At 40.2% G+C, this 282470-nt stretch overlaps 1 protein-coding gene, 1 non-coding gene and 1 pseudogene across 4 annotated transcripts; all 3 read left to right on the top strand.

Moving 5' to 3' along the window:
• Positions 1-42812: 42812 nt before the first annotated feature.
• Positions 42813-42888, top strand: TRNAV-AAC (transfer RNA valine (anticodon AAC)). Its single transcript has one exon. It is a non-coding gene; the product is annotated as a tRNA-Val (tRNA).
• A 45859-nt stretch (positions 42889-88747) lies between these two features.
• Positions 88748-90905, top strand: LOC136306444 (striatin-4 pseudogene; annotated as a pseudogene).
• Positions 90906-103574: 12669 nt separating this feature from the next.
• Positions 103575-268580, top strand: ADAM23 (ADAM metallopeptidase domain 23). Of its 3 annotated transcripts, none has more exons than XM_066281023.1 (26): positions 103575-104059; positions 105198-105415; positions 145276-145352; positions 187812-187875; positions 198593-198675; positions 199693-199756; positions 204692-204764; positions 205567-205643; positions 207324-207389; positions 213221-213292; positions 215376-215539; positions 216863-216947; positions 218311-218401; positions 221158-221206; positions 223404-223503; positions 226785-226856; positions 227461-227550; positions 228755-228835; positions 234947-234997; positions 235592-235655; positions 237435-237540; positions 240763-240882; positions 242786-242954; positions 244944-245055; positions 258175-258265; positions 265067-268580. In XM_066281023.1, the coding sequence occupies exons 1-26, from the start codon at positions 103846-103848 to the stop codon at positions 265113-265115; spliced, it is 2502 nt and encodes an 833-aa protein (XP_066137120.1). In that variant the 5' UTR covers positions 103575-103845; the 3' UTR covers positions 265116-268580. The 3 variants fall into 3 exon arrangements, with proteins under 3 accessions (XP_066137120.1, XP_066137121.1, XP_066137122.1); XM_066281024.1 differs by lacking the exon at positions 258175-258265 and adding an exon at positions 254174-254264; XM_066281025.1 differs by lacking the exon at positions 258175-258265.
• Positions 268581-282470: the final 13890 nt, after the last annotated feature.

Genomic DNA, 282470 nt, shown 5'->3' with positions numbered 1-282470 from the left:
CTGATATCGTCCTGGGGATTTAAAAGGCTCTACAAATGGGTAAGGTAGTGTGTGTTGCTGGGAAAACTCGATAGGACCCCAGTATTTCACTTTTGGCTGAAGAGAGGTTCTGTACATGCAGGAAGTGACGGCTAAGGCAGAGCTGTAAACTGTGTGTGTCAAGGTCATGCCCTAATGTACCTAACGTACACTCAGAGTTTCTCTGCAAAGAATAGAATCTTTATTAGTTCAAGGCATTTAAGAAAATCTCTACCCAATCATTAGCTGATCACTAAGCTATTTGATCAGAAAATTCAGTGGCTGTATACTACAGAGAATAAAGAATTTATAGAAATTGTTCAGGAAGTTCACTAAAGTAACAAATAGCAGCAACAACAACAATGAAACAGCAATAACAACAGACCCTGTAGGTGAGGAAATCTGACTTCCAGAGTTGTCTTATTATATTATATGTATAATGTCCCATTTCCACTGAAAAATTTACAAATATTTTCAAAGAAATAGAAAAGTATGGTTGATAAGAAAAACCAGGCTGTAGAAACTGTCCCTGAGGGATCCAAATGTTGCACTACTAGACAAAAGCTTTAAATCAGTCCTAAGAATAATACAGATATATAATTTATGACTTAAATATCAAAAGAAATACTTATAAATATTAATTTTGGAAATATATAAATATGGCCCTGGCCAGTTGGCTCAGTGGTAGAGTGTCAGCCCGGTGTGTGGATGTCCCAGCTTCAATTTCCGGTCAGGGCACACAGAAGTGCCCACTGCGTCTCCAACCCTCCCCCTCTCGCTCTCTCTCTCACTCTCTCTCCTGCAGCCATGGTTCAGTTGGAGCAAAGTTGGCCCCAGATGCTGAGGATGTTTCCATGGCCTTTGCCTCATGAGCTAAGAAGAACTCAGAATGAAGCAATGCCCCAGATGGACAAAGCATCATCCCCTAGTGGGCTTGCTAGGTGGATCCTGTTTAGGGTGCAGGCAGGAGTCTGTCTCTGCTTTCCCTTCTCTCACTTAAAAAAAAGAAAAAAAGGCACTGGCCGGTTGGCTCAGTGGTAGAGCATTGGCCTGGCGTGCAGGAGTCCTGGGTTCGATTTCCAGCCAGGGCACACAGGAGAGGCGCCCATCTACTTCTCTACCCTTCATCCTCTCCTTCCTCTCTGTCTCTCTCTTCCCTTCCCGCAGCCAAGGCTCCACTGGAGCAAAGTTTGCCTGGGTGCTGTGAATGGTGGATAGCTCTGTGGCCTCTGCCTCAGGCGCTAAAATGGCTCTGATTGCGGCAGAGCGACACCCCAAGGTGGGCAGAGCATCGCTCCCTAGTGGGCGTGCCGGGTGGATCCCAGTCGGGCACATGCGGGAGTCTGTCTGACTGCCTCCCCATTTCCAGCTTTGGAAAAATACAAAAAAAAAAAAAGAAAAATATAAATATAAAGAACTAAAGGAAACTATGTCTAAAGAATTAAAGTATGAGAACAATGTTTTACCAACTAAACAATACCAATAAAAAGAAATTGCAAAAAAGAACCAAATAGAAATTATGGAGTTGAAAAGATTTTCATATATTTTCCTACTAAAACTTATACATCTTGTTCTCTTTTTAGGTTATTGAGTCTCCTTGAGATGTAATAGTTACTTTATACATTACATTTTTGTTCCCTTCAATCTGTCTAGTATAATACTTGATTCTTCTGCTTAGCATTTAACATACATAATTTGTGAATATATATTTATTGTGTGTCTATCTTTTCCAATAGCTTGGAGATTTCATGAGAATGGGGCTTTGTCTACTTTACTCACCAGTATCTATCCAGTACCTGACTTATTATCTAATTGACAGTAAATTTTCAAAAAGTATATGTTGAATAAATAAATTAAAAACAAATTAGTGAGTGAAAGGAACTATCACTATGTACTACATGTCATGCACTATGCTAGATTTATTTATATAATCTAACTTAAGTCTTCACAACCACTCTAAGATGGGTCTCATTAGCCCCATAATTTAGTCCAGGGGTAGTCAACCTTTTTATACCTACTGTTGCATCCACTAAGCATGAGAACAAATGTCGGAGACTTTCAGGGGTTAGATCTTACCTTATTGGCCAAGTTTAACCTGTGCAGGGACGAACTCTCAAGGTGTTCGGAGACACTGTACCCACAGGGGGCTACAAACAAGGGTCATGCCTGGTGCTTACAACTAGGTCCTTATATATCCTAAGTGAGCAAGCATTACACAGAAGCAGATGTGGCAGTTCGCTATTTGCTAGGGTGGTCGCGCTCAACATAGCAACAGGGGAAGAAGGGTTTAGCTTAGTGGTGAATTTCAAACATAAACTTCTGATAAGGGTCTCTAACCAATAGAATGTAGGATGTTTGCCCAGCTTTGTGCTGTTCTCTTTGTTCTCGGCCTCACAGGGACCCTATCAGCACTTCCCTGTTCCTGCTCCTTCAAGGGTTAGACTCTGGCAGCCACAGCACACCTCCCCGAACCTAACATTCCCCCATCTCTTTTGGGCATAAATCAAACCCTTGATTCTTCATCAGTGGGAAGAATGGTATAAGGTTGGGACAGAACCATTAACTTCACTACATCTATTCTTTCTTTAACGAAGGCAAGGAGCTTGTTAAGGATTATTGGTCCAAAGGCAAGAGCTAATAAGAATAATAGGAGGGGTCCGGCAACTGTGGATATGAGGGTAGTTAACCAAGGAGAGGTTTTAAACATGGAGGCATACCAGCTAGGGCTTTCTTCTTCTAGGTCCCTGTTCCTTAATCTGTTTGTAAGTGTCTTGATATTCTCTCTAATTACTCCAGAGTGGTTAGCGTAAAAACAACATTCTTCTCTTAAAGCAGCACACAATCCTCCCTGCTTAAGGAGGAGGAGATCTAGCCCTCTCCTATTCTGAAGGGCTACCTCAGCGAGGGAGTCTATTTGCTTCTCGAGGTATATTACCTGTTCCTGGAGAAGCGCAATATCTTTAGAGAAGGTCTTGGATAACTGTCTGAGGTGAGTTCTCCCTGATTGAAGGATGCTGTCCCTACTGCGGCTGACCCTACAATTCCTATGGTAGCTATGATAGGGATAAGGAGTGGAGCTCGTTTTGCCCGCCTAGGGGGAGCAATGAGGAATTCGGGGTCTCCCCCATACAGATATACCTGTGGAATAATATAAGCACTTACACAAAGCTCAGGATGTGTGGGGACTATACACTTGAAGATACCTTGAGTGCACATAAACCATAGTCCTTCAGAAGCCTTTGTTACTTTTGGGCCCTCTAAGGTGGCAGGCAGGGTTTCTTGGTTAAGACAATAGTCACTATAATTGGAGTTACTTAAGGTGAAATTTGCCAGAAGGTAGCAGGTCCCCCTCCCATGGAACTCTGCTAAAGTGAGAGATCCTTCAGAGAAACAATCTTTTATCTGATCCTGGTTTCGGTCCCTTGCAAGGGTTACTGTAGTGGGAGCCAGTTCCTCTTCTCTCGAGGTGTTAGCCCCTAGCCCTACATAGAAAGGGGGTCTGGGACTAAGGCATAGCCAACAGGACTCTGTAATTCCAGGCTGCGTACTGTTAAAGAAAGGAAATACCTTGTCCAATAAATCTAGGGCATACATCTCTTGGTGGTGTGGTCTTTCTAGTAACGGGCTGGGAGTGTAAAAAGGGAACTTATGGTCCTGCTCTCCTGGCTCGACTGGGGAAGAGTCTGCAGTAGGAGTCGTGGCAGCTCCGCTCTGGTCTGGGCCTGCCTTACTGTCTGGGAGCTCAGGTGCTGCCGGGAGGCTGACAGGGGGCCTAGGTGGCCTGAGTGGCAGCCCGTTCCCTACTCCTCGAAGGAAAGGTCTGTTCTTTGTAGGAAGTTTTCTGATGGTGAAAAAGGTACCAGGATCATGTCCAGTTACATACAGTCTTAGGCCCCATGTTTTTCCTGAATTCCAACTTGGGTCTTTAGGCTTCTTAATAGTAATGATAGTAGGGTTACAATTATCTTTAACACAGTCATCGTCCCAACCATCATTGGGCCTTCTTCCCCCTAATCTAGTTCCTAATCGAAAGAGACTTATGTTTGGGTCTGGTTTAGGTGGACTCCATTTAAATTCACTGACGAGTGTCTCACAACCCCACTTTTTACAAAAATAATCTGAGTGAGACCCGCAAATGCAGCACTGTCCGGAAGGGGGTTCAGGGCAAGCTTAGTGAGGGGTATACCATAAAGCCCTATTATGATAATGAGGGTCACATAATTCTTGGTTATCAAAGTGTTCTGCTCCTAATGGATGCCTATCCCCATCCCCAACATACCTCCATGCTGCTGGTGAGTCACAAAATTTATCCTCAAAAAACTTCGACAAGTCAGCTTAGAGGGTAACGGGGTTGCTACTATCCCAGCTGTTATTCTGTGCTATAACTGTGCCATCTGCTGTCCTGATTAAAACCCATTCCTGCAACTCCAGTCCCTTGCTGGGTAGACAATAAAAAGTTATCAGTCCTAAGTGGAGGAGAAGGTGAGCTTTAGAGGCTCTCCAGGGGTCCGCTTGACTTGCCATCTCCGAGGTCCTTCGTCGGGTGGTTGGGCCGGCTTCATGTGGGAGAGGTGGATCCAGTAGGGCTTCTCAGCTACATTAACAGCTGTAGGGGTGCTCAGGAGTACCTGAAACGGTCCATTCCATCGCGGCTCAAGGTTGCCCCATCTGTGGTTGAGAATCCATACCCACTGTCCAGGCTCTGGTGACTCCGGCAGTCTGGGATTGTATTTTCCTTCCGAGCTGGCTGATCTCTGGAGGGTTCGCACTTCACCCCTGATGTGCTGCAGAGCCTGCGAGGACTTGAGGAAGTTATGGTTAGAAACTTCTAATTCCTCTCTGGTTAATTGAGGCACAAGGGGTACGGGCTGTCCAAACAGGATTTCATAAGGGGCCCACTTCTTAAGATAAGGGGTACATCTAGTTCTAAAGAGGGCGAAAGGGAGTAGCTCAACCCACTTTTCGCCGGTCTCCTCCTTCAGTTTAATTATAGTCTCTTTTAGAGTCCTGTTCATTCTTTCTACCTCTCCTGAACTTTGGGGCCTATAAATGCAATGCAATTTCCAATTGATACCTAGCTTAGTAGCTAGTTCTTGAGATATCCTAGAGATGAATGCAGGTCCATTGTCTGATCCCAGGGCTAGGGGAATGCCATATCTAGGTATGATCTCCCTTAATAAAACTTTACAAACTGTGGAAGCAGCCTCTCCTCTCATGGGGAATGCTTCCACCCATCCTGAGAAGGTGTCTACTAATACTAATAGATACTTATAACCTAACTTCCCAGGGGTCATCTCTGTGAAATCTACTTCCCATAACTCTCCAGGAGCTTTCCCCCGATACCTCACAAAGGGAGGCAATTTCTTATTCTGGGCATTTACCCTGGCACAGATGCTGCATCTAGAGACAACAGAGTGAACAATATCCCTGATGTTGGGCCTGGAATAATATTTCTTGACAAGTTGTTCTAGCTTATTCTGCCCTAGGTGAGTGCTAGTATGAATCTCTCACTATTTCCATTACTATTCCCTGGGGTAAATAGAGCCAGGAGTCAGGAAGTTCTATCCATCCCTGCTGATTTTTCTTCCCCTTTAACTGTATCCCTTCCTTCTCTTCTTCTGGGGAGTATCTAGGATCCGGAGGTAGCGTTGGCTTAGGCAGCAATGGCAGAAGGCTTTCTTGTGGCCTAGTGGCTGCTCCTCTTGCAGCTGAGTCTGCTAGGTTGTTACCTTTATAAAAGGAGAATTCCCCTTCTGGTGTCTTTTGCAGTGGATAATGGCAACTTTGGTAGGTAGCCAAATGGCGTCGAGGAGGGCAAGAATTTCACTGCGGTTCTTAATGTCCTTCCCCCCTGCCGTCAGGAGGCCTCTCTTTTTATATATGGTTCTGTGAACATGGGCGGTGGCAAATGCATAACAGCTGTCAGTATAGATGTTGGCAACTTTTCCCTCCGCTATCTGTAAGGGATAGTCCTATTAGCTCTGCACTCTGTGCAGATGTCCCTGCGGGCAGAGCTTTCTGCCATAGGACCTCATCTCCCATGGTTATGGCTGCCCCTGCATACCGTTGTCCATCCTTGACAAACTACTCCCATCAGTAAAGAGAGTCTGCCTTTTCGTAGGCCTGATCCCTTAAGTCCGGGCGGGAGCCAGTCACCGTGTCAAGGATTTGCTTGCAACTGTGATTCACTGTGGACTCCGGTATTGGCAACAGGGTCGCTGGGTTCAGGGTGGTTGTTTTGAGGAACTGAACAGACGGAGGGTTCAACAACTGAGCCTGATATTGTGTCAGCCTTGCATTGGATAGCCACCTGTCAGGAGGTGCTCATAGCACTTGCTCTATGTAATGTTCCCCAATTACTTGGATGTCCTGTCCCAAAGTCAACTTACTAGCCTCCTTGACTAGTATTGAGGTGGCAGCAAGTGCCCTCAGACATGGTGGCCATCCCGAGGCTACAGGGTCAAGTTTCTTGGACAGGTAGGCGACGGGTCTCTTCCACGGCCCGAGCTCCTGGTTCAGTATGCCTAGAGCTACCCCTCCCTTTTCTGTTATAAATAGCTGAAAGGGTTTGGCCATATCCGGCAGGGCCAAAGCTGGGGCAGTCACTAGGGCCTCCTTAAGCGCTTGGAACGCTTGCTTTTCCTTATCTGTCCATATGAATTGTTCTTCCTTTCCCCTGGTTAGTTCATGTAGGGGTTTAGCTAGTTCTGCAAAGCCTAATATCCACAGTCGGCAGTATCCTACTGCACCCAGGAATTCTCGTACCTGCCTCTTGTTAGTAGGCTCGGGGATCTGCAAGACTGTCTGGATTCGCTGGTTGGACAATGTCCTTTGCCCTCCCTGTAAGTTATACCCCAAATAACTTACAGTTTGCGTCACAATCTGGGCCTTCTTGGTGGAGACTCGATACCCCATTTGCCCGAGATCTTATAGCAGGTCCGAGGTAGCTTCCTCACACTCTCCTTCATCCTTGGCAGCTATGAGGATGTCATCCACATACTGGAGCAGTACGATCGACGGATGAGAGGCGCGAAAAGCCTGCAGATCTTTACTGAGGGCCTCATTAAAAATGGTGGGGGAATTCTTAAACCCTTGTGGTAGTCTGGTCCAAGTGAACTGCCACACCAGTCCATTTTCTGGGTCATTCCATTCAAAGGCAAAGATCTCTTGGCTCTGAGGCACCAGGGGAATACAAAAGAAGACATCCTTCAAATCCAGGACCAAATAATAGGTATGGGTTGGGGGCAATGAGCTCAGTAAGGTATACGGGTTGGGCACCGTGGGATGGATAGTCTCTACCCATGCATTTACCTCCCACAGGTCCTGCACCGGGCGGTAGTCATGGGTCCCCGGCTTTTGGATGGGGAGTAACGGGATGTTCCAGGCTGATTGGCATTCTCGGAGTATTCTGCAAGTGCCGTGCAATGCCCTGTCTGGCTCGGGCCGGGACCGGGTATTGTCTGACTCTAACAGGGGTGGCAGTGCTCAACAGCTGTACTAAGACAGGCGGTTGGTGGGTTGCCAAACCTGGTGGGTTGGTTTCCGCCCAAACTTCAGGACCCTGGCACACAGGGTATCCGGAACTCCTGCTCCTTCCTCCTTACCTCCTTGGATAGTGGCAAGTAAGTACTCTTCAGACAGTGGGACAGTTATCTCCAAGCTGACCTCCGCCTCCTTGTCCCTGGTAGGGTTCTCCTCCCATCGGAAGGTAATGATGGCCTGAAGTTTCTGAAATAAGTCCCTTCCAAGTAGTGGGTAAGGGCAGTCTGGAATGACTAGGAAGGAGTGGGTAATGGTGCCTCGGCCTAAGTTAGTAATTCTTGCGGTAGCCCATGGATAGGCTTCTGCTTTGCCCGTTGCCCCTACTATTTTGGTAGTTGCCTTCTGAATTTGCCCTTGTGGTTGCTTTAGGACTGAGTAGGTGGCTCCCTTGTCAACTAGAAAGTCTATTGGCTTTCCTTCGACTGTTAAGGTGATCATGGGCTTCTGGGAGCTGGCGGGAATGGAGCCCTGGCCCCGTCAGTCTAAGGTTTGGAGCAAGACCTCTGGGCCCTGTTTTGGCCCTTGGCTATCAGCCTTCAACCTTGGACACTCTCTTTTCCAGTGCCCTTTCTCCTTACAATAGGCACATTGATCTCTGGCTATTTGCCGTCCCTGGCCCTTTTGCTATCCCCCTTTCCCTTTGGGAGGAGGTTTCTGGGCAGCAATCAGGATTTTGGCAACTTCTTTCGCCCTGCCAACCTCCAGATCATCCCTATTGACATACACCTTCTGGGCTATCTCTAATAGCTTGCTTCTATTTTCTCCTTCAAATCCTTCTATCTTCTGAAGATTTTTCCTAATATCTGGAGTGGCCTGAGTTACAAAGGCTATATTTACTAGTGTCCTGTTCTCTTCTGCCTCAGGATCTAGAGGGGTATATACTCTATAAGCCTTCATGATTCCTTTCTTCCCTGGATGATTTCACTAACCTTACTGAAGTTGGTAGGTTTCCTCACAGCTGCCTTGAGCCCCCTCAACAGAGCCCGGCGATACTGGAGGAGCGCGTCCCTTCCCCCAGCGGTATTAGGGTCCCAGGCTGGGGGCTGAGAAGGGAGTATGTCTTCTATTTCCCTTCTCCTGGCCGTAGTCTCTCCCTCCTCCCCCATGACTGCCTTGGCGGCCTCCCGCATTATCCTGTCTCTCTCTTCAGAAGTGAAGAGAGTTTGCAGAATCTGTTGACAGTCATCCCAGGTGGGCTGATGAGTTCTGAATATGGTTTCGAGGAAGGAGATCAGTCCTTGGGGTTTCTCAGAGAACGAGGGGTTCTGATGTTTCCAATTATATAAGTCACTGGTGGAGAAGGGCACATAAACAAGGCGGGGAGGTGCCTGTGGTGGAGCATCTGGTGCTGGCGGCGCCTCTCAGAGAGGCGAAATGGCGGCGCCTCCCGCCGAAGGCAAAGCGGTGGCGGGCAAAATGGCGGTGCCTCCCACTGGAGGCAAAACTCCCTCCCCATAGAATACCCCTCCCCGGGTGTGGGGTGGGCTTGGGAGCCCGCCTGCATCCTGACTTGAGGAATCTGGTTCCTCTCGATGCGGGTAAGGTGGAGGTGCATTCACTGGGTCTAGGTGGTCCTCCGGTGGTTTGGGCAAGACTGGGTAAAGCCTAGGCTGGCTATGAGGCTTCGAGGGGCGTGGGCTTCCCCCTTTTCCTTTTCTTTGATCTTCTCCCCTGCGGCGAGGCAAACTTCTCGTCTGCCTCGCTGGTTTCCCTTCAAATACTTCCTAATGTATCTGGGCCGTTCGGTAGCTATATCTACCCAGATGTCTATGTACAGATATTGGTCCGGATGGGGAGCCCTACAGACGGTGGCTTGAACAGCAAATAAAGTTGGAAGGTCAAAGGTACCCTCTGTGGTCCATCCTACATTAAAGGTGGGCCACTCTAGCTGACTTAAGGTTCGGAGAAATTCGGGGTCAGGCGGCGGGCCCCGTATTCTGGGGCCCGCCTCTGGAAATCAGAAAAGTTCTTCAGCAGGCAGTCAAGTGGAGAGCCGGGTACAGATTCCTGCTGGCCCATCCTAAGAAAATCAGGGAGGAAGGAATAAAAGGGGAAAACAAACAATACAGACTAGCAAGAAACAGACAAGACAATCTAACTTTTGGACATACGAGAATAACATGTAAATCAAAACTAACACAGCACAGTGCAAGCAAATAAGAACCTTCACGTGACCGGTCACTTCTAATGTTAGCGAAACCAAATTTCAGAGAGCAGCATCCCGCCTCTGAAAGTCCTGGGTAGGTTACCGGCGGTGTCCCACCTACTACCTCAGGGTTGTTTGCTCCGGAGCCCAAATACCAAATCAAAAGCGGATCCTCAGTAAATACTTACTCAGCTCGAGCTGCCTATTCGGTCTCCGACCAGGGGGAATTTCCCGGCCAACGTACCAAATGTTGCATCCACCAACCGTGAGAACAAACGTCGGAGACTTTCAGGGGTTAGATCTTACTTTATTGACCAAGTTTAACCTGTGCAGGGATGAACTCTCAAGGTGTTCAGAGACAGACACCATACCCACAGGGGGCTACAAACAAGGGTCACGCCTGGTGCTTACAACTACGTCCTTATATATCCTAAGTGAGCAAGCATTACACAGAAGCAGATGTGGCAGTTCGCTATTCGCTAGGGGGGTTGCGCGCAACATAGCAACAGGAGAAGGCTTTAGCTTAGTGGCGAATTTCAAACATAAACTTCTGATAAGGGTCTCTAACCAATAGAATGCAGGATGTTTGCCCAGCTTTGTGCTAATCTCTTTGCTCTCGGCCTCACAGGGACCCTATCAGCACTTCCCTGTTCCTGATCCTTCAAGAGTTAGACTCTGGCAGCCATAGCACATCTCCCAGAACCTAACACCACCCACTTTTGTATCTCTATTAGTAGTAAAATTTTCTAACCGCCCACTGGTTCCACAATAATGGTGATTTATAAAGTAGGGAAGTTACTTTATAAAATTTATAAAGCAGAGTTACAGCAAGTTAAAACATATAATAATAATTACTTACCAAGTACTTTATGTGGGATTTTTGCTAAGTTTGGCAGAATAAATCTTTATAAAACAACTTACTATAGTTAAATCTATCTTTTTATTTATACTTTGGTTGCTCTGTTACCTCCCACCATGAAAGCTAGAATGCCCACTATTGGGCAGTAGGGACCAGGTTGACTATCACTGATTTAGTCACTCATTTCTTTATCTTGGAGGTGAGAAAGAACATTAGTAAAATTGGTTTAGTTAGTATGTTAACATTCAGATGTTCTTTAGGCCAGGTAATTCTGGACCTCCCTGGTTCCCCCTACTGAACATGATTGGCTGAGTGGCTTCTTCCTAACCTTTTCAAAAGAGCATCCACATAACTCCAAAAGTTTGTTTGAGTCTTTATATAAGATTCATAATAATAGATTCCATGTGGGGCCTCTAGGGGAACAATTCCACTTGGCATCCTGACAACCTTACACATAACCACGAGGTCATACAGGCAATAGAGTCTTGGCAGAATGCTTTATTATTCTCCCAGAACACAGGAAGATAGAAGGTCTGCGATGAACTCGTCCAAGGCCAACACCCTTGAGTTTCTCATTGCCTGGGGTACTGCTGATGTATGAAGCTTTTTGCCTTGCTTCTTTGTAATAAAGTTGTAGGCTATAAAACCACCTAGCTGCAGTCTAGAATTAGCTCTACAACAATGGGATGTCCCACAGCTTGTGTTGCAATATTCTGGTCCTTATTGTTTGAGGGGCTCATCCTTTTTGTTGTGTAGGACAAAGATAATAGGGAGCTGGAGTTTTGGCTACTCTTTTACTGTCAATGTAAATAATAAATTGTCTAAATCTACAAAGGCCTAGTGTGTCTATACCAGTTGAATATGTCAGTCAACTTGTGGCCTTGGCCTTCCTTGCTACTGTGTGCTTTATAGGGTCCTGATCTCAGGGTGGGAGTCTCAACCCGACCCTCCCTCACCTGGCTTTGCCTCCCTTCCTCTGTTGGACTCAGCCCATAGACTTTGAACTCCAGATCTTGATTATTTTTCTTCTAGATACCTTTTAATTTTCAAAAGTTTGTTGTGGGGTGTGAGTCATTTTTTTTTTCAAATTTTGAAAATTAAGTAGAAAAATATTCTGTTGATGGAGAGGGGAAAGTTCATTGAGGGATATATACACTTGGAATGGCAGCTTGTTTTATTTTTTTATGATTGACCTTGGAAAAATTATAAATATATAAAAATTATATATAATTTACATTATATATAATTATGTACAATAAATTATTATATATACATTATATAATTTTAACTATCATACATAAATTAGTAACTTATATAATAAATTATGTATATATTATATCATTTAATAAATTATATATTATAAAATGGCAATGTATCATGTATTAATATATTATATATAATAAATATTGTATATATTTATTTATAGCTATTAAAATTCAAACCTTAGCATTGGGATTCTGGAAGAGCTGATCTCTTGTCATTCCCATGCAGCTTTAGGCTTATTATGCGAAAGAGGTTTTTTTCTCCTTTCTTTCCTGAATTGCATTAAAAAAATCTTCTTTAATAACTTGCCAGTGCAGGATCCTATGAGAGAGAGGATATGTGTTCATGTGTGTTTTTTCCTAAGCAAGAGAGGTAGGGGAAGACGTATTACAGGGCAGAAAGTTGTGACATAGAGAGGTTAGATCAATTGTAACTACTCACTAATCAGTAAGTGCTGAAGGAGCATTGTTTTCTCAGCAGCATTTCTGATCACCTATTCTGCACTTGTGGGTCCTTATCAGCGCTTCTGAGGATGGGTGTTTGGGGACTAGTTTTCCTTTAGGCTAGTTACTAGGGAGCTCAGGGCACTTTGATCCCCCTCCCAGCTAGAGTGCTGTCAGGGGAGAGCTGTGACCATGAAAATATTTATTTCTAGAACATCTTCAACTACTTGAAAATCATTTGAAAAGTCTACTTATGGATACCCAAGTCAGACATGTTGAATGACTTTTTTTTCTTTTTTGTAAACCAGAAATGAAACACAACTTTAAGAAATTTAAGGTGCCAAATAAAAGGACTTTACCTATTTATTTTAGAAAACTTGGAAGCTATGGACAAGCAAAATGAGAAAATGGAAACTGTCCATAATCTCATAATGCAGAAGTGACACAGTTGGTATTTTTTTGTATGTATTCCAGTTACACATTTTAGTGGGATAATCCTATAAATGGTATATGGAGTATTATTTTGTAACTAGCTTGTCCTCCCACTAATACATTATGAACCTTTTTCTTTGCCATATTTTCTTTTCTTTTCTTTTTTTATAGTGAGGAGAGGGGAGGCAGAGACAGACTCCCACATGCGCCCCCACTGGAACCCACTCCACAAGCTCACTACGGGGCGATGCTCTGCCCATCTGGGACCGTAGCTCTGTTGCAGCCAGAGCCATTATTTTTCTTTTTTAGTGTCTGAGGGCATGGAGCCACCCTCAGTGCCTGGGGCCAACTCACTCTAATTGAGTCATCACTGCAGGAGGGGAGGAGAAGAGAGAGAGAGAGAGAGAGAGAGAGAGAAGCAAGAGGGGGAGGCTGGAGAAGCAGATGGATGCTTCTCCTCTGTGCCTTGACCAGGAATTGAACCCAAGACTTCCACATGCCAGGCTGACACTCTACCATACAGCCAACTGGCTAGGGTTCTTTGCCATATTTTTCTACAATATTTTTTAATGGTTGTACAATATTTCACTTCATAAATGACAGAATGTGTATATACTTAGGTTCTAGATTGTTGTCTTTAGTTTATTTTATCAGGTATACAAACCCTACAACTAATATCCTGGGGCTAAACCTTTATAAATATTCATGATTACTTTCTTGGAATAAATCCCTAGAAATAAAATTGTTGGAACAAAGCCTATGTGCATTTTTAATGAGTGGTTTTTCTAATGTAGACTAAACTGGTTTTATAATCAGTTGTTCCACCAAAAAAATAAATGCAGCACAAATTTTACTCATGGCTCTTTCTTATATTTTTCTGTAATAAAAAACTGAGGCTAACTTTCATATTGTCATGGTGTGAAAGGCTATTTCATTGAAGAAAGAAAGCAAGATACTACAGCTATGTATTTTTTAGTTGGTCTATCTTTTGAAATTGTCTGTCTGCCCTACTAGAATGTAAGTTCCATAAAAGAAATGCCTTTTATATATTTGTTTATTGCTGTGTTTCCAGTGCATGTGTCTAGCACAGAGTAGGTCTTCAATAAGTAATTTTTGAATGAACAAATGAATAACTGTGGGCTTTTTACAGGTGCTGTAGCTGACACAATACACATTGAGGTCATTAGCAAGAGCTTGAATTGCATGGTCTTAAGCAGAGGTTCATTGGTGGGATAGTGGTGAGGCAGGAGATGTAATTTTAATTTATTATGTTGGTTGGTTGGTAAGAATATTTTAATTATCGCATGTGCCATTTCAAGTCCTGCCGAAAGAAACACTGGGATAAACTTAGAAATACGAGAGACTTACTGTGAAACATAACTGGCCCATAAAATGCCTGTGAAATATAAAGAGAAGGAGGTGAAATTAGATGAGAGTCTTCAGAGACAGTGTGTGTCTGATAACTGTGAACGGAGAGGAAGAAAGAAAACGGGCTGGTTGGGAAGAGCCACAGACTGTGGTGCAGTGTGATAAAGTCTTGAGCAGCCCCAAAGGAAGCTTCAGTACAAAGATGACTCCTTGAAGAGTCATTGGTACAAAAATGACTCAGTCACTGGCTGGGGGCAGTCCAGGAGGCTTCTGGGCTCAGTTCAAACAGTTAATGGATCCTGAAGGTGTTGCAGCTAGAGGCTGTCAGTTAACTGCACTCCTAACTGCTGACCGGCAGGTTCTTCTTAAAGGGAGATCCAAAAGGTGCACCTCCATGGTTAATGGTGACCATCGTCCTCTCCTTGAGCCATGTGATCCACTTCTCCATACAAACTGCACCAGCATTTGTTACAGAGTACTGCCTCTAAGCTTTTACCTTACAGGCCATTTCATTGCTCTTGCGGGTACATTGCTTTTTGAATGATACTATGTATGACAATGGTTCATGGTCATGGGCCCATTAATGTACGTCCTTCACTGTGAAGTAGGTTGGATGCTATATTGTATGTGATTTCATAGCTGCAGATTAGTCACTCTAAGTCCCCAGATCATGATACTAGAAGAAAGGTAGAGGCAGGAAAGATAACTACTTACTTGAAATAACTATTTCTAAGAGAGTGAACCACTGGTTCTTTTAGGACATGAGGTAGTCAACTTGTCATCGAATGACTAGTTGGTCCCCTTGACAAATAGTGCCCTATCGTGCATTCAATACTGGCTTCTATTATTGACAGGTTAAACATTTAGAGATGACAGTACTTAGATTGGCTTTGGTAAGTAAAAGTCCAGTTGTAGGGTCCCTTGTGTGGCCTTCATTTCTGACATGGTGACTACTCTATTTAAATGCCCATCTTCCAGTTCTCAGATGATTGATGGTGAAGTCTGGCTAATGTCAGCTGGCTGAGCCATTATATTATCTGATTACTGATTGCCTCTTCTGTTGTAGATGTTTCCTGGTGGGTGTTAACTTGTGAAACAAAAAACTTTGCACTTTGTGCTCATTCCCACATATCCATCCACACTTTTCTCAACTCCAGAACTCTTCACTCTAGACTCCCAGACTTTTTCTTCTAGGCCCTTGACCAGCTTATCAGGTCATTCATTACTGTCTGCGGTTCTATACATATTCTTGCTGTGGACCATTTCTCCTACACAGAGTGAATGATCAGGTGTACCAGTTGGAAGCTCTAGCCATTGTACAGATTCCTTCCTTCCTTCCTTCCTTCCTTCCTTCCTTCCTTCCTTCCTTCCTTCCTTCCTTCCTCTTCCTTCCTTCCTTCCTTCCTTCCTTCCTTCCTTCCTTCCTTCCTTCCTTCCTTCCTTCCTTTTCTTTTTTAATTTTTATTTATTGATTTAAGCAAAAGAGGAAGGGAGAGAGAGAGAGAGAGAGAGAGAGAGAGAAGAACACTGATCTGTCCCTGTTTCTGTATGTGCCCTGACCAGGATTGATCCGGCGATCTCTGCACTTCAGGGTGATGCTCTAACTCAGTGGTCCCCAACCCCTGGGCCACAGATCGGTACTGATCCATGGGCCATTTGGTACCGGTCCGCAGAGAAAGAATAAATAACTTACATTATTTCCATTTTATCAATATTTATATTTAAGTCTGAATGATGTTTTATTTTTTAAAAATGACCAGATTCCCTCTGTTACATCCGTCTAAGACTCACTCTTGATGCTTGTCTCGGTCACGTGATACATTTATCCATCCCACCCTAAAGGCCGGTTTGTGAAAATATTTTCTGACATTAAACCGGTCCGTGGCCCAAAAAAGGTTGGGGACCACTTCAACCAACCAAGCTATCAGGCCAGGGCTCTGTCTTTCAACCGCACCCCTGAATGGGACTGTAATGCAGCCTTCATCTCCTTCAACTTTGTCCCACATTCAGAGATAACCTTTGTAAATCACACTCAGATTTTCTCCTCTTGTCTCAGTTGGACATGTGGGGCTGTCCATAAGCATAAGGTATAAGCTAAAGGAAGCGCATTGGTACCACAATGGAAGGTAAATGGGAGTCCAGCCTACTTCCTCATGTAGCTTACACATGCTCTTTGGTCCTGCTTGAGCTTGAACACGGGCGTATTGTTTCCATCTTATAATGGGCTTCTGCTGGGCAGTTATGTGCCACGACCCAGTTTCTACTATTTCTGGTACCCATTATCATCACCATTATTATTAATGAGTCATTCTCTGTGATTGCCTCTTCTACAGTCAGCCCTAACCTGCAGAAGAGGACCACCACTGAATTTCTTAGTGATGTTGGCACCCCTCTCACCACTACATTTGTGATGGCCTTTGTAAATGGTGTGTCCTCTAGGTTTGCCTGTAGGACTTAATCCTCTGATTGGTTTTCTGGATCCACATAATATATGCATCCCAGCATATCCAATTCCTTGAACCTTTCAATGACTTTGTCTGCCTCTTGCCATTATAACTCATGCATTTCAAATTCACTTAGCATGGGCCATTGCTCTCTCCAGGTTTGTAAAGCCTACTCGTGAGTTTGCCCCATTCCTTTGGGTCTTTCCTTGCCAGTTGTTAAATGTTGTGTTCTGAGAGAGTGACCATAAGTCAATAAAGTCTTGCTTGTACAGTTTACCCACTCAAAATTCATTCCCATGCCTTCTGCTATTACATCCTGCTGAATCCTTGTAGCTCCTTATCATTTCTAGCATGTGCCCAGTGTGTCCTGCTGGGATTTCATCCAGTGATTGATCTGGCAGCCAGGTGAGGAGATGGGGTCCGCTTCTGAGGGGGCACCAGTTGTATTGCAGGAGAAAGGTCTCTGTGTGTCATTTTTGCACAGAAGTTCCAACTTACTATAGTTCTTTTTTTGTGTGTGTGGAATAGCAGACGGCTTTATTGAGTACAGAGCGCACACCCCGCCCGGCAAGGTTCCTTGGCCCAGAGGAAAGATGGAGGCCAGAGAAGTTGCAAAGATTAAACTGCGTGGGAGATATTTAAAGGGTCCCTCTAGGGAAGTGGAGCTACTATGACGTGGTAAAATTTCACTGGCTGGCAGACCATCGCTTCTTTCCAAATGGTTCCTGGGAAGCTTCCTTTGGCGGGCTTGATTGTGGGCGGTCCTAGCGAAAGTGGGTGGATCTGAGTTCCCTACATGACTATCCCTCTATCTACCGACCTTACATTCTGACCTTTTGTGTTAAATAGAAAAAGGGGCGCTGTTTATTCATCTGGCTACTTCCTGCTGAATAGGGGCATCGTGGGGAGGGGGAGATCAGAAGGTGGTGGCTTTGAGGCGTGTCAGGAGGTACATTTGTGTGGCTGTGACTGGAGAAACTTCGCAGATACGGTCCTGTAGGGATTTTTAAAAAAAGAGAGGAGTAATAGGGGAATTTGCAGGGTCCAGCCTTTTGGTGAGCTGGAGATGGATGGAGTCCAGTGGTTCCGACTGCCAGAGGTCCTATAAGGAGGCAAGCTTGAGGCAGAACTGCATGTCAGCAGTGGCGTAAAAAGGGGAAAGGAAGAGGGTCCCATCCATTCCCATAACCAAAACCTGTGAGGGAACTAGAGGTCCAGAGTATAAACGCAAAAACAGAGAAGGCAGCCCGTGTCCACAAGAAATGAGATGGACTGACTTACCCACTTGTTGCAGAACCCTGGGTTCTCCGAGTCCAGGCCATGTCCTAGGAGTTTGAGCGATGCACTCACCTGGCTGGATTGGCCTTCCATTTGGGCGGCTTGTCCTCCATGTAGAGGCGCTGAGGACAAAACCTGTTGCCCAAAGGGGCAATCTCTCTGCCAGTGACTGGGCTGCTTGCAGTCAGGGCAGGGCTCAGTGGGCAGCCACCGGCAGGGGCCCTGTCGGGGCCAGTGGACCTGTTTGCCACACTTAAAGCAAGCTGCTGGTGGCTCTGATGGTCTCAGGGTTGCCATAAGAGTTGGGGTTTGGAGCGTTACCTTCTGCTGCATGGGGGCCTGGCGAAACAGCCTTGGCCTGTTTCTACTAGTTGGGACCGTTAAAAACTTTAAATGCCGTGTTCACAGGTTCCGGATAGGGGTTTGGGGGATTGGGAATAAGAGGAGGGGGGCTCGTGCAGAGCCCGGCACCCAAATCCTGCAGGAAAAACGCTGGAGCCAAAGGCAGGACAGGGCAGGAACTTCCTGTAAGAAAATTGGGGTTGGACGTCCTGAAAACCGGTGTAAGAGCCAATGCCAGGCTGAGAAAGGCCTGACGGAGGCGGGACTAGAGAACACAGTGAAGGGAGGGGCCCCTGGCCAGCAGGGGAGGAGAAAGAGAAGATAGTAGATGGCGAATAAGAAACAGGTTTTCACGAAGGGAGGGGAGAGAGAGTTTGGAGTCCACGGAGAAGGAAAGATTAGGAATAGAGGTTTTAGGTAAGGTTTCTCTGGCCAAAAAAAGGCCTGTGTGGTGGAACAGGCAGCACAGAGATTAAGGACGGTTGCGCAAATAATTAGGAGCCGTGAATGTAAGAGATCTCCAATCAGTTCCCAACTTTTTTGGTGATAGTTAAATTGGTGAGGGTGTTAACACCGAAAGTCCCTTCAGGAGGCTAATTGAGTGGGTTCCATGGCCTGGCCACAGCAGAGAAGAAGAACAGTTTCTTCTTCCTTAGGGAGGGAGATTCCTGTGCCCCAACAGCTGCACTCAGTTCTCGGAGTGGTTAGACCTGAGCATTAGCGTCCTAAAAACTCAATGTCCAGCCACGGATGAAAGTGGATGTGCTTGGGGAGGTCTCTACAAGATGGACGGACGGAAAAGACTTCCCTGACGTAGCTACAGTTTCAGACAGGGAGTCTCGGAGGAAAGAACTGAGAGGAAAGCTGGAGGCAGGGGACTTACTGCACTGTGTGCCGAAGTGGGTTAGAGATCAGAGATCCTGGTTCTTTCTCCTGATTCTTTCTTGGAGGGGAGGAGAAAGGAGTGGTCCTTGGGGACTTCTAACTCCTTCCGGGTTTTCAGCACCAAAAATGTAAAGTATTTTTCCCCGCCAAGAAGGAAGGAACGGGGCAGGAGCCGCAAAGTGTGGAATAATAAACGGCTTTATTGAGTACAGAGTGCACACCCTGCCTGGCAAGTTTCCCTGGCCCCGAGGAAAGATGGAGGCCAGAGAAGTTGCCCTTACTATAATTCTTAATGCAGAAAATGCTAACTCTTTTTTTAAAAAAATTAATTAATTTATTTTTACAATGACAGAGAGAGAGACAGATAGGGACAGACAGACAGGAATGAAGAGAGATGAAAAGCATCAATCATCAGTTTTTCGTTGCGACACCTTAGTTGTTCATTGATTGCTCTCTCATATGTGCCTTGACCGTGGGCCTTCAGCAGACCCAGTAACTCCTTGCTTGAGGTGAGCCTTGCTCAAACCAGATGAGACCACGCTCAAGCTGGTGTCCTCGGGTCTCGAACCTGGGTTTACCACATCCCAGTCCAACGCTCTATCCACTGCGCCACCACCTGGTCAGGCAGGAAATGCTAACTCTTAATGGGGAGCCATAGTCTCTGAAGTCTCTGAGGGTTCAGGGTAGTCTACAGAACCAAAGTGTTTTAGGAATCTACCTCTATCTCATGTTCCAGGGTCCTATATTTTCTATTCAGAGCCCTGATCTTAGCATAACAGACTTGCCTTGGCTGAATATTCAATAGTCTTTGAAGTTTGGCTATCCTCAATTTGTTCCACAGTGGTGTCTGTTCTCTCACTGCAGGAGATAAGACCCTTTGTAAATTGTCAGATAAGTGCTTTGGCTCTCACACTTAGTTGTTTGTTTGTTTTTTAAATGAGAAGTGAGGGAGGCAGACAAACAGGCTCTTGCATGCATCCCCATCAGAATCCACTTGACAAGCCCCCTACTGGGTGATGCTCTGCCCATTTGGGGTTGCTGCTCTGCTCAATAACCGAACTATTTTAGCAACTGAGGTGAGGCCATGGAGCCATTCTTAGCACCTGGGGCCAACTTGCTCGAACCATTTGAGCCATGGTTTCAGGAGAAGAGAGAGAGAGAGAGAGAGAGAGAGAGAAAAGGGGGAGGGGTAGAGCAGCAGATGGTCAGTTCTGTGTGCCCTGACCGGGAATCGAACCTGGGACTTCTACACACTGGGCTGAGACTCTACTGCTGAGCCAATCGGCGAGAGCCACAAGTTCATTTTTAAAATGAGCTGCCTTCAGTTTCTGATTATTCCTTAAGCTCTCTCTTGCTCGTTAAAAATAGAGAGAGAGAGACAGGCAGACAGACAGACAGGTAGAGAGATGAGACACATCAACTTGTCGTTGTGTCACTTTAGTTGTTCATTGATTGTTTTTCCATATGTGTCTTGACCTCTTGCTCAAGTCAATGACCTTGGGCTCAAGCTGGTGACCATGGGGTTATATCTATGAATCCACACTTAAGCTGGCGAGCTCGAATTTTGAACTTGGGTCCTCAGTGTCCCAGGTTGACGCTCTATCCACTGTGCCACCACCTGGTCAGGCTTAATATCTCTTAATTATAACCAGCCAATTCCATTGTCCTTGTATGCATTGTTTACTCTCAAATGTCTGAATTATTGCACTGGCCAGAGAAGTCTTCTCCACCAGAGTCCTCTCCTGAGTCACCAGTGGAAAAAGTTTAATGAACAGTCTGCTACCTTGTGCCAGTGGTCATCAATACATCTGGAGTAAAAGGTCATCATTTGCAGCTGGGAAGTGAGTAATATAATCCTGAATGTCCACCTTGCTATCTGCTGTTTTGGACCACTCTCAGTATCAACTGACTGAGCTTGGATCCTCTGAAGAAAATGTCAAGCTCAAATTGACAGCACAAGAGATTCATGGGAGTAACCCTGTAAAATACATATAAAAAGGAGTTGGATAGGAATGGGTAGGTAAGAAGAGGGACTAGAAGGATGAATTAAGTAGGAAGAGCCAAAGCTCAGTCAACTCAATGTAGAGCTCTGGCATAAAGACTGCTGGAAGAGAGGTCCCATGTTGTGCAGATGGTTAGCCCGTTGTATACCTGCCATGCTCACTTATTGGCTTGGAGCTGTCAGAAAGAGTGTGACACATCCTGAAGGTGCTGTAGCTGGAGGATGTCAGCTAACTACACGCCTTATGCCCATTGGTAATTTCTTTCTCAAATGCAGATTTACGTATTGGCACAAATCGATGGCTGCCTCACCACATCAATTATTTACATACCGGCAGGTGTGGTGGGTTGATAAAGCCTCTCAAAGATATGCTTGCCTCCTCATCCCTGGAATTTGTAAAATACTGGTTTTATAAAAGGGGTCGCTGTAGATATGACTGAGTTAAGGATCTTGAGATAATATTACCCGGGTGTACTCTAAATGTCCTTAGAAAGAGGCAGAGGGAGATATCACACATACACACACACATACACACACATGTATACACATGTGTGCACACACATGCATACACACACAAAGCAATGTGAAGCTTGAGGCAGAGGTTTGAATAATGTAACCCAGGAGTGCCAGCAGCTACCAAAGCTGAACAAGACGAGGAGTGGATTTCCCCCCAGACTCCCCAGAAGCAAGGCAGCCCTGCTGGCACCCTTTTCTGGGGACAGACTTCTGGTCTCCAGAACTGTGGGAGAATAAACTTCTGCTGTTTTAAGCCACAAATTTGTGATCATTTATTTTATTTTATTTTATTTTTTTTACTGTTTTTTTTTATTTTATTTATTCGTTTTTTAGAGAGGAGAGGGAGAGAGAGAGAGAGAGAGAGAGAAAGAGAGAGAGAGAGGAGAGGAGCTGGAAGCATCAACTCCCATATGTGCCTTGACCAGGCAAGCCCAGGGTTTCGAACCGGCAACCTCAGCATTTCCAGGTTGACACTTTATCCACTGCGCCACCACAGGTCAGGCATGTGATCATTTATTAAAGCAGCCATATAACACTTATTTACCAAATTTATAATATTTTTAATGTAATTTTTATTGAGATCTAATTAATATACCATAAAGTTCACCCTTGTAGACGTATATTTTCCACTATAGTCACAAAGTTGCACAGCCTTTACCACTACTTAATTCCAAAACGTCTTTATAGCCCCCATCCCCATTATCAGCAACTCCCCCTTCCTCCTTCCCCCAGTCCCTGGCATCTCTAACCTACTTTATGTCTCTACGGATTTGCCTGTTCTGAACATTTCATGTAAATGGAATCATACAGCTGTAGCCTTTTTGTCTGACTTCTGTTTCTAAGCTTAATATTTTCAAGGTTTATCCATGTTTTAGTATAAATCAACACTTCATTCCTTTTTGTGACCAAATAATATTCCGTTGTTTGGATATTCCACTATTTGTTTTTTTTTCATTCATCAGGGATAGATAGACATTTGGGTATAATTTTTTTGAAATCTAATTTCTGTAGGGGTCATTTTTCTATTAGAACCTTATGTTACCCAGATGTCAGTTTAAATCACCTTTCCTCTTAATTTTGAATACCTTCCAAATCTGAGTATCAACATTTCTACAGATCCTTGAGTAGGGGGAGTGAGGAAGGCTTACATTTTCAGTCACTTCTGGCTTCTGTATCTTGCATTGACTGGATTCTTGTTCTTTGTTTTGAGTATTGAAGCTGATTCTTTCTCTCTCTATCGATGTGACACCAAACTTGGAACTCAACTCCTTTCTCTTTCCTCTATTTCATTTCCAACTTTTGTTGCAAGAGATGAAAAGAGACATCAAACCAGCAAAGATTCTAGAATCTTGAGCAGTGATTCTCAAATTATTGGACCTAGAACCTCTTTATACTCTTAAGTATTATCGGGGATCCTAAAGGGCTTTGTTTATATGGGTTATAGTTATTGAGATTTATTGCATTAGAAATTAAAACTGAGAAAAAGTAAAAATATTTATTAACTCAGTTAAAATTAACAATAATAATCCCACTGCCTGCTAACATAAATAATACATTTTTAATAAAATCTAACTATATTTTACAAAACAAAAACATTAGTAAAAAAATTGGCATTGTTTTATAGTTTTTCAAGTCTTTTTAGTGTTTAATAGAAGACAGTTGTATTTTCATATCTCCTCCTGCATTCAGTCTGTGGCTTTCATTGAATTACGAAGAAAATTTGGCCTCACAGACATGTACATTGGAGCAAAAGAAGTTGTTTTAATAACCTTGTAAGGTAGTTGTGGATTTGTCTTTGAAATTACACCAAAACTGGACAAGTGGTTGTTTCTTTTTGTTGTTGTTGTTGCCTTTTATTTTATTTTATTTTTTGTATTTTTTCAAAGTTAGAAGTGGGGAGGCAGAGAGACGGACTCCCGCATGTGCCCGACTGGGATCCACCCGGCATGCCCACCAAGGGACAATGCTCTGCCCATCTGGGGCATTGCTTTATTGCAACCGGAGCCATTCTAGCACCCGAGGTGGAAGCCATGGAGCCATCCTCAGTGCCCAGGCCAACTTTGCTCCAATGGAGCCTTGGCTGCAGGATGGGAAGAGAGAGATAGAGAGAAAGGAGAAGGGAAGGGTGGAGAAGCAGATGGGCGCTTCTTCTGTGTGACTTGACTGGAAATCGAAACCAGGACTTCCACACTCCAGGCTGATGCTCTACCACTGAGCCAACCAACCAGGGCCAGACAAGTGGTTGTTTCTTAAAGGGTAGTTGCAATGTGAAATCTAAAACCAAATCAACCATCTTTTATATTTTGTTACATTAAAACCCACTGGCCTGTTTTGCACTTTGAATGGGTCCTTTACTGGTGCATGAGTTTGTTACATTATGCATTAATCATTTAGAAAATACCATGTCACTGAGTTAGATCTTCCAAATGTTTCATTATAAAATATCAAAAAATCACATTTGTTTACATTGCACACATTTCATTAGAACAATCCTTAAGTATTGGTAACCTGTTAAATTCACAGTACTGGAAACAGATTTTTAAAATCCTAATTTTCACTTGAACACTTGCATTTTATCCTTGGCAACAACATTGTTCGTTGTTTTCCTTGAAGCTAAAGACTCATTTTATTTTTAATAAAATGTGTGCCAAAGATCCCAATCTGAATAAGCATGCTTTGCCTGCCAGCTGCTCTTTCAAATAAAATGGTATTACATGAAAAAGCAGCTAATCCAGTTTGTAAATTAATGCACAATTGCTTTGCCTGGAAATAACGATTTTACGTTAATATACAGTAGTTCTTTATGTGCTGCACTTCTCAATTCACCTTACAAAATAATCAACAGACAGGTACTCAACTGCCCATGTTTAATAAAATTAACAATTTTTGCTGATTCATCAGGGGAATTCTTAAGTAAAATCTTTTTTTTTTTTTTTTTTCTGAAGCTGGAAATGGGGAGAGACAGCCAGACAGACTCCTGCATGCGCCCGACCGGGATCCACCCGGCACGCCCACCAGGGGCGACGCTCTGCCCACCAGGGGGCGATGCTCTGCCCCTCTGAGGCGTCGCTCTGTTGCGACCAGAGCCACTCTAGCGCCTGGTGCAGAGGCCAAGGAGCCATCCCCAGCGCCCGGGCCATCTTTGCTCCAATGGAGCCTCGGCTGCAGGAGGGGAAGAGAGAGACAGAGAGGAAGGAGAGGGGGAGGGGTGGAGAAGCAGATGGGTGCTTTTCCTGTGTGCCCTGGCCTGGAATTGAACCCGGGACTTCCACAAGCCAGGTCGATGCCCTGGCCGGTTGGCTCTTTTCTTTTTCTTTTTAGTAAGTGCATATTGGTAAAGAATATAATGACTCTTAGCACAGTTTGATGCTACCATCTTGACATGTACTTAGGGGTCATCAGTCTCACTCACCGTGGTTTTGTGCTATCAATAAAAATGTTAACAGGGTAGGGCAAAACCCTCCATGTCTTAGTAATATTAGGAACTTGCTTTTTTATCTCATGGACCCCACAAAAGGGTCTCCAAGACCCTCAATGGTCCAAAAGTCATGGTCTGGGAACTGCTGCCTTAGGGCATATTTTCCCCCAACAAGCAATACCCCCAGGAGCTTTAAGCCCTCAGCTCAGCCAAAGAGCCCTGGGAGTGCAGGTAGGGGCTGCAGACTTCACAATTTTGTATTGAAGTTAGGCATGAGACAAAGAAGCTTTGACCTGTTTAATCCACTGACTATTGATCTTCTTTCTGCCTTGTTTGCTTGGTCCACATGGTTTACATTATAAGATATAGCAGTGAACTCATCAATGTAATTTTATAAATATTTTATAGTTGGTATGAAATAGATTGATGAAATAAAGATAATCTTTCAGCTTGACAAATGAAGCTGTTCAGCTTCTATAGAGCACTAGGTGGTCCAAGGATAAAATTCACTTATAAAAAGCTAAGAACAGGGCAGAAATCAATTCTGGTATCTCTTATTGGCAAAATCCATGTTCATGTTCCAAAAGTAATTATCATTTTACCAGAATCTATTAGGATGGCATTTTCCACATGAATTATGTTTCTATGAATTGTTGTTCAAAATGGATAACATCTAGTATTGATAAGTAACTTCACAAGACGCAGAAGTTCCTTGTTTTTTAAGCGTATGTTTCCACTTAGGCCAGTTTCAGTTTAAGCATCAAAATCGAAAAGCTGTTATGTGGGTAGGAAGTTATACTATAACAAGCCTTATTATGGTTCTGAGGATATGCAAAAAGGGAATTTCAATGTTTTCAAGTGATATAAAATGAGTTGCTTTATTCTAGTAGTAGCCAGCGAGAAAAATATAGAAACCCACAGATAATACAACTTTAAGGGAACAAAGATGTGATATGCAGTTGCCTTGAGAGAGAAATTGGAAGGTTTGATCCAATTCCTGCTAGGATTTCTTCTAGCTAAAGTGTTCCAATCCTAAGAGTTCAAAATCTTGTCAGGAAACTGATCTGAAACAGGGACCCTGAAAATGGTGACACAGCTCATTCATTCAGACAGCACTTTTTCTTTTTTTTTTTTTTTAATTGAAGGTCTGCTATATTCCAGGCACAGTATACTTGATCTGATAGGGAATTATGAATATCTGTCAACTCTGAGTGTCAGAATTTATCAAATACTTAACAATAGTTCAGCAATACAGTGATATGATACAGGAAGATGGACATCTGGTACAGGCTGAGGGCACACACAGCCCTCCACCCCTTCTCTTTACTCTCGCTCTGACTAACCTGCACTTTATCCTATTCGTAGCCCTTCACCCTCTTTTACACATCTCCTTCCTTCTCACTTCATTCATTTATTACACAAGTGTTGATTGACCGCGGCCTGTATGCTAGGCTCTGTGCTAGGCACTGAGGATACAATTGTGAACAACACACGTAGGTCCATTTGGCTCTTGCAGACTAGCCAAGGAGACAAAAATTAGACCAATAATTGCGCAACTAATTACAATTCTGATAAGTCTTACAAAGAAAAACTAAAAGGACCGTGTCGGTTGGGACTTACATTCTGCCTTGTGGACAGGTCAGGCAGCCAGGGTCAGTCACCGGGGTGATGACTAATGTGCAAGTCCAAGGACCAAGGGCCATATGAAGCTATATACTATACGTATATACATTGGGGTGACAGACTGTGGAGATTTGCCTGGGACTAAGGGGCTTCCTGGGACATGGATTATTAATGCTAAAGCTGGGAAAGTCCCAGCTAAATGTAGATGGGTTGATCATGTTAAGATGCGCCCCCCCCCCCTGGAGATTTGCTCTCCAGAAAAAAGGCTGGCCATAGGCTCCTTTGGAATGATGAGCCATAAACAGGCACCTGGTAGTGATACAGAATTTCTCTTCCTTGCCATCCAAAGGGGGTGAAATACAAAAGGATGGGTTGTAAAATGTATGAACACTGTCACAGCAGACCTGAGAGCAGGTCTCTGCCACCACAGAACACTATTTGGTGTGGCACTGGGGATTACTGGTGGCCCCAAGCTCAGTAAGACTCCTTCAATTACAGACAGCGGTATGATGAAGTGACTTCGCTATGGTTACAGAGCTAGTTGAGAGAGTAGGTGATGCAGGTCCAGTTTCCATGGAAACAGACTCTGCAATGAAGATTCTGTTGCTGAGGATTTATTAGAGCTAGCTTTTCAGAGTGAGGGAAGCGGGTTGGGCAGCGAGGGGTTGAACTGTGATGCAGCTATATCACAGGCATGCCTTAGCCAGGAAATTAAAGTGAGGATGAACCTTCAGAGATGTGTGGATTGAGACTCGAGGTCAGGGTCCACCAGTCATTCCATGTAGCCTGACTCTGAGAGGAAGCATAACCTTTTGGCAGCTTTCATTCAGTTGAAGCGATAAGTGATTAGTCCTGAGGAGGGGCTCGGGGTGGCAAATGGTCACAATATCAGGTCTTTGGGTTTCAATTCAGTGTTTCCATGACACCATGTGCCACCACTTATCAAGAATTACCCATAGACATCTTTTGGATTTTGATTTGGTGTGTAATTAAATAAATTTTCTGCCTCCAGAAAGATGCTGATTGATAATGTAAAATCATAAAGTTGTTAATAATGAATGAATCTGTAGGTGCAAATGGGATGTAATTACTGTGCACTGCTTTCACTGAAAAATCCACTGATTATTTCAGGTGGAAGCTGACATTTAAAATATAAACTGTGATGTGCCCATGAGCAAAGAATCAGACATTTTATAATGCCAGCATTTGCCAAGACACAATGTGAAATGACATTTCCCTGCTGCTTAGGAAATGTTCTGTGGACTTTCAAGAAATTTCAACACAAAGTTAACAGGAAGTTGGAAAAATATATCTAAAACACTTAATTTTAAAAGATTAATATCAGCCAGTTTTTTTGGAGTAATAAATATCTGTGAAGTCAAGTTTTCAGACTCTGATTTATTCAATTGAGCTTTTCTTAAATATCAATAGAGCATTATGTAACAAAACAAAAATCTACAATACATTTCGTTATATAAAATTTGTACATTTAGAGTTAAGTTTGTTATAAACAAAAGAATCATTTTTTTGCCCCTCAGTGTGATGTGGTGTTATGGCAGAATAGCTACCTTCACACATGGCTGTCTCTTAGCATCACTCGGGGGACATCAAACAATGTTCAGGTCCCACCTGCATTTTATAAATTAGAATTTTGATGTGGGCCCTATAGCTTATAGCTTCTTCAAACTCTTCAAGTAATTCCTGTGCAGCTAGCCAGGCACTAGTCTAGTGTTTTGATTGACTTTTGGGAAGTGCTGGCATCTATGCTGAATCTCTAGAGATTCAGCTGCAGGCCATATTTTGTGACAGATGACTTTTTTTTATTATTATGATAAAATGTATTACATAAAATGCACCATTTGAACCAATGTTAGGTGTGCAGTTCAGAAGCCTTAAGTATACTTACATTGTTGTGTGGAAATCATCACCATTCACCTCCAGAACTCTTTCATTTTTCCCAACTGAACCTTTGCACCCATTCAACAGTAACTCCTCATTCTCTCTTATCCCCAGCCCCTGGCAACCATTCTATTTTCTGTCTCTGTAAATTTGACTAATCTAGGTACCTCATCTAACTGGAATCATGCAGTATTTGTCCTTTTGTGACTGGCTTGTTTCACTTAGTAGAATGTCTTCAAGTTCCATCCATGTTGTAGCTTGTGTCAGAATTGCCTTTCTTTTTAAGACTAATAACACTGGGGAACAAAATTTTTGTTGCATCCACAAAAACACTTGTTCTTACCTAATTCAAGTGTGCTGATCTCAAATCTGATGTTAGTTTTTCTCTGTAAGCTACAATTTTTTTACAATTAAAGATTATAGATTTTCATCTTATTGTAAAATTTTCAACATTTAGTTTAACATAATGAAGTAGAATGTCTTCTTGGGCATCATCTCTGTGAAAATATAATAATTTATATAATGCAGTAAATACACTAATACATTAAAAGATATGATTGCATCAGAATTTGTCTACAATTTCAAAAGAGAACATATTAAAACACTTATTTTAATCATAAAATTTGCACAAAACTTATTTAAATTCTATTCAGGCAAAAATTTGCGTTTGTAGCTCTTGCGTTTGTGTACTTGTTGAGGACAATCTCGTTTGATGCTCCAGCAGTAGTCTGCTCATCACTAACAGCTCCAAGATTTTCAGGAAACTTATCAAGGTGACTGTTCAGGAAGTGAATCTTTTTTTTTTTTTAATTAATTTATTTTTTCATTATTAGAGAGGAGAGAGACAGAGAGGGAGAGGAGAGAGAGACAGGGAGAGAGAAGGGGGAGGAGCTGGAAGCATCAACTCCCATATGTGCCTTGACCAGGCAAGCCCAGGGTTTTGAACCGGTGACCGCAGCATTTCCAGGTCGACGCTTTATCCACTGCGCCACCACAGGTCAGGCTTTTTTTTTTTAATTTTTATTTTATTTATTCATTTTAGAGAGGAGAGAGAGAGACAGAGAGAGAGAGAGGAGAGAGAGAAGGGGGGAGGAGCTGGAAGCATCAACTCCCATATGTGCCTTGACCAGGCAAGCCCAGGGTTTTGAACCAGTGACCTCGGCATTTCCAGGTCGACGCTTTATCCACTGCGCCACCACAGGTCAGGCCAGGAAGTGAATCTTAATGCTCATGTTACATCCAATGTCACGGAAAGCCAACAGCATCCTTTGAACCAGAAGTTCATAGTTTTCTGCTTTTTTGTTGCCAAGGAAGATCTTTGTAACTACCACAAAAGACTGCCATGCTGCTTTCTCCTCCTTATTCATCTTCTTGGCAAATTCTTCATCACGTATGAGGGTTCGAATTTGAGGTCCATCGAATACACCTGCTTTTATCTTCTCTAAAGATAAGGCAGGAAAAGCAGAAATAATATGTTGAAAGCATTCACTTTCTCTATTCAAAGCCTGAACAAACTGCTGCATTAAGCCAAGTTTGATGTGAAGTGGGTGGAAAATGATCCTGTCTTGATTAACTACACGTTCATTCATAATAGTTTGCATCCCTACTTCCAGAGCTTCACGTTTCGTCCTTCTGTGTCTAGTGTTTCTCCTGGGCTCGGCTGTCCTACAATCACAGAAAGCAAAGTATACTTCGTGAAACCTCTCTGTTGTCCTAGCAGGAAATTTACCACTTTAAGATCCACACAAATGATCCAGTTATGCTCCTCATACTTCAGAAAGTCGAGGACAATTTTTATGTCATTCTTACTAAGTCATTCATTCAATTTGGGTTGGCTAAACTGCTGAGGGGTTAATGACTGCTTCACATCAGAAGACCCTTCAGATTCTACAACCATTTCCTCATGCATCTTATCAAAATACACTTGATCACCATGTTCACTTTCTTCATCCTTAGAAGAAATAAAACCATTGAAAACTGGAACCGGAAGTGTCTCAGAATGTGGGATAGGTCGTATTGCTGAAGGAATATTAGGATATACGATCATATGCCATTTTTTCTTGCTGATGCCCTTTGTATGGATCCGACAGAAATAACAGTCACTGCTGTGGTCCTTAGGGTCATGCCAAACCATGGGAATACCAAAAGGCATTCGTTTATGTTTTCCTTTTGTCCAGTCACGAAGCATTTCCTCACAATTATGGCACACAATATGAGGAGTCCAATTCTTGTCTTGATCGCCAAGGGGAACTTGAAAGTAGGCAATATATGCACGTGTCACAAATGATGAAATATTGCGCCTTTGACGTTGAAGTGTGTAATAGCCACATATATAACAGAAGATGTCAGGACTATTCTTACATTTACACCTACTCAAAGAAGCCATGATTCAATCTGAAAACAAAATAAGAGGGTGTTTTTATCAGATAATATTTTTTTACATTTAAAAACAACTACAATTATGTAAAAGTGATGTTTTTAAAACATTAATTGCCTTGTGGTTATGTTCAGTCCAAGAGTCTTTGCCCTTTAACTCTGATTTAAAAACCAATGCATGCCATTAACTGTAACAAAACAAAATTAAAATTGCATAAAAATTAGAGCATGCACCAAAAAACAAATTTCAGATTTGGAATCAGCGATGCAGAAATATATAGAAACAGTTCTAAAACCTCATGCAACAGAAAATGAAAAAAAATTGTTCCCCAGTGTAATATTCCATTGTATGCATGGACCACATCATAGATGGACACAAGGTTGCTTCTACCTTTTGGCTTTGTGAATAATGTTGCTTGAAAATGGGCATGTAAATATTTGTCTGAGTCCCTGTGTTCAGTCTTTTGGTTATATACCCAGAAGTAGAGTTGCTGGATCATATGGTAATTCTATTTTTAATTCTTTGAGGAACCACCATAATGTTTTCCCCAGCAGTCGCATTATTTTACATTCTAACCATCAATGGGCAAGTGTTCCAAATTTACCACGTTCTCACTAACACTTCTTGTTTTCTGTTTTTTATTATTTCTTTTATAGTAGCCATACAAATGGTGTGAAGTGGCACCTCCCTGTGGTTTTGATTTACATTTCCCCAATGATTTGTGATAGAGAGCATTTTTCATGTGCTTATTAGCCATTTGTATTATCTTCTTTGGAGAAATGTCTATTAAAGTCCTTTGTCTATTTTTTCCAGCTTTATTGCAGTACAATTGCCATATTTAAAAAGTATATTTTTAGAGCATACAACATAATGTTTTGAATTACATATAAATTATGAAATAATCATCACAATTCATCTGATTAACATATCTATCACTTCACTATTAAAGTGATAGTTTTTTTTTTAATAATTTTATTTTTTTAATGGGGTGACATCAATAAATCAGGATACATATATTCAAAGATAACAAGTCCAGGGTATCTTGTCATTCAATCATGTTGCATACCCATCACCCAAAGTCAGATTGTCCTCCGTCACCCTCTATCTTGTTCTCTCTGTGCCCCTCCCCCTCCCCCTTTCCCTCTCCCATTCCCCCCTCCCCCCCGTAACCACCACACCCTTATCAATGTCTCTCAGTTTCACTTTTATGTCCCACCTACGTATGGAATAATGCAGTTCCTGTTTTTTTCTGATTTATTTATTTCGCTTCGTATCATGTTATCAAGATCCCACCATTTTGCTGTAAATGTTCCGATGTCATCATTTCTTATGGCTGAGTAATATTCCATAGTGTATATGTGCCACATCTTCTTTAAAGTGATAGTTTTTTTGTGGTAATGAGAACATTTGAGAGTAATCTCTTAACAAATTTTAATTCTATAATACATTATTATTAACTATAGTCATGAGGCTGTAATTAGATTCCCAGAACATATTCATCTTATAATTAAAGCTTTGTACCATTTGACCAACATCTCTCCATTTTCCTCACCCTGCAGTCCCTAGAAACCACCATTCTACTTTTGGTTAGTTGCTGTTTGATTATTTTAAATTCCACATATAAGTAAGAGAGTGCAATTTTTGCCTTTCTATGTCTGGCTTATTTCACTTAGCACAATGTCCTTCAGTTTTATCTATGCTATAGTAAATATCAGGATTCTTTCTTCTGCTTGGTTGAGTATCCTGTTGAAGAAGTTCACTAAACTTCATTAAAAAAAAATAATTCTGAATTCTTTGTTTATTAGTTTCCTTTGGTGGTGTACTGTTTACCTGATTTTTTATGATTCTTAATTTCTATCTGTGCCTTGAGCAAGCAGTCCCTTCTTCCAGACTTTATTGATTTGTGTTGGCAGAACAGTCCTTCACTATTGAACCTGAGGCTTTGAGGCTTTGGACTGGTCAGCTGGTAGCATCCTTAGCCAGATGGAATTTACTCTGAAGTCTATTTTTCTGTAAGACCACTGCCTGAATTCTGAGGTATGGGGATTTTTTGGCTCAGTGGTGTGCTGGAATATTTTGCTGGACTCCTGAATTCTCACAAAGGTACTTCTATCTGTGGGTGCTTATCAAAATCAATGTTCTGTGGGAGAATGATGGTGGAAAACTCTTATTCCATCATCTTGTTGGTGTCACTCAATTGTTTGTCCATTGAAAAAATGAGGTTGCCTGAGTTTTTGTTGTTGTTGAATTGTAGGAGTTCTTTATATATTCTGGATATCAATACCTTATCAGATATATGATTTGCAAATATTTTCTCTCATTCTGTGAGTTGCCTTTTCACTTAAAAAATACCTATTGATATTTAGAGAAAAGAGAGAGAGAGAGAGAGAGAGAGAGAGAGAGAGAGAGATATGGGAGAAGTGGGAAGCTTCAACTCATAATAATTCCTTCCTGTATGTGCCTTGACCAGGCAAGCCCAGGGTTTTGAACCAGCAACCTCAGCATTCTAGGTTGACACTTTATATACTCTACCACCACAGGTCAAGACTTTTTACTTTTTTGTAATACTTTTTTTTTGTAATCAGCTAGATTTGATATTTTACACAATGCTTGTGATTTCTATATGATAGATAAAAGAGATAATATAAAACTGAGGGTGGGAAACATTTCTTTTTCTTTACATGGCCAGGTGAAACAGCCCTTGGAAAGAAATCACTGTTTTTTTAAATTCAGAACATACTTTTGTATCTCTGCCACTTTATCTTTTTATTTTATTTTTTCATTAAGATTAAGTATTAATTTCTTAAGCACCTCTTGTCCAGTTAGCTTTTTTTTTGGTGTTGTTGTCTGGCCTTTTCACTCTTTTGATAATGTCTCTTAATGCACAAAAGTTTATAATTTTGATGAAGTCTAGCTTGTCTGTTTTTTTCTTTTGTCACTTGTGCTTTTGTTGTTATAACCAAGAAATCATTCCCAAGTTTAGTGTCATGAAGTTTTTCCTCTGTTTTATTAATGGAATTGTACAATATGTATTTTTTTATTTATATTTTTTATTTATTGATTGATTGATTTAGAGAAAGAAGAAGGAATAGAGGGAGAAATATTAATTCATTGTTCCACTTATTTATGCATTCATAAGTTGATTTTTTAAAAATTTTTATTGATTTTAATTTATTGTATTTACATAGATTCAAGTGTCCCACAGAATATATAAGTTGATTCTTGTATGTGCCCTGACTTGGGGTTGAACCTGCAACCCTGGTATATCTGGACAACTCTCTAACCAATAAAGCTACCTGGCCAGGGCCAGTGTGTACTCTTTTTACGTCTGACTTCTTTTGCTTAACAGTTGTCTGTGGGAGTCATCATGCTTTTACATGTAGTTGTAGTTCCTTTATTTTCATTGCTGCAAGACATGATTCCTCACAAGCAGTCTTTCCTCTAGTTTTTAAAAGGGCTGAGAATGTGTTTTACTTTATCCCTTACAGAGCCACTTGTTTATCAATGTGCATACTTTCTTGGCTTAGCCATTTGTAGATCAGCCTGAATCTGTACACCTTATATATTCACAGAATTATGCCAGGCAACTAGGAAAGCCTCAGCCACGCTCAACAGAAAGATATCTAGTCAGGAAGGTAACAAGATGGTCCGGCATTAGTTATCAGGTATAAATACTAATATTGGCATTTTCTTGGAGACCTCCAGAGAATAATATAATTTAATTTAATAGTGAGGGTTCAGGTCCTCTGTCAGCTGGAAGTGCAAAAATTTAGGAGCAATTCAGTTTATGAATCTTTCAGTTTATGAATAATTTCTGAATAACTGGTTTCAAATCTGAAAAAGCAACATCTTACTGGGTGTTAGAATACTGCTTGTTTTATGAGGAACACCGAATTGTACCTGTCTCTGGTGAAGAGTGCATTATGCTGAAGTAAGCCTGTGAATTGGCATGTGAACAGACTTCTGCTTCACACCCAGGTCCCACCTTTTTCCCAACTGATTTCCCCTCCTCTCCGCTTTCTCTTTACTTCTCTTTCCACTTGCTCTCATGTCTGCTGGGACTATTTTCAAAATTCATTGTTCAGGCCAATTCATTTTGACACAACTGGCAGGTTGATGACTCATGTGACTGGTTAAATTAATCACCAGTTAGAAGTCTGTCATTATAGTACTGCATTAAAGCTATCATAACTCAAATGTCTTTGAAACAAATTTTCTTCCCCTTGTCTTCAGCTTAACATCTCATTTCCATTTTAAATGTGAGGTTCTTGAAACTGTCTTTTCTGTCTTGCTCACTATTGTGGTTTAATTCAGTATCTTCATTGCTGAACTAGTTGGAATTGGAATGCTATTTCCTCTATTTTGGGAGAGATATAAAATGGTTGGAATATGATTTAACATTAAGTAATATAGTTCCTGCAAGATGTACCTATTTTACATTAAATAAATTATCATAATTATCTTTTGGGCTTATAAACTGTTCATATCATGGTTGGGTCATAGGTCTTTGGAGTTCAAAGGAGTTCAGTTATAATTTAATTAAGACACCAGCCTGTTCTAGAGCATAGTAATCTGGTCACCTTGGAGAAATTTTTAGGAGTTGTTCAGCAGCTGTGCTCTTCAATAGGAATAAAACAAAATAAAAATATGTTAGATATATAATATGAGATTCTTGAAACTGAAACTTAGGTTTATTCATTTTTGATGTATATATTTACTAAATATATGGTTGATCTAAGGAAGTTTCCCTTATTTATCTCCCTTCACTTATCAACCACCTATGTGCATGGTGTGATTTAAGAAGTAAAGGTTAATTTGCCCCCAATTATTGCCATTCCAGTTTGACATGACACCTGACATCATCACCATGGTATCCATTACATTAAATTAAGTCACTCTCTAGGAGGTCTCTGGGAATATGCAAATATTAGTACTTTTGATTGGTACTTACAGCCATTTATCTCTCTAGTAAAATTGCTCACTGTTCTTGATATTACTCCCACTTCACCTATTCAAACCTATCACACCTCCTTCTTGAGCACTTTCACAGCACATTGTACATTTAACCAGATGGTGGTCAGCTCTGTCTCTGGTGTGGCCTCCATCAACCTTGATGTAAGAATTAGTTATTCTTCATATTTACCCAAGGAATATCTACAACATACAGATAAGGGATTTTATTCAGGATTTCATAAGGTAGACTGAAGAATTAAAAAAAAGGAGATTCACAGGCTTTCGGAAGAAGCCTCCCACTAGCTTCTGATATCTGATCAGAGAGGTAAAACCTGTGAGTCATGCTTTCTCATAAAACATCCAATATTGCCAGACTATGATTTTCTTGAGATAATTTAAATGGATTTTTGGGATGGATTTTATTTTTATTGGAGAAGTGAGTCATTGGATCTTAATCTCTTTTTTTCAATTATAGTTTACATTCAATATTATTTTTTATTAGTTTCAGGTATACATCATAGTGGTCAGACAATTTTATACTTCACAAACTGTTCCTCCTCATATTTCTAAATGGGTTCTAAGATGTAGAACTATCAAATCTTACACAGAAACATTATTCTACCCCCCAACCCCAAATCCACATTAGGGTTGCCTCCATCATGTTTTGGAATACTCAAAAAGTCCCACTGTTTGGAAATAAAAAGTCAGCCAAAGAGTCTTACTTGCTCATCATGGAAAGCTTAGAAAAAGTTCAAAATGGGCCCTGGCTGGTTGGTACAGTGGTAGAGCATTATAAGCCCAGCATGTGAAAGTTCTGGGTTCAATTCCTGGTCAGGGCACACAGAAGTGACCATTTGCTTCATCGCCCTTATCCCTGCCTTCCCCTCTCTTTCTCTCTCTCTCCCCCTCCTGCAGCCATGGGTCAAATGGTTTGAGCCAGTTGGCCCAGGGCACTGAGGATGGCTCCATGGTCTTGCCTCAGGTGCTGAAATAGCTTGGTTGCCAGGCAACGAAACAGCTGTCCCATAGGGCAGAGCATCGCCCAGCAGGGGGCTTGCCAGGTGGATCTTGGTTGGGCATGTGCAGAAGCCTGTCTCTCTGCCTCCCCTGCCTCCCTGCCTCCTTGCCTCTCACTTAATTAGAAAGAAAGAAAGAAAGAAAGAAAGAAAAAAGGAAAGAAGGAAGGAAAGAAGGAAGGAAGGAAGGAAGGAAGGAAGGAAGGAAGGAAGAAAGAAAGAAAGAAAGAAAGAAAGAAAGAAAGAAAGAGAAAAGAAAGAGAATGAAAGAAAGAAAGAAAGAAAGAAAGAAGGAAAAAGAAAGAAAGAAAGAGAAAGATCAAAATGTTTTAATGGGAGTGGAAAAATGCGGAACTGTTTAGTAGAGAATGATAACTGAAGAAGTTGGATTATAATTACAAGACTTTTATTGAGTACTCCTTCATCCAAAGGACTTTTATATACTATTGACTTCTCAGAATATTCCTGTATTCTTAAGAAATATGTATCATTTCTTTCACAATTATCTCCATAAGCTTTTTACTCTAAAAATGCCAACATGGACCTCAGCTGCCTATCTCAAAAGTATTCTTTCATTTGCCACACTGTCACTTTGTTCCTGCTCACAATGTCAGACAACCATTGAAATTTCTTCTGGTCATCTTTGGCACTTTAATTATACATAGGTTATGAATACAGTGAAGCTATTCCTGAGGATAATGAGGAGAAATTCGTAATCCACATAAAGATAAAAGAAACGTCATTGTCCCATCAAAAGCCCCCAGCACATGAAGGCTCATTAGGGTTTTTGAGATTGTTAAGATTTGATGCCATATCTGGCTTGAGCAAAAAAGCTCACCAGCTTGGACCCAAGGTCGCTGGCTCCAGCAAGAGGTTACTCGGTCTGCTGAAGGCCCGCAGTCAAGGCACATATGAGAAAGCAATCAATGAACAACTAAGAAGTCGCAACGTGCAACGAAAAACTAATGATTGATGCTTCTCATCTCTCTCCATTCCTATCTGTCTGTCCCTGTCTATCTCTGCCTATGTAAAAAAAAAAAAAAAAAAAAAAAAAAAAAGAAAAAAAAGAAAAAAAGATTTGATGCCATATAAAAGTCTTCTGATCCAACTTTAAGGATGTGTGGCTCTATATCTTTGAGAAAATAACCTATAAAAAAAAGAGTTATACTACTATGAGCCATGTAGAAGGATTGTAACCTTGGTGATGAGATCACCCTTAACCACCTTGATAGAAATGGCCCAGGTAATATGAGCAGCACTGGAGGAGAGAGTGGCAGCTGCTGAGGAAGCCACACTTGCTGGTAGTGACTACCCTGTGGTACTGGGGCTGCTGGTGCTACTGAAGCAGCAAGAAAGCTGTAATGACCTCTCCTGAAAGCACCAGAGACTGCCTTGTCAGTGGAGAAGATGAGAGGCACCTAAGAACCCTGTACATCTGCTGGAGATGAGACACTCTGCGGTCTCCTCCACTGGCCCAGAATTTCCAGAATGTCCCAGAGTACTGAGCAATAATAAGACTTACCCACCATTTCCTAACAAGAAGAAAGCCAATAATAATAACCTCAATGATGAGAGTAGCGAATACACTGTGCTCACTGCATGCCAGGCGCTGTTCTAAGGGCTCCACGTACCCATTCACTTACTCCTACTACCACTGCTCTTCCTCGCAGTCCCCAAAGGCAACCATTGGCTCCTGCCAGCCTCTCATGAAGGAAAGGGCAGTGAAGATGGCGTTGGGGGGTGGAGATCTAGCTTGCTGAGTGAGCCTGTGGATCAGGTCTTTCTTCCTCTGAATCTACTCTTTCTGCTACATTTTGAAAATTGCTATAAAAAGAACAATTTTTTGATCAATTATTCTTTTTTTATCCTAAATTAGAAAGTGATTTTCATTTGGGAATGACATTTCTGGTTCCCAGTGGGGAGTAGCTAGGATAATAGAGTAGTGCTGGGCAGTTATGGCTTGTATGACACACGGTTTATGTATTGGTTGGTTCCCCACAGGAACAACGGGGTTAGATGAGGTCCATAAAAGGAAGCCAACTAATTAGGCTTCTAGGACTACAGGTTGAGTTTTCAACAATAGCTGACCATTTCTGCTTCTATTATCTTTTTTTTTTTAAAGTGAAGTTTTCTCCACAGGCTGCTGGGCAATTATCCACTGCTCTCTGATAAAGAGTGACCTTAGTATGATATATTTGACAGGAAAAGCAATTTTTGTATTTTACAATTTTGACACAATATTGATCATTGCCTCCTTGCCCCTTGATTGTCAAAAGAACGGTCAAAAAAACCATATTTTTCAATGTAATAAACATTAGAGTTGTTGCCCTGGCTGGATAGTTCATTGGTTAGAGCATTGTCCCAAAGCACAGAGGTTGCCAAGTTCAATTCCTGGTCCGGGTACATACAGGAACAGATCAATGTTCCTGTCCCTCTCTTCCTTCCTCTGTCACTAAAATAAATTTTTTTTAAAAAATTAAAAATATATTAGAGTTGGTATTAGAGGTAAGCCAATTAAAGTCTGTGGAAAACTAGCTGAAGAAATTGATTATATTCCTGAAGGTGCCCAACACTCTATAGATTTTGATGTACACTTACTAGAGACTGAACATATTAAGGGTGAGGGTAAATTCTGCAGCAGCAAGCCAAAGCAAAACCTGTTGGAGATAGTTGTAAAAATAATCATTTCCAGTTTTTACAAAAAGCATCACCTATGCAAGAATCAATATAGACAAACACATAAGAGATGGATAAAATAATAGCTAAGGTTTAGCCTGAAGAAATGTTGTTGCTTTTTTCCCCATAGACATCTTTGATATTTTTAAAAAAATCTTTGGGCAAATTTTCATAGATGTAAAGGATAAACCAAATTAGGCAAAACTACATAAAATCAGCATTTTCTTTTTTTGAGGATTATCATTTTGATGATTTTTTAAAAATAATGCTTATTATCCTTTTTGGTTGAAATTCTTGCTATAGAGTTAATATATCTCAGATTCAGGGTTCGGATCAATATACTTTGTGTATCTGAATTTAAAATGCAAGTTTTAAGGACTTTAAAATAGAGATAAAAATTCTAGTTAGCTGTAAATGGGTAATTTAAAGTGATTGATAAAAATTATACTTCTTACTCAAGTGAAAGGGAACTCTAGTGCTTTGGTACTGTTTTTAGGTTTTAAAGAGATCTTGAGAGAATTTATCCCGAGGTTGCATGGACTATCAAATAGACATTAAGGATCTTTAGAATGTGGGACATTCTATTAGAATTAGTAGGAGAGTGAGCATGGCTTATTTTCACAATCAGAAAAAAGTAAAGAAAGCGTTTTGTTTTTAAGAAAACAGACATTTGCTGTATCTGAGCATTTACATGCTTCTTGCTCCTCCTGTCTCCACGCGCAGCACATTTCTGCGTAATGCAGCTTCACGTGGACAGAAAGCATCCCGGAGTCGGCAGGTGCTTCAGCAATCACCCAATTACAGCAGACACTGCATGGTGTCTCAGCTGTGGGACACAGGGGGCTACTGTGCCGGGTTCCCTTCCACTCTGTGATGTATTCATGGCAACGTCGGTCACAGTAGGGGCCTCGCATCTCTCCAGGTCATTTGGTGGCTGGGTCACTCATAAAACTTTCTCTCTAGGTTTTATCAGGTCCCTACCAGCTACACCTGGACTGTCACATTCCCACTTAATTGGGTCTAGATATGAAGGCAGACGTACCTTTCTAAACTGCAGATTTTATTTGCCACCTCCTCATTTAAAAACCGTTCACATCCAGTCTCCTGCTGTAGGTGCCAGTTTGCACATGTCTTTTGAAAAGTGTTTCCCAGTGTTTATGAAGAATTTAAAAAACATATCTGTCTTGTGACTCAGCAGTTCTATTTAACAGCACGCTCAGTGAGTAGACCTCAGCAAAGTGCTTTATATACAGAGATGTTTAATGCAGCACTATTTGGTATAATAAAAAATTGGAAACAAATTTAATGTACCTATATATAGGGGAATAGTTAAGTAGCCCCTGATATACACTATTGTAGGGTATAAAAAGTGCTTATGCAATAATGTTCAGTAAACATTAAAATACAAAGCTGTATTAAATATCTCAAAATGTAAAATAGAGAATAAAGGTTTCCTTTCTTCCTCCCATCCCCACTACCCGACCCTGAAGTGAGGTGCGGCAGTGGTCTCCGTAGCAGGACAATAAATATCACGTTGCCTTCCGCCATGGACAGGCAGTCTTGGAAATACCCTAAGAAAAGCATTTCATAAAATAAGAGAGAAAGTGGGGCCCTGGCCAGTTAGCTCAGTCGGTTAAAAGCGTTGTCCCAAGAAGACAAGGCTGCAGTTTGATCCCCAGTCAGGGCACACTCGGGAAGCAACCAAAGAATGCACGACTGAATGGAACAACAAATGAATGCTTCCGTCCCCCCCCCACTCTTCCTCTCTCTTTCTCTCTAAAAGTCAATAAAAATTAAGCCCCGGTTGGATAGCTCAGTTTGTCAGAACATCGTCCCAGAGCACAGAGGTTGCTGGTTCAATTCCCCGGTTGGGGACATACAGGAGCAGCTTGATGTTCTTGTCTCTCTAACTCTAAAAAAAAAAAAAAAAAAAAAGAAGGAAAGAAAGTGGAATTTTCAAGGCATTGCTATTTCTTTTGGAACCAGAGTGTGGCCCTCAGAGTCAGATAGCTCTGATGCTCAAAAAAGGTCCAGTTAAGCACCAGCAGGCCTCTGAGAAGGGTTTGTAAACAGGGGTATAAAATACAGTTGTGGGGTGGTGAGGTTGATGTCGCTTTGCGTAATAAGGATGAAAATATTATCTTCAGTTTATGTGGGGATCATGTTAACTCACATTTAGGAAAATGTTTTTCTAAACCCTCGGTATGAACTGAGACTGCTCTCTCTCTCTGAGGACTTTTCTGTGTGTGTGTGTGTGAATCTGAGTCAGTGGTTACCTGTGTGTGTGTGTGTGAATCTGAGTCAGTGGTTACCTGTGTGTGTGCGTGTGAATCTGAGTCAGTGGTTACCTGTGTGTGTGCGTGTGAATCTGAGTCAGTGGTTACCTGTGTGTGTGCGTGTGAATCTGAGTCAGTGGTTACCTGTGTGTGTGTGTGTGAATCTGAGTCAGTGGTTACCTGTGTGTGTGTGTGTGAATCTGAGTCAGTGGTTACCTGTGTGTGTGTGTGTGAATCTGAGTCAGTGGTTACCTGTGTGTGTGTGTGTGAATCTGAGTCAGTGGTTACCTGTGTGTGTGCGTGTGAATCTGAGTCAGTGGTTACCTGTGTGTGTGCGTGTGAATTTGAGTCAGTGGTTACCTGTGTGTGTGCGTGTGAATTTGAGTCAGTGGTTACCTGCTAAACCTACCAGGGAGAAGACAGAGGCATATTTTAACCTCTCAAGCTAAATAAACCGCTTTCCATTCCTCATGGAACAGCATCCTAGACTGAGGCGCTTGGCTTTGGGAAATGCTGGGGGGGGGGTGGACCCCCTGGGGGAGGAAAGAGGTGGAAGACAGGGCTCTGGGTCTACACTCAGATTTGTTTGGTGGCGATGGTTCTTTTTCTGGACTGTGAGAGCAGTCACATCTGGTGCATGGTTTGCATTTTTTTTTTTCTTTTGCTCTGCAATTCCTTTCATGACCTCCAATCTTCCAGAAAGCCTATTATTCTCTTCCAGCCTGCGTGGTACTGTTGAGGGGAGATTCAGGCGCGGGTCAGTAGAGCACTACGGGCCCTTTCACCTCACTCCTCCCCTGAGGTCAGCGGCATAAAGAGCAGCATTGGGAAGGACACGGGGCCTGAGTTCCAGGCCCTGGTGAGCAGCCGGATGAGCCATGGCCAGTGCAGAGCCCCACAGGGAGAGGGCGCCGCCAAATGGGTGTCTCCAAAGGGCACTGAGACCACTGGCTTCTTCTCCAAATAGATTACGCAGAGGTTCCACCCTGGGTGCTCAATGGAACCACTTGGAAGCTTTTAAAAGCTAGTGATCCCGGCCCTGGCCGGTTGGCTCAGCGGTAGAGCATCGGCCTAACGTGCGGAGGACCCGGGTTCGATTCCCGGCCAGGGCACACAGGAGAAGCGCTCATTTGCTTCTCCACCCCTCCGCCGCACTTTCCTCTCTGTCTCTCCCTTCCCCTCCCGCAGCCAAGGCTCCATAGGAGCAAAGATGGCCCGGGCACTGGGGATGGCTCTGTGGCCTCTGCCTCAGGCGCTAGAGTGGCTCTGGTCGCAACATGGCGACGCCCAGAATGGGCAGAGCATTGCCCCCTGGTGGGCAGAGCTTCGCCCCTGGTGGGTGTGCCGGGTGGATCCCGGTCGGGCGCATGCGGGAGTCTGTCTGACTGTCTCTCCCTGTTTCCAGCTTCAGAAAAATGAAAAAAAATAAAATAAAATAAAAAATAAAAGCTAGTGATCCCTGGGTTCCAGGTATTCATAACAATCAAGTCAAGATCCCTGGGGATGGGCTCTGGCATCCGTGTTTTGTAAGAGTCTCCCAGATGATTCTGCTGTGCAACCAGGTTGAAACCACTGCATTAGAGAAGGTGATTGGGAGTGGGAGCAGCTGACCTTGAGGAGTAAATAGAGTGTATAAATCTCAACCGGAACATTGCAAAAAATTTCTGCGTAGTAAAACATCTCTAAGGAAACACAGTGAATTCTCACGATGATAGTATGTTTCATAAAGTCTGAGAATCACTGAATTAGATAATACTGATTCATTGCTCCCAGAGGAAATGTGTAATATATATATATTATATACATATAATATATATATATTATATATATATATATTAAGGTGATCAACTTTTATACAATGAAGGACATCAACTCCCACATGTGCCTTGACCAGGCAAGCCCAAGGTTTCGAACCGGCAACCTCAGTGTTCCAGGTCGAAGCTTTACCCCACTGTGCCACCACAGATCAGGCCACAATGAAGGACAAAAGTAAATTGAAGAAAACAATATTGTAAATAAAAGAAACATTTTATTCATTGCAACAATAATACAGTATAATATGATAGATGCATAATAAAAACATAATTATGCTTACATGCCTATTAATTTTTAATAATAATTGTAAGAAAAAAGTACTCATTTAGATACTGATCCTTGATGAATTGTTATGTCAAATACAAATACGTCACATCACACACAATGGATCGACTCTGCATAGATCGAATACGGACATTTATAGATTAGTCTTCCAATATCAAAAAGGAGGACATATAGGAGGATACTTTTTGAGGGAAGATGGAGCTTACAAAAGAAGGACTGTCCTCCCTAAAGGAGGACGATTGGTCACCATATATATATATACCTCGTATAGATTATAATCTTTAATCCTAAAAACACATCTCCTGGTAGACTCTATTTTTTTCTTTATTTCACAAAAGAGAAGAAATGAGGCTCAGAGGTGTTAAGTGATTTGCTGACCTTCCCATTACCAGGGGCCAGGATCCGATCTACCAGTGGCCCCTAGCACTGGTGCTGCTTGCACTACACTGCACTGCCCCCTACTGACTCCATCCTCTGGCCACCTGTGCACTAGAGCTGAACCTTGAGAGCTCGAAACAGGTGCAGGTCTGATGGGCCACTCAAAATCTTTCACTGCCATGGGAATGTGCACTGGTATTGATTTGGGAGTTACAAAGAAATTTTAGGGAGTAGGTTTGTAAATTTGTATATACAGAATCCACTAATAATGAAGATCAACTGTATATAACTGACAGTTGTGTTTGGATAGAATTGAATGACTTATTCTTCCCCATTTCACCATTATTCTAAAATTCCTTTAATTAGTATATAATGTATATTATTTTCATGAGGAAAAAAATGTGAAAAACAAACGAAAAATTTCTACCACGGCATCCCCCTGTCTATAGCCCTCTCTCTTCTTAAAGTGCGGTCTGGACAGGTTTCCACCTGGATCACGTTCAGTGATAATTGAAAAAGTACATTCATGTCTTGTCTCTTCCAAAACTACTAACAAAGAATCTAAGGAACCCAAGAATGTGCAAATGACAACTTTCCCTAGATTATTCTTATGCACACTAATGTTTGAAAAACATTTGCTCTTGCAGTCTCCAAAGAGTGAGTATTTCAGAGATGGTGGCTGATAGAATTTACCACTAACAAACCGTTGCTGAAAAAACTACTGAAGGATATACTTTACTATGAGTAACCTACTAGAAAGGTCTCGATGCAAGAAGCCACGATGAGCAAAATGATGGTAAGCAAGTGGTAAATCTGAATGATTGCCTATAGTAAACAAAACAAAACAAAGGGATAGGAAATTAAAATGAAGTGAAATTCAATTAAAATAAATAAAAAGGACAACCAGAGTATGGAAAAAGAGGATGTGTGATTGGTGTTAAAGCATTCTGAAATCTTTGTAGAGTTTGAGAGAAGAAAAGAGGTACTGATTAAACTTTTTGGGGAGGTCATATGCAGGACTTAAGGATAAATAGTAAGTAAATAAAACTATAAAGTATAATTTTGAAATCGGTAGAAAAAAAAGAATTAAAAAATGGGATAACCATAAAAGAAAGGAAAAAAGAACAAACAAGCAAAAACAGGAGGAAAGAATAGTTCAAGCAAAGAGAATATGTGGAATAGAACAGAATCGAAAAAGAGGCTCCATTGCTGTCGATGGAATTATCTGAAATTTGATTTTGTTCTACTTACACCACTAATAACTTAGCCTGGTATGGTTTCATGGATGTTGGAGGGAGACACAAGATTTTTGGGTAAGATACAAGGGACTATAATACAGTGTGACTGGTAGTGTAAGCATCATTTAGCATATTTGTGACAGTCCCTTGTTTCCAACACCCCATGACAATGACACAGAGATCTGAGATGGATGTTTGAACCTGCAGTGAGTTGAGTTACAGGAGAGGAATCTGTTGTTTTATAGCAAGCCGTAAGCAAGCCTATTCTTTGTCCCAGAGAAAGAGAGAGAATGCCTCATTTCCAAAAGTTGCTTGCTGCAGACATGACTCTAAGAAATTGTCACAGTAAAAAGATCAGTCGGGGCCTTGCATTCTTGGCACACCCAGCAGGGTAAGTAGGAGCACAGGGGACCCATGGAGGAGTACCTCCTAACACATTAGTGAGAATCAGTGAGTGCACTGGTTTGCTGGGCCACATAGTGCATGGGGTTGGGGAGAGGAAAAGGAGTGGGGAAGGAGTAGAAAGAAGTAATTAAAACTCCATTGCTAAGAGCCTTATACGGCCATTAGGAATGTTATAACTAGAGTACCACATACTGGATGGCTGAAGCAACATTTTTTATTTATTCATTCATTTTAGAGAGAGGAGAGAGAGAGAGAGAGAGAGAGAGAAGGGGGGAGGAGCAGGAAGCATCAATTCCCACATGCGCCTTGACCAGGCAAGCCCAGGGTTTCAAACCAGCGACCTCAGTGTTTCCAAGTCGAAGCTCTGAAGCAACAGTTTTTTCTCATAGTTCAGAAGGTTAGGAAATCCAAGATCAAGATGCCAGCAGGGTTTATATAGCATCTTCATAAAAAATAATACATTTTTATAGAAAGGACAAGACAAAGAAAAAGGACTGAGCTTCTAGGGGGTGGTAAATTGTGGAAATGTAAATAATGGGGGGAACTAATGGAAGATGATGATTTTTTCAACAAGGTTTGTTGTGTAGGCTTCTCTGCTGCCATCTCTGGGCTGATAAAAGTCTAGAGTTATCTCTAAAGATTAAGAATCATCCTGCTCGGCTTGGTAGAGAAGGGGAGAGTCGACAGCCTTTCTTGTGTCTGTTTCTTCTCAATTACTTCAGCTCAATATAATCCTTATGCTGCAGTGTCACATTTTGAGGTGCCGTATGCTAAACCCCTTAAACCACTATATTCATTTATTATGTTCATTTTAAAACATACATGAAACTGATTTAAGAATGAGATAAACTATATAAATATGTATTCAATATTAATTCTAATAGTTTCTCCCAATATTGCACTAAATTATTTTATGTACTCCTGGTGCATATAACTCAATGGGAGACCACTGAAGTTTAGTATAGATATCTTTGGAAATGTATTCATGACATCATAATTTATTTTCTATGATATACATACCAAAAAAAATTGTTGCAGTGAATATCCTTGGACCAATATCCCTGTTTGTGTGACAATGTCTGCAGAATACATTTTCTTGTAGTAGTAATGTTGAGTCCAATGATATGTGCATTTTATATTTTGGAAAATACTCTCAAATTGACCTACAAAAAAAAAATCTTCAAAAGTTTCAACAATTTTCTTTCCAAATGATAGTCTATAAAAATCTCTTTTTCCAAACTTTCTGCAAAACTAGGCATAAATCTTTAAAATTTTGGCCAATGTAATACGTGAGAAATAATATATTATGGTATAAAATAGTATTTTAAAAATTATGATTGCCTGACCAGGCGGTGGCACAGTGCTGTGGATTGGGATCCTTCAGCATCCCAATCCACAGCATCGGATTGGGATGCGGAAGGACCCAGGTTCGAGACCCCGAGGTCACCAGCTTGAATGCAGGCTCATCTGGTTTGAGCAAAAGCTCACCAGCTTGGACCCAACGTCGCTGGCTCCAGCAAGGGGTTACTCGATCTGCTGAAGGCCCACAGTCAAGGCACATATGAAAAAGCAATCAATGGCAGGGGTCCCCAAACTTTTTACACAGGGGGCCAGTTCACTGTCCCTCAGACCACTGGAGGGCCGCCACATACAGTGCTCCTCTCACTGACCACCAATGAAAGAGGTGCCCCTTCTGGAAGTGCGGGGTGGGGGGCGGATAAATGGCCTCAGGGGGCCGCATGCGGCCTGCGGGCCTGTAGTTTGGGGACGCCTGAACTAAGGTGTCGCCAAGAAAAACTGATGATTGATGCTTCTCATCTCTCTCCGTTCCTGTCTGTCTGTCCCTATCTATCCCTCTCTCTGACTCTCTGTCTCTGTTAAAAAAAAAAAGAATCGATGCTTCTCATCTTTCTCCCTTCCAGCATGTCTGTTCCTGTCTGTCCTTCTCTCTCACTAAAATAAAATTAAAAACAACAACAACAAAAATTATGATTAAATTTAAACATTTTAAATTGATTTTAAGCTTCTGAATTGCCTGGTTATATCACACGTCAATTTTTCTTGTTTTGAGGGGACATATATCTTAAGAGCTTCGTGTAAATTAGGAAAATTAGCCCTTTGTCACATGTGCTATACACATTTTCTTGGGTTGCCCTTTGTTTGTTGTATTGTTTGTGGTCATGCAGAAATATTTAACTTTAAAAAAAATAGTCAAACCATTAGCTTTTCTACAGGTACTTATGTCTGGAGCAGCATGAGGAAAGTGGTAGCCTCAGCCTCCACTCCCTTGAATGATAGATTTGGAGCTAGAGTGAGGGGAGAACTTAGGGTTTATGATGTGAGGGGTCGGGATACAGAAAAGAACATCACAAGGAAGGCAAGTTAGGAAACTTTGGATAGCGGGGTGGTTGGGTCACATGGAAAATATAAATAAAGGCTCTGGAATCAGGCTTTGTGGGTTCAAATCCCAGGACTGATATTTACAAAGTGACTTTGGGGGGTGCGGACAGCAGACATTTCTGTGCCTCAGTTTCTTCATGTGAAAATGATCAATGTTTTATCTGAGGCTTAAATGAGATAAGGTACTGGCAGATAGTCAGTGCTTCCTAGTAAAGAAATAACGAGAACTTGGACCAGGTTGTAGGAGAAACAAAAAGGAATAAACGTATCGAGAGACTTGTAGAATGAAAGCAAGCAAGATCGAAAGGTATGAATGGCCCCCATTCCGGGATTAAGATCATGGGCACATTAATGAAAACAAGAATCAAACACAGTGATGTGGAATAGATGTTCAACAAAGAGACCCTAGAACCTGATTTATTCCAAATTCTAGTTCTACTCCTTAACTAATCCTGCCTTCATTTCATCAATTGAAAGTATAGAATAATAATTATGTCTATCTTCTAGGTGAGGAAATGTAAAGTGAGCTTATATATGTAAAGCTCTTGAGACACTATCTGGCACAGAATATGCATTTAAAATATTAGCTATTATTATTATTAATCATTTTTTTGCATTGTACCAGGTGCTTTTTTTCTTTTCTACTAGCATCTCAGAGTTTTCTAAGACCCCTTTCCATTCATAATGCATCTGCCCATTGCCAAGATGCTTTTTCTGATTTCACCAGGTTCTTAAATTTGGGGATGATTGAAATTTGCCCTTTCAATATTCTGGATCTTTTTTATTCCCTGTGAAACTAATAATGTTATATGTTATTAATAGGCATTGATAACTTCATGTTATCTTTCTCAGATAACATTTGCATTTTAACAAGAATTTTCGAGGCCTTGACTGAAAGGAGTGAGTAATGTGGTTATTTTAGATCCTGGCAGAGAAACAGTCCTTGAGCTGGGAGAGGTCTCCCAAACTCTAAATTTACATCAAGCCAGCAGCTGCCTACACTGCTCGCTCAGAATGTGCTGTGGGGGTTGTATTGGTGATCAGGGAGTGATCTAAATCAATTAATGAATATTTTTGTCACTTGTTAGATGCTGGGAACTCTATTTGGTAATGTGGGAAGAACATATAAAGACAAATAACCCTAGTTTTAAGAAATTTATAATCTAGTTGAAGAGATCAAGATATAGAAAAACAAAAAAGAGAGTTATTCTCATTGCCAAGGTCAAAATAGACCTGAGAATGTTGCTTACTGGTCAATATATGAGGCCTTCAAGGCCAGGTCAAACCAGGAGGAAGATTACCTAGAAAGCTGTTCATAGGATCAATTTTTACCAGAGAGTCAAACAAAGCATGAGCAAGTGCTTAGAAGTGGAGCTGGCTCTGCAGTCGGAACCACTGAAGGGGGATATACTGCACTGAGTTATGCATCAGCTGGAGAGTGTGGATGAAGCATTAACAGAGACCAAGAGCCTGGGGCAAGGACTGGGGCACAGGGCCAGTGAAGGTGTGGGAATCATGTAACCTAGTGGAGGACTTCTTTCACGTGAATTCTGGCATGCCATGCTGAGGTGGGGATGGGTCTTAAAGGGACCAAACTGGGATGAACAAATAATAAGACGTTTCCTCGTTTGTGAAATGAGGAAGGTTGAAACACATACAATAAAGTATTTGCCAGCTCTGGTGGTCTATATGTCAATCATTCTAGGACCAGACAAAAGGCAGTAATAAGTAATATTCAAATGAGCCACAGAGGCTCACATTTCCAATCAGAGTTCTTTTATTCATTTGCTGTGAAATCATTCAATTTTCTTACACTAAAATCACTTGACTGTGTTAAAAAAATGTAGATTTCTTTTTCTTTTTCTTTCTTTCTTTTTATTTTTTTGAAGTTAGAAGCGGGAGGCAGTCAGACACACTCTGGCACACGCCCGACCGGGATCCACCCAGCATGCCCACCAGGGGGCGATGCTCCATTGTGGCCAGAGCCATTCTAGTGCCTGAGGTGGAGGCCATGCAGCCAGCTTCTGTGCCAGGGCCAACTTTGCTCCAATGGAGCCTTGGCTGTGGGAGGGGAAGGGAGAGATAGAGAGAAAGAAGAGAGGGGAAGGGTGGAGAAGCAGATGGGCACTTCTCCTGTGTGCCCTGGCCAGGAATCGAACCCAGGACTTCCACATGCTGGGCCGATGCTCTCCTGCTGAGCCAACCAGCCAGGGCTGAAAACATAGATTTGTTACTTTTCAAAATTGAAATGGTCTCCTTTACAAATTCTACAAGGTAGGGAGAAGAAAGAAAAGACAAATTTAGCCTAATTTAATGATGTAGTCTTTTGATCTTTGGTCTTTTAGTTTTTATCACTGGCCAATCAGTTATTGGAACACAGATCCCCAATATTCGGTGTACAGGGTCCTTTTTATCATCCTGGCTCCCAAGACTTGCATGCAGATAGCTCTAAGAACATGTATATAGCTTCTGGCCATGGGGAATGAGTAGCTACTGCCCCAGAGATGAAATTGACTGAAATTGACCACAACTGACTGTCCAAACTTTCCCCTGGGAGTTGCAAATCTTTAGTAGACTCCAGTGTTTCAAAAATCAGACAGACCTTGCCGGTACAGTTGTTATCTAGGGGAGGAATCTGATTCCTGGTGCTTCCTATTCTCCTATATTCCCAGAATCCTCTATCCACTTAAGGATTACTAAAATTTGGAACACATAAATGGAGATGATTAAAGTGCCCAGAGTGGATGTGAGGGCGATCTGGCTGCGACATCTGTCACCCCATTGATCGCCAGGGTTGATTCGGCTGATCTGGCCGGCTAGGCGGGTGTCCCCTTCCTCCCTCACCGCTCCATGTGCGTCCCTCCCGAAGCTGCGTGCTCGGTCGAATAGGACGACCTTCCCCGCTAGAGGAGAGGACCGTTCTTCGGTCAAGGGTATACGAGTAGCTGCGCTCCTCTGCTAGAAACTCCAAACAAGTCTCAAGCTGCATTTGTAGAATGCCCAGAGTGTTTGGAAGAACTGCTCCTTATGAGTGCATCGTTAGTGTTGATCTGAGTTGGTAATGGTTTTCTACAATTATAATAATTCATTTAATAAATATAATATTTATGAACATATATAAAACATTATATATCATTAGGTTTTCCTTTTGTTAGATTTTTTTCTTGTATCAAATTCATTTTGATCAGTCTTCTCAAATTCCTTTCACACTGAAAATTAAGAATAGAGAGAGAGAAAAAAGAATAAATAGAGTAAATGGGCTGCCATGAAAAATGTTTGAGATGTTCCAACATAGCCCATGAATGAATGGCTGAATTGGTTTGGAAATACTTTAAGGTAATTTAGCATAGAAAGATAGTATAGAGATTTAAGCTGCTATTTGACTCTTTCACCACTTGGAAGAACAATAACCTGGCCAGGGCTGTGGCCCATAAGGCTGGGAGATGGAGTGGGGACTCCAAACTCAAATTTGTGGTGAAGCTAAAGACAGAGGTGTAAATAAAGCTGAAAATGGTTGCTCAGTGTTGAGACTGAAGGGGTTGTTAGGCAAGCTCTGGGCACAACCACAGCTGAAAAGAGCTGGGGGCAGCTAGGGCAGCCCGTGTTGAAAGCAAGAGTTGTGACGTCTGTGATCTCACTTCTTCTGGGTAGCAGTCAGAATTTTTCACTAGGTTAGGAGCTGCAAGTATATTAAGAGTAGAATTAGGCAGAATCACCACTAATTCTCCTTCAAAACCTTCTTTTGCTCTGTCTCTATGCCTTTCCTCAGTTGTACTTAGAAAGCTATGTTGTTGCGATCAGGCTAGTTGTAAAAAGGGCAGGTAGATCTCCTGGTGTATTCTTTACCAATTTCACCTGACAGTCAGCTTGCTGCTGACTCCCCATTTTTTTGAGCTGCTGAACTATCTCGACTGCTAATCAGAAATCCTGAAATATTCCCATGGAGAAAGACCTTGGATATCAGTCGGTCCCACTTGCTTGATCCTGTGTGTTCACAGGTAACTATAGTTAGCCTCGCTAGAAAACTTGGGAGTTTGCTAGCTTTCTCCTGGAAACACAGCTGCAGTCCCTGAACCCTTGATTCTTAATGTGCTGAATGTGAGGCCACCTGTCCCTATATCTATATTTTTTTCTCAAAGAGCTGAGTGATTGCTTAGAACAGCTGTGGGTATTTGTGTTTTATTTTTATAGGCCCTAAGCAACTGAGTGAAAAGCAAAGCCAATTATGTCATTGAGTTCTTCAATATGTATGAACGGAATAGCAGAACACTGAGTTAGCCATGGCAAATATGAGGTTTACATAGAAGAAGAAACACTGAATTCTACTGGGGAATCAGTGAACAAAGGAGGCAAAATGTTTGCTTTTTTGCAGAAAGACTTTTTATTTTGTTTATGTTCATTTAGAAAAACTATCTCTAGACAAGATCTCTCTTTTTTTTTTTTTTGACAGAGACAGAGAGAGTTAGAGAGAATGACAGATAGGGACAGACAGACAGGAAGGGAGAGAGATGAGAAGCATCAGTTCTTCATTGCGGGATCTCAGTTGTTCATTGATTGCTTTCTCATATGTGTCTTGACCGAGGGGTGGGGTCAGTGGAGCCAGTGACCCCTTGCTCAAGCCAGTGACCTTGGGGTCTCAAACCTGGGTCCTCTGCGTCTCGGTCTCATGCTCTATTCACTGCACCACTGCTTGGTCAGGTCAGACAAGATCTCTTTAAATCTTACATTACTGAATTTATCAGTACAAGATGGGAGAGGAAGTATAGTGGAGAACATGCTACATATAAGTCTAGCAAAGAGAGTTAAGTTTTTCTGTGCCATAACCCCTACAGATTTGTTTGTTCTTTGGGCTGTTTAAAATAACTTTACCCCTTTCTTTGAATTCTATGGAGTTTAAATATTACCATAAAGTTCAACATCCACTCTGAAAACTTACTTGTAGCATCATAGCATTAAGTCAAAACTTTGGATAGCTGGAGCTAGATTTCTGGCATTCATATCAAATGCCTGAGGACCTTTGGCCCCTGGCATCATTAGAGAGTCTTCAGGTCAGTGTAAGTGGGAAAGCAGTATTAATTAGTATGTGTAGCATCGTATTTGGAACTACAAGTCCTTGGATCTTTGGATCTACCTCTACATTTTTAGTGGTGGTGGCGATGGTGAGTGGTGACATTTGGTAAAATTTTAAATCTTTTTTTTTTTATAAATAAATTTTTATTTTAATGGGATGACATCAATAAATCAGGGTACATACATTCAAAGAAAACATTTCCAGGTTATCTTGTCATTTAGTTCTGTTGCATACCCATCACCCGAAGAGAGATCGTCCTCCGCCACCCTCCATCCAGTTCTCTCTGTACCCCTCCCCCTCCCCCTCTCCTTCCTTCCCTCCCCCCACCCCCCGTAACCACCACACTCCTGTCCATGCCTCTTAGTCTTGCTTTTATGTCCCACTAATGTATGGAATCCTGCAGTTCCTGTTTTTTTCTGATTCGCTTATTTCACCCCGCACAATGCTACCAAGACTCCACCATTCCGCTGTAAGTGATCCAATGTCATCATTTATCCTAGCTGAATAGTATACCACGGTGTATATGTGCCCCATCTTCTTCATCCAGTCCTCTATTTTTTTTTTTACAGTGATTAAAAGCCTTTAAGCAAACTCTTGGCCAATACGGCAAGAATCCATAAAAGAGTAGTGTCCTTAACATGTTCACCAAGTCCAAGTTGGCCCCATCACCATGCCAAATCCCTGAAAAATGCAACCCAACCACAGTTCAGTCTGTTAGGAGCTGTCACAGGGAGCAGGAGTCCAGGAAAGTTCCACACAGGAAAAGTCCACATGGCACTGGAATTGTCACCATTCTATACTTTGCAGCTCATGTCCAAGTCCCAATGACCGCTGCTTCTAGCTGGTAATGATTCAGGTAGACTGGAAAAAGCCATTTGCAGCATGCATGGATATGGAGCTTTGGTTCTCCTCTGCCTGGAGAGATGAGACCAGGGTGCTTTTCCTTGGAGCTCTGTGACTGTGGCATGGTAAAGAGAACCTTGGGATACACTAAGCTGCATGGCAAAGGTAAATTCATAATAGAAGTTGGCAAAAGGAGGAAAGAGAGCTCTAAATTAGGAGTAGGTCCCAGCCTGAAATATGAGTGGGGCATTGAGGTAGGAGGGATAAAGGAAACACTATATATTAAGCAAAGCAGCAGAAAATAGGACTATCAACACCCACAACAGAGATCTTTGAAGGAAGAATAAAAAACCTGACTATTCAGGCAAAACATAGTTAAGAGGCCCTTGTGCAAATGAGATCAGTTTACCTGTTTCTTGGAAGAAATACCCTAGGCTCGTCCACAGTGTCATAGATGGGGCTGTCGGCCCTGGGCACTTTCAGCCTTCAGTGGCAAACCCCAGCTTTCTGGGCAAGGTTAGGTCATAGGTGGCTGGTGCAGGGCTGGAAGAGACTGAACCCTCCCTTAGAGGAGCGAGGGGGAAGCCTACCTTCCAGTGTCCCTGTTTCCTCACAACAGAGGCATGTAAGTCTGGCAGGCTTTAGCTCAATGACCTTCCTTTCCACTATTGAAGCAGGACCCAGATGGCATCCTATGAGACCCCTTTGGGGCGTTGGAGCCTTTAAGGGCGTATCCTAAAAGCTGGTAGTTCCCCTGATCTCTATTGGGCTTTTTCTGCCTCTAGGTATCTGAAAAGCCATTCTCAGAAGATCTCGCTGAGGGGTTTGAGGATCCCCATCCGCCTATATAAATCTTTTCCATATATCTGGAGCTATTTGGAAAAAGACAAAACAGTGTTATTAACTTGATCTAATAAAGAAGGTAGTAGTTTGCAGGCGAAAAAGATTTGATGTCTCCTGTTCATCAGCATTCAAAAGAAATGTAATTTTTTTTTTAAGTAAAAAGCATGATATGGTAGACCCGTAGGAGTCATTGGCCTGGTGTGCAGGATTCCCAGGTTCGATTCCTGGCCAGAGCATACAGGAGAAGTGCCCATCTACCTCTCCACCCCTCCCCCTCTCCTTCCTCTTCGTCTCTCTCCTCCCGCCCGCAGCCAAGGCTCCACCGGAGCAAAGCCACCCCGGGCACTAAGGATGGCTTCATGGCCTCCACCCCAGTCGCTAGAATGGCTCTGGTTGTAACAGAGCAACATCCCAGATGGGCAGAGCATTCCTCCCTGGTAGGCATGCCAGGTGGATCCCAGTCAGGTGCATGCAGGAGTCTGTCTGACTGCGTCCCCATTTCCATCTTCAGAAAAATACAAAAAATAAATAAATAAAAGAAAAAATACTACCAAAAAAAAAAAAGGGGGGGGGCATTCCCTTGTGCTAAAGCTCCAGGGAGCATGGAGTGAGCTTGAGTATGTCCTATGAAACATGGAGCTCTATGTTGACATATAAGTCTTTGAAGAAGGAGGAACTGCTGAAATAGTTTATCAGCATTTGTCCCTAAGACAGCAGTCTTTATAGTGGAAACACCATACGTAAATATTTGCTGTCTGTCTATAGATTAAGGGGGGAATATGGCAAATGCTGAAAAGTCATGATCTTTGTGCCCCTCCCCTCCCCAACCCCCTCCCTCTCCTCCCCCCACTTTGTAACCCCAACACTGTTGTCCATGTCTCTGAGTCTCTCTTTATGTCCCACCTATGTATGGAATCATATAGTTCTTAGTTTTTTCTGATTTACTTCTTTCACTCAGTATAATGTTATCAAGGCCCATCCATGTTGTTGTAAAAGATCCTCTGTCATCATTTCTTATGGCTGAGTAGTATTCCATAGTATATATATACCAAAGCTTTTTAATCCACTCGTCCTCTGATGGATACTTGGGCTGTTTCCAAATCTTTGCTACTGTGAACAATGCTGCCATAAACATGGGGGTGCATTTCTTCTTTTCAAACAGTGCTATGGTGTTCTTGGGGTATATTCCTAACAGTGGTATAGCTGGGTCAAAAGGCAGTTTGATTTTTAATTTCTTGAGGAATCTCCATACTGTTTTCCACAGTGACTGCACCAGTCTGCATTCCCACCAGCAGTGCAGGAGGGTTCCCTTTTCTCCACATCCTTGCCAGCACTTATTCTGTGTTGTTTCATTGATGAGCGCCATTCTGACTGGTGTGAGGTGATATCTCATTGTGGTTTTAATTTGCATTTCTCTAATCATTAGTGATGTTGAACATTTTTTCATATGCCTGTTGGCCATCTGTGTGTCCTCTTTGGAGAAGTGTCTACTCACTTCTTTTGCCCATTTTTGGATTGGATTGTTTGTCTTCCTGGTATTAAGTTTTACAAGTTTTTTATAAATTTTGGTTATTAACCCCTTATCACACGCTATGTCAAATATATTCTCCCATTGTGTAGTTTGTCTTTTTATTCTGTTCTTATTGTCTTTAGCTGTGCAGAAGCTTTTTAGTTTGATAAAATCCCATTTGTTTATCCTGTCTTTTATTTCACTTGCCTGTGGAGACAAATCAGCAAATATATTGCTGCGAGAGATGTCAGAGAGCTTACTGCCTATGTTTTCTTCTAAGATGCTTATGGTTTCACGGCCTACATTCAAGTCTTTTATCCATTTTGAGTTTATTTTTGTGAGTGGTGTAAGTTGGTGGTCTAGTTTCATTTTTTTGCAGGTAGCTGTCCAGTTTTCCCAACACCATTTGTTGAAGAGGCTGTCTTTACTCCATTGTATTGTCTTACCTCCTTTGTCAAATATCAGTTGTCCATAAAGCTGTGGGTTTATTTCTGGGTTCTCTGTTCTGTTCCATTGATCTATGTGCCTGTTCTTATGCCAGTACCATGCTGTTTTGAGTACAATGGCCTTATAATATAACTTGATATCTGGAAGTGTGATACCTCCCGCTTTTTTCTTTTTCAAGATTGCTGAGGCTATTCGTGTTCTTTTTTGGTTCCATATAAATTTTTGGAATATGTGTTCTATGTCTTTGAAGTAAGTCATTGGTATTTTAATCGGTATTGCATTGAATTTATAAATTGCTTTGGGTAATATAGACATTTTAATGATGTTTATTCTTCCTAACCATGAGCACGGTATATGCCTCCACTTATTCGTATCTTCCCTGATTTCTTTTATCAATGTTTTATAATTTTCTGAGTACAAGTCTTTAATCTCCTTGGTTAGATTTATTCCTAGGTACTTTATTTTTTTGGTTGCAATGGTAAAGGGGATTGATTCCTTGATTTCTCTTTCTGACAGTTCATTATTAGTGTATAAAAATGCCTCTGATTTCTGAGTATTGATTTTCTATCCTGCAACCTTGCCAAATTTATTTATCAGGTCTAGTAGTTTTTTGAATGAGACTTTAGGGTTTTCTATATACAATATCATGTCATCTGCAAATAATGATAGTTTTACTTCTTCTTTTCCATTTGAATGCCTTTTATTTCTTTTTCTTGTCTGATTGCTGTGGCTAGGACTTCCAGAACTATGTTGAATAAGAGTGGTGAGAGGGGGCACCCCTGCCTTGTTCCTGATCTTAAGGGTATTGCTTTTAATTTTTGCCCATTGATATGATGTTGGCTGTGGGATTTGTCATAGATGGCCTTTATCATGTTGAGGTATGTTCCCTGTATTCCCACTTTGCTGAGAGTTTTGATCATGAATGGGTGCTGGACTTTATCAAATGCTTTTTCTGCATCTATTGAAATTATCATGTGGTTTTTCTCCTTTCTTTTGTTTATGTGATGAATCACGTTGATTGATTTGCGAATATTGTACCAGCCTTGCCTCCCCAGAATAAATCCCACTTGATCATGGTGTATGATTTTTTCCATATATTGCTGGATCCGGTTTGCTAATATTTTGTTGAGGATTTTTGCATCTAAGTTCATCAGGGATATTGCCTATAATTTTCTTTTTTTGTGTTGTCTTTGCCTGGTTTTGGAATCAGAATTATCCTCGCCTCATAAAAGGAGTTTGGAAGTCTTCCTTCCTCTTGAATTTTTTGAAATAGTTTGAGAAAGATAGGAGTTAGTTCTTCTTTGAATATTTGGTAGAATTCACTTGTGAAGCCATCAGGCCCAGGACTTTTATTTTTTGGGACTTTTTTGATAGCTGTTTCAATCTCATTTGTTGTAATTGGTCTGTTTAGGTTTTCTGATTCTTCCAGATTGATTTTTGGAAGATTATATGATTCAAGGAATTTGTCCATTTCATCTAGGTTGTCTAGTTTTTTGGCGTACAGTTCTTCATAGTATTTTCTTACAATATTTTGTATTTCTGTTGTGTCAGTTATTTCTCCACTCTCGTTTCTAATTTTATTTATTTGATGTTTTATCCACTGTGCCACCACAGGTCTAATTTTATTTATTTGAGTCCTCTCTCTTTTTTTCTTGGTGAGTCTCGTTAAAGGTTCATCGATCTTGTTTACCTTTTCAAAGAACCAGCTCCTGGTTTCATTGATCCTCTGTATTGTTTCTTTAGCCTCTATGTCATTTATTTCTGCTCTGGTCTTTATTATTTCCTTCCTTCTACTAGCTCTGGGCTTTACCTGCTGTTCTTTTTCTAGTTCTTTTAGATACAGGGTTAAGTTGTTTATTTGAGCTTTTTCTAGCTTCTTGAGGTATGCCTGTGTTGCTATAAACTTCCCTCTCAGGACTGCTTTTGCTGCATCCCATAAATTTTGAGTTGATGTATGCTCATTATCGTTTGTTTCTAGAAAATTTTTAATTTCTTCTTTGATCTCAATGTTAACCCATTCATTGTTTAATAACGTGCTATTTAGTTTCCAGGTGTTTGAATGTTTTTCAATTTTTCTATTGTGGTTGATTTCTAGTTTAATACCATTGTGATCAGAGAAAGTGCTCGATATGATTTCAATCTTCTTAAGTTTGTTGAGCCCGCTTTTGTGCCCTAACATGTGATCTATTCTAGAGAATGTACCATGAGCACTTGAAAAGAATGTATATTCTGCTGTTTTAGGGTGAAAGGTTCTGAAGATATCTATTAAATCGAGTTGATCTAATATGTCCTTTGAGTCTGCTGTTTCTTTGTTAATTTTCTTTCTTGAGGATCTATCTAGTGATGTTAATGGGGTATTGAAATCCCCTACTATTATAGTATTGCTGTTGATCTCACCCTTTAAGTCCATCAAAGTCTGCTTTATATATTTAGGTGCTCCTATATTAGGTGCGTAGATATTTATAATGGTTATATCTTCCTTTTGGATTGCTCCCTTTATCATTATGTAGTGACCTTCTTTATCTCTAACTATGGTCTTTGTTTTAAAGTCCATTTTGTCTGATATAAGTATTGCTACCCCGGCTTTTTTTTCATTTCCATTTGCGTGAAATATTTTTTTCCATCCTTTTATCTTCAGTCTGTGTGCATCTTTTGATTTAAGGCGTGTCTCTTGTAGACAGCACATGTATGGGTCCTGTTTTCTTATCCACGGAGCTACCCTATGTCTCTTGATCGGATCATTTAATCCATTAACATTTAAGGTTATTACTGATATGTAATTGTTTATTGCCATTTTTTTTTAAACTGTATTTCTCTTTTGCTATATTCTTTTTTTCCTTTGATCTGTTTACAACAGGTCCCTTAGCATTTCTTGCAGCCTTGGTTTGGTTGCAGTGAAATCCTTGAGTTTTTTTTTTTTGTCTGTAAAGCTTTTTATTTCTCCTTCAATTTTAAATGATAGCCTTGCTGGATAAAGTAGTCTTGGTTGTAGTTTCTTGTTCTGCATTACTTTGAATATTTCTTGCCATTCCCTTCTGGCCTCAAGTGTTTCTGTTGAGAAGTCAGAAGTCATCCTTATGGGGGCTCCTTTGTAGGTGATAGTCTTTTTTTCTCTAGCAGCTTTTAATATTTTCTCTTTATCATTTAGCTTTGATATTTTAATTATGATGTGTCTTGGTGTTGGTTTCTTTGGGTTTCTCCTTAATGGAGTTCTCTGTGCTTCCTGAACCTGTGAAATGTTTTCCTGCCTTAATTGGGGGAAGTTTTCTGCTATAATATGTTTGAACAAAGTCTCTATCCCTTGTTCTTTCTCTTCTTCTTCAGGAACCCCTATGATGCGGATGTTGTTTCTCTTCATGTTGTCACAGAGCTCTCTTAGAGTTTCCTCAGACTTTTTGAGTCTCTTCTTTTTTCTGCTCTGCTTCTGTGCCTTTATTTATTGTGTCCTCTAACTCACTGATTCGATTCTCTGCTTCATCCATCCTGTTTTTAATTCCTTCCATTTTATTCTTTATTTCAGATATTGTATTTGTCATTTCTGACTGATTCTTTTTTATTATTTCATTGTCCTTTTTTATATTTGTTATCTCTTTATTTAGGTTTTTGTAATGACCATCTATGTTTGTTCTGATATCTTTGAGCATCCTAACAATCGTTATTTTAAACTCTGCATCTGGTAATTTGCTTATATCTGATTCACTTAGGTCCTTTTCTGGGGATTTCTCTTGGTTTATTTGTGTTGTATTTCTCTGCCTCCGCATTTTCTCTTCACGGGAGTGGCTGTGATCACGTGCTCGGGTGCACAAGGGTTGGTGGCCTTGGCCTTTGCCCTGCCCCTGTGTGTGACGTTATGCTCGGTCCTGAGGGCACTGGCGAGCACCTTTGCTCAGCTGCGGGTCTCCGCCTGTTTCCGAGCTTTCGCCCTGCCCTTGCAGGAGGATTCCACTCAAGGAACAGCTGCTAGCCTTGGCTCTACCACTGGGCAGGGCTGCATGCCCAAGCTCAGCTCCGTAGTGGAACTCCGCCTCTTCTGGGCTTTTGGCTCCACCCCCGCGGGAGGAGCTGGCTACCAAGTCAGACCGCAAGCCTGGGTTGCACGGGCGGGGCAGGGCTGTGCTCCTCTGCCCTTGCTCCGGGGCTGGTCTTCACCCTTTCCGGGGTTCCCACCCTTCTCCCGGAGGCTGGATTACAGGCTGCCGGCAGCTGAGCTTGACCGCTTTTGCACACCCCCTTCTCCCCAGCCAAGCAAGATTGAGCTCACACCTGAGCTCAGTGGTGGCAAGCCGGCTTCTGCCCCTGCCAGCAGAACTGCGCTTTTGTCTCCCGTGCCGCCCACTCTCCGGTGCACCCTCAGCCGTGTGGGTGGGGGCGTTGCAGCTCAGACCCTAAGACTCACTACTGTAGACCTGAAAGCTCCGTCCTTCTATGCGACTCTGCTCTGAATGTCGCGGGGGAGCTTGTTTGGCTGCTCTCCTGCTTCCCTTTGCTGGTATTGCTGTTTCCGGGGGAAATATTCACTTCAGCTTTGGGGAGCGACTCGTCCCAGGGGTTAGGGTGGCTATATCCCAAAATGTTTCTCCCTATGCCTCCTAGATTACACTGTCTTCCTGTTACTCTGATCCTCTCCTCTCTCCCCCCATCCTCAGGAGCCCCAGGTGAGTGGTTTTGAGAGAGATGTTCTGCGCGGTCCCTTTAAGAAGGATCCTGGGTCTGAGAAATCAGACTCTCTCACAAACAATATCCTGACTTGTCTCCAGCTAAATACTGTCCTTACGCCTCTTCTGGGCTCTGGGGCTGCAGGCTGGGGCTTTGTTCCTGGGGCTCAGGACCCTTTCCCCTCTGCTAAACTCACTTCCCGCACACGAGTCTCTCCCTGCTGCTGTTCGCTCCGAGGAGCTGGGCAGCCCTCTCCGTGTTTCCGCATTTTCGCTTTTCCTACCAGTCTTGGTGTGGCTTCTTCAGTGTTCCTTGGTTGAAGAGTCCTCTTAGTTTACTAAAATTTTAAATTTTAATATAAAAACTCATAGAATTCTTCTACCTAAAAAAATTGTCACAAAATTTAGGGCATTTGCTCTTTTTCTTTTTTTTTTCCTTCTTATTTTAAGGTGAATCCAATTTGTCTGTTGTGATTTTTTTATTATGAAAATGCTGCATAATTTTTGTTTTAAAAACTTTGTAAACTACAGAAAAACCAACTAGAAGAAAAAAATTGTATTCCAAAGGGCAAGTGCTGTTAGTTATCACTCTTATTCCTGGCTCCGGTCTCTGTGTGTGTATGTGTTTCATAATTGAAACCATATTGTATGTATCATTTTGAATTCTTAAAAAAAATTAAGTCACACACTTTCTCCAATGTTATTAAAAATTATGTGAGCAATTCTGCCTCTTCCTCTTTTACTTCTCTTTCTCTTTCCTTCCATTCTCTTCTTTAAAAAAATATTTCTTACTTTTTTTTCTTCTTTCTTCATCAAAATGCCACTAACCCTTTGAGTAGTATGATCGTTCATGTACATCCTCACTCAAAGTGTTAACAAAAAACTCACTACTCAAAGGGTTAAGGAAAAGTTTGCTTTTGGTCAAGACAGACTAGGGACTGAATTCTCCCTGTAGCCTATGGGGTGATGGCATCCATGGAGGCCACAGCAGCAGAATGGAGAGATGTTGGTTAAGTGGTATGAACTGCCAGTTAAAGATGAATGAGATTTAGGGATACAATATTTAGCATGGTGGCTATTGGTAATACTGTATTATATATCTGAAACTTTCTAAGAGAGTAGATCTTAAATGTTCTTGCCAGCCACGTACACAAAATTATAATTATGTGAAGTGATGAAGGTGTTAACCTAACTTTATTGTGGTAATCATTTCACAATATGTGTGTGTGTCGAATTATCACTTTGCATACCCTGAACTTTTACAGTGTTATATGTCAATTATATCTAAATAAAATTGGAAAACATATGTAAATAAATAAATAAGAAGAGAAGTCTTCCTTAAAGTAGAAAGCCAGTTACTAAATGGAGAACTGATATTCAAAAAAATCTCCATTTGGCAAAAAGCAAAGTAATAATTAGTATTAAGCGATGTTACACTAGTGGTGAAAGTGAGGTGAAGAATGAGATTTTACATAGTTAAATTATCAATATTTATTGATTATGAAAGTGGAAAAACTTAGCTTTATACTTGTAGGGATCTGGTAAATACTGTCTTAACCACTGGTAACAGGACTCTTTAAAAGGTGAGAAGGATCATCTACTCAAAGTTGATTCAGGTGTTGAGACTGACGTCCTCTCTCTCTCTCTCTCTCTCTCTCTCTCTCTCTCTCTCTCTCTCTCTCTCACACACACACACACACACGGTAGGAAAGGTTTATTACTTTCACTTTGGGGTAGAGTGGGGCAGGCTTACAGCATGACTTGAGAGAGCAAGAAGGATAACTGGTTTGGGCTTTTATTTTATTTAAGAGGTGGGGCCTATGGTGATGGTTCCCAGGCAAGGGTCAGGGCTTGTGTGCTTTTTTTTTTTTTTTTTTTAATTAATAATTTTATTTTTTAATGGGGTGACATCAATAAATCAGGATACATATATTCAAAGATAAGTCCAGGTTATCTTGTCGTTCAATTATGTTGCATACCCACCACCCAAAGTCAGATTGTCCTCTGTCACCTTCTATCTTGTTTTCTTTGTGCCCCTCCCCACCCCCTATCCCTCTCCCATTCCCCCCTCCCCCCCGTAACCACCACACTCTTATCAATGTCTCTTAGTTTCACTATTATGTCCCACCTACGTATGGAATAATACAGTTCCTGTTTTTTTCTGATTTACTTATTTCGCTTCGTATCATGTTATCAAGATCCCACCATTTTGCTGTAAATGTTCTGATGTCATCATTTCTTTTTTTTTTTAATATAATATTAATATTTTTTTATTAAATTTAATGCAGTGACATTGATAAATCAGGGTACATATGTTGAGAGAAAATATCTCTAGATTATTTTGACATTTGATTGTGCTGTATACCCCTCCCGCAAAGTTAAATTGTCTTCTGTCACCTTCTATCTGGTTTTCTTTGTGCCCCTCCCCTCCCCTAACCCCTCTCTCCTTCTTCACCCCCTCCCCCCTCCCCCAACCCCCCCGTCCCTGTTGCCATCACATTCTTGTTCATGTCTCTGAGTCTCGTTTTTATGTCCCTTCTATGTATGGATTCATCTCAGTTTTTTTTTCTGATTTACTTATTTCACTCCGTATAATGTTATCAAGGTCCATCCATGTTATTGTAAATGATCCGATGTCATCATTTCTTATGGCTGAGTAGTATTCCATAGTATATATGTACCAAAGTTTTTTAATCCACTCGTCCTCTGACGGACACTTGGGCTGTTTCCAGATCTTCGCTATTGTGAACAATGCTGCCACAAACATGCGGGTGCATTTCTCCTTTTCGAGCCGTTCTATGGTGTCCTTGGGGTATATTCCTAAAAGTGGGATAGCTGGGTCAAAAGGCGGTTCGATTTTCAGTTTTTTGAGGAATCTCCATACTGTTTTCCACAGTGGCTGCACCAGTCTGCATTCCCACCAGCAGTGCAGGAGGGTCCCCTTTTCTCCACATCCTCGCCAGCACTTATTCTGTGTTGTTTTGTTGATAAGCGCCATTCTGACTGGTGTAAGGTGATATCTCATTGTGGTTTTAATTTGCATTTCTCTAATGATTAGTGATGTTGAGCATTTTTCATATGCCTATTGGCCATCTGTATGTCCTCTTTGGAGAAGTGTCTATTCATCTCTTTTGCCCATTTTTGGATTGGGTTGTTTGTCTTCCTGGTGTTGAGTTTTACAAGTTCTTTATAAATTTTGGTTATTAACCCCTTATCAGACGTATTGTCAAATATGTTCTCCCATTGTGTAGTTTGTCTTTTTATTCTGTTCTTATTGTCTTTAGCTGTGCAAAAGCTTTTTAGTTTGATATAGTCCCATTTGTTTATCCTGTCTTTTATTTCACTTCCCCGTGGAGATAAATCAGCAAATATATTGCTCCGAGAGATGTCGGAGAGCTTACTGCCTATGTTTTCTTCTAAGATGCTTATGGTTTCACGGCCTACATTCAAGTCTTTTACCCATTTTGAGTTTATTTTTGTGAGTGGTGTAAGCTGGTGATCTAGTTTCATTTTTTTGCAGGTAGCTGTCCAATTTTCCCAACACCATTTGTTAAAGAGGCTGTCTTTACTCCATTGTATTTCCTTACCTCCTTTGTCAAATATCAGTTGTCCATAGAACTGTGGGTTTATTTCTGGGTTCTCTGTTCTATTCCATTGATCTATATGCCTGTTCTTATGCCAGTACCAGGCTGTTTTGAGTACAATGGCCTTGTAGTATAACTTGATATCAGGAAGTGTGATACCTCCCACTTTATTCTTCTTTTTTAAGATTGCTGAGGCTATTCGTGTCCTTTTTTGGTTCCATATAAATTTTTGGAATATGTGTTCTATATCTTTGAAGTATGTCATTGGTATTTTAATTGGTATTGCATTGAATTTATAAATTGCTTTGGGTAATATAGACATTTTAATGATGTTTATTCTTCCTAACCATGAGCACGGTATATGCTTCCACTTGTTAGTATCATCCTTGATTTCTTTTATCAATGTTTTGTAATTTTCCGAGTACAAGTCTTTAGTCTCCTTGGTTAAGTTTACTCCTAGGTACTTTATTTTTTTGGTTGTAATTGTGAAGGGGATTGTTTCCTTAATTTCTCTTTCTGACTGTTCATTGTTGGTGTATAAAAATGCTTCTGATTTCTGAGTATTGATTTTATATCCTGCCACTTTGCTGAATTTATTTATCAGGTTCAGTAGTTTTTTGACTGAGACTTTAGGGTTTTCTATATATAATATCATATCATCTGCAAATAATGATAGTTTTACTTCTTCTTTTCCAACTTGAATGCCTTTTATTTCTTCTTCTTGTCTGATTGCTGTGGCTAGGACTTCCAGGACTATGTTAAATAAGAGTGGTGAAAGGGGGCACCCCTGCCTTGTTCCTGATCTTAAGGGTATTGCTTTTAATTTTTGCCCATTGAGTATGATGTTGGCTGTGGGTTTCTCATAGATGGCTTTTATCATGTTGAGGTATGTTCCCTGTATTCCCACTTTGCTGAGAGTTTTGATCATGAATGGGTGCTGGATTTTATCAAATGCTTTTTCTGCATCTATTGAAATTATCATATGGTTTTTCTCCTTCTTTTTGTTTATGTGATGAATCACATTGATTGATTTACGAATATTGTACCAGCCTTGCCTCCCCAGAATAAATCCCACTTGATCATGGTGTATGATTTTTTCCATATATTGTTGGATCCGGTTTGCTAATATTTTGTTGAGTTGAGGATTTTAGCATCTATATTCATCAGAGATATTGGCCTATAATTTTCTTTCTTTGTGTGGTCTTTGCCTGGTTTTGGAATCAGAATTATGCTCGCCTCATAAAAGGAGTTTGGAAGTCTTCCTTCCTCTTGAATTTTTTGAAATAGTTTGAGAAGGATAGGAGTTAGTTCTTCTTTGAATATTTGGTAGAATTCTGTTGTGAAGCCATCGGGCCCCGGACTTTTCTTTGTTGGGAGTTTTTTGATAACTGTTTCGATCTCCTTTGGTGTAATTGGTCTGTTTAAGTTTTCTGATTCTTCCAGATTGATTTTTGGAAGATTGTACGTTTCAAGGAATTTGTCCATTTCATCTAGGTTGTCTAGTTTTTTGGCATACAGTTCTTCATAGTATTTTCTTACAATATTTTGTATTTCTGTTGTGTCAGTTGTTATTTCTCCTCTCTCATTTCTAATTTTATTTATTTGAGTCCTCTCTCTCTTTTTCTTGGTGAGTCTACTTAAAGGTGCATCAATCTTGTTTACCTTTTCAAAGAACCAGCTCCTAGTTTCATTGATCCTCTGTATTGTTTCTTTAGCCTCTATGTCATTTATTTCTGCTCTGATCTTTATTATTTCCTTCCTTCTACTACATTTGGGCTTTACTTGCTGTTCTTTTTCTAATTCTTTTAGATGCAGGGTTAAGTTGTTTATTTGAGCTTTTTCTAGCTTCTGAAAGTGTGCCTGTAGTGCTATGAACTTCCCTCTCAGCACTGCTTTCGCTGTGTCCCATAAATTTTGAGTTGTTGTATGCTCATTGTCATTCGTTTCTAGGAATTTCTTTATTTCTTCTTTGATCTCATTCTTAATCCATTCATTATTTAACACCCTGCTATTTAGTTTCCATGTGTTTGAGAATTTTTGAGCTTTTCTGCTGTGATTCATTTCTAGTTTCATGCCGTTGTGATCGGAGAAAGTGCTTGATATGATTTCAGTCTTCTTAAATTTGTTGAGAGCACTTTTGTGCCCTAACATGTGGTCTATCCTAGAGAATGTACCATGAGCACTTGAAAAGAATGTATATTCTGCTGCTTTAGGGTGAAAGGTTCTGAAGATATCTATTAAATCGAGTTGATCTAGTGTTTCCAATAAGTCTGCTGTTTCTTTGTTAATTTTCTTTCTTGAGGATCTATCTAGTGATGTTAGTGGGGTATTGAAATCCCCTACTATTATAGTATTGCTGTTGATCTCGCCCTTTAAATCCATCAAAGTCTGTTTTATATATTTGGGTGCTCCTATATTAGGTGCATAGATATTTATAATAGTTATATCTTCCTGTTGGATTACTCCCTTTATCATTATGTAGTGGCCTTCTTTATCTCTTACTATATCCTTTGTTTTAAAGTCCAATTTGTCTGATATAAGTATTGCTACCCCAGCTTTTTTTTCATTTCCGTTTGCATGAAACGTTTTTTTCCATCCTTTTACCTTCAATCTGTGTGTGTCTTTTGTTCTAAGGTGTGTCTCTTGTAGACAACATATGTATGGGTCCTGTTTTCTTATCCACGCAGCTACCCTATGTCTTTTGATTGGTTCATTTAATCCATTTACATTTAAGGTTATTATTGATATGTAGTTGTTTATTGCCATTTTCTTCTTTAAAGGTGTATTCCTTTTTCTTTTCTTTTTTCTGTATTCTTTTCCCACTTTATCTGTTTACACCAGGCCTCTTAATATTTCCTGCAGCATTGGTTTTGTTGTAATGAATTCCTTGAGTTGTTTTTTGTCTGGGAAGCTTTTTATTTCTCCTTCAATTTTAAACGATAGCCTTGCTGGATAAAGTAGTCTTGGTTGTAGGTTCTTGTTCTGCATTACTTTGAATATTTCTTGCCATTCCCTTCTGGCCTCAAGTGTTTCTGTTGAGAAGTCAGATGTCATCCTTATGGGGGCTCCTTTGTAGGTGATAACTTTTTTTTCTCTTGCAGCTTTTAATATTTTCTCTTTATCGCTTAGCTTTGGTATTTTAATTATGATGTGTCTTGGTGTAGGTTTCTTTGGGTTTCTCTTTAATGGAGTCCTCTGTGCTTCTTGGATTTGTGAGAGTTTCTCTTGCATTAATTTAGGGAAGTTTTCAGCTATGATATGATTGAACAAAGTCTCTATCCCTTGTTCTTTTTCTTCTTCTTCAGGAACCCCTATGATGCGGATGTTATTTCTCTTCATGTTGTCACAGAGCTCTCTAAGAGTTTCCTCTGACTTTTTGAGTCTTTTTTCTCTTTTCTTCTCTGCTTTCATGCCTTCATTCCAGTTGTCTTCTAACTCGCTGATTCGATCCTCTGCTCTATCTATCCTGTTTTTAATTCCTTCCATTGTGGTCTTTATTTCTGATATTGTATTTGTCGTCGCCAACTGATTCTTTTTTATACTTGCTATTTCTTTATTTAGGTTTTCAAACTCCCCCTCCATTGTTGTTCTAAGATCCCTAAGCATCCTTACAATCATTATTTTGAACTCCGCATCTGGAAGTTTGATTATTTCCATATCACTCAGTTCATCTCTCGAAAGTGTCTCTTGTGGTTTCATTTGGATTGCACTCCTTTGTTTTCTCATCTTCTTCTTCTTTTTTTTTTTTATTTGTAGAGTTGATTGAGTCTAGGCTTGGTGTTGTCTGCCTCCAGTTTTCAGTTGTGTTATTTTTAGGTCTTCGTGGGTTGGTATCAGCTATTATTTGTAATCCACTTTCGGATTTGGGCAGCTTTGAAGTCTTGAATTGTTTGTTTTCTTAACAGGTGATAGTCTTGTTAACTGATCTCAGCAGGGGGCTTCCTTGAAACTGTAACCAGGAATGCTGTGGCTGTAACCTGAGATGCTGAAGGTCTCTTCCTCCAACTAATCTCACTGGGGGCAGGGTTTTTTCTCTCAGCTTCAGTAGGGGGAGGTGTATCTCAGATCTCCATGGAGACCTGAGTTACTGCCCCTCCTCCCCACTTCTTGTTTTCAGCTGTGTCTTGTTGTGCTGATTGGAGCTGGATAGATGTCCGGAGATCTCTGATCCGGAAGCACTTCAGCTCTGTTTTGTGAAAGGTTCAGTCCCTCCCCCAGCTATGGCCGCCTCCAGCACGAATGAGTCAGCTTTTTTATTTTGTTTCTTGCATACCTTAGCCCCTCACAGTCTGTCCCTCTCCCTGTCTTTTCCACTTGGGAGATAAGCTGGTCTTTTCAACCCACCTTGCTCCCTGGTCGCCAGGTAAGTGGCTGTGAGCAGTAGTTTCTGTTCTTTTTCCTCTGTGAAATCCTCTCTGGGCTCTCAGCCTCACCCCCCTCCTTCCCTTCCTGTAAGCAGAGGAGATTCAGGCACTCCTTACCAGGACTATTGTTGCCTCCTCTTTGCTCCTTGGTCTCCGAGAGCCGTTCTTGCAGTTCAGTGTTGGTTTTTCATGCTGATTTTTTCTAAATTGATCTGTATTCCAGTTTGGTGTTGAGAGCTGGGTGTCTGTGCATCCGCCTACTCCGCTGCCCCGATGTCATCATCGGGCTTGTGTGCTTTGAACTTGTCACCTGTACCAAAGGAGTGATTGCCTAGGCTTTCTAACCAGCTTGCCCAGATGTGGGGCAGGAGATGAGAAAGGAATGACTTGAAAATTTTCAGAAATCAAACGTCAAAAACGAAATCTCATTTTTTACTTCGTGGGCCAATGAATACCACGTTTTACCCAGTAAGTGCAATGAGAAGAAAAAAATCTGTGTTATTCTAGCCCAAAATACATCACCTGGCTCTAAATCATTAGAAACATCAGGCAAATCTACTGTATAGAAAAGAGTTTGCATAGCAGGCTTAGAAAACCCTTTCCTTAGAAAGCCCTGTTTACAAGATTGGCCCTGGTTGGCATTTGGAAACTTGGATTTGGGGAGTATTCCTACCACACTAACTGATAAGAGTGGCTCCTTGTGCCTAATGTGGTTCATCTGAATATCTACTTTCTTTCTTGGAGTCTGGAATTTTGATACCTGCTAGGCAGAAAGTGCCTAATATGACCGGCCTCCAATAAAAACCTTGGGCACTGAGTTTCTAATAAGCTTTCCTGGTTGACAATGTTTCACATGTGTTATCACAATTCACTGGTGAAAGAGTTAAGTGTGTCCTGTGTGGCTCCACTGGGAGAGGATATTTGGAAGCTTGCACATTGTTTTCTTTGGATTTTGTCTATTGTGCTTTTTTTCTTTGCTTTGTGTCCTTTGGCTATAATAAATCATAGCTATAACTATGACAATATACTCAGCCCTATGGTTTCTTCTAACAAATCATTGAACCTGGAGGTGATCTGGGGGCCCTGGACCCATCCACACTGATAGATATTCTGTAAAATGATTGTCCTGTAATCTTAAAAAAAAAGTCAGAGTGGTGAAAGTCAAGAAAGTGATACAAACAGGGAACAATGTGAAATCCTAGGTTGGATCCTTCACCGAAAAGGGTATTTTTGATATACAGAAATAATTATACACAGTGGACTTGTATATCCATAATTGGCCAAACTTGAACAGGGCTTCTGCGTGATGGGTCTAAAAGAGTTCTTTGTGCTAACCTTGTCATTTTTAGTTAAGTTTAGAACTGTTCCAAAATAAAATATTTTTCCAAAAAAATTCTGAAAATGTATTTTTATTGGTCGCATAATATATCACTTAATGAATCGACTATAGTTTCCTTAGCCTAGTGATTCTCAACCCTTAACATGAGAATCATTTGGGTAGTTTAATATATATATACATCTCCAGATCCCACCTCTAGAGATTTTGATTCAGTTGTTCTAAATGAGGCCAAAACATTGTTATTATAAAAATAAAATTCCCCAAGTGATTCTAATCTAGAACCAAAAATGAGAAACACTAGGCTAGGTAAGCTGTGGTAGTAAATAATCCCTTAATATTGATTATTTAGATTGTTTCTATCTATAATATTTAGTAAGAATCTTTGTACATAAAACTTTCCCCTTATTTTGTATTATGCTCTTAGCATCAATTCAAGAAGTCAAAGGGTATGAATCATTCAATTGTTCAATGTCTCTTTTATTGTATAGACATATAGCATTTTAAAATTTATTTTTTATTAAAAATTTTTTTTAAAACTTATTCATTTTAGAGAGGAGAGGGAGAGACAGAGAAAGAGAAGGGGGGGGAGGAGCTGGAAGCATCAACTCCCATATGTGCCTTGACCAGGCAAGCCCAGGGTTTCAAACCGGCGACCTCAGCATTTCCAGGTCAACACTTTATCCACTGTGCCACCACAGGTCAGGCTAGCATTTTAACATTTTAAATATCTTTGTTAACATGATATATAAAAGCTATGATCTTGTTTAATTTTTATTTCAATGATTTTTTTTTTTTTTTTTTAGAGAATTAAGTATTTCCCATTTTTGTTGTCCATTAGTGCTTCCTCTTTTGGAAATAATCTTTATACCTTATCAATTAGAGTGATAGTCTTTCTCTGATCATTTTGTATAAGTGCTGTATCATTGTAGTTGCAGTATATCCCAGTTTGTGGTTTGCCTTTCAATTTTGGTCATTTTATACTTTAAGAGAAAGAACATTTTCTTGGGAATCAGAAAATATGCTGCAGCAGCAAGAAGAATTGCCAAATTCAAGGCGTGTTCTATATCTGGAAGGAGTTCCTAACAGAGGAGGAAGAAAATACTGCAAGCTGGAGCTGAGGGGCCCTGTGTTTTGTGTTCTTGAGATATTTTGGGGGTGAGGAAAGTGTATCAGACCCATTAAGGTTTATTTTGTTCTTATTCATAGAACTAAATTAGCCCTGTTTTGAGGACTACAGTAGAGTAAATGACACATACTAGAGCTATTTTTTTCTCCTTGGTTATAAAATATGATAGTTGGAAAATAAGATACTAAATTAATTGTAGCATAGTCCTGAAAATAAAAACTTGCTCAAAAAAAGAATTCATATAAGAAGTGCCATGTGGGTTGGCAGAAACATAGGAATAAACAGATTGTATTGTCTGTTATTCAGAAAAGTTTTCTGGGATAACCTCAGTCATAATCACTGCAGTATTTGGTGTCTCAGGACAAGAACACATTAAATAATAATGTTATTTCAGAAATCACAATAAAGGACACATTAAAAGAAAATCAGGATTGCACACAGACCTGAGAAATGTGGGATATCCTGCAAAAAACTATTCACCCCATTCAGGTTAGTAGAAGTCTTCAGCCACATGGGGGAGCTCAAATCTCACTTCCCTTAGCTGTTACTCCACCCCCAAAGAGGTTGACTGCAGACATTGGACCCGTCAAGTCCAAGAACACAGTTTACGGCACATTGCTAGGGCCTGGAACTCCCTCTGTGTTGAAGGAAAGGTTAAACCTGGTGATACAATGTACTTTTGGCTCATCATTTTGTAGGGTTTTCTCTTTAGGAAAAGTGGTTTCCCATACAGTTGGGTTGATAGAAGAGGATTCTGCGCCCCTCCCCCCCGCCTTAGAAAGTCTTGGGGGACAATGGATAGTTTCTAGAAATTAAAAAAAGCTTTTCTTTTCTTTCTTGCTTTAATTGCAATTTGATTGGGATTGTCTTTTCTCTCCACCAGAGCCAAACAATGAGGATAACTGCAGGCCAAGCAACATCCTTAGGGTAATGAGACAGAACTGATTGTAATGGGTTAGGGATTAGTTCCAAGGGCAAAGAAAGGCTCCTCTCAAAACACAGCGTCTCTGGAGAGAGTTTTGGACTGGTGGTGCCGGTATTTGTGGACAGAAGAGTGCATTCATCATCCAAGGGTTTGGTTTTTCTTTTTGTCTTTTGTTTTGCAACCTGGCTGAGATAAATCCTGATAATACTATGGATTTTGGAGCAATAGAAGTGTCCAATAGACTAGAGCTATGAAATTCCTCACTAAACAGATGAAGAAGGGTCAAGTCCTCTCCCTTGTGACCTCTCTCTCTCTCTTCTTCCCTTCCTTCAAGCTAGAAAACACATGGGAGAAGACTTCTTCTCTCCCTCCCCTTTCTCCTCCCTTTCTTCTGTCATTCCTTCTCTCCTTTTGTTCATTTATTTATTTATTTTCCTTTTTGAGGTGGTTCCATGTATATGATATATCAATAACTTCTTTTTCTATTTAAAATTAATTTTTATTATTTATTTTTTAAGAATTAAATTTAATGTGGTGGCATTGGTCCATAAGAACCCATAGGTATCAGGTAAACATCTGGATAGCATTTGAACTGTTGATTATGCTGTCACCATATATTTGTCCCTCTCCACTCCCCCACCCTCTACCCTCTGGTAACCACTTTACTTTTGTCTATGTTCATGAGTCTCAGTTTATATCCCACCTATGTGTGAAATCATATAGTTCTTAGCTTTCTCTGATTTACTTATTTCACTTAGCATAGTATAAAATTGATTTTTAACTACATAAGTGATTCTTAAATACATTCTCTTTCCAAAACACCAGATACGTACAGCTGAAGCTGACATGAAGTCCGCTTGGGATACTTGTTCCACTACCCCCTACCCCAATGCCATATTCCAGGCATTGTCACAGAATAATTAAAGGAGGGACTGGAGCCACATTGCTTAGGCTCAAATTTAACTCTGCCATTTAACTGCCTGTTCAACTTTAGGCAAGTTACTCAACTTGTCTGTGCCTAAATTTCCTTATCTGAAAAATGAAAATGTACTTAATACCTACTTTATAGGGTGGCTTTAAATGTAATGAAATATGTAAAACACTTAAACACCATATCACACTTACTGAGCACTCAATAAATATTAGCTACTATTATCCCACTTCTCATTTGTGATGTATATTTCTCCCTAGTTCCCAGAACTAACCACTATTTTGAATGTTCAGAATGTCATTTTAGTATCATTTATGTGTGAGTATGTGGGTGTGTTTAACAAAATGCTGTAATGTTATGCATCTTATTCTTCAGCTTGCCTATTTCAATTAGCAATGATGTTTTGAGAATCCATGTTGACACAAATGGATCTAGCATATTCCTTTTAACTGCTACTAAATGCACCATGTGCATCTGTAATTTCTTTAGCTGTTTTCTTACTGATGGGCAGTTGAAATATTACTAATCTTTGTCTACTGTAAACAGTGCTTCACAGAACCCTCACATATCTATGTGTCTGTGCCCTGTTGTGCATATGTACCAGAGGTTCAGAGAGGAGTCTGTCTGTGGGCTGCTGGGTAGTGGGGAAGGTACCAATTGGTTGCACCAACTTATATTCCTATGGGCAATATCTGAGAGTGCTCACTTTTTCAAAACCTTGCAAGCGCTCATTAATAAAATTAAACAGTTTTGCCGATCTAATGGAGAGACATATTATGTCATTATTGTTTTAATTTGTATTTTCATGGTTTCTACTGAGATTGAGCCTCTTTTCATATGTTTATTGGCTGTTTGCATTCTTTCTTCTGGAAATCATCTGCTCATAGCCTCTGTTCCCTTTTGTTAGTCTTTTTCTTATAATTCTGTAAAATAATCTCCTGTCAAATATGTGGCAACCACTTTCTTTTAATCAGTTTTGTTTATTTTTTAGCTTTGTCTGTGGAGTCTTGGGAGACACAGGCCTGAATTTGAATGTAACCAAGTTGATCAACCTTTTTTCATGCTTTTTGTTTATCATTTGGCTTTTACCATCTTATTTAAGAAAGCCTCTTTACCACAAGTTGTTATGAATATCCATCCACATATATAAGGATATTCATGTACCTATATCTATATCTGTAACTATTTTTCCTAATGGACCCTTTCTGTACTGGGATGTGTCATCTTCTCGGAAAATATAAAGGCCTACAGTGAGTGCCAGAACACTCAGATTCTAGATATAAGCTGGAGCTGCTGTACTGAATTAAGACTGTGCCCATTATGAACTGCTGAATGAGGGGCAATAGCCACTTATACGGCGTTGGCACGTGGCTCTCTCGGCTCATCTGAGCTCCCACTTTAGGAAGGTAAAACCATAGGGTCATTTTGAATGAAGGCACAGTTTCAATATACCCACACCAAGGAAGTAGTCTCAAGATTTATTACACGTAGATTTTAGAAGCAGAGTGCCCCCAATCCCTTTGTGACAAGTCAGGGAAGGGCAGTCCTCTGTCCTAAGAGATTGAGAACAGGTAGCAAGCAGCTATTACTATAAGGTGGTTGGGGTAGTAGTCACTAACTTCTCAGGGTCTTAACTCTAAGGAGTTGTTTTAAAAAGTGCCTGAGGAAAAACAAGTCGGGAACTTATGGTGGGAATCCTAAACTCAAGCCTTTACCTAAATGTTCAGACTCCAAACATGAGCCTGGTGATCATACTGTAAAATGACTAGCAACAAGTCAGAAAACAAAGGTTGTTTTTCTCATCACATGTTTGCTCAGGAGCAGAGGAAACACTGTAAGACAAAGAAGAAGAAGGATTCAAAATCCTATTTGGGAACAAAAAAAATATTGCTTGGACTTTGGAAGCAGCAAGTCTGGAAGGTGAAGAGAAACAGGACTAGCTCTAAAAATACTTCTTTTTGTCTTGAGATCAAGTAGAAAGTGAACATATTGGGAAGGATGACATCAATCAGACAAACAGCTTAAGTCTACATGTTGTAGAGGAGGAATGGGACTAACCTAGGAACAGGGGAAGTTTGGGAAGAAACATCTGACTTTACCTGAAATAGGGATTCCTTAGGGGAACATGGAAAGGGAACACAACAGTAAGGACTTAGGTTGTACTGCTGCAGAAAAAGAGGGAGAGAAAGCAGTATTTCTGTTGGCTGGGAAGAAAGCTAAAAAACACATGGGAGAAAACATTGATTGCTTTTTTTCTGAATTTAAGGTCTTGGGGATGGATGGAATGGATGGACTCGTAAAACCATATGGCTTGTGCTGGCAACATTTCTCAGTCCTTTCCTTCTTCCTCTTTAGGATGTGCCTGTATTAGTCTTATAGGAAGTATGGATCTGAGCATTATTCAGTCCTCAACTGACTCTCCTGCTGCCCTTGGTTAGATTATTTCTGTTCTTGGAAGCAGGGCTACGCTTAAGCAAAACTCTAATGTTCTTCAACTTCTGGCTCCAGATCTGATCTACAGATTTATCCATAGCTACACCCTACTTTCTTTTCTTTCTAGACTTCCCCATCAAGTGTTACTATGAGTATATCCTTAAAAATTTCCCCTCTGCTCTAAACTTAAAAGATAGTTAAGGGGGAAAAAAGTAAACAATAGCTAAACATTTTTATGGGCCAGAAATGGAAACATTTAGCAGTAAGCTGGGACTACAGCATAGGCCTGCTGGGCTGTTGGTCCAGAAATAGGCAAAGTTAAGAGTGTGACTCCTGAGGGAGAATGAACATCAAAGTGGCCCACGTGTGGTGCGGCACCCGGGTCAGCATCGCAGTGCAAAAGCAAAGGCTACATGGGCCTGCCTTGACCGGGAAAAGAGGTTGAAACAGCCCTGATTTTTGCTTGAGGCTGTGACTTTATTAAAAGCTGAGTCCCTGTAGGGGACAGGAGGAAGTAGAGCAAGCCAGCAACAGGATCTGTTTGGCTCAGTAACTAGATCTAAAGTAGTTCCATCACTCTGTGCTTGGAGCTGTCCCTTCAGTATAAGACTAAGTTATGGACTTGGCTGGTGGTTCTCCCTGGGGGCCGACTGGAGGCAACAGCAAAACTTAGAGAGAGTGATCACACAGAGAGAAAACAAGCTATGACAAAACAACAACAAAAGTCAAAACCACCCAAGATCAGCTTGCTGAGCCAAATATAAATTCATCATTAAGAAAACTATCATCAAAAATATTTGTAAGAAAATTATCAATCAGATGATTTCACTCCTAATGAAATGCAAAATAATAAAAACATATTAAGTGGTTTAAAAAAGTTATGTTCCAGATCTCCAAAGAGACAGAGAACAAAAAATTAAAAAATAAAAGTAGGTAGGCTGTAAAAGAGAGAGAAATTGTGAGAATTAAAGTAAATGAAATAAAAACCTTAATAGTGTAAACACTATATTGGACACAGTAAAAGAGCAATGTAGGGAACTGAAACTAAATATTACATTTTTCCTCTTCTTCTGACAATCTTGAACACAAAAGTGCTCTTCAGATCAATCCCTGTTCTTCCCCATTCTCTCTTTCTTACCGTATGTGTTTTTTCTACATGACTTGTTTTCTGTCTTCATTTTCTTCCTATAGACTAAAGACATGAAAATATTAGGCACAAGAATAATTGTGCAATCATATATAACTGCACCACGGTAGATGATACATGGACTGTTATTGCTTTTATTATTGGATAGATTGCTAGAATAGTAAAGCTAGCTCTTTTCAGCCAATATAATGCATTACACTTGCTACAAAGCTTCCACAGTCTCTCCCGACTTTCTGCAATAGGCACTATGATGAATAAGTTGAAGAGGTTCCAAGTATTCATATGACATATAAATTATACTTATAGAATTTTTTTTGGTATGTGTGTCAGAGACAGAGAGAAACAGAGAAAGAGACAGATAGAAACAGACAGACCAGAAAGGAGAGATGAGAAGCATCAATTCTTCGTGGCGGCACCTTAGTTTCTCATTGATTGCTTTCTCATATGTGTCTTGACTGGTGTTTGGGGGGTGGCTACAGTAGACCAAGTGCCCCTTGCTCATGTCAGCGCCCTTGGGCTCAAACTGGCAAGCCTTGCTCAAACCAGATGAGCCCAGGCTCAAGCTGGCGGCCTCGGGGTTTCGAACCTGGGTCCTCCATGTCCTAGTCCATTGCTCCATCCACTCCGCCACTGCCTGGTCAGGCTTATACTTATAGAATTATTCTGACAAGCTAGTTCTCTTTAACAAAGTATTCCCTTCATTAAATTAAGTATAAATTTTGAAAATTGCCTGTAAGACTCTGACTTGAACTGACACACACCTCTTCTGAGGATACTTCATTCTCAGAATCCAGCTAAGGAGGAAAGGCCCAATTTCAAAGAGTTCAAGTTGTTCAATGAACCAGAAAACAACTTCAAGTGCTAGTAGAACAGGCCTTAACAATTTACTGGGCCACGTGTTCTCTCGGAGCTGACTAAGAAAAAGGAAGTTGGTTAGTGGGTAGAGTTTTATATGAAATTGAATGAATAACTGCTCTCTGGACTGTAACCAACAGTCTGGTGACTAGAACTGGGAACCTGTGGACAATGCTTTTGGTGCCTTCCCAGTCTCCCTACTCTCCCTTCTTTTTCTCATAGAACCCTGATTTTTTTCAGAGTGGCAATGTGCTCAGTCTTAAGCAAGAAGGATTCCCAAGTAAGACCCATGGTCTAAGATTGCCCACGGAGTAATACTCCTATTCTCTGCTCTCACAGCCTCCCCTACTCTTTCTTAGGGGTGCTGGTGTGACACAGTTCCAGTACTTAAGAGGTAAAAAGAAGTCTCCTATGAAGAGGAGAGGTGTGGTTAGTGCTGTTCCTACCTCTTTCCCCCTGCTTTGAACTTGACTGAAAATATGGCGGCCATCTTGCCACCAGGAGGCAAATACCAAGAGAATCAGAGAAACGCCAGTCCTGACATCACTAACCTGGGCAAATGCCATTAATAGTTTACCACTTGACATTTTGTTAAGTGAGAAAAAAAGCTTTTGTCAATATACTGTTAGCCATACACAGTTCTAACTGAAACAGCCCGGAAATAAAATAGCTGGTTTCTTTAACTGGTATTTAATTGGAAAGATTGAAATGACTAGACCAGCTAGCTCTAGACTGGAATAGAAAAAGTACGTGTTAACTAGCCTGCACCAGAGAAGAATATGCACTGATGGAAAAGACAGTAGTAAACATTCCCCTTGGAGATATTGCTAGAGGAGTTTTTGAATGGCTATGCCAATCAATGTAAACATTTGATGATGATAACTAGATTGAATTAAGTGAGTTTCTTACATGTTCAAACCACCATATTTTACAGAAAAATTTCCTTCAGAATGGGAAAAGCATATAATAATTAGAGAATTGAACTGAATGTAAATGTCTTAGGCCATATTCCCAGCCACTTATTATTGTCATCTATTGGCTTGCTTACTATTTTAATTTTCAAATAATTTTAAGCTTACATAAATGTTGTAAGAGTAATTTAATACAAAGAGCTCCCATATGCCATTTACCTAGTTTCACTAATTGTTAACATTTTGCTACATTTGTTTTATCATACTTTCTATATAGAAAGATAGATACAGATGTAAATTTTTTTTCCTGAACTATTTGAAAATAAACTGTAGGCCTGATGCTTTCTTTAACTCTAAATTGTCCAGTTTATATTTCTAAAGAACATGGAAATTCTCTTACATAACTATGGTACAGTTATCAAAATCAGAAAATAACATTGATAGGATATTATTATCTAAATCTATAGACCTTGTTCTCATTTTGGGAATTGTTCCAACAGTGATAGATGAAAGATGAATAGATAGATAGATAGATACATACATACATACATACATACATACTTTTAGTCTAGGATCAATTCAGTATCGCATTTTGTATTTAGTTTTATGAACCTGCTAATTTTATAATTAAAAACATGTCATGTGGCCCTGGCCGGTTGGCTCAGTGGTAGAGCGTCGGCCTGGCGTGCAGGAGTCCCGGGTTCAATTCCCGGCCAGGGCACACAGGAGAAGTGCCCATCTGCTTCTCCACCCCTCCCCCTCTCCTTCCTCTCTGTCTCTCTCTTCCCCTCCCACAGCCAAGGCTCCATGGCCTCTGCCTCAGGCACTAGAATGGCCCTGGTTGCAATAGAGCAACACCCCAGAGGGGCAGAGCATCGCCCCCTGGTGGGCATGCCGGGTGAATCCCGGTCGGGCGCATGCAGGAGTCTGTCTGACTGCCTCCCCGTTTCCAACTTCAGAAAAAAAATACAAAACAAACAAACAAATAAACAAAAAAACCATGTCATGTGCTTATTTTCTTAGATGACTATACATAACTATAAATAAGAAATGCCATATTGAATTATAACCACTGTCTAATTCATTATGTTAGGAATTGAGGGAGGTGATTTGTGAGCATATGGTTATTGTGTGTAATGTAAGTTTTAAATTTGCACTGAAAAAAATTTTTTAAATTTTTTTTCCCCAAAGTTAGAAGTGGGGAGGCAGTCAGACAGACTCCCGCATACACCCAGCTGGGATCCACCCGGCATGCCCACCGGGGGTGATGCTCCATTGTAGCCAGAGCCATTCTAATGCCTGAGGCTGAGGCCATGGAGCTGTCCTTAGCGCTCGCCCGGGCCAAGTTTGCTCCATTGGATCCTTGGCTGTGAGAAGGGAAGAGAGAAATAGATAGAAAAGAGAAGAGGAAAGGTGGAGAAGCAGATGGGCGCTTCTCCTGTGTGCCCTGACCAGGAATTGAACCTGGAACTTCCACACGGCGGGGTCGACATTCTACTGCTGAGCCAACTGGGCAGGGCCTACACTGAAATTTTAAACACATTTGTTTAAAAAGCCAAATAATTCTACAAGGTTTCTTATGTAAAAACAGCAGCATTTACACTAACCTTTGTATCTTCTCCATTTCTCCTTTCTCAGAAGCAAATATGTTAACTATTTTAGCTGATTTTCTTCTCTTCCCTCCTTTCTTTTTTTGCTGAGATATAGACTATTGTTTATGTTTTAACCAATTAACATTACATTATTAAAGAATGGAATGTTTAAGAATTAATGGACTTTACCGAATAAGTTTCAGCAGAATTAGCTAGAAAACATTTTCATGAGACCAAATGAAGTATCTTTTATGTATTAATACAGAACCACAGGGAAGAGTTAGACATCAGAGGCTCAATTATCTAGAAAGAGTTCCTAAGGAAACAAAAAAAAACTTTCCATTTCGTTCCGTAATTGCTCCTTAGCGACAGAAAAAATTCTCTTTTTTGGCATTCTCTCTCCTCCTGATCTACCTCAGGACATATGTACAGATGCATTGGCTTCTTTACAGGCATGCTACGATTTCTTGCTGGGGTTGATCAAAGTTGGAATGCCTGAGGAAATTATTCAACTTAGACAGCCTGGAATTATATCTAGCCAAATAGTTACAGAGCTCTACTTTTCACATGTGTTAAAGTAATATTTTAACTTTCCTGGATGTAAGTCGAGAAAACATTTGTTTGCACCACATTCTATGAACACGTGAGTCAAATATAGTATGTTGAATGCCCAGCTTTAGTATCTGTGACAGTTCATTTCTTTTTAACTGTACAATTACACAAAGGACAGCTTGCTTTATGTTAAAAAAGAGAAAAAAAACCTCACACACAACAGCTTATGTATTAGGAACTAAGACTTTTATGATCTTCTTGAAGCATCCAAGCTCTTCTGGAAATGTCAGAATAAAGGCCACAAATGTTGATATTTGTTCATTAGAGCATTTGTTGATCTGGCATGCAATAAAAATGGAACCATATTTTCTCTAATTTATTATTAAAAATTTTTAATTAAAAAGCACTGCACATCTGTCCTTACCTCTTTTCTATTAATCTGCTTAATTTTCAAATAAACATATAGATAAGCAGAAAAATATCATGACCATTTGTTTTCATCTTTTTTAAATTAAAAGCCACAGAACTGCAGTGTAAGGACTTAAATCTCTAAAATAAAATATTGGCTTCAATAGACTTGCACATCTGAAATAGTTTTAAACTTTGTTTTAGTTGGATTCTTTATGATGTCCAGGAAGAGCTTAGCACACATGGTACCTGAAATTGTCCTTCCCACAAACATAGTTATTTCTCCAGTAGAGTCAAATTTGGCATCCACTTATACTTCCCTTTAACTAAATCATTATACTTTTTGACTAAGTAGAAATATCACTCAAAAAAATAAAAATCCTAATAGACCATAAACTTACAATAACTTAAGCTATCCTTCTATCAAATATATGGTGAAGACGTGGTCAGAATTTGGATTAAGAGGGGGGAGAAATACTAACTTATAAGCAGTAACTTATAACTATGCATATCTTTTTTATTAGAAAGAATTCCAGGTGGTGGCATAGTGGATAGAGCTTCGGACTGGGACGCAGATGACCCAGGTTCAAGCCTCGAGGTCTCCAGTTGAGCACAGGATCATTTGGCTTGAGCACGGGTTCACCAGCTTGAGTGTGGAGTCACTGGCTTGAGCGTAGGATCATAGACATGACCCCATAATCACTGGCTTGAGCCCAAAGGTTGCTAGCTTGAAGGCCAAGGTTGTGGGCTTGAGCCCAAGGTCACTGGCTTGAGCAAGGGGTCACTGGCTCTGCTGTAGCCCCCGGGTCAAGGCATATATGAGAAAGCAATCAGTGAACAACTAAGGTGCCGCAACGAAGAACTGATGCTTCTCATTTCTCTCCCTTCCTGCCTGTCTGTCCCTATCTGTCCCTCTCTCTATCTCTATCTCTCTTGCTAAAATAAATAAATAAATAAATAAATAAAGAGTTCCAACCCACTTTAAAATGTGAACATCTGCATGTTCTCCAAGAAAGGAAAATATAAATAAGTTCCTCACTCTGAGTTTTCTGAGAAACTTAAGTGTTAAAGTGTTGATGCCCTGTGCTATGCATGTCAGGAATTGTCAGGAAATGTGCACACCATGCAGGAGGCTGGACCCCGTGAGAATGACTGCCAGGAAAAACTCTTGTCAACTGGGATGCTCAGGATTCAGTTTTAAGCTGTTTGCTCTGCTATAGTGAGATGGAACCCTTCACTATTCTAACAATTAGTAAGTAAAGCCTGATGACCCACATAAAATTAGATGATAGATAGAGTGAATGAAAAAAAAATCAAGCAATGTTTTGTTCTGCTTTGAAGCAGGCTTTAGGATATGATTTTGATGGGATGCCTATAAATTATGTAATTTAACTTTGTATCTTATTCCTTTTCAGATTCTGAATAAAGGACTGGGTATGAGAGATGGACAAAAACTTAAAATCAAGAAGACAGTCTTTCAGATTGACTTAAAAAATATCAGCATATTTGCTGAACACAGAAAAATTAACCTAACTCCTTCATTACAACAACAACAAACCAAACCAACACCCCCAGTAGATGTTAGATTATAAAATTGATGCCCCAAATGATATAGATCCAAACACACACACACACACACACACACACACACACACACACACACACACTCAATAGTCACAACACTATAAATCCAAGGGAAAATAAATCGAATACCTTTAATTAATATAAGAAAAGAAGACATTTTACTTTCAGTTTAAAAGTCTAAATTTCTTCTACATAGCCAAAATACAAGATTACCATCAAATCCACCAAATTACCAAATGAAGCTTTAAGTAGCTCAAAACTGAATTCTAAAATAGAATATATTCTTGGATAGTAACAACTGTTAGGAGTAAATATGGGCTCATACATAAAGCTACACACTCCTGAGAAACTGCTAAGTTTGGACTTGGACCAATTAGTCTACCAGATTTAGCCCAGATGAATACATCTAATTAAATTCACACTGTCATAAAAAAAATAGCTAGGGCCCTGGCTGGTTGGCTCAGCAGTAGAGCACCGGCCTGGTGTGTGAAAGTTCTAGGTTTGATTTCCAGTCAGGGCACACAGGAGAAGTGACCATCTGCTTCTCCACCCTTCTCCTTCCTCCTTTTCTCTCTTCTTCTCCTGTAGCCATGGCACAAATGGTTTGAGCAAGTTGGCCCCGGGTGCTGAGGATGGCTCCATAGCCTCTCTTTAGGCACCGAGAAGGCTCACTTGCCGAGCAACAGAGCAGCAGCCGGGGATGGGCAGACCATCGCCTGGGGGGAGCACTTGCTGGGTAGATCCCAGTCAGGGCACATGTGGAAGTCTGTCTCTCTGCCTCCCTGCCTTTGACTTCACTAGAAAAAAAAAGCTAGAAAAGGGTGAAAATTTTTCATGTTCCCATCAGCATAAAGTAAAATGTAACATGCTCTGTATTTAAGTGTTTTGACTTGGTCAAAAACTAATACAATGCAAAGCTTTAATACAGTGTAAAATTAATCTAGAATGTAATAATTGATTCAGTTTTGTTTTTATTATTAAAAAAAGCAAAAGGAGACTAAGGACTAAGACCGCTTTTTCATTGAGCAGGTACTTTGTGCGAGAGAGCATGTTTAATTTCTAAAGTCTTAGACAAAGAACAGATATACCCAATATGTAAACACGAACCGTAAGTTACAAGCTTTCCCTTAGTACTAAAGATAAGAATTAGTATTAGTATTCAAAAAAACCTTTCAAAAAATAGTGTAACTTTTGCCATCCCAGATTATCTGGGCTCTATCTGGTGCTTCTTTGCACACAAATACCCACAGCCTATCTTTTAATGAAATTAATGTTTTAGCAGCCGAACAAGAAAACAAGTTGCCTTCCACCTGCATGCAGTTCTTCAAGTCACATTTTCCTTCGTCAGTGGTAGACCTTCTTGGGAAAGGTGATTTTCCTGCCTCCTCACTGGAACATAGTTACTTGGCTGGATGCAACTCCATGAAGTGTAACTGTGGGGTGAGCCTCAAAAAATAAAGCAAAAAACACAGCGAAACATGAAGATTCTATAAACAGCTGGAATACACAGAAATACTTAAGCACCCCTGGAAATACTGCTGAACAGAAAGGCAAAATAGTACATTTGCTGGAAATAATCAGTGATATTAGTTGAAGAAAAAAAGTAAAATCAGCATCTAAAGTCAAAACAAATTTCATGCAATGAAAACGTTTTAAGTACTACATGGGAAAAAAAGTAAAACTCTTTGCTTCACACAATAAAAAACTGGACTTCCTCCCATTACAGAGAATAAAAGGTATTATCAGTGGAAAAGAAAAACAGATTTTCAAAGGTAATAGGTCTAAATTTAGACTCATTAGCCACATTATGGTTAATGGAACTGTGTATATGTGAGCTAAATGCACCAAGCTGTCTTTCAAATGTGTTCAGCCCCATGGGGAAGTGCAGAGGAGGAGCAACGCTCAGCTACTACTCTCTGATTATGAAAAGATGGTTTCTGCCAGGCAAAAGCTATGCAGAAAAATGGAGATGCTCATTTATTTCAATCAGTTTTAATTTTTCAAATAAACAGAAATGACTGTAAAGCAGATGTCCATACTTTCTTTGCAATAAAAACCAAACACTGAAATAGAATAGGGAGCAGGGTGTAATTAAGCATCTACTCACAGAGAAACCCCATAAGCAAACTTGTTACAGGCGTGGTGAGAGAAAGAAAGTTATATCAGCCCTTCCTAGTGTGTCTTTGTATGTTAGGTATACCTATTATCCAGCAGCAGACCACACCATCCTCATGACCACTGTTAGCTGATTCTTTTTCTGTATTTACCTTCATATAACTCAATGACATGGTTATATTACTACTTTTATTTTTTAGCAAAATTACATATAATCTATTGATTCCCTGCTATAGAAGTTGCTATGGCAGATAGGAACACAGCCATGTATACATCCAACTTCCCAATATAGTCATATTATAATTTTGGTTAGATAAATATTTATGGTTTATATTATTACTGCTATAATATGCTATTGGTAGCTGATATTATATGATGACTTTTCCTTTCCTGCCTCTTGCTTTTTTTGGACTTAGTAATAATCTTGGTTTTCACGTTTGTTAACTTTTCTATGTATATATTGCTAATTCAAGGCCAAATTCCTCCAATTGTTTAAGTGTCTTTTTAGTATATTCAGATGTATTAGGTCTTTTTTACCAATTCATCTTCTGACAAAAATACCACCCCCCCCACCCACACACACACTCCATCAGCACTCTGACCATCTCTGATCTGGATCAGTTGTCTCCCTCTATCTGGGGACCATTGTCATTCAAGCATCCCTGGATTTTAGCAAAACATGTTGAAGATGAAAAAGACGACAAAGAGACATTGTATTTTTATTGTTTTTATGTCTGTTCAACAGTAACTTGTTTTCTAGAAATGCTTTAAATTAAAAAATTGACTTGCCTGACCACGCGGTGATGCAGTGGATAGAGCGTCGGACTGGGATGTGGAGGACCCAGGTTCGAGACCCCAAGGTCGCCAGCTTGAACGTGGGCTCATCTGGTTTGAGTAAAGCTCACCAATTTGGACCCAAGGTCGCTGGCTTGAGCAAGGGGTTACTTGGTCTGCTGAAGGCTTGCGGTCAAGGCACATAAGAGAAAGCAATCAATGAACAACTAAGGTGTCGCAACGAAAAACTAATGATTGATGCTTCTCATCTCTCTTCATTCCTGTCTGTCTGTCCCTGTCTATTCCTCTCTCTGACTCTCTCTCTCTGTCTCTGTATAAAAAAATAAAAAAAAAGGACTTAGCTGGAGTTGTTTGGGATGAAAACAGAAGTCACTATCTGTAATAGTACAGAAAATGTCAAAGTTTAACTGCTGTTCTCAAGTGTAACAGTGACTGCAGACTAGATTATGAAAATGGAGTTGAATGAAGTCTTTTCAATCTTACAATGAGTCTTTTTTCTTGTTTCACTAGATATTTTTGGCGAAAGATTTTTTTCCCTTGCTCACTAGCCTCCTTCAATTTAACTTAGCCTTATTTAATCTTCTATTTGAAAAAATTCTATCAAGTATCAATTAATGGTTGAATTTAGAATAAAAACTAAGAAGTTTTGTTGCTGTTATCAATATAAAGTTAATATATTTTTATTGCGTGAAATTGAAAAATGTAGAAAAAAAAAGGAGAATGATAATTGCCCCAATCTAATTACACAGAGACAACTACATTTATCATTTTGGAGTTTTCCTTTCTAAATATAGGTATACTTTTAAAAAAGTTAAATATTTGTATTATACCATGCATCTTGATTTTTTTCTTACTATTATAAGCACTTCATATCTTACTATAGATTTCAAAAACAAAAAAATTTTAAATATCTTATAAAACTTTATTAGTATTAATGTTAAAAATTTAGAAAAAAAAATTTAGAAAATACAGAAAAACGAGGGGGGGAAAACAGAAGATGCCCAAAATCTCATCCCCAGTGGTCATTTTGTCATTTTTTGAGTATTGATATGTTTGTATAACAATATATTTAAAATGATTGAAATTGTAATTCATATACCATTTTGTATTCTGTTTCTATCACCTGATACTGCAGTATAAGTATTTCCCATGTCATCAAAATTCTTTGTTAATAAAATTTTAAAATTTTTATAAAACTCCATTATATGGTAATTTACTTAATCAATGCTCGATATTGTGCAAAATAGTGCTATGATAAATATCTTTGTATATAAATTTTGTTGGCATCTTTGAAATTTTCATTAGGATAGATTCCTAAAAGCCCAAGAATATGAAAATGTTAAGGCATATTCTTTGCATTTCTAGAATGGTGGCACCTCTTTGCATTTCTATTGTCAATGAATGTGTGTTTGCCTCACCTGCTGGCTGTGTTTTAAAATATATTATTTGAAAGCCTATGCAAATGATAGATGAGGATGACTAGCAGGACCCTCTGATTAAGCTGGTTCCGAATGGTCAGTCCAGTATCCTAGGGACTTTAGCTGTTTGAGTCCTACACATTCCTTTCTCTGGGTGCAGAAGGAATCTGCATATCCACATCTATCATTCAATAATGTTTTTGAGAGCAGCAACCCTCTGCTAGATTTTCAGAATGTAGAGATAAATAATCCATAGACTCTATATTTAAGGCCAAATTTTCCAACTGATATCCCTAAGCATATAATGTGCTAAAATATCGAGCCTTTTGGTCTTTTGGGTAACTTGGGGTCTGAGGTGACTAGAACCACTGGATAGTCTCCTCTAGCAGACAGAAGACCTCTCTGTTTACCCCAGCGTGCCATACAGATATTATTAAATACAATTTTTTTATGTAGGCCCTAATGTGACTAATGTCGGGGAATACTGCCTTCCAGTCACCTTGTTGTTCTTCTAGGTCTCTGTTTTCCCCTGAACTGTACAGAGTCATGGGCAAGGTCAAATAGTTTGTGGGTCAACTAGTCTTACTTCATTGTCCCGTTGTACACACACCCCATGCTGCTGCTGGTGGTGGGCACACTCATATTTATGATCTAAAACATAACTTGGTAAATTCAACATTTCCTATTGTAAGCTGAAGCAAGCTTTTGGCAAGGCTGCAGGACTACCTTCGGACACGCAAAATCTCTTTCCTGAAAGGTTAAAACGTGTTTTTAAGCAAGATGCTGCATTACAACGGAAAAGATCATGTTTTCAGAGATCTATAAAAACTTCTCTTTACTTACACATTGTTCTGATATAAAAGTGTAGTAATAGTAAATATTTTCTAATAAATCACTACACTTGCAGGCAAAGCATCCGGGTAGAAGCTTCTTCATAGTCCCTAGGAGCTCCCAGATTTAACAAGGACAGAACAAACACAGGAGAACTGTTGTCATCAAGATATGTATAGTTTAGGGGCAGCCAGGTCTCTGTCCCCGCCCCCGGGGAGGGGCCGGCCAACTGCTAAGACAGGCAGCGGTGGGGGCAGCTCCGGGTTCAGCAGGGCCAGAGAGCCCCGAGCTGGCCTGGGATCCTGCACTATATCTAGCAGGAGTAGGCACACTTCCAAGCCAAGAAGGCCCGCTGGGAGACTGAGCGCGCCGATCTGCAGGCTCAGGTGGCCTTCCTCCAGGGAGAAGCGAAAGGGCAAGAGAAACTCAATACACACCTGGTGCGGCAGATCAAGATGTCAGAACGTGCGCTGAAGCAGGAGAGAGCCAAAATATCATAAATTGAAGTTTGGGACAGACTCGAACCAGGATGGAAGTAAATAAAAACTGTCAGAACAAGTCTCCCATGGCCCGTGGAGTCTGTCACCCCGGAGAAGAGTCCACTGGTGTGCCAGGAGGGGCAGCATCTCCTCCGACGGTACCTGGAAGAGGTGGGCTATACAGACCCCGCCCTGGACCTGCTCCCAGGCGCGTGCGGTCCCTCCTGAGATGCACGTTGGAGCTCACTGGGGCCGTGGGGCACAGCGAAAGGAGCCTGCGGGTCACTCTGGGCCCCGGGCGCTCAGCGGTGGGAAGTCGCTGCTGCTGAAACAGATCAAGGAACAGATCGAGAGAAATACGATAAGCGAAGATGGCAAAGTGCGCTTGGGCAGCGCGGTGCTGGGCAGATTTCCTTCCCGCAGAACTGTGAGGACGCAGACGCCACAGGACGACGAGCCGGACAGTGCGCCGCACAAGGAGCAGCGTGTGAAGCTGCCGGCCAAGGCTCTGGTGCCTGAGACGGATGAGGAGGACAACTCAGAAGATGCCATAAACAAATTAGATTTCCTGACTAATGAGAGAACGGAGAGGGCTCTCCGGACCCTTGGGGATGCGCTAGAGAGGGGACCCACTATAAGCTGGAAAGCCAGCTGGTCATCTCCTGGGTATTTTAACTGACCTTTGGGATGTGGATGACTTGTCCCCCAAAGTATCTGGCCCACCGCCTGGCACACCCCTCTGCCGGCCGCATGAAGGTTCCTTTGGTCTCTTCTCAGATGTTTTCATCATGGAGACTACTAACAGGGTCAGAGAGGTGAGCTTGGGGGACTTGGCAGATCTCACTGTCATGAATGACAGCGACCTCAGCTGTGACTTTTAAGGAGATGACTTTAAAATGATGTGGAATCCCAAACTTACCCTGTGTTCACACTAGGATGTCATCTGATCTCTGGCTTTCCACACAGCCGGTTGGCTTTGCCCACCGCTTCTGAGAAGCACATGCTCAAGCTCTGGAACCTGCAGAAGGTCTTCACAGCCAAGAAGAATACTGCACTAGACGTGGAACCTGTCTGTGCCCACTGGGACCCTGTGTTGGCAGGAGCCATAGGCAGCAACAGGGAATGCTCTTGCAGTGGTGAGGCTGGAACCTGCAACCACAGCGGTTAGATTCCAGAGCACAGCGTGGGCCCCTAGGATGGCATGGCCTGAATATGCTGAGTCACTTCCTGGAGGGCCATGGGGACGCTGTGTGGGGCCTGGCCTTCAGTCCCATCTTCCAGTGCCTGGCATCCTGCTCCTCTGACAGCGCTGTCCAAATCTGGGAACCTAAGAGCAGTAGGCTGACCTACCTCTGTACCTTCCCCATAGCCAGTAATCATGGGATCCACACCTTAGTGGCTTTCACCAGTACCGAACCTGTCCACATTAGGACCTCCTTCTGCTCTGGTGACACCATCCTGTATGACCTGAAGGCTGGCAGTGCCCTCCTCATGCTGGAGTCCCATGGGGGCAGCAGCTCAACCCAGATCAACCAGGTGGTGAGTCATCCAAACCAGCCCCTCCTCTTCACTGCCCATGACAACAGAGGCCTCTGCTTCTGGACAACTGGACAGGGAAAGGCGAGCACTCTACGGTTGCCCACCTGGACGCAGTCACTTGCCTTGGTGGGAAGCCACGAATGGTCTCTGTGTCTGTGGAGTCTGTGGAGCCTGGACAACAAAAAGTGTGTGCAGGAGATCATGGCCCACCACAAGAAGCATGAGGAGGCTATCATGCTGTCGCCTGCTACCCCAGTAAAGCCCTTGTGGCCAGTGTGGGTGCCGACGCCCTGGCAAAGGTTTTTGTATGATGCCCACCTGGCCCCACTCTGGCCGGGGGGCAGGGCAGGGCTGGGCTGGTGGAGCTGAGGTGACTCAGTTTCAGTCTGGAGGCCCAGAGGCCTAATCTCTTCCCGTCTGCCTCTGCCTGGTGGTGGTAAAGGCCCTGGAGATATTGGGTAGCATGTGGAAAGCTGTGTTGAGGAACTGGAGGGGAGGGTGGCGAACTGGGTGTGCTTTCGGACAGGCCAGGCCAGCACTCCCACTGAGAACAGCTGGCTCCATGGTCCCTGGTGGACCCAGAGCAGGGGTGTCTGGGGTTCCTCCCACCACAGCTCACATACAGGTCTGGAAGGACAGAGAGGAGAAATGGGAATTCAGAGGATCAGGCACCTTCTGGCATCTTAGAAAAGTTGCTCCCCAAGGACACCCAGCCTTGGTTGTGTTGTTTCAAGAAGTCAGCTAAGGCCCTGGCCGGTTGGCTCAGTGGTAGAGCATTGGCCTGGAGTGCAGAAGTCCCTGGTTCGATTCCCGGCCAGGGCACACAGGAGAAGCGCCCATCTGCTTCTCCACTCCTCCCCCTCTCCTTCCTCTCTGTCTCTCTCTTCCCCTCCCGCAGCGAGGCTCCATTGGAGCAAAGATGGCCTGGGCGCTGGGGATGGCTCCTAGGCCTCTGCCCCAGGCGCTAGAGTGGCTCTGGTCGCAACAGAGTGATGCCCCGGACGGGCAGAGCCGGTGGTTACTGGGGAGGTTGGGAAAGAAGGGGTGAATAGGTAAAGCTCAGGAGATTTGGGGGGAAAATTTTATATTAAACTATAATGCTGGATATATGTTATTGTACGTTTGTCCAAAGCCCTAGAATGAATAACACCAAGAGTGAGTGTTATGTAAACTGTGAACTTCCGGTGATTATGTGTTAATATAGTTTCATCGATTGTAACAAATGTACCACTCTAATGGGAGATGTTGATAATGGGGGAAGCCATGCATGTGCAGGAATGGTGTATAGGGAAAAGCTCTGTGTCTTCCCCTCAATTTTGATGTGAACCTTAAATTTCTCTGAAAAAGTTGTCTTACTTAAAAAAAAAAAAACTCACCTGACCAGGCGGTGGCGCAGTGGATAGAGTGTCGGACTGGGATGCAGAGGACCCAGGTTCGAGACCCAGAGGTCGCCAGCTTGAGCGCGGGCTCATCTGGTTTGAGCAAAAACCCACCAGCTTGAACCCAAGGTCGCTGGCTCCAGCAAGGGGTTACTCAGTCTGCTGAAGGCCCGCGGTCAAGGCACATATGAGAAAGCAATCAATGAACAACTAAGGTGTTGCAACATGCAATGAAAAACTAATGATTGATGCTTCTCATCTCTCTTCATTCCTGTCTGTCTGTCCCTGTCTATCCCTCTCTCTGACTCACTCTCTGTCTCTGTAAAAAATGAAAAATAAAAAAATCGTTCATTGTTTTAAAAAAAAAATTTAAAAAAAAAGTCTCAACTGAAGACTTGATTGACCACACTGAGCCAATCAAGTGTGTCTGGAAGATGAGATGCCGTGAGTGGTCCATCTGGAGTTAGGTTCTGATTCTAAATGAATAAGCTATGGCTGGGCTTGGGGAGGAACTAGGGAAGCAAGACCATGAACACGAGGACCTACTTCTCATAATATTTTCAAAAGTGGGGCGATCTCTGAGCAGGGAAGGCTCCCCAAGAGAGGTTTACTACAAACGAATTTAACACGATATGGCTTCTGCCCAAAATTTCTCTCTCAAATTTTAGATGCTACCCCTTCATTAAAATATTTTAGGATTTGGATGGTTATGTTCACCTTATCTACACTATTTATGATTTTAATGTCTTAGAAAATATTTCTCTTTCATTCTTTATCTCACCAGATGGTGTGGTTCTTTATAGGTTGTTCTCATCTGGTAGCAGCTTGATCATTTAAAATGCTTTTTCCTGGACTACGTCCAATTCTTTTTTTTAGGACCTATAGATCATAGTTTGGTTTAATTTTGATCATATTTTATATTTGCTCATCCATATTGTTTTGTCTGTGCTTTTAGATGAAGTTGTTTTATTCAAGGAACAGTCAAATCCATAGTCTGTTTTCTATATTAGCGTTGAAGGAATGTGTATGTGTGCTATTGTCAGCTGTCATTTGGATAATAATCTATGTGTACAGTGATGTTTGAAGATGATAGGATGTATAACTATTTTGGCATATAAATAGTTTAGATTACTTTTGCCAAAACCTACTTCAGATATTAAAATCCTTTTATTATTAGTTTTCAGGGCATGTCACACAGCCCCAGGAAATTTGTTTATAGTTTATCTCAGTTCACCCTAACATTTTATTACATGGAAAAACTTAATGTTTCCTGCAAGACAGGGCATTTCAGCATGCAATTTATCCCTCAGATAATTTATCAGAATAGCAAATAAAACTTCCTAGAACTGGACTCTGGAGAATCCTCGAGTTTATCTTTTCCTTCTGGAGAAGTGATTGTCTGTCTCTATTATTTGTTTTCTATCTCTAAGCCATGTCTATAAACCATGACCTGAATAGTCTGGTCCCATAGCAATCTAACAAATGATATAGCTAGTTCAGCTGTAGCTTCCGTGCTTCGATAGATATAGTAAATGATAAAAGGTGTGCTAAAGCATGTCATATGACCTAAGGAGCTATATAAACATTAGCTGTTCTTTCTGCCTTAGAAATTAGAATAAAACTGATTAATGGCAGCTGGCCAGGGTTTAAGCTTTCGTAGGTGTGTCTTTACAGTCTTTACATATTTGAACATGTTTGTATGAGGCAAAAGCTAAAGTTGTTTGATGGGGTCAGTTGATAAATGTTGCTAATTATAATATGATAATGAAATTAAATGTAATGGCTGGTTATGTTGGTTAATTTAAAATTCAGAAAAAAATTAAACCTTGGCCTTCTTTTGTGTAGTAGTACTTCAATGAAAGAAACAAATGTCTGGACGATTTAGGTTTTGTTTTGGAATTAAAAAATAATTCCAAATCTTAATGTGAAGTTGGAAACATAAATCAGAATAGTCCTATGTATGGATCAGTGTGTTAGTGTTTTCTGTTTATTTGTTTTTTTAGCGAGCACAAGAGAGAGAGACAGGCAGACAGATGGACAGAGAGACAGAAAGGGAGAGAAATGAAAAGCATCAACTCGTAGTTGTGGCACCTTACCTGTTCACTGATTGCTTTTTCCTATGTGCCCTGGCCGGGGGGCTTAAGCCAAGCCAGTGACCCCTTGCTCAAGTCTGTGACCATGGGATCAGGTCAACGCTCTATTCGCTGAGCCACCACCAAGTCAGGTGCGTTAGTGGTTTTAAACACACAAAAATAAAATTTGAAATTGTGTTTATAGCCAAGTGCTGTGATACCAAAATATTATAGGTCCTTCGAAGAGACCGTGTCAGGTGATTTGTTTTGGGACAGTGGTCAAATAGACTTAGATGGCATCAGTGTTTTTCATCTCCAGTTATAAACAAAATTAATTGCTAATTAAATGTGGAGTGTGCAGAGGATTAAATGTCAGTAATTTTTTTGGTAAATTTTATTATTACACTTGACAGATTAACGATGTTTGTGTGTCATTATGGTGTGGTTGGAAGTTTATGCTTTGGAGGCAAACACGGTTCCTGACTCAGTCCTGCTTCATAGTAAAGTCACATGACCTTAGACACGTTATTTAACTTGGTTCCCCCAGCAGTCAAAACGGGGGTAAAAATAGAATTATTTTTTTCACAGACTTGCCTGAGGATCAAATGCGATCATGCAGCTAAAGTGCTTAACACAGTATCTGGTACATATTAAGTGCTGCCTATCATTTGCTTTCTTCCTCTTCCTTGTCATTATTGCTTTTTTTTTTTTTATTTTGAGTATTTCCTGTGTTCTTTTTTTGCTCCTCACCAAACTTGGCACTACTTAAAATAAGAATTAGGGATTTAAGAAATGGCAGTTGTTGAGTTGTTAAACTATACTGAGGGTATTACAAGACACTTATTGCATGAGAAAATTGCCTCTTGGAAATATTTGAGACACAGAAGACAAGAGAAGTAGGAGAATAATAGGTATTTCATTTGGATAAATTACCTCTGAAGATGGGTAGGCTGTCCCTCACAGTACTTTTCTTTCATATTAAGCTTATGCTGCGCTTTGAGACTGTTTTATGCTGCCAAACTATGGAACTGGGCTTGGAGGAATCAAGGATGTTGGAACACAGATCTCATAGCTATAACCTTCTTTATCTTTACAAATCAGTGTCACATGCAGGACTAGAAATGGAACTATAGACTGACCAGAAGTTTAGCAGATATATATATATATGTATATATATTTAGCAGATATATATATATATATATGTATATATATTTAAAAAACAAACCATGGGACCTGGCCGGTTGGCTCAGTGGTAGAGCGTCGGCCTGGCGTGCGGAAGTCCCGGGTTCGATTCCCGTCCAGGGCACACAGGAGAGGCGCCCATCTGCTTCTCCACCCCTCCCTCTCTCCTTCCTCTCTGTCTCTCTCTTCCCCTCCCGCAGCGAGGCTCCATTGGAGCAAAGATGGCCCGGGCACTGGGGATGACTCCTTGGCCTTTCCCCCAGGTGCTAGAGTGGCTCTGGTTGCGACAGAGCGACGCCCCGGAGGGACAGAGCATCGCCCCCTGGTGGGCAGAGCATCCCCCCTGGTGGGCGTGCCGGGTGGATCCCGGTTGGGCGCATGCGGGAGTCTGTCTGACTGCCTCCCCGTTTCCAGCTTCAGAAAAATACAAAAAAACAACAACAAACAAACAAAAACCAAGCCATGTACAAAGCATAGTGGAAAGTATAGAAAAGTTTGAAAAGAGAAACTTGAATCCCATCCCAGTTCTGTCACGGACTATTGTGACCTTGGGCAACAAGCTGAAACTCTGCATCTTTGTTTCTACAATTGTACTACAAGGGGCTTGAACTCAGATGATCTCAGAGATAACTAACTTCTGGCTCAGATGGTAGGTGTTTTCTTAGATCCTGAGCAATTATACTAAACTAATGTTTCATTCTTTCTTAGTTCAAGGTTGACTTGTTAGAAGAACAGAAATAGATAAGAAAACCTTGGGAATAAATAGCACAGGACTTGCATTTAGGGTTCCAGTTCAAGTTCTGATGTTGAGCAGCTTTGTGATCTTGGGAACTCCCTTCACCCAATGTATCTTAACTCTGGCCACACATTCCAATTACTCTGGAGGATTTTTAAAACACTAATGTTGGATCTCATTTCTAAAGATTCTAAATACCCCGATATCAATGGGTGGTAACACTCTTTAGGTGACTTGAATGTGCAGCCAGGAACGTACAAAAACCGGTGGCCTTTAGTGTTCTTGCATTTAAGATGAAGCCCCTAGAAAAAATCACAATCACTGCCCTCCTTGTGTTACTGAATTGAGGCTCAAATAAAATAAAATAGATATATGTAAGTACTTTACAATATGTAACTGCACAGCAATTATTAGAGTAAACATTACTAAGGAGCTTAGCTATTGCTATCCTGCAAATAGCAGGGATTAGATCAGTGTATTAATTCTGTTGCTGGGGTTCTAACTTTTTAAGATAAAATTCACTTACTGTCTTTAAAAGTCATTGAGGTCTCCCCCTCAATTCGTACACAGCAATTTACTTCTGCAGAAACTCCTAGTGCTGCTCTGCAACCCAGTGGGGGCTTAATAATTACATGTTGACTCAGTGATTATTCTTAATAAACACAATTCCTCCAAGTTTTCCATAGCACATCTCATGACCACAATTTATCATGACATACCTGTTTATCCCTTTGTGCCACAGCTTGTAAATGCATCAAAGTGTGGGGTAAACTATCCTAATGTTTATGTGGCGGGGGAAAAAATCAACTGTTTCTCAAATTTATTCTATTCTGTCAGGATTTTCTAATTGGCCTTCATCTAACATAATGTCTTATAAGAACTTAGTTCTTCTTTCTCTGTCTGACTTATTCTTAGCCTAATACCCTCTAGGTCCATCCACATTGTCACGAATGGTAAGATTTTATTTCTTCTTATGGCTGAGTAATATTCCATTGTATATATGTACGTAATATTCTTTATCTAATCGTCTACCGATGGACACTTAGATTGTTTCCATATCGTGGTTATTGTAAATAATGATGCAATAAACACAGGGATGCATACATCTTTTTGAAGTAGTGTTTTGGATTTCTTTGGATAAATACCTAAAACTGAGATTGGTGGGTCATATGGTTTCACTTATATGTGGAATCTAAAAAATAAATAAATGAACAAACAAAACAGAAACAATCTTATAGATACAGAGAATGAACTGATGGTTGCCAGATGGGAAAGGGGTTGTGGGCTGGATGAAAAAGGTGAAGGGATTAAGAAGTACAAAGAGGCAGTTACAAAATAGTCACAGGGTTGTATAGTCATAGGGAATATAGTCAATAATATTGTAATAACTATGTATGGCGCCAGCTGGGTGCTAGACTTATATGGGAGATGACTTTGTAAGTTATGTAAATAGCCTGACCGGCAGTGGCACAGTGGATAAAACATTGACCTGGAATGCTGAGGTCGCTAATTCGAAACTCTGGGCTTGTCTGGTCGAGGCACAAACGGGAGTTGATGCTTCCTGCTCCTCCCCCCCGTTTCTCTCACATTCTCTCTCTATAATGAATTCATAAAGTCTTTAAAAAAAAAAGATGTAAGTTATATCTAACTGCTATGCTGTCCACGTGACACTAATATAACATATGTCAACTCTGATTGCAAAATAAAAAATAATTTTAAGAAAGAACTTAATTTTAGGTTTGTCCAACGGTTATCTTTCTTCAGATATTTTCATGCTTTGACACTTTGATATATTTTTGTCTGTTTGACTATTCCACTAAGAATGTTTGTGACCATTACAGCTTGAGTAATAAATACTCAATTATAACTCAATAATAAATATAATTATTTTCCCGGTAGTGCTGGAATAAATCACATCTTGACTTCTGTTCTTCAGAATGAGCAAAAGTATCTTTCACATGGACTTGTTGACTTATTTTTCCTGCACTTGAAGATTGCCTAAGCTAGCTCTGTCTCAAGAGTGCTCTTCAAGGTTGAGCTTGAGGAGCACAGGCAGCACTGATGGGGCTCCAGCAACGGCTGTCAGCGAATGTGTCTCTCCATCCTCTGACCTCTCATGGTGGTAGCAACCATTCAGCATCTCTGTGCTCACCAGAAAATACATCTTAGCAAAAGAAAAGTCTGGAATCTCTTCAGCATATGGATTTTTTTTTTTTGGCAAATGATTTCTGACATTTCTCTCTATTGTTAAAGTTAGAGTTGTCCCTAAATGAAGAAATGTTTCTTTCCTTAGGAATCCCCTGATGTGATGATCACCTATTAAGAATTAAACAATTACTTATTTATTAAACAATAGTTAAATTTCAATGAAGAGCTAGCTCTTTTGGAATTAGATCCTTGTAGACTGTTGCACATGTTCTTTTGCCCATAAGCATAGGAGATGGTGCAGTTGATGAAAAAATTTAAATATGTATGCATATATATATATATATATTAGTAGGTTCACAAACATGGGCCTGATTTTTACATTTTTAAAAGAGTTGTAAAAAAATGTTGTATCTAATAGTGAAACTAAGAGACATTGATAAGAGTGTGGTGGTTACGGGGGGGAGGGGGAATGGGGGAGGGAAAGGGGGAGGGGGAGGGGCACAGAGAGAACAAGATAGAGGGTGATGGAGGACAATCTGACTTTGGGTGGTGGGTATGCAACATAATTGAACGACAAGATAACCTGGACTTGTTATCTTTGAATATATGTATCCTGATTTATTGATGTCACCCCATTAAAAAAATAAAATTATAAAAAAAAAAAAAAAGTTGTATCAAAAAATATATGATAGAGCCTGACCAGGCGGTGGCGCAGTGGATAGAGCGTCGGACTGGGATGCGGAAGTACCCAGGTTCGAGACCCCAGAGGTCGCGCGCGGGCTCATCTGGCTTGAGCAAAGAGCTCGCCAGCTTGGACCCAAGGTCGCTGGCTCCAGCAGGGGGTTACTCGGTCTGCTGAAGGCCCGCGGTCAAGGCACGTGTGAGAAAGCAATCAATGAACAACTAAGAAGTCGCAACGCGCAATGAGAAACTGATGATTGATGCTTCTCATCTCTCTCTGTCCCTGTCTATCTCTGCCTCTGTAAAAAAAAAAAAAAAAAAAAAAAAAAAAAAATATATATATATATATATATATATATATATATATATATATATATATATATATGATAGAGACTCTAGGGCACACAAGGACTAAAGTATTTACTATCTGGCCCTTTATAGAAAATGTCTGCTGATCCTTGAATCGTGTGGAAAGTACCAATAATAGAGCTCACTCATTTTTTACTTTCACCAAGAAGTAGTACATTGTCTTCTTTCCATGGAGGTATTAATTTTCACTTGTAAAATCCGTCTTCACAGCCATTCTGAAGAGAGAACGAGAAGTCTCGGACAGCTGCATCTGCACAGAATCCTCTGCCCCCAGCCGGCTCTGTTGGAGCTGCTCTGGAACCAGAGCTGCTGTGTTGGGCCCCTGTCTGCGCTGTTGTTCACTCCCCCAGACCACCCTCCAGCCGCCGGTTTGCCGCACACCTTCTTTGACCTTGGCTTTTTGGCCCAATGATGATCCCATTCTAATTGCCCTTGTAAATCTGCTTTGTGACATTGTCCTAATTTTTACTTGCTTTCATCCTTGAGGACCCCTCTTCTGTATCTCTTTCTCTACCTTCTCACTTCTGAAAGGCAGATGCCTTCCAGATCTAATATTCCCACCCTTATCCTTCACTCACTGCAGTCCGAGCCATGTTTTCTTGCTGGTTCCAGAGTTCTGCCGCCTGCAACAGATTCTAGCAGAGAGAAGATTCCTGGTGGCTTCCTTCACCAGACCAAGTGAAGCATTTTTGTAAGCACCATGCACACTTTCAGGACACTGCTTGCACACACTTTTTATTTATTTTAAATACATGTTTATTTTTCAATTACAGTTTACATTCATTATTATTTTGTGTTAGTTTCAGGTGTACAGCATAGTGGTTAGACAATATATACTTTACAAAGTATTTCCCCCAATATTTCTGTACCCACCGGCACCATATATAATTATTAGTATATTATTGATTATATTCCCTCTACTGTACTTTACATCCGCACGGCTATTTTGTAACTATCAATATGTACCTCTCAATCCCTTCACCTTTCCTACCCAGCCCCCCAAACCCCCTCCCCTCTGGCAACCCTCCGTCTGTTTCCTGTATCTATGAGTCCGGTTCTGTTTTGTTTGTTCGTTTATATTGTTCTTTAAATTCCATGTATAAGTGAAATTATATGGTACTTGTCTTTCTCTAGCTGACTTAGTTCACTTAGCATAATACCCTCTAGGTCCACTCATGCTGTCACGAATGGTGAGATTTTACTTCATTTTTTATGACTGAGTAATATTTCATTGTATATCTATGCACCGCTGCTTTTCTTATCCACTTGTCTATCGATGGGCACTTGGGCTGCTTCCATAACTAATTGTTATAATGTAACACTGTAAATGTTACATGTAACATGTAAATGCTGTAAATAATGCTGCAACAAACGTAGGGTATATACATTTTTTTGAATTAGTGTTTTAGATTTCTTCAGATATATACCCAGAAGTGTAATTGCTGGGTTATAAGGCACATACCCTTTATTGCATTCACTTAGTGTGCATACTGCTTGGTGTAATGTCCTTCCCAGGAACCTTCTGGCCCCTTACTTTCACCTATGGCTGCAGCGATTTTCCATGTCTACCCCTTTGACCAGACCTTTCCAGTGGTCCCTGATGCCTTTGGGATCCAGCACACATATCTAACCAGAGCTATTACAGCACTCACACTTCTGGTACATTCCTTCCTTCATTTCATTCCAGCTTGCTGAATCCCTCCTCTCCTACCTGTGTGGATCCCTCTACTCAACACACATTTATCCAATGGCAAGTCCATTCCAAACTACTTAATGAGAATATTACTAAATCTAACAAATACACCACTTAAAGAATATTTAATTCTGTTTTTAACCTTTCAGTAACTATATGGTTTAAGGACCAGCCCTCGGGTAAATTTTTCTGAGTGATTCCTCTTTTTCTGACTCACTATCTCATTTACTGACACAGTATCTTGCCTTCAGCCATGCCGGTAAACATTAAAATTCTGTAAATAAGTGTAGCCTTTTGATTATAGTGCAGAAGACAACATCCTTCTTTGTAAACACTCTGCATGGAGATGTAGCTTATAACAAGTGGTCAGCTGGTCCAGGCTGACTCATAGCTTTAATTTTTGGAATAGGCCTTGAGAGGTTGTCACTCAATTGTAACAGATGCCTTTCCAATAACTTTGTATCTGGGCATCTTTCATTTTTCATTTCCTTCTCCCTTTTCATTCCTTGTACACCTTTTTCCAAGTACCTTTTCAGAATTATATCATTATATCAAATATAAATTAGGAATACTTAGCCAGAACACACTGTCCTGAGGGAGATGCCCCCAAGAACATTGACCTACCAGAAGGGAGTACAGGGGGGTGGAATGGTCACCAACCTGTCTCACTGTGACTCTGCTATGTGCACCATTCATTCATTTATTCACTCATAACATATATATATTTATTTATTTATTATTATTTTTTTTCTGAAGCTGGAAACGGGGAGAGACAGTCAGACAGACTTCCGCATGCACCCGACCGGGATCCACCCGGCACGCCCACCAGGGGCAATGCTCTGCCCACCAGGGGGCGATGCTCTGCCCCTCCGGGGCGTCGCTCTGCCGCGACCAGAGCCACTCTAGCGCCTGGGGCAGAGGCCAAGGAGCCATCCCCAGCGCCCGGGCCATCTTTGCTCCAATGGAGCCTCGGCTGGGCTGCGGGAGGGGAAGAGAGAGACAGAGAGGAAGGAGGGGGTGGGGGTGGAGAAGCAAATGGGTGCTTCTCTTATGTGCCCTGGCCGGGAATCGAACCCGGGTCCCCTGCATGCCAGGTCGACGCTCTACCACTGAGCCAACCTGCCAGGGCCTCACTCATAACATATTTTATGACACCCTTTTTTTGTGCCACAAACACCATGCTTAGTTCTAGAGAAACATTATTGAGCCAAAAGGAAAATGTTGCTGCCTTCATTTGGGGGTGGTAGCATCAATTACAAGTTTACATTAATAAGTGCACAATAAGTTAATATCCTAGCTCTGATATAGAGGAAGAGCTAATATTAGTGTTTAACTCCCTAACAGCTCTGTGATCTCTGATCCTTGTCTGTCTGTATTTCTCTCTCTCTCCACCACCCTCCCTCCATTTCTCCCTCTTTGTAAGTGGGGGTGGAGAAAATGGCCAACTACAGAGTCCTGTCATTGTTATAGTGGTTTATACCCATATTCTTTCTTTTAATTGTGGAATTCTTGATCCCACAAAGTAGATGTTATTATCTCCATTTTAAATGCCAATAATGGAGTAAGTCAACATTGTTATTACTCAGACTGTCATTGGAAAGATGAATAAACGAATGCTTGCCTTATGGGAGTTTGGGGGCAGAAACATGCCACAGTCCTTAATTTGAAACCACCAGCTTTAGTGGTGGTTTCTAAATCAGGGGTCTTGGATTAACTTTTTTTTTTTTTTTTTTTTTTTAACAACAGTCAGAGAAAAATTTCCCCTTTTCTTTACAGAAGTCAAGACTGGATCTCAAAATTGGAAATGTGACCTCCCAGGCATACCCACACGGTTAAAAAAAAACGATGCATTTCTTAAGATAGGAGCCATACACTAGGTTTCTAATGTCCGTATTTCTTCCCCGCCAGAATTTCTAAATCCTTTCCGAACACGCCCAGTCATACTTTCTGAACTTTTGAGCAAACATTAGCTTCTGTTTTCCGTCAAGCCCCCAGGCACAGGCCGGGGGACTGAGGCCGGGGCGGAGCGCCCCGCGCCGGGAATCCCTGCGAGGGGGTCCGGCGGGCCGCGGCCGCTCAGCGTCGGTGCCCACCAGCCTGCGACGCGCGAACGAGCTTCCCAGCCCTGGTTCCACCCGGTGCCCACGAGCTGCAGGAGGAGCCGCGCTATTTTTACTTCCCCCACTGCAATCCTTTATATTTATTTGCAGGAAGGAAATAAATAAAGGATTAAGAAGGAAATGCTTGGCCTTAGTTTCTTTCCCGAAGAAGGAGGGGGTTGGAATAGAAAGGGGTATGTGAGGTATCGGGTGGTGGAGAAGGCTGGTTGATTTCTCTGCAGATCATTCTCTTCTCTGGCCTAGAAGCCCCTGCACTCTTTCGTCCCTTCGGGCTCGTCCACGAATGCCAGCTTCCCCTTCCCCCACCTCTGGAGGTGCCGCCGTCACCCCTGAGGCTGCCTGGGTTGCTGCATCACTCTGCTGCTTCCCTCCCTCCCACTCCGGCCGCAGTTTCGCCCGGCTCCACAATAACACATGCGCAGTGCGTTCTGTGCCAGGCAACAGCATCAGCAGCAGCATCAGTACCCGAAGCCGCTCTCCGGCGCGCTCTCGAGGGCGGGGAGCGCGCCCGCGCCGCGCGCGGCCCCGCGTCGCTCGCTCCCGCGCGCCGGCTCAGCATCCTCAGCCCCAGCAGCAGCCCCCGCAGTTGCTGAAGCGGCCGCGCCCGCCGCAGGGAGGGAGGAGCATCAAGGGAGGTTCCAAGTTGGCGGAGCGGCTGGGACCCCCCGACTCTTCAGCGGCCGTCCCGGGAGGCCCTGAAACGCGAGCAGGGGAGGGGGCACCGCCCAGTCCCTAGTCCCCAGCCCTGACCCCTGCCCGCCGCGGCACCATGCGCGCCCAGCCGGCGTGACCGGCTCCGCCCGCAGCCTCCCCGCAGCCTAGTCCGGCGCTCTCCCCGGCCACACTGAGCGGCGCCAGGGAGCTATGAGCCATGAAGCCGCCCGGCAGCAGCTCCCGGCGGCCGGCCCTAGTGGGCTGCAGCCTTCCGCGAGCCTCCAGCGACCCCCGCGGCGGCCCCGCCGGCCGGGCGCCTGCCCGCGCCCTGGCCCGCGCGCCTCCCTGCCGCCTGCTCCTCGTCCTTCTCCTGCTGCCTCCTCTCGGCGCCTCGTCCTGGCCCCGCGCCTGGGGGGCTGCTGCACCCAGCGGTGGGTATGGCCCCGGTGCCCTTTGCATTGCCTTGCCTGCCGGGCCCTGCAAAGGAAAACGAAGGGCACGCGGGACCGTGCGCTCCGGACACGTCCCAGGCTCGGCCTTTCCGCGCCTCCCTGCCTGCTTCTCCACCTTTCTCATTCCCAAGCCCCCATTTATGCCACTTCACTTTTTGAAGTCCATTTCTGTTGCATTCACTAAAAAAAACCCATTCTAATTACTGTCGGTTCCACTGGAAGGTATATAGTGGATGCGGGGTCCCTCTGTGCAACTTGGCCGAAGGGAACCCTGTGAATGGGGAATGCAGCGAGGGAGCAAGTTGCTTCTTGGGTGGTGGAGCCTGAATGTGAATGCGGAAGGATGTAATAATAGTTGTAATGTGTTGTTTCCTCAAATTACCTCTGGGTTTATTCCCTGCTCTTAACCATTAAAGTGGGGAAGAGAAACTTCAGGGGTATAAACCTTTGGTTTGTAATTTCTCAAAATGCTTGTCATAATAGTGAACAATTCAGATAATATAATGGCCAATACAATTGGAAACCAGTGAAAGCAGAAAGCTGGCCTTGGCAGGAACATAAAAAGGAATTGGAAAGCTGCCAGCATCTGCATCCCTCTGTAGCAAAGGAGTTTTGCTCATCTCAAAGTTAGGAGAAAAAAGAATTGTCCATTTTGTTAAATGAAGCAGTTAATATGAATTCAGCACTCACGTTATCTCAGGAGCGTTCTTAGCTCTCAGATGGGATACTCCTAGTCAGAGTACCTTTGAGCTTCTGTGGACTCAGATGAGGGTCCCAATCCCTAAGCATGTTCATTTAATGACTCTTCCTTCAAGTCCATTCTGCTCCCCCCATACTTAAAAGTATAGATTTGAGACATGTTAGAAATGTATGTACAAAACATAAGTCGAAATAAACAGTACATTATTGTATCAGCCTTATTGGCTGTTAACTTATCCAGGCCATTTCATTGTTGCAATAACTTGCTTTCCTGTGTGTCCACTTTTTAACTGCTTATAAACAGGAAACTTTGTTTTTGTCATTGATGGAAAAATAAATGCATTTTGGTATTTATGTATTTATAGGGTATATATATGTGTGTATATTTGTGCCCCCCTGCCCCCTTCTGCCCAACCAGCTCCGCATTGGAATGAAACTGCAGAAAAAAAATTGGGAGTCCTGGCAGATGAAGACAACACATTGCAACAGAATAACAGCAGTAATACCAGTTACAGCAATGCAATGCAGAAAGAAATCACACTGCCTTCAAGACTGGTATATTACATCAACCAAGACTCTGAAAGCCCTTATCATGTTCTTGACACAAAGGCAAGGCACCAGCAAAAACATAATAAGGTAGGCAGGGGGCTGGGTATGCAGAAGTAGTTGTCATGAAGAGTTACTTTTGATTTGATTTTCTGTCAGAATCTGATTTCACAAATTTTACTGTAGCATTTTATTAACAAATCAATTAATATTATGATAGAGGAGAAACTGGAGGGAATTAACCTGTGATTTACTGGAATAGAATTGCTGTTTCTCTTCTCTGACTCTATAATGGAATCGGAATTCTCTTAATGGTGTTAGAAATTTAACAGCTGAAATGTGGTCCCTGTATCTTTCAGGTACATTGGAAACTGAACAATAGTTAAGTGACTGTGTTTACAGTCCTCATTTATATCTGTGAGGCTTTATGTAAAGGTGTAGTATTCCTCCTCTCATGTTGAAAACTGCTTTCAGTCTGGACACAGAAGATTGCTACATGAGGCTGTTTGGCAGCAACTTCCCCATCAAACTTGCACTTAGAAATTGAGTGTTTAAATGTAAGCAACTTCTCTTTAACTGGTAGGAAAAAATACTTTCTGTTATATTTTCAGTAGGTAATCAATTATACATTTAAAAAGACTATGGTGAATACAAACAGACCATTTATACAACATAGAGACCAGTTTGGTCAACATACTTCCTTCAGACTTTATCTGCACTCATTGAGTGATTGCTGTACTTTCAGGTTGACCAGAAAGTTGCACTGATTTTAAAAAGGCATTCAGCAGAAAGTGAAGGTGCTTGATATCCAAAGAGTTTAGGAATCTTCTTGTCTACTTACTATTCTTTGTTTGAGTTAATATTTTGGACCCTGTTGGGCAGATAAAATATATTATGCTCACTTTGTTAAAGATGGCGCTGCCCACATGGAAGCCCGTCGCCCAGGTGATAATATTAGTTGTCCTTCTTGCTTGTGGTGGGCATGATTATGTTAATATGTGTTGGGGGAGGGCTTTCGTGCCAAAAGGTTTTAAAAGAAAAAGAGATCAAGTTGTTCCAGGAAGAGTGATTATGTTCTAGCAGGAACCCATGCTAGAGGAGAGCAGAGAAAGGCCACGTGGAGGAGAGGAGAGGCAGCCAAGATGGTGGAGTGCTGAAGGAGAAGCCAGTTTGTGCAGAGTTTGTGCAGAGAGAAGGAGATGGGGAACAGAAGTGAATAAGGCCGGAGAGGTAGAAAACTTTGATTCTAGGAAACTCGGATAAGTCAGTGGTTTTGGGAGCCCTGAATGGAAGGGGAAGTGTTTTCCCACTGTGTGTATTTCTTGCCCGCTGGGTGCAAGGATAAAGATGATGGGCCACCAGTTCTTGGCTCTTTTGTTTCATTACCGTCTGTCTGAATCAAATGCAAACCTGCATGAGCCAGGCGGCTCTGATGGTGGCCGCGGTTACTGACCATATAGACCCCAAGCAGATTAACACAATGGGTTGTCAGTGCCTCTGTTCTATGTCAGGAGCAGAAAATCAAGTCTGGTTGTCAAAGATTTTACTTTGGACTATACTTGTTTAGTTGAGAAGAATGGCAACTGTCTAAACAGTTACATTAGAACTTTAGAAAAGTACCTGTGGTTTACATTATTGTTTTTATTAGTTTTCTAAAATATAGGTAAGTGGTAACTATTTATTCCCATATTACAAATAGGGAGTTAGAAATGTCAGGCTTTTAGGGAACTTTCCCAATATTGTAAAATAGCTAATATAAAACTCAAGAGGGCTGAATACTTAATATTTACTATTTTTTTATAAGTCAGGTTTCTGAGAAATGCTTCCTTTGTACTGATTATTATTAGAGAAGTTAGTTTTTTTTTTTCCAAAATATTATGAAGTGGCTGCTAACCGCCTTGGCTGAGATGAATGGGTCTGTGTTTGCCGCCCTTTTCTTATCAGCACTTATGGAACTTAATGGGGTGACTCCTGGATCATGTCTACCTATATGTCTTGTTGATAGCACAAGTGGGTGGTGTTATTAAGGAAGAAGAGTCCAACGCCTTCTCATGAATGCTTTGAGGCCGATTTTATGGCTTTCCTAATTAATGACAATTTTATGGTTCTCAAACTCCAGTGCCTTTGCATAAAGTACTGGAGGAAGGCATAAAAAACTGTCTCCAAGTCTATTTGAAAGAATGGTCAAGCCCTCCTGAGTTGAGACTTAAAAGAAATTTCAGTGGAACTTCTTTGTAACTCAGGTGTTGGAGGCTAGACTAACTCTTGTCTTAAAGTCTAACCTTATGTGGTTGCTTTGTTGGTGGGCCATTGTTTGACTACAATCTGTCCGATAATAGTTTGTTAAAACTTCACCCGCCACTCATGTAGAGGAATAGACTTCTCACTAGGGAACTCATACTTGTGATTGAAATGATTCTACCTCCCCACTTTCATTTCCCAGGGTGGTTGGGCTTCTTTTATCTTCAAAAAATGTTTACAAAGAAATTATATTTGAAAGCACTTTTCTCTTTCTTATTAGTTTAATTCAACAAACATTTGTTGCACATTTCTATGTGTAAAGTAGCATGCTACAGATTCAGAGATAAGAGATAACCAGGAGGAACAAGACATGATCTGTTTTCTAGGAGACACAAAAGGAGATAAGCAGGATTCTGAAAAGCGCTCCCATCCAGGTATAAACAGTCTTCTTAAATGGTGTATTCCTTGAAATTTCCATTTATGTTCTGGAATTTTACTTTTACTTCTGTTTTTTAAGCATCTCTTGGAGAGTTGGCAAAAAGAGTTCCCATTGCTTTCAGCCTATTTCTTAGGATGACTTGCCTAATAAGAGTGACGAGAAATGCTTCTTAGTTCAGCAGCTTTACAAATACTTCAGTAAGAGAGAAAGTATAGAATTTCATCATTTTTGCTTCTATAAGTTTTTACTTTACTAGATAGTAAAGGTAGGATGTACCTTTTCTCCTCCCCAGATTTCATTGTACTGAAGCACGTTTTAATGACTGCCTGGGAAATGCTGAATCACTGTGCTGTTCGCCAGGATTCTCCTAGTTTGGGGGTAGAGGTGGAGAGGGAAAGTCCCAGGTATAGGTTGCAAGGCATGCTCCATTTTTGTTTCATAAATAAATACTCAGTGTTGATCAGGCTTTATTGCTTTACAGCTGTGAAAATTAAAATGTTTAACTCTTTCAAAATTGGTGAGTTCAAGAGCAGCTGATACAAAGCACTTCTGTAATACCAGTGTTTTTGAAAACTTTAAAGTTTTCCTTGTGGAATTGTTAATGGTGAATGTCAGAGTCAGGCCTCGGTTCTTGAGTTAGGCTAAGAAAGAATACAAAGTCAAGAACCCTAATGCAAACAAGTTTATTTAGCAAGTCAGAGGTTGAAGAAGTGAGCAAGCTGGGCTGTGTGGACTAAGGAAACAGGTTACAGAGGCAAAAGAAGGGCCCTTGGAGCTTAGGAGAGAGAAAGCAAAAAGAAGGTTGTGGGCATGTGAGAGAGAGAGAGAGAAAGAAAGAGAGTGAGAGAGAGGCAGAGGTAGAGGTGGGGGAGGGAGAGGAGAGAGAGTTGTCTTAAGGGTTTTATCAGTTTCTCAAAGGCTGGGACTTTAGAGGAGGATCTCAATAGAATTTTCATCAATTTTCCAGGGGTGTCCTTTCAGGGTCGTGCTCTCTCTTGATTGGTCAGTGCTAGGGTAGGTGGTCATTAGTCAATGCATCTGGTCCTGGTGTCAGCCATGGCACTGCTTTTTCTGGTTTTGCTGCTCTTCTGGGCCTGGAACTGAAACACAACTGAGGCCTAGATGTTATTTCTAGTTTGACCAAAACTCTGTGTTTTGTTCCTAAGATTATTTGATGCTGATCAGAACCTCTTTGTCCTGCGGGCTTAATGCTTAAGGGAATGGTCATGCAAGGGTGTGTGTGGGAGTCATTTGAGGCTATACCCTTTTCCATTGTTCCTCCCATAAGGGGGTATAACCTGCAGGACTAGTGACTTGTTAGGGGAGGGAAAGGTCACCATGGGGGTGAGGTTCTAACCTATAATAGTGTTTTCTCTACTTTTGCTGTTGCTAGGCATCTAGGACTTTCTACCCTGGGGACATTCCATACCTGGCCTATCATTCCTGTTCTGCTTATGCCTAACTGCCTACTCTGTCAGAATCTTTTTATCTCTAAATAGGGTGATGGATAACTTATTGTCCAAACTACTCCATTTTCCAGAGTTAAAGAGGACACATTTAAAAATTATGCCAGGACTATAGGCATAAATCAAGGGGTCTAGAGCAGATGGGGACTCTGGTCACCTTGGATTAAAACAGTTAATTGGTTTTTGGTGCTTATTCATAATTTATTTTATTTTCTGAAGAGTTATTGTAAATTTTTCTGACCAGCTAGGATGTCAGTACCACCATATAGAAGTATTAGGGTCTGAAATGAAAAAATTTAATTTTGTTTTATTACCAATACATATCTTCTTCATTTGTAGAGACTTTTACAAGAATGAATAGAATTTTATGATTACTACACATAAGTATTTTATTAACCACTAACTCAATATATGAATAAAGTAGACCATACAATTTAAAAGGGAAACTATTTAGATGTACTCATTTGTTCATTCATTCACTCATTCAATCTGAGATAATTCTTTGAGGTCTGTTTCTAGGAAAGTTAATGAATCTATGGGTGAGGAAAAATAATTTTTTCTTTATCCTACTAGGTTCTTGGCTGAGATGCACCCTCTATTAAAAGACAGATTAACAGGAGAAAAATTAATTTAATAACATATAGACCTGCTATGTAAATAGTACGTAGGAGAGGCCCAGAAAAACTGAGTACCTCTTTGAAAGGGCCCATGCCCTCACCTTAAAACATATCTTCAGCTAAAGACCTAGGAAGGTGTTGGGGGTGGGAGCCAGGTTTAGGAGGGTAGAGAAATCACAGTAAAAAAGGTTCAGGTTGTTATGCAGATATAAGTCTCTGCCTTTTCCATTGATACAAGTTTCTAGTATTATAGTCATCCTCCTCTTCCTGGTACAGAGGGAGATGCCCCTACCAATGGGAATTTCTTATAAATGTAATGTTTCTTACAAAAGGGTAATTTCTACACAGTTTTTCAGGGCTTTGCTTATGTCTGCTGGTTCTTAAAAATAATTGGCCTAAAATAATCCTCATGTCAAAGAAGCATATTTTGGGGTGGTATATTCTGCTCCTGTTCAAGCCTTTTTCTGAAACTTCCCTTTAGTCTAAAATTACTCGCTCTGTATCCTGCTGTCTTAGGCTTCTTTTCTCTTCCAGGTGAGTGGGGACAGGTGAGGTACACTGTGCCTCGCACAGGGGCTGGGGAGGATGAAAGTCATCTCCTTCGACTTTAGTCAGCCTGCTTATGCTCAGTCTTTTGTTACCTATCTGCTGTGTTGGGGACATGAACCTGGTGTTTTGAATTAAGAATATGCAGATTATGGCTTGCTAAATGAGGGGACCCAGACCCAGTAGGCTGGTAGTTTTCTCAGCATCTGAGCTCCCTCTTTGGAGAAGTGAAACCCACGGGGTCTTTTTGATCGAAGGCTCAGTTTTAGTACACTCACACAAAGTAGTCAAAGATGTATCACCTATCCTCAAAGCAGGGCAGGGTGGGGAGGCAGTGAGCTGGGGGGAAGGGCTGTCCTCTGTCCCAGGTCACAAGCATCAGGCAATAGAACAGGATAGCAAGCCCTAGGTGCTTGGACCGAGGCCTCTAACTTTACTCAGGCTTAATTTTAAGGGACTATATTAAAAGGTGTAAAAGTAAAGTGGGAAGTTATGATGGGAACCCTAAACTCAAGTCCTTGTCTATATGTTTAGATGGTGGGTGTGAGCAGAGTTATCATACTGTGAAATGCCTATGCAGCAACTCAGAAAAACAAAAGTTGTGTTTTTCTCATCACCCCTACCCCCCAACACCCCAGATTGAAGAGTGAGAAGACAGATATTTAAGTGAATTTAGATCATGATGATTATTATTACTTCCCACTCAACTTCAGGACAGGGCCATCTATCTTGACCCCCTGAAGCCAGCTGCTCCCTTGTTTTTGGTATGGGAAAACAGAGAAAGATACAGGGTCCTTTCTCAGAGTTGGTAGAGTGGCAACTATTAAGTTATGTGACAATACAATCTTTTGTATTGGTTTCAACAGCCTTCCCAAATTTTCTAAGTCTTCCTAAGCATTCATTATAAAGTTGCAGTGTATAGAATTCAGGCTTGTCATGGTTTTACTTGTAATTTCTGGCATACAGTACGCTGTCAGTAAATATCTGTTGAATGAATTGATGATTAAACATGCATATGTTAGAAAGAGTGCAGTGCTTTTTGTGAAATTTTATGTTATAATCAAATTGACATTCAAAAGAGCCTCAAGTTACTGTTAAGCATTTTTGGCACTGTGACAGATCAGTAGGAGAGATCATTTGGTTGAGTTTTTTGGCACTGCATAAATCACACCTACTGTATGCGTACTTTACCTAAAATAGTGAAAATACCTACAATTCTGAGATTATCCTGATCACTAACACCCACCATTAATATGGCTAATCAAGAGCTCACCAGGTGGTAGTTTTTGTAATTGTTAGGGGTTAAGGTGTCCATTGACATATATCTAGTAAATCAGATTTATATTTATTAATGGTCAAGTTCTCTTTGGTTCATTAAACTTTTATTGAATACTTATTTTGAATCAGGCACTGGGATGGAATCTGGTAAAAGTGATTAAAAATACTCAGTTCTTACTCTTGCTCATAACTTGATGGTGTCAGGAACAAGGCAGCTGGTGTGCATGCTTTATACCCAGGCAGTAGCTCATGGTAAGAACAAGAGGCTGTGGTCATTTAGGAAAGTCAAAGAAGACCTCATAGAGGAAGAAACAATTAAGTTGGCTCTAAAGAGCAATTATGAGGTAAATTTTGGGGAAATGGGACCACAGAGTCAGGGGCAAAGGCTCTGGCCTGCTGGGAAGCAGTAGGAAATTCGGTGTGGTGAGTGTGAGAAGGAGAAATCCTAGTGTGGGAAATTTAAAAAAATTGAGCATTCCCCTGGCCAGATAGCTTCATTGTTTAGAGCGGGGTAGTCAACCTTTTTATACCTACCACCCACTTTTGTATCTCTGTTAGTAGTAAAATTTTCTAACCACCCACTGGTTCCACAGTAATGGTGATTTATAAAGTAGGAAAGTTACTTTATAAAATTTATAAAGCAGAGTTACAGCAAGTTAAAGCATATAATAATAACTACTTACCAAGTACTTTATGTTGGATTTTTGCTAAGTTTGGCAGAATAAATCTTTATAAAACAACTTACTATAGTTAAATCTATCTTTTTATTTATACCAGGGGTCGGGAACCTATGGCTTATGAGCCAGATGTGGCTCTTTTGATGGCTGCATTCTGGCTCACAGACAAATCTTTAATAAAAAAAATAATGTTGAAAATATAAAACATTCTCATGTATTACAATCCATTCATTTCCTACCGCTCATGTTCATGGTTGTGGGTGGCTGGAGCCAATCACAGCTGTCCTCCGGGACAACACCAAATTTTTATTGGATAATGCGTAATGTACACGGGTCGTTGTATGGCTTTCATGGAATTACATTTTAAAATATGTGGCATTCATGGCTCTCTCAGCCATAAAGATTCCCGACCTCTGATTTATACTTTGGTTGCTCCACTACTGCTCACCATGAAAGCTGGAACACCCACTAGTGGGCAGTAGGGACCAGGTTGACTACCCCTGGTTTAGAGCATCGTCTTGAAGCACAGAGGTTGGCAGTTTGGTCCCTGGTCAGGGCACATACAGGAACAGATCAATGTTCCTGTCTGCTATCTGTCTCTCTACCTCTCTCCCTTCTTCTCTCTCTAAAATCAATAATAAAAAAAAGAATTGAACATTATTTTTATATCTGTAGTCAATTAAAAAAACATCAATTCCTCTGTAAACCTAATAATGTACATATTTATAGATATAGCAGTTGAGATTTGTAGTTAGTGTCTTCAAAAAGGTCAAATAGCTAGTGTCAGGCAGAGACGGGGTTTAAACCCAAGTCTTATTTTGATTAAGCTCACTCTGCACAGAGAATAGGGTGTGTTGAGAGTGGCAGGTAGTGAACATGAAAGGCCGTGAAGAGAAAAGGGGTCTGGATCTATTCCTTATCAAATAGTTAAGTCCTGAGAAGTCAGGGAGTAAGCACATTGTGGGTTGAATATTGATTGATTGCCAGTTCTGTGGTTCCTCGGGGACTTTATCCTCTAGTGCAGGGGTCGGGAACCTTTTCGGCTGAGAGAGCCATGAATGCCACATTTTTTAAATTGTAATTCCATGAGAGCCATACAACGACCCGTGTACATTACGCATTATCCAATAAAAATTTGGTGTTGTCCTGGAGGACAGCTGTGATTGGCTCCAACCACCCACAACCATGAACATGAGCGGTAGGAAATGAATGAATTGTAATACATGAGAATGTTTTATATTTTTAACGTTATTATTATTTTTATTGAAGATCTGTCTGTGAGCCAGATGCAGCCATCAAAAGAGCCACATCTGGCTCGTGAGCCATAGGTTCCCGACCCCTGCTCTAGGGGAAGGAGGCAGACCATAAACACAAGAACAATGACAACACAAGCATTTCAGGTACTGGGAAGTGCTTGAAGAAGATAAAGTGTGTATATGGTGCATATATGGTGGAGAGAGGTGTGTGGGATGATTCCTCTTGAATAATCAGAAGATTAGGCCTATGATCTTGGGCAGAAGTAACCCATCTATGGTCCTTCTCCTTTAGATGGGGTGGACACTAGCTCTTTACTTCATTGACTTCCACTTCTTGTTGCCAAACACTCACCCTTCTTCATTTTTGTTGTGTGCCTGGTCTCTATAGGTGTTTGAGTTTGGATCCCAGTTTTTGATTCTTCTCTCCCTAGAGTGTAGACCAGTTTTGATCATCTCACCCTGGATTGATTTGACTGCCATCATGCTTGCCAGCAGTCTGAAGCTGAGCTGGGCTGTTAAAAGTCCTGCTTTAGCGTGTATTCCTCCATAAAATGCTTTCTGCTCATTGGTTGACTCACTCTTGCTAACTATTATATATAAGTACCAGTGTCATTCTGTCTTCACTTATTCTCAGGTTTTTGTTAACACAGGCCACTGTCCTTCTCTTGACAGCCAGTCAAAAAATGACCCAGGAGCGTTTAGTTACCTGATGGCATTGTCCAAGGTTGGTGGCATCACTCATCTGAGGATCGTCAGGCAGGAAGTGAACTCATGTTTCCTCCTTGCTCCTTTTTATCAGTGGTACCACTATTTTCCTAGCCACCTAAAGGTGAACCTTCGGAGCCGCCGTTGACTCTCTTCTCTCCTTCATCGTCTCTCTATAAATAGTCACTTATTAAGTCTTGATGTTTCTCCCTTGAATTCATTCCTCCTCCTCTCTCTGTATTGTGTTCTTGTCATCGCCTCTTGTCTCTCTCTCTCTCTGTCAATCCATCAGTCCCCTGCTGACAGATCAGTCTTCGTGGCACACTTATTTCTCACGTGACTCCCATTATCCTCGTGCAACAAGCATAATGTCAGCGAGATGAGTTTTACTTGTGGAGTAAAGGAGAGCATGTTAAACGCTCTGGAAGAGCTGTCACCCCCTTGAGTATACTACACATTTACTGTTTTGTTCTCCTTTTAGCATTTTTCCAGGCCTGTTTACCCAAAGGTCAGTGCATGGCAGGAGGTAATTTTGTCTGCATGACTCCATTCATTTCTGTCCAAACTCTGGGACTAGTTATGGAAATCCCTTGTGATCAGTGGTAACAACCTTATCTGTCAGTAATATGTTCTGAGGCTTTTGTTTTAGGTTCAAATTTTGTTAAATTCCTGCTTCAGAAGATCCTGTCATTTCTCTCTTTAAGACCTGAGTAATTAATTGCTCCTAGAATATGTTTGCTGAATGCAAATGTTTTATTCCTCTCAAGAATGTACATAATCATAGGGCTTTATTCACACAAAGTATCAATTCACAAGTGATGTGGGTACCCTTTAACCTTATGAAAGACGCATTCATTCACATAATTCACTCATTCAAAATCCACCAAGCATGTGATTTTTGCAATTTTGCAAAGGAGTCTTTGTGTTCAGAATTTATATAAATTCAGGACAATTTTAATCAAGTCTAATGCTAAGAATTCTATTATAAAAGAATAGATTCAGTTATCATATTGGACTCAAAATAATGAGATGTTAAAAACAATCATGTTCATTCACAGCAAATTAAGATAAAGTGTTTTCTTTTTATAGAGGAATGTGAGAGGTGCATTCTCCATCACTGGGGACCCATCTGGGGTAGAGCCAAACCTGTGAATTGACTTGATGTTCCAAATAAGGTCTTGTTTATATAGGTATCTTCTCTGGCTGAAGAGTAGATGGAGGCTTCTTTCCTCATCTGGAAAATTAGAAATTAATGAACTAGAGAACTATTTTTAATTTTATTGTGAGATATATTTATTGGCTAACAAATTCTACCTTAATGTGAAATGCTCTCTAAGCTTTCTATTTAGAAATGAAAAGGATAGAAATTAAAATAGTTTCCTCTATTGATAGACATTAATTACAGAGAGTTAAGTTTAGACCAGGGGTCCCCAAACTACGGCCCGCGGGCCTCATGCGGCCCCCTGAGGCCATTTATCTGGCCCCCGCCGCACTTCCGGAAGGGGCACCTCTTTCATTGGTGGTCAGTAAGAGGAGCATAGTTCCCATTGAAATACTGGTCAGTTTGTTGATTTAAATTTACTTGTTCTTTATTTTAAATATTGTATTTGTTCCGTTTTGTTTTTTTACTTTAAGATATGTGCAGTGTGCATAGGGATTTGTTCATAGTTTTTTTTTTATAGTCTGGCCCTCCAATGGTCTGAAGGACAGTGAACTGGCCCCCTGTGTAAAAAGTTTGGGGACCCCTGGTTTAGACGAACCAACAAATGGAATTGTAAATAACGCCTTATAACCAGTGATTGTATTGGTCTTTAGCTTTGATCTATCAAATTAAAGTTGGGGACATTCACTTCTTCTGATCTCACGGCAGTGTCCACTTGAGGGTGTCATCCTGGTACATTTTTAATCCGAAGAGGGTAGTGGGAACAAGATAATTGCATGGTTTCGGACCACCTCTCTCCGCCCTCCATAGGGCCGAAGATTAATTTTGGAAGTCAAATCTAAGCATGCCTAGAGGCGTGTCATAAAACATTCCAGAACCGCCTGACCTGTGGTGGCGCATTGGATAACGCATCGACCTGGAAATGCTGAGGTCGCCGGTTCAAAACCCTGGGCTTGCCTGGTCAAGGCACATATGGGAGTTGATGCTTCCAGCTCCTCCCGCCTTCTCTCTCTCTCTCTCTCCCTCTCTCTCTCCTCTTTAAAAATGAATAAAGAAAAAAAGAAAAAAAAAAAACATTCCAGAACCATGAAGAAATTGATTTTTGAGTATCTGCTGAATTTCAGTATCTGTTCCAGTGCTTCCTTTCCCTTAGTGTTGACATTCAAGAATTTGCTATATCTGGTTGTAGTCTGGAACACTTAATTGGGTGCTTTGTACAGTCTTTTAATTATAAACATGCCTGCTAATACCATATACCCTCAAAGTTAATAGTTGTATTGCAGATGGGCTTCATTAATAATAGAAATCAAACATCTCTCAGGGGCGTGGCCATCTTCCTCGTGTCTCCTTGCTCTTTTTCAGCTCAGTTGCATGTGTTAAATCACCTTGCAACTCCCTCTGCAATATGCTGGTAGTAAATATATTGCTTTTGCTGTGTACTTATCAAGGCATTTTCATATCTATCGTCATAGAACATCCTCACAGCAATAAAACAAGTTTAATTATGAGATGATTATTATTTGTGTGTTCTAGATGAGAAAACTTAAGTCCAAAGAGGTCAGTTCATTGGTCCAGGTCCTGGGAATTATTGGCATGACCAGAATGACCAGAACCTTGTTCTTTTTTCACACTACATCTATGCATTAAATGGGGGAACTTTCTGTCCCTTTTAGGCACCTTTTCTGTCAATGATAAAGACCCATGAACTAATTACACCATGTGTACACAAGAATACACTCACTGCTCCTGGCCTTACTCTGCAACTGGTTGATTTTCTTGTCTTTTTTTTTTTTTCTAAATAAAGACTCCAGATAAATAATCTTGTTTAAAATGCAGACATTTTTATAATACCTTGCCTACCTCCTTACTTTTCCTTCTTAATCTTCCTTAACTTTTTTTTTCCTCCATCAGATTCCCCATTCTCCTTGTTCATTTAAGAAGGGTGCTCACATTCGGTGTTTCCAAATTACCAGTCAGGCATTTGACTAGACTTCTCCTTTTTTGGAAAAATTTTCTCTACTATAGCCTTCTGTAGCCTGCAGACATAGGTCTTCCAAACAAGCTTCATTTAATAAGAAAGAACTGGGTAATTTACCCTGTGTTTTTTTACTAACACCCAATTTAAACTTTTTGTCAGCATGGGATAACCAGAGTTCCTACATAGACATATTATTTCAGAGCAAAGCAGGGAAATTGGCATCTTAATGATACAGTATAGGGATTTACTTGTCGAATAAATATGATTTCTACTAAGCTGTTAGAATGTAAGACATTCTTTGACCTCTCTTACTCCTTTTCCACATAGTGGGGAAGAATGGTGTGGGAGTCTGCTCGGGGGTGTGACAGATGTGCTAATCCCAGCTATTTAGACTTGGGCGAGTTACCTAGCCTTTCTAAGCTCCAGCTCTCTTATCAGTAATGCGCCTGACTGAAAGGGCATCACCCATGTAATGTAGTTTGCACCATCCCTGGCAAACAGGAAAGTTCTCAGGAAATGTTACCTGTTTATTACTGACTAGAGGCCTAGGGAATCCAAGTGTGAACTGCTATTTTATGAATAAAAGATTGTTTTATTTAAAAATAAAAAAGGAGGTGGAAAAAAAAAAGAATAGAAGTTTATCAAAGTCTATAAAAAGAATAAACGTCTGTGAAAGAAGATGGTGGGTTTAGAAGTAATTGTGAGGATGTTTGTGGGGAGGGGTGACTTTCAGGGTCTTCCTGGTTTTATGGCTGTGGATGACTTGATTCTTCACCTCAGATGAGAGTCGAGTAAATACCTGAGGATGTGGTGGGATGTTTTAGTGGCTGCAGTCCTCTAAGTTGAGGCATTGGGGGCAGTAGTCTGTAAACATGGTGCTTGTACTGGGAGAGCGGGCGGAGGGGTATTGGAGTTTTCCCTAAACCTTTGCCAATAATCAGGGCACTCCAGGGCAGGCTTAGAATGGGGCATTTTGGTGAGTTGTAAAATGAACTGGGGTTTTTTTTGTGGAGCTAATTGCTAAGTTGGGCATAGTTTGTCACCAGATACAATAAATAGCACAAATCATATGACAGTTTCCTTAAGAAATGTCCCTTCCTACTTCCAACAATTCCCCAAACAAAACAAAACCCAAGAAATACTTTCATGAATACCATTGACAGTTTTCTGGCTTTGAAATGTAATATCACCGTTATAAAACTATTTTAGTTAGAATAGTACACAGAGCTCCTTACCTGAAACACTGAATAGGGAGGGTAATATATCGGGAATAAAATTCTGGGATATTATTGAACATGCTGTGATCAGGTAGTAAAATTTTGAGCATTGTATCTTGAAATATTTCATATGTACATTGATTTCCCTTCTCTTGTAAATTATGGCTAAAAACAGTTAATGAACTCTATTAGTGAACGCAGTTAGTTAATCACCTTGTTAATTACTGTGGTCTGCCTTGCACAATGCAGTGAACTTTTGTCTCTGTAGAATGTTCAGACTGTAGTTACAGGCATTTATCACGGTTAGGCAGCATAAACACAATCACTAGTTTCCTTGAGAACCAGAGGGACATTGGGATAATGCTGCCTTGTTATTTTTTGCATTGCAATGGGGAGTAAAACATTTTTTTGAAAATAATTAACTATTATTCTTTGCCTTTCTTTTAAAAAAATTTTTTTTAATTTATTCATTTTGAGAGGAGAGAGAGAGAGAGAGAGAGAGAAAGGGGGGAGGAGCAGGAAGCTTCAACTCCCATATGTGCCTTGACCAGGCAAATGCAGGATATTGAACCAGCAACCTCGGCATTCCAGGTCGATGCTTTATCCACTGTGCCACCACAGGTCAGGCCTATTCTTTGCCTTTCAATGAAGTATATTTATATTTTTCTTTTATTCTTTTATTTGGGGCATTAATCCCTTTAAGATCTATTGATTCATTTCAAGACTATTGCCCAAATAATGTATTTATAAACTATTCTGTCTACCTGTCAGATTTTAAATCATTTTTCCATTTTAGTTTTCTAGAGCCCTTGGATGTCCCCTGACATGTTTTAACACCCTGGTGCGTTAAAGTTTATGAACTTATTTTAAACAAACACTTGTTTGTGATGTAACATTTGAAAATCTTAGTTTCTTCACAGAGAACATAATCTCTCCCTTGATAACCAGACTTACCTATCCAACTATTTATCTTGTATCTACACTTGGCTATCTAACAGGCAAGTCAAAGCTAACACATCCAAATCAGAACTCTTGTTTCTAACATGTCCTATCCCTACATGCCCCTCCCACATTCTTCACCATGCAAGTTAACGGCGGGAGTTGATCCTTCCAGCTGCTCTCCCCAAGAAACTTGACCATTTTCTTTATCTTCAGCGTCACTTCAAATCGTGTTTGTTCTTGCTTCAGTGCTACCTAGACTTTGACTATTCTCCCTGTCTCCATTGCTGCCAACCTGGTCTAATCCACCATCACTTCTCCCTGCTATTATTGATATCTCTTCCTCATCCTTGTCCCTGCTTTTGTCCTGACCCCCCTCACTATGGCTCTGGCCCTTTTTACACGCATCAGGCAGTGATCTATTTATATACTAATTTGTACCATGTCACTCCTCAGCTCCATAATCTGCATCTCATTCAGAGTGATGTTTTTTTTCCCCTCTCTCAATCACAATGTGGTCACTGACGAAAATGTAACTGTAAGTATCACAGTTTTTATTTCCTTGAAGAGCTGTGCTTTCTTACTTCTTAGTAGCTGGGGACATTGCTTGAGGCCAAAGAAGAGGAGCATCTTAGTGGTGACAAGAGTCTTCATAGAATTTTTGAAGGAGGGCTCTTAATGTCAGAGCTGAAGGAAGCAGATTGTACTGCAACCATTGGGCCTCATAGGGAGAGGATATCTCAGAAAGGAGGGTATAAGCTGAGGCACTGGAAAGAAAATTGCTCAAAAGGAGTGTTTGGATATGTTTTGCTGGAAGCTGAGATTTACTAATGTTTAGATGAACAAAACAGAGAATAATGTTTAAGAGAAAGAAGGATGAGTAATTCAGTTTTTGCATATTAAAATTGTTTTGTGACAAAAAATATATATAACATAAAATTTACCATTTTAACCATTTAAGTATACATGTCTGTGGTATAAGTATATTCATATTATTGTGCAACCATCACCACCACATTTTCTTTTCTCCAACTGAAACTGTACTCACTAAATACTAATTCTCCATTCCCCCTTTCTGCAGCCCCTGGCAATGATCGTTCTTCCCTTTTGTCTCTGTGAATTTTAACTAGCTAGGTACCTTATATAAGTAGAATTATATAGTATGTATTGGCCTTTTGTGACTGGCTTATTTCACTTAGTGTGTCTTCGAGATTCACTGATGTCGTAGCATATGTCAGAGTTCCCTTCCTTTTTAAGACTGAATAATATTCCATTGTATGCATACACCACATTTTGTTTATCTACTCATCCATTGATGAATACATGGGCTGTCCCACATTTTGGCTACGATGAATAATGCCACTGTGAACATGGATGTATGAGTATATCTGTTTGAGCCCCTACTTTCAATTCTTTTGTTGAGTATTAACCCAGAAGTGGAATTGCTCGATCATATGGTGATTTCATTTTTTATTTTTTGAGGAATCACCAGAACATTTTTCATAGCAGTTGCATTACTTTACATTCCCACAGAAGTGCACAAAGGCTCCGATTTCCATACATTCATGTCAATACTTGTTTTCTGTTCTTTTTTTTTTAATATAACAACGATCTTAATGTGATAGCATTGTGGTTTTGATTTGCGTTTTTCTGAGGATTAGTCATGTTGAGTACCTTTTCATTTATTTATTGGCCACTTATGTATTTTTTCTGGATAAATGTCAATTCAATCTTTTGATCACTTTTTAAAACTTTATTTTTAAAAAAATTTTATTTATTTTTAGAGAAGGGGGGAGAGAGGGAAAGAGGGAGAAAAAGAAAGAGGGAAGGGAGAGGAGCAGGAAGCATCAACTCCCATGTGTACCTTGACCAGGCAAGCCCTGGATTTTGAACTGTTGACCTCAGCGCTTCAAGTTGATGCTTTATCCACTGCGCCACCACTGGTTAGGCACTTTTGATCATTTCTTAATTGTGTTGTTTGATTTTTTTACTGCACTGAGGGTGTTCTTTGCACAAAAGATTTTAATTTTGATGAAGTTCAGCTTATCTATTTTTCTTTTGTTGCCTGTGCTTTTAGTGTTATATCCAAGAAATCATTGCAAAATCTGATGTCATTAAGCTTTCCCCCTGTATTTTCTTCCAAGAGTTTTAGCTCTTAGGTTTAGGTCTTTGATTCATTTTCATTTTTGGATATGGTGTAAGTTAAAGGTCCAACTTCCTTTTTTGTATGGAGATATCCATTTTCCCTACCATCATTTGTTGAAAAGATTGTCCTTTCTCCACTGAATGGTCTTGGCACCCTTGTCAAAATTCATTGACTCTATAAGTGAGAGTTTATTTTTGGATTCTTTTAGTCCATTGATCTATATTGTCTATTTTTTATGTCAGTGCTACACTCTTTTAATTATAATAGTGTGGTAGTAAATTTTGAAATCATGAAGTGTGAGACCTCCAACTTTGTTCTTTTTCAAGATTATTTTGGCTAATCAGGGTCCCTTGAGATAGATTTTTTAATTTCTGCAAGAAAATATTAGAATTTTTGATAGGGATTGCACTGAGTCTGTAGATTTCTTTGGGTAGTATTGACATCTTAACAGTATTAAGTCTTCCAGTCCTTGGACATAGGTTGTCTTTCCATTTATTTATTTTTATTTTTATTTTTTGAGAGAGAAAGAGACAGAGACACAGGAAGGGAGAGAGATGAGAAGCATCAACTTGTAGTTGCGTCACTTTAATTGTTCCTTGACAGGGGGCTCAAACCAAGTTAGTGACCCCTTGCTCAAGCCAACAATCTTGGCCTCAAGCCAGCGACCTTGGAATCATGTCAGTGATGCCATGCTCAAGCTGGTGACCTAGTGCTCAAGCAGGTGATCCTGTGTTCAAGCTGGATGAGCCCGTTCTCAAGCCAATGACCTTGGTTGGGGTTTCAAACCTGGGATCTCAGATTCCCAGGTCGATGCTCTATCAACTGCACCACTACTGGTCAAGCAGGATGTTTTTCCATTTATTTGTATTTGATTTAATTTCTTTCATTAGTGTTTTATAGTGTTCAGTGTCCAAGTCTTTCACCTTCTTGGCTCAGTTTATTCCTATGTACTTTTCCTTTTTGATACTATTGTAAATGGAATTGTTTTCTTAATTTCCTCTTTAGATTTTGCATTGTGAATGTAAATGAAACTAAATTTTGTGTGTTGATTTTGTGTCCTGAAACTTTAATGACTTTTTTCTAATAAGGCTTTTTATTTTTAGTAGAATCTTGAGAGTTTCTATATTTATGTCATCTACAAACAGTGATAATTTATGTGTTTTTTTTTTCCTGTTTGCATGCCTTTTATGTATTTTATTTTATTGCCTAATTGCTCTGTCTAGGACTTCCAGTACTATGTTGAATAGAAGTGGCAAAAGTGGACATATTTGTCTTGGTCCTGATCTTAGAGGAAACGCTTTCAGTTTTTCTTCATTGGGTATAATATTAGATGTGGATTTTTCTTATATGGTCTTTATTATGTTGAGCTAGTTTCCTTTTAATGCTTTTTGCATGTTTTATCTCGCAAGATACTTTTTTTTTTTTTTGTATTTTTCTGAAGCTGGAAACCGGGAGGCAGTCAGACAGACTCCCGCATGCGCCTGACCGGGATCCACCCGGCACGCCCACCAGGAGGCGATGCTCTGCCCCTCTGGGGTGTCGCTCTGTCGTGACCAGAGCCACTCTAGCGCCTGGGGCAGAGGCCAAGGAGCTATCCCCAGTGCCCAGGCCATCTTTTGCTCCAATGGAGCCTCTGCTGTGGGAGGGGAAGAGAGAGACAGGAAGGAGAGGGGGAGGTGTGGAGAAGCAGATGGGCACCTCTCCTGTGTGCCCTGGCCGGGAATCAAACCCGGGACTTATGCACTCCAGGCTGACGCTCTACCACTGAGCCAACCGGCCAGGGCTCTTGCAAGATCCTTTGAAAGGGATCCTGGAATATATACAATTAGAATAATTGGCTGTCTATTAGGTGGGCTATTTTGGGCAAACCACTCTCTAGATTTGATGTTCCTCATTTTAAATATAAGGAGATTGGGTTAAATTTGAAGACTCTCAAATTTTTGTGGGCATTGGAACTACCTCGGGAGTTGTTGAAAAGAATTTGTGCTTGTAGGTCTGTTTGAGATCCAGTGTTTGCATTTCTTTTTCTTTTTCTTTTTTTTTTAAGATTTCATTTATTGATTTGAGAGAGAGAGAGAGAGAGAGAGAGAGAAAGGCAGCAGGAGGAACAGAAAGCTTCAACTTGTAGTAGTTGCTTTTCATATGTACCTTGCCCAGGCAAGCCTGAGGTTTTGAACTGGCAACCTCAGCATTCCAACTTGACACTTTATCCACTGTGCCACCACAGATCAGGCAGTGGTTTGCATTTTTATATCTCAGGTGACTTTGATGTGCATGAGTTTGTTCTCTACAGTTCCTTATGGCCCTTAAATTCTGCGAAATATCCTCCAATAAGAATTGACTGGGGCCCTGGCCAGTTTGCTCAGTGGTAGAGCATTGGCCTGGTGTTTGGAAGTACCGGATTTGATTCTTGGCCAGGGCACACAGGAGAAGTGTCCATCTGCTTCTCTACCCTTCCTCCTCTCTTTTCTCTCTGTCTCTTTCTTCCCCTCCTGCAGCCAAGGCTCCATTGCAGCAAAGTTGGCCAGGGCACTGAGGACAGCTCCACGGCCTCTGCCTCAGGGGCTAGAATGGCTCTGGCCATAATGGAACAATGGGCAGAGCAATGCCCCTTGGTGGGCATGCCGGGTGGATTCCTGTCGGGCACATGCAGGAGTCTGTCTGACTGCCTGCCCGCTTCTAACTTTGGAAAAATACACACACACACACACACACACACACGCACACATGCACACAATTGACTGGGTGTTTCTCAAAGGCAGAGAAACATAGAAGTAAGTGGTTGAGTTAGGGATGGTTCATTATTCCAAGTGATGGCTGCATTTGTGGAGTAGTAGCTTCCCTGAGATTCTGGCATGTTGGAAGAACAGTAGTAATTATAGAGTGTAAACCTTCATACCTGAAATTGAGAAGACTAGCTGGTCCAGAAATAGGTGGTGTGAAGCAAGTCAGGAAGAATAGAGTATTTGAAAAATAGAGACAAAAGAAGACTGAAGGGACAATCTTCCATAGAGAGGCTGTGTAGGGTCATAGCACCCTCTGGTCTCTCACCAAGAAATCCTTGGCAGGACAGTTTCGGGAGAGGAAATTTCAAAGAGCAGTGTTGGGAATTGGAGGGAAGAAATGTTACAATAGTGAAAAAAAGGACGATCAGTTTGCATGTATAAACATGTATACACTCACATGTAAATTAGTGTATCTTGTATAAAGTTAGTAATTACTCAACTCTACTTACATGGTCTAAGCATTCACAGTTCATAAAGGAATAAAATGAAGAGTAAAGGTCTTTCTCCCATCACTCCCAAAGTCTATTAAATTTTTATTTGTAGTTCTTTTAACATTAAAGATCCTGACCAGGTGGTGGTACAGTGGATAGATCGTTGGACTGGGATGTGGAAGGACCCAGGTTCGAGACCCTGAGGTCACCAGCTTGAGGGTGGGCTCATCTGGCTTGAGCAGAAAGCTCACCAGCTTGGACCCAAGGTCGCTGGGTTAGCAGGAGTTACTCAGTCTGCTGAAGGCCCACAGTCAAGGCACGTATGAGAAAGCAATCAATGAACAACTAAGGTGTTGCAACAAAAAACTGATGATTGATGCTTCTCATCTCTCTCCATTCCTGTCTGTCTGTCCCTATCTATCCCTCTCTCTGTCCCTGTAAAAAAATACAAGAAAAAAAACATTAAAAAATGTTTTCTGTCCTGTTTTTAAATCCAACAACCTGTATTATCTTTTGTCTGCTTGCTATGAAATGTGAAGTATATATCGCATTCCATTGTTCTGTTTCCTTTCTTTCCTGACCTCTTGATTCTTCTTCTTGCACATTAAAAAAATTCTGGTAGTTCTAGCAAAAATTCTGCAGTCAAAATGGACTTGGAGAGGGAGGGCTTAGGGTTAGAATGATGTGGTAAGTTGCTGCCTTCTGTCCTGGGAGAGAGCAGTAAAATGGGAGATGCAGTAAGGGCAGCTGAAATGTAAGCACCCCCTTTGATGGGTTGCTGAGAGCACCTGTTCAGCGGACAGGCCTTAGAAGGTTAGTGCAGGGGGATGGAGAGGAATTTTGTGGAGAAAATTGTATATTTCCTTCTCCATTATTTTTTAAGGTAAGAAGGGGCCAGAGGGTGAAGGGCCTATTAGGATTTTGTTTTGATTGTAATAGGAAGCCACTGATGGGTTTTAAACAAGGAAAGAGCATTATTTGGTATATATTTCGCAAAGTTTGAGTTTTTTACAGACTGTGGACGGTAGAGGGGCAAGAGAGGCAGAAAGGGGACTGGTTAGGAGGCACTCACAGCTGTCCAGGGCAGCGTCGGTGTGGCCAGAGAGGCAGCAAGGGGACTGGTTAGGAGGCACTCACAGCTGTCCAGGGCAGCGTCTGTGTGGCCTTACCAGGGTGGTAGTGGAGGAATTACAGTGAAGTAGTTGATTTGGGATATATTTGTCAAAGGTAGAGCCTCCAGGTTGTTGTTGAGTTGGGGGTGTGTGGACTAGAAAAGGGGGGGAGTTTTGATAGATAGACTAATGTCCTCCCAAAGGTATTCACATCCTAATACCCAAAACCTGTGACTATGTTACCTTATGTGATAAACGGTGGTTTTGATCACTAAATTTCATTGTGTGGAGAGGTTCCTCACACCAAAAAGCCATTTTTGGGACATTAGCGGAGTGTCTAAAAATTCAACTCAATTCTGGCACTATTTACCTGGAGATACCATCAGATCCCACAGGTTAAGGGTCAGTCCTGCAAGATGCCCCGACCCCCATCTCTCTCTCTCTCTCTCTCTCTCTCACACACACACACACACACACACACACACCAGACACCAGTTGTAGGTCCAGGTTTTTACCTGTACTTTTGACTGACTGACTATAAAAAAGAGGTTCCCAGAACCCTCTCCTCAGGTTTGATTAATTTTGTAGAATGACTCACAGAACTCAGAGAAACATTCACTTACTAGTTTATTGTAAGGGGATATGACTCAGGAAGAGCCGGGTGAAAAAGATGGCTAGGGCGAGGCACGGACGAAGGGCATGGAATGTCCATCCCTCTCCAGGTGCACTTCTTCGTGAGTTCACCAACTCGGAAGCTCTCGGAAGCCCCTCCTTTTGGGTTTTTATTGAGGCTTCATTACGTAGGCGTGCTGCTTGATGAAAGCGTTGGCCATTGGTAGTCAACAGTGGTGAGATTCAAATAATTTAAAGACCAGTTCTCTGCCCTAATGACCATTTTAAGTATAAAAAAACCCGATATACCAAAAGGTAGTTTATTATTTCATTCATTTAGTACTTAAATAAGATTGTTATGAGTTTTAAAATATTAATAAAAATGAAATAATACCTGATGAAAAGCAATAAAACTGTCATTTGAGATATTTTCATATTGCTTCTTGATTGGTGTGCTCACTTGCAATGTTTTTCACCCATGGACGGAATGAACGTTACTACGGGCACTTAGAATACACTGTTGCGCAGGTGAATGTTAAAAAAAGAGTAAGGAATGTAAATTTGTGATTTCCACATTGGGTGGCTGCCTAGGTACCCACCTTAGAAAGAACCCTAATTACAAGTGCCATTTTAACAACTGGTTCGCCATAATATTCAGCAAAAAATTAGGTATTGGTTCTGCTGTATCTGTGTGAACCGGCTGAATCCCACCACTGTAATCGATTGAACCTTGAGCCTCTTTCCTGTCCGGCGAGGCCAATAGGTGGGACTGAAAGTTCCAACCCCCCTTTATTTACGATTGGTTCTTCTGGCAACCAGCTCCCATTCTTAAGTGCTTTCCAAAAGTCATTTTATTACCATAGACCCAGGTGTGGTGGAAAGGAGCTTGTTATGAATAATAAGACACCCACTTCCCCTTTATGACTCTGAAGTGATTTCAGAAACTGAGGACAAGAAACTAAATATTACAGAAAATGCTCCCATTGTTCTATTGCTTAGAAAATTCCAGGCTTGGCCCTGCCTGGGTAGCTTAGTTGGTTAAGAGTGTTGTCCCAACATGCCGAGGTTGTGGGTTTGATCCCTGGTCAGGGCACATACAAGAATCAACCAATGAATGCATGAATAAGTGGAACAACAAATCTGTGTTTCTCTTTCTCTTTCTGTTTCTGTCTCTATCCCTTCATCTCTATCTAGAAAAATCAGTAAATAAATAAATAAATAAATAAAAAACCAAGAGAGAAAATTCCAAGGGTTTTGGGAGCTCTGAACAAGGAACTTTGCATGAAGACCAAACATGTACATATAAAAAACATATTTTGGTTTTCTGAATCACCAAATAAACATATTTCTTCTAAGTCACAGTATTGCACGTGGCTAAAGAGCCTTTGTAGATAAGATTGAGTTAAGTATCCTGAGATGGGGAGGTGATCCTGGAATACATGGGTGGTCCCAATGTAATTACAAGGGTCCTGGTAAGAGTTAGGGTTAGAGGAGATGTCATGATGGAAGCAGAGTTCCGAGTGCTGCGAGGAAGGACCCACAAGCCACAGAATGCAGCTGGAAAAGATAAGGAAACTGATTTTCCCTTAGAGCGTTCAGAAGGAATGGCCCTGCCAACACCTCCCTATTAGACTCTAGACTTTAATTTTGGACTTTTGAACTCTGGAAGTGTGAGATAATAATTTATGTTGTTTTGAGTCAGAAAATTATTGAAGTTTGTTACAGCAGTAATTGGAAATTGATGCAGAAGTGAAGAATGAGTAGAAGGCTTTTTCCTAGGGGATAGTGCTATTTCCCAACGGGGGGAGGGCCGGGGAGGAAAGTTTAGAAGAAAGCTAAGAGGACACTGAAGTGGCTCTCCTCAGGAGGACTGCGGGTCATCTCCATAGATGTGCTGACGAGCAAGTTGGCTGTGGTCTCGGGCAGGTTGGAATGAGATGGAAATGTGGGAGCCATCAGCATGTAAGTGGTATTTAGAGACTTGGGGTTTTATACCTAAGGAGAAAGCGTTTTACATTAATCATGGAAGGACAGCTTATTAACTTCCGAACTGAGGCCACATACAGTTATTCCCCCTCATTTCTTGCTGTTTAAATTGCAGTTATTCTCTTTTGAGTCTCCGAGTGACATTTCAAAAGATAATAAGAAGCTGCCACTTTAGGAGAAAAAAAAGCAACATTAAACATCCTTTAAGAAAAAAACCAACAAATTTCTGACTGTGTAGATAATTGCAGCATTTCTTTATAAATTTATTTATTTTTTAGTGGAAGAGAGTGAGAGAGAGAGAGAGAGAGAGACAGACAGACAGAAAGGGAGAGAGACAAGAAGCATCACTCATAGTTGCGGCATTTTAGTTGTTAATTGATTGCTTCTCATACGTGTCTTGACTGGAGGCTCCAGTTGAGCCAGTGACCCCTTGCTCAAGCCAGCAACCTTGGACTTAAGCCAAGGTTAGAAACCTTGGGGCTTCTTTTCACCCCCCCCTTTTTAAAGGATTTTATTTGAGAGGGGAGGAGAGAGGGAAAGAAGGGGGCAGAACAGGAAGCATCAACTCCCATATGTGCCTCGATCAGGCAAGCCCAGGGTTTCAAACCAGAACCTCAGCATTCCAGGTCGACTTTCTATCCACTGCACCACCATCTGGTCAGGCAGCAGCATTTCTTTATTATTTTTTGAAGAATACACGGGAGCTCATTTAACAGATTTAAACTTAGTTTAATTTGGGGAGATTTCTATGGGTATAATTTTTTAAGGATTTACTTTTTATCCGGTGGATAACATTTAACTTTTGAAAGAACCAAGCTCCCCTTTTCTTTGGGTATCAGTTGCTCTCTGCTGTTTTGTTCAAAGGGCTTTAGTGACAGTTGAAAGTGAGATTTGAAATTAAGGTTAAATTTTTTTTTATAAAGGCAACACATCTAGAGGAAACTGTATGAATTCATATATCTCTTGGACGTACAGGTCCAGGGTTCTCAACCGGGGGCAGTTCTGCCCTCCACAGGGGACATTTGGCAATGTCTGGAGATATTTCTGATTGTCATACTGGGGATTGGATGTTATTAGCATCTAGTGCAGGGGTCCCCAAACTACAGCCCATGGGCCACATGTGGCCCCCTGAGGCCATTTATCCGGCCCCTGCCGCACTTCTGGAAGGGGCACCTCTTTCATTGGTGGTCAGTGAGAGGAGCATAGTTCCCATTTAAATACTGGTCAGTTTGTTGATTTAAATTTACTTGTTCTTTATTTTAAATATTGTATTTGTTCCTGTTTTGTTTTTTTTTACTTTAGAATAAGATATGTGCAGTGTGCATAGGGATTTGTTCATAGTTTTTTTTATAGTCTGGCCCTCCAATGGTCTGAGGGACAGTGAACTGGTCCCCTGTGTAAAAAGTTTGGGGACCCCTGATCTAGTGGGTAGAGCCAGATGCCAAACATATCACAGTGCACGTGAGACGCCCCCCCCCTCAATCTAAGATGAACACAGCCTAAAATGTCAATAGTGCTGAGATGGAGAAAGCCTGACAAAGAACTTAGAGGTTAGGGAAATGGGAACTACTCTTTTTCTATTCCTTAACGTCGTATCCACGGTTTTCTATGTAAATCTGATTGAGCACTGAGCCAGCGGACTTTGTCTTTTTCTGCCCTAACTTGAGTATTATAATATTCTTGCAGATTCCATAATTTTTTTTTTGGGGGGGGAATACTGGCTAATTTAATGTTAACCAGAAAGGAAGGCAAAAAGAAGAGTTTGCTTGAGGTCTTAATTTACATGGCATTTTCTTTTCGGAGCTAAGGCAAAAAAGTTTATTATAGGTATATTTTTGGAAAAAATGTCATATATTCTATAAGCAGTTTTTATTTCTGACTATCAAGTGTTACCAACATCATGCCCTCTCTAATCATGACTAATTAAATACTGCCCTGATATAGTTATTTGTGTACTTCAGGTAAAAAAAAAAGCCATCTGAAATAACTAATTGAAATATAATTTTATAATGTGTTGTGTTTATTTTTATTCTTTGGCACTATTGAAATAACATTGTGATTAAAAAAATATTGAAGAGAATTTTCCTTTTTGTTATTTGCTAATATAAGTAGGAGCCCAAGAAAACAGCTGTAGGAATAAAGAGATGGGTAGAGTTCTCTCAAATCTTTTATTTGTGGATTTTGCAATATAAACTTTAATTACTGAATCAGAGATTTGGAGAAACCTACATTATTTAATTGGATGCAGAATATGCCTTAGATTCTGTGCCTCAGGTTCAGGCCCCTGAGATGCTAGATTTGTTAGTAAATGAAAATCAGTGAGTCTATACTTGTAAAAATTCCTAAAAGGAGGTATAAACAATCTATGCTTAAAAGCATTGACAAGTTTGAAATATTAAAAGCAGTTAAGATAGTATGACTTCCAGAGTATGGAAATGTACTTCTGGGAAATCAAAGACAACATTGTGTTGTTTCTTAGTTAAATATATATATTACTCATGCATTTAAACCATGTGGGTTTTTTTTGTTTGTTTTTTTTTAGGAAACTAACATCTTTATTTGCTGAGCATTCCTGTGTAATTTTAACACATATTCAAGACATATGAGAATGATGCTTTTGGACTTGAATTCTTCTGGGGGAGTTTGTAGTGCATTATGTATCTCTTGGGTTCCAAAGTAACACTGTTTTAACTGAAAATGTTATTTTAAAACCCAGTGAGTTGGTTATTTTGTACTGACTTTACAGTTTTCCTTTCCCAGTTATCTTCGTTTTCTCTTTTAAGCAACTGCTATTTCAGGCAGTAAGCTGTCTGCTGCATTTGAATTATACCCTCCTCTCTAATTCCTTTACTAGAATTTTTTTTTGTATCTTCAATATCCATTCATTTATTCACTCATTCACTTATATGTTTAATCATTCCCTTGTTTACTATTTCCTAATTTACCTAATCACCCAGTAAATGTTAATGAAAGGATCTACCTATCTATCTAGCTGCCTTGTATCTGACTACCTGTTCCACATCTTCACTTGGAAATATAATGTGCACATCAAACTTAATAGATACCAAACACAAGTCCTGTATTCCCACTGCCACCTCCTCCTCCTCCAGTGTGCCTCATCTCAATACATTATTTGTATCTTCTGGTTATTCAGGCCCCAAATTCCGGAGCTTTCCTGGTCTCTATTTTATTCATAACCCATATCTGACCTGCATGCAAATCCTGTTGACCCTGCTTTCATTTTCTGTCCTGAATCTAACCACTTCTCATCATCTCCACTGTTATTACCCAAGGCCGACCCACCATTAACTCCTATATGCATTATTGCAACTGCATCTTAACTGGACCCTCTGCTTCCTCTCGTGGTTCCCCACCTTGACTCTCTTTTTAAAAAATTTTATTTATTGATTTTTAGAGAGAGATAGAGAGAGAGAGAGAGAGAGAGAGAGAGAGAGAGAGAGAAGGAGGGGAGCAGGCATCAACTCCCAAATGTGCTTTGACCAGGCAAGCCCAGGGTTTGGAACTGGCGATCTCAGCATTCCAGGTCGGTGCTCTATCCACTGTGCCACACGGGTCAGGCTCCCCACCTTTATTCTTTTTTTTTAAAATTTTTTTATTATTTTTTTATTTATTCATTTTTAGAGAGGAGAGGGAGAGGGAGAGACAGAAAGAGAGAGAGAGAGAGAGAGAGAGAGAGAGAGAGAGGAGAGGAGAGACAGAGAGAGAGAAGTGGGGGAGGAGCTGGAAGCATCAACTCCCGTATGTGTCTTGACTAGGCAAGCCCAGGGTTTCGAACTGATGACCTCAGTATTTCCAGGTTGACGCTTTAACCACTGCACCACCGCAGGTCATGCCACCCCACCTTTACTCTTTTATCAACACAATACCCTGAGTGAACTTTGAAAAATGGAAGGTAGACCATATCATTCTTCAGCTCAAAATCCTCAGCAGCTTTTTATTTCATTAAGAGTAAAAAAGATTAAAATTTCATTACAGTGGCCTGCAAGGACCTACACAAGTGACCCCTCGTTGCTTCTCTAACTTCATTGCCTAAGACATTCCCTTGGACTCACTCTACTTGATCCAAACTGGCCTTATTGCCGTTCTTTAACATACAAGCACGCTCCTGCCTCAGGGTTTTTGCAACAAGCTGTTCTTTTTTGCCTGGAATTCTCTTTTTCCAGATATCTATGTGGTTTATTCCTTTACATCCCAATCTTTGCTTAAATGTCATCTTTTATCTATTAAATATTGTCATTTATCTGTACGATCTACTCCCTAACTACCTTTGTCTCTTATCTACTTTATTCTTTTTTACCTATAGCATTTATAACCATCTAACTTGCCTTAAATTTATTTGTTGGTTGTTTTACTGCCATCTACTGCTTGAAACATGGTATGCAGAATAAATATTTGTTGGATGAGTAAATTATTTCATATCTGGTGTAGAAGGCAGTGAGGTAGCATATAATCTGAAGAAACAGATGTATTCCAAAGTATTATATTTTTATATGTCTTCAAGTTTCCATGCAATTTTAGCTTCTCATTTGGAAATAAAAATGGAGTTGTTTTTATTTTTAAATGGAGTTTTAATGAACCTAAAGCATTCTGCATTCTGCAGACATGGTAAGTCTATCATTTGCTTACCAAAATAGGCGGGCTAGTCTATGTAACAGTCAATATTCTGAATGTTAGTTTTAGAAATTGTGTGACTTCAGGCAGAGTGGTTGGTGTTTTGCAGAATTCGATGGCAGCTGAATGTTAGAGAAAATGAGGTCCATCAATATTAGGTTTTCTACATCTAGCTTTGAGTAAAGTATATACAATACACATGCTATTTATTTTGAGTAAAATTGTGATACACGGCAATCGTGAACCTCTATGTCCTGGGACAGGCCTTAATAATGTTCCTTAGGAAGTCTGTTGGCCCTTGCATGTTTGTAAAATGAGGAAATCCATTTTTGTCTTGATCCCCAAATTGAAAGTTACTCTTTCCATCTAAAAGGGCAGAATACAACCCATCTAAGGTCAGAATTCAGAGCGAAGGACGGATCCAGACACAACTGAGAGCCAGAAAACCCAGAACTCTCTAATCCGTAACTGTAGACAGAGGTGGGAACCTGTAAACAAAAGGAGGTGCCACCCCAATAGCACTCAGCTTGTGCCATCTTGCAAAGGGCAACTGAGGAAAGCGAAGATCTCTTAGGAGTACCGTTGCGAAATAGCTGGGTATTTACGATGAGCTGATAAACAGAGCCTGAAAATTTTTTTTTAAATAGAAATAACATCACTGTTACAGAGATCTCAATACAACTCAGCTCTGGGCAAGAGCATAAGATCCACCAAATAGGACGAGAAAAATTAATATATCTTAAGAGAAGAGATCAGGTGTGAACAGGTCTGCTTAGCCTCTGTTGCTTGCTCATTTTACTGTATCTCCCCATGTTTAAGACACACCTTAATTTTGTGGCCCGAAATTTGAAAAAAAAATGTATTACATAAAGTTATTGAACTCAAATTTTATTCATCATAAAATTCATACAACTCTCATCACTGTCAAAACTCCCATCCATTAGCTTGTCCTCGTCTGTGTCTGATGATGAATCACTGTTCTCAACAATGAGTGCAAAAACAAGCGCAAAAAAAAAGCAGGAAATGCAAGTAAAAAAAAAAACTACAACCACTGTATAAGATGCTCCCAGTTTTTAGACCCCAAATTTTTCAAAAAAAGGGTATGTCATATAATGGGGAAATATGGTACATAGTTTCTTAGGGTAGGAGAACTGGAAATTAATATTTGAATTTATTCTATAGTATTTTGGTTCCTGGATATATATAATAAGGCTCATGTGAATTGTATAATTACTGTATCATAAATCTCATTTTGTATTTCAGACTCATTCATTCTTGACTAATTCTTATGTGGTCATCAGAAAGATCAAGTTAAAGAATCTTCTTTTGCTCTAGATAGATATTTGAGTTGAATCTGCTGAGCGGTTGTAGTCAGCGTTCCAAGGACAGAGCGAGCAGACCAGGAAGGTCTCCTAGAGTGCTGCCTTTCTTCTTTCAGGAGAGTATTAACATTATACACTGCTCACAAACATCAGGGGATATTTTATTGCTTCTTATTCATAAGCACTTTTAAAAAACTGTCTCGTAATGAGTCACAGACATTATGCGTGGAGCTTTGTGTCTTTGTGTGTGTGTGTGTGTCTTTTGCATTCCAAAACTTATACCCTATTTCTGTTCTTTTATTTAAATTATTTAGTGGGTGTTCAATAATTCTGGCTAGAAGGAAAAAATAGGTTGTCGCTTTATGACAAAAGTGTCAGGCAGAGAAAGAAAGCACTCCTTGGAGTTACGCAGTTTCATGATGTAGGAATTGGGAAAAAAGAACAAAGTGAATCACACCTCAGCCACTAGACTAATGCATTAAATTAAGTTGTTACTATTCAGAAAGGCAGCAGAAAAGAACCGCTTCCATGGTAACTGTTGTCATAGTTGTATTTTTATTCGTCCTTCGGAAAATATATGAAAGCTAAATAATAGAGCTGTAGTGATACTGGTAATGCTTTACCCATTTTCAAATGGCAAAAGCTCTGAAGACTTATGATTTCATGTCTCTTTTGAGCTGGCATTGTCAGTTTAATATCCAGCAGACATTAATCACCAGGGGTAAATGTATAGAAGATGGTTCATGTAAATGTTCAAGGATGCTTTGTCAATGAAAGCGGTATTGTTACAGAGTTCTCCTGGGTTACTAAGTGATCACTAAGGAAGCTATTAGTGTGACCCTTTAGGCTAAAAAGACACCCCTCCCTCCTCCCCCACACAAATAATATTGGATATAATTTCTGTTCTTTGGCTGCCTATGAGGAATTGAAAATATAAATTTTTAGTATAGCTAATTCATGATTTATTCATGAAAATATCTGTATGGATTATCAATGGCATTATTCTTCTTTGCATTTTCTATCTTTTGTCTGTATCAGACTTTGAGAGCACTTCATACTGATGGTAGTTAAGAAAAAGGAGGAAGATGAAACTGGTTTAATTTTTTTTTTTTAAAGAGCTCTTGCAAAAGATTTGGTCAGAAATTCAAATTCAACATGCTATCCTTTATTCTGTATCATCAGATTGATAATTGCATTTGGCCATATTTCTTTCAGAGTTTTATCTTTTGTAGCTAGGCTGGCACAGAAAACAAGGTCAAACAATGACCTGCTTCATTCCCAGAGATGCCGATCTGTCTGTGGCCGGTGAAAAGAGTGTGTTCTGCTGATGTTTTAGGGTTGTGTCTGTAATAATCTGTCAAGACTAGGACTTCGGTTTCCTGGTTTAAGGCTAAAAGAGATTGATTAACAAAATACGTTAGTATTTTGGGGGCTTGTAGGTGTTCACACGACTTATTGATCTTGTGAAATGCTTTATTTTATAATAAATTGTCATATTTTAATTTTCACCATAATACAAAATGTAGTTAATGCTCCATCAGAATGGAAGGCATCCGGTATTTTATTTTAAAAGCATGTTTCCTAAGTCTCTATTTATTAGCTAACATTTAGAAACACTTTGAAATTTCATCCTTTTCAGTCAGTCCCAGAGCTCTCTGAACGCTTTGCTTAAATGCTGAGAAAGACTTCTCCAGCGAGCTTTCCTTAGCTCTCTCAGCCCTCGGCGTTCTCGCGCTCATATTTAAATGCATTGCTACACAGACCATACACTTGTTAATATTAATTTGAGTAGTTAGTCATGCTTAACTTGTATGTGGTATCTATACAAATAATATTTATTATTAAATTGAAATATTGCATTTCCTACTCTTTGTGGTTTCCTATCTCCTTTCCCTAACCGGATTATACAGTTTTTAATATATTGATAAATACTAATCTATAGCTTTACATTTTGCCACTGTATCTCACGCAAGGTAGGGAATTCAATGCCAGTTTGTTACTGGGTTAACCAATAACCCTGTTAATTGAAGCCTGCAAGAAAGAAACGTAATGAAGATATTCTCTCCCACAAACTACCTATTTAAATGCATCTTGGGAAGAATGTTCAGCAAATTACCTTAATTTGCAAAATTGCCTTCATCTAACATTTGCAGCTGTTCCACTTCTCAGGAAAATGATTCATATTATTTTAAAGACATGACGACTTGAACAAGGTCAAAGCATAATACCTGATGGTAATTAGAAGTAAAAAAATATAAAAGTTGCAAATTTTGCAGAGGATAAATGCATATTGGATTTTCTAGAAGATGATCAGCTACATTGGAAAAGAACTTTTAAGGTGGAACTGACTGGTAACTTTTCTAAAACATTAATATAGTTTTCCTCTTTTTTCCTGTTTCTCCTACTTTAACCCACCCCTAAATTATTGAGCTCCTTCTATGTGGCCAACTTTTTCTAGGAACTTTCTGTCCATTATTATGTAATTTAATCTTCACACACATCCTGTTGTTAAGATATTATTTATGTTTCAGTGACCAGGAAATATTAAGGGTTAAGGATTTCTGGAATGAACTTGGCATTTGTTCTCACTGAACGGAAGCAAACACCTCTTTTTTTTTCCTTTGATGAGTGATTTCAGAGAAAAACATCATTTAACCTATCTGGGCCTTGAAAAAAATTGTTTTAAATAAAAGGGTAATAAAAATATCTGTCCAACTTAACTTCATGGGGTACGGTATTATTCTGGATGATTGAGAGAATTAAAACGCAAGAAATATAGGGCATTGTTATTTTTGTCATATGGGAGTCTTGATCACATTGGTGATTATCAATGTGCAAATTTAGAATAAGGGATTAGAACCAGATTGTAATGAAAAATAGTCTGTTAAAGTTTTCTTTTTTTTTTGATATGGAAGAAAAGGTGTATTTTTAGTTATGTTTTAATTGAATTTATGGGAGTGGCATTGGTTAATAAAATGATATAGGTTTCAGGTTTATAATTCTGTAATACATCATCTAAATGCTGTATTGTGTGTTCAGCACCCCAAGTCAGGTCTCCTTCCGTCATTATTACCCTCCCCTACCCTCTTCTACCTCCCTCACCTCCCTTGTCTTTTGTAATCCCCAGGCTCTTGTCTGTGTCTGTGAGTTATTGTTGTTTGCTTAATCCCTTCACCTTTTCCACTGGTCCCCCTGCAACCCCTCTGCACTCTGACAGCTTCAGTGTGTTCTCTGTATTTATGAGTCTGTTTCTGATTTATGTGTTAGTTTATTTTCTTCATTAGATTCCAGATATACATGCAATCATATGGTTTTTGTCTTTCTCTGACTGGCTTATTTCACTTAGAATAATACTCTGCAGGTCCATCCATGCTGTTACAAAAGATAAGATTTCTTTCTTTTTTTATGGCTGAGTAGTATTCCATTAGATAAATGTACCACGACTTTATAATCCACTCATCCGCTGATGGGCACTTGGGCTGCTTCCAAAGCTTGGATTATTGTGAATAATGCTGGAGTGAACATAGGGGTGCATATATTCCTTTGAATTAGTGTTTCAGGTTTCTTTGGTTAATTCCTGGAAGTAGAATTGCTGGGTCATAAGATAGTTCCATTTTTAATTTTTTGAGGTAACTCCATACTGCTTTTTACAGTGGCTGCACAAATCTTCACTCCCACTGACAGTGAACAAGGGTTCCCTTTTCTCCCTATCCTCAGCAACACTTGTTGTTTGTTTATTCATTGATGACAGCCATTCTGACAGTTGTGAGGTAATCACATTGTGATTTTAATGTGCTGTTTTTGGATGATTAGTGATGGTGAACATCTTTTCACATGTCTGTTGTCCATCTGTATGTGCTCTTTGGAGAAATGTCTATTCAGATCTTTTGTCCATTTATTAATTGGATTGGGTTATTTTTGGTGTTGAGTATTATAAGTTACTTGTATATTTTTGATATTAAGCCCTTATCAAATATATTGGCAAATATGTTCTCCCATCCAGTGGGTTGTCTTTTAATTTTGTTGATGGTTTCCTTTGCTGGGCAAAAACTTTTTTAGTTTGATTATTTTTTCTTTTGTTTCTCTTGCTTAAGGTGATATATCATAAAAATACTGCTAACCAGAAATGTCTGAAATTTTCCTGCCTATGTTTTCTTCTAGGACTTGATGTTTTCGAGTCTCACATTTCAGTCATTAGTCCATTTGGACTTTAAAACCCCTAAGATATATTCATATATTTGAGATTTTGCATTATACAGAAAAAAGATCTATAAGCTGAACTTTCATGTTTTTCTATCTTAGTGGGATAGCGCCAGACTTTAGTCATTACAAAAATGCCTATATGATCTGAAGAAAAAGATGTAGTTTTCTCAAACTTATTTCAACTAAAATTTGACCGTTTATTTCTTATTGGAATTTAATTATTTGGGTCACTGGATTTTATGTCTCCTGTTTTCACGCAAAGACAAAAACACATTGTGCAACCATGATAATGCACGGCTCCTGGGTGAAGCTTCTTTCTTCAACTCAACCCTTTAAAACAAAGCAGGCTCCTTCTTAGTTGGTGAATTTCCAAATCTGTGTTTTCTGAAACACCATCAAATATCCTGAATCTCAAAAGAAGGCGATGTTTCAGAATCTGCGAATATTTTTCCACTGTATTTGAGAAACGAGTAGAAACTCTTGCAGGGTCTATTGAAAAAATCATTAAGAGGAGGAGAAAAATACCTTTAAGTAAAAAGATAAAGGGAGGGGAAAATACTTCCTGAAAAGGTTATAGTCTATATATATACACACACACACACACCGCCAACACAATCACAACACATATATTTGATATTTTGATGAACGTAGAATAAGCAATATTATGAAAGCAGTAAGAGAAATAAAAACAAGAGAAAAATGCCTGCAATCTCACTAATAATCAGGTATTTAGTGTTCCATAATTCCTTTCAGTGGAGATGACAGTTTCATTAATCCGGGCTTCTCACACTGCAGTATTTTTTGCCCTAACACCTTCTTTGATAGAAGTCCACAGCACTCCTCTTTAGGAAGCAGAGCTTGAATTATCCGCAGGTGTCTCGCCCAGGCCTGCTGGCCAGCCTCCAGGCTTCTTTCTGCGTCCGTTAGAAAGCACCTTCTTGTCTCATCAGTATGCTGCGCTGGATGTGTTTCCTTTGATATTTACTGAGTGTCTCTCTATATAAGTGGAATATATCTTAAGAGCAGGAAAACTTCATCCAGATTTTCCTTCGTTTTTCTAAACCACATACGTTCAAGAGAATACTAAAGTAAAATGTTTGCTCTGAGGGTGTTTGATTGATAGTGTGGATACTCAATTCAAGTCACTCGCTTTCTAGTGAATTAGGAGATTCAGTCTCATAGCGTTTTCTGAAATCTGGGAAAGTGTAAACTTTTCATTTCCCATATTTAGTTCCAGTTATATGCCTGCTTCACGGAACTCACAAACCCTTGCCAAGTAGTAAAGGAGACTGAACACTCATTATGTGCGAAACATTTTTTCATGAAAACATATATACCCTGGAAATGCCTGTTTTTTTTTCTTTTTATAAGTAGATCACCATCTTTTTCTCTTGTTTTTGTCTCCGTATTAATGTTAACTATTCTAGAACATTAAGTCTCAAGAAAACATGTCTGATCAGCTTATGGAATGTACCTTACCTAAAGCTGAACATATATATGATTGCTTCACATCATAACATGGCTTTCATGAAATGCAAACCCAGTCTCAGCGGAGGAACCTAAGTCTTCTAAACTTATTTAATATACCATTAGGTGCCATCTATTCAAAAGAAAAAGCAGAACAACAAAAGCACATTGTTAGGATGTGTAAATTACTCTGCAGAGAAGGAGGTCTGTGTATATAATTGGGTTTAGTTGTTTTTGTTTATAGAGCTCCTATAATTTCCTTGTGCCAGATTCTGAGTCAAAAGAAAAATATCACAGTGCTTAGGCAACAGCTGTCCTCAGTCCTTCAGGGTGGTAATTCTTCCGTCTGTGCTTATTCTTATCGGGAAACAACTCTTTCACTATGAAACCCTGCATTCTTCCACAGTGCTATTATAGTGACTGTCCTTGTAAAGACGTGTTAATCAAGTCTGTTTAATAGATATCTCGAAGGAGAAAATAACTCGTTATGACCTTACCTGTGTTCATGAACTCATTCTGAAGTGTTCCTATGGTCTCACGTTGTATTACTGAACACATTTCTAAACCTTGTTGCACAGTTCCTTCTTTGTAAAAAAAAAAAATAATAATGCTCAAAGTAGTCTTTGTATTTCAGTGAGTGACAGTGATGCTGATCAGTTAGTCAGTTCTATAATATTTCCTAAATCATAAGAGTTATGGCTGTATTTATAAAATTTTCTACTCATTTTGGCCATTCTTCTAATTTTTCTATCATTTATAAGAAGTGGTTTAATAAAAAATAAAAACAAATATTATTAAAAAAATGTACTTTGTAAAACAACAATGGTGAGGACTCATTTTACCTGACTTGGAAACATTTAAAATGGACAATTATCAAAACTGTATAATATTTTGTTAAAGAAAAAAAAATCAATTGATACAGTGTAACTGATATTCCAGAAGTTCAAAGGCTATTTTTATTATGTCTAAGACAGCAAACATTACAGAATGACATGGAAAAGTCACATTTGTCAGGTATTTATTTTCACATTTGTCAGAGTACAGAGAAGAATCTGTACTCTGTATACAAATGCAGAATGGATAGCAATGGAAAGAGAGACAGAGTGTAGAAAAAATAAACATATCTCACTGTATTGAAATTACTAAAAATGTATACAAATATATTAGATGAACATACTAATTCCATTTGATTTATGTTCAAAGAAGATAAATGCTTGAGGAAATGTTAAATCACTTTATAAGAAAATGTGCTGCCTCTTAGGGTTAAGTTAAAATGTTATAACATTCTTACTGATAAATATAATAAAAGCACATTTTTTCCTCCTCTGGAAAAACAGAAGGTTGTCAATGGCATTGTAATTGTTTCGGTTGTGGAGAGTAACCTGTCAGTAGGTTTGAATCCTGGTGTTGTTATTGATGATGATGACAGTGATGATAATGGCACGTGCCCGACCCTGTGCTGAGTGCGTGACAGACATTTAGAGGAAAGCTCGCTATATGGGCCACACGTATGTATATGTGATCAGATATGTCATGGAGCATGTTCACACAAAGCCCCACCGTCTCCAGCCCAGCCCACCTTTTCAGATTCATTGTTTGACAGTTCCTCCAAAAACCATTTTCCCACAGGCTATACTATTTTAAACAATTAAAAAATTATTTTTAAAAAAATATTTATTTTTTTCCTCAATTTTTATAAATGCTTTCCTCCATGCCCTGAACATCTTTCTTCTTCTGGCAGAGGGATTCTTATTCATCTTTTGAAATTTTGTTCCAGTTGTGTCTGTCAGTGAAGCCTTGGTCCCTGTGACCCCTTAGACACAGCTCCGAGGCTGGCAGCGTCGCCGGCTGCGGAGCCTGCCGCTTCCCTGGGCACGGGGACTGTGTCCTCACCGTCTTTCTGCACAGAGCAGAATTTAACGTGCGTATGCGGAATGAGTGACTGAACAAAACAGGCAAATTTCAATATTAATATTATTTTCCAGTCTTTTATTAAATTCTGTTAAACTGAGTCTCATCGTATTGACTCAGGATAAACTTACTTAGCAACGATCACACTGAATGGCTCCCAGCAATCCTGTAGAATGGGGAAGCAGTTCTGGTGAGACTGCTTCATTTTGCAGCAGGGTTTCGCTGAGGTGTGTGCCTGTCCTATTGCTTGTTTGCTTGTAAAAGGAGGTTTTGACTGGGTCAGCGTCAGGATTTTCTTAGTATTTATACAGATGCTCAATGAGGTACATTTATCAGCACTTTTAGGCCAGGGTGCTATCAATGAACTCTACTATTTACCCTGTACAAAGTATCCATCAAGAAAAAAATCTACCTGCAAAAATTAATGCTTCAAGACACAGAGTCTATTTAGATGAAAGACTGTATATGCTATATGTATAAAGGACAGAGGTCCTTCTGCAGATGACAGAGACCACACTTAACAGGACAGACAGAAATTTATTTCTTATGCAGTTGCCTGGATGCGGGAAGCCCTGATCAAGTACACTGACCCTGTTCTACATGGCTTTCTGGGGACCAGCATGCTGTCACCATGGTGTTAGGGATTCAGGCTCCTTCTCATTGTTTTGTGTTTAAATTTTACTATTTGTGAATTTGCTTTTTACTATATATATATATATATATATATATATATATATATATAATTTTTTTTTTGTATTTTTCTGAAGCTGGAAACGGGGAGAGACAGTCAGAGAGACTCCCGCATGCGCCCCACCAGGATCCACCTGGCACGCCCACCAGGGGGCAACGCTCTGCCCACCAGGGGGCGATGCTCTGCCCCTCCGGGGCGTCGCTCTGTTGCAACCAGAGCCACTCTAGTGCCTGGGGCAGAGGCCAAGGAGCCATCCTCAGCGCCCGGGCCATCTTTGCTCCAGTGGAGCCTCGGTTGTGGGAGGGGAAGAGAGAGACAGAGGAAGGAGAGGGGGAGGGGTGGAGAAGCAGATGGGCGCTTCTCCTGTGTGCCCTGGCCGGGAATCGAACCCGGGATTTCTGCACGCCAGGCCGACACTCTACCACTGAGCCAACCAGCCAGGGCCGCTTTTTACTATATTTATTGACTATTATAGAGTGACTATCTCACCAGCAGCTCAGCTTGATGTCATGGTTTATAGTATTTTATAGGTGTGGCATGACAAGTCTTGACAATAAATATTTGCTTAATATGAAAGTTCATATATTTTCGGGGAAAGGTCATTAATAATCTACAGGTCTTTGCAAGACGCTCGTGATGTGAGTTGTGGAGCTTGCTCACTTTCCGGGGCCCGATTGGAAGCACATCTGCTATTGGAGGGAGGAACAAATCAAGTTTTCCGGAAGTCCAGAGGATATAGAGTTCATTTTCATCTAAGCTTTTTTGAAGGAATGCGGACAGGTTGCTCTTGAAGGATGAGTAGGGTTTCAATAATCAGAAATGGAGGAGGAAGGCCAACAGGAGCATGGGGCTTGGTGTTGGAGGGATGGTGGGCGTGGAAAGTGTCTGCTTGCTCTGCGCATGTCACACTTCCCAGATGCTTTGTGACACACCCACTGTGTTTTAGGAATGAAGTCTAGAGGAAGGATGTTTGTGAGCAAGAGAAGGGGGAGAAGGGTGGGTGTGAATGTTGCATTTATCCTTGCCCTTTTCTCCCCTGATAAGGTGACAAAGGAGAGCTTTATCTTGGATAATACTTGGACAAAGCTTTATTGATTTGTTAATTTACATGATTCAAAATGATTCTGTGAGCTATACTATAATCTTTAACACCTAAAGATTATTTAAATATGATTTGTGTTTAGATGAGATTGTCTTTGTATTTTGGATTAAGGCACAGTAATGAGAATATTTGTAGATGTGTGACTCTTAAAGGGGCACATAAACTCCCAGTATTCACAAAAGGCCTGGCTCTAAGTCAGGGGTCCCCAAACTTTTTACACAGGGGGCCAGTTCAGTGTCCCTCAGACCATTGGAGGGCCGGACTATAAAAAAAAACTATGAACAAATCCCTATGCACACTGCACATATCTTATTTTAAAGTAAAAAGACAAAACGGGAACAAATACAATATTTAAAATAAAGAACAAGTAAATTTAAATCAACAAACTGACCAGTATTTCAATGGGAACTATGCTCCTCTCACTGACCACCAATGAAAGAGGTGCCCCTTCCAGAAGTGCGGCGGGGGCCGGATAAATGGCCTCAGGGGGCCGCATGTGGCCCGTGGGCCGTAGTTTGGGGATCCCTGCTCTAAGTGCTTCTGAAGTTAAAAGGTGGTGTTATCCTATTTTACTGTCACGTTCTGCTGATACATCATTTAGAGAAAGTTCCAATTCCTGATGAAGAGCCGAGAGCTGACATGATTTTTCACTTAGGTGTGCAGAAAGAATTGGTTAGCTCTGTGTACAAAGTGGGCTGAAATCAAGCTGTAATTAGTCAGACTTTTGCATAATTCATTACGGTCACTTTGTAAGTCCTGCTGAGTATACTCTTGACTTTTATCATGATGTGTTTGTTTATAGGACTCATTGTCTTTCTATTAGTTTTTTGCTGCACAGATAGATAGATATTCAAGTCTTCCAAGCAGAGCCATGACAATGCACCCTGTCTCCTTTTAAAGAGAAATGAGTTGTCTGTAGAGAAGTGAAATCAATCCACAGTTCTTATTAAACATCATTTTTGATATTGCTATAATCAGCTTTAATGATAGGAAAGTGAGCTAAGGACTTTTTCTTTTTGGATCCATAGGCTGTGTATCTGGCCCAGGCAAGCTTCCAGATCGAAGCCTTCGGCTCCAGGTTTATTCTTGACCTCACACTAAACAAGTAAGTATTTAATCATAATCCTGTTAAGCAAGTGCAATAAAACTTCACTTCATGGTAATGGTTTAGTCATCATAATGTATGTTGTTGAAACTGATTCTATGTCATACAGCTCATCCAGAACAATTTAAAAGTCTGAAGTTAAGTTTCTTTTTTTTCCTGAAAAAATAGCCATTTAGCATTTAACTTGTTTTTTAAATTTTATTTAAACATGTTTTTAGAGAGAGGGGAGGGAGAGGGACAAGCATGGAAACAGCAAGAAGCATTGATTTGTTGTTCCACCCTTTCATACTGTCATTGGTGACTCTTATGTGTGCAACATTGAACTTGTTAAATGTTTCAAATACAGTACTTAGATATTATGATTATACATGAAATAAATATTTGAAGTAATGCCATTAATTGTTAACTATAATTATTACTATTGATAAGAGGCATGGTAAATTACTGACTTAGGTATAATTGGACCAGTTAAAATTTTTTTAAATTTTACCTTGCATTATGAAATTCTCATATTGTCATGCGATTTTTTTTTTTTTTTTTTGTATTTTTCTGAAGCTGGAAACGGGGAGAGACAGACAGACTCCTGCATGCGCCCGACCGGGATCCACCCGGCACACCCACCAGGGGGCGATGCTCTGCCCCTGGGGGGGGGGGGTCGCTCTGCCGCGACCAGAGCCACTCTAGCGCCTGGGGCAGAGGCCAAGGAGCCATCCCCAGCGCCCGGGCCATCTTTGCTCCAATGGAGCCTTGGCTGCGGGAGGGGAAGAGAGAGACAGAGAGGAAAAGGGGGGGTGTGGAGAAGCAAATGGGTGCTTCTCCTATGTGCCCTGGCCGGGAATCGAATCCGGGTCCCCCGCACGCCAGGCCGACGCTCTACCGCTGAGCCATCCGGCCAGGGCCTGTCATGCGATTTAAAATGAACCAAAAAAAAAAGATGGCTTGTAAATATTCTGAGAAGGTTCTTTGCTTTGTAATTTGCTTTTATACAGGTCTTTTAGAAATTTTGGTCCTGATAAAAAATTACAATTTTTCTCTGAGCATGTGTGTATATTGATATTTAAATGCTAAGTTGGAACTCATTGTACAGATGTCTTTGTTCAAAGCATGGGCAAGAGCTGTTGACAAAAGCAGGACTTGTCAGCCTCTAATTGAGCTAGTCCTGAGCTTCCTTTGGTGAGAGGGATTTCCTATGTGGTTTTCTTTACAAAGTTTAAGAAGCCCCCATCAGTATTTTAAACTCTCACCAGTATTTGACCAGGACTATATGTTTGCCAGAAAAATGTCATGTAAAGCTATAAGACACTATACTGTAGGTGACCACAGTCAATATCTGAGAAATTGCAAAGGATTCTAAAGAACAACTATTAAATTTCTTCTATGTCAAATTCTGTGAACTCTGCAGAAAAAAAAAAATGCAGAGTCAGCTTGGGTGCTCCTTACTCAAGTGTTATTGCAGCTCTAAGTCAGAATGAATCAGCAGAACTCAAAACTTCCTTTGTTAAAGGTACTGCAGGTTTTCCTCTTTGAGTCTGCTGAGCATTGGTTGGGTTCCTTTTCACCCAGCTGTGTCAGCACTGTGCCTATCTAAGAGATTTGTCTTGCCAAATCTTAGGCGATGTTGAGAAGCTAGCTGTGGCTAAATTTAGTGTTTAGGTCGTCGATTCCTTTAACTCTTACTGTAATGGAGACTGTCATTCCAGACTGTAGAGTGGTGGTAGCAACAACATTGCTATCTATGCACTGGTCGGGGTTTATGGCCACAGCAGAGCTTCCCAGTCAAATGACTGAGAAAGGGTCATATAGGACATACACCTTGGAAAGTTATTTGCCACTAATAGTTAATATGCAAAAGAATTAAATCGAGCAGCTGCTATGAGCAATCCTTGTCTTTAGGAGTTTAGAGTTTAGTTGGGAGAGGTTGTCAGATTAATATAAAATTTTTGATGAGTAAAATTGGTTGCACTAGAGATAAACATGGAATGCTATGGTAGCATCAAGAGAGGCAGCTCTTCAGGCTGGAGGAGTACGAAAAGGCATCTTGGAAAGGTGATGCTTGAGCTAAATCTTAGAGGACAAGTATTAGCGAGGAAGGGAAGTGCTGGGGATGGATGGAAGGGGGGGTAGAGAGAGAGTAGAGAATTATGTTCTAGAGGAGCTAGTGTATGCTGAGGAGGCAGGGCCATGTAGCAGTGTGGCCTCTTCAGGGAGCATGAGTCTTCTGTTTTCATGGCAAATTACAAAGTTGAGGCAGAGGGAGATGAGTCAGGAGAGGTAGGCCCAGAGGACAGCTCAAGTCATGGAAAATCTTGTGTGTCAGGCTCAAGTGCTTGCCCATTATCTCCTTGACTGTGAAAAATGGAGTAAAAAGAATAAGCAGAAGTTCAGTTCTCAGGACATGTTGAGAGGCACAGAGAGGGAATGGGAATGCTCTCAAGAAATCTTCAGTAGATAAAAATCATTAGGATTGTTTTGTTATGGATGACAAGGCGGAAGGAAGAGGTAAAGGTAACAGGTGCCTTGATTCAATAGCTGGATGGAAGGTGGAATCTAGTAGCTGAAATGGGCAGCACAGGAACAAACAGGTGAAATGGTAAAGAGAAAAGAAAATGAAATCCGAATAATCCTAACTGACTTGAGGGGCTTTGGGACACACAGGAGGCCATGTCTAGGAGGAAGGTGGGTATAACAGTCTGAAGCTCAGGGAAAACATGGGGGCTGGAGATAGTAGAGTTGAGAGTCATTTCCATGTAAATGTTAATGACAAACATGGTTGTGAGAGAGATTGTCCAGGGAGGGTGGGTAGAACAATCGGAACAGACGCTGGGAAGATAATTAAGAGTTGAGGAGAGGGAGGGAGAGGAGTTCCTGAAGGGACAGAATAAGTGGGATCTACAGCATCACATGCAGTAGTGGAATGGTCCAGGGAGATAGGGAGCAAAGATTTCCCTTTGGCTTTGCCAGTTAATGTAGTCACTGCTGATCTGAAGGCAGCAGTTTTAGTGACATTTTGGGGGCAGAAACCAGGTTACAGTGCTCTGGGAGTGAATGAGAGGAGATGATGTGGAGACAGCAGGTACCCTCTGGGGAGGTGTGAGGAGGGAAGAGAACTAGAGTAGAAGCTAGGAGAAAATCTTGGGGTCCAGGAAGGGCCTTTTAGGGGCAACCAAGCAAGATGATAGGCTGAAATTCCACTCATGAGAGTGAGAGGCGAAGATACAGAAGAGAGGAGGTAATTTTTGGAGCAAGATCTGGGTGAAGAGAAAAGGGAGTGAGATCAGGAACACAAGGACAGAGCTTGGATTTGAATCAGGAGAGACAGTTCATTCCCAACTTGTGAGAAGGTATGATCACGCGTGCAGGTGGAGATTGGTTTGCAGGTGAAGGGATGGAGTCAGGAAATGCATCTCGGAAGATGGCACTCCCTGCCATAAGGTTTGCAATGGAGAACGGGGGTGGGGTGGGGCTTAGGGAAATGGCACAAGTTTTAGGTTAATTGCTGAGAGGAATGGTGAGGAAACTTTCCTAGGTCATGCTCAAGAATTTATAAGCAACCCTCAGAAATCATGTGTTATGTGTTCATCTTGGGTCAGTCTTCCTGATTTTTTTTTAATCACTGAAGTGTATGAACAAAGGTGGAAGATTGTAGTATGGGTCAGGGTTCAGTTTTTCTTGTGGTAGCACAGAGGAATAGCAGTGGAAACAGACCTCTTTGAGTACTGATGAATATGTTGGGTAGTTAAGTATCAGGATGCAATCTGGGTAAGAAAAGAGATGAGGTCAAGAAGAGGCTGGAGAAAGTGGAGTTCTCTGAAGGGAAAAGTAAAGGGATGGAGGGAGGCCCTGTGAGCTCTAATCATGTGGCATCTCCCCATGCAGATTGCTGAGCCATCTGAGGACAGGGTGACTGTGCAATAATGACCTGGAGACGGGGACATTGTACTTTATAAGTGTATGACACGTACTGGCCAGGGTGTGTCTCTCTAACTAGCTTTCAATAGCTAGGATTAACTAAGAAGTCTGATGCACATTACAATAAACTTAAAGAGTCAAGAGAATTTTTTGATTGGTCCCAGAGGAACCAGCAGAGCTTCTGAGGAAGGAAGACTCTCACTCCCATTACAGGGTGGTCACCGTCACACTGTTTACAACGCTTTTAAATTGTTAGAGGAAGGAAGGGGCAAAAAGTATATGATAAGTACATGGACTCAGTGAAGGAGAGAAAGCATAAAGATGTTAAAATAAAGTGATGGCTGTAGTATCTACACGGTTAATGACCTTTCCAGGCTGGAGTGCCTGCTGGTGAGCATTACCCGGATGGGAGTTTCTGAATCTGTGCTCTCATAGATTGAACAAGTGAGGCCGTGGCTTGCTGAGGCACCTCGTGGCAGAGGTGTGTGTTTTATTCATTTGTTCAGAGAACTCTGGGTGAGCATCTGCTATGCCAGCGACTGCTGTGGATGCTGCTGCTGCTGGGAAATAAGACAGACAAAGTCCCGGCCCCTGCCCTGAAGGAGCTTTATTCTGAGGGAAAGGGCGGATGGTGAACCACAAAATAAAGACAAGTGCATTGAAGGACATATAACTGGGCTCTGCGATGGAGAGGGACTGCAGGTGGCGGAGGCCAATGTTACTTAGCTGTCACAGAAACCAGAAGGTCTGTCTGAGGGACAGTGAGCTGAGACCTGATTGTCCAAGACGAGCCACCCCCTGCAGCTGGAAGGCTGAGGGTGCCTCACAGCTGCAACAGTACGACAGCAGGTGTTGAGGAGAACGTGGAACGTTCAGGAAGGACTGAGGCAGGTGTGATAGGAGTGCAGTGGCGGGGGGAGGGCAGGGGATGGTGAGGAGACAAGATCAGCGAGGAACCTCGTAGCCAGAACGTTGTCCATGGTGAGGCATTTGGGTGGGAAACCATTGGAGGGCAGTGATCGTGGATGTCCCACCATCAGATATACATTTTATCTGGCCCAAAAGGTCCTAATTGTGGCCTCAGAGCACTTATAGTCCAATTCCTTTTAGGATAATGTCCTTTTGAATTTTGTTTTTTTCCTCTAGAATAACTATTGTTCCAATACAGAAGGTTTAAAAAGGATTAGTAGGTTAATACTTCTTAATGTATATCGACCCTTTGAAGTCCCGGGAGTCCTGAGGATGGTCTTCCCCTTATGTACAATTGGAATTCTGCCAAAGCATGTATTACTTGCAGTTAAGTTTGCTGGTGTCTTCAGCTGGTGTTTGTTGGGAATAACTGTGATCAGAGTTCCAGAATGGTTAAAAGCACAGGCCCTGGGGGTGAGCAGACCTAGGCTTGAATCTGGGGCTGCCACTTACTAACTGTGTGAACTCGGGCAAGTTTCTCAACTTCTTTTTTTTTTTTTTTGTATTTTTCTGAAGCTGGAAACGGGGAGAGACAGTCAGACAGACTCCCGCATGCGCCCGACCGGGATCCACCCGGCATGCCCACCAGGGGCGATGCTCTGCCCACCAGGGGGCGATGCTCTGCCCCTCTGGGGGGTCGCTCTGCAGCGACCAGAGCCACTCTAGTGCCTGGGGCAGAGGCCAAGGAGCCATCCCCAGCGCCCAGGCCATCTTTGCTCCAATGGAGCCTCGCTGCGGGAGGGGAAGAGAGAGACAGAGAGGAAGGAGAGGGGGAGGGGTGGAGAAGCAGATGGGTGCTTCTCCTGTGTGCCCTGACTGGGAATCAAACCCGGGACTCCCGCATGCCAGGCCGACGCTCTACCACTGAGCCAAACGGCCAGGGCCTCTTTCTAAAATTTTTATGTTGATAGATACAGAGAACAGGCTGACAGCTGTCAAGAGGGAAGGGGAGTTTGGGGGCTGGGTGTAAAAGGTGAAGAAATCAGGTAAAGAAAAGAACTTACAGACACAGATACAGTGTGGAGATTGCAGGAGCAAAAGGGGTGCGGAGAGGTAGAGGAGAGGAGATGGGATAGATGGTGATGGGTGGGGACTTGACCTGGTTTGGGGTGGTGAACAGTGCAGGGTGCAGATGATGTGCTGTGCAGTTATACACCTGAAACCTGTATGATTTTATAAACCAATGTCACCCCCAATAAATTCAATAAAAAAATTAAAATCCCTATGTTGAAACATTAACCCCTAACATAACTCTTTGTGGAGATAGAGCCCCTAAGGAAGTAATCTAAGGTCCTCGGAGGTCATAAGGTTCCCGATCTGATAGGATTAGTGCTCTTATAAGAAGAGACGGCAGAGAGCTGGCTCCCACGCTCTCTTGAGGACACAGCAGGAAGGCAGCGGCCCGCAAGCCGGGAAGAGGGGCCTCCGCGGGGACTGAGTCAGCCAGCATCTTGTTCTAGGATCTGGCCTCCAGAAGCAAAAGATGTACATTTCTGCTATTGAAACCGCCCAGCCTGTGATATTTTGTTACAGCAGCCTGAGCGGATTAATGCATTTGACACATATTTGTCTTAATGACTCATTGGTTTTACCAGAGCAAGGCAGCCACCGGCTGGGTGTCGGGGGATTCAGCCTTGAAGGAGAGGGTCGCCGACCTCATGGCGCTTATGATCTAAGAGCAGCACAACGAGTCTTTGCTTTGGTTCCAGTCAGGATTTAAAACTTTTTAAAAAATTTTTTGTCAATGAGAAGAGGGTGGTGTACTATGCTTTTCTCCTACTGAGAGTGGACTGAATTAAAAGTTAGAGACAATTTGACAGGTCTGCGGTTGAAAAGCATTTGAGGTAATGAGCCCTGAGAATTTAAACATACTTCTGTTGAGTTAAAAACGTATCTATAATGCAGTTGATGTTTCTCCACTTGTCCTACAGCTCCTTGCTAGATATCCAATAAAGGATGCGACAAGACTTGTAAGTCATTGAACGTTTGGATATTTAACTTTCCAGGCCATCTGAGCTGTGATTGCTCAGGCCCTCAGCACGCTCTCCTGTTGCGAAGTGAACCCCTGTAATCCTTCTGACCTCTGCCCGGTGCGTGGGGTGGGGGTGGGGGCTGTCTAAGGACGCAGCAGGTGTAAAGCCTCCGTTCATAAAGCAGTGCATGTTCCTAAGAGAATGGTACTCTAGTGAGAGAATGTGGGGGGGTCTTCCGAGGCTCTCCTGGGGGGGGATCAGGGTAAGACCATCCATCAGTATTGGATGGCGATGGGCCGAAAATGAGGAGTGGGCCGGAAACCTAGCAGGTAAGAACTTCGCTTCATTGGGACCGAGTGGAGAGAAACAATTCTGATGTTGGACGAGGGACTGAAGGGAAAGCCAAAAGTTGTGTTATTATTACTGTCAAGCCTGTGCTAAGCTAAAAAAAAAAAGGTGCCTGTGTAATTATTAGCTATATATGGTCTGCATTTCACTTTGCAGTGTGAGCAGAGGCCTCTATCCTGAGTGGGCTGCTCTAGAGAAATGCAGGGAAGGTTCTGGATGCACAAGTGTGTGTTAGGAGGGTGTTCTTCTCTATCTGTCCATTTCCCTGAGGGGTAAAGGCTGAGGAACAGCTCCCAGGCAGTCCTGGGACACCGCGGCACACTGGAGAAGTGTAGCTGCACCGTGAGGGTAGTTTCTGCTCCTCCCCCTGCGTTCTCGTCTCACCACCCTGGGGGAGAGCACCCCTGGGAAACTTGCTGCTTTCGTAGGGAAGTTCTAGTGAGGGACTGCTACCCTTTTCTATGCCACTGCTTGTCCCTCCAAAGGAGGTAGAATTGGTAGGCTTACTTTATCTAAAATGGTGGAATTAGGTTTTGACGGCTTCTAACACTAAAACATCTGCTCCTGGGTGAAATGGGAATCCCTTGGTGCCTCTAGAGTCCACTTAGGAATGCAAACAAATATCCAGGTACTTGCTGTTGTCATTCTGTCTCCTCTGCTTGCAGTTGGGGAGTGAGGCTGACTCAGTCTGCCTCCGTTGGCTCACTGGGAAACCCCTTTAGTCGAAGGTGCCAGCCACGTTCTTCAGTCTCCCTTATTAGGAAAGTTGTATTTGGGGGCTAACTCTTGTCCTCCTTGGCTCCATCATTTTGAGTACATGCTCTTTTGGCTAGAACACAGAGGGATGACTGGTATCCCAAAAAACACTAAACCTTCTGTAACCTCCAACAAACTGCATAGGAAGACACTGGCTGGAGTTGGGCTTCGTTACTCATATATCGATAGCAGTGCCATTTCACGTCGGGCTGCCAGGAATTTCAGAAAAGGAAAATTGATGGAGTATCGCCAGCTCAGGGAAGTACCCAGACCTCAGCTACAAGGCTCTGGTATGGAGAGATGTTCGTACTGACCTGTGGGGATGCTTCCCTTCGCCCAGGGATGGTGTGTGAGGTGTGTACTGGTGAGTGTGTGCAGGAAAAGGGGCGTCATGCGGGGACTCATGATCAGACTGCTCTAATGGAAAGGGACGGCTTTAAAGAAGTGTCAAGTAAGAATAAAGGCACGATGAAAAGGCTTAAAGTAATGCAGCTAGTAAGGTAGTTCTGGATTTAGGAAAAAAATCTTTGTTCTGTTTCTTTGGGAATCAGGGTTTCTTTTGATTTAAGACGAATATTTAGAAAATGCTACTTTAAAGAAGTACGTACACACAGTAATTTGCTCATTAAAAGCAGTTCATGCAGTGCTTATGAAAGAAGAAAAGAGCCACGTTGATGGAGTTTTGGTTAAGTTAAATAAAGAACCTGATTTTCGGTGCTGATTAGCGTGGTTAATTCATTCTTCAGTCAACAAACACTGATTGAGCATCCACTGTGCATAAAATACTGTGCCCAGCAACCCAGGGAATTTGGAGCTGAGTAAAAGAATTCGTTTCCAAGAGCCCACACTGGAGAAATGAGATGAAAACATACGAAAATAGTATTAAAACATGAGGAAGTGGCTCGGGAGGCCTCGGTGCTGAGGGAAAGTTTCATGGGTTAGGTGGGATTTGATGTTCCTCTTGAAAGGGTACTGTCTTGGTTTGGGTTTTCCTGGCAGCAGATTCTGAGGTAAGGATTCCAGGAAATAACCGTGGGGAGTGGGGAAGTGAGATGTGGAAGAGAAGGGATCTAAAGAGGGGTGAGTTCCCACGTGCCCAACTGGGGCTCATCTCACTGAGGGTCTCTGGGGGGTCTAGGGGTTCATTCTCAAGAATATTCCAGAATGTTTCCAACCAACAGGCCAGGAACCTGGAGTGTGTCCACCAACTGCCAGTCTGTTGTTGGTGGAGCGCTGCTTCTCAGAGCAATACTTCTTCAGTACCCCCCACCACACTTCCTCCTGGGTAGAACAAAGGCCCCGAGGCAGCAGCCTCAGGTCTTCCCAGTCAGAGGCCTTCAGTGCGTGGGGGTGAATGCGGGGCCATGCGGGGAAGGGCAGTCCAGGCTGTTGCTGATGCTTCCCCGTTGGAGCCCTGTGGGGGGGGGGGAGAGTGGCACATCCCTGGGGGGGGTGAGGGTGGATGGCAGAGCAGAGGTGAGGGGCAGGGAAGCTCTGTGCTCCCTGGGTGAGAGGAGCCTGAGCTGTGAAGCAGTTTGGTGTGTCACTGGATTCTAAGGGGGAACTTTGGTCAGATGCGGAGATTTGAACTTGAATTTGGTTTGGAAGAAGGAACATGTGGAGCAGAAACAGCCCAGCTGCCTTTTGTGAGTGAACAGGACCCGGAGTGAGGAGCTGGGGATGGGCGGGAGGTGCGCTGACCTGTACTCCAGCCCGAGGCTGTGATGTCTCCGGTCTTCTGTCTTGTTTGTGTGCTTGTGTGACTCCTGAGCCAAGACTGCCTGGCTGTGTGTCAGCGCTGACCCCACGCTTCTCTCCTACCATCTGCCACCCAGCAGTTTCGCTGCTGACGTTACTCTTACACACTTGGGCTTTTTGCAGTTCCAAGGTTCAATCTCAGTCCCGCTGCTGAGGCTGCCAGCTAAGGCGCGCTCGCCGAGTCTGAGTCCAAAGGCATTGGGGATGATGTGTAACACCGCTCTCCATTTTAGGATTCTGTGTCTTTAAGATGCTGCTAACTCACAGGCTAAATGCTTTATTTCCTAACTTCTGGGATCTGCATAAGGAAGGCTTTCTGTTACAACAGTAATGATGGTGATAGACCCTGTGCTAAGCCCTTTACCCACATTCTTCAACTTAAATTCCTTTAATAACCCTGTGAGGCGGATGTGATAATCTCCATTTTATGGTTGAGTAACCTGAGGCTTGGAGAGATTCAGTCACGTGCTGGCATTCAGCATGCACTGTCCATCTGGAGTCTTCTTATGTGGCAGCTTTGATCACAGCATTGGACTGTCCATTCACAAGTGAGCCAGACACAATTCTAATGATGGCTCATCTCTGTTCAGATTAAGTGAGAAAAAGGAGTTGAACAATTTTAGTCAATTTTTAATAATAAAGAAAATGCAGAAGGCCCTAACGAGATTTAAAATAATGCTGTTTGTTGAGCAGACCATTGGTATGGGCTGAACAGTGCCCCCTCCCCCCCCAATTTAGATGGTGTTGTAGTCCCAACACTCAGTACCTCAGAAAGTAACTGTATTTGGAAATAAGGACTTTAAAGAGTGATGGATAGAGGCTTGACTTAGGTTGGCAAACACACACTACAGTGTACAGATATTGTGTTGTAGAATTGTGCACCTGAAACCTATATAATGTTGTTAAACAATGTCATCCCAATAAATTCAATAACAGGGAAAAATGAAGTAATTAAGTTCAGGTTTTTAGGGTGGGTCCTAATCAAATATGACTGATGTCCTTAAAAGAATAGAAAATTTTGGCCCTGGCTGGTTGGCTCAGTGGTAGAGTGTTGGCCCAGCATGTAAAAGTCCTGGGTTCGAGTCCCGGTTAGGGCACACAGGAGAAGCACCCATCTTCTTCTCCACCCTTCCCCCTCTCCTTTCTCTCTATCTCTCTCTTACTCTCCCTCAGCCAAGGCTCCATTGGAGCAAAGTTGGCCCAGGTGCCAAGGATGGCTCCAAGGCCTCCGCTTCAGGTGGTAGAATGGCTCCGGCCACAATGGAGCAAGTCCCAGCTGGGCAGAGCATCACCCCCTGGTGGGCATGCTGGGTGGATCCTGGTAGGGCACATACTGAAGTCTGTCTGACTGCCTCCTTGCTTCTAACTTTGGAAGAATACAGAAAAAAAAAGAATAGGAAATTTAGACATTGATGTGTGTGCACAGGAGAAATACCATATGAAGACACAATGAGAAGGAGACCATCGGCAAGCCTAGGAGAAAGACCTCAGAGTGAAACCAACCAAGCTCACACCTTGATCTGGGACATCTAGCCTCCAGGGCCAGGGCTGCAAGGACATAACTTCTGTTGTTTAAACCACCAGTGGTACTTTGTCAAGGCAGTCCTAGAAAACTTATACACATCCCAATTTTCATTTACTGCTTCCTTCTTGCAGTGGGAGAGTCATCATAAAGTTGCTTCTTGGTAATGGGTGAATCTGCTTGTCTCTCATAGTTAATACTCTCACTATAATTTTCTAGTGCATTTTGAGAGATTTTGGTCTCTTTTATGTTGATGTACTTTAAGAAAAGTGGAACAATTTTGGTAGTTTTGGTATTATCTGTGATAATAAGGCATCTTAAGAAGCAACGATCCCCAAATTTACCATAAGTATCAATTGCCACTGTGACATGCAATATGATGTAGGTGAACATTGCTTCTTATTGTCCTAGAGGCCCAGTAGTAGTCTATGGTTTCCTGTGCTGACAAGGATGAGTTGTTGTGGAGTTTTCCCTCCTTAAGACATCCTTTCATCTCTAGTTCTAAACATCTTGATTCTTTAGCGTCGGGTAGCTCTCCTTTTTGCCATATTTTCATTGATCAAATGCGTACCTATCAGGTCTCCCTTGGGCATTTCTGGTTGAAGAGTTCAGCCTGTCCTGAATGCTTTGGATGTTGTCATTATCATTGGCTTTTAATGACCCATCTTTGTGATGGCAGATCAGGTCTAGAAACTCTTGAAAAATTTTGTTATAAATTAAGGATTGCCTGAGTAGGTTCTAGTTTTTTTTGTTTTTTTTTTTTAGGATGGTATATCTGACTCACTTTCAAAGTGGTTTGAGAATGACCTTCATAATAATAAAACATAATTATATGTAATCATATAATTATAAAACATAATAATGGCAGAAGCAATGACAATGAAATCACAATGAAACCATTGGTATTTACATATTTAGTCCTGATATCCACAGGTGGATGAGACCTAGAACAACTCTTAGGGGTGAAAGGCAGTGGATTTTTGCCTCTGCATGCAGTAAGTGACTTCCTTACCCTCATGCACTCTTGTCTGCTGATAATAGTTATTTTGGATGAATGGGACCCAGGGAGATTAAACATAGGCTGAGGAAATCAGGAGGGCCAAGGGAGCTGGATTTAGATTTTCTAAGTTTCAAGAGACGAGAAGACTGATTGCCCAGAAAGGGGGAGTTATAACCTCTAGAACCCAGGAGGAAAAAAAAAATACATATGACATTTAAGAATTTCTAGCAAAATCAAAGATACCTAATTGTCAATGGGATCTGATTGTACTGTTTATTTAATTTAGGATATTGTTGGTCAAATAAGTTTGTAAATATGATATATATGTTTGCTCGCTTATCGTTTGCATTGGGTGTGGGGGACCAGCTGTAAACTGGCAAAGTCATTATAGCCTAAGGCTTAGTTTTAAAAGTAAGCTTTTCCCCACACCCTTGACTGTTGCTTGATGTAGGGTGGTGCACTCTCATGAGGAATCCCATTATGCCTCAGATAAGTGATTTTGTATCAGAGACTTCCTTGTTTATATATTGGATTAAAGGTTTTGATTTCTACACTATAAAATGGGGCAGAACGGGAGCTTGCTCTCTCTCGTTCCTGAGATTAGCATTAAAGAGGAGAGCAGAGAAAGACCATGTGGAGGAGGCCAGGGAAAACAGCCAAGATGGTGGAGTGCTGAGGGAGAAGCCAGTTTGTGCAGAGTTTGTGCAGAGAGAAGGAGATGGGGAACAGAGGTGAATAAGGCTGGTGAGCTAGAAACTAGAAACCTTTGATTCTAGGAAACTCAGATAAGTCAGTGGCTTTGGGAGCCCTGAATAGAAAAGGAAGTGTTTTCCCACTGTGTGTATTTCTTTCCCACCGGGTGCAAGCTAGGATTAAAGCTAATGGCCCACCAGTTCTCAGCTCCGTTGTTTCATGACCGTCTGTCCGAATCCTATGCGAACTTGCATGGGCCAGGCGGCTGTAATGGTGGCTGTGGCTACTGGTTTTACAGATATAAAAGACACATCTAGTGAATTAAAAGACTATTTCTTGGCTGATGAATTAAAAGAGATCCTTTGCAGGTGTCCAGCCCAAGGCAGAATATAGGCAAATATAACCTGAACTTGATTCAAAAGTCTTGGTTTTTTGACGACAAAATAATGTATAACAATTGCACTAGAAGTTAATCATGGCAAAAAATTGAAAAGCACAAAGGATTCGGTGTTACTAGACATCTGAAATGAGGTAATTATAGTAGTTATGAATCTAGATATTATTTTTCTGACAGTTAAGTGAGAAAGGCCACATACTGGAGTATATAGTTCCCATTATCTGATAAAAGAAGTTTATCTGTCTGTCTAGAGATATAAATGTTTTCCTGTCCAGAAGAAATTTCTCTCTTCAGTATCATGTAGCAGGTCATTTGGTAGCATAATGGTTAATGTCTGCAACCATGGTTTTGTGAATGACCAGAAATGTTACTTAAATGGACTTCTCATATTAACCTTCTGTGAAAGCCAAATGCATAAAGTTTTTTCTAACCTCAGTGGATTGATCAATAGATTTCAATTTATTGAAGCATTTTATGAACGATCCCAAGCACTTTTTATTTCAGAAATGTTTATTGAGTGTCTGCTAAGTGCGACACTCTTGAAGCTGCCAGAAAAGTTCTTCCCCTCATTGTGCTTACAGAACAATGGAGCAGAAAGGTGGGTCTACAGAGTGAGAAGGGTGTGGTGGGCTTTTATCCCTCCTGGGATGGTGGGAGTGGATAGGGCGCTAAGTGTTTATGGAGCTAAGCTCAGACTTAAAGGTTTAAGACTTGGCCAATGTTTGAGGGTTAGGGATGAAGAGGGCCTGAAGGTAAGCAAGAGAGGTGAGGGCTGGCATGAGAAGACATGCAGGCTTGGAGAACTGAACAGAAGAACTACACAGTGAGGAAGTGATGGAGCTGGGATGAGGACTTGGATTGCTCACGGTTAAAGCCTTGGGGAATTGAGACGTTTTTCAGTGATGAAGTAATTCTGTTGAAGTTATGTTGAAAAAGCTCTATAAAAATGAACCTTAGAGAAAAAAAATGATATCATTTGCTTTGTTTGTATTCTGCTAAACTTTCACTATTCCTTGCATAAATTTAGTCTCAAACAATAATTTATTAAATTCTGCTGCCAATAGGAACTGTGTTATTTCTAGAACCATTTTTTTGGTGATTCATAGACTAGTCTCATTATGCAGAGTCATTTCCCCTGCTTTTAAAAAATTAATTATAATAGAATTCTAACTATGGTTTACTACAATGTAGCTATAAAAGTTCTCTTTAAGTGATTAGTTCTAATTTATCTTCTGTGATATCCATGTGCTTTAGTATTTCGATTGCGCTTAAAAACAAATTAATCTATATACGCTTTTTTATAAGACCATTTCTGCAAACAGTTTCAATTCCTCATTTCAATTAAAATAGTTTTAACATTAAATTATATTTATCTTTCTTACAGGAATATTTTTCAAGAGGCTGAAAATCTGTAACACATTGTAGGATGTACATTTTATTTCTTCCTCCTTTATTTTTTTTGGCCAAATCTCTTTACGCATTCAGTAAATAACAGACTGAACTATGGGACAAGAAGGATCTTACAGCATAAGGACAAGACTGTGAAGACTGTGTCTCATAAATCCCTAGAATTTCATGGAGACTTGACTGTATCCAAGGCTCTTTCTCATTACTGTTACAATTTATTCATTAAGTGCTGACCGACCTGGTACTTGACCCTAAGGAGATGCTTTGCTTTTTTTATGTGACAACTAGCACTTGCCCATCCTTCCTCCCTCCATCCTCTACCAAGCATCCCCAAACTACAGTCTGAGCTGCATGTGGTCCCCTGAGGCCATTTATCCAGCCCCCTCTGCACTTCCGGAAGAGGCACCTCTTTCATTGGTGGTCAGTGAGAGGAGCACTGTATGTGGCGGCCCTCCAACGGTCTGAGGGACAGTGAACTGGCCCCCTGTGTAAAAAGTTTGGGGACCCCTGCTCTACACTATGCTGAATTGTGGGGAAACAGAAGAAAATGAGGCATAGTCTCCTTAACAAGCCCAGAATTTAGGGTGAGATCTGGGAGAACTACACAGAGAAGGGGATGGTTGAGCTGAATTCTCAAGGATGGGTAATTCAAGGATTAATTACTTTTAGTACCTTCAGATGGGGTGGGGAGCAATAGTTCTTGAGCACTCATTTATTTTTACTGATGAGTCAATATCTCATATAGAGCACTCACTGGATATAAATGAATGATGGGTTGTTGATACAGGGTAGTTATTTTGCACTGGTTTTCTCACTGGTATCTAATAGCTAGGAGTAGTTTTATGAGCTGGAAAAATGAAGTACTGATTTTACTGAGGTTAAAAAATGTGTAAGTGCCCTTTTTCCTTTGGAAGGTTTAGTTAATTCTATTTCTATGAAATCATTACTGTACTCATGACTGAGTAAACATTGAATGAGAGCGGTACCTTTGGAAGTCAATAATACCTTTCCATCCAGCTTTGAATGCCTTGGTTCTTTTTGTGCTTTTGATTTGGTGAACTACAAAAATTGAGCAGCAAGACATTATTAGATATTCTTTTTCATAAAGGCAGTTTGAGGCGAGATTAAGTCTGTGGATTCAAGGCAGCAAAATGTTCTTGTCCCTGGCACCACCAATCAAACACCCATACTACATTTTCCTCGTTTTAGTTTCATAGCTTTCCTCCAAATAGGATGTTTGGAGATACTTTCTGCAATTAAAATATTACATGAATTGCTTGAAAAATTATTATTATTTTTTATATAAGGAAGTTCTTCTTTCTTCCTTATGGTCTGGTATAATGACTTGCTTAATGCCTGATGAGATGCCAACGCCAGTGTAGAGTATCTCATAGCACTGTACCCGCTGTCCTGTGGCAAAGCTATGTCAAAGGCCAAAAGAAAACCAGTCCTTTTGGCTCTCTTTCTTTGAAAGCCAGTTACCTGTAAGTAGTAATTAAATTACATGGCTCTCAAAGTACAAAACCCCATAAATTCTTAGGTATTATTCAGCACATGTGTAGCACAGGTCTGTGGGTGGTTATCCAGGGTAATTGATGATATCTCTACCTTCATGGAAAATGGCCTTTGTGGCTAGGACTTATCCTTGCCACAGCACTGGCTGACACAGACTGGAATCAAGGCTGAATGTTTTTCTTAGTGCAGTCTGACTAACAAACGGTGCTGTAGCAATGTTTTTCATAAAGCAGTGTAGATGTCCCTGTCCTCTCCTTTATGTGAAATCCAGGGGGTTCATCTTTGTTCTATTGTTGGCATGAACAGAAGTCCAAGAACCTGAGAGGGTAGGTTTGAGCTAGATCTGTTGTCAGCTGCCTGTGCCTCCACCTGTGAGGGCAGTCTGTGATTAGGTGGGGGATACATTCCTGCCACACTTTTCCTCCCCCCATGAACCCCTCTGTCATCTTCCACTTTTGATTTAGGGCTTTGAATTTTCAACCTCACACTCAGAGGTGAATTTAATGGTGGGCGCACCGAGCGCGTGCCCTGGGCCCCAACTTCTGAAGGGCCCCGCAAAACCCCAACTTTACACTATTTTCTCATGACACCAAGTTTAGTTTCATATGTGCAGTTTTAACATTAATAGTAATAATATATTTTACTTACTTAAAAATATGGTTAACATGCATTTTTATTTTCCCTGTGTCTCTTTTTTTTTTAAAGGGGCCCAATATTTTCTTATGTGCCCAGAGCCACAACCGACCTTAATCTGCCTCTGCTCATACTTAAAAAAAGAGGGATGTTTTCTTACTAGTTGAAGAAAGCATGATCCAGATTATCTCTAAGAGTTGGATGAGATCACAGAGTATTTCTTACTCTGGTGCTTTTCTGAGTTTCAAGTCAAGTTACAAATTTCCTTTGTAAAGCTCTTGTTTCTTGTATTAAAGGAGGCTGAGTTAGGTGAGATTCCTTCCTCTTTTGACTTGGCTCAAATGCGTAACTTTTGAATCTACACTTTGAATTTGGAGAAGTTTATAAAGGTTGCTGATTTGATTAAAAGAGCTTTAATTTTGACACCTGAATGCAGACTACTACATGTATGTTTGTGTGTTTGATTCCCGCCTCCAAGAACAACTTGCAGTTCCTTTTGTGAGCTTCCTTTGAATCAGGAGAGGTTGTGATTAGATAAATCCTAAACGTCATGCAGTGCAACTTCCTAGCTGACTCTTAAATCTCTTCTTATCGCCATTGAGTGGTTTTCTATGTATTGCAGAGCACCCCAGGCCTGAGGTAGCTCATTCTTAGACTGTGCCGACTTCTCACGTCCTTTTTTTTTCTACCTTTCTGTAATTCCTAGTCTGAGTTTTATACTTAAAAGTCACTCACTTATGGAGACTAAATATTAGTCTACTTCATTCAATTATTAGCACTTCCTGTTCTGAGATTGCTATTGTTCTCCCCTCCTCTTAAATAGCCAAGATTCTGCTCACAAGTGTTCACCAGAGTACAAAATAAGAATATAGATTATTTTTCAAATAGAAAAGACTGGAAAGTTATAATAAGAATTTTTCTAATACTTGAAAAACCCTATTTTTTAAGCATGTAAGAAGTTATTTATAGTTTTCTGGTGCCAATGTTGAGTAATATTAAACAGGAGGAGCTTCTTGCAGTCTAAAAAATGGTATTTTGAAGTCTGTAAGAACTTTCTGCAGGCCAAAGCAATCTCAGGTTGAATTCTGCCAGACTTGTCTCGTTGTGTTTTATAGATGAGCTTGTATAGTCTTATCCTATCCATCATATTGGATGAACTTAGTACAGTCTATTAAGAGAACAGTTAATAACAACTAATTAACTACCCATTAATAAATATAAAATTGCATTGAAATAAAAAATGTTTTCAGCATTCTGGCTAGAATTGAAATGCAGTAACTTAAATATGTATCTCATGTCTTCTTTGGAGGAAATATTAGGCTACTTAAAAAATGAAATTTGATGCCAAAAGATTAATCTGTATCTGGTCTGATTATTTTGAGAATAATAATATCAAAACCACAATGACTTCCCTTAGTTTGGAGAATGATGGTGATGTGAAGAAAAATAACCTAAAATCTATTAGTATGAAATACCATACCTTTGTATTTATTATATTTGTTGTTATTAACACATTCACCATGTAAATTTGATTGAAAAATTCTCTTTTTTGCATACACACAGCAGGCACCCGTTGTATAAGGGTGTACCCTTTAAGAAGGCCAAGTATTTGGCCATTGTCTTTGTTCTGAACAGGTCGCCTGATGAATTTATGTAAAAAACAATTCATGAATGGCTAGTTATTTTCTCCAGTGTTACCTGTGAGCCAGCAGAAACACTTACTTTGTGTGACAATGTAAAATTTTTCATTTTTAGAAAAGGCATGTATTTTTTTCCATAATATGCTATTTAGTGAATTTTAACTATGTAAAACAAATATTAGTGGTAAAAATCAGTATTTTTCCTTGACTTTGAAGAAGGGTAGGAAAGAAGTCAAGCACCCGTAAATAGTATGCCATGTTTTGGTGACTATGACTGATATCCCTTTAATTTTCACATGAACCTCAGGAGGTTGCTGTGACATAAACAGCCAGGCCATTAATCATCTTTCTCATCCAGGGCACACTGTCTCCCTGGTCTGGGCAAGGCCCCGCTATTGTGTTAGGTTTTCATTCTTGTCATCTCCAGTCCCCTTCTTATTCTCCCCACCCTTGTCCTATTGAGGCAACCATCCCAAAGTGTCTTACATGACCTTTCATAAATTAATATAATATAAATTGATATAATATAAATTGATATAATATAAATTGATATAATATAAATTAATATAATATAATATAATATAATATAATATAATATAATATAATATAATATAATATAGAGTTTGGGGGCATGTAATTTTATCTTATGTAAATAGTGTTTTGCTACATGTCTCTATTCAAAACAGCATTTAGATCTGTGCCTTTAACTGTGTACATCTAGTCCATTCTATCTAACGGTGGAGAGGACCCTGTGGAATGTGTCTAGCACTCCTGTATTTTCCCCTGGAGGAGAAGTCCGGGTTTTTTTTTTTTTGGCTCTCTACAGCCCACAATCCATATTGTAATGGACCTGTGGTTCCATGGCTGATGAATTTCTGTAAGAATGTTTCTGGTGCAAATAACCCAGAGCAGCATCCAGGGCACAAGGCAGAGAGGTTCATGGAGTCTGTGAAATCACTATTTTAAAGGCAGGCCATCTCTTACACGTGGCTTGTTCGTGGTTACTAAATATTGATTTGCATAAAATGCTAATAATTTTGGTTATTTTTTTTTCTGGCTGTAACATTAAAAAATAACTAACTAGTAAGAGCTGGGCTGCGAGGAGGGGTGTACACTTAATTTGATGGAGAAGGGCAGCCCTGTGCAAAGCCTGCCCTAGTCTACTCTTGAGCAGGCACAAGACTCAGCAGAGTGTTCAGGTTCCATTCATTGGTGGGATAGACCAAGTGACTTTTTTCCTCCAGGCATAGTTATTCTCTCTATGTCGGGAAGCTAATTGCTTATTTTTACTGGATAATGATTTCAGAAATATAAGATTAAACCTTATGAAGTGAAGCAGTATAAATTAGTTCCCTTGGGATTGCATTAATTTGGTCAAGCTGCTGTGATCCGCAGGGAGATGGAGTTTTACTCTTCCAGTGCACTGTGCTGTCTGATGTTGTCATGGTGCTAATTTGAAAAGTTAGCGTAATTGAAAAAGGGAAGCATGTTCACTTGGCAGAATGGTATTTATATTTATTTAAAGCGAAGGGTTATACCATATGCCAAGAGAGAGACTTGTACGCGTGGGATAAGAAGAAAAGATTTCTGCGGATGATTTCTTATAGTGGATGAGATAAAAAGCCATTATCTGAATGTTGCTTGAGAGAAGAGAAAGGTGAGAAAAAAAAGAGAGATGAAGGAATACATGAACGATCAGCACTGAGACCTGTGCCTGACAGTAGGTAGAGGGGTATCATTATTTGTGTAGTGAATGGATTAATCCTGTGGTGTGGTAGAAAATAGGATTTAGGTGTAGAGCATTCTGATTCTGCCACTTGGGGGAGGTCATGGAGCTACTCTGAGCCTCAGTTTATTAAACTGTAAACTGAGACTGATGGGAGTCCTAACCGAGGCACAGTATGTGAAGGAGACTGGCATGTACCAATAGACACTCAACAAGTATTTAGTTCCCTCAGTGAAGTGCACTTTCTATTTCCTGCCTATTAATAATCTTTTGCAAATATCCTGTCATAAGTTGATTCTGGCCTTGGCCTTTTTTTTTGGTGAGGGTAAGGGTTTCTAAGTAGTCTCTTATTTTCTATTTATGGAAGCACTTGATTGAAAACTATAGTAAGGTTCTATTTAAAAACCACTCAAAATTATCACAGCTTCACCCACACATTTATGTTTGCTGAAACTATGTAAATTTTGACCTGTTTTTTCCCCATCACCTAAAACCTATATTGAACTATTTTTAAAGTTCTCATATTGTGAATGTTCATTTATATAAGGGTGCAAGGAATGGATTGTTCTATTTTAAGTGGGTCTTCCAGATAGCTAAAGTGTATTCCTTCAAAGAGTAATTTAAAAGAGTCATTTTTGAAATAATCCTCATAAAATGGGTTAAATGTTTTCCTGTTTCTTTGATAGAATATATTATATCTAATTTAACTTTTTGGGGGATGTGAGGGCTATCTGGCTGCGACATCTGTCACCCCATTGATCGCCAGGGTTGATTCGGCTGATCTGGCCAGCTAGGCGGGTGTCCCCTTCCTCCCTCACCGCTCCATGTGTGTCCTTCCTGAAGCTGCATGTTCATTCGGGGAGGACGACCTTCCCCAATAGAGGAGAAGACTGTTCTTTGGTCAAGGGTATACGACTAGCTGGGTCCTCCTGCTAGAACCTCCAAACAAGCTCTCAATAAATATGCAAGGTTATTGTTTTGCTTGGTTCACCAGCTATATAGTAAATATATCTTGCTGTGGGCTATAACTTTTGCTGTCAGTGAACCTGTCCTTCTAGCCCAGCTTTTACTAATGCTTTATAATGTTGCAGCCAGAAAAAGAAATAACCAAAATTATTAATATTTTACACAAGTTAAGATTTAGTAGTCTTGACCAAAGATGTGAGATCTTTTCTAGCCAAGTGTAAGAGACATCTTGTCTTTAAAATAGTGATTTCACAGACTCCATGAGCTGTTTTGCTTTGTGTTCTTGATGCTGGTTATGTTCTTGGTGGTTAAGAGACTTAAGAATCTAAGGCCTGGGGAAAGAAAAGAGGTATTATTTTACTTCACAACAAAATAACTTTAGAAAGGTAGCTATCAATTTGCTATATACTTTGTAATTTGTATAGTCTTTGAGCTTGCACCAAATTCCACCACTGACAGATGAAGACCCTAAAATTCAGTAATAGACTCCTTTGCCCAAGGTGACCTGGTTTACATTGAGTCTTGAATCCTAGAATTTAGAACTTCTAGCCCATGACTGCTGTCATTCTCCTTCCCTAGTATGGAGTGTATTGGCTGTCAGGCTTTTATGTTTATGACTACAGATTATGTACATGGATTTATTAAACCATACACATTGTATCTCAATATTTCAAATTATTTAAATAGTAAAGATTAAGTAAAAAGAAGAAAGAGTATATCAGAAATTTAATGAATATTCTGGGACTGAGAATGTAGGTTTTCAAGTATTAAATACCAACCTTGATTCCTGTAGGTTTCCTTCTCAGATGTTGGTAGAGCCAAGTGGTTTACAGAACACGAAGGGACTATCAAACCTTTCAGTTATTAAACTTGCAAGTGGTTTATATTTGCCAACTAAGGGGCTTCTAACAATGATGGCTTAGAACTGGTTTTCACTTTCAGAAGTATCAAACACAGGATACAAATTCTGACTCAGATGAAGGTAGTGGGACTTGGAATCCATGCAAAAATGACAGTCATAGACTTACCGATCATTTCAGGTGTGTGCTGTGGTTCAAAGTGCCTGGTGTGAACTGACTCACTGAGTCCTCACAACAGCCCCTGTACATTGGTGCCCACTCTTTAGAGATGATGTAAGTAGACACAGAGAAGTCAGATCTCACGTTAAGATCACTCATCTGGGTAGAGGTTGTCCTGGGATTTAATCAGCATTCTGGCTCTAGCACTCTGTTGCCTCCCTTAAAGAGGCAGGCTCATCCAGCTGTGAATGTGAAGGGAATTCAGACATCACTCAGCTTCTAACTCTCTCTGAGAGAGAGTTTCGTGTCTTGTGGGGCAACTCAGATTCACATGGATTCATGGGGAAGTCTGGCCTCAAGTTAGTCTATGTTGACATTTTATAAAATGGATCGTCACATTAAGAAGGGTTAGATTTAATACTCAGAGTTCTCTTACAATACAGTATCGTGTCTTTCCCCTAAATTATTGATAATACACGCCTCGCAGGCTTCCAGGATCCTTGGAATTTCTTGCCAAGACTCTGGACAAGCCATGCATTCCGTTTTACCACTACAGTCTCTGCAGACAAAAGGCAGTCTCTATCTAGATGGCTATTCTTTGTCATATTTAAGCAAGTATTATGGGAATAAAGGGCTTATGGGAGGGGCTTAGGTACCACGTGCTGACCCTGAGAGAGGGAATAAAGAGGGAGCAGGGTAGGGACACAAACAGCAGTAACTTCAGCTGAAGAGTGAAATGTGATGGTCTTAAGTCTGTTCCCAAGGTTCACCAAGTGGTTGGTGTTTATGCTAGGTAGAGGATAACCTCCACTTAGGGTCTCTCCCCAGGGCTACCCAGCTCCTAACCATGCAAGTTATCACGCACCTAAATATTCCTACGTTCCCACCCTCTGGCCTTTGCTCTTTCACACCTTTCCTGAGTTACAGCTTGAAATCTTTATTTTCATGTTGAAATAAACAAGCCACCTTCCTTTGAATTTTATCTTCTAGTGTTGCAGGCCTAGTCTTTTTTTTGGTGGATGTTTGCTCTCTGAAAGATAAAGACTCCCACGCTTTATTTCAATGGGGAATAATTATTTTTCACTGCTCTGTTGCTGACTAACCCATATCTAATTTCTTAAAAGGTGTGTAGTATGTCCCACAGTTTTGTGTAAGTGGAATGAGAACATTTTATTTTTCAGTGAATCATACTTGTATTTTGACACTGAACAGGAGGCATTTGTTAAAATTAATGATGGTCTAAACCTAGAAGTATAAGTGAAAGAGGATGGCATGGCTAATTTTTTTTTTTAATTGTAAGAAGATGTTCAGAGGCTCTGAAGAATATTATGGGATGGTATATTACTTGCAATAAGAGGAAATTCACATCTATTTAAGGACTCTCTCTTTTTTTTTTTTTTTTTTTCTTTTTTTTTTTTTTTTTTTTTTGTATTTTTCTGAAGCTGGAAACAGGGAGAGACAGTCAGACAGACTCCCGCATGCGCCCAACCGGGATCCACCCGGCACGCCCACCGTGGGGCGAGGCTCTGCCCACCAGGGGGCAATGCTCTGCCCATCCTGGGCGTCGCCATGTTGCGACCAGAGCCACTCTAGCGCCTGAGGCAGAGGCCACAGAGCCATCCCCAGCGCCCGGGCCATGTTTGCTCCAATGGAGCCTTGGCTGCGGGAGGGGAAGAGAGAGACAGAGAGGAAAGTGCGGCGGAGGGGTGGAGAAGCAAATGTGCGCTTCTCCTGTGTGCCCTGGCCGGGAATCGAACCCGGGTCCTCCGCACGCTAGGCCGACGCTCTACCGCTGAGCCAACCGGCCAGGGCAAGGACTCTCTCTTTTCACTGTTGACATAGTTAGAAATAATAGCAGGGCTTTCGTTTACTTTTTTTTTTCTACCAAGAAGAAAGTATATTTAAAGGTTTGACACGTTGATGAAGCCATGGCATTCTAGATGACAAGCTACAGTCAGATCCTTGCCTAATAGGATTTACTGGATGGAGTTTTCCAGTGGACTCACTGGAAAGTTTACTGTTCTTAATCAGTTTTGCATGAATGTTCAGTGTCATGTAATTTCAAGTCATAGTTTTATGCTTGCATTTGGTATCGCTGATACAGAAAATGCAAACATGCTTTTTAGTGTGTAAGTGTCTTTAAGCTTTGCAGGAGTGCCATTTTTTCTTTTTTGTGACAGATTTTATTGCAGCCCATATATATATATTTATAAGTTGGGAACAGACAGATCTGTAGGGTGGTGATCAGTGTACAGCCTGCTTGGGTTTTTTTCACTTCTGGGTCTGTTTTCCGGTAGAGATAAGGGTGAGAAGGAAATTGGCAAGAAGAGACATGATGGGAGAGTTCCTCCTTTTTTTTAATTGCCTAGTTCATTTAAAATTACTTTCCCAACAGTATTTAGAAAAGTAGAGGTCTTAATATGAAACCCTCTGCTTTTCAGATATCACTTCATTAAAGTAGATGTTAGTATGCAGTGAGCACCTACCTAGTACCATGTGCTGGCATTTTGTATTTGAGTGATAAAGACCTTGTCTTGTTTTTGAGAAGTCAGCAGCAACATAAGACCTGTAACAAAAGTACCTCCATAGCTATGGATAATTCTCTCAACTTTTCTCCCTGAGGTCACTGGCAGAGATTGGTCTTATTGATTTCCATCCAAAAACAGGATTTCATTAAACTGGCAGCTTGCCATGATGAAATAATGGATCTCCCAAGTTACTTCAGCCTCAGTACTGAAGTTACAGACTGCTTGTGCCTGGACCATCATGTGAAAAGCAGCTAACGGTGGATGTTTAGTTTCCTTTTCATTGTCAGAGATCTTTTAAATTCTGACACAGAAGAGTTAATTTTAAAGCAGTTTTTATGAAAGAAATACTTGTCTTTATAAAAATGATAGTGTTCATTATAAAATTCAATGTCTATACAAAAAAATGCAAAAAAGTTAAAAATTACAATTCAGAAGTATCCATTACCATTATATGTAAAATTAATTCAGAGAACTCTGTGCATACAGATGGAAGGTGTGATAGATGGTTTACAAAAATAGGATTCTTTCTATAATCCTATTTTAGATATAAATGATTAAATTTAACAAAAGAAAGAAACAAGGGAAATGAAAGGAATTGATGGAGGTCAGGTGAATATTTCTTCATAACAAGAGATGTTACTTGCTAAAAAAAAGTCCTAATGAAGTTGTGAAGAACATTGTTTGGAATCATTAACTAGATTGCATATATAAGTGAAGAAAAATTAACATGCATATATTTCTTCCACTTTTTTTCTCACCTGTGTTATAATATTCTTTTTATGCTGTCAGGGTTTGTAACAGTCTCATTTTATTCAGTAAACACAATTCCTACCATGAGCATGTTCTTTTTTTTTTTTTTAAGATTTTTTTTTAAGATCCACTGCACCACCACAGGTCAGGCGGTATTAGTTCTTTACCTAAGGGATTTAGCGCCCACCATCAGTCTTTTTACCATTCTTCCTGGATTATTTGTATTTTGCTTGACTGGAATTAATGGAAAAGTATATTGTTCAAGATAAACTTTAGGGTATTTTATTTCAAGAGTTCTTGAATGCTTGAACTTGAAGAATATATACTTAGCTGAGGATATGAAATTTTTGAATCATACTTTGCCCAGGACTTTATGGGATTGGCTCTACTGTCTCTGGGCTTTGAAAATTGCTCTGAGTGAGTCTGAGGCAATCTAGTTTTCCCTTTTTTTTTTTTTTTTTTTTCAGAGACAGAGTCAGAGAGAGGGATAGACCAGGGGCAGACAGACAGGAACGGAAAGATGAGAAGCATCAATTATTAGTTTTTCATTGTGCATTGTGACACCTTAGTTTTTCATTGATTACTTTCTCATATGTGCCTTGACTGCGAGCCTTCAGCAGACCAAGTAACCCCTTGCTCGAGCCAGCAACCTTGGGTCCAAGTTGGTGAGTTTTGCTCAAACCAGATGAGCCTGTGCTCAAGCTGGCGACCTCAGGGTCTCGAACCTGGGTCCTCTGCATCTCAGTCCGACGCTCTATTCACTGCGCCACCACGTGGTCAGGTTAGTTTTCCCTCTTTAGAGAGTTTTCTTTCTTCTGCTTTACATGATTATACGATTTTTCCTTATCAGTAACTTCCCCCCGATTAATAACACTATTTAGTGTTAATGGTGCTTTACAAAATTTCTCAGGAATATGGTTTGCTTCTTTGAGCTACAAATTCAATTCTTTCTTATTTGTTTCCTTCCTTCCTTCCTTCCTTCCTTCCTTCCTTCCTTCCTTCCTTCCTTCCTTCCTTCCTTCCTCCCTTCCTTCCTTATTGACTTGAGTCAGAGAGCCAGGGGGAGACAGAGACAGAGACAGGAACATCAACCTGCTCCTGTGTGTGCCCTGACGGGGGATCGAACCGGCAACCTCTATGCTTCAGGATGATGCTCTTAACCAACTGAGCTATCCGGCCAGGGCTCAAGTCTTTCTTTCATTTTAGGAAATTTATGTCCTACTTTTGCCTATTGTTTTCCATATGTTTTATTCTGTTCTTCAGGAATTTCAACAATATAAGTGTATATGCTGTCTTCTGTATCCATCATCACTGTCATTTTTTTTTATTGATTCCTAACTGGTTTTTCTTATTCTGTTTTCAATTTGATATACGTGCTTGTAATGTCCATTTTGTCATTTTTTCCTCTGGTGCTTTGCTAGCTTCCTTTTCATCTTACTCTATTTTTTTTATGATGTTTCTCTGAGCTCTTTTTTAAAAAGAGGTCATTTCTATAAAATTTTTGAGACCAGAGAGAAGTATTTATCTGGTCATTTCCTTTTTTCTATGTGATGTGATATATATATGTATATCCTTCATCTCCCTGGCTTCTTTTCTTTCTCAGTATCTATGCTCAAGAGGCCTGCTCATTTCTTTTCAGTTATGGTGGCTCCGTGCATGGAGCAAGTTGTCTACTGAAGCCTTGTGGGGAGAAAAAGGCAGGGCGGCTGAGAGGGAGGGAGGCGCCAGGGCCCACCGCTTGTTTGGGTGTGCTGCTTGCATCCTTCCTCGCCAGTCAGTAACTCTCCTTTGGAGAGGCACATCTCTCAATGAGGTCATGAAGGGCTCCGTGGAAATTATTGCAGAGCCTCCTCTGAGCTTTCTGTGGTGAGCAGGTGTTCACGCTTTGACCTTCTTCCTTCATCTCCTTCACATCATCTCTGAAAGGTCCTCTGACTGGTTCAGATTCTGGCGAGATAGGTGTTGGTTCAGATTTCTCAGTGTTTAGTTTCCTAGTTTTTAGTAGCTTAAAATTAGGATAATTTCTTTTCATAGGAAATGTGTAGTGTTTTTTTTTTAATTTATTTTTTACAGAGACAGAGTGAGTCAGAGAGAGGGATAGACAGGGATGGACAGACAGGAACGGAGAGAGATGAGAAGCTTCAATCATTAGTTTTTCATTGCGCGTTGCAACACCTTAGTTGTTCATTGATTGCTTTCTCATATGTGCCCTGACCATGGGCCTTCATCAGACCGAGTAACCCCCTGCTGGAGCCAGCGACCTTGGGTTCAAGCTGGTGGGCTTTTCCTCAAACCAGATGAGCCCTCACTCAAGCTGGTGAGTTCGGGGTCTTGAACCCGGGTCCTCTGCATCCCAGTCTGACACTCTATCCACTGTGCCACCGCCTGGTCAGGCTGTAGTGTTTTTTTTAATAATCTATTTTTTATCCTCTTGTTGTTATTTATGAGGAATTTATAATCCATGTAAAGAATGTGAACATGGACAAAAAATAATGATAGTCAAAGATGGAAAATGAGAGACAGGGAAACATTTCCAGTCTTTGGAAATATTTGGACCATTATGAATTATTTCTCTTAGGTATGTTACAGTGGCAGTAGCCTTGGACTTATAGAAAAGATGGCTTGGTAATAATGAGGGTCTAGTAATTAAGCACTTCTACTGAGTTTACCAATACTAGGTAGAGATGTAGGATTTGGGGTATTCACATCATTCTTTCAGTGACACATGTGGTGAAATGGAAGCAACTCCAGAGTGAAGCAATGCCTAGAATCCAGAAAAAAGAGCTAGAGAGAACTAATATCCAACATGTTTGTTATCTGAGGTTATGGAATAAAAAAGTAAAATTACCTTCCTATTTTTTAAACAAATTGTTTAGTATTCTTTTAAAAGATAAACAAACTAAAGTTCTTTTCTAGTTAAGAATTATAAGAATGATTATAAGGCACAGAAAAAAGGAGAGAAGCTTAATTATGCTATTACCTAGTCCTTCCTGATTTCAGATTGCAGTTTAGGGTGGGTATTTAAATGATTAGTCATCTCCAAAATATCCTCTGATTTTATTATTAGTCATCCAAATAGACCATTACATGGCCTCAGGATCTTAAAAATTATATATAAAACTAGAGCAATTTATAACACTGACCTGATCCTCTGAGCATACACATGGAAACCTTACTAGAACAATTCTTTTCAAAATGATTGGAAGTTCTAAATATCTAGCATTGTCTGATGAAAACATAGGAACTCTGTAAAAGGTCTTACCGTGCTCGAGCCAGTGACCTCAGGGTTTCAAATCTAGGTCCTCAGCATCCCAGGCCCACACTCTATCCACTGTGCCACCACGTGGTCAGGCAAGGATTTCTTTAAGAAAATTAAATTTGAGTTTGTAGATTATTCCAGTGGAGGTATTCATAGAATGAAGTGTATCGCCTGCCATTTTGCTTTAGAGCTGTGACTCGCCCTGACAGCACTCTCGGGGAAGTTTAGTTAACCTCGCACGACCCACGTCTCTCCTGTTTTAATGTAACTCTACGGAAAAATCAATGCGTGGAAGGATTTTGTTTGTCTCACCCCTTTAATCTTTTGTTTCTTTAGCTCTTAGTTTGAGAGTTAAATATTTTGATAATAAAGTCACATATAGTTCTGATCCTGTCAGGTCTGTTACATTTCTGCACTTTTCTTTTTTATACTTTGGTATCTTCCAAGAACTTTTCCCTCTCTAAGCTTTACTCTTTTAATAGCAATGGACTCCCACATGAACAGTGCAGTCTAAAAATGGCCTAATAAGCCTGCTATTTTTAGAGAAGAAGACAGTCCTTTGCCTTTTGTTCTCTCGGTGCTTTCACTCGCCCACACATGCTTTCGCCTTCCCCTCTCTGGTCTTAGCGGTGTTAGCTCCTAGCTCCGTTCTAGATGCCTTGCCCTCCGTCTATTTATGGCTCAATTTGTCTCCACATTTTTAATGTCAGAGTTGTGCGGGGCTCTTCTGTTTCTGTTACTTAGAGATATTTTGGATTCCTTTCTTCTAATTTATTGAATTATGAAAGGTACATATAAAAGAATGGAAATATATTTTTACAGTTTATAGAAGAATGATAAAATGGGCATTCATATATCTCCACTGTTCAGGCTGAGAAACAGAACATCCTTACTATAGTCTTAGGAGCTCTCCATGTGTTATCCACAAACATATAAATATTTCTTATACCCCCAACCCCTCCCTGGTGACTTTTCATGCTAAAGCTTGTATAGGAAAGTTAAGATTTTTTTCAAGAGAAAGGGAAAAAGAAAAATAGTAATAAAAATAATAACAGAATTTTCAGAAGAAAATCAGGAAGATGTGGAAGCATGTTTATTCCTTGCATTCTATAGAAGAAAATTTTGTTTAGGATTGTAAGGAGAATTAACAGTCCTGAAAAAGGGTTCAGCGGTCTTCCTGTCTTACTAGAATTAGAATTAGGGTAAAATGAAAGGTTTAAACATATATAATGAAAATATTCAGTGCACTGTCACCCAACACATCCTAGTCTGATGTTATACAGAACAATTAGACATTTTCTATTTTGATCTGACATTTTTCTTTTATAATATATATTTTTAAATTATTTATTTATTTATTTTAGAGCTAGCGAGAGAGAGAAATGACTTATTGTTCACTTATTTATGCGTTCATTGGTTGATTCTTGTATATGCCCTGGCTGGGGATCGAACCCACAATGTTGGTGTATTGGAATATCACTCTAACCAACTAAGCTACCCAGCCAGGGCCTGGTGTACCATTTTGAGAGCACACAATTTCTCTTTGCCTCAGTGGCTCCTGGTCCTTGAGGATCTACACCAGCAACATTTCCATGTCTTACTCTCTGTTATAGGTAGTCCATTAAGAAATTACACACACCCTTCTTTCATAAAGTTGTAGGTAGGTGTTGAAATTATAATGAGGACCGCCCTTGGAGTAATCTTAATATCACAGCTCTCTCATCCTTCTTTCTTCTTTCAGCCATACATTCCTACTGTATGGCTGACTCCTTGGGATTAGGGTTGACTTCACAGATGCTTATCTGTAAGATAGAGACAGAAAACAGTCCGAATGTGAAGATTTTCTTCCCGCCTCTGCCATGTTGCATCTCAGGCCCCACCTTACTTACCTAGGGGCTCAGTTCTGCTAGAAGGACCCTCAGCTTCCTGTGTGTACCTCAGACTGGAATGTGATGTGCCATCTTGTCTCGTCTTTTGTTTCTTTTGAGTTTCCTGGATGGTTGACTCATCATCAACAAAACATATTAGAATGCCCCCTCTCTGTAGGCAACAATACCAGGAACAGTAGATATAACAGTACCTGCCCTTTCTGTGGATGGTAGTTTGGAGAATCTCATTTGCTTATCTGATGTTCACATGCTGGTATGATCTCTACCTTGCATATGCATTTCAACTCCTGATTATTCTCTTGACCTAGAGTTTTGACTCTACCAGACTACTAAGTTCTGGATTTTTCCCTGAATGTAGTCCACTCCATTTTCTACCCTTGTTTGCAAGTTACTAACCTTCATATGGCTTTCTTGTATATAAATTAATTCACAGATGTAGGATCATTTTCCTTCCAATCATCTCCAGTACTACCCACTAATGATCCTGGAACTTAACTGTTGATACTCGGTGAGTTGGTCACTATGGATTACATTGTTAGAATTTCTACCAGGGTTCTGAAAATGTCTGGTTTTAATATTAAACTAAAAATAGTTTCTCTGAAAGGACCTAAATAGAATAGTTTCTCTTTTTTTCTGTGTCAGTCTCTCTGGGATTTGGCTGCTGCTAGAATCTTATAAAAGTTTTGCTTTTGGTTCAAACATTGAAAGGCATTTTAATGGTGAATGGATAAGATTGTCTACATAGACATAAAATTTAAGACAATTTGATGAAAGTTGTCAGGCTGGAAGAAAAGCATTTTTAGAAATTGTCTTAAAATTCTGATTTATAATTTGTTGTTCTTTTTTTCTATCACCACTGATTTGGTTTTTATTACTGGTATTTTATATACATTAAAATAGAAGGTAGGTGATCGCTGATGACTTTTAAGATACATTTAGAAAATCAAGTGCAAATACTTAATAATCTGAGTAGCTTTTGAAAGATAAAAATTCAGTTGTTGTATTATACAAAATGTACAGGTTGTATAATTAGACTGGAATAGATTAAGTTGGTTACCTGTAATCACTGTTTTATACATGTTTTTCAAAGTGACATCAAATCTCATGAAATTTGCTTATCATAAGCTACTTGTTATTAGTGCTTATTTCTCTGTTATCCTTGGTTTTAGTATCTTTATGATAAAAATTGTTAGTATGACTTTAAGTCTTTGACTTACTTTTCATTATAATCGAGTAACGGTTTTGTAAGTGTGTTATCTGATTTTCAAGGCCCCACTTAAATAGGTTGGTACTAACACAAAGGTAGATTTAGCAGACCTTCATTGTTAGCTCTCAGATTAGTTTTAATGACACAGTTTTTTTTTTCATTATTATTTTAATGTGTACCATGAGTTTATTATTTTATTTTATTTTTTTTATTTATTTTTTTTCTGAAGCTGGAAACGGGGAGAAACAGTCAGACAGACTCCCGCATGCGCCCAACCGGGATCCACCCGGCACGCCCACCAGGGGCAATGCTCTGCCCCTCCGGGGCGTCGCTCTGCCGCGACCAGAGCCACTCTAGCGCCTGGGGGCAGAGGCCAAGGAGCCATCCCCAGTGCCCGGGCCATCTTTGCTCCAATGGAGCCTTGGCTGCGGGAGGGGAAGAGAGACAGAGAGGAAGGAGGGGGGGATGGAGAAGCAAATGGGCGCTTCTCCTATGTGCCCTGGCCAGGAATCGAACCCAGGTCCCTGCACGCCAGGCCGACGCTCTACTGCTGAGCCAACCGGCCAGGGCCAAGTGTATTATTTTAAACCTTAGAAATTGAGGTGGTTCATTTTTGGTTGAGGTATAGGGAGATAGATAGAACCAGAAAGAAAGGAGGAAGCAGCTCCTTACAGTATATGCAGACCATGATGGAACTGTTCTTTCAGCACCGCTCTGCAAGGGGTTGATCTGAAGTTCCAGTACGCTGGCTCAGTACGGGGGCAGTTGATTATTTGACAAAGTATGTATCAAATGGTTGAGATGTGTGCATGAACAGTCCCCAAGTTCCAGCTTAGCACAGGTGTATTTTTAGGGTAGGAGATGATGGCAGTCATACTCACATTCACAATTTTAGAGTTGGAAGTGTCTTTAGAGATTCTATAATTCAACATTCTTACTTTTGTAATAAAGAAAACTTGCTCCACAACATTATAGACTTCTCCAAGATCTCAGAGATGATCAGTGTCAGAGTAAGGCTAGAAATTGGGTCTCTTGATTCCTGGTTACTCATTTAGTCATTAATTTATGTCAATTTGTTCAACTGACTCATAGCTCTGGGTGCCTGTTTAGTTCAGGTGTCCTTCCATGACTGAGGCTATAATAGCAAGCAAAACAAAAGACCCAGCTGGCGCTCTGACAAACAACATTGAATGTGAAAGTGCACACTAGTTGGAAGAAATCACCTTTCCAGAGAAGCTACAAACAAATGGTAGTTTTTAATGAATTCTATAATTTTCAGAAGTCTGTTAGCCTGTTATTATTTTTAAATGGTACCTAATTTGGAAGAATAAAAATTTCTCTTTGGATGGAGAACTTAGTTGGTCTTTAGACAAATTATGGCGCTTTTTTTTTTTTAACAATCAAAGGCTCAGTAAATAATTTTCTGATGCCATGAAATATGTTCAGAAGGTGGGATACATTTGAGGATCATTTTTCTAAATGGTAATTATAAAAAATAAGTACTATTTGAATGATAAGTATTTTGTACTTGCTTGAAGAAATCATTAAAAAGTTCTCCTTTTTTTTTCCTGCGTTGTGCTTTTATCTGCCATATTGGTTTGATATCACTGCAGATGTTTCTAATTGCTGCATTGAAATACTTTCTTAAACATATTTAATAGTTAGGAAATACTATGATTAGCATCTCTAAACGTCCCTGTGCTATCTGTATGAAGAATGTACCATAATTGCAGCGCTGTTGCATAATACAGAGAAATCTAGGGTGACAACTCTTCCTCCTTTATAGGGCTGTGCAGGCTTGTCTTAAGTCTTTCTTGTGGGACTTGCCCTGCAGATCACGTGGGTCTCAGTTCAACCAGCAGATACCACGAAAGCTCAGATTGTGGCAACACAAGGAAAAGAAAGGGCTAGACACCTAGGTAGGGTAAAAAGAGAGGAAAGAACCCACAAAGGACAATTGTGGTTGTTCTATAAACATCTTAGTCTTTACTAAAACAGCATGAAATTGCAAAGTCATTTGCATAACAAGTTTTAGGATAAAACTTGTTATTTACAATATCTCTCTAATTTACAATAAAACTACTTAAAGAAATTAAACATTGAAGTAAATATGAAGCAATCTTTTATCTTTGACCCTTATCTGCTGTGTTTTTTCTCTCCTCTCAGTCAGTCTTCAGCTATTAATTGAATGAGTGAAAAAGAGTTAAAGCTACAGGTTTTTATAAGTGGGAAGGCCTTTTCTTAGCGCCGGTGCTGGTCCCTTGCCCCTCTTTCCTGCTGCTAACATTAATTACTTTGCAGATGGCTCTAATTGACCCACTAAAAGAACTTGGTGTTCAGCGCTTTCCAGGCCCTCAGGTCTCTGCAGTTTCTGGGGACAGAGTGCTTGTGCTCTCAGCTCCTATCAAGAGGAGAGCTGTGCTTGGCCTTCCAAGTTCTGAGTCCTGGCCCCCGAGTGCCCTCTGCTTTCCAAGTTCCAACTCCTTGCTTAAGCCTGCGGGTATTGTCTGGTCCCCAAACTGCCTCTTTAACACCCTCTCCCCCCTGTGACTGATGCCCTGGCCCAACTGGACTTTGCTGCTCTTTGAGTGTGGCTCTCAACCTTTTCCTGTCTCATGTAGTTGCACACCCTCGCCCCCATCTATATGAACTGCTCCTCCCTGCCTGTATTTTCCTGCCCATATTTTGTTATGAACCTGTCCTGGCCCTGCTTTCTCTCTGAAAAGTTCCTGTTCATCTTGGTGGAAGGGAATTTTCCCTTTGGAGCAGCTTGATGCTTTGTTATGATATTAGGGTATGTGCTGCCGGTTTTATTTTAATTATGAGCTTATCATCACCTTAAGGCTGTTTTTCTCTTCCTGTTGTCACCCCGATCTCCTTTGGGTGTTCAGGGAATGTCGGTGGCACTGAGTTGAGGGGGCAGAGGCAATGGCCTGGGCACTGCTCTCTGTGTTTGATGGTGGCATTGTCAATGTCTCGGGCTCGTTTCCTTTGCTGGCCCTGAAATTAGTCATTAATTCATTCCCTTCCTGAAGGAGCTATGTTTCTCTTCCTTTCTCAAGCAGAACTTGTAGTTTCTTATTTTAATAGATAATATATATTTGTTGTAAAAACTTTAGGAATTATGGGTAAACAAAAGAAAATAAAAACTACTGACGTTTTTACAGGAAGCAACAGCCCACTATTATATTTGGGTGTATGTCTCCACAGGTGTTTTCTATATGTGACCATATACATATAAACATATTTTTAAAAAGTTTTTAAACATAATTTTATAATATTTTCCATTTGTTTCTTTCATTGAACAATGTGAACATCTCTCCCATCTTTCCAAAGGTTTCTGAAAGTGTATCTACATCATTTGCAGCGAATAGCCGTGTGCATGTGTATTTGTTCTTGTCTAATTATTTCCTCAGGAAACCTTTAGAAGTAGCACTTTTAAGATTATAAAAACTTATGGATTTAAAGGGTGAGCGTGCTTTCAGCGCTTTTGATGGCTGTTGCTAAATTGCCCTCTAGAAAGGCACATTAATTCATGCTCCCAGTAGTGCTGTGTGCAGTGCCAGTTTTTTCTCCATTCTTGCCAGCTCTGGCGACTGTTACTCATTTTTATTTTCCTACCTGATGGGGAGAAGTGGTCCCTCATGGCTGTTTTAATTCACAGGTCTTTTATTATAATGCAATTGTAGATTTGTATGTGATTGATGACCATTAGCATTTCTTTTCTTTTTTCTGTGAATTGCATTCTGTTCATTGTGTTTTGTAAATCGCCTGCCCATGTCCCATGCCCCCTTTCTGTTGAGTTGTTTGTTTTTTTCTTGTTTTTGGCTTCTTATGTTAAGGATAGAAACCCTTTGTGTTTTCCTATATTTTGTAAATGTTTTCTCTCCATGCATCTTGCAATTTTGTTTATGGTATTTTTTTTTTTACTTAAGGAAATTGAAGAAATTTTTATAGTAATCTTTAAAAAAAATGATTTCTGGGTTTAAAATGGTGTCCCCTTAACATTCAGCTATATTTTTGTAGTAAATTTATGGCTTTACTTTTAAACATACATACCTTTAATGAGCACATCATTAGTTTGGTGTAAGAGATGATGTAAAGACCTAACCTTCCCAAAACATCTCGTCACTTGTTTTAAACATATTTATTCTTTCTTTATTTTTTTCTACCAATATAAAATTCCACTATTTTTATATTCTACATTTTTGATGTGAACTTGAATCTCTTCTCGACTTTCTATTTTGCCATTTGCACTGACTCTCTTATTAGACCAGTGCTCTCTGTATCTTGGTTACTATAGTAGTATATAAGATCCTATTGTTATTCTTTTTATTTTTTTTAATTTTTATCTTATTTATTTATTTATTTATTTATTTATTTATTTATTTTTCTGAAGCTGGAAACAGGGAGAGACAGTCAGACAGACTCCCGCATGCGCCCGACCGGGATCCACCCGGCACGCCCACCAGGGGCGACACTCTGCCCACCAGGGGGCGATGCTCTTCCCATCCTGGGCGTCGCCATGTTGCGACCAGAGCCACTCTAGCGCCTGGGGCAGAGGCCAAGGAGCCATCCCCAGCGCCCGGGCCATCTTTGCTCCAATGGAGCCTTGGCTGCGGGAGGGGAAGAGAGAGACAGAGAGGAAGGAGCGGGGGGTGGAGAAGCAAATGGGCCCTTCTCCTGTGTGCCCTGGCTGGGAATCGAACCCGGGTCCCCCGCACACCAGGCCGACGCTCTACCGCTGAGCCAACCGGACAGGGCCACAAACATTTATTCTTTAAGATGGATTTTAGGATAATTTTACCAAGTTCAAAACTTTCTTGGTTTTTGTTTGGGATTACATTAACATTATAGTGTATATGCATAAATATTCACATTTTTGGGGGCATATTTATCTTATAATCAGTCACCTTACTTAACTTCTTATTTCTGATACTTTCCCTATTGATTTCCTTTATATTCTCATAAGCATTTCATGCATATCTGGAAAGAATGGATACTGTGTAAACGAATATGTAATTTTTCTATGTATACAAAAAATGGAAGAAGTGTGCAGTTCTTGTCGTAGGCTGTGGTATGAACTGGAGTTGGAGGAGAGTTGTTTCTCTGGACAAAGTAATCAGAAGGCAAGGTTGATAGTAATGGATACGTAGCCATTCCCTATAGTTTGACTATGTGCAATGCCTGGTTTAATAATTGTGTAAACATTGGGTAGATCAGAAAATATCCTGGATTAGCAGTATTTGACAAGGTATAATATTTTTTACTTGAGATGTGTGCATCAACATGTTTCAGTTATGTATAACTGTTCAAAAGGCACGCCATCTTTATTTGGATGCAGTTTTCTTTGTGTTTAAAGTCTTTTTGTTTCATGACACATGGGGATAAAACCACCTCTGTGAGAGTAACTACAATTCTATTGTAGAGGGATTTCAAAATTAACTGGTGCACTTGCAGGGATGCTGGCAGCCACACTCAGAATGCATTAGGCACTTCATATGTTCTGGTACAAAAGTTGGAGAGGAGAAATTAAACATCTTTCATTTTCATTTAATTAAAGGTGTTTCTATTGATGTCATCTTTTCAGAAGGGAACTCTTAATTAGCTATTCTAATTGGCTAACCAAGCCAGCTTGAGTGGGGATGCTCAGCTTTCATATCTCCTCAAGTTTATCCCGTATTTCTTCCCTAACTTCTTTCTCTACTTCCCTATCTATTAATTTGCAGCCCGCCTCTGTTTCCTGTTCTTACTACATTAGAGTGTTCTTAACTGTATTACGGCGCATGAGACCGTCACCTATGAGGTTCAGGAGTACCTACACATTACAATTTTTGCTGCAACCTCTAATGTGCTTTAGAATCATTAAATTCCCATTGTGATCCTTAAAGGAGCTTACAGCCCTACATCCTGCTTGTGCGTGGAGTGTTCTTCACCTACAGCTCTGTTCCTGTGCAGTGTGCCCACACTCCCCAGCCCTTGCCCAGCAGGTCATCATCTTTGTTTGACTTCACACAAAGCCTCGGTTCAACCTATAATTCTTTGCACTCACTTAACATTATCATTTCTACGCTCCTAAATCCCAGCCTCTCCATGTCTACAATATTTAACACAGCTTAAAAGTCTTACTGCATTGTTTATATTCAAGGAGTATATATTTTCCAGCTGAAACAACTTTTGGTATTAAAATGTGTTTAGGTGGGATGAGTCTTAACTTTTTCTTAAAACTTTAAAAGAAGTGGTAATGGAAAAATCATTTTACTTTGTAAGTCTGTTGTTTTCGAAAAGGAAAACAGTGTTAAGGGCAGAAGGATTATCGTAAGGTTACAGGTTTATGCTCATTTGAATGTACTGAGTTTAAATTCTGTGTCTCTCTTCATTACAACTTAGAGTAAATATTTAATAAGTTAAAAATATTTATGTTATTAAGAAGAAAAAAGAGAGAAGCTTGTAGTGTAAAGAGGGGGCAGGCAGGGGCTTCATTACATAATGGTGTTATGCTTGAAGCTTCACAAAGTTGAGGACAGCCACAGTAAACAGCATTTGTTGTCATTAAGTGAACGACTGTGAGGCCTGGTGTGGAGGATAGCAGGAGACTTCCCGGGTGACATGGTTAAGGGCCATTTGGGTCAATCAGGGTTCCCAACATTGAGAAGTTAAACACTGTGAAACAAAAGGTAATTAGATGAATGAATTATGAAAATGTCTATTAGTCGCACCCCTTCTGTTCTACGCATAGTTTTTCATTCTTTGTTCACATAAGTATCAACTCCTGTTCCAATTCCAGTTGGAATACATATGGAAACTAATTTATGTGTTTTACCACTGAGAATTGAATTAGGATAGTTGTGCTCCTGTTTACTTCAGAACAAAGGCATTGCGTGGCATGGAGCGTGGCTGGTCAAGACCTGACAAGTTCAGGGTATGAGAGCGATTGTGAACTCATCGCCCCATAGTATCCACATCTCAGACTGCAGACTCCTCTCCCAATAGCTACCTCCTGATGTGTTGTGCTGAGGGAGAGGACTGAAGGTGCCTACTCAAGGTTGTCTTAAAACAGCGGCCATGTAAAAACAGTCACAGAACCCAAAAACAGCTGCTAACGGAGACATACTCTCAGACTGCTTGTTTAGTAGCATCTCAGCTTTGGGGTATTTTTCACCCACAGTCCAGCCTGTCCTTCCATGTATAACTTGATGTGTGTGCCTAAAATTTGACCTTTATGTAGGTAACCTTGTGTCTTGCTTTTCCCAGGGCAGTCCTTCTTGATTTATGTCTGTCGTTCTGGCATACTGTAATTATTAACATACTTCTTTTTCCTCCCAGCAATGGCCTGATTTGGATGGTAGATTGTACAGCCACCCAGTTGTTAAAGCTTGGTGCTTGCCACTCTTCTAGATTTTCCCCGTGCTCTGCTGGTGAAGGAATGCCCTGTTGGCCTCTAGGTCCCTTCAGAAGAACTTGTTCTGCCCCCAGCAACCCATTGCATGTTATTTAAGAACTGGAAGATCTAGAGACCTGTAGTTCAACTATTTTTTTACAAGGAAGTACGTGATTTTTCACTCACGTAGAACAGATGGCTTACTTGTGGTCCAGTGTATGTCTTTTTCTAGTGGTCTTCCTTATAGACCCAGGTCCTGTTATCTATGTTGTCTCATTCTGAACAACATTGATTATCCCACTCACAACCTTTCACAGGACAGGATTACCTAAAAGAAAGAACATGGTTCTTTCCTTTAAGTAAGGGATTCAAGTTATTTTCCAAAACACTAGCAGTCATTCACCCTTCCCCATGTGAGCCTGGCATCGAGTAGATGTTGGTAGACATTTGCTCAAGCAGTAGATGTTGATAGGCTTACTGTGTGCTGGGCTGCATGCGAGTGTTGGGTAGGTGGTGAGGAGTGAAAGGAACAGTTTTCAGGGAGGATTGCTGTGGTCAGTCAGGAGGAGAAAATGGAGTGAGTGGGGATGTGTGCTATTTATAGGAAGTGGGGAAGTGGGTAACGTGGCAGTGGGGAGCACGTGGTCTTATTTTATTGCTTCTCCAGGTCTGTCACGGGCTCCCAGAAAAGTGGCTATTTTTCTTCATTAGTATTCCCAAAGGCAGTAGATATTAGAAATAGGTATGTAAATTGAGGGAAGGAAGGGAGAGGCCCTTTCAAAAGGAGAAATAGGATAATTAAAGTGACCTTTATCAGATCTGTCAATTAATGGTTAGGATACTATCTGTCTTTGTAATTACAAGCAAAAGGAGTCGTCTAAAATAACTTTTATTTGCAATGCGTAGACATGCTCCACTGATTGTGTGGTTGAGAAGTTTGAAAATAATGAATTACTTGGAGAGAGAGGTAATCAGAATGCAGTTAGGGAAAACTCTGTCTCCTGGCCTTACGGAGCGGTCCTCAGAGAGAGATGTTCCTCCCCACGGCCCTGTGTGTGTTCTGTCACAGTGCTGGTAGCTGCCTTTGCGACCTGGATGTGCAAATTTCTGCACCCTGTCAGGTATTCCCAAGTATATGGAGTTAAGAATTCTTAGTATTTTTACTACTATTTAGATTTTTTTAAAAGGGAATGAGTATGTACCATAATTCAGTTTTGAATGTAGAATTATCAATAGATACACATTTGATTAGTAATTTCATTAGAATGGCCTATCCAACGCACAGGCATATGCTTTATTTATTTATTTATTTATTTATTTATTTATGTGACAAAGAGAGAGAGTCAGAGAGAGAGAGACAGATAGGGACAAACAGACAGGAAGGGTGAGAGATGAGAAGCATCAGTTCTTTGTAGCGGCACCTTAGTTATTCATTGATTGCTTTCTCATATGTGCCTTGACCGGGGGGCTACAGCAGACCAACTGACCCCTTGTTCAAGTCAGAGACCTCAGGCTCCAGCTGGTGAGCCTTGCTCAAACCAGATGAGCCTGCACTCAAGTTGGTGACCTTGAGGTTTCAAACCTGAGTCCTCCGTGTCCCAGTCCGACGCTCTATCCACTGCGCCACTGCCTGGCCAGGCTGGCATGTGCTTTATTTCTGTGTTGTAAAGGCTGTCCTTCAGCTCCCGTAGGTGACCGTGCTGGACATGCACGTGTGGCTCCCCGGCACCCTGCTGACTGGCTCTGGGCCTGCCTCAGCCCTCCTCATTGCTGATTTTAGAACTGCATTAGGTGCAGCTCTCAAAATGATGCAGAATCATTGAGTCTTCCCATACAGTGGTTAAGAAAGTAGTGTCAAGGGTTCCTAACAAGAAAGCCTACAATTAGGTAGAATTATAGAAAACAGACTGTCAGAGCAGGAAGGGACCTGAGGAATCATCTGCTTCAGCCCTTCCTTTTGCAGAGGAGGAAATGGAGACCTAAATTTAGGGCACACGTTCTGGTTCATAGTAGAACCTACTGTTGTCCTTCAGTTTCCCTTAAGTTTATATGCATTAATACATACCCTTACAGTCCTTTGAACAGGGCTTATGGCATAATAAGTGTCAGTAAACACAAGTTATCACTTATTATTTTTAGTGGCATGGTTCAAACGAAAATCCAAATGTTTTAAAACAGTCCAGTGTACCTTCTGATGCTCATATTTTGCATGTCCCACATTGTATAGAGAGAAATGTGTTTGAAGAAGTTGAGTTAAACTCAAGAGCTGCAGTCTCAGTGTCATTGCTGAGCGCGTGTTCAGTGCTGAGTTCTGGGCTGAGCCCTGCGTAAGCGTTGCCATTTAACCCTCACCATGTCCTGTGAGATTCATGTTCTTCCTCGTCTCCATCTGACTCACATAAGGGCTGAGTTAGGTAACTTACTCATGGTCACTCTACTGTTAAGGAGCTGAGCGAGGTAGGTAGGCTTTAAATCTCACTTTGTCTGACTTCAAAACCTATATACTGAACTGTTATTTTATTTCAGGAGTTGGCAAATTATGGCCCTCAGGCCAAATCTAGCTGTACCTGTTTTTGTATAGTCCACGAGCTAAGAATGTTTTTGTTTTGTTTTTTTACGTTTTAAATAGGTGAACAAAAATAAAGAAGAAGAGTATTTCATGCTGTGTGGAAATTATGCAAAATTCAAGTTTCCGCAGCCCCACAGAGGAAACTGCTGGAACACAGCAGTGCTCTCTTGTTTCCGCGTTAACCCGTGGCAGGTGCTGTGGCGCAGCCCTGAGTGGTTGTGGTCGGGACCGTGTGGCCTGAAAAGCCTGCAAGATTTACTACCTGGCCTTTGTTCTATACTCTTTCTCAGTGATTGTGTTCTATGAGATTCTAATTTTTTCAGAGCATTATAATGGGACTTTATCGGGCCTGTCTCTTCCTCTACCTGCCTTTTTGGTTCTATATTAATTAATGTAGCAATCAAATGGTGAATTAGTGTGTACAAAAGAAGTTCACCTTTAAATGATCTCTGTCGTGTGTTTTTGCACAGATTGAACAATGATTTGTTGCTGGATAACATTTGAGACTTGATGGTAACTGTTTTTTGGTCCTTTGGACTAGAGTGATTTGTTTGTGGTGCACATATCCCTGACATCTATTTATCGAGCTGATTATCCTCCAAGTATCTTAGGCGCAGAAATCACTCTCTTTTCTTTCCTTTGTAGTGGCTTGCTGTCTTCTGACTATGTGGAGATTCACTATGAAAATGGGAAACCACAGTACTCTAAGGTACGGTTAACAGCCTGTAGAAATTCTGGAGTAGAAATAGAATTGATCGTAGGATTGTTCAATGCATTGCTTTGATGTCGACGGATTAAAATTCTCTGTCGTCTTATACAATGATACAATGGTACAAAACATTTATATTTTTAAGTTTAAACTATATTTAGGAGAAATTTATTAAAGCTTACAGATATTTAAGATAACAGTAGAGATTCTGTATATTTAGGCCAATAAGGAAGCATTTATTATTGTTTTGGTTATACAGACAGTATCTTATGTAAGTGAATGGTAGCAAGAGTCATATAGTTCTATATCAATACCTTCAATGAGTAGATATCCAAGCTGTGGCCATAGAAACTGAGTTATAAGACTGGATGAGCTATTAGAATGAATATTTAATCCCGCCCTGGCCGGTTGGCTCAGCGGTAGAGCGTCGGCCTGGCGTGCGGGGGACCCGGGTTCGATTCCCGACCAGGGCACATAGGAGAAGCGCCCATTTGCTTCTCCACCCCCCCGCTCCTTCCTCTCTGTCTCTCTCTTTCCCTCCCTCAGCCAAGGCTCCATTGGAGCAAAGATGGCCCAGGCTCTGGGGATGGCTCCTTGGCCTCTGCCCCAGGCGCTAGAGTGGCTCTGGTTGCGGCAGAGCGACGCCCCGGAGGGGCAGAGCATCGCCCCTGGTGGGTGTGCCGGGTGGATCCCGGTCGGGCGCATGCGGGAGTCTGTCTGACTGTCTCTCCCCGTTTCCAGCTTCAGAAAAATACAAAAAAAAAAAAAAGGTAAAAAAAAAAAGAATGAATATTTAATCCAAGTGACTTTAAGTGCCTGAGAAGGGCAGAGGACAGATGGGGAAGGAAGATTTAGGGAACCCTCTCCCTCTTAATCTTGACAACAATTCTGTGAGGTGAATATTATTATTCCTGTTGTGCAAAGGAAGAAATGAAGAAAGAGAAAAGGAAAATAAACCTGGCAGCACGCATTGCAACACAAAGGTAATTAGGTATTTGATTTCTTTCAGTTGGAGATTAACTTTTATTCTCTTCCCAGAGGATCCCATACACAGGGGGCCAGTTCACTGTCCCTCAGACCATTGGAGGGCTGCCAAATACAACGGTCCTCTCACTGACCACCAATGAAAGAGGTGCCCCTTCCAGAACTGCAGTGGGGGCTGGATAAATGGCCTCAGGGGGCCGCAGTTTGGGGACGCCTGGTTAGATTAAAATGAGAGATTATTTGTATGTAAGGAACATAGTGATCTCTACTAGTCAGGATAAAAGTTCTCCGAATGGCTACGCCCAGACTCGTATCTATAGACAACCCACAGAGTACCATTGGGCCGAAGCAATGTTCACGGATACCCCAGGCACGGGAGATGAAACCAAAGTGGAGAAAAATGATTGGATTCAATTTTTCTAAATTGCTAGAGTATCATCAGAAAAGTGGATCTTTCATGTGTGGGCTTGCTGGGTTGTGCAGCATAGAGAACTGGGTTTGTCAGTCCAATAGCCTCACAACAAATATTTAATTGTAAATGCTGTCCAGGGGGACATGGCATTGCTCAGGATTTATAACTGTCTAATTAACAGCGGGCACCTTTGTAATTTGATGTGTTCCAAACCTTTCCATTTTCCGTATATTATTTTTACCACTCTGTCAGTGATTGCCTTAGGCTGCGTGGTGGTGGGGGTGGGGGGGTTGGTTGAATCTCCCTAAAAGTTAATGCTGGGGAGAGTGAGCAGAAATGCTAAATCAAGGCTGCGAACAGTGCTTGCTGGCATTGGGACAAGCCACAGCTCCTGTCCCAGTGCCAGTGCCAGTGCCAGTGCCAGGAGCACTGCGGCTGCTGAGTCATGAGTCTGGAGTAGAGGAGATTGCATGGGAACTTTATAGACTCAGCAAATGAGCCACCTTTGCAGGCCACAGAACCTGATCCAAACTTCTCACTAAGTTTTTTTTTTTTTTTAAAGAAGAATAGCTAATTGTCCTCCAGAGGTCATTTGAGGTTCCCAAAAAAGAGGCCTTATCAGTAATAAGACACGTCAAGTGTAGTGTCAGTTGAAACTAAAATTTAAAACAAAGGCTAGTTCAACTCTGTCAGAAGTGGTTTTCATGGCAGTTTGTGTTCATTGCTTTTCTCTTATTTATAACCCATTTTCTCCAAACTGCTCATACACCCAAACATGCTTCATATGTAATGAATTAATGGTAACAGTCTGTTTTTCATGTGTCTGTACCTACAATACACTCCCCAAATCTGAGATGTTATGGTGCACACTATCTTATAACAGGATGTTTTAACCTAACAATATTGTAAACATTTTAGCATATATTAAATAATCTTCTAAACATTTATTTATTTATTTATTTTTATTATTATTAAGTGAAAAGCAGGAGGCAGAGACAGACTCCCATATGTGCCCCAACTGCGATCCCCACCTGGCAAGCCCCCTACCAGGTGATGCTCTGCCCCTTTGAGGCCACTGCTCTGCTGTTCAGCAACCATGCTATTTTAGTGCCTGAGGCAAGGACACGGAGCCATCCTCAACATTGGGGCCAATTTGCTCAAACCATTTGAGTGAGCCATGGCTGTGGGAGTGGGGAGAGAGAGAGAGAGAAAAAGAGAGAAAGAAAGAAAACCTTGGGATAGGGGTAGTAAAGCAGGTGGTCGCTTCTCCTGTGTGCCCCTACCAGGAATTGAACCCGAAACTTCCACACTCTGGGTCCATGCTCTACTGCTGACCCAACTGCAGTTTATTTGCTATAATTTGTTTAAAAACTCCATAATAATAGACATTTATATTATCCCCAATCTTTCACTATAAAAATAACTCTAAAGAAAGGCTTTTCAGGTACATTTGAACACATCTTTGATAATTGTTTTTGGATTCATTCTGATCATGGGATTTGGGGGGAAAAGAGTTGGTATAGTATTTTAAGGCTTTTGTTATATATTTTTTCTTTCTGAAAGTTTGTATAAATTTGCATTCTCACTATTATTACATACATGTTTTCAAAATTTGTCATTGCATTTCATATTGTTTAAGAAACTCTTTGTACAGAGTAACAGAAATTAACATAAAGAAGTGGCTAGTTTAAATAAACTTGTTTTGTACAAACTTTCCTCCAAAGATCTCAAACTATTTAGACACACACACATACACACACACACACACACACACACACTATTATTCACATGACCAGAGAGAAACAGATTTATTTATAATGTTTGGCTTTGCAGTTAAATATAAATGTGGATATTTAAAATTTCCTGGGAATTAGTTTTAAACAAAATGATGAGCCCACACTTTGAAGAAGCTTGTCTGGGTTTTCCCACTTCATCACCACTTAGCCCCGACCTGGCTCCCACTTTTAGCTAAGAAGATGCCATGTCTTAGACTTATACTCTTATTGGATGAAAGAGGGTAAGGAGGGCTTCTTTCCTGGGAAGCAAATATAGGAACTGGAGAGGTCAACCAGTTAAGTAGATAACGTAACCTGGGTGCCAGGTAATCAGTAAACACATATGGAAGACCTTTGTTCTGCACCCAACAGATATAGCTTTTGTTAGAATTTCTAGCACAATACTTTGCACACAATATTCAGTAAACAAACTTGTTGATTTGTGTTGATTGACTTTGTTAATGAATGTATTAAAAGTAAGTTAATTTTTAGTATTTCAGTTCATATAAAAGAATTAAGCATCAGTATGACAATATAAAATAATTCTTCAAATGTAATATATTTCTATTAAATCCCTTGAAACCGTTAACTTTACATGCTTGCTAATACTTTGGATTCTCTTCTGCTTATACAAAGAACTACTACTAGTCAGCAGTGTGAGATTGAATAGATAGATGCAGTGCTTCCTCTCCTCCTTCCCTCTGCCTTGCTCCTCTTTGTCATAAAGAGGAAAATATCCTTTTCCCTGTTTCCTAGCTCACTCCGGCCCAGGGAGGGAAGAGTGACTGAACTGGTGGGGAAGCGTCGGGCATGGCTGTGTGGTTTCTCCTTCTCTTTCTTTTGTGAGATACACTTCCCTATAGAGAGAACATATTCCCTCTACTTTTTCATGCTCTTAGTTGTACAGTGGCAACCTGTGTGTGTGGGGGGGGGGGGAGAGAGTGGGAAGAGTTGGTTGCCCCATGTTGTCTGTGCCTGGATGGGGAAGTCTGGCAAACTCAGGGATGTAGCACTAGCAGGTCTATTGGATTCTTAGTTAATCCTCTCCTCCTGTATAGTGCTGTCAAAAACGAAGGTGATATTTTTTTTATCTCTGTTTCAGTCTTCTGTCATTCTCTTCTTTGGTGGAAAACTTAAGTGAGAGCCTCTTCACAACCCCTAGGATGGCTATAATAAAACAGGATGGACAATAACAAGTGTTAGTAAGAATGTGGAAAATGGGACCCCTCATGCACTGTTGGTGGAAATGTAAAGTGCTATAGCTGCTTTGGAAAATTGTTAAGCAATTCCTCAGAATGTTAAGCATAGGGTTACCTTATGACCCAGCAATTCTAAACCTAGGTATATATCCAGGTGGATTGAAAACATATATCCAAAAAAAAAACTTCTACATGGGTATACATAGCAGCACTATTTATAATAGAAGAAAATTGGAAACAACTGAAATGTCCATAATTTGATGAACACATAAACTAAATGTGGCATATTCACACAAAGAAATATTATTCAGCCATGAAAAAGAATGAAGTACTGATTCATACTACACCATGGATCAGTCTTGTAGACATTATGCTAAATGAAAGAAACCAGGCACAAAGGACCACACATTATAGGATTGCATTTATTTGAAATGTGCTGAATAAGCAAATCCATAGAGACCAAGGTAGATTAGTGGTTGCCTGGGGCTTGAGTGGTGGTGGTGGACAGGAGAAATGGGCATTTCCTTGTCAGGTGATAAACTTATTCTGGAATTAAATAGGGTGATGGTTTCACAACACTCTGAATATACTGAAAACCACTAATTGTACTATAAAAAAGTGACTTTTACGGTTTGTCACTTATACTTAAAGGAAAAACCCCTCATGTGAGGAATGGAGGTTTATGTACCTACCTTCACAAAAACATGAATCCTCTGCTCTTTTAAGATTGGTCTTGCCACTTAGGCTCATGAAGAAGCCATTCTTATTCATTAATTAAATAGTATTCATTTCTCTTACTGTGATCTAGGCACTGTTCTGGGTGCTAGATCTGTATCAGTGAACCAAATGGATGAAACCCCTGCCTTTGTTCTTTTCTTTATCGCTATATCACATCACCCTCCTTCAGTGGTTTTGGTGCTTTCCTTATCAAACCCTCACCGTGGCTCAGCTTCAGCTCCCTTCTTCAGAGAAATCTTGCCAGAGATTGTTGTCAGAAGGAATGAGCTCAGTGAGAGTGGCTCCCAGCTGGGAAGTTTAAAAAATCCCTATGAAATCAAGAGAACAGACGATACGAGCTCCTCATAAAGCTATTTTAAGTTTGAATAGTATAATTTTGAGTGGCTATTAAAAATTAATATTGCATTGGTACAGCCAAACTGTTCTAATACTCAAACATCTCCCCCCCCCCCGCCATTGAGTTTAATAAAGGTAAATACCGTATTTCCCCATGTATAAGACGTACCTTTTTCGGAGAAATTTGGGGTCTAAAAACTGGGTGTGTCTTATACAGTGGTTGTAGAAGTGTGGCATTTCAAATGCCATAGAAGGAACTGAGGACGAAGCAATATATGAAGACAATGATTCATCATCAGACACAGACGAGGACAAGTGGATGGATGGGAGTTTTGACAGTGATGAGGAGTTGTAGGAATTTTATGATGAATAAAACTTGAGTACCACAACTTTATGTAGTACATTTTTTTTTCAAATTTCGGACCCCAAAATTAAGGTACGTCTTATACATGGGAATATCTTATACATGGAGAAATATGGTAATTAAATTGGTTTTGGGTGTTGCAAGTTCTCTGATTATGTATATATTTTTTCTTATTCTGAAGTATTCAAATTCCAGGTATATATGTCCAGTTACAGATATCTTTTTTCTTTTGCTACCAGCCCACTGATTTATCCAATGGATTGATATACCCTGCCGGTTGATAAGTTTGAAGTATTTAAAGATACATCTGTAGAATAGTGAATATAGTATTATCTTTTATTTTAAAACCTGGGATATCAAAATATACACATTTGTGAGCTAAGACCCATGTAGTTTCCTTTCAAACATTTATCTACATATTCAGGAGTTGATTGAAAACAGTCAGTGCTTGGTCACCTTGAACGGCCAAATTTATGAGGGTTTCTTAAACAACAAAGATTATAAGAACTGTGTGATAGAACTTTACTGAAGCAGACACACAGGTGTGACAACTTTAAAATAAATTAAAACGATAGGTTCTATTTCCAATGGGTTCTTTAAATACAATAGGTTGTATTTAAAGTGAGTAAGATAAAAACCATTCCTGTCCTTTGCTCAATAATACCAGGGAACCAAATCTTTTTTTCCTTTTGCATTATCACTAGGCTCACAAAATTGTTACCCTCAGCCACCTCTTGATTAGGAAATGGTTTAAAGGATGTGTGTGGCTTCACAAGTGTTTTCATCATTTTCAGGAGTGGCCTGGTGGTTTCCATTGAACTTCTTAGCTTGGCAACCTTGTGGAGCTCAGTTGCCATTATTTGAGCATTATTTGACTGTGGGGTGTTTAGCTATGGTGGAAGTGGTAGGCTGAGAAAGTTGGGGAGCATACTTACTAGGATATTTAAGTTCCCTTGACTAGCCAATAATTTTCACTTATCAGATGCCCATTGTTAATGAATTTAACTAACATAATCCCAGAATGCCCCTGGGTTCCCACATAGACTTGTGTTGTATGCCAAATGAACCTTTTTTGGTTCTCCTGTCTGCTCTTTGCTAGTCACAAATCTGTGTCCCACTCATAAGTGATGATCTCAAATTCACTGGCCGGCACTCTTGAGCTCTCCAAGGCCTTCCCAACTGGAGAAACACTAATTTGAAAGCCTGAAGATGTGGGGTTCATTTCTGGCTTTTGCTGTCATTGGCAGAGCCCTTTAACATTTCGTGACAGTCTTTCTATCTGTGCATGAAGAGAGTAGTTACTGTGAGATAGTGGGCGTTCCAGATGGCTGGTCGTTGTGTGGATGGCATCCCTGGAGCTAACTGCTCAGTGTCACTGTTAACGAAGCCCTCTGGAAGTGGCCTTTTTGCCTGTTATCCCCATTACCCAAGAGGATAACTACTATTATCCCCGTTACCCAAGAGGAAATGCCTCTTTTCAGTTGGGATTTATTCAATACAAAATACCTCAGGATGTTAGTTTGCAGTGATATTTGCAAAATAATGCATAGATCTAGAAAGTTGCCAATTATTTTTCTGGTAATGCTTTCTTTAAAATTTGGTATAAATTTAATAATTAGTAACTCAGAAAGTCCTCTAAAACTACTAGTACTAATACTGAATTAGAACCCATCAGATGCCTTATAGTGCTTCATATAACTAACTGTACAATTGGATATTAACACTTGCTTTTAATTATGATACACATCAGGGATTGCACATTACTTCAAGTCTTGTCTGAGGTTTAGAAAATATGGTGCTCCACATTCAAATATAGAGGGAACTAAAACAGTTCCCTTCAGATAATATCCTGCTTTAATTAAAACAGATAGCAATGACTTTTATACTGAGAGAGCTTCAACCTTCAGTTTCTGATATGAGTTAATAAAACTAAAATCTAAGAAAGGACTTGGAAATATTTTCTGGGAAAAAAATGAATATTTTTAAGAGTACCTGGAAATACATTTTTTCTTAGAAAGGTCAAGTAAATATGACAGTGTTTGCTAAGCACTTCCAATAATCACCTGATTAAAGATAGCCTTTTGGTATGGTACAAAGTGTAAAATAACCAGTTTGGTGGAATTTACATTTACCTATGACTGTTTTAAGAATCATGTGAAGAATCTGAAGTTTAATTGCAGAATATTGACCTGGATTTTCTTTTTCTTTATTTCTTTCCTATTTATTTATTTATTTATTTATTTTTGGCTAGAGAAACAGACAAAGAGAGGGGACAGACAGGGACAGACAGACAGGAAGGGAGAGCGATGAGAAGCATCAACTCTTTGTTGTGGCACGTTGGTTGTTCATCGATTGCTTTCTCATATGTGCCTTGATCTGGGGGCTATAGCAAAACGAGTGACCCGTTGCTCAAGCCAACGACCTTGGGCTTCAAGCTGACAACCATGGGGTCACACCTATGATCCCATGCTCAAGCCAGTGACCCCACACTCAAGCTGGTGAGCCTGTGCTCAAGCTGGCGACCTTGGGGTTTTGAACCTGGATCCTCTGCATCCCAGTCCGATGCTCTATCCACTATACCACTACCTGGTCAGGCTATTGACCTGGATTTTCAAATTGCTGAGATGTGTGATATCATTTGTCCTTAAAAGTTTCAGAGTTTAATATGCAAATAGAACTTGACATATTATATACAAGTCAATATTTATATACAAGGTTGTTTTTTGAGAACTGAAGAGCAACCTTTTATAAAATACTAACAAGATTATAATATTACATTTAGACAACCAACATTGAAGAATTTGTATTATAGTTTTGAGAGGAAACAGATTCATTTGGCTGGGAGTGGTCATTTCGTGTGTGGATAAATGGCATTAGTCACTTTACACAGACTCTTGTAATACAGCATAATAAGCAGTCATCAGGTGACTGTAAATCATCAATAAAATGTCAAACTCTGTCTAGTATACTCTAAGAAAATAAATATGAAGCTGCTGGTTAAACAGTGTGCATTCAATGATTATATTTATCACTACCTATTTCCTTCTATAACCCACTCCAATAGTGGTTAAGAAATTAAAAAGGGGAGAAAAGGCAAGAGAAGAAAAGACAGCATAGGAGAGATATCCATAAAATTGTGGGAGAGAGAAAGCAAATGGATGAAGGGTTACTGTCCGAGGTTTTTGCTTTTCCTGCTCATCTAAGTTCTTCTGGGTGAACCCGGAAGAAGCCAGCCCGCTCATGTCACTTCACCCAGAAAGGCTCAGGAATCAAAGGCACATGAAGACAGAAAGGTTGGTTGAAAGTCTACATGGAGTCTATTTATATAGTATCTCTGATCTGTTCTATACCTCATATAGCCAGGCAACCTTATCTTTTATATTCTGGTAGAAGAGCTCAGTTTTTAGAGAGAAACAGAAAGGAGGGAATTGTCAGAGAAATAATACAAGTGTCCCAGAACTGAGGTGCATGCATATTCTTAATTAAAAGTTGTAACAGAGTGCCCAGCACAACGGATAAACAAAGATCCACACAGATGCATGTCATGATATTTTATGAAAATGGGGATAAATAAAATTTCTTCAAGTCTTCATGAAATAGGGAAAATAGATTTGATAGAACATATCTAACATTAGAATTACATCCAACTCATAAGAGCAACAGTAGAAACTGTAAGACTGTGCAAAATGCTGTTACGATGCCAAGAGAAAAATGATTTTTAATCTAGAATTCTCAACCCATCCAAATGATCACTCTAGTGTAAAGATAGGAAAAGAAATTTTCACTTGTGCAAGTTCTCACCAAATTTATCTTCCATGAACACTTTTTCAGTGAAGTACCAGAGGATGTGTGCTTCCCGCAAAGGGGAGGATGAGGCCATGAACGGAGAAAACATGGTCTAAGAATCCATCTAGAAGGAGGGGCTAAGGGAGTTCCCAGGCTGACTGGCAGGTGTGCATCAGGCCTAACAGGAGGTTGAAAAGAAATGATAAGGATATCTCCAGGAACGAAATGATATGATAAATTAACTGATGTTTTTGAATACAGGAGAAGAGTTGTAGGTAACGTTTTTGATGATAACAAGAAAATGAAACAAAAAATAAAAAAGTGGGGGCAAGAAATAAAATGTAATCATAGTGGCACAGCTATGCACAATATTTGCATAGTTGTACTATACACATTAAATATCAATTTAACCCAAAACTGGTGATGTGCATTGGAATGTATTGGGGCAAGAGGGGTTGGTTGTTAAGATTCTGTATTAGGAAGCTAATTTCTAAAGTGAAATAAATCAGGACATTGGAGTATAAATATTTCATTCAGAAATACATAAGTAAACAACAGAAAAAGTAGCTAATAGAGTTAGAAATAATTGTTGTGGAGGTGGGAAAGGAAATGGCTATATATTTTTTATATAGGCCTTGTAGTTACTATTTTACCTTGGAAACTAAGTTGTATATTATTTCCAATTTTTTTTTAAACTAGCTTTAACAAATGGGAAAGGAAATAATAGAGTTTGATGTAATTTTCCATAAGAAATGATGATAAATAAAAACATTGGGGTCTCTCCTCTATTAGGTAGAAGACCTTATTCCAAAATAGTATCTGTTAATCTATTCCTTTACATACTTAGAAAGGTATATGTATAAGTTGTACCAGTTGCATTAGTATCTTAGTCCCAAAAAGCCTTTTCTCCATTAGATTTTATATGCACATGTTTATTACAGGAAGGTTGAAAAATTGTCTAGTGCTCTTTGAGATGTCATATTAGCCAAGAGGAGTTTCTAAGACCATCCTTGCAGTTTTTTGGGTTTGTTTTTTTTTGCCTTACAGAAGCATCCCAAAGAGTGAATCATGATGCAGAAAGCATAATTTCTCAATTAAACTTTTTTTTTTTTTTTGCTTTTAGGGTGGAGAGCACTGTTACTATCATGGAAACCTCCGAGGTGTCAAGGACTCCAGGGCGGCTCTGTCAACCTGCAATGGACTTCAGTACGTGGGCCTCTCTTCGGGAGAATGAACTTGCTTCCATCCATCTATTCTTTCCATCTCTTCTTTCACAGATATGGGTTGTAGTGACTCTCCTGTGCCAGTCCTGTGTTAGGGACTGGATAGGGAGTGATGAACACGGAGGGCGTAGTCTCTGTTCTCTTAAGACTTAGGGTTTGTAGGAGATTCTGAGATTAAACAAATGATTACACAGATTAATGTTTAATCTGCCTTTTTGGTGGCCACTATGAAGGGGAAGGACAAGGACTTATATGGTGACCTAGATGCCAGAGGACATATCAGTTGGATTAGACCTAAGGGTAACTAGGAGTTAGCCAGGTGAGGGTTAAACGAGAGCAGCTCATGCATCAGCACTGAGGCAGGCTTTAAAAACCAGCTGTAGGCGTCTTTAGACCCAAACAAAGCACACGTCAGGTAAAGATCTATTTATGCTCATGGGAGGAAAAAGGATTTTGAAAATCTTATCTTTGCACATAATAAAAAAATCCTGTATCTCTGAAAATTCAATATGATTTTCAGCAGAGTCATATTGCTTAATGGAAATTCACAATTTGCTTCTTCAGAATCAAATGGTTTTAGATTATTGTTACACATGAAGAGCCTAACTATTTTCTTATAGATGATATTGGATTTGCATAACAAGAAATTTGAACTAGCTGTGCGTTATTCTGGAATAATAACGCGCAATCACGGAGCTGCATGAGTAGGCCAGTCCCAGATTAATCTTCTAATCTGTCCATTTAATTTCAAAAATTAATTATATCAGGTATAATTTGTATGCTCCTTGGTGTACACTTTTAATACCCTGTGTAGCCTATATGCTACCTAGTATAGTGTGGGGATCACAGTGGGATACAGACATATGAATTAGATTTAAAGCAGTATAAAGGTATTCATTTAGATATACTCTTTTAGAGATACAGTTTGAAGCTCACCTGCTATTTCTTGCTGTTTGCTATAATTGTTCATTCTCTTCCTGTGTGGTTTCTTGTGTTGCAGTGGTATGTTTGAAGATAATACCTTTGTGTATATGATTGAACCACTGGAGCTGATTCATGATGAGGTAGGTCTGGCTGTGACATCAGTTTCCTTATGATGTTGTATTCTTTCAGCATCTTTGTCTTTGAGCAATAAAGAGAACATAATGTAGATTTAACTGTGCATTTTTACACAATACTCTTTTCAAATTTAGAATGACCCACCATGAATTTTAAAGCTTAAGCTGCACATCCCAGGCCACACACCAGTAAGGGATGATCAGACGCAACAGACCTGGGTTTTCTGAATGGAAAGACAGTTCTTTCCAGTCTAGAGAGAGAGCAGAGAGGACATCTTGTTTTGTACTGACTAACTTCTTTTCCTTTACATTAGCCTTTATTTTCACTTTTACTTTAGATAATTGTACATTGGAAGCATGTTCTTAACCAGTGGTCCCCAACCCCCGGGCCGTGGGCCATTTGGTAACGGTCCGCAGAGAAAGAATAAATAACTTACATTATTTCCGTTTTATTTATATTTAAGTCTGAATGATGTTTTATTTTTAAAAAATGACCAGATTCCCTCTGTTACATCCGTCTAAGACTCACTCTTGACACTTTTCTCGGTCGCATGATACATTTATCTGTCCCACCCTAAAGGCCGGTCTGTGAAAATATTTTCTGACATTAAACCGGTCCGAGACCCAAAAAAGGTTGGGGACCACTGTTCTTAACTTTCACTAGTCTAAGAATCTTCAGCAGGGAAATTTGTGGGCTGAACTATGATTACATTGTATAATATTTGGGGTTTTTTAGAGGCAGGGAAGGATATAATGTTTGGAGTCATGCACAGGCCAGCAACCTAGACAAGAAATCGTGAGGGCATTATGCTAAGTGATATGTCAGTGATAGAGAGATGAAAAGAACGACTGTATGATCTCACTTATCTACATGTAGGATCTAAAAAAAGCTTAACTCATAGAAACAGAAATAGATTAGTGGTTACAAGAAGCCAATGGGGAAAATGGGTGAAGATGGTTAAAAGGTACTTTCTTCCAGTTGTAATTAAGTTCTGGGAGTATTATATACACCAGTGGTTTCAACTGCTGTTCTGTGCACTGGTACCGGATTATAAACTCTATAATCTTTATACAACATCAGGGTGATTAACTCTTTCATAGATTGACATGAAATTTCTGGCAGACCAGTGGTTGGAAACTATGGGTATATACTATAGTTAACAATACTGTATTGTATATTTGAAGTTGCTAATAAGAGGGTAGATTTTTTTTTTTAATTTTTATTCAGTGAGAGGAGGGGAGACAGAGACAGACTCCCACATGCACACCGACTGGGATCCACCTAGGAAGCCCACCAGGGGGGGATGTTCTGTCCATCTGGGGCTTTGCTTAGCAACCGAGCTCTTCATAGCACCTGATGGGGAGGCCATGGAGCCAACCTCAGTGCCCGGGGCTAAATCTTTTTAATTGAGCCATGTATGCAGTATGGGGAGATGAGGGGAAGGGTAGACAAACAGATAGGAGCTTCACCTATGTGCCCTGACTAGGAATTGAACCTGAGGCATGCACATGCCGGGCTGATGCTCTACCACTGAGCCGACTGGCCAGGGCATAAGAGCATATATCTTAAAAGTTCTCATCATAAGAAAAAAAATTGTATCATGTGAGATAATAGGTGTTTACCAAACTTACTGTGGAGATCATTTTGTAAAATATACATATATCAGATCATTATGTTGTATACCTTAAACTTATACATATCCAATATTATATGTCAATTATATCCCAAGACATTCTAATAGTATAGATCACTAATAGAAGGTAACCAAATTTAAATTTGATGTATGCTCATCAAATACTGTAATGAGAGCTTACTATATGGTGGGAACTATTTTAGGTGCTTGGCATAAAATGGTGAACAAAACAGACATAGAGCCCGAGACTAAGGGATCTTACAGCCTGCAGGGGCAGACAGGAATAAATGGGATGAATAAGTAATAATATATACTATGTTAGCGATATATGCTAAAGATTAAAAATGAAGCCAGGTAGAGTTAAACCTTCAGATTAACTATCCAGGGAAGACACAATGAGATAGCAGTTTTGAATGAAGACCTTCCGGAAATTAGGGAGCTGCAAGAATGTTTCAGAAGAGCAAATGCAAAGGCCTGGAGGCAGGGCTGTTCCCAGTGTGTTGTAGGAACTTGGAGAAACCCAGGTTGGAGAAACCCAGGCTAGAGATGAGTGGAAAAGGGGGGCATGGCAGGGGATGAAGGCACTGAGAGGTAACAATAAGGAAGTCATGTCAGTGAGAACAACTGCTACTAGGAAAATATTTTGAGAGGGATCGAGTCAAAATAATTGCAATCATTTGATGGGGAGCAGAACCGATTTTTATCTTTAGAGATTCCTTATGTGGATAAAATAAAACTTAAAACAGATAATAGTCATGTAGGCTATTGATAATAACAATTGAACAAACATTTTCTTTGTTGTGGCAATATATGAATATGGGTAAATTTCAAATTTGAGACAGTTAGGTCATTAAATTTTAAATGGTAAATGTTTGAATAATGCTGTATCATTTTTCAGCTAGTAACTAAAAATATTAACGTAATGAGACAGTCCCACCTAGATGAAGCTATTTTGATTCAGTAAAATATTTTTCCTGTACAATTATAGTGATAGGTAGATAACCTGTACACAGCAAAATAATTTGACTCTTTCAGCAAAAGTTTAACTTTGATTTCTGACATTAATTAATAGCCCTGCTACCCTAAAAAGCAAAATAAAGTAAAAGCTAAGGAACAAAATAATACAACAACAAAAAAAAACTTTTTAAGCTTTAGAATTTTTAAATATGTAAAATGAGATAATTTTTCAATACATCTCTAACAGGGCAACTTTGTAGATTTGATGAATTAATAAATATATGTGACTATCTGATAAACTGTTGAAGAGGTTTATAAATGTAAGCTGCTATTATCCTAATGTTGAAAGCATTGGTTTTGTATTGTTCTACCAATAATCATATTCTTCTGAGGATGATTGTTACCTGCTTAATGCCCTTTCTTTTTGGCCTTCTTACTGCCTACCTTTTTTTTTTTTTAATTAATTAATTAATTAATTTATTCATTCATTTTAGAGAGGAGGGGGGGAGATAGAGAGAGAGAGAGAGAGAGAGAAGGGGGAGGAGCAGGAAGCATCAACTCCCATATATGCCTTGACCAGGCAAGCCAGGGATTTGAACCGGCAACCTCAGTGTTTCCAGGTTGACGCTTTATCCACTGAGCCACCACAGGTCAGGCTTGCCTACCTTTTTTGTTTTCAATTTTTATTTTTTTTCAATTATAGTTAGCATTCAATATTATACATAATAGTTTCAGGTGCATAGTGGTTAGACATTTATAATATATAGGTTACAAAGCAATCCCTTTGATTTGTTTAGTACCTACCTAGAGCTAAAAATAGTTATTACAATATTATTAACTATATTCCATATGCTATTCTTTACATACCTGTGACTATTTTATAACTAACAATTTGTACTTTTAATCCATTCACCTTTTCACTCATGTTCCCAACCCCTCTCCCATCTGGCAACCATCAATCTGTTCTCTGCATATATAAGTCTATTTCTGTTTTGTTTTTTCATTTATTTTGTTTGTTTAGTTTCCATATATAAGTGAAAGCATATGGTATTTGTCCTTCTCTGTCTGATGTATTTCATTTTATGGAACAATTTTTCCTCGTCTTCACCACCAGTAGAGGGAAAGGAACGGTACTTGAAACTTTGGTCCATTTTTAAAATTGTGTTGCTAAGCCAGTTGTGAGTCTCATTATTTTAGGTATCTTTTCACCTGTTACTGGAATTAAGAGTTTACTGTACTTCAATTTAGATTTTTTGATATTTTGTTTATTAATATTATTATTAATTTTAGTATGCTTTACAATAAGTTAAGTAATAAAGATGGAATGTTTCAAATGAGAATTCAGTATCTCTTAAGTAGTAAATGAAGAGTAACACTTATTTTGAGTCTTTTATGTAATCTATTAAGAACACTTTTTTAAAACTCTTTTTCTGATTATAAAACTGATACATTGTAGGAAATTTGGAAAAGCAAAAATAAACAAACTGAACTAAACAGTAATTATACATCATTAGGTCCCCTAGAAAGAACTTCTCTTCACTTTTCAGTGTCTAGTCTTCTTTCCAATGATATATTTTCAAATTTAAAAAATAAATTGGATCATTATTTTATAATATAATTTTAATTTAGTAATGTATCTCTCTGAGCTTCCATATTTTTATTTGTAAAATGGGGATAAAATATGCACTGTGTGGAGTTCTTGAGAAGATTAAATTGCGTGATGTGTTCATTAACAGTGCCTGACACATACTCCGTGCTCAGTAATGGGAGCTAATAGTAATAATAGTCATGGAAATAAGACATTTCTAGAAGTGTAACTTCTAGGGCAATGGATATTGATATTTTAAAGGCTGTTGATAGAATTGCTAAATTTCTCTTTGAACTATGCTACCGATTTTCTCCAACCAGCACTTTGTAAGAGTGGTTTCTGCCTTATATAGCTATAATTAACTTTGCTTGTAATTTTTAAACCTTTGCCAACTTGAAGGCACAAATTCATTTCTCTAAAAATTTTTTTACTTTGAAGGAATATTAAAGCATTCATCATTTTATCTTCTATTCATTGACCATTTGTGTTTCTTTCTTATGAATTTCCAATTCATGGCTTTGGGAAAAGCCAAGACTTAAGAGTAGTTAATAGAACTATTGTTTTTATCTAAACTGGAACAATTGGATGCTCTATTATATTTAAAATTAAAGTTTCAATATACTTTTCATTTTTGATAGCTAACACATTAGCATATAAATGTCCCCATCTTAGGAAGGATATTAAAGAAAGTTCTAACACTATATTCCATAAAGGCATAATCACATATTGCTTTTCAATTGTCTACAATTGTGTTTGTTTCAGAAAAGCACAGGTCGACCGCATATAATCCAGAAAACCTTGGCAGGACAATATTCTAAGCAAATGGAGAATCTCAGTAAGTTTTAATTCAAAAAGCCATTCTATTTTCTGTAATAAGAACTCTGACTTGGGGAACTCGGTAGACATGCAGGGCTTGCTGGGAAGCAGGATTGATTTGAGATCTAGAGTGAGCAGTGTGGGTGGGCCTTAGAGTGAATGGTGGCTTTCATGCAGTGAGGTTTGGAGAGTTGTTTCAGATGGGGAGACTGAAATAGGAGGCCCAGGAATAAAGCTGCATTAGGAACCAGAGGATATGGCCAAACTTAACAGAGTGCTTTACAGTGAGGTCCATGCTTAAATTTCCCCGGCAGTTTACAGCTCTTCAGCCTATGGCTATCATCTCTCTCCTTGGCTCTGGCCCGGAGGCATCTTACGCATGCTGATTTGCAAAAGCTTCTTTTGGATTTTTTGCAGTATGTGATCTTACTACTTCTGTATATAGATGCCAGAAGTCTTTAATAATTTATGCAAAAGCTTATGGCATATGTTATTTTTAATTCTACAATGACTTAAGAGTAGTAGAATTCTCTTAAATTTTCAGATATTGAGGGTCAGGTGGTTGTAGGTCAAATATGCATATTCTAATGAGCCTTGAACAACTCATTGATTTTGACGATGTTTGAATTAAACTATAATTTATTAATTTCAAATGGAATTATATTTGTGATTGTGAGAATGTGAAATGTTTAATGATCAATGTACTTTTTTTCATCTTCACGTTGATTCAGCCTGCAAGTCCTTAATATGCTATTTGAAAAACATATTTCCATGGAAATACAGTTGAGTGTAAATTGTGATACTCCTTTTCTTTTGCTCAGGTGTGGAAAGCAGTGATCAGTGGCCCTTTCTGTCTGAATTACAGTGGTTGAGAAGGAGGCGGAAGAGAGCAGTGAATGTGAGTGTGGCATTGAGCCACAGGTGGGGCCATTTCACTCCGTTAAATTGTTGCCTGTCATCACACAGTATCTAAGTGTACCTGAAACAGTTTAGACTTGGGCAGTTTTCTCTTACACATGAAAGCAACAAACCACAAACCCCTATAATTTGTGTCTGATAGGCATATTGCTTTTTATTCAGCTTTCTCTGTTAGTGATAATAAACTGATTACGGTGTTCCATGAACCCTGGTGTTATATGAGGAATGTATTGTTTTAGCTCTATTTTCAAAAATTGCAGTGTACTTTTTCTATTGAAAATACAGCAGACTTTAAAAAAAATATGGCTTATATAACATCATATAAAACATTTCTGTTAACAGGAGAAGTAGGGGAAAGAGTTAGGTTTTTAAATATTGACTAATCATGCTTATTTTTATTTCTTTTAAATTAAAAACTCTGTTATACCGAACTTTGAGGCTGGATGTGTTTTTCTGAACAGAATGGATCTGTTTGACCATTAGTGTTATGACAGTTACTAAATAAAAATCATATAATTATATAGTCAGCAATTCTATTTTGGCTCTCATATATTGATAAATGTATAAGGGCTTTGTAAGTGAAATTATGTTCCTACTCTTTTTCATAACAGATTAGAAAGCTGTAATGATGAGGACTGTCTAGTAATTACATGGTGAAGGCTATGTAACCAAGAATTAATTCCATAGCATATAGATTACATGGTAATTTAGTAGATAACTTAATGAGTTATTATACTGGAAATTGCACATTTTAGATAATGTTCAAGTGAATGTATTGTTTTGTGAAAAAATTAGGCCTCCCATTATCAAAAATTTAGTTTCAGGTTAAGTCATCCTCTTTTGTATGGTCATGTCTTTATGTTATGCTTATTATTGATACAGGTTTTTTTTTTCTTTTTTTCTTTTTAAATTAGAGATATCTTTTTGCTTACTCTTGAAGATGTGGTTGGTAATAATGTTTTACATAGGCTAATGGCATTTCACTAAAGTCCACCCCTATCAAATAAAAACTGATCAGTGACATGTATTAATAATTGTCTGTGAAAAAGAAATACAAGTCCAAATAATGGCTAAAATACTTAGCCCTTGTTTTAATGGATTATCTAGAAATTATAAAAATTTGGAAGAATTTAGAATGTTGTTATTGTTGATATCGGTTTCTGTGAGAAGTTGTGCATTTAAGAATTACTACACTATTATTAGAATTTCACTCCATTGAGTTAAGGTTTCTATTTTACTACATTAGTACTTTTTAAGATGTACTCTGCTATTCTTATTAAATGACTTTTCCACAGGTTTTCCTTGAAGTTTTCAACAGATATGAATATTGTTATCACACTTTAGTACCAAAGAAATTGAGATTATTTATTTAGCAGAACTATACTATACATTTTTCTCTAGAACATTTTTATATATAAAATCATATAAAACAATGAGCTATTCTCTATCTTGATGTGTACTTTGATGATAGTTAAATATAGTTCTTTTCTGAATACTTGAATGTTTTACTCATTATGGTCACTTTTTTTCTATTAAACGAATTTCTTCAAGGGTGTTTAGAGAATAGGCAGCAAAGAGTTCTGAAATTCAATCTACAACTGAACAGTCATCATCAGAGGTGGTGCTATTATCATTGACCATGTATTTTTATTTTCCATAGCCATCCCGTGGTGTGTTTGAAGAAATGAAATATTTGGAACTTATGATTGTTAATGATCACAAAACGGTGAGTATAGACTCAATGGGTTTTGGACCCAACAGTTTACTTGAGAAAGAATTCACTTCACTTTATATTCAATTATTAGTTGTTACTTATTAAAACCAAGATACTTAGTTGCTTAATTTTTTTTGAAATATTGAATGACTTTATTTAATTGTGTTTGGAACACTAGGTTTTATAGAAATTTCAGAACTTTAATCTTTCCCTCTGATTACTAATGATTGCAACTGATACATTCAACTTTGTGTGGCATCTTTCACTTGTCTTTATTTAAAATTCTTATTCTTGACTTTTCTGCATCTACGTATTTGGTCACTGCTTTCTAATTTTATTCCATTTCTTTGCTCTGTTAGTATGTTATTTTTTCTTACTGATTATTATGATTTGTGGTAGATATAATGATAGGAGGTAAGCATATTTAATAAATATATGCCCAAAGAGACTATCCTTAACTGATAATTTAAATATTGGAAAGATGGGTAATCTTGTCAAAGTAAAATGTGATTCAATGTGTCATTTCAGTAACACTTAAAAGATATATGAAACATAGTTATTGCCCTCCATCGGCTTCTCTTTAAGATAAAGTAGAAACTTACTCAACCATAGTCTACTTAACCATTTCTCTTATAAAATATCTTGGCTGACGCTTAGACCATTCTAAAGTTTTGGTCAGTAGGCTATTTGCTAATATACCTAATGCTTCTGGCATGCTGGTAAATGTTTAACACCTTGCTCTTTAAAGAAAACAGCCTGATTTTAAGAAAATGAACTAGAATAATTTACATCTGCTTTTCAATACGTAGAGATTTGCTATTGGGTTTTAGAATAATCATCCCACTGAAAGTACTCATCTTACACTCTTTGTTATTTTGATAACTGTTACCCTTGGGTTGAAAATCAAGCTCTGATTTTATCTTATTTTTTTAGAAAACAGATTTCTTAAGGATTGTATTTGTTTAGGAAGAAAAGGCAAATTTGGCACTTTAAATGTAAATTATTTTCAGTAATCAGAACATGTGAAAGTAAATTTTATCATAAATGGAGATTGGACATTTTTCTTTGTATACAAAATTAGTTCTCATTCATGCAAGAAATAGAAATATTTCCCTACATTTACATTCAAGCCTACCTCTTTCATTCAGAGTAACCTAATATTGGCTTTCTGGAAAGAATGCTGATATCTTATTTTGAACAAGCATCATATTATCAGTGGGTTTCATTAGATAGATAGATAGATAGATAGATAGATAGATAGATAGATAGATAGATAGATAAATAAATAAAAAATCTCAGTTTTGTAGAAAGCATCTTAGTAGCTGGCTGGAGGAGCCCAATTTGTGAGCCAATTATAGCCTTGATAATGGTCTGCAAACATTTCTTTGAGCCAGTAAACTAAATATAAATATTAAAAACCTCATTCTAATGGCAAAATGGTTGAAATATTTTAAAGTGCATAAAAAACAAATTTTTTACTTTCATTTTTGCTCTGTCTATACTTATGTGTAAGTGAAATGTAATAACTCAAATATTTTTCAATTTAAACCTCATTATTTAAAATAAAAAACCAGTATATGTGATTTATTTATTTTTATTTTTCAGTTACAGTTTACGTTCAATTTAGTTCTCTATTCTCTGTTGGTTTCAGAGGTACAGCATAGTGAAAAACCACTAATTTTTATAGGTTCTCAACAAATTAAGGGTTCTCAATAATCATGCTTTATTAGGACTGTATATAAACTCTTTGGTAAGAATTGTTTCCAGAATGAGTTTATTTTCTATCTCGACCTGAAGTAAGCATTGAATTTCAGCTCGGTGATCTTGGCTATTTTTATTAATCCTCTCTGAGCCTCACTTTCCACATTTATAAAGCAGGGTAATAAAACTCACCTCACAGAGTTGTGAAGAACAAATATTTCTTGTAGGAGACTTATCATAGCTCCAGTAAATCCTAGGTGCTCAATTAAATGGAAGTTCAAGTGAACAAATCCAGTGGTCACTGTTTGTCCTTATCTTACCTGCCCACTCTCTCAGCAATATTGGACACAGTTGATTAGTCTCTCCTCTTTGGAACTTTTTCTCATCTCTCAGCTTCTATGGCACAACAGCTTTTCCACCTCACTGGCCATTTCTTCTTAGTCTTTTATTCCGGACCTAGAATTATAGGAGTGCTCTATGGCTTGGTTTGGGGCTCACTTTTCTTTCTATAACTCTCCCCCAAAATGACTGCTTCCAGTCTCAAGTATTTAAATAATATTATGACTTGAAATTCATCACTCTTTATACCTCAATGCTTCTGAGTTTCATAGTTACAGATTCAAATGTTTGCTTGACATCTGTACTTCAATATTGAATAGGCATCTCACAGTTAACATTTTAAAATCAGAACTCTCAGTTCCTGGGTCCTAGACTTCTTTTTCCCTAGTTTTTATCATTATTTTAGACGACACCACCACTTCCCCAGCTATTCAAGTTCAAAACCTAGGAAACATTTTTTTTTCTTCTCTTTTCTCACCTTACACGGCCTTTACAGATGTCCAGCCTTCGGTATCATATACCTGGACTATTGTAATAATTTCCCAACAGGTCTGTTTCCATTTGTGAACCTCTCTAATTCACTTATCTCTCCTCATGCACAATGATCTCTCTAAAATAAAAACCAGAGCCTGACCTGTGGTGGCACAGTGGATAAAGCGTTGACCTGGAAACACTGAGGTCGCCAGTTCGAAACCCTGGGCTTGCCTGGTCAAGGCACATATGGGAGTTGATGCTTCCAGCTCCTCTCCCCCTTCTGTCTCTCTCTGTCTCTCTCTCTCTCCTCTCTAAAAATGAATAAATAAAATAAAATAATAATAATAAAAAAAATAAAAACCAGAGTCTTGGAAATTACAAACATGAAATAAATGAGAATATTATCACATTTTGATAGACTTTAGAAAACCTCAGTTTTTAAAACTTGCATGTCATATTTTTTCTTTACCATTATACTATAAAAAGAAGTTTCCAAAGAGGACAAATTAATATTCAGAAAGAAGATAAAATTTATCTTAATAGATGTATCATACAACTGCAGAGAATAGGTGTCAACTAGTATTTTTCCTTTATTTTTGTTACATGTGCTTCTTAATAAGAGGACTTAATTTTTTTTATTTATTGATTGATTTTAAAGTGAGATGGAGAGAGAGAGAGAGAGAGAGAGAGAGAGAGAGAAACATCAATTTGTTTCTGTATGTGGTCTGACCGGGGATCAAATTGGCAACTTTCATGTATCCAGATGATGCTCTAACCAACTGAGCCGTTGGCCAGGGAGACAAGACTTTTTTTTTTTTTTTTTTTTCTGAAGCTGGAAACAGGGAGAGACAGTCAGACAGACTCCTGCATGCGCCCGACCGGGATCCACCTGGCGCGCCCACCAGGGGCGACGCTCTGCCCACCAGGGGGCGATGCTCTGCCCATCCTGGGCGTTGCCATGTTGCGACCAGAGCCACTCTAGCGCCTGAGGCAGAGGCCACAGAGCCATCCCCAGCGCCCGGGCCATCTTTGCTCCAATGGAGCCTTGGCTGCGGGAGGGGAAGAGAGAGACAGAGAGGAAAGCGCGCGGAGGGGTGGAGAAGCAAATGGGCGCTTCTCCTGTGTGCCCTGGCCAGGAATCGAACCCGGGTCCTCCGCACGCTAGGCCGATGCTCTACCGCTGAGTCAACCGGCCAGGGCGACAAGACTTTTTTTTAAGTGTACAATTCAGAGGTATTTAGTAACTTTACTATGTGATAAACCATTACCTCTATATAGTTTCAAAACATTCTCATCACTCCAAAGAGACTTTTGCTTTTACTTTTAAAGATAAGCAACTTAAAATGCTGAGCTATATATAGCAGCTTCTTTATGCTCAGTTTTAAAAACCTGTTAAAATGTCCTTCTTTGTCCTCAACGTGGTAGAAGGGGCTAGGAATCTTTCTGGAGCCTCTTTTGTAGAGGCATTAATTGTATTCATGAAGGCTCTAACCCTCATGACCTAAGCACCTCTCAAAGGTTTCATCTTTTAATACTGTCATTTTGGGAGTTAGGATTTCAACTTAGGAATATTGGGGTAGACACAAACATTTACACCGTAGAAAATATTATAAATATAAATAGTTATAAATTAATGAATGTTACTAATAACAATACTAATTTATTGATCATTTATCATGGGCTAAGAAGTGTGCTTAGTATTAGAAAATATAAATATCAGATATATAAGCTTTAACATACATATTCTTTGTTTAAAAAAACATAATACCAGGGTTAGTGAGAGAATGAAATGGGGAGAGTCTGATAAATTTACAGAGTAAAAGTGAAAAGGAAAAAAAAAAGAATATCTTGGTTTTTCAATGTAGAATTATTTTTAATCTGTGAAAGATACATGATTTTAATAATTATAATTGAAAGCACACTGTAATATTAAAAAAATTTTTTTTTATTGATTTGAGAGAGAAGAGGAGGAGGTGGGCGGGGCGGGGAGAGAAAGTGAGAGAAAAACAGAGAAGCATCAACTTGTTGTTTCACTTAGTTCAGGGGTCCCCAAACTTTTTACACAGGGGGCCAGTTCACTGTCCCTCAGACCGTTGGAGGGCCAGACTATAAAAAAAACTATGAACAAATCCCTATGCATACTGCACATATCTTATTTTAAAGTAAAAAAACAAAACGGGAACAAATACAATATTTAAAATAAAAAACAAGTAAATTTAAATCAAGAAACTGACCAGTATTTCAATGGGAACTATGGGCCTGCTTTTGGCTAATGAGATGGTCAATGTGCTCCTTTCATTGACCACCAATGAAAGAGGTGCCCCTTCCGGAAGTGCAGCGGGGGCCGGATAAATGGCCTCAGGGAGCCGCATGTGGCCCGCGGACCGTAGTTTGGGGACCCCTGACTTAGTTGTTCCACCTAGTTGTGTACTCACTGATTGCTTCTCTTATGAGCCCTGACTGGGATCGAACCTGCGACCTCTGGCATGCCAGGTCTACGCTTTATCCACTGAGCAACCTGACCAGGGCCTGAAAACACATTTTTAAAACTTATAGTGCAAATCTGAGTTGGTAGTTTGGGAATATTTTCCTTTTTTCTCAGCGGAGGGCATGATCGCTCTGTGGTAGACATTTGTTTTCATATGTCCTCACAAAGATATAGTAAGCAAAGTACTACGTGCTAAAACTGTAGCCCTTCAGATGTTGCTTCATAATTATTCTACCAATTCACTTTTCCTTATTTTCTTAAATAACCATAAACTATCAGCACATTTGACTTTAACTTTGTCTCTTCTTTGTCCTAACTTTGAACAGTCAAAAGCAAAAGGCTTCGTCTGGAGGAGGCATTCTTCTGAAAGAATATATATATTCCGTATCATGGGCCATATTTAAAGTGCTGCCTAAGAAATTTTCTTAATCCGTGGATGGCATTGAGTTTAAAGTGAGGAGGGTGTCCAGTTAGGACTAAATTTATTGGTGTAAGCCCTTTATAAACTGAGAAGGTTGTTTTATTAAAAATGAAAGGATTGTATTTATAGACGTTAAGACTGAAATAGCTTCTCAGAAATAAAGCTTCTCACCTATATTCCTATAGGCCTTCTCCGTTACGTGGAATATCATGGGTGTTTTAAATCATCAGAGTTTTGCTGTCTAACACAGAAATAAAATATTATAAGAACACCACCAGATCCAACTTGGCACACACTAAATTCCATATTTTTAATCCTCGATTTCTACTGTTGCTGTGAGATTTCTGCTTTTACAGAATTTTGAAATTCACCATTAAACCATGATTTGGCAGTGATTGGTGTGTCTTTTTTATTCCCCAGTATAAGAAGTATCGCTCTTCTCATGCACACACCAACAACTTTGCAAAGTCTGTGGTCAACCTTGTGGATTCTGTAAGTATCCTAGTTTTCTCAAACCTAATTTTCCAAGATGGAATGGTTTTTTATATCTTTATGTGCTTACTTGTTACTTTTGTTCTTTCTTGGGAAAAAATAAAAATGCCATTCTTCAGCTCTTCTGGCTACGGGATTATGGAGGGGCCCGCTTCACAAAGAATAGTGTTATCAGAGTTTCAGGGGACTGTTGAGTTATTCACGGAATTCCAAAAATGCATTCAAGTTGCTTCTAAGTGGTGTCTGGACCTCATTGTCACCAGAGCCTAAGGAGGACAAGAATGCTGGAGAAAATTAGCTACCAAGAAGAGTGTAAATTAAACTTGACAAAAACTTTGTTAATAATAATCAGTTGAGTTATTGACTTAAATATACGGCAAGAACTAATAAATTGAGGTAGATTATGTTCGAAGGGTATAGGAAATATAAAAAAATTTTTTTTAAACAACCAACATTTATCTTCTTATTGTTGCCCTTAGTGGAATGCTGTAAACTTCATTTTAAGTGACAGAATTAAGTGTATTCCCAAATAAAGCTAATATAAAACAGTCAAATACATACCTCCTTGCAAAGACCTCTCTAACTTAAAAATATTTTATATTGATCATTTTTCTTCTTATTTTGTGAGTTGCAGGGAATGATGGTTAACATTTTCTTCCTTTTTGTAATTTAAGTAGGAACACCATAGGTGTGAATATTATTTGTTAGGTTCCCAGAAATTGTTCAATAGACTAGTCATAAATACAGCACACTACTTTGTGTATTCTAGGTAAAGTGCTATTTTGTTTAGCTGAATATATTCTTATCTGATATTTATTATATGTTCCCTCTTAACTAGGGGGGAAAAACCTTTTTGTGAATTGTGTAATACTTAAATGACTTATTTTCTCCAAAGAATTGCCTCCTTTTCTGTCTTTAAACAGTCCAAAACCTCCAATCATATAAAAACTCATAACATATAATGCCTGGTAGGCACAGCTGGATGGGCATAGAGTCATATGGAGTTAGAATTGAAATTCTGAAAGCCAATTTATACCTGGTTTTCTTTAATTTTAGCTCTTGTCAGTCTTCTCAGAGGAAAATTATAAGTGAATATGGTAATGAGAATATTAAACACACCTTCCCTCTGCCAAAGCTGTTTACTTGACAGCATCCCCGTGTTAGTCATTTCAGCATGATTGAACAGAATCACATCTTGCAAAGTGTAATTTTTATTTTGGGTTACCATATAAGGTTGTGAAGCTGAGCAATTGCTTTTTAAAAGACATTACATTTAACTCGCTTCTTGTTAAAGTCATTTTCGCTTCAGGTTGATTTAGGCGTGCTGATATTCCCTTTTTTCAGTCTGTTCAAAGGTCATCCATTATTTTCTTAATTAGCTTGAAAATAGGACAAAATGACAACATTCATTGAAATTGCTTAATTATGTGAATTATTTAGCTACTGGGCCAAAAGCAGAGAAAGAGAGCAACAGAAAGACACGATTTAAATGCTGCGAGTGGTGCCACCCTGTGGTGAAGGTGAAATGGGAATACAAATCTGCTCTTCCCTTTTTTGGCCTCAGGTCCGTGATTCTCTCCTGGTGTTATTTTATTTTTCATATAACAAAGCTTCCGAGGGCAAGCCAACCATGGTGTTGGCGCTCGTCCAAGGATTTAGTGACCCGTTCCAATCCTGCAAGAACAGCTGGTCATACCGCACTGCCCTGAGCTGATATATTGGGCTCCCACGGATAATCTCCTATGAGGTTCGGGAGGGTGTCTTTTCTGAACCTTTTTTTAAAATTTATATCCAGACTTTACAAGTCTCGACATCGCTTCTGTATATCTTGAAGTGAGAAAGCCTGGCCACTGAATGTGCTAACTTGGGATTGAAATAACCTTGTCCGAGAGGCCGAATTGTGTGATTGTTCGTTTGTTCTTAATTTTTCCTCCTGAAAATGAGAAGAGTCTCTCCGATGAGCTAATTATGAACTGTGTTCTCCCCTCACCTCCCTTCCTGTCTCTCCGCTGACTCTGGATCACTGATTGTGCACGTTTGACCCAGTGTTTTCTCCCGCACCTGTCCTGTTGTATACCCTCAGATTTACAAGGAGCAGCTCAACACCAGGGTTGTCCTGGTGGCCGTGGAGACCTGGACTGAGAAGGATCACATTGACATCACCACCGACCCTGTGCAGATGCTCCACGAGTTCTCCAAATACCGGCAGCGTATCAAGCAGCACGCCGATGCTGTGCATCTCATCTCGTATGTACCCGTCGTCTTCGGTTTGACATTTATCTTTATCCCTTTAGCAGTTAAGTTATATATCAATATATTGATTTTTAAAAAAACAGTGACGGTGATTGCTGTCTCTGTTATATAAGAAACATGGAGGTGGGTTGTCTGGTACTGGGAGGGTGGTTCTGGACCCATTAAGATCCACCTACAGACCTTCCATCCACAAGGTCAACTCATGACTCAAGATGGCTGCTGGTGCTCCAGCCTTCAGTACAGGAAGCTGGGATGATGGTCCTGGAAGACTGCAAGAGGCCATTCCCACTGAGTTACCCCCTTCAGAGCAGATTTCTTGATTGTGCACATCAATTTCACCAAGAAACCATTTGCTAAATCTTACTCATCTGGCCAAACTGAGCTGTTGGAGAGGCTAGGAAATATAGAGAAATATAGATGTTTGAGATGAATGATTGAATAAAATTGAACTGGTATCACTCAGGAAAAGGGCTACTCTATTTTCTTGTGTGTAATAGGTGTTCCTCTTCCCACTTCCGGTGAAACTGTTTTCAGACGGTTCTCTAGGGTTCTGTCCTGGAATCAAACCAATCAAAATTTCCTTCTTTTCCTCTCACTTTTACTGTTTACTTTCTTTTCTTTCAGTCTTTAATCAACATTTTGTAACAATCAGCAACATTTTGTGTGAGTACTGGATATTTCTCTATAGCAGGGGTCCCCAAACTTTTTACACAGGGGGCCAGTTCACTGTCCCTCAGACCGTTGGAGGGCCAGACTATAAAAAAAATATGAACAAATCCCTATGCACATTGCACATATCTTATTTTAAAGTAAAAAAACAAAACGGGAACAAATACAATATTTCAAATAAAGAACGAGTAAATTTAAATCAACAAACTGACCAGTATTTCAATGGGAACTATGCTCCTCTCACTGACCACCAATGAAAGAGGTGCCCCTTCTGGAAGTGCGGTGGGGGCCGGATAAAGGGCCTCAGGGGGCCGCATGCAGCCCGCGGGGCCGTAGTTTGGGGACCCCTGCTCTATAGGAAGAAAGTCAAAGAGTTGTGGTCTGTTTATTTTTGTGTCCTCAATTCCTGAGCCAGTACTGGATGCTTAGTAGGGGCTTGATCAATATTTGCTCAACTGAGATTATTAATATAATGAAAATTTAAAGGTTTTTATGACAACACAAATTTAAATGTATTTAAAATGCTGTTTCTGATTTTTTTGAAGGAGGATGGTTTTAGGGTAGTCAGCATAGGAGAGTATACATGTTTCAGGAGGGCTTGTGTGATGGCCACTACATTGATTTTCTCATGCTGATTGTTTTCTTAAGGCGAGTGACCTTCTACTATAAGAGGAGCAGTCTGAGTTACTTTGGAGGTGTTTGTTCTCGCACAAGGGGAGTTGGTGTGAATGAGGTAAATTTTGTCAATTTTCTTAAAATAGAGCTTTTTTATCTTTGCATCTGATTCGACCTCTTTTTTCCAAATTGGCCCAGTTTATATCCTTTCTCAGGCCTGTTTAGAACGGCAATGATGTTGAGAATATGGGTTGAGTGATTTATCACAGTAAATGCAACCCAAAGTGGTCTTGATTATTAGAAAAGAGATATTGTTTCATTTCATAGTGATAATTCTCATATTTATCAGGCAAATGTGAGTCAGACAGATTTTTGGGGGGGCCTCTATAGATAAGTTTTTTTTGTTTGTTTGTTTTTTGTATTTTTCTGAAGCTGGAAACGGGGAGAGACAGTCAGACAGACTCCCGCATGCGCCCGACCGGGATCCACCCGGCACACCCACTAGGGGCGACGCTCTGCCCACCAGGGGGCGATGCTCTGCCCCTCCGGGGCGTCGCTCTGCCGCGACCAGAGCCACTCTAGCGCCTGGGGCAGAGGCCAAGGAGCCATCCCCAGGGCCCGGGCCATCTTTGCTCCAATGGAGCCTTAGCTGCGGAAGGGGAAGAGAGAGACAGAGAGGAAGGAGGGGGTGGGGGTGGAGAAGCAAATGGGTGCTTCTCCTATGTGCCCTGGCCAGGAATCGAACCCAGGTCCCCTGCACGCCAGGCCGACGCTCTACCGCTAAGCCAACCGGCCAGGGTCTAGATAAGTTTTTACAAGCTTATTAATCCTTCCCTTATAACTTTTTTTTGAATGTTATAATGCTCCTTTGCCCATGTTAGATTTATTCATTTCGAAGAGTTTGTGATTGTATGTAGTCAGTATCTTTGTTTTCCCCCTCTGTATATTTTTTATTTTTATGTCTTCCACCTACCTCTTCGTAGAATTAATTGAAACAGTTATTTCCTTATCATTATTTGGATTTTGATAACCTTCATTTATATAAAGAAAATTCTTATAACAGTTGGCAACAGCACCCAAAAAGCCAAACCAACTATATCTAAACCCTGATCAATACCAGAATATACCAGGTTGTCCCCATCGCCACCCTTTCGGGGAGACCTTTCTTGGCATATTTGTAGTAAGTTGAATGTATCTTGATTTGGTATGAGCTGAGCTGGGGCACAGCGTTTTACAACTTGTGTGTTATGATTCCATGTGAGAGCCCCGAGTCCCGGGAGATGCCTGCCGTGTAGTGACAGAGGCTTTCTGCTTCTTGGGCCCAGTTGCAAGGAAGACATGATGAAGGAGCATGTGCTGCTTTGATGCTGTGAGGCTCTACTTAGGGAACTGAGCTGTTCGCTGGTAATGATTAAGAAATAATAACTAGCTTTGTGCACTCTCTCGAATGTTTCCCACACACTTTCAACTCTGAAAAACAGTATGGTCTTCCAATGGCAGTGGCACAAGTATTATCGCAGAGCCTGGCTCAGAACCTTGGAATCCAATGGGAACCTTCTAGCAGAAAGCCAAGTATGTACACTGACCTTCTTACTCACTTCCATGTGCCATTCTGTCTGTGTAATGCATGTCCAGTCAGCTAATGCATATGTTTCTTTTCTAAGTCATTGTAGTTTAATTGCAGTATGTCTATCTCCTTCCTCTAAAAAAAATTGTAAGATGAGCAATGAAGCTAATTCTTAGTATGCTTGGCTTGTAGAAATTCCTTTTTTTTCCTCCCCCCAAATCCCTGAAATCATACTCACTTTCCCAATGTGTGATCAACTTTTTCATAATGCTGAGTGTTGGGGTGGTGAGTACTCACGCTCTGGGTTCTAGCCACCTGAGTGTAGACCCAGGGTGCTAGTGTGGCTCCTTCACAAGTTTGATAAGAGTATAGGAGGATCAAGAAATAGATCTAGATTCAAAAAGGAGCTCAAACTCAACTTACCCACCTACCTATCTCTGAGTAAATTCATCCACTGGTCCCACCAGGAGTGTTAGAGAACCCCCTGACAGGCAGGCCCTGACCTGGGGGCATGTGGTAGAGGATAGCACTGTAGCGGGCAGACAGGGTTAGGGGGGTACACACAGAGCCACAGACCCATCCGGAAGGAAAGTGCAGCCAGTGGCTGTGGGGTGTCACTCTCTTCATTGATCGGATGAGACGAGAGGTGATTGAATAGGCAGGCCTGAGCTTGTAGTAGCAAAGTTTGTAAGGCCCACAATAGTTTTAGGGGTCTGTGACCATTTTAAATTTCTTTTAAAATCAGAGTAAAATCCAATGTGGATTATATTCCTTTTTATACCAACACCATAATGAAATATAATTTCTAGTACGTTTTTGGGGCAGGAATGCCTAGGACTCACATAATGCAATTTTGTGGAGGGAAGAACCAAGATGTTCACTCAAATTATTCTCTTCATTAAGAATTTAAGTAGAAGTTTTCTTCTTCTGTGAAAATATCAGATACTAGGTGTAAAGGTTCACCCTCTCCAACCTTCCCAAAGAAGAAAAGGACAGAACTCGACCTTAACATTATTTTACATTTTATTATACTATCAAATAATGGTCATTAATGCATAGTATTGTGGAAACTTGAAACAAAATATATACCCAGGGGCTTCTCGATTCTATTTATGGGCATATTAAATTGTCGCATTACAGACGGGTATATTAAGTCTAGTGGTATTTAACGAATCCTCAGACTTTCATTTATTAATGTCTTGATCAGAATATTTGCTTTCCCAGGGAAACATAGTACACATTAAAAGAGGCGTTTTGGATTTCATCAGCTGGCTTAAATGCCTTAACAATCACAAAGAGTAAGACCAGGTTTACGATGATCTTGTGTGACAACTCGGGAGCTGGGAAGAGGCCAGTGCTGGGCTCTGCTGAGAGAGGTTACTGAGTTGGCTAATGGGATAGGGTGAGAAGTATTGTTCATTCCTAATGCCTGGCACAGCTCCTTCTGTCTTAAAATTCTTTATTCCTTTGTGAATTGTTTGTTTAGCTAGACAATTACTAGTTCTGAACTTTTTTTTTTCTTTTTTCTCTTTTTTTTCTCCTGAAGCTGGAAACGGGGAGAGACAGTCAGACAGACTCCCGCATGCGCCCGACCGGGATCCACCCGGCACGCCCACCAGGGGCGACGCTCTGCCCACCAGGGGGCGATGCTCTGCCCCTCCGGGGCGTCGCTCTGCCGTTACCAGAGCCACTCTAGCGCCTGGGGCAGAGGCCAAGGAGCCATCCCCAGCGCCCGGGCCATCTTTGCTCCAATGGAGCCTTGGCTGCGGGAGGGGAAGAGAGAGACAGAGAGGAGGGGGGGGGGGGTGGAGAAGCAAATGGGCGCTTCTCCTGTGTGCCCTGGCCGGGAATTGAACCCGGGTCCCCCGCACGCCAGGCCGACGCTCTACCACTGAGCCAACCAGCCAGGGCCAGTTCTGAACTTTTAATTTAAAAAGGTTCATATGGAAGTCTTTCTTTAAAATTATCTTTATCTATGATAGAAAAGAGAATAGGAAAATATAAGTGAGAACAGCCCATCACTATATCCATATGTCCATCTCTGGTATCTCTGTTAAGTTTATGATTGTTATTCAATTGAAATCATGATTTACACTTCTTTTTGATTGTGCTCATTTACTAAACCTTTTAGCCAAGTTCTCCAAGTCTCTGGCTGGTCCTCGCTCAGATTCTAGGAAACTGAATTCTCTTCTCTAACCCAGCATGCTCTGGGAGCGAGATGTCGATGCTGACTCATTGCATTTGTTCAGTGGAGCTTTATAGTTCACAGAGAGCACACAGGCATTCCACCTCCTGTGAGCCCCAGGGCGACCCTGGGATCTAAGCAGAAAGACATCTTCCTTATGTTAGAGGTGAACACATTGAGACCTGAGGCCTGCTAAGTCGCTTCCCTATGGGGCTCTTTCATCAGGGATAACTTGGACTGCAATTCTGTCTTCTGGATTTCTAGAACTGGGCACTTTTCGTTAAACATTAGAACTAGGAACTTAATTGAGTTCTCTGAGTTACCAAAAATGAGCAGAGACACAATTATATGAATATTTCTTGCCAACTGTTGTCTTAGGAAGTGACCTGTACCTCTGGAAAGAATAAAGAAATATTGATTTAAAGGAAGTCGAGTTTGTTCTGTGAGACTCCACCTTCTGTAGCTATGACATAAGATTAGAAATAAGAAATTGTTTAAGAGCTGTGATGCAAATTGAAGATGTGACTTTTGTTGTCTCTCTTTTCTTCTGTGGCTTTTATTGTTTCCCTGGACCAGAATGTGACTGCACAGAGTCCTGGGGCGGCTGCATAATGGAAGAAACGGGGTAAGTTTCCATCATACACGCATTTGATAAATGTCTTTCGCTGAAACTGCTGCATATAATTAGATACACAGTCTCTCAGGTACTGGTCTTTTAGGCTAAGCACTTAGTATAAATTCAATAATTAATTATCTGACATTTTAAAAATGAAGGCACTAATTTACTATATCTTTTAAGTTTTTATTTAAAGTTGATAAGTATAAAATATAGTAACTACTTCCGCTTCTATTAACCCTTAAAGATATAGAAGTATTAAATGCTTCTAAGTTTAATAGAGATATTAATTTTTTAGTGCACTTAGAATAAAAGCTGGTTGTCTACCTGAAGCAGTCAGTGAAAATCAATTTAGTCACCAATTTATATTTTAAAGAACTCTATTTAGACATGCTGCTGTAATAAAAATTGTACTATACTGCTTATATAATCAATAATTTTTTTTTTATTAAGACAGATTTATTGTGTCTAAATAGGTAGTCTTCTTCTGATAGACATTTGAACATTTCCTCACCTATCTCTTCTCTTTTTTTTTTTTACGGGTACCTCGGGCACTAGAGCAGCTGCCCCAGAGCTGCCATTACTTCTGTGAAATGAAACATTGCCCTCTTTCCCAAGGACCCCTGCCCCAGGGGAACCACTGCCCCCAGCTCTCCTAAGCTAGAGCCCTCTCCTCATAGATGGGTGAGACACCTCACCTTTGGGTCTCTCCTACTTCCTTTGCTCTGGCCAGACATCTGCTCAGCACACCGGCCATTTCTGGTGCGGCCCCCACCTGTAGGAGCCCTGGTGCCAGACACCCGGACTTGCTGGTTTGGAGTCCCTTCCTCATTCTTCCACTGGGAATCCAGCTCGGGGGACAGCAGGAGTGAGAGCACGAGGCTTTGCAGAACACGTTTCTACCTGCTAGTTTAGAACATGTGTTTTTAGAAATGTAGTTTAAACTTGAAACTTAGGTTTATTGGTCCCTTTGTTCTTGTACCATAGTTTAATAACATTATGGCTTAAAAAGACTTTTGTGAGGACTGCTATAGGAAGGTAACATCATTTACAGTATTGGTTCCACAGGGAGATGTCTTTTAAATTCCTGATTTCTTTTTTTTTTAAATGTATTGGGGTGATATTGATTAATAAAATTATATATGGTTCAAGTATAAGTTTTTATGATACACAATCTTCATATTGCATTGTGTTGTACCCACCATCCAAAGTCAAATCATCTTCTGTCACAATGTATTTCACTCCCTTTAAATTAATTTTTTGACTGACTACACATAGGATATGATAGACATTTAAAGTTAATCAGTGTTTTCTCAAGTTTACATTTCTGTGTCGTTCTTGTAAGAAATCACTATAACAATGACAGATTTTACCTATTTCCATATACCGCCCTCATATATCATGATACATAAACTATTGGATTACATCCTAGCATAAAGGGCCTTTCAAGTCTCAAATTAAGTAGTGTTACAATATGTTTAAACAATCAATGAGTATGACTTAGTTTAACCTTGATTATGTGTAGAACATTCCCCTGTGTACTGACTGGCATGAAACAGTAATTTGATTAGTTAAATCGTAGAGAGTCTCATATTCTAGTCCTACTAAATCATGAATGTTATCCAGTAGTAGTATTTGTGATTGAGAATAAGAAGTTATTTTTCATGGGAGCTTACCCTGATTCCGTTTGCATTGTATGTGTATGTATATATATGGTCTAACACATCTTTGTAGCATTCCCTTGTTTGCCCAAATTATTTTGCTGAAGATTGAATTACACTTCTTCCTCAAAATAAAGTCTAGTGGGTTTTTGAGCTTTTTTTATTCAGGACAGAGGCAAAAAAAAAGTGCTTGACTTGACTGAGATAGAGCAACTAAAAATGATCACATTTAAAAATACAGCCTAGATGAAGAAGTTTTGTGATGAGCTTTTAAAAAACACATTTAAGCTTGGGCACAAAAGGGCATGAATGCTGAGGACATTGTAACCTGGCCCCCAAATCAGTGATTTTCTTTGAATTTCTGTTTTTATAAACTCTATCACATATACTCATCTGCCAATTTGAACATAAGTGCCTTGTCAAAATGTATGGAGAATTGTCTGTGTCCAGACTGAACATTTCGTTCTAATTCCAGGTTTTTTATTTTCTTCTGTGATGACTGCTTTTGGGAAGTTATTTACATAATTGATTCTTTATTTCCTCAGGGTATCTCATTCCCGAAAGTTCTCAAAGTGCAGCATTTTGGAGTATAGAGACTTCTTACAGAGAGGGGGTGGAGCCTGTCTTTTTAATAGACCAACAAAGGTTAGTAATGTAGAAACTGTAATTATTTCTCTCTCTTTTTTTACAATGGAACAGTGCCAAGTATTAGATAGTTGTCATGGAAAGTAGGTTTGTTGTCAATCAGGATAATATTTAGTTATCAAAGCTTTGTTATGTTGAAGACTGAGACTTGTTTAATGAAGAACAAAACTATAGTTTTACTTTTCCAAATCTCTGGTTTTTTAGTGCTAACTGCATCCCCTCCCAGCCCCCCTCCAAATCTTTTAAAAGTATCTTTGAAATTTTTGTGTTAGGGATTTCACCCTGCTGTTAAGAAATAGTGGGTTAGATTAAAATATATTACTTTAACCTCTTTCTCTGAGAAAAATTCCATTTGCTCTTAACATTTTCTGTAGGGATATAACTAATATATTGGCTTTCCTTTTCCCTCCCTTCCTCTTTTTTTCCCTCCTTCCTTCCTCCCTCCTTCCCTCCTTCCCTCCCTCCCTTCCTTTCTTCCATACTTTCTTCCTTTCTCCATCTTTCTTTTTTTTCTGAGTGGTCTATTCTCCCAGAAAGGTAGCATCTCTAATATCAGCTAGCCAAAAAATGACCCAAGGTATTTTATGGATCCCATAAATACATATATGTTTTTATATTATACAGTCTCTTTACTTGGAAAGATCAACTGCCTTTCCATCAAAATTCATGTATGCAGTGTTGCAATCCCTTACCTACAAATTCCTTCATTCAAAAAGCTCTGAAAATTGGAAGTGTTTTTTTTATGAGTTTGCAGAAGACACATTGGACAGTGAAGCTTGTCCTAAACTGAAAGTTTTATTGTCCCTCATGGTGTAAATAGTCATAAGTCTTACTGTGGAAATGTCCATGTGTCTGATTATAGAGCATGCACCAGGCCCCTCAGGGCTGTTACAGGGAACCTGGTAAATGTATCATATTTTTCTAAAACCCAGAAAAACCAAAATTCTCAAATCCACCAACTATAAAGCTTTTGGCTAAGAGACTGCAGACCTATAGTAAGATGTTTGGAAGAAGTTGCTCAAAAGGCAAAAAGACAGGGTCGATGCTAATTAGCAGATGATATAGAAATTCTAACATTGCACATTTCATATTTCCTTTTAAAATACTACTTTGTAAGTCAAAAATGGTCCGTTGCTATACACAATTTTAATATGCTGCAAATTGAGAAAGCAGCAAAATCATGTTAGCCTTTAAAAAAAAAATCAGTGACTAATGTGGATAACTGACAGAATAATTTATTCCTATCCCCACAATTAAGTGATTCTGCTGTAGTCAGGGAATGGTAGTTTGATGCCTGACATTTGTATGAAATCTTGGTGAGGCTACAGGAGAAGAAGCAGGAATTGTAAAGTGAACTCGCATCATTAAAGTTGGCTGCCTGCCTTTTATGACATTCATCGCTGTGCAACAGAAATCTGAAAACGTGTTTCAAATGGATGAAACGAGTAATGATGAATTAATATGAGCGACTGGTATTTTTGAATTGCAATGCACATGGCTAATTTTACCTGCCTTGCAGCTCACCAACTAATTATAAGCATCACATGTGAGGAAAGGTTAAGATTTCTAGAATGTATAGAAGGATCCATCATTAGATTTCTGACATTGCCTATGAGTGGGAAGAAAATGATTCCAGTAACTTGGAAACTAAATGAAAGTAACTATATACCTTTAATTTTAAAAGTTCCTATATATGAAATTGTTCTTCTTTTCAAACTGCATATTAGAGTGGTTTTTTTAAAAACGCCCCTTTGGATGCCAGTGAAAGAATTTATATGCATGTAACAAGGAACTGACTTTTTTCCAGTGTTTTTAGTCAGAATGTAGGTGTGTATGTTTTATGTATTTTTCCATGACCTATGTGCATCTTTTCTGTGCTGTGGGCACCTTCCCAGCAGCCATGTTTTCCACATGGTTTGCCATAGTGCTTGGTCTCAAGAGGAGAGTTCTGAGAATGAAATCTGGCCGTTGGTTACCTGGAGGGGCCTGGTGTAAAAGCACGTCATGTTCCGGTCTGCCCTTCCCTTTTCCATTTTCTCCTGCCTGCTGATCAGAATTACTACAGGCATTATGACTGTTCATTTCCGTCAGTGACTTTCCCATGGGGGAGTCCCACCCTAGTATCCTGGAAACCGTCCTTGTGTCTTGCGACAGTTCTCCTTCCTGGAAGTGGAAGGAGGATCAGATCTTTCTCAGGCAGACTCGGTGGAAGCCACCACTTCCTTGGGTGTGTGATGTTGTTGGGGAAGGGGTCTCTTTCTCTCTCTCGTACTCAATGGCCCTGAGCATTTAGATTGGGATGAGCTGTTCCAGTCTTTACCCAGGTGTGGGAGACATGCACAGAGAGATCTTGCCCCAGGTTAAGGGAAATATGAATGGTCCCCATAAACTATCAGCTGCCTCCATAATTAGTTACAATGGAGTTTATTTAACAAGCAAGTTCATAGCACCTGAGGGTGAGTTACTGTAGACATTTGACTCTCCCATTGCGCCAAGAGTGGGAGATTTCCATACATCCATGATAGGTCTGCACGCGTACTTAATGCTTCAGGAAGTATGGATTTATTTTCAACGAGAGCAATGGGTGTGGATTTCCAGCTACTTTTTTTTTTTCTAAGCTTATTTGCATTTACTTGATTGAATATAACATATTTGGCTGTTGCAAATATTTTTATCTTTCTTTGACAATGTTGATATCTTCTCAGCTGCCTTGAGATAAGTCAGCAAATGAGATATATGAGTCTTATTAGCAATGCACCTTAACTCCCTGAGCAAATATGAGAAGTGATCTCGTGAGTGCTGGGCCTGCGCCTTCTCTCGGGCTCTTTGTACCCATTCCCGCTGGCGTGGGAGGGCAGACCTGCGTCCTCAGCGACAGCGCTCTGGCTGGTCATGGGCTGGGCTGCACAGAGGAGGCCCAGCATGCTCACAGTTGCTGGGAGGGCAGCTCTGCGCATGGTGCTGGAGAAGTGATCTCTTCTTCTTGACAGCTTGTCTCCATAAAAAGTAACTCTAATGGTAGATAGAGGTCATCTCTGGAGCCCACCACCGGAGACTCCTCCAAGAGATATTACCCCATTTTAAATATGGTTTTTGGAAGTGTTAATAATAAGTGAACAGCATTTTCCACACAGACATCACTTAGAAGATGCCAATACAACAGATCACAGAAGAACATCATGTGATAGCTGAGTGAAGGGCCATATATGTGGCTTGACTGGTGTGTTGATTTTCTGTGATAAATTAAAATGTTTTTCCTTTCTCTCCCTAATCTCTCTCAGCTATTTGAGCCTACAGAATGTGGAAATGGATATGTAGAAGCTGGGGAGGAATGCGATTGTGGTTTCCATGTGGTAGGTATGAGTTTTTTTTCTACCTTCAGCACAGCTCTTGCCCAGAGCAAACACTAACAGCACTAGTGAGAAAAACCTGCACTGTCATTCACTGTGGACTTCCTGCCTTTCTTTCTGATCTTGCTCATCGATGCTGAATCATGGCTCAGAAGTGCTAGAATGAATCATGTCCCTGTGGCCCTGTCTAAAAACACCGAATGGATCCTTCTAACCAAGTTTCTTACCTCTTAAAAATGTATAGCTCACATTTGTCTCAGACAAGTTTTACCAAATTATGAAACATTCTTTCTGTTACCGTGTGTTATTTCTGTCTTCATAAAACTAGGTTGAGTATTAAGAATGTAACAGAGCTACCCAAGGGGCGATGCCTGGTCAATAACTGACTTTTCCATAGAGAATCCCTTTCTCTGAAGATTGTGCTTTGTTGAGAAATATGGCAGGAAGGAATTTATCATCATTTAAGTGATTAATCCTTTCTTAAAGTATTTGTTTACTATTGTATACATCTCTTTATCTGGATTGTGCATAAGTCACAGGTGGAGAGAATGTCAGATGACTAATGGGTAAGCTTCCTCACTTAATTCATGTGAGATATTTTTTCTAGGAATGCTATGGATTGTGCTGTAAGAAATGCTCTCTCTCCAATGGGGCCCACTGCAGTGATGGGCCTTGCTGTAACAATACCTCATGTCTGGTGAGTTTCCTGACAGTTTCATCTTTCTTTTCATTGACGTATTAGCCAAATATCTCAATGTATATACATCGAGTATTTCTATACCTTGCCACAAATTTGTTGGTTGACAGTGTGCATGGAAATTTTGTAAAAATCAAGAAATACACCCAAATTCTGTGAGTCACAACATTTACCTTTACTGTAATTCCTGTCAACCATCCTGTCCTCCAATGCCTTCTTAAAAATGTATACTCACACTCCTTCCAAAAGAAACGTTGAGCATTACTCTATGAACACGGATGAAAATCAAGTTAGATGGTTGGCTAGAAGAGGGACAATTCCTGTAGTCTTTTCACTTTAGACTCTGAATTAGTGATCATATTTTTATATTTGGCTTTTTAAATCCCCTATAAAGGCAAAACATCTAGATAAGAAAGTAACATAAATATGTGTTATATGTGTAGACACATAATTACTTCCATCTATAGAGACTGGTTAATTTTTGAAAAATCACTTTATAAAGCTTCCCTTTTCTGATTTATAAAAACCTCTAATACTCCTTTTACTTATAAAATTATACAGTTTGGTTATTTTATTCAATATTAATGAGTATTATACATTATGATATTCTAGAAGATCCCAGCTTAGTGTATGCTCTTATGTCCTCTACCAGATTATAAACTGCTTGAGGGTAACGGGCTCTTCCCTTTGTTTTTTACTTACTCCTCTCTCAAACAGAATGCCTTGTATACAGTAGGCATTCACTGGTATTATTACCAAAGGGAACCATTGAAATTTGATTGTATGTATTTAGCTAAAGCAAGATTAATAATCCAAGTTCATAAGTCAGTTTGTGAACATTAGGTGTGTACACAAATCTTCAGAGAAATCTTAAGTGTTTATATTTTAGTGTTCTGTTGCTCTTTTGTCTTAAGCCACGCCATTTTTTGTTCTTTACATAATTGCCATCACATTGTCTTTAAAAATAAGACTCTGACACAGTGGGTTTTGAAATTTGGACATTTACTACCTTAGTTAATGATTCATACTTAGTACAGAGAATGGTAACTGGGCCATGCCTCTCTTCTGCAACTATCTTGCTAATTCGTACAAAGAGTTTGGTGATGGTTATGAGAGAGTATGAGAATTATTGGTGAACATCAGAAGGCTAAGTCTTTGAAATATTAATTAGTTCTAGCTTCTAACGTTGAATTTTGATTTGCAGTTTCAGCCAAGAGGATATGAATGTCGGGATGCTGTAAATGGGTGTGATATAACCGAATATTGTACTGGAGACTCTGGCCAGGTATGGCAAACTGAGTTTTAGGTAATGCATTTTACTTGTGAATACACATTTTAAAGCTTTCTATTTGGGTTACATGTGTGAATATACTTTAGCTCCTTTGTTTTTGTTTTCTTTCTAGTAATTTCTAGTTCTTCACCCTGCCTTTATATAAAGAATGTTTATTGTGGTTTTTGGATCCAAATCTTTTTTCTTCCAAGTTTCCTTTTTACATTTAGTTTCCTTTATCTGGTTTATACCCAACTAATTGGTTTATTTTCCTGGGCCCCACATCTAAAACACTAATGAAGCATTAATGTACTGTTTTCAAACATTTTTAAGCCACAAAACCTTTATTTTTATATATATAAATAAAATTTTGGATGGATGCCCAATACAGAAAGCAGGAAACAGGTAAGATTGTTCTGGTTGAAGTGAGGTTGGGAGCAGAAGTCCTCCTTTCTCAGCTCTGTGGGCATCTCCCACTCACAAAGCCCCGGCTTCATGGCCCATATGCTTTGGCATGACCTTCTTCATGTTAAAATTGTTATAACATTATAATTAATGTTGACTTATAACATTTCTTCTTTATGTAAGTTTTATGGTTTTAAAATTTTATGTCTTGTTATTTAAAGTCTTTATTTGTCATTCAAATGGATATTTCTTGAACAGCTGCCATATGTCAAATACTACAGTAAATGTTGGGATGAGGTAGAAATCAAGATGGACAAATCCTTGCTCTTCTGGAACATACATTCTGCTGGGTGGAGAAAAGCAAATGAGTGAACAAAAATATCAGATGGTGATAAGAGCTAAGCATAAAATAAAGTGGTGTGGAAAAAATGGTGGAGTGGGAGCTTTAGGTGAGGTTATCAGGTATATTATCTAAAAGAGTTGGCATTCAAGTGGAAATACAGATAAGGAGCTTGGCAGAAAATAGCAAGTACGGAAGCTTGGCCCCTTCAAACAATGGAATGAAAGCAGGTGAAGAATGGTGGGAGCAGGTCAGAGAGGAGGTCAGGGATCAGGACAGGTAGGAGCTTGGTAAGAATTTTGGGTTTCATTCTACCTTCGCATTCATTCTGACATTACTTACAAAGTATTTTCCCATACCATTTCATATGTATTATGTAAATATCCTTTTACAATTGCATGAGGGTCTATCTCGTGAATTAGTTGACTTCTGTATCTAGTGGTGGATATTTAGATTGTTGACAAGTTTTTAATATTATAATTAATATGGCAGTGAATATCTTTATGCATTTTTAAGAGTGTTTCTTGTTTGGGGTTAGCTAATTAGTCTAAGTTCCCTTGAGTACAGTTCCCTATTGCCCGGTTTTGTGGTTTCCAAGGGGCTACCAATAAATAGAGTAGAGATGGAGGCCAGAATATAATTTTTATTCTTGAAAGTGTTCAAGTTAAAAGCCATAGCATAGTGTGAGGGCTAAATAGGCTGCTTTATAAATCCCAGATTCAGGATATAGCAACAGGTTAATTGGGTCTGGAGTGATCTCTTTCTGCAGAGCCTAGCCCTTGACCTATATGTCGTAGAAGAGCTGTAGAGAGTCTGATTTATGTGAGTAGGCAAGAGAAGAATGGCAGAACTGAGCCAGAATGCCCAGTTACTCTTCCCAAATTTATCAACCAATCACCCACTCTACCTGCCTGAGAAAGAAGTGGGTGAAAGAGCAGAGAGTAGCTGGAGTTACATTGAATGTCCTTGCCAGGAAGGACAAGAGGAGAGGGGAAAGGCAGGTTCCAAACCGACCTCCTTGAAAGTTGTTGATGCGTTTCATCTGAGGCTCAACCCCAATGACCCATGTAAGGATATTGTGTAGTTGAAATGTGTTCAAACCATACGTCTGTGTTTTTTATGCATATCTGTTTTTTTACATTTAAATATGTGAATAGGTTTCTTTGTAGTGGCAAAGGGTAAGAATTGTGGCTTCTGCATTTTGTGACAAGTGCCCTGACACTCCTGATACACTGTTTCACTGAGCTGTGTTTTCAGTTTTGTAGAATAATACTATTTTTATTGCCCATCTCATATTGTTTTGGTTCTGTGTATTCAGCTCTTTCAGAAGTATAGTTTTTCCATTTCAACCTTTTACTTCTGAATTGCCGTAAAATTTCCTGGAAATAAGGCATTTGTAATGAGGGCTCTTTGTTCAACCGAATATTCTATTGTCTAAATTTTTTTTTTTAATTTTTCTGAAGCTGGAAATGGGGAGGCAGTCAGACAGACTCCCGCATGCGCCCGACCGGGATCCACCTGGCACGCCCACCAGGGGGCGATGCTCTGCCCATCTGGGGTGTCGCTCTGTCGCAACCAGAGTCACTCTAGCGCCTGGGGCAGAGGCCAAGGAGCCATCCCCAGCGCCCGGGCCATCTTTTTGCTCCAATGGAGCCTCGACTGTGGGAGGGAGAGAGACAGAGAGGAAGGAAGGGGTGGGGTGGAGAAGCAGATGGGCGCCTCTCCTGTGTGCCCTGGCTGGGAATCGAACCCGGGACTCCTGCACGCCAGGCCGACACTCTACCACTGAGCCAACTGGCCAGGGCCTATTGTCTAAATTTTTAAAAATTTTCTTTTTTTTTTTTATCTCATGTGTCTAAGGTAAAAACTGTATCGTTCACTTATTAGAATATTAGGCATATTAAAATAGCATGTTCTTTTAGTAATAATTTCCTTATATGACCAGGATGAACCTGGTCATGATAAGTGGCAGAGAGGGAGTTAAATGCGCTCAAATTCTTTGGCTTTGTAAGAGGTCATGAACTTTAAATTTAATTAATACTAATAATAATTAAGAATATATGATCTCTGAGAATTTCTGCATCTCTGAGAATCAGTATCGTTGGTGACATTACAACTTTATCTCTTTTATCTCAGTATATTTTGCTTAATTTTGATATTAGCATTAATTGATGCCTTTGAGCTACTTTTAAAGTTCATAATTTATAACTGAATAAACAATACTGTGCAACTGAGAGAACTCTTTGGCAAACAAGACTGAATGATATAAAAAAGATATTTTAGAAGGACGTGGTAAGTGTTTTTTGTTAGTACTGTGAAATATGTCCTCTAAATGGGTAGTATAGCACTATTTCAGATAAGCCCACTTAACTGCTGAGGCACATGTGCCGCGTAGAGGTGGGGTTGGAATGGCATTTAGGGACTGAATCCAGAGCTGTACTCACAGGCATGGTGCGCAGGGCACTATAAAGTACACAGCTTTATGCTTCTTCTGTTTTAAATGTCTCCAGAGGCCATAAAACATTTCATAATTTTCCTTTTTTAAACATTTCAACAATAAGCAACTGGCTTTTATTAGCCTAAACTAAAAAAGAAATTGATTAGAAATCTTCTTGCATGTAGCTATGGTAGCTTATAACAAGGGAAAGTAAAGAATTTTTTCATTAGTGAAGAATTCTATGAGTTCTTTTCTATTGAACCATGACAGAAGTCAAATATGACAAATTAATTTTAGACCCTGGCGTGCCTATTATGGTAGTGACATTGCTTTTTATTTTTTGTTCACTGTGGTTGTATTCATTGTGGAGTAAGTGAATAATTAATGTTAGTTGATTAATAAGATAATGACTATGTTTTGAGTGGCTTTGCATGGACAAAAGAGACCACAGGGATCTCTGTTTTTGTGTAGTTGACCCAGTATGCCAGGTTTTAGTGCTGATAATTATATCCTTTTTAAATTTTTTTTATAATTACATCCTTTGAATAGTCACCATCAGGTTGAATGAAAAGTTCTGGTGAATGAAAGCTTATGTGAGAGTAGAAAGATTTCAAAATGTTCCTTAATAAGTTACTGCTTCTTAGCAATTCTAAACTAGTTCTATTAGTTTTCTGCAGTGAACTTGATAAACAGCTTGATATGTCCAGCATAGAATAACTTAATTGTATCTGTATGGGCCATTCATTTATTTTCTTAGTCAGCCAATAGTTGAGTAGTTGAGCACCTACTCAGTGAATATTGAGCTCAGTTTTGTTGTGGGTGTTAGGGAGGCAGCAGGGAACAAAACACAAAACCCCTGTTCACAAGCAGCTCACATTAGGATGGGACAGTAGACACACCAATAAGTAAAATACTGTGAATCCTCACCTAATGTCATCAACAGGTCCTTGGAAACTGGGACTTTAAAAATAAGGACACACAACAACCAAGTTTACCACAGGCTAACTGATGTGAATAATAGTTAAGTTCCTATGGCCCTTTTCTTGTCACAGGTACATTAAAGATGCAAAACACTTCTAATACTAAACATTGAAATCAATGTGAGCTATGCAGATATTTTAAAAAGATGAATGACATATAAATAAGTTTATTCTTTTCCAACCTACTTATTTCTGGGTTGTGGGTGACTGGAACTTGTCCCAACCCTGGTCATGCAAAGTGGAAACTTGTCTGGACAGAACACCCTTCCATCCAGGGTGCATACATGCCCATCCGTGCTTACTCACACTGGGATACTTAGACATGCTAATCACCTCACATGCATGTCTTTGGAATGTGGGGGGAAACCAGGATTCCTAGAAAAAAAACTCATGCAGACATAGGCAGAACTTGCAAACTCCACAAAGCGAGCTGCCCTGGTTGGGAATCAGTTTTTATTTTTCTTTCCTATGGATGTTATGACAAAATGTCATTCGAGGACCTGCTGCATAGGAATAGTCGGTTGGTGATAAGTACCACGGAGAAGAAACAGGGACTTGGAAACAGAGAATGCCAGCTTGGGAGGGGTTGCAGTTTTGAAGAGCATGGTCAGCCAAGGCTTCTCTTGAGATGCTTATACTTGAGCAAAGTCCTAAAGAAGGTGAAAGAGTAAGCATGCAGAAATTGGGGGGAAGACTGAAGGAAGAGCTGGGGCAAAGGGCGTGGGTGGCAGGATGCCTGGCACATTCACCGAGAGTCAGATCAGTCATGGCGGAGTGTGTGAATGAAGCCAGGGAGATGATGGAGTTGGGGGGAGCACATGTTGGATTTTGAACCATTGAGCAGGGAGATGACACGATCTGGTTTACGTTTTTTTAAAGGGTCACTCTGGTAGCTGTGGAGATTATAAGGCAACTAGGGTTGAAGCAGGGGAATTGATTGGAGGCTGTTGTATAATCCAGGTGAGAGGTGGTGATGGATTGGACCAGGCGTTAGCAATGGAGGTGGAGAACAGAGGTCAGGTACTGATGGTATTTTGAGGGTAGAAGCTATTGGGATGATTTGACAGACTAGAAAGAGAGAAGTAAAGGATGACTCCAATTATTTGGGGCTGGAATAATTAAAAGAGTATGACTTCCCTTTATGGAGGAGGTGACGGAAATCTGAGGGGGACCTCAGTGCATATTGCTGTGTTTCTTACTTGCCACACCTGTATTTTTTTCTTTTCATATTTATTTTGAACACTGTAGCAGAGACTTTGCATTGAACCTTTTGTTTTAGCCTTCTTAAATGTGGTAAATGAAATGTGGTAAATGAGAGTAAACACTGTAACTTAAATGTATTTGGGGTAATTTGGGATGAAAATGAAGTATACTTTTAAATAAGTATTCAATAAATAGACCTGAAAAAAAGAAATAGCTGTCACATCAAGATTGTTCTAGTAACAGGTCTGTGGTTTGAGAGGTCAGCCATGTAATGGAGATGTTGCACTTACATTGATTGAAAGGCAGGCTATTTCTTCTTCCTTAGTAATGTGTCCCATAGGTGAGTATCGTGGGTGTCAAATATAGATTTGTTATTTTTCACAGAGCTGAGCCAGTCTGCAAATTGTTTCCCGAGTGTGTCCACTCATACGTAACAAGCTGATTCATATCTCTTCATTGTCCCTTCTAATCCCTTCTACTTTTAGCTCTGTAGGCAACTGAATGTAACTTATTATTCTAGTCTACTTCTTGGAAAATAGAGAAACATGGAAAAGTACTCACTGCATGGACCTAATTTATTATTTTTACCAATAATGGGAGAATTAATTTGGGTAATCTACTTAAGGAGTTACTTATATTTTTTCTAAACATTTCCAATTATATATTTACCACACTTGATATTTTGCGTTTTTATATATTGTGCCCATAACCTGAAGGTACTTAACATGGTGAACCTTAACTAAAGAGATTATGTTTTTCAGTGCCCACCAAATCTTCATAAGCAAGATGGATATGCGTGTAATCAAAATCAGGTATGCTTGCCTATCAGTTTTAAGTATAATTTTAGAAGGATTAGTTTGTGAGATTTTTTTTATATAAATGTAATTTTAAAAGGAAATAACAATTTAAACAATAATAAATTATTACAGTAGTCTTCTAGTTCAGAATTGCTTTGTGTCATTCCAAATACTAATTGTATTATACTATATTTAACTTTGTGACAAATTGTCCAGATTGAGGGCAAGAATTAGGAAACTAATTTATTGAGTTATGACTATCTTTCGATAATACCAGTCTGTTTATTATGAAACAATCTGTTATAACATGGGTTTTTTCCTCCTAATGCCATGTGATAAACTAACTATTCACAAACAAAGGAAGCTAACAATCGTTTTGGTATCTCCCAAAGAAATGTCCCGATTTTTGTTTACTGTAAAATTAAAAATTTTAGATGATTAGTTTTGATTTAAAGAGCTGTACTGTAATGTAAGGTCTGTTCTGAGTTTCAGATTTGAATTGTTACTCTCAGGCTTGTCTTAAGATGTTTGAGATTCTCATTTCCACAGTGAGAGTTTAAGGGGGGACAGAACTGGCGCCCTCTGCCTCACATGTGTTCCCGTCCCCAGGGCCGCTGCTACAGCGGGGAGTGCAAGACCCGGGACAACCAGTGTCAGTACATCTGGGGAGCAAGTAGGTGGCCTTTCCTGTCGTTGGAAACACATGGGTTTCTGTTCGGGCTGCTCTTCTCCGCCAGCCTCGCTGAAAGAGATGTACAGCTGGGGGTGATGCCTTTTTAAAAAAAAATCTAAACAAGGGTGAAATAAAGAGAATAGAACTACAGACAAACGCTGAAGTTGGGGACTTGTCATCAGAGCTGACCAGTGTCATTCAGTGCTTGTGGCTGTAGGAGAAGGGACGGTACATCCAGTTGCAAGGACTGGGTTGAGTGCAGCGGTCATGTTCCTTACCCAGCCACTTTGTATGATTTCTTTTGTATCTTGGATTTAACATTTATCCCCCACCCCTCCATCCCCTAAAGTTAGCTTACTGTTCTTTTACCTCAGGAAAGTTCAGCTCTTATTTTTTAAAATGTATTTAGAAAGTTAAATTTAATGGGATGACGTTGATCAGTAAGAGTATATAGGTTCCAGGTAAACATCTCTATAGCATCTGAACTGTTGATTGCATTGTGTGCCCATCACCCAAGCATTTAAACTCTGTAATTCACTACCCTCAGTTTGAAGTGCAGAAATGCAGGTACAGCCCAAAGTGCAGACGGAGATAGATTCAGGTACATGGTCGTGATTCTCGGTGTACTCCCTGAATGTTAACACACGTTATCTTCCTGACATTTCCAGTGCCTCTTCAGTGAACTGCAGCAGCTCATGAGGGTCAGGGCAGAAGAGAGAGAAATGGGTCTGCCGTGCTGACTGGGGCTGGGTCACCCCCAAAGAAATAGAAAGCACACAAAAGGAGACTAGACCGTTGCACAAGTGATCTCAGTGTTCAGCACATATTTATCTGAAAGATTGACTTTTGGTGCTTCAGTTTTTTTGTTTGTTTATTTGGGTTTGTTTTTGTTTTTGTTTTTTTGTATTTTTCTGAAGTGAGAAGCAGGGAGGCAGAGAGATAGACTTCTACATACACCTGACCAGGATCCACCCAGCATGTCCACTAGGGGGCGATGCTCTGCCCATCTGGGGCATTGCTCTGTTGTAACTGGAGCCATTCTAGTGCCTGAGGTGGAGGCGATGGAGCCATCCTCAGTGCCCGGGCCAACTTTGCTCCAATGGAGCCTTGGCTGCGAGAGGGAAAGAGAGAGATAGGAAGGAGAGGGAGGGGTGGAGAAGCAGATGGGCGCTTCTCCTATGTGCCCTGGCCGGTAATCGAACCTAAGACTTTTACACACCAGGCTGAGGCTCTACCACTGAGTCAACCGGCCAGGGCCTGGTGCTTCAGTTTTGATAGAGGAAAGATAATAGGGGCATATTTCTTTTACAAGGTTTCAGTTGGCTAAGACTTTATAGTGCTCTTAATATTAGTAGAAAACAGGACCAAGAATGTTTACTAGTTTTCTGTGTGTCACTTCATTAATTTCTGCTGATGATCATTCCTACCTTCTACCTTCAAACCCACTAGCAAGAATTGGGAATAGTGTTGTTGTTTTTTTAAGTTAAAGGTAGTAGTGTGTTGGAGATGTCTTGTACTATTAGCTTGTAAGAGTTAACTGTTAAAATTTCAGGAATTTTAGAAGCCAATTGACATCGCACTGATACCTTGAAATTAGCCATGCATCATACCATGGACATTCACATAATAGTATTTACACCATGGAAATTGGTAAATGCTGCAAATTAGGATTTTTTTTCCCCCTGGGGAATTAGTTGTCAAACATTTACCAGCATGCTATTGGTTATGGGTCACGAAGAGAACTAATATAAATTCTCTTCTCTTGCTCATCCCCCAAAGAGGCTTCAGGGTCTGACAAGTTCTGTTATGAAAAGCTGAACACAGAAGGCACGGAGAAGGGAAACTGTGGGAAGGACGGAGACCGATGGATTCAGTGCAGCAAACAGTGAGTGGTCAGCTGTGGGGTCTGATGAGTGGGCAGGAAGCCCTGACTCTCCTGTGAAATGGGCACAAAATAAATGTTACTGACTTTTTATAAATGTTTAACTATTTAAAATTTTAAAGTATACATTTTAAAAAGAACATTGGCTTATCTAGAGGCAAATGGCCACGCACTAAACTGTTTCTGTGGCTCCCACTCACACCATTTCTGTAAAATTCAGACAATTTCTCACATGCTGTCTTTTTTACCTGATGCTTGTTTGGAAGAGATACTTTGCCAAGGTATTACAAATTAATATTAGGTTTTAATTTTGTACTGTTGGTATAAGATTTCCCCTATGACTGGTCTAGTGTATACAGAATTCTACAACCAATATATGCAGAATGTATATATTTTGGGGACCATTCAGAGTGCAATAACATATTTTTGATCACTTTATGAGCTCAGGACCATTTGACTTAATTAAACATCTAGCATCTGTATCAGAGATCTCTATTCCTTTCTGAAAAGGGTCTATCTAGTTAGTGCTCACTGGAGACATCTGTACTCAGGAAACGAGATGTTTTCAGAGCTCATCAGTGGTGTTTCCCCTTGATTAGTTGAAGAAAGTTAATACTGATGTAATGGTTAAATCAATGACTTGGCTCTATGGGACCTTCAAGGTACAGACCAAGGTTCCTTTGTTTTTCTTCCATAACAATGACGATTCTTCCCTCAGTTTTGAAACAGACAAGGATTTAAAGAAAGTTTTTATTTCCCTAGTGAATAGTTTCTATGTTGCACTTTATGAAACATTGCAGTTCCAACTAGTCTTTGATGATGGATGAGGCCTTTGAAGACAATAAATCTCTGACAATAATTTCTTTAAAGTGAACCCAAGAAACAGAGCAGAGCTTCCCACCTGATGACTCACAAGTACGGTACAAATGTTCTGCAGTCTTTAGTCCAGGGAGTGGGAGACAGTGGAGCACAAAGTTGTCAAAGCCCAGGGGGTTGGAATTAGATTAGGTTTGTTCATTCACTCAGTGTCCTAGACAAATGTGATCATTTATCTGTGTCTCCATGACTTCAGAAAGTTTGGGAGGCACTGGATTAGATCATTGTAAAATGTTGCTTTGAAATACCTGGTAACAGAATATCCAACCACTCAGGAGCTAAAGAAAATCAATGGGTTTTTTGAGACTTTTAACAGTTGTGAAATATAACACATAAACAGAAAAATGGATAATGCACAAATATATGTTCTACCAAATATAAATAATTATGAAGTGAACTCCCATCTTCTACCTGGATCAGGAAATAGGACATCGAAGCATCCCAGAAAGTGCTCTTCCCCTCACAGTGCCTGCCCCTCTCTGGGAGGTACCATCATTTCAACTTGAAGGCACTCGCTTTCTTGCTTTTCTTTAGTGCTTTATTGCCTAACTGTTCATCTCCAAATGATATACTTTGCCAAAAGTTTTGGTAACTTCATATAAAAGACATTATACTTTCTGGATTATTTTGTATTTTGCTTCTGAAGTTCAGCACTTTTAAGAGTCTTCTATACTGTGTGTAATGTCATTTTTTGTTCATTTGTTTTACTTTCGTTCGCATTTATAGCAATATATCACAATTTATTTTTTTAGGTGAGAGGAGGGGAGATAGTGAAGCAGACCCCAGCATGCACCCTGTCTGGGATCTACTCGGCAATCCTGTTTGGGGCCGATGCTCTAGTATTGAGCTATTTTTTTTTTTTTTTTTTACAGAGACAGAGAGAGAGTCAGAGAGAGGGATAGACAGGGACAGACAGACAAGAATGGAGAGATGAGAAGCATCAATCATTAGTTTTTCATTGCGCATTGCAATACCTTAGTTGTTCATTGATTGCTTTCTCATATGTGCCTTGACCGCGGGCCTTCAGCAGACCGAGTAACCCCTTGCTTGAGCCAGCGACCTTGGGCTCAAGCTGGTGACCTTTTGCTCAAACCAGATGAGCCTGCGCTCAAGCTGGCAACGTTGGGGTCTCGAACCTGGGTCCTCAGCATCCCAGTCCGACGCTTTATCCACTGCGCCACCACCTGGTCAGGCTAGTACTGAGCTATTTTTAGTGTCTGAGGCTGTCATGCTCCAATGGAGCTATCCTCAGTTTTTGGGGCCATGCTCAATCTTTTTTCATTCTATATTGACAGATATTTAGATTGATCCATGTTTTAGCTATTAGGAACCATGCTGCTGTGAACATTATTTATGTGTAACTTAGTGCACACTTGGACATATTTTTCTAAGGCATGTACCTAGAAGAAAAATTACAAAGTCATGGGATGTTTTTTTTTCAGTGCCACAAAGTCATGTGACACTGTTTTCTTTTTTAAATGGTTGTAAACTCTACCAGCGATAACATGTATATGAGAATTTTGTACTACATTCTCACCAATGTTTTGTATTATCAGAATTTTTACTTTTATCTATTCTGGTGGATATGGTTATAATTTGCATTTCCCTGATTACAAATGGAATTTAGTACATTTTCATGCATTTTTTTGGCCAGTGGATTTCTTTTTTGTGATGTGCCACTTTTATTCTTTATTTCTTTTTAGAAAGTCATTATTTACTTAAAAAAAATAGGCTGGAAGTAGGTGCCCTCAGGGTGGGTGAGTCATTTAATAATGTCACTAAGGACCCAGATGATTTCTGCCCCTCGGCTCTGTAATCCATGCCGTGTTCAGTATCCTGATGCTTGTGAAGTTAACAATTGCAAGTTAGCTGTAAAGGCTCTATGTTCCAAGGCAGGAAGCAGAGGTAGGAACAATGATCTTCCTGTCAAGCTCTAACCTTTCTATCCAGAAAGCAACACTTTTCTCAGTAGCTTCCTAGCCAGCTTTCCCTCACTTCTCAACACCCAGGGCCACTTTGAGCTCTAGGAAGAGATGAAGGAAGGATAGCCAGGAAGGAGAGTATAGGACATGGAAGTACATGACTAGCTTAGCCACCAGGCAGGACCATCTTTCAGGGCTCAGCACTGTGCTACCCCCAAACAAAATTGCTGTCCCATTAGTAGGAAAGGTGGGGGCTCATAGCCAACCGACAATATCTGAACAAATGTTCTTGTCTAGAGGGAAAGAGAATATTTTCATATTTTGAGTATATTGATATATGGACTGAAAAGTTTTGATTTTTTTGAGCATGATTCCTCCTGTCTTATTCTGTTTTTTGTTTGTTTGTTTGTTTTTGAAACATGTTTAGTGATGTGTTCTGTGGTTTTTTACTCTGCACCAACCTCACTCGAGCTCCACGTATTGGTCAACTTCAGGGAGAGATCATCCCAACTTCCTTCTATCATCAAGGCCGGGTGATTGACTGCAGGTAACATATTAACATATTAAATATGAGTCATGAGAATTACAAATGTAGAAAAATTGAGGGAAATTTTTCTACTTCTCACAAGAGGAATATTGATTGAGATTTTATTGTCACCTTTCATGATAAGAAGAATCATTTGCAAATTACATTTGTTCAAAAATTGTACCAGTTATTAGTAATGGGGCATTCTTTGTAATTATAATCTTAAGAGTAGACTTATGTTATATGTTTTGACCCACTATTAAAACTTTAAGCATTGGAGGCTCTGGCTGGTGGCTCAGTGAATAAAGCATCAGCCCAGTGTATGGACGTCCCAAGTTCTATTCCTGGTCAGGGCACACAAAAGTGACCATCTGCTTCTCCCTTCCCTCCCCCTCTCTCCCTCTCTCCCTCCTGCAGCCAGTGGCTTAATTGGTTCAAACGTGGCCCTGGGCACTGAGGATAGCTCCATTGGAGCATGATAGCCTCAGGTGCTAAAAATAGCTCGGTACTTGAACATTGGCCCTGATGGGGTTGCTGGGTGGATCTTGGTCGGGGTGCATATGGGAGTCTGCTTCATTCCCCTCTTCTCATCTAACCCCCCCCCAACAACAAACAAACAAAAAACCTGTAAGCATTGTAATATGTCAGTATTTGATCACTCTGTGTGTTTTACTTTTATGACCAAAAAAAGAGTTTTTGCTTTACTTTATGTAGAGATGTCTGGTTTAGAAGATGGTTTAATAAATACTTAATTACACATAGAAAATATTTATTAAAATATAATTTATAGCTGTTGACAAACATTTGATATCCAATTACCTATGAGGACAAGGCACAGAAGATGTGGCACTTATTTGTAAGCCAGGGAGTCATATTATATTCCAAATAATCATCATTCCCTTCAAAATAATCATAATTCTCAGATGCTGTGCTCTCATTTAAATGGCACTGTTGTTGCTCAGAAACACTTTTGGGATCCACCCTACAGAATTACCTTCAATATCTACAAACTTTTATCCTTAGTATTCCCAGAGTAGCAGACCTTCATCTTATGTGAGTCATTGTAAGATCTGGAAACATCTTAAAGTAATTTTGAACAAAATTTAGTAAATTGACTGGGTAACCAAATTGGATATTGCTGTCTTGGTCAAATGCTTGCTGTTTCTCTGTATTTTAACTGGCTCTGAAGGCAAGTCTAACAGGGTCTTAGATAATGAGATCCTTCTTGGAGTAAATCATTGTTTTCAAATATAGTTTGATGCATACAAGCTTTCTTTGAATATGTAAGTTTTCACATGTCTTTAGAGAGAACAGCCTTGTTAAATTGTATTGTTATGTTCTAAATTGGTATATTTGTAAACTGTTTAGCAAGATGTACTCTGCTAGTAATTATAATATCAACTATTATTTAAAATGAAGTTGTTTCTAACTTTGGAATTTTAGGAGTAAATATCAATAGAGAGGAACCAGCTTATTTCTTCCCTCATGAGTAATCCAATCTTCCAAAGTAATAATAATTTTCAAAATATTTATTTGCTATTTTTGCTCAACATCTGCCTTTTCGTACCATGACATGGCTGAAAGCACTGGAGAGCTGACGATAAGATTGCTTCTCTGATTCACTCCACTCATCTTAATGCTGCTCTTGAAAAAAGTGAACATTTAGAGTCCACTTGGTACAAATGGCACGTGCTTTCCCGATGATGTGTGCTATAAGAATAAGGAAAGGTGGTGTCTTTTTATCATGTTCTTTAATTAAGGGGGAGGGGGGAAGGGGACAGGAGGAGGAAAGGGAAGAAATGCTAAGAGAAGTCCATGTCCAGTGGCAGCCTCTTCAGCATCATGAACAGCAAGGCCCATTCCTGTTGATGTTAGAGTTCTGAGTGTGGTGCTAATGCCAGCATGAATATCTTTCTCCTTTTAGTGGTGCTCACGTGGTTTTAGATGATGATACAGATGTGGGCTACGTGGAAGATGGAACGCCATGTGGCCCATCTATGATGTGTTTAGATCGGAAGTGCCTACAAATTCAGGCCCTAAATATGAGCAGCTGTCCACTTGATTCCAAGGGTAAAGTCTGCTCAGGTCACGGGGTAAGTAGATGTCCGTGTTCCTGTCTAGACCTTTATTATCTGGCATCCTCAGAGTTCACAGTGGTTAGACTTCCAGCTCAGCCACTCTCTCCCTGTGGCTGTTGCCAATATCCATGCACTGACTATGTTTATTTTCTTAGTACCCTTATCTGCTAACAGTAACATCCGTATGTATTAATATAGTGTACTCATTGTTTCTTTTATCACTATTTGCACTCACTACATTCTCTAGATATAGCTTGACATCTAAGGAGTTGGAAGACAATTGATACGATTATTAAAGGAACTATAAAGACCCAATGTGATTACTCTGAACCATTTGAATAAGTTAAATCCTCTCAGTAATTCCCTTTCAGCTACTCAGCATGCATACTGGGTGAGCATCTATGTGTGCAAGGTCACATCCGACTAACCGTTGGATCAGTGATATAATTCACATGTTTAAAATTTCATGGTTATGTTTGTATCATTGCCAGTCAAAAGAAGAGACACTATCTCTACCTGCACATATCTTTAATTCTGTGAACAAAATGTTCGGGCAGACATACCTGGCAAACCTGGGCTTAATGTCTAAAAACAAATCTTAGTAATAGTTTAAATTTGGCTTAGTAAAAGAAAGATGTTTAAAAATTTACACAGACCACAGAAATGGACAAAAGACACATGAAGAAAGGTAGAATGATGATGTGATGATATAAAAGGAAGGTGCTGAAACGAAGGTAAAAGGAATCCAGACTATAGACAGCTAAGCAGGGGCTATAGAATAAAACATGGTAGAAAGACCTAGGAAGCATGTGCCCAACAACTACATATAGCTTACGGTTTGGTTGGATTATAGATCCACGAGGAAGGCGGTATAAACTAGTGATCGGAAGCGCGGCTTTGGGGGCCTGAGAGAATCCTGGGTGTGAATCCTGACTCTGCGTCTCGTTATCCCAGTGACTCTGGGCAGCCACCTAACCTCTCTCATTCATCAGGACGCTAGTGTGAGGATAAATGAAAGGCAGTACATCAAACACTTAGCAAAGGTACCTAGCACATAGGAACTGCTCAGTATTTGCTGCGTTAAAACAAAAGCACTGAGCAGACCATTTCATTAGAGTTATTGCTTTGTAAGCATTATAAAACTTAATGCATTAAAAGGGCCCTTGACTCTCGACTATCCTTTCTACTTTTTCATCTTGTTTAAAAAAAAAAAAAAAAGGTCAAATTCAATCTTGTTAATCATAATCACAGTGTTACAACATTAAAAAGCTTTTTATACCAACAGGCTTAAGTTTGATTTTATCATCTGCAATCATCTGTCTCTGAATGTATTTCACAGGAAGATAAGGGTTTAAACTACTCTGTCTCTGGTTTGCAGATGGGTGTCCATTTCATCTAAATTACCTGTCCATTCTAGCATGCTGCTTGGTCCCCAGAGGACAAGAGAGGAGACAAAGGTCTCTTAGGAAGGTCTTAGCCTGGCTGACTGAGAGGAGAGCGACCATGGTGGGAGGGGTGCTCCTCTGGCTGGGAAAGTGCCACCCAGTGACCTCGGGGGTGAACGTGGTGATGTAATGCAGCATATTGATGATTTATGTCTCCTGGTCTTTATCTCTGGCAGTGCCTCTTCAGTAGTATCTATTAACTCCTTGAATTAAGTGTATATATTTCTAAAATATGGCTTTAGAAATAACTACCTATGAAAAAACTACATTGTCAGACATCTGAGTATTTAAATGATATCAGCATGAATAATTAACATTTAATTTTTAAATTTCTTCTTTTTTATCTTTTTTTTTTTGTAGTTAACTAAAAAACCACCATTCAACTCCTTGTCCCATACATGGTTTCCCCTTGTCTAATATCTAAAACCGTGGGAGACTTTTAAAGAATTCCAAATGGTTTTTAAAATGTCTGCCTAGCCCTATGTCTTTTTTACACTTATAAGCGGTACTCTACTAAGCATGGCAAAATTGTTCCATCTCTCTTCTTTGTTCTTCACAGGTGTGTAGTAATGAAGCCACCTGCATCTGTGATTTCACCTGGGCAGGAACAGACTGCAGTATCCGGGACCCAGTTAGGAATCTTCATCCCTCCAAGGATGAAGGACCCAAGGGTTTGTGTGATTTCAGTTTCAATTCCCAACATACTGAATTCATTGCTACTCTTCCTATGGTGCCAACAGAACAACACATAAGAATATCACTTTAGCCATTCAAGTGTATAGTTCATGTTACTGCAGAATTAAGGATTCGAGTATATCACATTGAAAAAATAAAACATTTGAATCATCCCTTAGTCTAGAACAGGAGTCAGGAAACTTTTTGCCTGAGAGAGCCATGAACGCCACATATTTTAAAATGTAATTCCGTGAGAGCCATACAACGACCCATGTACCTTATGCATTATCCAATAAAAATTTGGTGTTGTCCCAGAGGACAGCTGTGATTGGCTCCAGCCACCTGCAACCATGAACGGTAGGAAATGAATGGATTGTCATACATGAGAATGTTTTATATTTTTAACATTATTATTATTTTATTAAAGATTTGTCTGAGAGCCAGATGCAGCCATCAAAAGAGCCACATCTGGCTCGCAAGCCATAGGTTCCCGACCCGTGGTCTAGAACCAAGATTAGGAAAAAGTAAATATATATAGCAATTTCCTTTCTTTTCTTTCCTTTAAACCTCATTCTTTTTTTTTTTTTTACATCATCACAAATGGTAACCATTTTATAGTTTGTCTAAGCAATATCAGTTTTCTAATAGATCTGTCTTTTTGGATGACATGCAACTTGTTGTTCTTCAGTACTTGAAAAGTGAAATACATGGAAGTTGTCCTTTTCCATGCTCTGTTTTAAATACACCCTTGATTTAGGAAGAAGTTAGAATTTTTCATGGAGCTTGAGCTCTTCAAAGAACACATGAGTGATCTGGACCTTTGTTCTAGTCAGCCATTCAAAGGAGAGAAATGACAGTTTTAGAATTCGAAGCAGTCTCAGTGACCGGCTAGCCACGCCAGCCTCCTTTTGCAGTTGAGAGCACCCAGGCCCGGAGGTCAGGTGACATGCTATACTTCTTCAGGTAACTACAGGCAGGGCTGGGACCAGGACCTGAGTCCCCAGTGCCAGGCCCATCCTCTTCTGTTACCTGATGCTATAATGTGGTCTGTGCTGCCCTGAATGTGGTAATCATTTTCTCATTATTCTCCCTCGTCGCCACCCATCAGATGATTTTCAAAGATGGAGAAGAGTCATCAGTCGCAGCAGGCTTATGGTCGCACTGACCCGGGAACACCTGAGAAACAAGTCCCGGTGACCTTGTGCCTCGGGTCTTCTCTCACGGTGCTGCTAACAGTGTCTGAGAGATAATCACCAGGCGTTTTTCCTGCAGGCGGGAAAAATACGTGTAGAAACAGTATCATTTTGATCTGTTCAGTTTTGGATAAAAGCTCGTTTAAACACTCTGAGCTGCAGTATTCGTATGAGGAAATAACAACTTCAAAAGCCTCTGAAGCTCTATAGCCCTCAATTCTGAAGAGATTGAGGCTGATTCAAGTGCATGCTTAATATTCAGTAATAGTGCGTGTGTTAAGACACTTTTCATACATTTGCTTAATATCCCCATGACACTATAATTCTGTAAGAATCGGGTCTATTTTCTGTTCTATTACTAAAAAGGAACTAATTCCACTTTTACATGTAGTCCTTTATTACTTTAAAACTAGAACCAAAAAAAAATCTTCAATCCACCTTCAGAACTTAGATTTAGAGAAGATGTATCTATCAAGAGATGCAGAGGTTCATTTTTTTCCAAATTTTCTCTCCATAGCACGTCTGTGAGTCTCTTAAAGATCTAGAAGCTGTTTCCTCCAGGAATGTATAAATGTGCCTGAACAGATGAGCAGAGCTCAGTTGGCTTAGACTGTGCTTTTTTTCACTAGGTGGGGTACGGGATTGTTAATTGCCTGACCCTCTGTATTCCCCATTCCTGTACCTACCCAGGCCTAGAAAACTTAATTCAAGGCATAAAGTGAACAGCTACATTCTAGAGAAGGAGATATGTACAGCAGTCTTTATTTGTTTTCCTCCCTATTTAATATGGTGCTATTCTACATTAACTTTAAAGATAATCTTTCGGTCATTCAAATAATGCATGTTTATTGTAGAAAATACAGAAAAATAAAAGAATAAAAATAAAAATCACCCTTTATTCCACAGCTGAGAGATAGTCATATAAGCATTCTGGTGTATTTTGTTCCTGTTGTATTTTTTCCCCCTTCTTAATGAAGACAATGCAGTCATTAGAGTAAGGGTAATGTAACCATTGGTTCTAAAATTGTTAAAATCCTTGTGCTCTTTAATAATCTTGTTTAAACTGAAAAAGCCACTAATTAATGTACATGAAGAAGAGTTAATTATTAGATTTCTAGAAAAATCAAGCAATTATAGTATAAATAACAGCTTTATCTTTATTTATATCTTTTCAGCCTCTGTAGAAAAATCTGTTGATATACTAGTAAAATGGGGAATAACAGAAATGAAACCTGCAAGACTTTGTTGTAGGTTTTATGATTTTATTTTTAGTGTTTTGGTTAAGAGAAGGTGATGAGAGAGAAGCTATGTATTTTTGTTTCCATTAAGATAGCAAATATTTATCGACCATATACTGTTTAAAAGATAGCCCGTCCTTGGCACATAGGTTTTATGATTTTATTTTTAGTGTTTTGGTTAAGAGAAGGTGATGAGAGAGAAGCTATGTATTTTTGTTTCCATTCAGATAGCAAATATTTATCGACCGTATACTGTTTAAAAGATAGCCCGTCCTTGGCACATAGTAGCCACTCAATAAATACTAGATCCCTTCCCTTTGGAAATATGTAAGGAAATGAAATGTTGCGTATCAATACTCGTTTTCAGTTTAGCAGTATCCATTTGTTGGATTACCTTGAGGAAGAGTAGCAGGTAATGGACTCAAGATTTTGAAATAATCAGTACTTTATTTTTTATTTTTTGTGAATTTTTATCAGAGTTCATTTTAATCAAATTGATGACATATGCCAGGGAACAAGATCTTAAATGTCTCCTTAATCAGTACTTTCTTAACGTCAGATTCAGCAGCTGTATGAGGATTTATTTTTTTTTTTGTATTTTTCTGAAGTTGGAAACGGGGAGGCAGTCAGACAGACTCCCGCATGCGCCAACCAGGATCCACCCAGCATGCCCCCCAGGGGGCGATGCTCTGCCCATCTGGGGCATTGCTCTGTTGCGACCAGAGCCATTCTAGGGACTGAGGCAGAGGCCACAGAGCCACCCCCAGTGCCCGGGCCATCTTTGCTCCAATGGAGCCTTGGCTGCGGGAGGGGAAGAGAGAGACAGAGAGGAAGGAGAGGGGGAGGGGTGGAGAAGCAGATGGGCGCTTCTCCTGTGTGCTCTGGCCGGGAATCGAACCCGGGACTCTTGCACGCCAGGCCAATGGTCTACCACTGAGCCAACCAGCCAGGGCCGAGGATTTTCTTTATAGATGAATGCTACATATTCCTTCTCATGGTTGAATTGATTTGACTGGCACTTGTCTGATTGAACCCAGTGTTATGGCCCTCTCCAAATGCTTGCCATATATAGTGAGTAACGCCCACAATAATCTGGCCTGTCATGTCCATTAGATGAAAGTTTTTCTGTATAGAAGCAGTGAGACAATATTAAAAAATACTTCATTTTATTTAATTCTACTGTACTCCCTTGTTATGGAGAAAAAAATTCAAGAAGCAAAATAAAACTATTGCCCCCCACCCTTTTTTAAAAAAAATCATGAACAATGGTATGGTTGTACCCAGCTACAGCCCTTTGGATCAAATTATTTTTAAGAAATTGGTAAAAATAGGCCCTGGCCGGTTGGCTCAGTGGTAGAGCGTCAACCTGGCATGCGGGAGTCCCCGGTTCGATTCCCAGCCAGGGCACACAGGAGAAGCGCTCATCTGCTTCTCCACCCCTCCCCCTCTCCTTCCTCTCTGTCTCCTGTCTCTCTCTTCCCCTCCCGCAGCCGAGGCTCCATAGGAGTAAAGTTGGCCCGGGCACTGAGGATGGCTCTGTGGCCTCTGCCTCAGGCGCTAGAATGGCTCTGATTGCGGCAGAGCGAAGCCCCAGATGGGCAGAGCATCGCCCCCTGGTGGGCGTGCCGGGTGGATCCTGGTCAGACGCATGCAGGAGTCTGTCTGACTGCCTCCCTGTTTCCAACTTCAGAAGAAAAAAAAAAAGAAATCGGTAAAAATAAAGGTGAATTCTTTGACTCTTGTTTTCATTGATTTGAGGATATCAGAGATGAACCAATGTATTTTGAATATTCCTTTCATTTTAATTATAAATTCCTGGAAGAATTAAAAATTCAACTTCCATTTGGGTAGGAACTAAAAGACACACATGAAAATATTGCCATATAGTCACTCTGCACTAGCTCAAATTGTCCACTTCTGACCCACTGTTTAAAGCATGCCATATTATTTATTCCAACTTCTCAAATCAAAAATGTTAAAAAGCGAGAAATAGGATTTCAAAGCAAAAACAATGTGAGCAAGGATTGTAAAAAATTTTCCATTCCATATCATTTTTTTTATTCACATTGTCATTTCTTTCACATAGGAAGACTCTTCTGGTCCCTTTTCTCCCAACTTGTTACCTCTGAGCCCACTGAAAGAAATTATTTTAGTTTGTTCTGCAAGGGTAGAATACATTTAAACTGTTTAAGGGACCAAGATTGCCACCTACTGTGGGGAGAGTTATGTCAAGTACCCATAATTGCCAATTTGGAGGCATCTTTGCATGGTGCTTATTATGGAATACAGTGGAACTTTTCCTGTTGGATGGTTTACATCATCAGTATAGGAGGGAAGAGAGGACCCTATCAAATGTTTTCATTGATATGGAATGGCAGTTCCTGGGAAGCTTTGTTCAGACCCTTTTATTATGATCTTAATCATCCAATCAAAGATAGAAAGGACTCAGGAAGAACCATTGTTTTACAAATGAGGAAACTAACTGAATTATCAGGATAACAGATAGTTAGGGGCAGAGCCAAGAATAAAAGGTAGATTTGCCTGATCTGGAGCCCAGTGCATTTTCTGTTATTGCACACTGCCTTGTTTAAAGCTGAGTATGTATTAAGTTGTTATGCTGGTTCTTAAAACACAATAATAAGAAGAAAGGGTAAAACAATAACCAAACAGTGATTGAGCTTAGAGGACCCATTACTTATAGAAAGTAGTGTTATATAATTATGAGCATTTAGTATTTTACAAGCAATGATTTCTCTCTTAATACCTTGAGGAGTATTAGTGTTTACTTTTTGCATCTATTTTTTAAAAGATGAGTTCCTTTGTGAGTATACTAATCTGTGATTTTCTAGAACAGATGATTAGATATGAGATGTTGTGATTCTCATATATGATTATGCTCATGTATATTGATATCTCATGTATTTTTCTCACTAACAATAGCCTCATCAATAATGTAAGGATTTACCAACCTTAAACATCTTTTCAATAGCTGTGAGTTTATTTCATTTGGATTCAGAAAAATGCCACGATATTTTTATTGACAGCTAAACTGACTGAATTAATATTTGTATATAAAATAATGTCTTTTTCATTTCTTTAGATATTTGTCTCTATGTAAACCCAAATGAACTTTTAAAAAACTATTATTTCATGGAAAGGAGTAAACAGATCTGAGTGTATGTCTGATTAATTGAAATATGGCGCTAGTAAAATATCTGTCTGTCATGCCAATATAATACGTTAAAGTATAAAGAGTATATTTAGTATTAATTTCTAATCTTAAATTTTAGTAAAATAATAAACCCCTGCCTGTCAGAGAGTACAAATGATGGCTTTGATGCCTCCTGTCTTTGCAATATTAAGGACAAAGGATTTTAGCCCCTGTTGGCTCCTTGGGGTCACATGGACTAATGTCATGCACTTTTGTTTCAGAAATTCTCTAAACTTAAGAAAAGAAAAGGAAAAAAACCCCAACCACCCAGTATCTAAAACACAATTTCAAAATGTCTGCAGCATGACTTGTCTGTGGAAGAATAATACATATCATATAGAAATTATTAAGAAAGGAGAAAATTCATAGTTTTGTTCTTGATATCATATACTTCTCAAAAATTCTATCTTTTAGTGCCTATGAACGTAGATAGCAGGGGCCAAGATGAAGAGTAATAATATTAAACCAACAAACAATAGAAATAAACAAGGAAACAAAAGTCAAAACATACTGCTAGGAAATAAACTATTTTCACAGTGAGATTACAATGAAAAGTGAATGTGCCAAAGAGTTAGGGAGCACAGGTAAGTTCCTGATATGATGACTGTTATTAGCTAGAATCTTATTTAAGAGTTCCATCTTCAAGTTTGGTGGTATATACCACCATGTTCTTGGAAGAAACAGTATTTATTAGGTAATGAATGAATGATTGAACAAATACAGTTACATAAGAAATAAATTAGTACAAATGTAAAACCAGAGCATAGGCCCCCCAAAGGTCCTAGAAATTTCTTTCCAATAAGATGACAAATTCTTTGTAATTGTGAAGAACAGCTGAGACCTCAGGTTGCAAGTATGGCCCCTGTCAAAATCTACTACCTGTTAGCCACTCTGTTAATTCATGTCAGTTTGAAACAGATCAAGAAGCTACCTGCTGGGAGAGATAACCCTATTAAATATCCTCATAAAGAATCAAATGGATTTTACATGGTTTTTAAATTTTTTCTTTTTTTACATATTTTCAGTATACCAGAATAAAGTCATGGGAGTCAGGGAGAACAAGGAAGAGAGAGGATACTTTTGAAAAAGCTATTTTGCCCACTAACTTTTATTTTGCTTTGGTATGGAGCACCACCTACTTACCAGTTAAGAATTCAGAGATAATTATTCTTGCTCAGCAGAGACTATATCTGCGTAACTCAAATACATATTTGAAGCATCTATAAAAATGTCTTGTTCCTCTGGTTGTGTTTCTAACACCTACATGATGGATTACATATAGTAATTCTCTTAATTCTCCAGTAAGAAGTTACACCCTTAACATATACAAAAGCCTTATTAAATAATTATTTTTTATTTATTATTCATACGGTAACTACAGTTTTTAAAATGGTAACAATTTTTTTTCAGCATCACATTTTACAAGAGTGTATGTTTCCTATAATTTGGCATAAATGGCTTATATAAAAACTGAAGAGGTAATAGGACTTGTATATTTGGGCTCTAAAAGCCAATGCCAAAAACTTAAGCAAAAAAAAATTTTTTTAATGTGATATATCCAAAGTTAATTTAGTATTCTGAAAACAATGATTTTCTAAGTTTTTGTTTGTTTTATGTCTTTTTTTCTTTTAAATGAGGCATTGTATCTGGCATACCTTTCATCTCAGTATTTGCCTCTACAATTTGGAAATCTGAGCTATAGTTTAGGTTATTTTGTATTATCGTGTATTGTCATATTTGGAAAACATTACCACCATCTTATATGTTGGTCTTTTTTCCTTTCCCCTTAGCGCTCTTCGTAGCCTTTCTGTTTTCTGTTATGTCCCCATCTTTTTGTTTATTTGTTTTTAAGAAAAACTCAGGTTGTGCTCAGTTAATGATGAAACCAGACTTTTGTATGCATATGATTTGCCCTGTGGTAAAATAAAGTATTTGTATAGTGGCTCACCTGGGTTAGAGATCTAAAGTCCTCTCTCCCTTGGGAGAATATTTAGCTAAAAAGGTCAATGACTTCCATGTTAAGCCTTGAGGAATGGTAACTTTCCAGTTGTGGTTCTTTGTTTTGTTTCACTGTGTTTCCTAGCACACAGTCTGTGTGGATGTAGCCTGTGAAAGCTCATCTCTGCTCTCATTGGTAAAGCAATGTGAAGCCAGTACTTTGATTCATGCGGAATGTGAGATGAAGTGCTTATATGTCCACACATTTGCCCACACACATACAGATACGTGGACACACTCAACCATAACTAGTCTGCCTCCTTACTTTGACACTAACCTTCACCTTGCCTGTGCAGAGAGAACCTTGGGGACTTGGGCTCATTCCAGTCCCATTTTTCTTTTTTTTTGCATTTTTCTGAAGCTGGAAACAGGGAAAGACAGTCAGACAGACTCCCACATGTGCCCGACCGGGTTCCACCCGGCACGCCCACCATGGGGCGACGCTCTGCCCACCAGGGGGCGATGCTCTGCCCATCCTGGGCGTCGCCACGTTGCGACCAGAGCCACTCTAGCGCCTGGGGCAGAGGCCAAGGAGCCATCCCCAGCGCCCGGGCCATCTTTGCTCCAATGGAGCCTTGGCTGCGGGAGGGGAAGAGAGAGACAGAGAGGAAGGTGCGGCGGAGGGGTGGAGAAGCAAATGGGCGCTTCTCCTGTGTGCCCTGGCCGGGAATCGAACCCGGGTCCTCCGCACGCTAGGCCGACGCTCTACCGCTGAGCCAACCGGCCAGGGCTCCAGTCCCATTTTTCAACGAAAGCCATACCTAGATGTGGGGACATGTGGGCATTGAATGTCCCCTCAGCAATTTATCACTTGGTTGTCTGAAGCAATTACTACAGTTTCCCAGAGACCCTTGCTTTCAGTGCAAAGTTTATATACTGCAGCCTATAAACAAAAAACTAAATGTCTGAATACTATGGCAGAAACAATCATTGTAGGATTATTTGGAATAAACTTTTCCAGGTAAAACAACTTCCCAGGTAACAATGCATTTAATTTTAGAAATACTCTCTTTTTTATAGTTGTAAGGATTTTCACAGAATTGAATAAATTCTGGATTTATAAAAGATGCAGCTTCATAAGCGTATTTTATAGTTTGAGAATTTTTAAAAAGTACACTAACGGTTCATAAGTTTTGTAATTAAAATGTAGATTTGCTATTATGCACTTTGAATTACATTTTAATTTCACCTCCTTATAGAAACTGTGATTCCATTTGGATTATTTATGTGTTTAAAAGTATAAGAGATTATGGATTTAATTAGGATTTTTGGAGTTTGAAGGTAAATTCAAAATTATCCTTGAATATTTTCAGTGTGTACATAGAGCTTAATGTCAAGTCATCAAGCAAAGCTTTTAACATATGACTGACTTTCAAAAGCATTTCCTGAAGAGATTATTTCGTATGTTAGTGAAATCAGTGTGTAATTAATTTCCTTTGTTAAAAAAAATCTCCGTTTTTTTTCCTCCACACAGTGAACATGGCCACAAGCAGGCTAATAGGTGCTGTGGCAGGCACCATTCTGGCCCTGGGGGTGATTTTTGGAGGCACAGGGTGGGGAATAGAGTAAGCATCCTTCTGAGTGTCCGAGTGTTTCGGTGTGGCTCCTGGTGTGTGAGCTGACCCTCTGTCCCTCACTCCCTCCTGTCATCTTGTCGATGTGTCTCCCATGGTGGTGCTACTTGTGGCGTGATTTGGACATGTTTGTGTTGTGTGGTAATCTTGTGCAGTGGAGAACCTTCTCCTGTCTGGAACAATGTGGGGCATAAAATAATATCGGGGTGCTTATGATGCCTTCATAATTAAGGCCACGGTCCAAAAGCTTCCATTGCTCCTCCACTTGTAAAAAGAAATTTTAAGATACAAACCTTTTTAAAATTTTTTTTACTATTTATTGGCCATAATATTTTTATATGAGCATTTTATTAGGATTCTTATAACAAATTTCCATCATCACCAATCAAATAGATCCACATAGATAACTAGGAATTATCAACAGTTGTAACTCTTTTTAAAGATAATCTGAGTGCTAGCCACTAATATTTTCTTCATCGATTGAGAGTGGTATAGGAGGCTTCAGCTTAACTTGTTTTTTAAAAAAAGATATTTAGGATATTGCTCTTGTTTCCTATAAAGTTAATAATTCCAATTTTTTCACAAATATTTGGGGGCTAACAGCATTAAGAATGAAAAGATACTTAATCCAAACCTGCAAACTCTTAAGTGAACAGTTGCAAATTGTCTGGTGGGTTTGTCTTAGAAGTAGCCAGTGTATAAATAAATAACCTGGTAGCCAGTCTATAAATAAATAACCTGCATGCCACTTGCCCTTTGAGGCCTCGCAGAAATACAGCTCACCGGGGCCTTTATTGAGGTTACTCTGGGTGGGAGCCACATCCTTACAATAGCTCTCAGTTCTCCATGGGATCTCTTTCATGAGATCATTAATCTGTAGACTAAAAGGTTATTATGATTTTTTTCCTGCTAATTTCAGAGGAAGCATTTGCAAGTAATAAAAATACTCCTTCACATGCTCTTTTCTAATCACTGTGGTAGTAGTGATAACACTGCCCACAACTCAGGAACGAATTATTAGTATCTTAAGGAATCACCAGATACCTCTGCTCAACCAGCCCAAACCATGAACATGTTGAGAACATCTCACACATTCCTCCTTAGGCCCCCTAGGACTCAGCACACATGCTTGCCTTACTCTCTGGGTCTGAGAGACCCAGGGACCAAAATAGCATTGAGAGGGAGCAGGTCCATAGGTCACATGTGCTAATTACCTAAGGCTTCCCTTCTGGATTGAAGGGCTTTGACCAGATGTGGATCTTCTAACTCACGGCCCACCAGTATGGGTTATGAGGCTAGTTACCCCCAGGGAAGCTAGAAATACGGGAAAAGCTATTTTGTTTCTCCATGCCTGTTAGAAAAGCAAGTCCATATATAAGATGTAAGGTATTTTTTTTTAAAAATGAACTTTGTCCTATAAAATTTTAGGTTGGGTCTCTTGACTGGATTGTACACCAGAAGTAACATTTCTTTTTCGGGGGATATTCTGTACATACATTTATGTGAAACTCCTCCGTGGAAGAAAGGTAGTTTTTTAAAAATCCAAACTCCATTTTTTTTATGTAATTTATTGACTACCAACTGAAGAGATGAATTTTAATACTTTCCTCTGAGTCTTAGAGCTAGGCCAAATCCAGGACCTTTGTTATAAAGCATAGTCCTTGTCACCCATTCTTTCCAGTGTTGTTGGTTTGTGGCTATTTCTGGTTGTGACAGGTAAGTCTGTATAAGTGTATTTATATTTTTTTTTTCTTAAAAATATTAATTATTGTTCTTGGTTTATATACTTTTTTTGTCTATTAGTTCACTGCTTTTTTTTCTTCAAATTCTAAATTTCACCGTAATTGCTTAAAAAGTAAATACAGTTGAAAAATAAAATCACATAGTACAATGTAGTTTTAACGCTTGCTAGTTTCACTGGTAGTATAATGTTCATTTACTCACTAAGGAGTCCATGCGCAGAAGTTTTGTTTTGTTTTACTTTTATTTCTACTTGAGAGTTTATCATTGTAAATCAGGAGTCATTTCTCATGGGTTATGTATTGATTCTAATTCCAGCCTGTTTTCTGAGCTAGTAATGTGCAAATCGTGTCTGAAGCATAGATTATGTACATGGTATTATAAATATTTTTAAATATTTGTTTTAAAATTTGATTCCCTATTAAACTGTGGGGAGGAAATATATATAAATGGAATAATGTTTCATTAGTGCAGGGGTTAGCAAACTTGCTGTAGGAGGCCAGATGGTAAATAGTTTTGGCTTTGCAGGCGACAGGATGTCTGTCACAAGCGTGACTGCTGTCCTAGCATAAAAGCAGCCGTAAACCACGTGGGGACAAATGAGTGGGGCTGTGTTCCAGTCAAGTTTCTTTGAAAACACAGCAGGGCCAGATCCAGCCTGTGGAATGTAGCTTGCTGACCCTCAGTGGACACCGTAAGCTTTAGAGTCAGACAAATCTGGGTTCATATATTGCCTCTGCCACGTATTAACTTCTAGAAGTCTTTAATTCTTCATCAGTTAAACAGGGATAATCATAGTTCCTACCTCTTATGATTTTGTGAGGATTAATGAGATAATAATGCCAAGTGCTTAGAAGTGCACTCACATAGCAAGGTTATATATAGTGTATAGTATTAGCCTGCTTTTACTGCTATCATTATTATTGGCGTAACTCTAAAGACCACTGAGATTTGTGTTCTGTAGACCCTCAGTGATTAGTGTTGAGAGTGTGTCCAAACCCAGGAAGCTGAAGAGACTGCATCCCTGAGACCCCGAGGTAACTGTCCTCACTTTTCTATTGTGCCCACCAGCACTGCGTGGCCTCTGAGGAGAAACATGACGCCGCACAGCGTTTTAGTGCTGCTAAAAGTGGCATCCATTTATGTACACAGTTGAGGGCACTGATGTGAGCAGAAAAGAGAATTTTTTACACAGCATCGAATATATACACAAACCCAAGGATTTTAGGGGGAATACCAAAATTGGCCTTGTGACATCAGGAACAGGGACATCAAGTTAGGACAGAAAGTATTTTGCTGTTGGGGGTGCTGTACCTGCATATTAGCATTCTGTGAGATGTGATAGTTAAAATAATTCTTTCACTAAAGTAATATTGCTTACATTTAAGCAATATTACTAAGACGTTTTCTATGTGAGTGGAGCGGATGTACGTAATATATACCAGCTCTGCTCAAACAGTTGATAGAAACTCCATTTTCTTTTTTTCCATCTCCCCAAAATGATCCAAATGAGTTCTATGCTTCCTTTATATATTGCCTTTGGAGCCCCACGCTGCTGTTTAAACACTGTACGGGTCCACCCAGTGAAGAAATACACCTTTGAGAACAAGACTTCAAAGTCAGATCTTTACTGGTAACCTTTTTCGAACTTCTGAATTTTAACTGTCTCCCAGTGGGGGATAGGAAATTTAGCATTCAGACACCTTTCCATGCTGCTTGAAAGAACACTTCAGTAGACCATTTCCCCTTCTTTTCCTGCCCTCGTCTGCCAGCAGAGTGAGCTAGTAATTCTCGTGCAGTTGTGTTCTTCATGCGCTCTTCCCCTTGTTTGATTCATGACAGTGGGGAAGAGGAGGAGAGGAAAGGCGTGCAGTGACAGCATTTGGGGCATATTTGCTTCAGATTCTGCGAAAAGGTGAATTTAATGGACCTTTCACGGTCAGTGGTGCAGAAGCTTTAGATTTGAAGGCATTCCAATCCAAGCAGTAGCTGTCCATAGCATCGACAGTGGAATGAAGCCAAGTATATAAAGGTTGACTGGTGTGTTTAGCAATCTGTGATGCAGGGTATTTACTTCCTGAAACTTCTCAACTGCCCTTTCCCTCCTGGTAATGAAAGTGATTGGCTCATACGACTTTCTTCCCATGATCCTTTGTCACAGGTCCTAGTGCCACCAATCTCATAATAGGCTCCATCGCTGGTGCCATCCTGGTAGCAGCTATTGTCCTTGGGGGCACAGGATGGGGATTTAAGTAAGCAATGCCGCATGTCTTCCTCTCGGTGGCTCTGGCACTTCTCTTTTCTGCTTACATAACCAAGTTTTGAGTTCCTGCTACAACCTGTAAACCTGATAAAAAGAAATATTTTAACAGTCAACCTGATAAAAAGAAATATTCTTAGTCACACATGGGTCAGAAAAGAAGCCACGTGGAAACTCAAATTCAGGCAAGTAGGAAAACATGAAATGTGGAAAGAACGCACATGCACTGGTTTAAGGAGAACAGAGTAGGAGTTCTTTAATAGAAAACAGTCCAGCTTTTAGGAGCAAGCACCCTGAGATGCGTTTCTTTATACACAGACAAGAAAGGAAGTTGTGTAGGTGGAAAGGGTGGATCTAAACTCCTTGTATCTGTTTTAAACTGGTTTTTAGTCCACTGACATTTTGAAATTTTTACAACCTGAGGAACCATTTGTTTATTATTTTTCACATGTAACATCTGCAGCTTTGTGATTGGAAAAGCTTCATTATTTTATAAATAAACATTTTCAAATATATTTTTATTAACTCCCTAACCAACTGAATTGGTTTTTCACATTGGAATTTAAAATCTCTGGCTTGGTGATACTTAATATTTTCTAATTAATTTCTAATATTGACATGACTGGGTAGGTCTGGTGTGTTTTCATAGTACCCTTTGAGTTCGGATTGTACATTGATCACTGAGCTAAGTTTGTTTAAATAGCCAGATAATCACAAATAACCCTTAGTTAAGATCAAAATTTTCAAATGTAATTTATTCACTTTGGATGTTTCCATACCTCAGATTAATTGGATAGTTGCTTTTCATGCTGCAGTGACTTTTGATTTGTAAATATGTCCTCCTATGCCAAATATTCCTTGCGATAAATTGAAAATTCAACCAGATCTAGAGAAACAAATTTACATGGGAAATAAGACCATTATCCAAACTCAAAACCCACTTTGCCTTTGTCTGGTTAACCAATAGCGGATTCGCTTGACTTGAATTGTCTGAATAACTGTCTTAATTAGGAAGTTTGGTCAGTTTTATATTTGGAATCCTGAATTCAGTACATTTAAACCAGCTATAATGTTGTTATTAGAAACTGATTATGACAGAAAAGCAAACTGAAAGATGATTTATAAATTCAAGCATACCATTTTTCTGAGTGGTATCAACTTGGGAAGCTGCTGGGCCTCTTTTCTGCAGAGGTATTTATAAGCTTGAACTTGTTTGATGGAACAGTAGTTCTGGCATCACTGTGTTTTCAAAAAACACACTCCAAATGGGCTGCTCTTGTTTGAATTTCTCATCCCAGTATTAACAAGACATTGCCCAGATGCTGGACCACTCATGTGGCATATAACAAAAGAACAGAGTTTTGTTTGGACTGGCCTCACTCAAGCAAAAATTTTCTTAGTGCCTCATTACTGTAACTAAGTCATGTATATAACACGTATTCCATAATCTGTTGTTTTATAACGCCTCCTTGAACTTATTCATAAATATCCCTCAAGAAAAAGAAATTTGGCTCGTGCTCAGGCTTATGCCTTCTGGCCTTAGGAAACCTCCGTTTTGAAGACTTGGAAAGCCATCTCCTGTGCCTCTTTGCCATCCAGCCACATGCCATACCAAATTTGCCATTTCAGCATTTGGAGATAAGAGCGCAGCTCTGTAGCAGGACCTCAAAACAGCGGCCTGGCCTAGCTCACAGCTTGAATTGCATGTTTCTATGGGGGAAAAACGGCAAAGCCTCCTATCACTGTGTATATAAGTGGATTAGGCCCTGTACAGATTCTTTATATCTGAGAGAGACGTGTAAGCATCAGAACAGAGGAGTGAGGGTGGGTGAGGAGACAGACACTTAGAGTGGTGAGAAGCGGCTGTACTGTGGATTGCTTGCGGGTGCGTCCTGCTGTGCTAGGTCAATGCCCCTTCCCGCGCTCTGTGACCCTGATAAAGAAAACCATTGTAGAAAGGGACACAGCCGTGTGGAGCAATTATCTGAATGCCCTGAAAGAAAAAGTGGAGGCGTGAAATCACTTTGGGAGTTTAGATGTGGGGAAGCTGCTGCTCTTCATGCTGACTATTGGTCGCTGCACGAGGATCTGAATTTGCTTTCGATTTTAATAGTAGCGACATGGTTTATATTCAGAATTAAAGAGCAACTTCGACTATGCAATAAAAGACTTTGGGTGTTGAATGATAAAGTTTAGGTTTTCTCACCACCTGGGTAATTTTGGAGATGATTAGACGTGCTTTAGAAGTATAATTATTTTTACATTACATTCAGTGAAAATACAAAAGAGGTTCCTTTAGGATCAGAAGCGGAAAAGTAGTTTGGAAGAGAGATTGCTTTAAATACCTTTATTGGGAATCACCTCTGAAATCAGGCTTTTTATTACTAGAGAGACATTAGCAAAATAACCTGAAGAATCTGAGGGCACGTAAACTTCCGGATGAGAGGAAGATGTATTGTTGACGGCTCAGGGGAAGTGTTGCTTTTTCCTAATGTCGCATTTCTGTCGGTGTGACACCGTGAGTAATGTAGATGTGGAGGAAGTGCCCCACCAGACCCGCCCTGTGCGAGTGTAAATGAGAAATACAGCCCTGCTTTGACCCTGCTGTTGTCTGCCGTTCTTTATAGTAGGTTTCTCTTAACATGTATTTCCTCTGATAGATGGTAAAAAGCAAGAGTATATGTGAGTGAGTGTGTGTGCACATGTGAATGTGTGTACCTTTTTTTAGGGTGATAATGAAGGTTGTCAAGATTATTGTGATAAAAAAGAACATAAATTTAGATTACTTCTTCTGAGCAGAATAGTAAGAATGTGCAAACTTTGCTTAATGCGAACAAGACTGCTATAAGCAAAGTTGTAGACTTCCTGAAAAGCCGATGAACATGCTTTATTTGGCAGGTTATTTTATTTATCAGACTGGCTAAGGTGGTAGAAATACTTAGTAGCCACTTAATTTCATACTCGAAAAGTATGAGGTTTCTAAGGGATAATTTAGTCTCTGGATTCCCAGTCTTTCAGGTCTTAGAATTTCTCTGGGAAGTCCTGTGAAAAATGAACATAAGCGCTTCATTCCCAGCTGCCCAACTACCAGCTGTCCAACATCTCCCCATTTCTGCATTAATTTCCCTCACCTCCTGCCCCCTCTCCTCTCCGTCACCTGCACACACAGACAACAGCTATGGTGAGAAGCTGTTGTCTATTGTGTTTGATTCGTGGGGACTCGTAGCCTCTATTCAATGTTGGACAATAATCTATCTGATTAGATCATTAGAGCTGTTGTTTCTCCTAGACTTCGGAAAAAAACCATGTAGATGAAGGGTCATTTTAGTAGCATCTTCTCTAAAGCTCACAAAAGGTGACAGGTATATGAAAAGAGAGCTTCCTATCTCCATTTAAATGAACAAAATTGCTGTCATTACCTTGGACATGGCGGCTTTTTATCTGACATTTCCTAAGTTTGAATATGGGAAAATTGGCATGAGTGATACGGTCATTTACATGTATGTAATGTATACGAACATCACAGTTGATGGTAGGAAAATTTTAGGTGATGGTAGGAAAATTACGTGAAAGTAACAGTGACATGGTTGGTTGACAATTCAGATCACAAGATTCGACAGTGAGTCTGGAGCTCTTCCAAGTACATTGTAATGTCCCAGTCTGTGGTTCCCGTCACCATGTCCCGCTGTCCCACTACCTGCTCCTCCTCGGGGCTCACTGGGAGGGGTAAAACTGGCCTGGCACTGCTTCTTTTGAAATTAAAGGAATTAATTTAGTAAGTGTGAAATCCTCATGTGTGATTGCTCCTCTATGAGAAGTCACTTGGGTTACAGATTTTTACTTGAGTTTGACTTTGTAAACAGTTCTGCATGGCTTATGTTTCACTTCCTTGGCCATGCTAAGGAAAAGACTGTTTAGATACTCATGTAAATGAAAAGTTAAGGGCCCTATCTGGGTGATCACAAGGAAAGTTAACGGAATTGTTTGAATGTTGAGTTGGATTAAATTTAAAAGGAGCTTAATGCTAATTTTCTCAAAAGGATAAATGTCTCTCTCTCTCTTTTCTTTTTGCTGTTGTGTTTTACAGAGTTAGGAAACGAGATCAATGTTACCTAGTCTTTCCATAGGAGGGTAACCAGAGTGCTCCTCTGAATTACATGGCCGTATCCCAGGGCAGAATTCCCCTAGCTCCTGCCACGCTGGAGCACTTTCTCCCTCAGATCTAGCAGATGGTAGTGGTGCCAGGCTGGCCAGGAAAACTCAGTTCAGCTCCCTGACTCAACCCTCTGGGGACGTCAACTCAGTCTAAGGTCGCTTAGAAAGGACTAGGTCAGGGGTTCTTGGTGGGCCGGCAAGACCTCATTTAGAGAGAGAAGAAGGTAGTAAATGTGGATAAATATTCTCTTGGAAAGATCTAACAGCTTTACAATCTCAGATGGTTATTGTTAAGTGAAGAGCTTTGCTTTAATTTTGTATATGTGTATGTGTGCATAATATACAGAAATGCAGGTTTTTCAGAAGTGGTAAAAGTTAACAAAAACTGGGTCAATGCAAGATGTATGGTTTATGGTAGTATTTTATAAAGATCCAGAAATACCTTTCAGGCTGTAATGAGAAGGTTAATAGCCTTCGTGATCCCAGCAAGCGGAGGGTATTTAGATAAACAGTTGTGGATGGGAGACAGCAAGCACGTGCCGTAGTGGTTGTGCTTCCACGTTGCAATTCCACCAAAAGACCTTGTTCAGATAGAAAATTCAGGACAGGCAGTTGTCAGCGTACACTGGCCCACAGTGGTTACAATTTATATGTAAGGGACCCTCAGAGGGAACCAGCCGTAGGAGTGTCCCTGTCATCCTCATCAGGGAGAAAAGACGGTCCTGGAATCCCCCGTTGGTGTTCAGATTCTATTTGCTCGTAAATAACATGGTTCTACAGCATGGTTTAGCCTCCTAGTCTGGCCTGCGAACCCAACCCAGTCATCCTGTTGAATATTGTTTCTACTTAAAAAAAAATGCAATCTGAGCTTCAAAAACTGATGTTTTAGAAGGCGCACAAACTAGGACATTGGAGGTCCTTTGTTCCAGGATGAAGTGGGAATTTCATATCTCCATTTAAAAATAAACTGGATTGCAGTTATGACCTTAGACATGGCTATTAACCTGACATTCCCTGCATTTGAAATAAAGGAATTTAGATGTGGGCAGTATCGTCATTTACATGCATAGTGGCCAGCTGACTTGATCTTTCCTCTACATTATAATTGAGAAGACATTAGTTTAACATTTCTCTTGAGTTCCAGCAATGCATAGCTAAGTAGTAGTCCTTCAGGGTCATTGACAAGGTCAAGCAGTCCCTGTTTTCCCCCAACTGACTCACTGGAAGTGTGGCTCCTTATATATCTACTTTCAAGGGCTCTGACTCAGGTAGCGGACACATCCGTGCTCTGAAGCAAACTCTGATAGACACATATGAGAGATGTCTGTTTTAGTCCCATCTCTGTTTCTGAGGCAGCATCAGCAATGCTTGTGTTCAAGAATATTGGGAGTAGGGAAGCAAAGGAAGTAACCCTGTTGCAAATAGTGTTTGCCACCATGGATTACTTGCTAGGCCAGTGAACCCGCATGCTTAGGGCATTAATAAAGGTGTTTTAATGAAAACTTTCAAAAAGGAAAGGGGGATTTTCTTTAAAGATTTTTATATTCAGTATTTTAAAAGAGAAACATCTTGGGGACAATAAGAACTTTGCAGAGTGCCCTAATACCTATTTTGAGCTTTGGTATTGTTTTTATTTTGAATTATGTAGTGGGGAGGAGGAATATACTGTAATCCTTTGGGACGTAGGGCCAGAAGGGCTTCCAGCTGGCCCTGAGTGAGTGGCAGGGGAATGAGGGCTCCCGGGGACTCCTCGTCTCCAGTTTTGCATGATGCCTCGGTGGCAGCAGCACTGCACCCGCCCAGTGCGCAGATTAAATGCATGAGCGCCCTGCTTGATGCCCCACATAAAACCAGACCATGGGGAGGTTGCAACCAACTTTCGTTGTTGCTTTGTACAAGTGTCTTGCTGGTTCTTCCTTTTCTCTTTTTAAACATAAAAACCACTTGTTAGGAGACTGGACACTGTGAGCAAGGCGTTTTAACTTGCTTCTGTCAGCTAAGCTAATCTGCTGCATTTGCCTAACTAACCTGAGCCTGTGTCCACTCTCCTCTGAGTGTGCTGTCTTCCTGTGCACTCTGGTTTTCAACTTTCTAGACTTGAAGAACGCTGGTTCCACAGTGTAGTAAGAGCTCACACAGCCACGGCAGAGAGATAACTGAGTACAAGGCTTTTTGCCATCTTGGCAAAGGCTGATCCACTGACACTGGACTCTCAGGTCCTGGAAGGAATCAGCTCCAAGACTTTCAGAGTTTTTCTTAGCTCTAATAGACCCCTATGAGGAAGAGCCCTCCATATAATAATTCTCATCTCATTACAGTTAGCTATGGCAATTACTTCAGAAATAAGAGACAAATTGGCCTATAGAGACTCGCAATGATTAAAAATGAACAACTTAAAGCTTCTTTTGGTCTTCACAAATGGGTATAATCTAGTGGAGATGTTTTCAACATATTCAAAAGTGTGAGCTGTTCTGTGTTTCAATTTCAAGTTACTTTGGAAAATCTGCCTCAGTGTGGGTTGATTACTTTGCTCTGGAACAAGTGTTGTCATTATCATCACCCTTCTGTCATCATGATCTGATTAATATTGTGGATTTCCCCCCCTCTGCTTGCATCTTCTTTTGACGCACTCGGGAAGAAATGTCAAGAAGAGGAGGTTCGATCCTTCTCAGCAAGGCCCCATCTGAGTCAGCGGTGCTGGGTGAACGGTGCTTTGCACTGTTGGATTCTGGATTCTGGGTATGACATACTTTCAGTAAAGATGCCAGAACGCTCAAGCCTGGAAACAAGAACACTGGGTGGTCATGACTACAGAACTCAAGTTGGGGTAACAGGAATGAGGTAAAAGAAACCTGTTCTTTTTTGGAAATCATTTCAAAGAACTCCTCCGACCATCTGTCAATAAGAGAGGGGGCAAAGACAATGTTATCAAAAAAAAAACTATTTCAAATTCTTTTTTTTCTAACTAAAGGAGGAAGGAACAATAACAACAAAAATGACGTGCAATAAAAGAACCATTAAAAATAGCATTTTCTTCCTCAGCCTGTTGGCACTTAATATCTTCTAAATGATCTGGCATGATTTTTTTTTTCTCTTACTACCAATGACACACTCCAGTGGCATGAAGATCTAATTTTCGAAAGGGTAAAACCTGCATGGCATATCTACAACAAGCAGCTAGTCAACTCGCAGCCAAACCTGCAACTGAACTCCTAAGGTGGAAACGACAGACGGACATGAGGAAGCTGCCTGGCCCCACCCCCTAGTCTAGACCAGGCCAGGACCCCAGAGACCCCTGCTCTTGTTGGTTCCCTTTCCCATTGTCTTTTCTCCTGGATTGAGCAGCCTTTGGAAATGGGAGCTGGGATTTGAGCATCGATGCTATTGTATAGTTCTTTTATAAATGTAAATATGGAAATAAGAGACTTTGACACATCATGTTCACTCGTCTGTGTTGAAATATTTTTCGTGGAAAGGTTCTCTGTAAATTTGAGTTTATTGTTTGCTCCCCATCTTTTTGGTTCCTTTTCTCTATTTCTTTGTCTCTGTCCTTCTCTCTTGTAACATGTTGTACAGTGATTGTTGGGCTTGCTTCAAAAAAGACCGATGTAGCTGCAGATGCAGGAAGTTTGGGCACAAAAGAGGTGCAATTTTAACATGAAACACTTGAATGAAATGAAATACTCTGAAGCCAAAAAGAAACAAAAGGTGGGGGGAACAAAACAACAAAATAACCCATAGAAAAAAACACAAAAGTTGTGTAAATGCAGATATATGTTCTGATAAGTCTCTAAAATTTTTTTGGTGTCATTATAAACATATGTATATAATGTAACAAAGTAGGTACCCTGTCAAATTAATCACAAAAGTGCCAAGCTCATGATTTTAGTTTTTGGTTTTGATAATTTCCTTTCCCTGTCTTTAATGTGAAAGGAGGATAAACTTAAAGCCTTAAATTAAAAAAATAATAATTTTTCAGTGTTGAACGCTTGGGAAAAAAGTTAAGCTTTCCATTTTATTCATATCTATTCCTATCAATACTTCATTCATGCTTCATCATCTGGCCTCAAAATATATATGGTAGCACCCCTCTGTAAAGCTGGGATTGAGACAGAAACAGTAATTCCCTTCCTGTGAGCGCTGTTATAACAGGCTTTCATATGTACGTGTGTGCTGTGTTTTCAACAAGCCTCATTCAGCTCCCAGCCTGCTGCAGATCAGTGGATTGCTGCGCTGGACTACAGTGGGGTTCAACTATATAAACTTCACCTTCTTGTCCCTCCAGGCAGATTTGCAGATGTAATCTGGGTTCCTGAGTCCCTTTGAGTTTAGGTCACTTTCATAGAGGTTTCTTATTCCATAAATATGGTCACAATTGCTTCTGATCAAAGGTTAATTGAATACATTAATAAAGAAATTTGGCCCTGACTTTGTTTTCAATGTATAACTTGTACATGATCCCTTCAGTTGAATGTCCATCTGGAGAAAAGCTTTCCTGAAGACCCCCCAAATGCCCATTCTTCTCTGACATTCTCTTTTTAGGAACAGGACATCAGTTAATTACACTATTCACTTCATGACAACCAACTTAGCTAGCTAAGTCGGTTGCCAAGTCCCTTTTCAGCATGATTCACAATACTAGTGTCACAAGTTTGGTTTTGTATTTGGAAAAGATTGTGTCCTAAATATGTGCTGCTGAAAAACAGTGTGGTTTTTTTCCCCCATATATTTTTAATTGTGGAAGTATCACAGTCATAGAGCAGAAACCTTAATTTCTGTATGCTACTCTAGACCATCACCTAACATCTTAATCCTGTTATTGCTTTCTGAGTACTAGTTGCTACACAGGTATGCAGTCTTTCTCTAGAACTAGCTCTGTATTTATGTTGTGATAACAGGGTTCTTACTGGCTATGTAAGGCACAGGTTGTACGTATCCCTTCTATAGTGGCAAAGGCTCTTTCACCTCCGGGAGACTCAGATTACTCGGCATCTCTTCCTGTCACTGCATTCTTTCTGTCTCTCTGTTGCTGGACCCTACTCCCCAGTGGTTTCCGGGCCACTGCTGAGTCCACCGTGTACATTTCACACCTCCTTCAGAGGCACTACGGCGACTTAACAGCAACAAAACCATGGTGGTTACAAAACAGGTTAAATCTTTATTATTAACTTTTGAGCATTTCACAAACAACATTGTAAATGTGCGATGTTATGTTTTAAATCAGACCACACTGGTCCCCAAATACTATGTACATATGGCAAATGTCAGCGTAACTTTTTGTTACACTGGCAGTTTCATAGGTAACCAAACCTATGCTCCAATGTTAAATTATTTGTGTGTCTATGTAAAATGCACAAGCTTTAAGCTATGTGTGTATGAACATGAAAGATTATGCAACCAAAACCAATCGTAAAACAATGGATTATAATTCTTTTTGGTGGTCTTAGGTTATGTAGTTTCAAACTCTGCTGTATTTTCTCTTGCACCTGCCATTCATTTGCCGCCTTTTGTGGTATGAATAATCCTTTTTATTAATTTGAGCTCAAAGCACAAGCATATCATTGTTTACTATTACCCAACAAGAGTTCGTGTTAAGTAATGACAAGTTCCCATTTCACCCACTCTACTTTTGCTGCGTTAATTAATGACACATGGATGAGGAGATGTATGCTAACTTCATTGCTCACCTGGGATACTGCATGAGCCCACTGAATTAGAGCTACTCCTATTAGATTAATGAGCAGTACACATAGGTGCATGTTACGAAACATGAATCCATAGAGCTGTGGAGTTTTGCCAAGCGATATGTGTGTATTTTGTTTTTTTGTTTTTTTACTATGCAAAGATGAGAAATGCACAAACTTTTCAAAGACTGGTGTCTGAAGAACATTACAAACAATACTTGAACCCTTTCTTTAAAGTCATCCCATTGTATTTTATAGTCGCTGCTTCCATTGTTGATTTTCATTTTTAAATGGTTTGTAATTTTTTAAGTGTACAACCTGAAGTTTTATTTGAAGTTAATAAATTCATTCACAATCTTGTTGGCTGCTGATGAATGGAGATCCACTACTCATTGTATGCATCTTTAAGTCAAGTCTGTATTAAAACTTTTGTTAACATAAATGTTGTAGCTTTATACCTTTGTCATTTTTCATAACCCCCTTTTTTGTGTTCTCTTGTATTGTTGAATAAATGGCCATGTGCCTGAAATTATCACGAGTTTTTTTTAGCATGGGTTACTCAATCAAAGGCTCCCTGAAAATTTAAGCAGTCAATGGAGCAAAATAAAATCTCTGATTAGTGTTAAATATATTTCTGATTAGGATTCAGTTTCATTGGATTTACTGAAAATGCTTCTCATAAATCATGAAAAGACCACCTTAGAATCATACCATGATCAATTTTTTTCTTCTTTAATGCCTCTCTTCTGAGTTTAAAGTGGGTGGCTAGTAATGATATTTATACTTTTGACCTGGTACCAAATGTACAATCAAGCTATGAAGAAAACAGGATTGTTTGTTATACAAACTTATCAAAAACATTGTAAGGAGGGCATTTTCTCACACCACCCGTGGAATTGTTCATCAGATGATATTTCTTCATGACTGTCTTTCAGTGTCTCTCCTCATCCCCACTGCCATCTCTTGGTTTGGCATCAGTGGCCACAGATCTCTCATATATCTACTGCCCTGACACAGAGAGAGGCTGATCTGACCACACTGTTCCTCAGATGAAGGACTGCAGGGGTTTTTAGTTTCCTGTAGGATGAAATCCAAACCTAATAATGTTAGGAACTTTTGCCTGCCTTCTATGACCTCAGTCTTGTTTATTTAGCCTTCATTGGCTCTTACTCCTCCATGCTCACCTTACAGCTCCCCTCAAAGAGCCTCTTCTACCCAGGTCTGAATAATTTTATATAATTTTTATGTCCACACCTCATAATTCACTTATTTCTACGTCAGTTCATGTAATACAAAAAAAAAATGGAAACACTTAAAATGACATGTATATTATACTTTGGATAAGAAAGCATATTAGAATGACATTTCTTGTTTGATTTTAAAATGATTATCTAATTTTTGAGAGGTTTTCCTATAAGTCATTCTCTTCTTGAGGTTGACATTAAAATGTGTTCTATTCCATGATCCTTTGGTAACTGAGAAAGGTGACCCAAAACCCAGAACTTTTTAGATAACAGACAGCAGTCCTAAGAGTTAAAATGTTGATGTGAACAATTAAGTCGATAATCTAAGTCTCACAATGGAGTTCCTAAATAACATTTGGAATTTAAGATGGCCACCTGTTAGGTTAATGTGCAAGGGTTAGGAACCGCTACTCGTTAATTTATTAATTTAACCAATACTTATTAAGCCTGTATGTCAGGAACTCCTAGGAATTAAAGGAACAAAAGAATTCTTGGCCTAAAGTTGTTCACAGTTTAGCTGGGAGATAGATACACATGATAAATACGATAAATGGAGTAAAAACTTATGAGGGGCAGGTGGGAGAGGGATGCAGGAAGGTTTTTTGAACAATCTAACAACACTGGAATCACTCAAGGCAAATACAGCAGCATGTGCCAAAGCCAGGAAGAGGAGCTCAAATCGTTGGGGTAAGTAATGCCAAGTATCTGATCCATCTGGCCTGTGTTTCCTTCCATACACCTTCCTACACTCCCTCTTTTCTTCTTTCCTTCCTACCTGTCACAGACACCTGATCTCTAAAGATCCTACAGTACTGTTCCAGGTCTGAAGGACACGACAGTGAGCTCTCAATCTTTTGAGCAACATGCAACATGTAAGTACAATGTGGTAAGTGCCTTAATAGACATAAGTACTAGGTGCTTCAGGAGAAGAGAGGAGGGAGACTCTATCCCAGCCCTTGAGATCAAGGAGGGTTTCACAGAGGAGGTGGCATTTGAGCAAAAAGCTGTGCAAATGGGCCCAGTATCATGATCACTCATTGTTATGTTTAACCAGGGCTCATTTTGGTTGGGGTAAGTCCACAGATGCCTTGGAGGATTGAGACATCGTGTCTAACTTTCAATTTCAGATATCAGGATTCCTTTTGCTTGTGTGACTATTATTACAAGGTTGTCTGTCAGGAGCTTATATTTTTAGATATTTCCTCACTGATGTGCTCGTCATGGATCAGTCTTAAATGTTTGGTGCTGTCGGTCATGACAAAGAGAGCTTTTTGACTTGATCTGTAAACATTTAATATTTTCTTAATGTAAAGATTCCTGACCAATTTCAGTCTAGAGTGAGAAAGTAGATAAGAATCATAAATGCTTGTAAAGCATCATTTAGTAAGTCCTTCAATTAATGAAGCAGCAAAATCATTTTTTTTTTAGTGGAGCTGTGCTTCCGGTCCACTAAAACTAGTGTTTATCTGTGTCATGCCTGGTAGAGGTTACCTACCGTTCCTAGCTGGTCTGGCTCTTTGACTAGAACAAGTTCTAGGCCACGTACAGAACTTCTGGAGAGAAAATAAATGCCACGATCCCTCATCAGCTGAAAATCGTTGCCCGGCTGGGGTCTGGTGCGGCTCCTCGGCCAGCTCATTGCCTGCCTGTGCACACGCACTTGCCCTGGTGTGGTTACAGGGACTGTGCTTGGGACCCCATGGAGTCCACCCTGTGACAACAGTTATTTCATTGTGATGATCACTGAGAGCCAAATCAGCTGAATAAATCGATGGGTTCGACAAAAACAAGGCAAAACAAAACAAATTAAAAGAGCAGAAAAACTGCATCCTGAATGATCAGGGAGTATATATCAAGAGTTCTTCAGATCTCTTTGGAGCTTTAAATAGCTTCTAGCCTTCAGGAGGTAAATGAGCTTGTGGCTGAGCTCCTCGCTACGTCAGATCTCGGGGTCAAGACAGAAAAGGGCAATTTGGATCGTCACTGACATCAGGGAGGCCTCTGTTCTTCAGCAATGGACACAGCTTGTCAGAGTCATTGTGACTCCCATAGAAATAGTGAATGGATTGTATGTGGTAGGATTAGCCTGCTTTTCCTGTGGAGATGAAATAGCTCTAAAGCAGGGGCAGTCAACCTTTTTATACCTACTGCCCACTTTTGTATCTCTGTTAGTAGTAAGATTTTTTAACCGCCCACCAGTTCCACAGTAATGGTGATTTATAAAGTAGGGAAGTAACTTTACTTTATAAAATTTATAAAGCAGAGTTACAGCAAGTTAAAGCATATAATAATAATAATTACTTACCAAGAGTACTTTATGTCAGATTTTCACTGTTTGGCAGAATAAATCTTTATAAAACAACATACTATAGTTAAATCTATCTTTTTATTTATACTTTGGTTGCTCCACTACCGCCCACCATGAAAACTGGAGCACCCACTAGTGGGCGGTAGGGACCAGGTTGACTACTGCTCTAAAGCATAGGTGACAAGCCCTAAGGCAGGGGTCCCCAAACTTTTTACACAGGGGGCCAGTTCACTGTCCCTCAGACCGTTGGAGGGCCGGACTATAAAAAAAACTATGAACAAATCCCTATGCACACTGCACATATCTTATTTTAAAGTAAAAAGACAAAACGGGAACAAATACAATATTTAAAATAAAGAACAAGTAAATTTAAATCAACAAACTGACCAGTATTTCAATGGGAACTATTCTCCTATCACTGACCACCAGTGAAAGAGGTGCCCCTCCCGGAAGTGCAGTGGGGGCTAGATAAATGGCCTCAGGGGGCAGCAAGCGGCCCGCGGGCCGTAGTTTAGGAACCCCTGGCCTAAGGTCTACAGAAGCCCGTTTCCAACATGAGCAGAAGGGTATGGGAGACAGAGATGAGCTGGAGAGCACACACCAGTCTCTGCTCAGCTCTGGCCAGTTGTCACCATGTGGAAAATTGGGTCCTTCATTGCCCCTTTTATTTATTTTTCTAGAGAAACCAGAAATCCATATTTGTATATAAAATTTTCTGATTTTTAAGTAATGCAGCCAATTCATATTTTAAAAACAGCATGTGCATCAAGGAGGTGCAAACAGAACCTGTCTTTGTGTAAGATTAAGCCTGTTGGTCCCTCCTATGTAACTGCTGCATAAATTAACGAGACATTTTCATGTGTGGCCCCCTGGCACCGCTGAGGGTTTCAATAAGTACAAAGGGGCAGCTTTGTTCCCAGTCAGGCTGCCACATGAAGAGGCCTCTGCCTGTGTTGCCACTTACAATGTTGACTTCCTGTTACTTTGTGTGGATGAGGAGCAAGTGGGACCCTGAAAGCCACAGAGCGTCAAAGGCAGCCTGCTTGAAGGTGTTCCCTTTTAGTGGTGCTTTGTGTGCTAAGCGTATTCAGATGTGCTCAGTTGTGGGAGAACAAATCCTGTATTGGCAAATAGGCTTTGTCTCAATGCTCATTAAGGCAGCTTAGTGGCTGCCTGGATCCTAAGCCATGTCTACCATCGGTTGGGAGTGCTGTGATTGATTATGGATGTCTGCTACCTGGCAACCAGAAGTATCTAACTGGATCCACACAAATTTTAAGGTGGTCTTTCTTTTAGTCTGAGTCTCAAAGCCAGTTGGATATCGGGATGAACCAGGCCATCTGGCTAACTCACCAGTCCCTAAGGGCCCAGGGAAATATGGAAAAGATTCTTGAGCAAAGCAATGCAAAAGCTGAAAGATCCAGCAGGAAGAAACAATTACTTTTTCTGATTATTTATAAAAATATTTATGAAAATTTGGGAAAAAACTAAAATTTAAAGAAACTCAAAATCTGCTACAATCTAATTACCAAGATATAACTTTCATTAATGCTTCGTTAATTTCTTGAACATTTGGTTTCTCCCACCACCACAGAATCAGCCCACAAAAGTAGGCAGCAAGGGGTCTCTGAATATCTGTGTTTTCATTCTCCTGCTTAGTGTGTGTGTGTGTGTGTGTGTGTGTGTGTGTGTGTGTGTGAGAGAGAGAGAGAGAGAGAGAGAGAGAGAGAGAGAGAGAGAGAGAGAGACCTATGAACCATGATGTCCTATGATCACTGGCTCCAGAAATGCAGACATGGATGCAGTCCAATCATCAGGGCAAAGAAGTACTTTCTAGCCTCTAGGTCTTAACGCAGCCTGTCTCCTCCGCTGGGAAGACTTCCTCTCTCTCCCAGTGCTCCAAATGTCTATGCACCCCTAAATGTCACCTAAAATATCACCTCCTTCACAGTGTCTTTCCTGACCCCTCCACAGCTTTCTAGGTACGGGCACGGAGAGTGGGAGCTCCAGGGAGTGGTGGAGTGGGGATGAGAGTCCCGGTGTTTGGGGCTCCAGAGTTTGGCTCTAACCACATCACTTGACTGTCCCTCTTATACTTCCATTTTACCAGTGAAAAAAATTGAATTTGAAGAAGTTTAACACTTGCCTTGAGATCATCATTCTAGTAAGTGCTAGGGCCAGTTCAGGACCCAGATGGTCCAATTCAGGATCCTTTTCTGAACCCAGGAGAACATGAAACAGAGGCTATTCAACACGTGAGGAGGAGCAGAAGGTTGGAAGCTGCAGGTCCTTGTAGAGTCACTTTAGAGGCGGATTTAACTGCGGGAAGACCAGGCTCGCGCTTGGCCCTGGCTTCTGAAAGGCCCTGCAAAACCTCAACTTGACACTTTTTTCTAATAACACTAAGTTTGGTTTCATATGTGCAATTTTAACATTAATAGTACATAATATTTTTATTTATTTAAAAATATGGTTAACATGTATTTTTATTTTCACTGTCTCTCTTTTTTTAAGGGGCCCAGTATTTTCTTCTGAGCCCGGGGCCTCAACCAGCCTTAATCTGCCTCTGAGTCACTTGCTGCCTGCTTACCTCTGTGGGCTGCTTCTGCTGGGGACACTGCTGGAACCACTACCTGCAGCCAGCACGAGGGGGCAAAGGAAGTGTCCAAGTTTAGAGGACTTGTGTTATAAAAACTTTACCACATCTTCTTTATCCAATCCTCTATTGAAGGGCATTCTGGTTGTTTCCATGTCTTGGCCACTGTGAACAATGCTGCGATGAACATGGGCTGCATGTGGCTTTATATACCAGTGTTTTTGAGTTTGGGGGGTATATATCCAGTAGAGGAATTGCTGGGTCATATGGTAAGTCTATTCTTAATTTTTTGAGGAACCACCACACTTTCTTCCATAATGGTTGTACTACTTTATATTCCCACCAACAGTGAATGAGGGTTCCTTTTTCTCCACAGCCTCTCCAGCACTTGTTATTACCTGTCTTGTTGGTAATAGCTAATTTAACAGGTGTGAGGTGGTATCTCAGTGTACTTTTGATTTGCATTTCTCTAATAGCTAGTAAAGTTGGCATCTTTTCATATATCTATTGGTCATTTGTATTTCTTTTTGGGAGAAGTGTCTGTTCATGTCCTCTTTCCATTTTTTTATTGGATTGTTTGTTTGTTATTGAGTTTTGTGAGTTCTTTGTATATCTTGGATATTAGACCCTTACCTGAGCTGTTGTTTGAAAATATCATCTCCCATTTAGTTGGCTGTCTGTTTTGTTGACAGTTTCTTTTGCTGTGCAGAAGCTTCTTAGTCTGATGTGGTCCCATTCATTTATCTTTGCCTTTACTTCCCTTGCCAAATTTGGAGTCAAATTCATAAAATGTTCTCTACAGCCAAGGTCCACGAGTTTAGTACCTATGTTTTCTTGTATGTAATTTATTGTTTCAGATCTTATATTTAGGTCTTTGATTGATTTTGAATTAATTTTTGTGCAAGGAGACAAACTATAGTCGAGTTTCATTCTTTTGCATGTGGCTTTCCAGTTTTCCCAGCACTATTTATTGAAGAGGCTTTCTTTTCTCCATTGTGTGTTTTTGGCTCCTTTATCGAAGATGATTTGACCATATATACATATATGTGGTTTTATTTCTAGGCTCTCTATTCTGTTCCATTGGTCTGAGTGTCTATTTTTCTACCAATACCATGCTGTTTTGATTATCATGACTCTGTAGTATAATTTAAAATCAGGTATTGTAATGCCCCCAGCTTTTTTTTTTTTTTCCTTAGGATTACTTTGGCTATTCGTGTTTTTTTATGGTTCCTTATAAACCTGATGATATGGAATACTACTCACCCATAAGAAATGATGACATAGTATCATTTACGACAACTTGGATGGACCTTGGTAACATTATACTGAGTGAAATAAGTAAATCAGAAAAAACTAAAACCTGTATGATTCTATACATAGGTGGGACACAAAATTGAGACTCATGGACATAGATAAGAGTGCAGTAATTACCAGGGAGAGGGGAAAGGGGGAGATGAGTGGGAGGAGGATGGGAGGGGCATAAAGAGAAACAAATAAAAGGTGATGGAGGAGGATTTGACTTTGGATGATGGGTATACAACATAATTGAATGTCAAATTGATATGGCGATGTTTTCTCTAAATCTATGTACTCTCTAGTTGACCAATGTCACCCCATTAAAATTAATTGTCTAAATAAAATACTAAGAAAACAAAAACAAAAAAACTTTATTCTCTGAATGTGATTTCTAACTTTTTGTTAGAACCAGTGAGAGAGAGAATAACAAGACCTGCCTAGCCTGTGGTGGCACAGCGGATAAAGTGTCAACCTGGAATGCTGAGGTTGCCAGTTCAAAACCCAGGGCTTGCCTGGTCCAGGCACACACAGAAAGTAACTGTATGAGTTGATGCTTCCTGCTCTACCCATTTTGCTTGCTCGCTGTCCTCTTTCTAAAATCAATAATAATAATAATAATAATAATAAAGAATAACAAGACCACAGGAAAAGGCTGCAATTTTATTCCTATGGCACTCCTGAGAGGGAGTATGTCAATCAGTTTGAACTATCTGCTGGACATTCAGTGAGGAAAGAAAATGGGGTTTCTCTGTTATCTTTTTTTTTTTTTTTTTGTATTTTTCTGAAGCTGGAAACGGGGAGAGACAGTCAGACAGACTCCCGCATGCGCCAGACTGGGATCCACCCGGCACGCCCACCAGGGGCGAGGCTCTGCCCACCAGGGGGCGATGCTCTGCCCCTCCGGGGCGTTGCTCTGCCGCGACCAGAGCCACTTCTAGCGCCTGGGGCAGAGGCCAAGGACCCATCCCCAGCGCCCGGTCCATCTTTGCTCCAATGGAGCCTTGGCTGCGGGAGGGGAAGAGAGGGACAGAGAGGAAGGAGGGGGGGTGGAGAAGCAAATGGGCGCTTCTCCTGTGTGCCCTGGCTGGGAATCGAACCCGGGTCCCCCGCACGCCAGGCCGACGCTCTACTGCTGAGCCAACCGGCCAGGGCTTCTCTGTTATCTTTGATGAGTGAAACAGTTTATAAAACCAATGAGCAAAACATACAGAAACAGCATTTTAACCCCATATTAAAAAGAACTTGAGTCAACAAATAGTACAAACATCTACTAAATAAAGGTCTTTGTTAGATATAGTGGGTCAGAAAATATGAAGCCCAGATGCTGCTCTACAGGATATTTAGAGTTTAGTTGAGGAGCTGAGAAATAGAGAAAGTATGGCCATTTACAATGAAAAAGTCATACCAGGAGATTTTACACACACTCACACACACACACACACACACACACACACACACACACACCCGTACAGATAAACCACTGTTGAAGGTCAGCAGAGGAAAATACTACTTCCTGCTTTAGGGATGTAGAAAGGAGATCAAAAAAATTCTCCGCATGAGGGAGCATTTGAATTGGTATCTACACAACTAGCGAACTGTGGCCGTATGGAAACGGGGACAAGAGTGTTGCGGCTTGGACTGGGTAGGACGTACAAGTTCAGCTGAAATAGCAAAGACCAAAGTACCGGGGGCTTAAACAAGAGAAAAGTTTTCCTCTCTTGCATGAGCAAGCAGAGCTGGTGTGGTGGCTCATCACACCTGCATCTTCCTGCTGTGTGGGCCTCAGCGCACAACTTCCCTCTCCAGTCTCCAGGACAGATTCCTCCGCTCCAGCTGCCACCCCTCTGTCACTCGTCCAGCGAGCGGGAGGAAAGGAGGAGGCATGGAGGTCCTGCCAGGTCCTCTGGATAGCAACCTGCAAACCGCATATTATCCCTCATCACCGGCATTCGGCATTCGTTAGAATTTAGTCACATAGCCTGCTTGCAAACGAGACTAGAAAAAGAATGGGGCGGGACGTGCATATTATTACTAAAGAGGAAAGTTAGGGGCGTTTAGAGAGCGCTGTCTGCCACGACGTTGTGGGAAAGTGTCCGCGGAGAGGGTGGGTGCGTGCTGGACTGCTCAGGTGCACTTTGAGGAATAAAGGAATTAGAAAGGGCTGAGTCCTCTGTCTGCTGGGGGTGCCGCCAGGAGGTGACACACGCTGCTGGCCCTCCTGGGGACCGCCGCTAGTGAAGAAAACTGCCCGCATGGAAGCAGCCACCGTGCAATGCGGGGCGCGTGCGGGCTTGCCGAGGCCCCGCCCCCAGCGCAGTTCTCCGACGGACGGACGGACGGACGGACGGGACTCGCTCCAGACTCCATCTTTGATGCGCTTGAGTGGAAGCTCAGCTCCTCGGCCCAATCCTACCTCCTTCCCTCCGCTTTCACAGCTGTGGGAAAGCGCTCCCCCATAAACATCCTGCCCACTGACCTCTGCCCCAGACTTTGCTTCCCTGGAAGCCCCCTCCGGAACAATTGCTGAGCAGCCTGGTTTGGTCAGAGCATAGAGTGTGTGTGTGTGTGTGTGTGTGTGTGTGTGTGTGTGTGTGTGGTGGGGGTGGGGGTGGGGGTGGGGGTGGGGGGTGGCCTGTCAACAGCCTGGGTAGAGTTGTAGAGACCCCGAGCTGTGGCGTGTGCACTTGGCGCCGCAGGCAGTTGTGAGCAGTAACGGGATACCCGGCAGTGGTGTGTAAGAGGGACTGTGGGTAAAAGGCAGGAGGTGGGCCAGCCAGTTAGGACACCAGGGCCGTGGCACAGACCCGGGACAAAGGAAAAGGGAAACAAGGCTCTGGTGATAAACAGAGAAGAGGAAGGAACCGATCTCACAGGCAGAATCAGCCGAACTGGGAGGCTGGTTGAGGAACCCAGAGAGGAGGAAGGGTGAAAGATAAAGGCCAGGGTTGATTCTTAGTGATCCGGACAATGGGGACAGTCTGGAAAAGAGCCTGATTTAGAGGCAAAGATGTATTCCATTTCGGATCTGTCCGATTCGGAGGGATCGAAGGCAATCTGCTGAAAATGTCCAGCAGGCTATTGAAGTGAGGATGTAAAACTCCTCAGAGAGGTTAGGATGGAAATATCTACTTGAGAACCATTTTATAATCACTTAAGATGTATAATTAGAGACAATTTCTCAAGGAGGTGTCATAGAAGAGAAAAGGAGGGAGCTGGGGAGAGAAAGGGCTGAAGATATTGAGAGAAAACATGGAATGAATGCAATGGTAAAAGAAGATTGCTTCCATTTATCGGGACTGTGTTCTAAAAAGATCACCAACAGCAGTACTGAATTCTGTTGGTTCCAAGAACAGAACTCACCAAGAAAGGGTGGATCTGATCTTCACTAGGATATCTGAAAATTTTTTGAGAGAAACTGGGTTGTCCACACTTGAAACTTTTCACAATATCTCTGTATAGCAAAAGAGTTAAAATTAAAAAAAAAAAGACAACAAAGAAAACCCAAAACATAATTGCACTTTCTTTAGTCCAAAACTGAAATTACAAGCATTTGGCATTCCAGGAACAAGAGATGAGGGTGACACTCCCATACTTATTAGAAACCAAATATTGATTTATCAGCAGAGGAGTTGTTTATTAATAACGTCATGATAGCTCTCAACAGAAAACTGTTATTCCTAGACCACGATGATATCTGTGAGGACAACTGGCATAAGGTGGAACACAGGGGAGCTGGTAATTGCTCTTGAGTCTCAAAATTGCATTCTCAATGCCACACAAAGAAGAGGGAAGAGGCTTAAGCCATCTTAAGAAATATGAGTTGAACATAGAAATAAAAGGAACTAATCTACCGTAAGTAGAATGTCATGATTCCAGGTGACTATTTCAAAATGGTTCTGTATTTCACTGAGTTCTCAGAGAGCTGTTAACCTTTCCTTTCTTGGCCCAAAGACACATTTTATTAGCTATGGTTCAAAATGAAGAAATAAAATTTTCTTTATTGAAGTTAAAAAACTCTGAGAAGGTCTGTGCTTAGGAGAGCAAACACTCAGATGAAAGAAAGAAGATGTAGTCAATTCAGTCTATTTTTGCTTTGTTCTTAGGATATACACTAAGTAGGTAGCTGTTCATAGGAAATAAAAAGCCTTCGGCTATTTACAGATAAACGAATTACAGATGTATGTGTCCAGAAGAAGTCCTCTGACTATCAAGGTCTGTACAATTCCCCATTAGTTACCTAAAAAAGAAAACAATTCATATACCCACAAATCACATATCAGTGATATTAGTGAACTCTTATAAATAGTTTATAGATCATCTTTCTGTTTGGCTGACTTTCCTGCAGTACCCTGATAGTTAGCTACACAGTTTACAATTAGTTTGGTTAGAAGGCTTTGTATATATTTAATTATAGTAAAGATCAATTTTTAATTTCTTGCACAAACAGTGGTCCATATCTAAAACTGAACTCCTTGTACAAGTGCCTGGCAGCTAAAAAATAATGTTGACATTTTCATTTTAAAACAAAAGTTTTTTCCTCCATTGAGTATTAAACCCAGAAGCATTCCTTAGAATAGAATCCCAAATCGTCATAATACTCTCCCCACCCACTCCCCTCCCATCTTATGAGGGCATGAGAACACCTCCACTTTCTTGTTCAATGTGAAAGAGGCTGTTTTAGAAAATGTGTTATGGAAAACCATTTTAGAGAAAGGGAGGAGGGTGGTGTCAGAAAGCTACTGGGATCGTGGTTCTAGACAGAGTATGGCTAAACCATAGTGATTTAGAAATAAGGTGTCATCATTGTAAATATGACTTTTTCACTAATGGTGAGAAAGAAAGACAGGGCTTGGGTCTATTAGCAAGTGAGCTTCACTTTAACTTTATTTTGTATGTTGTCTTGATTTATCTCCTATTCTATGGTTTTCTTTCTGAAACATTTACAACTGGGGAAGGTAAGGAAAAGGTTCAATAGTCTTTACAACTAGCAGCTCACCAAAGAGTTTCAAAAACTGCCAGGCATTTGATGAAGTGTTTAACTTAAGTGCTTCTAGTGTATAAGCTGTTCCCTGACTTTTTTTTTTCTTTGTATTTTTCTGAAGCTGGAAACGAGGAGAGACAGACAGACTCCCGCATGTGCCCGACCGGGATCCACCCGGCACGCCCACCAGGGGCAACGCTCTGCCCACCAGGGGGCGATGCTCTGTCCCTCCGGGGCGTTGTTCTGTTGTGACCAGAGCCACTCTAGCGCCTGGGGCAGAGGCCAAGTAGCCATCCCCAGCGCCCGGGCCATCTTTGCTCCAATGGAGCCTTGGCTGTGGGAGGGGAAGAGAGAGACAGAGAGGAAGGAGGGGGTGGGGATGGAGAAACAAATGGGCGCTTCTCCTATGTGCCCTGGCCGGGAATCGAACCCGGGTCCCCTGCATGCCAGGCCGACGCTCTACCGCTGAGCCAACCGGCCAGGGTTCCCTGACATTTTTTTGTCTTGAAATTAGATTTACACAATGTTTGTATAATAGATCTCCTGAACAATACTTTTTACTTATTCTTGTTGCTTAGTGAGAAAGAGGTGTTGAATTGGAAAGTTAAGAAATTTACTCCAAAATAAAATTTCTTTCACTGCCAGGTATGACAAACTATGTTGGGTATCAGCAGATATCATGTTGAAGAGCAAAGGTGGTCAACTTTCTGATAGCAACTCTAGATCAGGTTTGCAAGTTGAAAAAAATTACAAACTGATATATAGAAATTTCTAAATTTCTCACTAAGACTTAATCAGTGGATTGATAATGTCAAAACTTTGTTAGAGTCTAAAAGTTTTCTGCATGATTATTAATTCAAAACTATGTATGAATGAGCGCCCCAAGAAGTGTGTTAGGTATGAAACTTCTTCTGAATGTGGGATCCCAAGATGAGATGGATATACATATACATATACATATATATATACATATACATATACATATACATACACATGCAAACACACACACACACACATTTGAATATGTCACGTGCTCTGCAAAATCTGTGCTTATATAAATTATGGATAAATTTAAATTCCCTTAGGATATAACCCTCAGATGGGTCAGAAACATACAGCCTGTTAAATTTACTCTTCTTCAGGAGTTGCTGGTCATGTGAGGGGTGAGTGGGGAGGGTGAGTCCCCTATTTTTCTGAAAGTTTCCAAGGAAGAGATGGGGGAAGGGTTAAAAAGGAGCCTGACTGCAGAGTGGCTGACTGGTGAAGATCCACATGTTTTGTTAGGTTTTAGCAGTTTCAGATGTGTAGGCCTAATGACACTTGAATTGAGTTGATACAAGTCAATTTTATAAGCATAAGGGGCAGTGAGCTTGTTCTCGTGAGCACTGATGCAATCTTAAAGCTTCAGAGTTTGAATGTCTTAAAAAGAGGACTGAAATATTTGTGCTTTGAAGTAGTGTTTTTCTTCTCAATCTCTATTATAATACATATTTATTTTCTTTACTTCACTTTTGCTCTTTTCAATTATTTATTTGTTCACTTAAATATTGTTAGTCTTCATCAGTAGAATGGAAATTCCATAAGAGCAAAGATTGCCTGTTTTGTTCATTGACATATATATATATATATATATATATATATATTATAATATCCCCCATGCCCATGGTGTGCATGTGTGTGTAATATTGAACAAGTACATTGCTTTAGTTTGTGTATATGTGCCATTATATTTCAATAATTTAGCTCTGCCTGTCTTCATCTGCTGTATTCCCCAATAGCTTGTAGATTCTGTGATTTAAAAGATATGTGGATGACCTCTTCTTGCACTCAGTAGAGGACATGTTTTGAAATAGCAGATATTCATTCATCTTAACTATCTCCTCTCTGCTCAGGAAGATGCTGTGGATGGACCCTCACATCTCACTATCCTGAC

The sequence above is a fragment of the Saccopteryx bilineata genome, chromosome 5 (genome assembly GCF_036850765.1).
Source record: "Saccopteryx bilineata isolate mSacBil1 chromosome 5, mSacBil1_pri_phased_curated, whole genome shotgun sequence".
Taxonomy (NCBI): Eukaryota; Metazoa; Chordata; class Mammalia; order Chiroptera; family Emballonuridae; genus Saccopteryx; species Saccopteryx bilineata.
Note: the sequence above shows the minus strand (reverse complement) of the source record. Positions and strands in the feature narration are given on the sequence as shown.

Bases quoted from the DNA above. Each gene is read 5' to 3' on its own strand.
- ADAM23 (XM_066281023.1), top strand. From the start codon at position 103,846: ATGAAGCCGCCCGGCAGCAGCTCCCGGCGGCCGGCCCTAGTGGGCTGC. The intron at 234,998-235,591 runs GTATGCTTGCCT...TCCCGTCCCCAG, and splicing joins ATGCGTGTAATCAAAATCAG to GGCCGCTGCTACAGCGGGGA. The intron at 245,056-258,174 runs GTTTGTGTGATT...CCTTTGTCACAG, and splicing joins CAAGGATGAAGGACCCAAGG to GTCCTAGTGCCACCAATCTC.